At 40.3% G+C, this 285,000-nt stretch overlaps 14 protein-coding genes and 4 non-coding genes across 82 annotated transcripts; 9 read left to right on the forward strand and 9 right to left on the reverse strand.

Annotated features, from left to right (window-relative positions):
• Window positions 1-8,560: 8,560 nt before the first annotated feature.
• On the forward strand, window positions 8,561-15,334 carry tmem88b (transmembrane protein 88 b). Its single transcript, XM_018684960.2, has 3 exons — window positions 8,561-9,098; window positions 11,249-11,653; window positions 14,349-15,334. The coding sequence occupies exons 2-3, from the start codon at window positions 11,255-11,257 to the stop codon at window positions 14,625-14,627; spliced, it is 678 nt and encodes a 225-aa protein (XP_018540476.1). The 5' UTR covers window positions 8,561-9,098; window positions 11,249-11,254; the 3' UTR covers window positions 14,628-15,334.
• Window positions 15,335-18,692: 3,358 nt separating this feature from the next.
• Window positions 18,693-21,882, forward strand: si:cabz01076231.1 (calcium-binding protein 2). Its single transcript, XM_051075419.1, has 7 exons — window positions 18,693-18,754; window positions 19,040-19,190; window positions 20,147-20,177; window positions 20,508-20,651; window positions 20,882-20,991; window positions 21,165-21,312; window positions 21,500-21,882. The coding sequence occupies exons 1-7, from the start codon at window positions 18,693-18,695 to the stop codon at window positions 21,526-21,528; spliced, it is 675 nt and encodes a 224-aa protein (XP_050931376.1). The 3' UTR covers window positions 21,529-21,882.
• Window positions 21,883-21,911: 29 nt separating this feature from the next.
• Window positions 21,912-42,331, reverse strand: tdrd7b (tudor domain containing 7 b). Of its 7 annotated transcripts, none has more exons than XM_018684880.2 (21): window positions 42,116-42,331; window positions 39,970-40,176; window positions 39,389-39,533; window positions 34,873-35,080; window positions 31,503-31,585; window positions 30,722-30,784; window positions 30,302-30,510; window positions 29,764-30,132; window positions 29,361-29,668; window positions 29,095-29,287; window positions 28,643-28,754; window positions 28,344-28,546; window positions 28,128-28,262; window positions 26,318-26,401; window positions 25,802-25,936; window positions 25,535-25,645; window positions 25,087-25,235; window positions 24,756-24,991; window positions 24,488-24,671; window positions 24,091-24,251; window positions 21,912-23,989 (listed from the first exon to the last, which is right to left on the reverse strand). In XM_018684880.2, exons 2-21 carry the CDS (start codon window positions 40,174-40,176, stop codon window positions 23,769-23,771), a joined length of 3,516 nt encoding a protein of 1,171 aa, XP_018540396.1. In that variant the 5' UTR covers window positions 42,116-42,331; the 3' UTR covers window positions 21,912-23,768. The 7 variants fall into 7 exon arrangements, with proteins under 7 accessions (XP_018540396.1, XP_050931374.1, XP_018540393.1 ...); XM_051075417.1 differs by lacking the exon at window positions 42,116-42,331 and adding an exon at window positions 41,984-42,065; XM_018684877.2 differs by lacking the exon at window positions 42,116-42,331 and adding an exon at window positions 41,741-41,849.
• Window positions 42,332-43,200: 869 nt separating this feature from the next.
• Window positions 43,201-55,597, forward strand: dctn1a (dynactin 1a). 6 transcript variants are annotated; one of them, XM_051075416.1, is made up of 32 exons: window positions 43,201-43,359; window positions 45,258-45,323; window positions 45,452-45,646; window positions 45,964-46,045; window positions 46,159-46,190; window positions 46,520-46,540; window positions 47,147-47,170; window positions 47,678-47,761; window positions 48,249-48,401; window positions 48,563-48,586; window positions 49,029-49,226; window positions 49,421-49,625; window positions 49,758-49,836; window positions 50,008-50,167; window positions 50,273-50,377; window positions 50,609-50,800; window positions 50,911-51,027; window positions 51,138-51,290; window positions 51,392-51,552; window positions 51,689-51,857; window positions 52,163-52,231; window positions 52,326-52,538; window positions 52,627-52,788; window positions 52,882-53,013; window positions 53,141-53,266; window positions 53,378-53,520; window positions 53,659-53,825; window positions 54,082-54,200; window positions 54,294-54,489; window positions 54,635-54,708; window positions 54,800-54,889; window positions 55,011-55,597. In XM_051075416.1, exons 2-32 carry the CDS (start codon window positions 45,282-45,284, stop codon window positions 55,146-55,148), a joined length of 3,825 nt encoding a protein of 1,274 aa, XP_050931373.1. In that variant the 5' UTR covers window positions 43,201-43,359; window positions 45,258-45,281; the 3' UTR covers window positions 55,149-55,597. The 6 variants fall into 6 exon arrangements, with proteins under 6 accessions (XP_050931373.1, XP_018540388.1, XP_018540390.1 ...); XM_018684872.2 differs by lacking the exon at window positions 47,678-47,761; XM_018684874.2 differs by lacking the exons at window positions 47,678-47,761; window positions 48,563-48,586.
• A 508-nt stretch (window positions 55,598-56,105) lies between these two features.
• On the reverse strand, window positions 56,106-61,668 carry fam113 (family with sequence similarity 113). Of its 2 annotated transcripts, XM_018684885.2 has the most exons (11): window positions 61,339-61,668; window positions 61,054-61,135; window positions 60,700-60,779; window positions 60,259-60,339; window positions 60,107-60,183; window positions 59,160-59,310; window positions 58,424-58,670; window positions 58,117-58,173; window positions 57,533-57,592; window positions 56,806-57,015; window positions 56,106-56,615 (listed from the first exon to the last, which is right to left on the reverse strand). In XM_018684885.2, the coding sequence occupies exons 1-11, from the start codon at window positions 61,339-61,341 to the stop codon at window positions 56,467-56,469; spliced, it is 1,197 nt and encodes a 398-aa protein (XP_018540401.1). In that variant the 5' UTR covers window positions 61,342-61,668; the 3' UTR covers window positions 56,106-56,466. The 2 variants fall into 2 exon arrangements, with proteins under 2 accessions (XP_018540401.1, XP_018540399.1); XM_018684883.2 differs by having other exon boundaries at window positions 60,107-60,339.
• A 567-nt stretch (window positions 61,669-62,235) lies between these two features.
• On the reverse strand, window positions 62,236-71,127 carry rpgrip1 (RPGR interacting protein 1). Its single transcript, XM_018684951.2, has 30 exons — window positions 71,013-71,127; window positions 70,700-70,753; window positions 70,435-70,552; window positions 70,062-70,267; window positions 69,849-69,951; window positions 69,410-69,547; window positions 69,129-69,234; window positions 68,968-68,991; window positions 68,711-68,857; window positions 68,504-68,577; window positions 68,105-68,325; window positions 67,848-67,954; window positions 67,666-67,716; window positions 67,401-67,580; window positions 67,098-67,215; window positions 66,705-66,868; window positions 66,256-66,601; window positions 65,893-66,053; window positions 65,399-65,631; window positions 65,119-65,234; window positions 64,726-64,931; window positions 64,584-64,640; window positions 64,297-64,493; window positions 64,131-64,200; window positions 63,881-63,947; window positions 63,570-63,664; window positions 63,245-63,434; window positions 63,067-63,151; window positions 62,842-62,969; window positions 62,236-62,635 (listed from the first exon to the last, which is right to left on the reverse strand). The coding sequence occupies exons 1-30, from the start codon at window positions 71,098-71,100 to the stop codon at window positions 62,376-62,378; spliced, it is 4,110 nt and encodes a 1,369-aa protein (XP_018540467.1). The 5' UTR covers window positions 71,101-71,127; the 3' UTR covers window positions 62,236-62,375.
• A 1,251-nt stretch (window positions 71,128-72,378) lies between these two features.
• btr33 (bloodthirsty-related gene family, member 33) lies at window positions 72,379-76,597 on the reverse strand. Of its 2 annotated transcripts, none has more exons than XM_018684952.2 (8): window positions 76,512-76,597; window positions 75,352-75,924; window positions 75,155-75,250; window positions 74,788-75,021; window positions 74,380-74,527; window positions 74,253-74,279; window positions 73,739-73,884; window positions 72,379-73,622 (listed from the first exon to the last, which is right to left on the reverse strand). In XM_018684952.2, exons 2-8 carry the CDS (start codon window positions 75,919-75,921, stop codon window positions 73,191-73,193), a joined length of 1,653 nt encoding a protein of 550 aa, XP_018540468.1. In that variant the 5' UTR covers window positions 75,922-75,924; window positions 76,512-76,597; the 3' UTR covers window positions 72,379-73,190. The 2 variants fall into 2 exon arrangements, with proteins under 2 accessions (XP_018540468.1, XP_018540470.1); XM_018684954.2 differs by lacking the exon at window positions 76,512-76,597 and adding an exon at window positions 76,275-76,501.
• A 1,727-nt stretch (window positions 76,598-78,324) lies between these two features.
• LOC108888791 (uncharacterized) lies at window positions 78,325-97,858 on the reverse strand. Of its 50 annotated transcripts, XM_051075649.1 has the most exons (25): window positions 97,808-97,858; window positions 96,208-96,288; window positions 94,679-94,733; window positions 93,557-93,727; window positions 93,082-93,312; window positions 92,814-92,913; window positions 92,487-92,725; window positions 91,982-92,239; window positions 91,306-91,563; window positions 90,474-90,731; window positions 89,642-89,899; window positions 88,881-89,138; window positions 88,220-88,477; window positions 87,388-87,645; window positions 86,727-86,984; window positions 85,895-86,152; window positions 85,063-85,320; window positions 84,302-84,559; window positions 83,641-83,898; window positions 82,809-83,066; window positions 82,148-82,405; window positions 81,046-81,303; window positions 80,583-80,840; window positions 79,822-80,079; window positions 78,331-78,928 (listed from the first exon to the last, which is right to left on the reverse strand). In XM_051075649.1, exons 3-25 carry the CDS (start codon window positions 94,710-94,712, stop codon window positions 78,633-78,635), a joined length of 5,457 nt encoding a protein of 1,818 aa, XP_050931606.1. In that variant the 5' UTR covers window positions 94,713-94,733; window positions 96,208-96,288; window positions 97,808-97,858; the 3' UTR covers window positions 78,331-78,632. The 50 variants fall into 50 exon arrangements, with proteins under 50 accessions (XP_050931650.1, XP_050931649.1, XP_050931645.1 ...); XM_051075648.1 differs by lacking the exons at window positions 96,208-96,288; window positions 97,808-97,858 and adding an exon at window positions 94,912-95,043; XM_051075662.1 differs by lacking the exons at window positions 80,583-80,840; window positions 96,208-96,288; window positions 97,808-97,858 and adding an exon at window positions 94,912-95,044 and having other exon boundaries at window positions 78,328-78,928.
• Window positions 97,859-98,703: 845 nt separating this feature from the next.
• Window positions 98,704-116,042, forward strand: si:dkey-183c6.8 (protein O-GlcNAcase). Its single transcript, XM_018684887.2, has 17 exons — window positions 98,704-98,924; window positions 101,146-101,197; window positions 104,381-104,478; window positions 105,144-105,274; window positions 105,380-105,551; window positions 105,651-105,749; window positions 106,713-106,982; window positions 108,104-108,190; window positions 108,280-108,755; window positions 108,868-109,042; window positions 109,661-109,717; window positions 110,129-110,214; window positions 110,380-110,484; window positions 111,076-111,167; window positions 111,254-111,443; window positions 112,584-112,743; window positions 113,170-116,042. Exons 1-17 carry the CDS (start codon window positions 98,885-98,887, stop codon window positions 113,304-113,306), a joined length of 2,427 nt encoding a protein of 808 aa, XP_018540403.1. The 5' UTR covers window positions 98,704-98,884; the 3' UTR covers window positions 113,307-116,042.
• si:dkey-183c6.7 (urea transporter 2) lies at window positions 115,930-135,509 on the reverse strand. Its single transcript, XM_018684888.2, has 8 exons — window positions 134,169-135,509; window positions 133,478-133,667; window positions 132,669-132,797; window positions 131,868-132,057; window positions 127,945-128,092; window positions 119,105-119,239; window positions 117,783-117,832; window positions 115,930-116,597 (listed from the first exon to the last, which is right to left on the reverse strand). Exons 1-8 carry the CDS (start codon window positions 134,293-134,295, stop codon window positions 116,415-116,417), a joined length of 1,152 nt encoding a protein of 383 aa, XP_018540404.2. The 5' UTR covers window positions 134,296-135,509; the 3' UTR covers window positions 115,930-116,414.
• Window positions 135,510-137,651: 2,142 nt separating this feature from the next.
• On the reverse strand, window positions 137,652-137,723 carry trnaa-ugc (transfer RNA alanine (anticodon UGC)). Its single transcript has one exon. It is a non-coding gene; the product is annotated as a tRNA-Ala (tRNA).
• Window positions 137,724-153,953: 16,230 nt separating this feature from the next.
• syt4 (synaptotagmin IV) lies at window positions 153,954-162,803 on the reverse strand. Of its 2 annotated transcripts, none has more exons than XM_018684956.2 (5): window positions 162,471-162,803; window positions 159,644-160,263; window positions 159,195-159,518; window positions 155,689-155,809; window positions 153,954-155,236 (listed from the first exon to the last, which is right to left on the reverse strand). In XM_018684956.2, exons 1-5 carry the CDS (start codon window positions 162,502-162,504, stop codon window positions 154,917-154,919), a joined length of 1,419 nt encoding a protein of 472 aa, XP_018540472.1. In that variant the 5' UTR covers window positions 162,505-162,803; the 3' UTR covers window positions 153,954-154,916. The 2 variants fall into 2 exon arrangements, with proteins under 2 accessions (XP_018540472.1, XP_018540473.1); XM_018684957.2 differs by lacking the exon at window positions 162,471-162,803 and adding an exon at window positions 162,088-162,398.
• Window positions 162,804-181,757: 18,954 nt separating this feature from the next.
• Window positions 181,758-186,288, forward strand: LOC108888748 (E3 ubiquitin-protein ligase TRIM39). The gene is made up of 9 exons (XM_018684868.2): window positions 181,758-181,882; window positions 182,684-183,129; window positions 183,363-183,498; window positions 183,595-183,690; window positions 183,789-184,022; window positions 184,185-184,344; window positions 184,483-184,509; window positions 184,593-184,768; window positions 185,143-186,288. Exons 2-9 carry the CDS (start codon window positions 182,696-182,698, stop codon window positions 185,503-185,505), a joined length of 1,626 nt encoding a protein of 541 aa, XP_018540384.1. The 5' UTR covers window positions 181,758-181,882; window positions 182,684-182,695; the 3' UTR covers window positions 185,506-186,288.
• An 80-nt stretch (window positions 186,289-186,368) lies between these two features.
• On the forward strand, window positions 186,369-190,174 carry LOC108888749 (carbohydrate sulfotransferase 12). The gene is made up of 5 exons (XM_018684869.2): window positions 186,369-186,471; window positions 186,799-186,974; window positions 187,421-187,564; window positions 189,156-189,463; window positions 189,559-190,174. The coding sequence occupies exons 1-5, from the start codon at window positions 186,369-186,371 to the stop codon at window positions 189,797-189,799; spliced, it is 972 nt and encodes a 323-aa protein (XP_018540385.1). The 3' UTR covers window positions 189,800-190,174.
• A 736-nt stretch (window positions 190,175-190,910) lies between these two features.
• On the reverse strand, window positions 190,911-241,614 carry sema4f (sema domain, immunoglobulin domain (Ig), transmembrane domain (TM) and short cytoplasmic domain, (semaphorin) 4F). Of its 2 annotated transcripts, none has more exons than XM_018684948.2 (15): window positions 240,766-241,614; window positions 200,384-200,529; window positions 199,928-199,987; window positions 196,822-196,920; window positions 195,887-195,998; window positions 195,634-195,753; window positions 195,334-195,488; window positions 195,059-195,240; window positions 194,349-194,490; window positions 194,016-194,226; window positions 193,614-193,723; window positions 193,357-193,508; window positions 193,045-193,100; window positions 192,709-192,899; window positions 190,911-192,611 (listed from the first exon to the last, which is right to left on the reverse strand). In XM_018684948.2, exons 1-15 carry the CDS (start codon window positions 240,872-240,874, stop codon window positions 191,889-191,891), a joined length of 2,568 nt encoding a protein of 855 aa, XP_018540464.1. In that variant the 5' UTR covers window positions 240,875-241,614; the 3' UTR covers window positions 190,911-191,888. The 2 variants fall into 2 exon arrangements, with proteins under 2 accessions (XP_018540464.1, XP_018540466.1); XM_018684950.2 differs by lacking the exon at window positions 240,766-241,614 and adding an exon at window positions 201,498-201,580.
• A 3,893-nt stretch (window positions 241,615-245,507) lies between these two features.
• trnaa-cgc (transfer RNA alanine (anticodon CGC)) lies at window positions 245,508-245,579 on the forward strand. Its single transcript has one exon. It is a non-coding gene; the product is annotated as a tRNA-Ala (tRNA).
• A 7,042-nt stretch (window positions 245,580-252,621) lies between these two features.
• trnaa-cgc (transfer RNA alanine (anticodon CGC)) lies at window positions 252,622-252,693 on the forward strand. Its single transcript has one exon. It is a non-coding gene; the product is annotated as a tRNA-Ala (tRNA).
• A 515-nt stretch (window positions 252,694-253,208) lies between these two features.
• trnaa-cgc (transfer RNA alanine (anticodon CGC)) lies at window positions 253,209-253,280 on the forward strand. Its single transcript has one exon. It is a non-coding gene; the product is annotated as a tRNA-Ala (tRNA).
• The last annotated feature ends 31,720 nt before the right edge of the window (window positions 253,281-285,000 follow it).

The following is a 285,000-nucleotide window of genomic DNA, read 5'->3' on the forward strand; positions in this document are numbered from 1 at the left end:
AAAAAAGTCATAATATAGTAAGGCTTCAAAAAAAGTCATAATATAGTAAGGCTTCAAAAAACGTCATGGTATAGTAAGGCTTCAAAAAAAAAATCATACCAAAGTAAGGCTTCAAAAAAAGTCATAGTATAGTAAGGCTTCAAAAAAAGCCATAGTATAGTAAGACTTCAAAAAAAGTCATAGTATAGTAAGGCTTCAAAAAAAGTCATATTATAGTAAGGCTTCAAAAAAAAGTCATATCATAGTAAGGCGTCAAAAAAAGTCATAATATAGTAAGGCTTCAAAAAAGGTCATAGTATAGTAAGGCTTCAAAACTGGTCAAAAAAGTCAATATAGTAAGGCTTCAAAAAAAGTCATAATATAGTAAGGCTTCAAAAAAAGTCATAATATAGTAAGGCTTCAAAAAAGGTCATAATATAGTAAGGCTTCAAAAAAGGTCATAGTATAGTAAGGCTTCAAAACTGGTCAAAAAAGTCATATTATAGTAAGACTTCAAAAAAGTCACAGTATAGTAAGGCTTCAAAACTGGTCAAAAAAGTCAATATAGTAAGGCTTCAAAAAAAGTCATAATATAGTAAGGCTTCAAAAAAAGTCATAATATAGTAAGGCTTCAAAAAAGGTCATAATATAGTAAGGCTTCAAAAAAGGTCATAGTATAGTAAGGCTTCAAAACTGGTCAAAAAAGTCAATATAGTAAGGCTTCAAAAAAAAGTCATAGTATAGTAAGGCTTCAAAACTGGTCAAAAAAGTCAATATAGTAAGGCTTCAAAAAAAGTCATAATATAGTAAGACTTCAAAAAAGTCATAATATAGTAAGGCTTCAAAAAAGGTCATAGTATAGTAAGGCTTCAAAACTGGTCAAAAAAGTCAATATAGTAAGGCTTCAAAAAAAGTCATAATATAGTAAGGCTTCAAAAAACGTCATAGTATAGTAAGGCTTCAAAACTGGTCAAAAAAGTCATAGTAAGATTTCAAAAAAAGTCATAATATAGTAAGGCTTCAAAAAACGTCATAGTATAGTAAGGCTTCAAAACTGGTCAAAAAAGTCAATATAGTAAGGCTTCAAAAAAGTCATAATATAGTAAGACTTCAAAAAAGTCATAATATATTAAGGCTTCAAAAAAGGTCATAGTATAGTAAGGCTTCAAAACTGGTCAAAAAAGTCAATATAGTAAGGCTTCAAAAAAAGTCATAATATAGTAAGGCTTCAAAAAACGTCATAGTATAGTAAGGCTTCAAAACTGGTCAAAAAAGTCATAGTAAGATTTCAAAAAAAGTCATAATATAGTAAGGCTTCAAAAAACGTCATAGTATAGTAAGGCTTCAAAACTGGTCAAAAAAGTCATATTATAGTAAGACTTCAAAAAAGTCACAGTATAGTAAGGCTTCAAAACTGGTCAAAAAAGTCAATATAGTAAGGCTTCAAAAAAAGTCATAATATAGTAAGGCATCAAAAAAAGTCATAATATAGCAAGGCTTCAAAAAAGGTCATAGTATAGTAAGGCTTCAAAACTGGTCAAAAAAGTCAATATAGTAAGGCTTCAAAAAAAGTCATAATATAGTAAGGCTTCAAAAAAAGTCATAATATAGTAAGGCTTCAAAAAAAGTCATAATATAGTAAGGCTTCAAAAAACGTCATGGTATAGTAAGGCTTCAAAAAAAAATCATACCAAAGTAAGGCTTCAAAAAAAGTCATAGTATAGTAAGGCTTCAAAAAAAGCCATAGTATAGTAAGACTTCAAAAAAAGTCATAGTATAGTAAGGCTTCAAAAAAAGTCATATTATAGTAAGGCTTCAAAAAAAAGTCATATCATAGTAAGGCGTCAAAAAAAGTCATAATATAGTAAGGCTTCAAAAAAGGTCATAGTATAGTAAGGCTTCAAAACTGGTCAAAAAAGTCAATATAGTAAGGCTTCAAAAAAAGTCATAATATAGTAAGGCTTCAAAAAAAGTCATAATATAGTAAGGCTTCAAAAAAGGTCATAATATAGTAAGGCTTCAAAAAAGGTCATAGTATAGTAAGGCTTCAAAACTGGTCAAAAAAGTCATATTATAGTAAGACTTCAAAAAAGTCACAGTATAGTAAGGCTTCAAAACTGGTCAAAAAAGTCAATATAGTAAGGCTTCAAAAAAAGTCATAATATAGTAAGGCTTCAAAAAAAGTCATAATATAGTAAGGCTTCAAAAAAGGTCATAATATAGTAAGGCTTCAAAAAAGGTCATAGTATAGTAAGGCTTCAAAACTGGTCAAAAAAGTCAATATAGTAAGGCTTCAAAAAAAAGTCATAGTATAGTAAGGCTTCAAAACTGGTCAAAAAAGTCAATATAGTAAGGCTTCAAAAAAAGTCATAATATAGTAAGACTTCAAAAAAGTCATAATATAGTAAGGCTTCAAAAAAGGTCATAGTATAGTAAGGCTTCAAAACTGGTCAAAAAAGTCAATATAGTAAGGCTTCAAAAAAAGTCATAATATAGTAAGGCTTCAAAAAACGTCATAGTATAGTAAGGCTTCAAAACTGGTCAAAAAAGTCATAGTAAGATTTCAAAAAAAGTCATAATATAGTAAGGCTTCAAAAAACGTCATAGTATAGTAAGGCTTCAAAACTGGTCAAAAAAGTCAATATAGTAAGGCTTCAAAAAAAGTCATAATATAGTAAGGCTTCAAAAAAAGTCATAATATAGTAAGGCTTCAAAAAACGTCATGGTATAGTAAGGCTTCAAAAAAAAATCATACCAAAGTAAGGCTTCAAAAAAAGTCATAGTATAGTAAGACTTCAAAAAAAGTCATAGTATAGTAAGGCTTCAAAAAAATTCATAGTATAGTAAGGCTTCAAAAAAAAATCATACCAAAGTAAAGCTTCAAAAAAAGTCATACCATAGTAAGGCTTCAAAACTGGTCAAAAAAGTCACAGTATAGCATAGTATATACTTACTTACTGGAAAATCAACCATGGACGTGTATATGGATTAACACAACACAACTGAACTGAAATAAGCTACATATAAGGTTTTAAACTTGAACTGTCAACTTCTCTGTTTGTTCCATCATTTCCCATAGGAGTAATTCTTTCTCAAAACACAGCCCCTCCCACCTCTGGTAGGGTAAGATCAGGGTCAGTTATACAACAGCTGCCCAGCTGCTAAACTTGCATTAACAATGTATTGAACCTGGTTGAAGATCTTCCTCTACTGTACATCACCCAGCTGCCATTCAGCTGTCATTCATCCTAGAGCATGACAGCCATGAGTCAACTCACAGCTCACCTTGCATCCACTTAAACTCCACTGCTACAATAACAAGTCATATCCCTCAGCTGTGACAAATGTTTGGCACAGCTTTGTCGTTCATATCCTCAACTCTGTGCTTGCTATTGTTAGATATGCGTGTGAGAAAATAAGGGTCGAGTCAATAGAAACGTTTCCATTTAGACATCAGCATCCAGGGTAAACTAAGGAAGGAGATTGTACAAGCGACAAAACTTCACAGATAGCAGACCAGGAAATAGCAGGGAGCAGTAACAAGACTGCCCCGACTTCAGTTTCCTAAGTGATAATTCAACAAGGAGTGAAAAAACACATCTAAACCTTTAACTTTAAAACAAGAAGCAGATCACTAATGCTCGTTTTTCAGTAACGACAAACTTCACTTTTATAGTCATTTTATGACTAACCACTGTCTCACAGTGCAAACTGTTACCTAATACAACCTCTTTTTTATTCCCATATACTCAGGACTGGGACTGGAAAATAACTAAGTACATTTACTCAAGTACTTTGACTTCAGTATTTCCATTTTATGTTACTTTATACTTCCACTGCTCTACATTTTAGAGGGAAATATAACACACTCTACTACACTACAGCTTAAGTTAGTAGTTACTTTAGAGATGAAGATTTTACACAGTGGATAATATATTGCTTTTAAAATACAACACACGCATACAACACAAAAAGTAAACCAGTGGTTTCCAACCTCATATTTATCTGTATATATGACTGGATATGAAAGTAGTTCAGTAGTTAGCTCCAGCAGCTGAAACAGTAAGTCACCACTGTCACACTGATGCGTCAGCATTGATGATCTAATGATCTTATATGTAATAATCTATTGTTCACAAGGACCAAACCTGTACATTTGGTTTAATACTTAAACTATATTTTACTATTACTGCTTATGCACTTTTACTAAAGCATGATTGTCCACACAGGACTTTATTTTTTTTTCTAATAGAGTATTTTTACATTACATACATACATACACTTTAACTTACATACACGATCTGCATACTTCCACCACTGCATATACAGTACCTGTACCTGAACTGTATAGGGAATGTGTTGGGAATGGGGAATTAATTTTTTTTTTTTTTTTTAAAGGCTAGATAATGCTCTTTTTAAAAAGCACAAAGCCAGTTTTACCTCTTCCTGTTTTCACACAGCATCCATCAGTCTCATTTTATCTGGACCTGCCTCAGGTACATGGCCACAGATTAGTGAGTGAGAGGCTACTTGGTCAATTCATTCATTACTTATTTTAAACAAATCATTATGTGGCTCAGGTATAAACTTTTAGTTTGTCAACATATTCAATGCACATTTTATGTCTCAAGCCACTCAAGTGGTCTGAAGACAACAGATGTCAAACAATGTCTCTGCTTTTTTGTAGTCAACATAAATATGTTTTCAATACTTGTTTCTGAAGATCATTTAAAGCATCAATGCCCTCTAACAATCAATAAAAGAAAGCAGATTTTCCTTACTTAAGAACTTAAAACCCTCCTTCTAAGCTTCTAGGTATATTTTCTAAGGTCTGTCTTAAACTAAGATTGCATAGAAAAAAAAATCTTCAATGTTCCCAGGCAGAGTGACAGAGCATTAGCAAGTCACCATGTCCTCGGGTCAAGTTAGGGGCCATGAGGCCAGCAGAGGGACAGAGCATTACTGGACCGACTGAAGGAAATCCTGCTTCAAACCACACAGGAAAACCACCTCCATCCGTCTGTCTGTCCACCCTGCTGCAGTCAGGTGATGATGAGAGGATGAACGCTCTTCCCTCCGCAAAGACAAAATACTTCAGCAGTCCAATCACCACCACATGGTGTAATCATGATGGACAAAACTTTGAAGTTTGTTTATGCTGCTCTTGTAGAGCATGAGATGAAAGATGATGTAGTTACTATTTCATCTGTCAAGAGAAGTTTCCCAGAGGAGTCTGTGAACTCTTCTGCCAGCAGTGACGTGACAGCAACATAAAGTCAAAGACTGTAATGCTGTAGTGCCAACAATGAATAACAAAATAAAGTCCATATGCTCACACTTTACTGTAAACCATCCTGCTGCACATACATACACAAATATTGTTATTTTAGACCTGTATCTTGTTGTGAAATGACAGAACAATGTTAGCTGGTGCTGTAAAAAGAAAAAAAGGGGAGTGCATGGGGACCAAAGAGGAGCTGCAAGTAAATAAACAGTTCAAGCTCAAAGCAGAGGGAAAAGGGTAGAAAATCAGGATCAGGCAACACTAATTATTGAGTTCATGCTCTGATCTTTTATCATTTTACTGATTATCGTCTTTCCTGATCTCTTTGTTCCTCTTACTTCATCCTCCTTTTCTAATCCTATTCCTATTCCACAGGATCTGAGCTTTTATCTTAATCGCATCTGGTGATAATGCACGCATATTTCATCATGCATCGTAAACAGTGCAGACTGACGTCGCTTGCTCAGCTTCACAGCATTTTCTATCTTTACAGATATCAGAGTCATCTAAAGCTCTTAGCTGAAAACACACAGACACTGCTTCCAATCCACACATTATAAAGCTGATGAAGGGTACAAACTACTACACAACAAATGTCTGACAAACTTCAATTCAGCAGGATGTCAACCTGAGTTTGTTATTTAATCTTAATCAACTAATTAATCTTCATCCAACAGCACTGTTTTTTTTTTTTGTTTTTTTTTTTTTTACTAGAGCTACATGGATGTCTGTCATCAAAGCCCAAGGCTTAGCTTTGTCAAGTCCTAACAACAGGATGTTTTTACGCAGCAAGGTAACATAGCTCTTAGAGACAATGTTCTTCAAGAGGAGGAAATTGGCAGAAAAACCTGTTTCCTCTACTTAAAATGTCATTAACCAAACCCCTGTCAGCTCAACAGGTGCTAGTTTACAACCCATTTCCCAACAGGAATGAATAATTGTACTATTTTAAGAGGGAACAGTACATGTAAGTAAGCACTGGTTAATTCAATATATATAGCTTAACTGCTTTACACTGCAGAATGAGAGGATGCTGTTAAATATTTTCTTCTTTTTTATCCTTGGTCAACCTAGATGTACAACAGACATCCACTCACTGATGCATACTATTCTGAGGTATCATTGGTTTGTCTCAGATTACTTTTCAGCATACAACAGGACGAGGGCGCTGTTCTTCCAAAGCAAATAGATAGTATCAAAGTTCTGCAAGATGGTGCCGTTAAAGGTCATTGATAGAAGAAAAAAAAAAATCACTCTCTTCAAAACATGCTCTGAATGAAATGATGCAGTGACACTGCCTAACACCAATGGCATTAAATATAAGTTATGGGTTACCATGAAACTACAGTAAAATGCAGCCAAGAGAAAGACAAATTCTACAGTAGTGTTAAAAAAAACATTCCTTAACTGAGGACAAAAATTACCTATTCACAGAAGAGTTATAAAAAAGAGGATATAAGGCCATCAGCATGTGGACAGGTTTGTCTTAATTCATTAGGTGAAGCCTTTTGACTTTGGCATAATCAGAAATCCAAAATCTAAAAATCTATAACTTGAGGTTAGATTATTTCTGATCAGTTATGGAGCCAAATGGGGTAAAGATAAATAGGAGGAGTCTGAATATCCTTCTGTTTCGGGACCCAGAATTCAGTAGCTTAGTAGAAGGAGAGCTGGAGAATTTCATTCAATTAAATAATAGGTTAACAGATACAGTTGGGACAGTCTGGGAAGCCCCTAAGGTTTAAGGAATTAGAGAAAAAATATCAGACCTGCTATTAAATCAAATAAGTGACATATTCAATAAGAAAACTGAGTACGCCTATTTAGATTGAAAAAGTAATTTTTATGAAAGTGGAGAAAAAGTAGGAAAACTGAAGTTTAAGGTGTCTTAGAAGGGGAGGAAGAACACAAAATGTTTCTCTATGCAGATGATATTTCTCATCAAAACCTATGTCTCCCCAATCCCTAATGTTCTATCTACAATTCAACATTTTCTGAAATATCAGGCTGCAAAATAAATTGGCAAAAATCTGAAGCTATGCAAAATCAAAACAGTGCTTTCAATCAACATTTACCCAATTCCAGTTAAAGTAGAATATTTAGGGAATAGGCTGTGTTCAGACAGAATATAAAATATAATTTCAATTAATATGGTACCACTAATTTTAAAAAGGCAAATCTGGATAAATGGAAATTGATTAAATAAATACTGTTAATTCATCAGAACAATTTCATCTAGCTGATTAAGGGGATTTCTGAAGGTAGGAGGTGTGGGTTCTCTTTTTGGGATAAAGAGGAAAGAGGAGAAGAGAATATGGTTTGAGACTTTATACATTTTAGCATATTACACTCTGCATCTCATATTTTATTTATTTTTTAAAAAAATCACTAATTCTCAGACTAGAATTGGTAAAAACCTGTGATCACTATGGCAACGAGATCTTGACAGTGAGATTAGGGAAGATTTATGACAGGATTTGATCTCATATGTAGGCTGGACTACAGGGTGTGCAAGAAGAAAGTTCATCCGTGATAAAATTGTACATAGATGTTAAGATTGCTGGTTGGTTTTCTGCGGGCAATTTTTGTCATTTCATTTAATTTAGCTATTACACACACACACATATCCATAGATAGATATATAGCCAACCTGGCAGAGGCTGCCTCATTAGAAAATTTAATTGCCAGGGGAAATGATGTCCAAAGTAAAACTGGCCAATCTGGCATAATTTTCAGACATATACTACAGGTACAACATCTTAGAGGGTACATGGTACTGGTTACACAATATGAAGGAATGCTTGAGTGCTCTAATGTAAGACTGCCTTTTTGGTTGATACAGCTGTCAATTACATCCTTCTCTTTATTTAGCTGTCAGATTTGTACCACTTGCATTTCTGTGTAATGCCAAAATGTTAAATGTCAATGAAAGCGTAAATGAAGCTGATGCCAAGAAACTTTAAGACTCTTATACAACTAAACATAACTAAATAGACAACCTGAGTAATGTGTTCAACACCACAGTATCTGCTCTCTTTACACATGCCAAGTCTGTCTCTGCTGCCCTTCCCCCTCATTTTCTGCTTTCCTGAACCTCAACTTATCAGGCTAGTCGCCTCATTCTGACCCCCAACACACAAAACCCAGCCCCCACTGCAACAGGGAAAGGGTAAGGGTGGGGTATACATGTCTTGGATCTGAGTGTTGAGAGGAGTTGTTGGAGAAAGGTAGGGGGGGGTGATAAGCCTGGTGGGTGGAGAGAAAGTGGGATGGATGAGGGGAGTGTGGGAGGAGGGAGGGAGAGAGAGACAGCACTGTGGACTCAATCAGAGGGGGGTAAAAAGAGGAGGGTAGACAGACAGAAGTTTGACATACTTAAGACAAAGACCACATCTATTGTGAGTTTCATTGTTTTCAGCAGCTGAGGAAGGAGCATCTCTGAGCTACAACTTCATTACAACGCAATAGGAGTTTGATGTTACATGTGGAAAAGAAAACAGAAGACCCTATCAGCTCCACTGACAACTCTGGATTGTGGAGAGAAGAAGCAGCAGGAGAGCAGGTCTGCAGGAAGCCAACATACCAGCATAGCACCAGTAAACAGATAAGACTCCAAAAACATTCTTTTCAACTTCACGCAAGGAAAGGAGGAGAGAAGTTACCCTGTTTCTAGTCAGAGGAGTCGAGAGCTGAGAAGAGAGGGCTTCATTAGTGTGTGAGGGGAGAACGTGTACGTGGATTGACTGGACAGAAGTGGTCTTTGAGAAGAACTGAGAAAAGCAGCAACAATCTGGAGGAGGAACAGCAAGAGGTCCACCGGGCCCCACAGCACAATGTGAGTACAAGAGCAGCTGCATCACTCAGAAAAATTTTAATCATATTATTATGACCGACCCACTCAGACATATGATTACAGTGAAAATGAGCCGTAAGAGCTTATGTACTGATGTTCAACATAAAAGAACTTTAAGAGGTCTCAGAAACATAGATTTAATTAATGCAGATGCTTTGTTCCAGACAATAGAGTAACAATAGAATGACAATAAGCCAACTAGAAATCTCCCTGCACCATCCAAGCATCACAACTGTAAGAACTAGCTGAGTTTGTACAATGGCATGCACGCTACCATACAGTTAAGAGTTTTAAATCAATCAAAAAGATGTACTGGGTGACTATGTACCCCAGTGTCGCAGCTGTATTAACTGTATTAACAGGAATTTTGATTTAAAATTCCTGGATCTGGGTCAAACAATGACATGACTAGTGAGTAAAATGGGTGGATCACCTAAATGTATTTTGAGTAAGGGGCACAATGAGTCATCTCACACACATGCGCATACACTTTCCTGTCAGTCCTTCCTGCGTGACCTTCCACCTTAAATCAACACTTGGGACAACAATAGGAGTCAGAAATGGAAAATAAGCAACATTAAAGCACCGAAGACAGCATCATAAATAATCTCTTCCACTGTTACTGCCAATATACAGTTAGTGTGAAATAGAAGCGCAACCTTAGCTTCAAGTAAACATTTACACAATAAGTACCTATAACATAACACAGATTTTTAAACCAACATCAGAACTGTTTCTGCTCAGAGAGGTTACGAGTCCATCCTAACTGGACAGTCTGACTGAGTGAGAGTGAACAACTAGTTGTTGCACCACCTGAATAAAAAATAAGGAAGCTATTTAACTGTACCTTTCCTAAACTTTAACAGATACCAATACTAACTGAAAAAAATGCTTCAACCCTTTCAGACCAGCAACTTTTGTTGTTCACACAAGATACACTTTAATAGAATATATTAAAAATAAGACCCATCATGCACCATCACTAACATATAGTCCTCTGTTGGTCCTCACACTACAGCAACAGATTATTACATGTTAGAGCATCCTGGTGCTGTACACGTACTACATATCTGTTCACACAGTAAGCCATGAGGTACTTTAGCAGTAATGATATCAGAGACTGATTAAAATTGAAAATCTTCAAGCTAACAGTAACGACTGCAAATGTGAAAGCACCCATACTGTCTGTGTTGGTTAAAAGGAAACACTCACAGGTTGACTATGTCATCAGTACTGGGATTTTCCATTGCTGTAGTTTTTTTTGGCAGCTGACCTGGCCTTGTTACTCAGAGATGTCCCCTTTCTGCCTGGGGCATTTCAGTCTCCTGACCTTTTGCGAGGTGAGGATATCCTGTACCAGACACAGCTGTATACCACAAAAAAATCTGTCCTTACACAGAATGGATACAAATTAAAGAAGCTGGTTCAAAGCAGACCTCACATAGACGATGTGGTTTGATATTATGAATTCTGACAGACTGTTTAATGACACAAACACATAAACTTAGGAGACAAAGGGAAATTTAAGCAACCAGTGCTGTGCCGTAATTATTCAATAATTAGGTATCAACACATATATTAACTCTAAGTACTAAGGTAGAGCAATTTCTGTTCATTATGTGCGCTACTTAAATTCTGATGAGATAGAACTTTAAAATCATTTGTACTTAATATGCTGGAATGACAACACATATGAGCACATGTGCAGACAACACCCACTTGTACACAAACAGACTGATGCCAGCTAGTCTTCATCTCTCTACATATAGTAATTATTGGCCCCTTTCCTTTTGGCCAATCAGTTCTGATAATCATCACCTCACAGACTACATCACACAGGGCTAGCTTCCTGGCAGATAAAACTTCGTGGTCAACTCAAGGTCTCTAAGCCTTTGAGGAGTGAAATTTGGTTGGGTACAAAACTGTTGTGTAACTGCCACATTCAGACTACTGTACTAATAAATTATCTTCAGATGTATTTTTCACAATTATAGTCAACAAACTCAACAATCAGGGCTGATCCATCAGTTTTGAAACATCTGCAACAGCAATTCTGTTGACCCTGTCACTCATTCTGATCAAATCTATATTTCCATCTCATGCCACTGATGTATTTATTTCTCTGCCCACAGTTCACTATGAGTATGGCTGGTACTCTAGAGAGGGGGGCCCACCATCAGGCCTTGGACCTGTCTGAGGAACTGCCGCCTCATCACCACCATCAACACACCAACCACCACCATCATCTCCACCACTCCAACTCTCTGGCCTCCACCACCGCTGTGGGTGGAGGCAGAGAAACACCTTCACGTGTGGTCGTACCTCCTCCTTATTCTGCAGCTGAAAGTGGTGGTGGGGGCAGTGAGGCTCCTCTGGAGCTGAGGGGGTCTCTGGACTGCTGGGCCTGCTCCGTGCTGGTGACTGCTCAGAACCTGGTGATTGCCGCGATCAATGCCTGCCTTGCTGGACTGGTGTTTGGTACCATCCTGACGCCAGCCATCGTCATGGTGGTGTTTGGCTTCCTCTGCCATTCAACAGTAAGAAAGGAGGAGGGTGGATAAGAGAGTGTGAGCATTGTATGCATGTTTAAGTATTCTGACTTATATTTCAGTGTGGATGTTTTCTACAAGGTTCTGACTCATACTCTACTAAACTGGAGCTGGGTAATTGTTTGCTCAACAGCATTTTGCAGGAGTTGTCTCTATCCCTATCAATATCCAACAGACATTTAAAACTGGCACAGTGCTCTTTGGTGTGACAGAGAATATGTGCTCGCACATTAGTAAGAATAAATATTTACACACCCATTTGCTACATCTAAACACATGATGAGTGGAGCAAGACAACTACATCCATCTTTTTAATAAAAGACCTGAAAGTTCAAATCTCCTAACTTTGATCCAAAAGTTTGAAATAGTTCTGCCTGGGGCTGAGGGTGGGGTTTGGCTCCACCAGCAATGAGGGCTTTCATAATTAGATAAGTCTGAGGTTCTGTCAGATGTTGAGAAGATGGAGTGAACTGGAGGGGGGTGGGGGGTCAAAAGTCTAGGGAGCCAGACATCAAAAGTGCAAAACTTTTAAGACTGCTTAGTAGCTAGTTGGGGATTAATCAATGCTTGAGAGCAAACTAAATATTAAATTGCACAGATGTGTGTGATAAAAACAAGGAGAAATGTCACTCAAACAAAACAGCTTATTTGTCCTATGGGCCAGTGAGCATTATCCTGGACTATCCCAAAAAGTCATCATGGTTCAAAGAATTTTAATGCATACCAATGGTGTTTCTGTAGGCTGAGGACCTCTTTAATGACTGGAGATTGGAGATGACTGGGGATTCTCTCAGTTCTCCTGCTCTCTCATGTGACAGCAGCTTAGAGAGGGATTAACCAGGACCTGGGAGGACGGAGACAGGGGGAGAAATCAAAAAAAAGAAAAAGGGTGAGAAGAAAGGTTGAGTAAGAACGGTGGGTTAAATATTTAGGGATTCTCATATTGAGCAGGCTACATTGAGAATATTTTCAAGATATCCGAGCAAGTTCTGACTGTAACAGTCATCCAGAAGCAAACCCAACACAATATCTGATGAGCAAAAACACTCTTAAACGGCTTTCTTTGTAAAACCTGGCTGAGATCTGGAGCCATACATGAGGCCTCACCAAGTACAAACAAACATGGGCATACCTCTGTGAGTCTTATCTGTTAGACCTCCTACCCCCAAAGTGCCCCTGCAGTTTTTTTAGACCATGGACCACAGTTTAAACCATCTTTCTCGCTTGCTTTCTCCCTCCCTCCTTAATGTTTTGCTTTTTCTCTCATGCTGGTATTTCTTTCTGGCCCTGGTAACTCTACATCTATCAGAATAACATCACAATATTTCTGTACTTATGTGTAGTAAGTATACAACTACCAAGATCTGGAAATGACCACTCTCAAACTTCTCACAACTGTGTGTGATTCTTGTTAACTATTCAATACTAAACCAATGCACCTCCTAAAAAGTTGCATCTCAATGTATCTCAGGCATTGGTGATTTTCAAACACTGTCCCCATACACTCTGCCATAATAAATACTCTTCTCCCCCCAGAGCTCCCTCAGTCCTGCAAACCTTTTTACTCCCTGCACTTTCCTCATGCACTCAAATGTTCACTTCATTCTTCATGGAGCGATAAGGATGATTCAGGCCTCCTGTCTCTCCATTTCTCCCCCACACTCAAATCCTGACCCTTTGACCTCCTCTTCTCCCACTCCCCCAGTCTTACTGCTCAGTAACAAGTACAAGTTCTCACATTCATGTGTTATACACCAATCAACAAATTTGAATCTACCTGACACAGTGATGGAACTGATGGTTCACTTCTGTTTTTAATAAGATCTGACAACTTTTTTCAGTTTTTATCAAAATAAGCTTTAGTGGGCTACTGATTCAGTGCATTCATGTGTGAGAGACACACACACAAACTACCAACTGGTGTCTGTCCTCACTTCATACACACATACCATACAGAGCATGTCATCTCCTGTCCTTATCTTCTATTCCCAGCACCTCACACAAGTATTTAATGGTTGTATTTTAATGGCTAATGTTCTATATGAAAACACAATCAGAAATACTGTAAATGCTAAATCTACAATTAATAATGAAATATTAAAACTCCTGCCTGGCATGACAAATTTGATTACATAATGTAAACAAAATAGATTTATAGCAGTACAAACACAGTCTCTATCCTGTTACTGATGTATAATTTAGAGGAATACATCTCACAACATGGTTGTGGTTTCTCTCTCCGTTACATTATCATATACTGTATATTCCTCCCATCTCCCACTGAAAGTAAAAAAGGTGTTGTCCAGCCATTGATAAACACAAGATCATAAGACATTTATAAATCACAGGAAAAAGGCTTTTCACTGGAGGGGTTTGCACCTAGATCAGTAAAATATATTTGGGTGGGGAAAGTGAATCAGGTGTTGCATCGCCCTCATTTCTATAGCAGAGATGATGTTGAGCAAGGTCTTTATTGCCAGACTGGAGGTTTACTGAGGAAATTCCAGGTGTGAATATGTGAAAATGTGTGAGTGTGAAGCATGTCTGAAAATGTGTTACTCATAGTGAAGCTACTGTGGTCAAAGAAAGATTAAAAACAGACATGGGTAGTGCATTATCAAACTGACCTCTACAAACACTTTATTATATCATTCCAAATGCTGTCTTTCTCCTCTCCTCTCAGGTCCGCCCTCATGGGACAACCCCCTACTGCTCAGATCTGCTGACTGACGGAGGTTGCGTGGCTCTACTGGTGGTGGGCTTCCTCTTGGTGACCCCTCTGCTGGTCCTGGCATTGGCTGCATACTGTCGCCTGGCCAGACACCTCCAGCTGGGCCTGTGCTTCATCCCGTACAGCCGGGCTGTGTACAAGAACCTGCCAGCATCCCAGCACCGTGGACTGGGCACTGGTTGCTGCTGTGGCCGAGATGGAGCTGACGGGAAAGGAAAGGTCTGGGTGTGAGAAATAAAAGAGAGGGGTGAAGAAGACCATTAGATGAAGCACATGAGGGAACTGAAGAAAAGAGAGTTGGGGTAGGAGATTGTAGGGGAGTAGTAAGAAAAGGCAGGAGATGTAAAAACAATAAAATGTGTACCAGAGAATGGAGGAAGTTGTACACGGCAGTTACTATAACAACCAACTGAACACCCTGGAGGACCAGTTACATTGTTATGAATGATTACTAATAACTTACTCCTATGCCTTAACGTCAGAGCAAGATTACAGATTGTTCAGAAAGAATGAACACAGTGTACTGAGGATTTCTGTTTGTTGGTATTTTTCCACTGGACACTTTGGCTATTTAGAAACTTTCAGGTCAATAATTTACAGCAAGAATGACTCTGTAAATCAGAAATTAATCAAAACATCAAACAATCAAAATCTGACAATCACACAAAATGTGACTGATGGCTTAAAAAAAAATAATGCTTGATACTTTATCTGGTCTGTATACGTCTTTAACTTTCCTGAATAGAACAAAGGAAATAGGAAAACTGAAAACAGCACTCCTCACAAAGGTTGTATTGACACTAAACATAATTGTATCTCTTTACATGTATGTTATTATGAAAAACATATTTGTCTAGTGTAGTTGTAGTTCTGCAAAGCAAACTGTGACTGCAAATTCTGACATTCTTTCCTTTTTATAAATAAAGTTTTTGGATTCAGCTGGAGTCATTTCTGTCCTGTAGTAGCATGAGTTGGGATGGGATGGGTCTACTACTAGGAAAAGAAAAGGATTATGTTAAAGAGTGACAAACTGACTGCCAACACCAACATGAACATTTCCGAGTGCCACAAAAACTACACAGCTTTTCCGTGGAAACATTCACTATTGTCAGAAAATGTCCCTGGAGAACTCATGCCTGACTGGAGCAGAATTTAGAAAATGCATGTAGGTAAAGGCTGCCTTGTGACTGAGCAGATAAAACCTCAGTTGGGGTAAATGTCACCCCCAGGTGGTGAAAGTGTGAAATGACAGATGAGACTACAAACTAGGACAAACAACTATTCTCACAAAATTAACATGTATAACTGTAAATGATACATAACATGTACAATAAATTAAGAGTATATTGGCTGACACCAAGTTGCAATAGTTTAAGCAGAACACAACTGACACACAAGTATAGACCTGTGGTTCCAAACCTTTTTAGCTTGTGACCAAATTCAAATAAAGCAAAGTCTATTTCCTGTCAATCAGAGGTTGATGCATTCATGAAGTAAGTCAAAGAGAAATGTTTCTATCTCCCCCTCATTGATCTGAGTGTCTTTTTAAAGGCCTGAGGATGTAAATGTGTCCAGTAACTGAAACTCTCAAGACAAAAAGATTAGAGCATTTGCTATGCTTTCCTATCCCACAGAAGATTAATTCTGGGAAGCACAGCTAATAACCATTATCCCTTCAAAAATCAACTTAATAAAGGGAGATGCAGACAACAGAAGAGACTGTAACCTAATATCAATGACTTAGACTGATTTCGTGAACCTTCAACACAGGAACCCTACACGCTTTAAATATGCCTGTATATGACAATAACTCTTTATGTATCTCTGTGTATTTCTTTCATTTGAAAATGTATTAACAGCAGCATAGACACTGATTTATACATAAAGTAACGTGAGTATCATTAGCAGATAGAGAGAGAGAAGCCATTCAGCCACATACGAGTCTGTCTGACAGTGTCACAGAAATAACATAAACTTACATTATACACTTTCACATAGATCACAATCATCAAATGATTTTTAATTCGTGCACCAGTCGTGCAACATTGTTCTAAAAACAGAAACACTTAATTTAAGTGAACTCTTACAGTTTCCCATCGTACTTTTCCGCGTTGTTTGTGTGTCACGTGGTAGGCTACTTCGGGGAACATTTGTTTTACATAAACATTTGCGTCCTGTAATGTTTTAATCTTTAAGTCTCAGTTGTTGCTGCATAACAATTGATGAGTTTCGTTGTTAGATGTAGTTTCAGTTGTCGACTGCAGCGGCATCACTGTACAGTACACTACCTTACCTTTCTGGTAACAGTATAAATGTTTTATTTCAGCAGCTTCCCTAAGAGAGGACTATAGAGTTCAGAATTAAGTTCCAATATTTCAATGAGCATCAATAAGGACGATATATGTCTCATTTTCACTGACGATGCTCCGTTGCCAACAAACGTTCGCCACTGTTTTTTTTGTTTGTTTTTTTTTAATTTATCTTTATTTGAAATTTCGAGCGAGCTGGTTGTACAGTCAGTAAGAGCTGTCACCAGGGGGATTAACATCTACACTGAACCATACTAAAACAACAAAATGCAGCGAATAGCTTACTATACTACTTCTCCGCACGTTACACCTGAGCTTTGGCCATCTGGTGGATAATCACACTAATCACACACGGGAGGGGCTGTAATGGGCCCTCTGGAGGTCAAACAAACACTAATTGTGCAAAAACTGCAGTTCTAATATCACACAGTTGAACCAGAAGTTGCTTTCGGAAAGATAAACAGTACAGTGGAAGACAGAGTACAGCGATATTCTGATGTGTAAAAACCGAAAAGTTTCCAATGCCCACGTCTACGTTAAGACTTCATTCAATTATGCCCAATTACTTTGTCTATTTTTTGCATTTTTAGCATGAGAGCCACAAGATGTTTTTATGCCAATAAACGATAAAGTTGTGTGTACTTTCAACCGCAACAACGTCAATACATGAACGATAACAGAGATAAGTTAAGCTAGTTTCTATAAATTTCTACAAGATTTTCTTAACAGCAGAGCAGACTTACCGGCGTCATTGAGGACATTACAGCCGGACAAGTCCACTAAAATCAAAAAATGTCTCCTGCTCGCGACACGGGCACTCCTCCAGAAGTAATATAACCACAAAGAATTTACTGAATATACTGTAGAACTAATAATATGATTAGTTTACCAATGTTGTGTACAAATAACGCAGCACGCGTTCAACAGGTAAAAAGTTTTTGATTAGCTGATGACGTACACGTGCGCCGAACCGACAGTAGGTTACGCAGATTACCCGGATGGAGGTTGAACAACAAACGTTAAGATGATGATAATAATAATGATAATGATAGTAATTTTACAACACTGGAATAAAACAAAAAATTAAAATTAAATGGCAAAAAAAAATACATTCAGCCAATATGCAAAGCTTTGAGTTTACATAGATATCATGTTAATTAGTCCAGAAAAATCAATTTTGTTAGTCCAAATATCATATATATGCAGAGAGAAGTGAACAGTAGGCCACTGACTATTATTACTACCTAACAGTAAAATACTTGACCCCAGTACATATCTTTGTCACAACCAAACTGAGGCAATCAGCACTAAATCTTACCAGTCCAGAAACAGTGGGAAAACATTTTTCTGCAAGGCCAAAGACTTCATGTGAAAACTCTTCAACTGAATGCTTGTTAAAATTGCAAGAGCCTCTAAATAAAGATGGTTAAAGCTGGGTTTGAACCAAGTGAATGTGACCTCTTAAAGGTCAAGTCAGTCACACTGCCACTCCACGTTTTGCTTTCTAATCGATGGTTGCACGTTTAGCCAAGTAATTACCTGTTAAGCCTCTCTGATGGAAGGAGGTCAAGAGGCAAAGGAAAAGCAGAACGGACAGGATACTGTGCAGCGATTCCCAGCACAAGAAAAGCACTACTCAAGGAGGACAAGGAGGACAAGAAGAGCCGTGCTGCTCAATATCTTGTTTTCTTTTCTCACCATTTAGGAGAGGGAATTCAGGTAAGCTAATTGCAATGAAGAAACTGGATTCACACTCAAGATGTTGGAGACAGCTGGGAAATGAGAGATTTGCAATGATAGGGAACTTTTTTTTTCATAAATATGCTTTTAATCCTCTTGTGATCTTGGCTTTTATATCCAAAGATGCATTTTAAAAAATATTTCTTCACCATAGTCAGAACAACATTTTGGTGCGGCACCTGCAGATTTTTCTTCAGAGTATAAGTTCCCTTTGGAAAGACAGTGTGTGCCTCTATTCATCCACAGGATGTCTAAGACAGAAGACAGGACCCCTTCTACAACATCTGTTGACTCAGCAGGATCAGAGAAGTACATCTCACACAAAACTGTATTTTTTAGGTTTTTTGTGATTGTGACACAGAAATATAAATTTAGGACATGTGTCCTTTTGGTGACCCTGTTAATGTATGACCTTCAATGTGTAGAGGTACAGCATATCTTCGTCTTACACTTCTTCAATGGCTAAAAAAAATACAATATTATTCTTATTTTAAGGGTATTATTCCATTTTCTGCTCCATAGTCTCCAAGAAGATGTCTTAAAATTTCAAGATAAAATAAAATATGCATTATTGTTTGATACTTCATGTTTTAGCAAAGATGGTGCCTCTACATCTTCCACACCTAAAGACTCGCCATCAGGTTCAGTCTCTGAAACACCCAAGAAATCATCAAAGAAGTCCAAGAAAAACACAGAGAGTATGAACAAAGTCTATAACTCTGTGCTCAACAGTGTTTTTGGGGCGGTAAGTAGCTGACATCCCCATTTTGTGATTTACCTGTACTGTATAGCTGAACTGGATCCCCTTCTTGGCTATTATGGTACCTAACCTCACTGTGACCTTCCACCTGAAACTGCAACATGCTGTTAAGTTAAACAGTTAACGCTGATTTGTAATAGCTTGTTTTACCCTCAACACCAATTCCCACATTCCTGCCAAATTTAAACACACTTTTATTCAATAAAATTTGTGTTTGCCCTAATTCGGTTTAACAACTATTCCTTGCTGACAATTTAAAGCACCTTGATCTTTTAATAGCAGCCATACACAAAGAGAGAGAGGCTTGCAGATTTCTTAAAATCTATAATTCATATGAGTGAGATCTAAAGACAGAGATCTTCACAGTGCAGTGGATGCTCATTATCAGTTAAAGGCATCGTGTGTTAGACATTAAAACGTCAGTCAGAAGTGAGGTGGAAGTCAGGCAGTGTACTCACAGCCTTGTTCCTGATCTTTCTGGAGCTGCTATCACTAAGCCTGGTGTGCCTCAGTATTAGCAGCTCATTAGTTGAGGCTTAATGTCACTCTTCATTAAGGTTATCCAGTGCAGGAGCACTGCCAAACCACTTGGTTGATTCAACTTGAAAATATTTACCTTTTCTATTGTGCACACTGTATGAATTGCTGTCTTGCATGCAACAGTGGAAAGTGATTCATAACCATGTGAATACTGTACCTCAAGTTTCTCCCCTGTATACCAGAGAATTGTTCTCTGTCTCTCTGTTTGTTGTGTCATTGTATTATGTCCACTTTATTAACTAGCATTTATAATCTTGATATTTAACACTGTACAATAGTTGAAAATCTTTGACATTATAGGCATTACACGTACCACAAAAATTTGATGTCAAGATATTTTGGTATTATGTAATATCCTTCTGTATGAAAATGCAACATGTGTTTGGTCACTGTTTCTGCAGGACAGAGAGCTGGCACAGGCTGAGTTAGACGGTAAGTGTCACTGCCACAACTCAGTGTTTATATCAAATATATTACAGTTAGAAACATTATCAGCTGCATCTCAAGTAATATCTGAAGCTATCCATCATTTTTACAATACTGAAATATTGCAATAAACAAGGACATCTCCATGCATATTATCAGTTACTGCTAATATAACCAAACCAAAATTCATAATTCAGTTGAAATTCATTTTATTTAAAATGTTCAGTAATATTGATGAATGTCCCCATGGATTATATAAGTAGACAAATGTGGCTGTTATATTTTACTGGTGTACTCTCTGGTGTAATCTCTGTGGTCCCCTGGCCTTTCTCACAGAGCTGCAAGAGGCCTTCAAGGAGTTTGACTATGACCAAGATGGCTACCTGAACTACAAGGATGTGGCTGAATGTATGAGGACTATGGGATACATGCCTACAGAAATGGAGCTGCTGGAGATAGTACAACAGATTAAGATGAGAAGTGAGTGAATAACAACATAGAATTAAAGCAAACAGTAGCTCTAAAATATTCAGTTAAATTAAAAAACGTAGTTGAATGAGCAGGCATGAAAAGAAAAAAACAACATTTTATTAGACTTAATTCATTTTTCAAAAATGTTCTAATTTGAAAGATTTTTATTTGTTCACATAAAAAAACACTAATTTGTTTGGCTGTTTTTGTTATTGAGTGACATCATTTCCTCTCTACAGTGGGTGGATTAATGGACTTTGAAGACTTTACTGAACTGATGGGACCCAGGATGATGGGAGAGACTGCGGACATGCTGGGACTCAAAGAGCTTCAATCTGCTTTTGTACAGGTCAGTCAGCTAGTAATGAAAGAGTTACTGTAATCATTGAACTGACATTTAATATCTACCTATGTATCTCAGCCCATGAATAAAAAATCTGCTTATCTTTTTTAATTAGACAAATTATGGCAACTACTTTTTCTGTCTGTTGTCACATTTTCATCACTTTCTGTTTCTGAAAGTTTGACCTCGATGGAGATGGAAAGATCAACCAGGATGAGATGAAGGAAGCAATCAAGACAATGCTGGGAGAGAAGCTGAAGAAAGGAGAACTGGAGGAGATCCTGAAGGAGCTGGACATTAATGCAGATGGAAATATTGACTTTGAAGGTGGGAACCAGCAGGCACATTCAGACAGTGAACACAATGCGTTTCGTGATGCTAATCATAGTCATGGATTACATTTTACATGTGTACCATTACAAGATGCATTAAACATCACTGGCTCTTTGCAGTTTAGTGAGATAAACTCAGTGTTGACTTAACTTGCTCTGCTTCGTCTTCTCCTCTCCTACAGAGTTTGTGATGATGCTCTCCATTCGTTAACTCCTGAAAAGACTGACCACGGACAGAATAAGGAAGAACAGAACAAACACTTCTGAATCATTCCACAGATAGTTAATTCAGCTATTTCCCAAATATTCACATTTTGATAACCAGTGTTTGAGATGTAGGTATAGACATCTACCACATAATGTGTGCCTAACTCTGCAATAATTGTATGAATAATGAATTGTTAACAGAGTGAGAATGATGCTGTCATCAGAGTGTTCTTTTGGTAGATACATAAACTTTTTGCTGTGATAAATAATGTAAATAAGACTGATATGTTTTGCTATTTTAATAAAGAAATCTAAATCAGTGTTGCCTTTCACTGAAACAACACAACGCTATTTTAAGATAGTGAGCGAGAAATAATTGAAAGAACATTTAAACCTCTCATACAGACTTTATTCCAAAAACATTTCTTTTATTACCTCTTGGTTACTGTTTGACAAAATGGAAATGATAAAGAAATGATTATCATCTAGAGAATATAAGTTAAATATAAATTAAATTAATGTCACTTGTCAATTGTTAACAACAATGCAGCTTTGAGCTTTGTCAGGTTTCCTGTCTTTAGAGTTGGAGAAGCACATCCAAAAACATGGTGTGGGTGTGTCAGAAAAAAGTCACATTTCAGAATAAAATCCCACATCAGGCCAACATTGGATGGTGGTACTAGAACCAACCATAAGCTGAATATCAAATTATCTTCTATTTGAAAATCTACTAGCTTAACACTACTGGTAACTTAATCAGTTTATTATTATAACATCAAACTATATGTGCACACAACTCAGAAAGATCTGCAACATGCAGCAACATGAAATCTGCTGAAAGATCCACAACCCCCTAAAAAGCATAAAGTCTCACTGGGGTCAGTGTTTCACAGGTGGAGAGGAGATAGATGAGACACTGCCATCACAGGAGTCAGGACCTGGGTTTTAACACATGCATTTTACTGTTGTTAGTGGGCCTTTTTTCCTCAAAAAATAAAATTGTAAAAGTCACATTTATCTTGTTTACAAGCAGTCACAATGTAACTTTGATGGTTTGCCAGCCTTTAGTCTACTTTCAATTCCCAAACCACTGCTCATCTACAGTATATGTAGGGCAAGGATGTACCACTGAAGATAACTGATGTCAGAATTAAAAAAAAAAAAAAAAAAACAACAACACAAAAAATATATCTGATATTAAGTATATCACCCCTCAGCAAAGCCTACTAACTTCTGTCTTGTTTGTCTAGGGGGTACAGCAGTTTGGGTCTTAGCATGCATGTGCTAAAAAGGGGGCAACTGCAAACAAAACCTGTTTATCACGACATTTAAAACACTTCCTGTTGATTGCCAAGACGGTAATTTTTTCACGCTGTCTTTGAGTTTAAATAAATTCATCACAAAATATAACTTTTGTCCAAAGACTCTGACTTAACTACCTCCTGGTCTCTCTATGTCCGTCTCCTAAAACTCTCTGACGTGTTCATTTCTGCTCCTCTTAGGGGAATGTTTGCTCTTACTTTTGTAAACTTTATGACAATCACAAATACCATTCAAAAAGCAGATTTGGTAAACAAATGCATATAAGATTTCCTAGCATGTGAAAACTTGCTGAGTTAATTTGAACATTTTGCGCCCTTTGCACGGTGCTCACATTGGCAGGGTTGAGGGTATTCAGGCGTCCCCAGTATGACACACACTACAACTGGATGAGCTCATGGAAAGGCTACTTTAGTACGCTGCTTTGGATTAAAGCCCATACCAAATGGTATAATAATGCATGTTGTATCATTTCAGCAGCTTTGCGAGACTATTATGGATACATTTAACAGGTTTTGTACTGTAAATGTGTTTGTAGCAAGTTTGGATTTAACCATGACATCATGCATGGGTGTATTATCCAATGGTCACACTGCAGTCACTCAAATCACATCACAACATCCTTCATTGTACAGCCCCTAACACAACAAACAAGTGGCTATTATGCCTACTCATCTTTCTGTCAATGCCAGCCTCCACATACCATTGAACCTCTCAGTTTCCCTTCTTTTCAAAACTTCTCTAACTTCTCTGTCATTTTTTCCTTTCTTCTTTCCTTCCTTCCTCTCTCAGTCCCCCTAAATGGTAGATACCGTCGATAAAGATGAATAAGCTTCTCCTATTTCATCTATCCACAACTCATGGTGTCTTCATTGAGAAGGAGGACAACTGCTTTACTAGAAAGACTTGTTGACAATCTTTTGTCTACAGCTCATTGGTAAGCTCATCAGCAAACTCAGCCATGATGTCATGCACCCAGATGTCCCTCTCTTCCTGTGAAGTGTCGACCAGGAAGACCGTCAGCTTTCTGTCCCACGGGTTAGTGGCTTCCTGTATGGCCTCCAGCTGGGCCACGAGTGGTTTCTTCTCCACGTGATTCCTGAAAACAATGGAGGCTTCCTCTGACCACTGCCTGGGCTTCACTCCTGTGGAGGGTGGCAGGGAGGAAATTATGAGCCATTTATGAGGTCAAATTCACATTCATGTTAATGAGAGACAGTTTCATATGTAGCTCGACTCCACTCACCAGCCAGCTGAGCAGTGATTCCCTGGAACGGCAGCTGTCTGAACTCCTTGATCAAAGGTCTGAGCTGGGTGCAGCTGACCAGCTCATGTTTACCATAGTCCAACTCATAGACAGACACCAACCCATTGGTCAATACTCCCTTCACTAACACACGATGCCAGCTGAGAGAAGAGAAGGATGAAAGGTAGTAATATTTAGGCAGAGCACAACTGTTTCCATTTGGCCTGTTACTGAACATCCACTACAGACGGAAACAGGACAGAGATCAGCACAAATACTCAGCAGAAATCAGAGTAATAGAGCAGATATTTATTTAGATCTTAACAACTGTGATCAAATTTTCATTTGTGCACTGTTTTCATAAAATGAAATGAAATGACATCATTGCTTAACTCACTTGTTTTCCACTTTAGCAGCATATATCTGATTCTTCTCTATGTTTAGTGGTTTCTCCTCAGTTTTATTGTAGTACAGAATCATTTCTCCCATCAACACCACCAGTTTGTACATATCTCTCCAGGGCTGCAGCACAAAGTGGCCTGGATGGCACGCCACTGATACATACACATCCATGTTGTTTCCTGAGGGAAAAAAGGTTAGAATGAAACATCCCACAATGTCATTTCACCACTGTCTTTCACAAATCTTTTTAATAGCATCGTTACCTGCTGGGGGCAGCTCTAATAGTGATGGCAGCTGGAGAGAGTGTGTGGGGGATGACGGTGTCTCTGGTGGGGTGGTGATGGAGGTTGTGTTTCCTCCTCCACCTCCTTTGGGTCCTGACAGCGCCCTTCTGAGATGAGGCTTGGCTGGGACAGAAGTTGATGTTGAATTGCCATTAGTGGAGTCACTGGTAGTGGAGGTCTTGGAGGATGAAGTAGGTGTGGAGATCTTAGCAGGGCTGTGAAATGAAATGAACAAGTAATTTAGTGCATAAGGTAATACATAAGGTAGACAGTGAGGCAAAAACATAGATGAGTGTGAAGCAGCAGAAACCTGTGGCTCGTCAGGAAAACATCTGGTTGCTGTTTGAACAGGTCAGACTGGGCCATCTGATGGTTGAGGCTGCGAGCCGGGTCGTGGAAGTTCTTATCGGTGAACAGGTGAACGTAGATGCAGCGCTTGGTTTCATCCACCTTGGCAACCTAGAGAGTAATAAAAATAAAAATGCAATGAAAAATGCATGAGAAAAGAAAGACAAGAGGAAAGGGAGGAGACAGGTACAGCAAGTGCAGAAGAACACAGATAAAGAGGAGCAGGATCAAGTCTTAAATTAGACGCACATTTGAGACTTAACTAGTAGGATTCTGTCATGTAAGAGTAGCTTGGTGCTGTTGAGTCTGAAATTGAATTGGGTGATCATCATGCTTTTGACTGTAGGAGTGATAAAGGACAAAGAAACTAGAAACTACATGTTTACATTTTTTAAGAGGGGCTGACAGACCTTCATGCTGCAGTCAGTGATGTTGAGCACTTTCTCTCGAAGCCACTGGACAGCATCTGGAGTCCAGGATCCAACACTGACAGCCAGGTCTGCTAGACAGCACTTGACAGCCTGAAGACAGGTTGTTGGATGTCATTTTGTTACAGGATGTGCAGTATATGAAAACAATGAAGTAAACACAACTAGTGTATAAGAAAAATCTTTGAAAAGTTTCTGTTTTTCTGTTCTGTTTTTCATTGTCTGCCTATCAAAGACATAGATGCTGACCTGTGGTGGGATAGCTATAAGGTCACGGAGGAACAGTGGTGGAATCTCTCGCAGCTCAATCACCTCTACAGATGCCTGGACACCCACGTCGATAAACAGGATGTCCAAAACTCTGCTGCCATGCAGGTTGGTGATCTAAAGACAGAAGGAAACTTTTTTTTTTTTTTTTTTTTTTTTACAGATGTCTCTCTGCTGTAATCTGTAGTGGTTGACACAAAATTTAAATCATGATAGGCTTGGGATTACATAATCAGATAGTGAGGTTTCTGGCTTCAGAATTTATTTTACAGTAATAATCTGTTGTTCGACAGAGGGGTGTCCTATGTGCAGGTTATAATGCAGTATTTTTTATGGTGATACACTTTAAATCTTCCTTTTTGATGTCAGCTCGACAAGGCAGCTGCATCTGCCACTATTGTGCAATTGACATTATTCCTTTTGTCAAGCAAAGATCAATCATATGTGGAGATGTTTAATAATTCACAGCCTGTACAGCAGGGAACAGTGCCATCTTACCTCTACACGGGACCATTTGCCTTTGTAGCGAGCCAGACATCCTTTCCCACAAAAGGGTCTGGATACCAGGAACTCTGATGTTACCTGAAATAAAATATATTTCATCAACATGCTTCATGGAGGAACCAGAGTTGTCATCATTGTTAAAACATGACCTACAGATTTCCTCTGTTTTGGTGAGGTTACTGAGTATGTGTAACTGCTGCTTTATGACTACAATAAAATGACATTGTAAAAGCATTATAAAAACACAAACATTTCACGGGTCCACCCAGTCTGCTGCAGGTGTACACAGCAATAACATCAAAGTTTAGGACTTTGTTGTTACTTGAAATGGAAAAAGGTTGTTGGTGTTGGGGAGAAATTAGAGAATATGTTAGAATTATGAATGGTTTAATTTAACCTAAGAAGAGTTCTGTTACCATCTTGCTTCTAAAAAAGAACATCAGACCCTGTTTACCTAAACACTGACGTAAAGTGTTACTGAGCTCCTAACTACAAGCTTTAAAGGACAGCAGAGGTACACCTAGAAAAAGCATCAGGTCCACTGTGCTGCTAACAGATTAAGTGGCTTGGCGATGTCTTAACTCCAGATTATCAACCTAATCTCAATCTGTCCACAACTCCGTCTGAGAGAGGCAACACAGCACAAATACATTCACAAAAGGCTTTTCAGATGAATGTATGAGCTTACGCTGTTCACTCCCTGACAAGACAGAGTCTAAATATGCTGAGATGAACACACACACATAGATAAGCTTCTGGTCAGACACATTAGCCACACAGACACATAGTGAGGAGGGTATATACGTTTCTCTTCTCATGTCCAATCAGTAGTATGCAACACATTTGTGTGCACCCCATGTGTATTTCATCTAGAAGTAGTAATTCTATATAAATGAATACTGTACATATATATAGACATATGCTAATACAACTGCTGCACCTACTGAATTAAGGGTGACATGTAAAGCTACACAAAGAAAAGGCTGAGAGGCAAGAAAAAACTGAGATGGACAGAAGACAGGGAAGCAAATGAAATGGGCTGTCAAATGCTTTGAAGACTGGAATAAATATAGAGGCATTGCTCCAGAGCCAAGAGTGGACCCACTGTATAGGTCTGTAATAAAATCAATTACATAAATAGAACTACAGTGTTTACAGATGTCTGTTCTTCTACATGTGAGGTACTACTTGTATTCTACAAATCAGTGCAGTGTATGAATTAAACATGACAAGAATGTCAGTTGTTTTTGTTAACATAATTATACTAATAGAAACTTAAATGAATAAAATGAATTGTTGATGTGAAAGGATAGAGGTCTTAAGTAGGCTGGTGTTATTCCTTGTTTCTCATTGTCAACATATTGCATGAGTAGACCAGAGCAACAATGCAATATTCCATCTCTCAGTACTTTAAATCTTATCTACCCTCTCACTGACACACAGAGCTAAGCTAACTGAACACTACTGAGGAGATGAACCTCTACAGACAGCTCATGGATGTGTTGTTTTAATCTTTAAAAAGGCTCAGTAATTCAGATGCTGTAATTTATGTTTAACATTACTTAAACAAGAGTAAATAGTGCATTTGTTGGTGAGTAGTTTCTGCTGTGGATTAATGGAATTGGTGGGATGTGCTTAAACTTTACTACAGTGGCTATATTCATTATAATGAAGGAACATGTCAACCAGTGGCACAGAGAAGCTGGATATTGGGTTTTAAACAGTAAAAGCCAATGGCACATTTTTGCCAAAAGCTTTTACAGGTCCAAAAAGGCACTGACATCAAATACAGCATGGTGTTAACCTGTGAGTGGAAGTACGTCTCTATATTCTCCAGTATCTCATTCAGCTTGGCGAGGCCTCTGGAGGGCAGCTGACAGTAGATGGTCCCATCTGAGCAGACACTGCTGACAGTCACGTTCATATAAGCGCTGTTCACCTGAGGAAAATGACTGATAGAAGTTTAGTGCGCTGTATACTCTCACTCACACACAGATACACACAAATTTGTCTTCTGTACCTGTAAGGGGCTTGCTAATGTCTTGTCCTGCAAAGCTTTCATGCAGGCAGCGTTGATGTTGACATCATCATCCTGTGATGTGTCGTACAGGACGACAAGAGGGGTCTGTCCTCTCTCTAGGATCTCAGCCAAAAGGATCCTACCACTTGCCATTGTCTCAAACTTCTTCAGCACTGCAGGCTCCTGACAGAATGGCTCCAGACCTGGACACACACACAATTGTTTTACAATCCCTGTTCCTTTCTAATCAAAATAACTGGACTATCTGGATGTTCTGAAATGCACTGATTCAAACTCACCTGCTAGTTTACACTTGGTTGCCTGGAAAGGCAGTTTGAAAAACTTCTCATGCAGCTCAAAAACTTTAGTTTTGCTGATCACCTCTGAGAAGCCATGATCCACATAGTACACCTACAGAGCCAAAGGCAAAGACCACAGGGATCACTAATATTTCTTCTCATCCAACTGTTATTGATTTTAACACACTGAAACCCTAAAGTTTGACAGGAAGGAGTGGGATGATGACAACTCACATTATCTTAATAAATGCATATAGCTATCTACTAATGTTTTAATTCATTTAGAATTTCTAAACAACAATGTTTTAAAGTAAAATTGTAAGAGAAGACCATAGTTCATCTGCTAACCTTCCCCATTTCTGCACTTTAACATTTTAATTTTCTGTCTTAGAATATTTACTTGGCCTTTCATCACCAGTATCCTTGATTATTTTCTGTTTTTGACCTCTCACCTTGACCTTTTCGGCCATGACCTCACAGACTTGTGCTCTCAGAATCTCTTCTTCCTCCTCGGCTCTGACAGCAACAAGTTGCCCCGAGGATGGTGATGACAAAGGAGTTGGACTGCTTTGGTCCAGGCCGTAAAACTCCCTCATTTCATCCTCCATGGACTCCTGGGCCTGGGAATAACCCTCACCAATGTACCTGACGAGAGACAGCGAGAGATTCAGGTACTGTTGAGTCTTCCAGCACATTGATGCTCACAGTTCTCTCCTACCTGAGTATGACACCATTGGTGTTGGTGGCCTCCACCACCAGCACAGAGGGGTACTCCTCTTTGGGGATCTGCAGAGAAGGCACCGCATGGTTACTGAGCCTCCTCCCCAGCTCCTGCCTCACCCTCAGCTCCTCCTCACTGGTTGAAGAGTTTCTCCTATTGCAGTTCTCATCCTCTCCTCCTCCACCTCCAGTGCTGCTCCTCTTGTACAAAATGGCCCTCTTGGGATTGTCAGGCATCGGGTAGTCGATTGTGCAGATGTCAGAGAGGAGATGAAGGTTCTCCAGGACATGTCCGGGCAGTTTGGTCTTAAATAATATTAAATATAAAAAAATATTAAGTGTAGCTTGCTCCTGAATTACATCATGACATGTGTATAACAGTGTTTCAAAGAGTTACTGACTTTGTAAGTGTCCTGGAAGAGCTTGGGCAGTGCGTGTGCCCACAGGCCATTGGAGTACTTCACCAGCAGCTCTTCTAGTTTCAGCTTCAGGTCAGGGGTGAGGGTGGCAGGGGACGAAGGAGGGCTGGGGGACGAGGAGGACGACGGCGGGGACCGTGGAGAGCGAGAGCCAGAGCGAGTCAGATGGGCAGCGGGAGGTCTCTGTTGGGCAGGGGAATGCAAGGGTTTATCTGTGGAGGTATTTGAAGTTGGGGCAGGGACAGTGGTAGAGTTTGGGGTAAGAATGGGTGAAGGGGAGGATGGGGTGGTCTGTTCCTTGGCAGGGTAGAGAAGCAGCTCTGATGGGTTGCTGCTGCACGTTTTCTCTACCTAGAGGAGGAAATGGACAGAACTATAAACCATTATATTATAAACCATTTTGTATGCAATGCATACTGAACATGGCAACAAATTCATGAATTAAGCATTGTTGTTATTTGTCAACAGAAATGCTTATTTAAAGTATAAAAATAACTATAGTGACATAAGAAGTACATACAGTGCATATGTGTGTCCAGGTTTCTAGGTCTTTTATGGCCTCAGTTGGCAGGTCCTGTTTGTACAGCTCTCTGTAGATCTGAGGGAGCTTTGATACCCAGAACCCATTGCTGTACTTTCCCAGGATCTCCCTGATGCGACCCTGGACCTGCTGAGGGTTGTAGGGCTTTCCTTTCCCCGAGCCATGGCTCTCATTCAGATTCAAGGGTGCTGGGAGATCAGGGAAAAAACACAGAAGAAAAGAGAGATTACACATACACTATACTGCTTCTACAACTTCTGATCTGATCTTCTTGCCTCTGAAACTACTGGATTGCATAGTATGCTTTCCCAAAACAAAAGCACTGGAATCTTGAAAGAGGAGTGTAATTTGAATCAAAAGAGAGAGAAAGACTGAAGAATGATAATGAGGCATATTCACAACACAAGATAGTCTTCCTCTTGCCTTTGCATGGACTGGAACTTCTCTTTAGGTCCAAATGAGCTATATAAGAAGAGGAGGAGATAACAAAATTTTTAAGAAAACAAAAAAACGGGTCTCACATTAATATAATGTCCTCTTCACTCAGGGGTTTCTCTTTATATAAAGGAAGCACAGGCTTTTAAACTACTCAGCATCAACAGTTTTCCCTGTTTGTAGGGGCCTGAAATTGCTGGACCCTTTAAAATATTTGCCTCAGAAGTATGTAGCTTATTACAGGCCAGTGCTTTTCCCCAGGCTATACAAAAAGTGGACCTTCTTCAAACAGGCAACATGATAACAAACACATCCTTAGTTTAAGTACAGGCTTGTGGTAGAGGAGGAGGAGGAAGGCTCACACAGACAACACAGACAGTTGGGAGCTGATATAACTTCAAACCTTTTAAAACAGACCTCATGTCTACAGGAACCTCAGCCAGTCAACTGAGATAGGGTTGCTGTTTGTTTCTTTTACACATAACAAAGCCATGATGGTCTGTAAAGACAGACGGACAGAATTTGATACTTTAGTACATAATGTCACAGCATGACAATGGAGAGTTGTGGCTAACTCGGTTGAGTCTTAAATGTAAATGTCCACTGGTGGTGCTTAGAGCAGCTGGTCATCATTTGAATTGTCTGAAGTAACACAGGACTTTGCAATATTTCTGTTCGTTCATAGGACAAAAAGCTCCTAAAAAATGTATTTAGAGTGTAATAAAGAGCAGCCTGTCCTACTTACGTCCAGTCTGTTGGGAGTTTCTGGAAAGGTGAGCGTGTACCTCCTTATGAAACCGTGATGGAAGGGTCATCCTCTTGTCTGACCTGGACACAAGAGAACACAACAAGGAGGAGGATTACTTTCTCAGGGCTTGGGAAGAGAAGACAATTGTGAAGAAGACAGACTGGGAACCAATTTTTTCCTCCCTTTTTAGAAGCTCCAAATCCCGTGACATTTTTGTGTGCAGTTCAAAAAAAATCACTAAATTTAGTTTTGAGGCTTGGCTAGGTCTGGCTCTGTGATGCATGTCAAATCATTACTTACTCTCCTATTATGCAAATAGGACTTTGGTAACATCTAAACATCTAACCAGATAACTTGCCAAAGTTCAGTGTAAGAGGCTTTTTTTGGTTTGTCCTCAGTACAATAACACATCACATTAATCACTGTCTCCATCCTCCATTGGTCTAGAACAATGGGTTGTTGGACACTGTCCACTGGGTACTATATACATTGCACAGTAAGTAGCATATTAGGTGTTCCTCCTCAGAACTAGTGGGTGACAAACTGAGAAGCATTGAAAAATCTCTGTTATGTAAAATATCCATCTCTTTTTGTACACATAGCAATGAACTACTTAGTTCTGATATTTCTCTCTTCTCTCTTGATTAAGCCTATCTCCTTCTATTCAGCCACAACTTCTAGCTGGGCCTCTCTAGGATAGTCGGAGCCTTCCTGAGAGACATGTTGTCGTAGCTGTATACTTAGGGTCATTGTCATGCCGAAAGGTGAACCCTCGCATCTATCTCAGATCGCGTGCACTCTGGAGCAGGTTTTTTTCAAGGACCTCTCTGTGTTTGAATGCATTCATCCCTCCCCCGATTCTGACAAGTCTCCCTGTCCCTGTTGTTGAGAGCAACAACAAGGACAGCATAATGCTGTCACAACCATGCTTCACTGTAGGGATGACATTAGCCAGGTGATGAGCAGTGCCTGCTGTTTGCTAGACAGGGTTTGGAGTTCTGCCCAAGGAGTTCAATTTTTGTTCAGAGTCCTCTAAATGTTGCTTGGCAAACTCTAATTAGGAGTACCACAGCAAAAGCTCTGAATGGTTGAATGAAATGAGTGTCTGTTTAATGTTTTAATAATGTTGCAAACATTTCTAAAAACACATTTTCACTTGGTCATTATGGGTTATTGACTGTATAGTGATGGACAAAATGACAATGTTATTAATAAAAAAAATTGCATCTACAACACAACACAGTTTGCAGATAGTGAAGGGGTCTAAATACTTTCTGCAGATCACTGAACACAACGTCAGCAATCTGTGCACTCCACTGACCTAAATTTGTTTTGAAATTGTTTAGAAACTGCAGCAGGATCAAACACCACTGATGATTCCCTGCACTGAACACAAATGCATTGCTGCTTTAGAAGACAAATTCTTATGGTTTGTATCATTTAGGCTTCAACTTATCAATGACCAAAACAGGCTTTATGATGTAACATTTGTTAGAAGAATAAATGTGGAGGTGTTAGGGTTAGGGTGAGCAATGGAAAAAAATTGCCCTGCCCTATTTGTACCATTGCATTAAAAAGTAAATGTGATGCAGTCTAATGGAATAAGACAAAAGTTGGCATAAAGAGCACCTGTTAGTTAAAGTGGTGGTTTTCTGGAGCCTGTAAGACAAAAGATTGTACTTTTATTTTGATTTTTCCCCCATTATTCTAAAACTTCTGTCAAAGAATCTGTGACTTGAGCTTGAATAACTTTGTTGGATTATTGCTTGAACAGTCCCAAGTGGAGCAATCATTTGTCTGAATGCAACAAAACTCTTTTATCCAGACACAGCCTGCTCTACTTGTGTCCCTTGTGCTATTATTTAAATAAAAGTTAGGTTTGTGTAGCTGTAAATCACTGTTGGCTGTCTCATTTCATTTGCTGAATGTACCGCTTATACTGCCAGGCAACCCATAGTGCACCTGTAGGCACAGACACAGACACACAGACACACACACACACACACACACACACAAATGATGATAGTGCTGGCCTGCCAGTATAATGTCCAATGGAAGTTCTAGAGGGACACAGAGAGATGTGCTGATTCACTCTGTGTCGGTTTAGAAGCGTTAATCTATCAGAGAATAGAGCGGGGATTAGAAAGGGCTCACATCCCCCCTGCTCTGGGCTCGTGTCCTCTGCCAACACACCAGGCTTCCCACCCTGTTGCCCCATTGTGCTAGTGGCCCACTGGACACCCATGGTGACACAGACAGAGGACTGATGTCAGTTGTTTTCACAGTGGACAGACGCGCAGAGCGTGGATGGATGGAAGTGGGAGAACAAGTCAATGAGCTGAATTAATCTTGATTCATTGTTTAAGCATATAAATAGATGATATCTAGCAATGTTGGACAGCATCTTTAACAATAAATCATGTGTTTAACTCAGTCAAAGTCATGGTGAATAACAGTAGCATTATGAAGACAGAGACCATTGGAAAAAATATTGATTTTAACATTTATATTTGCGCACATATTCTTGCCATTAACAGCAAAAAGAAATAGGTGGATAGAAGAAGAGAGAGTGAAGGGAATAAATATGCATATACAGAGAGGACCAGAATAATCTATAGAGAACATCATCAGCCCAGTGCTGAATAAGCAGCAGCAGGGTGGCTGTTTGCACTCATAAACCAACCAGAGTTCAACCAGGCTCCTATTCACCAGCAGCCTATTCTGATTCAGCTCAGACCACACAGGTGGGAGGGGGGACAGAAAGAGACAGCATTGAGAGACAAGGAGAGAGGGAGAGAGAGAAAGAAAGAAATAATTGGGAACATGTGAGATTAACAGTGTTTTTCACTGACTTTTGGCTGTAGTTTGAACTGGTTGGTCTGACAGGAAAACATAACAAAGTTAGAGATATATAATTTGCCACTAAAGTATCTTAAAATGACCCCATAGATAGATTTTAAAAAATCCAACTCACTGTCTTAGACTGTTGTAGAAGTGATTTTGAAAGCAGGTTGCAGTGCTCAGTGAGTCTACAATAAATTTTCTGGCACTAGAACTGACTTTCTGAGCACCTTGGTTATTTGCACATTCCTCTACTTGGATTTCCAAAACAGTGTGGAAGCCTGGTCAGTGACTTACACATATAACTGCACTATAAAATTCCACAAATATGAGGCTATGAGGTGGATTTTCATTTTTGGGATGTGAGCTGAAGTTGGACTTTTCAAACTAAAAGCCTGAGAGCCTAAAATTGATCAAAGCTGTCCAAACTCATTGGCTGACTTTAAATGAAAAGTCACATAGATGTATTACCATATTAAATTTGTCCTCTATATCCATCTACTTCTAAACCTTCTTCCTCACTCACTTCTCTGCAGGTGGGTTCCCTTTCCTGTTGGGTGTATTCTGATTGGACATCTTGTTTGGATGCACCCCAGTCTTGCTCTCTGACTGGCCATCCCTCATGTCCCTGGCCTGTCTGAAGTCACCATGTCCTGTCCCTCGGCCGCCGCCTCCTCCTCTACCCCCACCTCGCCCACGGTGGTTTGGTTGCCTCAGAGAGGTTTGAGGTTTTGCTTCACAAGAGAGAGAGAGAGAGAGCAAACAAGAGAAGTAAATCTATGGACTTTATGTAGACACACCCACACACACTCACACACCCTGATTCAGCTAAACCTGATCCTGAGACAGGGCAGTGTATCTGTCTAGAGGGCACTGTGTCATAGAGTTAAATATCTGTAGATACAGTGAATCTGATGAATAACATCATAGCTTACATTTGCAAGTGGCAACAACATAATATTGCAAAACAAAGATGGCATCATCTTGAGAACTTGCAACAACTATAATATCTGCTCTTCTCCTGTTTGTATGCTATTTGATTTGTCAGTTAATTGCCATATTGGATTGTGTAAATATACAGTATATGGGTGGGGAAGGTCAAGGAAATACGCCTATTTGCTTTCTTGCAAATCTGAATTAAAGGTACAGTATGTGACTTTTACAAAGTGGAGAGATGCTGTCAAAGGTTTCTGTGGCCCAGACTCATTGAACAGCTTGGCAGCACTACAAAACTAAAAGTTTTTTAGCAAGCCTCACTTTTCTAACCAACTATTCCTCTTGCACCGAAGCTTCAAGCTAGTGTTAGCTGCTGGAGGATGTGGCTGACTCACAGGCTAGCAAACTCATGATTCATGCATCAGCTGAGACAGTGCACACAAGGATGTAGGTGAGGGGCTGGATAGAGCATAACAGAGCATGCTAGCACTGGCTTCATTTCCAGAACTTGCATATTGTAGCTTTAAACAAGAAGATTGATATCACTCTCATGTCTGTGGAGCTAGAGCAGGGAGTAAATTAGCTTAGCTTAGCATTAAGACTGGAAGCAGAGGGAAACAGCAAGCCTTGTAGTCTTTTAAGTACAAGAATACATCAAACTGCACCTCTGAAGTTCAGTGATTAACTTGCTAGGGAGGGGGGTCCAGGAAGTCAGTGCAACCAAAGAATAACTACCTACAGGATTTAACTCCCTGTAAAAGTACAACTTATCATTTTTACGTTACAGTTTGTGGACAGATTAAGAAAACAAGATTCAACATGTACATTTCCAATTGTTTAAATTAGAAATTTAATCAACTCTTAAATTATGGAGACAGACAGAATGGCTGTTTCCAGTTGTATCACGTATTTATGCTAAATTAAGCTAATCGACTCCTGGCTCCAGCCTGTGAGTCAAAGCACTGACATGAGACTGGTATCTATCTTCACATCTAATGCTTGGTAAGAACATGAAGAAGTAGATTTTCCAAAATATTGAGCAAATTTGTTTCAGTGCTTACAAGATTGCTATCAATAACAGAGGGGAAATAGCTTGTTTCTAACAGCACAATTCAGCAGAATGTGGTTACATGAGGAACATTTAAAATGGTAAATGAAAGGACATAAATATAAAAAGAGCATACTATCTAATTTGACATAATATACACAAAAAACAAATACTGTAAACTTACCCTGAATAATAAAAATAAAGTTTTCTTTCACTGAAAACTTTTGGATATATTCTGGTAACATCTCTACAAGCTCCAGTGGAAAGAATAAAAGGATTACTTTTAATATGATTACAATATCCAGTAACTGTAGTGAGTTATCAGTAAAAAGTAAGTATAACACAGCACCAACCAGTCTAGCCCCTTATCACTTTGGTGTTACATCATTCAAGCACAGCATGACGTCACATTTCTGCTGAGTGACATCACCACAATACCTTACCATGCATAACCCTTAGTCATTTCCACTCCCACACTCAGTCTTATTTTCCAGTTCTTCCACCTACTGTTTGTTCTTTAATCTTCACTCTTTTCTTCATCTCCCTTTTCCTCAGCAAGGTCTAGAACTTTCTCCTGCTTTCTCATCCTCTATTCTCTTATTGAATACCATTAAATCTTTCCAGTGACAAAACAACAACAAGCCAATTCATTAGCTTCTATCTTCTAAAGTCATTACTAGGCAATATGGATTTCTAAATGTTAATCCTTTCTCCCTGAGTGAACACAGTACTTAAACCCTATGAGCTACTGGCAGCCAATCAATTAATAAATCAGCCAATTAATTGAGAGACAAATCAACAAATCTTTCAGACACACACGCACGTTACAGACACTCAGCAGTCACACACACAGGCAGACACAAGCTTAAATTCACATGCTAAGATAGGCAAGGACAGGCACTCACACACATACACACACACACACCTCAGAGCAGACGCCGCGTCACCTCACCGGCACCACACAATCCCTGGTCTGTCTCTGCCTGAATATCAATATCCTCAGGCAGTGAAGGAGACAACGAGAGGGAGAGAGAGAGAGATGGAGAGGTTGACTTGTGAATCAGCTGCTCTTCGCTTGCAGCGGAGTCTGAGCTGCTGTAGGCTCTATTAGCCTCAAATCTCAACACCCCACCCCGCTCTCCCTTTCTCTGACTGCCTCCTTCCCTGTCATCTGTCCACCCCCTCCCTCCTTACCATTTCACCATCCCTCTGCCTCTCCTTTCCTCCAGCCCTCTTGCTGCCACTCCTCCTCTCTTCTCCTCTCCTCCTCTCTCCTCCCTGCACTACCACCTCCTGCATCCTGCAGCATCACAGTCAAGCGGAGGTGTATGTGCTACAAAAAAAAAATTGTGTGCATGCATCTGTGTGTGTGTACATGTGTGGAGGTGGTTGTGTGATTGCATGTTTGCATATGTGCATGTATGGTAGTTTTTATGAGTGTATTAATAGAGCAAATAAAATCAGAAATTTATGAATAAAGGTTCAGATTTGTGTGTGTGTGTGTGAGCTGACATTTTTGAACATATATTAGCCTAACACCTTAGCAGCCTGGAACATTGTGTATCTGTCTGCTTGAGTGTGTGTGTGTGTGTGATATTCTTAGCGCCAAAGTAACTGCAGGTCTCCACAGAGCAACAGTTAAAACAGGCCAGTCATTCATCCACGTCCCGTCGGGCTGCACCACAGACACACAGCCTTTTGCTACTGTTGCATTGTCACAGCACTGATACACCCACTGGACACTTTCTAGTTCTCTCTTGCTGCAGTCCTGCTGCACTGTAACATCAGCCCAAAGAGAAGTCTGGAAAAGGTTGGGAAGTATTCAAGAAACTGAGTGGTTGTTATGGATGCCAGAGAAACCACAGGAGAACTAAATATATACTTCCAGGCCAAAGCTTACTGGGGCTGCACTAGTTTTATCAGTCTAATATTTTGTTGTGAAAAAAACACAGCAAGTAATCCAGGCATTATTTACTTAAAGGAAGTAAGACACAAGGGAAACAAAAAAAACTGCTCTGTCATCATCACTACGCAGACATGCAGTCAGTGGCCTATTTGCCAATTCCAGGCCTTTGAGAATTCTAAAAAGGCCTTTTGGTTGATTCTGAGGAAATACTGAACAGTACCAGCTGTTACTATTTGCCCCATCTTGTCAGCAGGGCCACAGCTACCACTGAGGGCACTGGTGTCATGTCTTGGTGTCTTTCAAGCAGTTTAGACACCCACAAGGGGTTTTCATTCTTGCTCGATGGATGTTTTTGGCCTGATTCCAGGATCGCTCTATATGCTCCTCTACATACAGGGACTAACCATATGATACATTTTATACCCCTACTTTAATATTGTTGCGTTTTCTTAGATGCATTATTTGATCATTTTTTATAATGGTAAGTCATGAGGCATTTATGCTGACTGGTCCAAGTAGTCCCTCACTAACATTTGAATGAAATTCAAGTCCTTTATAAACATGTATTGTTCTGTTCCAGTGTTTGGATATACACAATGGCCCAACACACACAAGACACCTGAGCCACAGAGCAGTGCAAATGCAAACTTTCAAAGATTGAACACAATAGATACACAATATAAAGTAGATGTTGCAAGTATACTCCTTACATTTTAACAGTAACTGCAATACAATTTAATCTAATACCTAAGTGATTTAAAAGCAGCTTGTGACTCAGTAAATGTGAGTCAAGAAACATCTGTGTAACTGGGATAGAGCTAAATTTGTGCTCTCCACAATAGGCTGATAAAGGGGAGAGTCAATAAAATTACAGGTCGTATGAGCAGCATGTGAAACTGGATTAGTTTCCTTTTGGTAATTGAAATGGTAAACACATTAGGTCCATTGCCTTGCCAATTCTGTTTCTCTCTAAATTATATTAACATGCTATCTCATAGAGAAATTGTAAAATCCCACATGTGCAAAGCAACTTGCTTGTTTTCAAATCCATAAATTAACATTGGACATTCTATATTAAAATCAGCTAAAGAAATGGTTGTGTAGTTGTGTTACTGCTTGCAAGTGGTACAAGATGGTTGTCCAAAATCTTACCATTGAGGACAAGTGGTGCTGCTGGTTTGACCCTCATTTGGGTATTGACCAGGTGAGGTCGACCAGTCTTCTTGGAGCTGCGCTGGCGAGCCACCACCTTGGCTATATTAGCTGTCTCATTGGCTCCTGAGGCAAAATAGACCATCTGAAGAGAAAGAGGGGTATACAAGATAATTGATTAGATTAAATGCCACTCCATTGGTCTTTGCTGTCATCAGTGTTTGACCAGAGCGTGTACAGGGGGAGAAAATCTTTTTACCCATCTAGACTGACTTTATGAAGGCCCAGCACAATTAGTTAACTTTAACTGTGAGCAGTTATAACAATGCAAGCAATGTGGATTCATTGTTGTATGTTCCACATAAACACACTTAAACTTTATCAATGTAGCACCAACATCCCACAGAGAAAATGCTATCAGCAATTGGAAATCGTAGCAGAGAAAATCTGATTATGGTAGCTCTTACACTGACAATCTAAGAAACCTTCTGTCATTCACTTTTCAGTTACATGAGATGTGTTTTTTCTGAAATACAAGACAATGGTGTTTGTGGCACTAATCAAACAGAAAACACACACACCTCTCCAGAGCGGTTGCGCTCCATGCGGATTACAGAGGGCATGCTGGCTAGTAGTGCGTCCAGGTGGTTGTGTCCCATTTGTTTATGTGGTATCTGTTCCCCAGACAGCTCCTTGTACTCTGACTGCAGACGTGACAGTGATACTCCGCCCTTGTTGGCCTGGAGGATGGCCCGCAGCATCTTCTTCACCAGCTCCCCGTCAGCCATCTGAAAAAGGTGTGCCTCCATAAATGAGCAAGCAAATAAACAAACTAAATCTACTACAGTGACAGAAAAGTCGAAAGATTCCACATCTGCCTTCCAAAAATATCTTTTAAAGTCCAGCAATGCACAAGAGAATGAAGAACTGAACAAATCAAAACAAGACTCAGTTAATGTACTGACAGATGTAGAAAGTTTATAGAATATTTATTAACTACACACAAAAAATGCAAACAAAAGAGAAACAAGAAAACAAACAGGCAAATAAGCCAAGGAACCAGCAAAATTAACTGAACTTAACTGAAATTTGTGAAACCATTTTGTCAGTGTTATTTTCTCTAAAACATTTAAGGTAGGAAATATGTCTGAGAGTGACTGCCACTGATGATGATGCAAACCCATTCAAATTTGCATCCCATTCAAGTTCACTCTGGAAGCCAATGGCTTACTGGTTAGACAAGTTCTTATTAACTGTTGATCAGATTTCCAAAGTATTTAAGTCAGGGTAAAGCCTTGTGACAGACTGCATGGGAATTAGAAATGCTGGGGTCTAACATCTGAAGGGGGATAGTTTGTTTTATATAAGCATATATCTACCCTATCTGTTTTTCTCAAGGGAAAGGAAGACTAATTTTCATTTATCATTCCACTCATCTGTCTAGTAAGTAGCTATTCACTGGTGAATTAACTCTCCAAAATTCAATCTTGTTTTTAAAAGCCACTAAGTAGAATAGTAGCCCTCTGAGACATTTTTGTTAATGTGCTTAAAGTTCCTGATTTCCTCCTGCTGTAGTCTACAGCCAGTTACGTTCCATCTGCCTTCAAAAAAAAAAAAAAACACTTTCACTTTGTATTCTGGCTGGAGTCAAAACGCCCGGCAGAGGTATTTGTAAAATTAGTGCAAAGTACACATCTGATCCATTGTGATTTGAGAGGAGAGTGTGATATAGGCTATACAATACACATATTCGGTATAAGAGAAATATCTGGACACTGGCAGACTGAAGACACGCCCTCACCAAGTAGCCCCAACTTTACGCAAATAGTTCTGCTCATTGCAACACTGTTGTTTCTAAAAACAGGTGACAAGTGTCTAACCGACCTCTAAAAGTGTAACACTGTTTCAGTTTCAGGTATAATCATCAGTATTTGTCGTCCGCGCTGACCACACGCAAGAAGGGTCCAACTCATCATTTCTATATTATTATTTTTGGAAAGATACCCTTAGTTACTCTTAGTGTCTCCTTTCGAGACTGTTCTCTAATGAGCCTCTACCTTGAACTGAAGAATTTGCAACCACACAGGCTACTTTGTCAGATTTGCTCTAATATCAATAAGCAAAACATTTCAGCATGAGATGAGTTCAGGCCACTTGTTGATATGGCCACTTTTCGCAGAGCAGACACCACAGCGAAACTATGAATGACGTAACGCGTCACACTTCGACTCCACACCCTCCATCGGGACCAAACTATTTAGATGAAGTTCCTTTGGCTATTTTCCTTTTTTGAATAAAACTGTCCTTATATCGTCCGGACAGATAAAATGACATCTGCAGAATGTACCAGACCTGATGTGCTGTCCGCTCAGGATATAATTCCGCGCGCAACATCGAGTTAAATCCTCCTGCCACCTCCGTGGCATCGGCTCGCCAAGCTAGCACAGGAACACTATCAAAAGACCGGAAGCACATAAACCTTGCCTTCATAATAAAACTACAGAGACTCGTCGAATAGCTGTTAGTAGGAATATCAGTCACACAAGTTTTTATTTTGAAAGTTACTACCGGAAGTACATTTTGTGTCCTGGCTACCTTGAAAGGTTTCGAGCCATCCAAGCCGGGACTCTAGAAGAGGGAAAAATAATCAGCCGGCAAAACTTTGCCAGGAATGAGTGTTTTAAAAGTCCATGTGAGTTAGAATAAAAACCTACAAAAACATTCTACCTTGCTCTAAACAGACGGGATGGTGAAGTCAGGACCTGGTCCAGTCGCTGTCAGTGTTGACACCGCCGAAGGGTTGGGCTGCGACCGGAGCTCTGTCCCCGGTGTTGTCTGCCAGCCGGTCCCGACACAGCCTCTCCTCCGCCACGTGATTGGTCGGCTGTACACGGGCCTGGCTAATTACACGTCAATACGCATCCGCAGCAGCAGAGGACACATCTCCTGTCCAACCCTGACTAAACATGACTTTTTCTGTCGGAATGTACAGTGTACTGGACTTTTACTTCTGTTCATTTCAGCTTTGTATAAACACCTGCTCACTTTTGCCTTCAGTGGGATAGATTAGAATTTTGATTAAATAATTCATCATTTAGTCAATTGGATGAAGCTGGACCCAGAGAATATTCTGCACTTTTACTCAGAAAAAACAAGACAAAACAAAACAAACAAACAAAAAAAACTTAAATCATAAACCAATTAAAGTAGTATTGTTGCGACAATATAAATATGTCTATATTTTCGTTTATAGCTTTGTTTATAGTTTAGCTACATTTATATTATTCATTTATATTTTTCATATTTGTTATAATACATATTACATGTGTTATGAATTTATTATGCACATCTATTTATTTCCCATTCATAATAATATCCCATATGATACGTTTGCTGCTATTAACTTATTCCACGCCATAATTTTAACCTACTTTTTCCATGTTATTATCTGATATATCAGTTAGTGTTAAGATAAATGCTGGTTTAAAAACCTTAGATAATATTAAATATTTTATTTTGTTACTTTGACCTTCTCGTCTCACCAGCTGTGTTGTTTTAAACACTGTTTTTTCATAATCATCCTTATCTATGATTGAATTAAAGTCTCTGTAAACTAACTACTGAATTTCTTAAGGACACCATGCTCTTTTTTAATCTTATCTTTTATCTTATTGAACATGAAGACCTGGTATAGAAAAAGTTACTGGACAAAACATGAGGGAGAAAGGCAACCCCATCCCTAGAGAGGGTTGTTGGGTGAATTAATTGTGGAGTGGAAGCAGCCACCAGGGGCGCTAACTTTCACTTTTCCTCTTTGGTCTGTCAGACCACCGGAAGTGACCTGTCAAAAACGGAATAGACTACCCGTTCCCAGCTAGGTGGCCAAAAAAATAACAACAGGGGATAATTGTTTGTCTGCATGAACACTACAAGGAGCTACATTTAAAGACAGGAATTTCTGTGAATGACAGGTAAGCTAAATCACAAAGTGTAGCTGTTTAGCTTCTTAACTAAACGTTTATTTCCGACTTTAGCTTGCTAACGTTGCAAGCCCAGTTGGCCGGTTTGTTAACGTTAGCGTTAGCTACAGGGCTAACCCAGCTGATGTCTAACTACACCTACCTGGCAAATAAAACGTAAGTTGAGCTGTTTAAAGTTATTTTGTGGTTGGCTGTCAGTGTTAGTTTGAATGTAGCTCAAGCTAACAATGCAGCAACGTTAAAGCAGAAATAGCTTTATTATGTTTCATGATGTTCCTCCCTGTGCGCTCCACCTTCTTTTGTCATAGAGCTGTTGGATCCTGTGGTGGTATACTTAACTTGCATTTTGTTTTATGACAGAATATAAACAGGTACTTGAATAAATGTAGCTTCTGACCTTTTATAGATAAGCACCTAGCTAGATATTGGCTAACATTAGCGACTGTCAGTTGCTAACTTAATGAATGGTTAAACAGGCTCATTGTTAACATTTGTTAATTCGTTAAAGATTATGTTATATAATTTATCAGAAATAAAATACATAACATATCAAAGAAAGGGGAAAAACGTTACAATTTCCCTACACGTTACAACGTCTTAACGGAGTTATGTAAATATAAGGATGTACGTTAGCTAGCAAATTCATTATGTCATCACTATTGAAGTTGCTCCATGAAAATAATTAAGCTAAGAAGCATGTGCGATTCTTGTAGGAGACACAGCAGCTAGATTTCCCCCCTTTTCTTAGTTCAAATGAGCTGTGACGCTTTGTGATGGACCACTAGGATCCCTCCCTGAGATCACACTCATTATGCATTGTCCTCTCTCTGAGAAAGAGGAGGGGATGTGAAAGTAGAAGAAAAATAGCATTTGAGTCGTATTTTTGCACTGGGAGGAGAAACCATATTAACTTTTAATTATGGCTTTGAACAGGCGACATTCGTATACCCCCAGGGTGAGTAATATGGACACTGAACATTAAATGATGTTATTTAACACAGCACTGCTAATTTATTACATACTAATGACTAAACTTTTAAATAGTAAGGGTTTCTTACACTCACCAACATCAAGTGGATGTAGGAGACCTCGTTGAATATTGTGTCTTCATCAGATAAAATGTATAATATTAGAATTTGGGATTATCCAATAGAGAAGATGAAGTTACTGTCCTTATGTGTAAGCCATAGGAACACATTTGTTCCCATAAATCCTAGTAGTATTTATTCAAGAGGATTCTACAAAACTTTCTTGCTGCTTCTCTGAAACTAACAAAATCCTATGTTATATCTTCTATCATAAAGCTGTGATAAACGTTTTCTATCCAGTTTCTGCCCTGTGGTTTAAAACTGCAAGGCAGCATGAATTCACATGTCCCTACAGCTTACACTCTACCACAGTCCTAGTTTGTCCTGAATGAGAATCTTTGTCTGAGCAAGGCAGAGATATGGCTTGTTTATTAGGAAGTCTATTGTGGTCCAGGACATATGACTGGGTGCATGAGTGTGTTTCTGTGCTTTGCAGCCTCAGGACTCTCTTATCATTGAATATGTTTGACTCCTAAAAGTATTCTTAATAAGCGGAGCAGGGAGAATTATGGAGTTATATTGTTATACAGAAAACAGTGCTGTTTGTATGGGTTTTTTGCAGGTCTGGTAGACAATATAAAAAAAATCTTTGTCATATATACTCCTACTCAGCTATGTCTATTTAACCATGATGACTAAAATATAACATGTTATGCTTGAGGAATTCTGAAATTTAAACAATAAATTCTCTGGTATGTAAAGACCTCACCCTCTTTCTTGATTGTCTCTCTCTTTCTTCTTCCCACGTTTCCTCATCTTTCCATCTACTTCTCCCCATCTGTATTCTCCCAAATCCTTCAGCTGACCAGCCCACTGATCAGCAAAATGAGCAGCACAGGAACAGTGGAGAGTGGTAAACCTCCAAAGGTAGGTCACTATTCAACACAGACACAGGAGAGGAAGAAAATAATAATAAAGAAGTAGAAATAAATGAATTACTATCAACTAGTGTGTAATGACTTACAGTCTCTTTGTCTCTACCTTTCTTCTCCTAGATTGGCTCTATAGTAGAGGTGACAGGGAAGGGTCAGCGTGGCACCGTTGCCTACATCGGCGCCACCCTCTTTGCCTCTGGGAAATGGGTGGGTGTCATACTGGATGAACCTAAAGGCAAGAATGATGGCACCGTGCAGGGGAAACGCTACTTCACCTGTGAAGAAAATCATGGGATATTTGTCAGACAGTCCCAGGTTTGTCACATAAATCTGTTTTGATTTAATGATCAGGGTATGTTGTACTCATGAGGGTTGTGCCTCCTATCACTCATGTAATCACATGGAGTGCTTGAAATGCTTGGGTCAGTGGTTTGGGGGGAATGGTTATCACATATTACGAATGAAACGTTACAGTAGTTTTATAGAATGGTATGTTTGAGATGGTTGAAATGTTGAGAGAGAGAGGGATTTTTTCTATTTTAGCATTTACTTCTTATTACAAAGGAACATTTGCTTTTTCTTGCTTCCCTGTATGCATGTTGTCCTGATCACACACCCGTGTGTCTGTGCAGATCCAGGTAGTGGAAGAGGGCTCCAGTGCCACCTCACCAGATACTCCTGAGAGTGGCACTGCCAAGACACTCCGACAGAAAGGTGAGCCTGGACCGCAGCTGCATCTGAAATTGATACTTTAGAAATGTACACACTTAAAAGTAAATAATAGTAACAATAAATAATAATTCAAATTCTTAATGTGTTTCCTCCAGACATTCCAGAGACTCCCAAAACATCCAAACAGGTAGGCAACCACCACAAGCACCTCACTGTGTTCATTTCAGTTTCAATGATGGTTAGATTCCTGTGGGACATTTTAGGTTAATACCTTCCCTTTCCAGAGCACTTATGCTGGTTTTAATGTGTTAAACAAAATTAATCAGCTTTAAAGCAACTATATTCATTTCACTGAGTGGTGATTAGACTATCAACCCTCGCTCTGACGTGTCCTTTGCAGTGTGTTCCTGACCAGAGTGGTTTTGTGTCAAAAATGTCCTCAATTTTCTCTTTCTTCATTACAATACAGCTTGTGGAGTGATGTCTCATTTGTGTTTTTCTGAATATGTTTTGCAGACACCAGGGAATGTTAAGAAGGTAGAAATATTTAAATTCAGCACATTTGCTTTGCTTTGGTTGTTGTTAATCACACTAATGTGGCGACTCACTTTTTCCATTGAAGTTACCCTTTCAAATGTTGCACGGGACGTAAAGACATCACTCATCATTGATGGATATCATATTCACTGTACTTTATCTTTTTCGTTTTGTGCACTTGACTTTGTTGTTTGTTTTCTTACTTTATTTTATTTACTTTTTTACCTTGGTGAAGGCATCCAACATAAAGAGACCAAAATCGTGACTGTTTAAGGTCGTCATGATGGTGTCTTTGTCATTCCTCTCAATTCAGTGACATTTTGCCACCATTTTGACTTTGTTGCATGAAGTCACATTTTATTCTGCTCCTGTGCATTGACTCATCAAGAATAATAATTCTTTCAAACGGTGTTGAATGGTGCATGCAGCCTTTAAAGCTATGATCAGTGGATATAAACTAACAGAGAGTATGCTTCTTATGTGCTGCTTATCTCTTATCTTGCTTCATCACTGGACGCGTGTGTGTGTGTGTATATCCGTGTGTGTGTGTGTGTGTGTGTGTGTGTACATCCCTCTTTCTGCAACTCCCCTCCTCCTCTCCTCCAGTCTTCTACCCGCCGCTCTGCTAAGGTGAGCTTGTTTACAGCAGACAGGGGAGGTCAAATGGCATCAAAACAGAATGATTTAAAACAGCAGTTAATTCTGAAAAGCTTTGTTATTTTAATGTTGGGTGTAAGGGTGAGTTGAGTCAAGGACACAGCTTCAGATGTCTTGAATGCCTAAAAAAGCCATGCATTTTTGTCTAGTATGATAAGAAGTACATACTTCAGAGAAGACAATCAGGATTATATTAGTGTGCAGTGTAATATTGAGATTACAATGTATTAATTATGGTGTATATATAAACCATTCGATAAGAATTTCTCAACATTTCAGCACAACTGGTGATTGCTGTGCATTTGTATACATTACATGTATAGACACACTAATTAAAACGCTGACTCAGTATTTGATATGCATGAATAGCTAAATGGCACTGCAAGGTTCCAGTTCGTAACAGCTGGCTCACTTTGCAGCTGAGTTTTACAAATAACTGTTGAGAGTCCTAACACAGTCTCTATGATCACACTGTGGCAGTGGAGCACGCCACGTCTCGCACCTGCCACCTCCCTCCCCTCCCTCTTGGTACGTTCCTCCGGCCGCCCCAGCCTGCCGCTCATGGTACGCTCTGTCATACCCGAGGTGCCTCACCTGTTGCCTCACTGGGAGTGGTGAAATGGTCACTGAATGAGGGTGAATTTGTAGTCTTTCATGGCACAGATACCAGTTAAACAAACTCTCAACTAGATGTCTTTTTGGCCTTGTAGGAAAAGATGGTGGCAAGGTGAAATGTTTTGTCCAAGAAGATACATTATTGTATTTTGTAATATAAGCTATGACAAGATAAATACAGCAGCATAGCCTAGCCTGGGATATTCACTCTTCTACAAGGTTTATTGAAGTTGTGTGATCACTGTGGGAAAAGCTATTGTTTCGTCAATTGGATTGTATATTCACATTCACATACTTAACACCACACACAACACCTGTATAACATGTATGCAGTGGTTTAACTCACTTTTTTACTCACTTTTTTTTCCCTCCTTTCCTTTATCTCTCACATCCTCCCTCCTGCCACTATCTGACACTTACCGTCCTTTGTCAACAGGCATCACGTGAGAGTCTGTCGTCCTCTCTGTCTGGTGATGTCAGTGAGGTGAGTCTGTCCTCCCATCAGGGTGCACTGGGAGCTCCCGTCGTGCCTCAGCCCAGCGGGTCACCTGCGGCAGCTGCAGCCCCAGTCCCAGCTACTCCAAGCAAGGTGGGTCACTGATAATTAGAAGAGACAATTGATGAGTGTGGTTCATTTCCAGTGCTCCCAGCTTTGTCAGAATGTCACATCTCCATTTTGTTTCCATGTTTTTATCATATTTGTCATTTTAATGAGCTTGTTCCATTTCATCCATGTTATTGTTTGACCAGGTGGAACCTGCCATTTCCAAGCAGGTAGAGTTTTCTGTTGGCTACATGCATGCTGGTGATACCTGGCATGAGTTTACTAACAAACCCATAACATCAGTGGGCAAAATGACCTTGGCACACCTTCTCAGTACTTCATGATGGTTTTGTATCTCTTCACAGTGAATTTTATGGTGGTGATGCATGAGTTAACTTCTGGAGACACTGAATGAAACACTCAATTCAACCACAGTGTAGGGAATAAATAAATGATAAATATTTCCTAACTGTGTTGTAATTTTTGTGTCAGAGTTTCAGGCAGTGAATTCTCAGTTTTTGGTGGTGGGACTTGATCAGTGTTTTTGTTATGTGTCTACACTGACTCAAAATATTGTGAAATAAGTCCTTTAAGTTGTTAAAGGCAGCATAAACTGCAAGATCTTTTATCTTACTGACTTGTGTCCTCCTGCTCTCCTGTCTTCCTTCTCAGGAGGAGGAATCCCTGCGGGCTCAGGTCAAGGACCTGGAGGAGAAGCTGGAGACACTGAAAATGAAGCGGACAGAGGACAAGGCCAAACTGAAGGAGCTTGAAAAACACAAGATCCAGCTGGAACAGCTTCAAGAATGGAAGACCAAAATGCAGGAGCAGCAGGCCGAACTGCAGAAACAACTCAAAGAGGCCAAGAGGGTACAATGAAAAATGAAAGACTACTAATGAATCTGTCTATAGTTGGAACTACAGTGTTGTTTTTTTGTGTGTGTTACACAGATTTGTAGAATATGAGATGGCTGCTTTCTTCAAGTCTGTGAGAATGAAAGAAGCAGCTCTACTGTCATCATACTTATCTTTCTAATGCTTTATTTTGTACCTTTGAACTCCAGGAAGCCCGTGAGGCACAGGAGGCCAAGGACCGCTACATGGAAGAGATGTCAGACACGGCAGATGCCATTGAGATGGCAACACTGGACAAAGAGATGGCTGAGGAGCGGGCAGAGTCATTGCAAGTGGAAGTGGACACGCTGAAAGAGAAAGTGGAGGAGCTCTCCATGGACCTGGAGATCCTTAGACATGAGATTTCAGAGAAAGGTTTGTAATCTTCTCACTAAATCAAAAAGACCTCCTAGTCTCTGACATGTCAGTCCCCCTCTTTCTTTCTTTTTTTGTCATATTTATCTACTGCTTTTCCTCTGTTTTTTGACTTTTCTTTTTCTTCTACAGGCTCAGATGGAGCTGCCTCAAGCTACCATGTCAAACAGCTGGAGGAGCAGAACAGCAGACTGAAGGAGGCACTGGTCAGGTCGGTCACATATGTTCATGCCAAAATAACCCTGATGGTATATTTTTAATGGAAACAAGTAGAGAGAGAACTGCCTCTCCACAGCTGTTCACCTTGAAAGGTTCTGTGAATATGAGGTTAAATCTGCATCCAATAAAAAAATCTTGTTTTGATTTTCTTGTTTCTCCTCAGGATGCGTGACCTGTCTGCTTCAGAGAAACAGGAACATGTGAAGCTGCAGAAGCAGATGGAGAAGAAGAATACTGAGCTGGAGACACTGAGGACTCAGAAGGAAAAACTACAGGAAGAAGTCAAGCAGGCAGAGGCCACGATCGATGAACTGAAAGAGCAGGTAAAGCATCTAAGTATAGGAATTTAAAAGGAATTTAGAAGTTTGTTTGTCTGTCCTCACAGAATTTAACTTACATATATCCTGGTTTCTGTGTACGTATACCAGGTGGATGCTGCTCTGGGGTCAGAGGAGATGGTTGAGACCCTGACAGAGAGAAACCTCGACCTGGAGGAGAAAGTCAGAGAGCTGAGAGAAACAGTCACTGATTTGGTCAGTTCAGCTGCATTTATTATTTATTTTCAGTATTAAAACAAGTTTCTATTCTATATCAAATTGTTTTCACAACATTCAAGTATTCACAGTTTGATTCCCATTTTAAGAAAAATTCCTTGATAAAATCTCATTGTCATTTACTAAATCCCAAACCTTGTGTATGTGACCAAAAGTGAGTATGGTCACAACCCAACCTCAGATCCTTTACAAAATTCCTGTGTCCAATAGGAAGCAATCAATGAAATGAATGATGAGCTCCAGGAGAATGCGCGGGAGACAGAAATGGAGCTGAGAGAGCAGCTGGACCTGAGTGGTGCAAAGGTCAGAGAGGCTGAAAAAAGGGTGGAGGCTGCCCAGGAGACTGTCGCTGATTACCAGCAGACCATCAGCAAATACAGAGACCTCACCGCCAGGCTCCAGGTGAAAGCAAAACACTTATGCTCTAGGAAAGGAGCTTCACACTGACATATTGGGTCTACATTTTGTGAAAGTGAATACCCTAAATGTGCTTTTTCCCTCCTGTACATTAGGATGCCAATAGGGAGCTGATCAGTCAGCAGAATGCCAATGCTGAACAAGTTCAGCAACCACCTGCAGAACTATTTGACTTCAAGATCAAGTTTGCAGAGACCAAGGCCTATGCCAAGGTAGGGATTCTACATTAAGACTGATAGGAGTTTACCAGTTTTAGACCTTTAAGACCAGTATGCTTGTTGTCCTTCATTCTATTACTTAAAAACTAATAACTTGTCTCCAGGCCATTGAGATGGAGCTGAGGAAAATGGAAGTGGCTCAGTCAAACAGACAGGTGTCCCTCCTCACCTCCTTCATGCCAGACTCCTTCCTCCGACATGGTGGAGATCACGACTGTATACTGGTCCTTCTACTCATTCCCAGGCTCATCTGCAAGGTATGAAGCTGTGTGAGACCTTATTTGATTTTCTGTTGTTGTTGGGCTCTGTCTGTTTCTGTAACTAATACTGTAGGTGTTTGTATCTACCTACCTGGTAGGCCGAGCTGATCAGCAAACAGGCCCAGGAGAAGTTTGACTTGAATGGGAACCTGGTGCAGGGGACGGGGCTCAGAGGGTCTCCAGGAGAACAGCGCAGTTTTGCCTCAGGACTGGTCTACTCCCTCAGCCTGCTGCAGGCCACTCTGCACAAATATGAACAGTACGCACTGCAGCTTGATCACTTATGTGTCAAGAATAAAAGAACTGTTTCTAGGATGTTGGAAATAAAAGCAGAATTATAGTTTTCAATAAATGATCCTTCTGTTCTTTCCCCCTCTTAACTGTCCTGGTTCTAGGGCTCTGAACAACTGCAACGTGGAGATTTTTAAGCGCATGGGTACACTTTACTCTGAAATGAGCTTCCATGAGCGCTCCCTGGATTATTTCATTGACCTGCTGCATAAAGACCAGCTAGACGAGACTGTTCAGGTGGAACCCCTGACTAAGGCCATCAAGTATTATCAGGTAACAAAAACTTGTGGTTTCACATTAAAGAGCTTCTTAACAAACGTGCAATTGAGGTACATAGAACTGCAATATCCTCTCTAATTTGTTACCACCATAATATTCTTTCCCAAGTAAGGACATCTGTGATTTCACATGAAAACTACATTACCACACATAATTTAAAACAGGTCCAAGGCAGTATTATTACCTCAAAAATCCTATCCATTCAGTGTAAATAACATTTAAATACAGACTTCATGTAAACTTAATCAGATAGCTTTGTTTGTTATAGAAGAGAAATAACTTCTTGTTTTGTTTTCCAGCAACTGTACAGCGTCCATCTGGCAGATCAGACTGAGGACTGCACAGTGCAGCTGGCTGACCACATCAAGGTACATCAAGGAATTTTTCTGTTGAGGACATTGCCAAGCAAAGCATAAGCAGTAGGGTTTCCTAACTTTATCCGTGCCACCCTCTCACCTCCAGTTTACCCAGAGTGCCCTGGACTGTATGGGAGTGGAGGTCGCTCGTCTGCGGGCGTTCCTGACAGCAGGTCAGGAGAGTTCTGGCCTATCTGTGCTTCTTAAGGACCTGGACACTTCTTGCTCTGATATCAGACAGTTCTGTAAGAAGATCCGCCGTCGCATGCCTGGAACAGATGTGGTTGGAGTACCTGCTGCTCTCGATTTTGGACCACAGGTATGGGTCCAAATGAATAATCATATGCAGAGTTAACTGGATGATGTTTGATCATGGCTTTTACTAGAGCAAGTGTCCATTTTCACAGGTGTCAGAGACGCTGACAGAGTGCAGGCGCCAGCTGACCCGTGTGGTGGCCGTGCTGCAGGAGGTGGCTGCAGCTGGAGCTCAGATGGTTGCTCCACTGGCAGAACAGGAGGGTCTCAACGCTCTCAAACTGGAAGACATCGCCTGCAAGGCTGTGGAGCAGGTATTGTAAATAATCATGTATCACTTGACAGTTACTTACAGTTTATTGTGTCATCTTGTTATTATCTAAAGCTGACCTCTTTTCTCCATCAAGGTATATGGTGCCCATGGCCTGAATGGCCCAGAGTGTCTGCGTCAGTCCTGCAGCTCCGTCATTGCTACTATGAACAAGATGGCTACAGCCATGCAGGAAGGAGAGTATGATGCTGACAAACCTCAGGGAAAGGTATTAGCTTTTTCATACCGATGTATCATATCATTCAGACACTGAAATCCAAGCATATTTCTGCCCTTTGTCACTTCTTTCCCATTCAAATTCTTGCCATTTTATCATATTCCCCCTGCGTCCTCAGACCCCCCCTGTGGAGATAAGAGCAGCCACTGTCAGGGCCGAGATGACTGATGCTGAGGGTCTAGGAGTTAAACTAGAAGACAGAGAGACAGTCATCAAGGAGCTTAAGAAATCTCTTAAGATCAAGGTAACACAGTCAAGAAAACACCTGCAAAAATGACTCCTCTTTCCACTTTGAAATGAAAAGAATCTGAAACAGAACAGGTATAACTCATGTCGCCATATCTCTCTCCCCCAGGGTGAGGAGCTGAGTGAGGCCAATGTCCGCCTGAGCCTGCTGGAGAAGAAGCTGGACACCTCCACCAAAGATGCAGATGAACGGGTGGAGAAGATTCAGACCAAACTGGACGAGAATCTTGCCCTGCTGAAGAAGAAAGAAAAGTAAGAACCATAAGAAGCTTACAGAAGTTGTAAGAACAGAACACGTTCCAACAATTTCAGTTTTTCATCTCTCACCTGCCCTTATTCTCTCTGCCTCTTATTTTCCTCCTCACTCGCCCTCCTTTCTCATAACTTCAGGGAGTTTGAGGAGACAATGGATGCTCTGCAGGCTGATATCGACCAACTGGAGGCAGAGAAGGCAGAGCTGAAACAACGCATCAATAACCAATCAAAGATGACCATTGAAGGCCTGAGAGGCTCACCTGCCTCTGGCATTGCCTCCATTGTCCAGGGATCTGCAGGAGGTAAATTACTGTGCAGTTATGGTCACTTTTTGTAAGCACATCAAAATGTTGTAATTTGATGTTTGATTTAAGATGTAATGGCTCCTGAAATGCAGTTTCAACCACCCTGTAGATGGTATAATTGTACTACTACAATAATAATCACAAAAATAGCCTCCAAATTCTGGGAAAAAAAAGACCCACTACTGGTAGAAGAGAAGCACAGGGTGGATTAGTGATTTAATGCCTCTCACCATTCTCTCTTTCTTCCCAACAGGTCTGCCTCCATCCATGGCAGGGCCGGTGCAGGTGGTGGACTCCCCTCTCCTCAGGCAGCAGGTTGAGGCTCAGAGACTAGGCATTAAACATCTCAAGAATCAAAACAACAGACTCAAGGTACACTTATTTGGTGCTGGTATTACCATACTGTTGTATTTTGCAGGCTGTCTAAACCCTGGTAATATTAACCCAGAGTGTATTTACCTACAGGCAGAGAAGATGAGAGCCCAGCTGGCCTCCCTGCCTCCACTCTGCCCTCCCAAACTGCCACAAGTGTCCAAAGAAAGCTCCATGCCTCCAGAGGGACTAAACACAGGCATCTATCGCAGGACTGACCAACTGCTGGCAACACTGCTCAAGCTGAGTGCAGAGTTTAAAGTGGTGGACATCACAGGGAAGACAGCAGGTGTGTTTATGTACCCTTTTTAAAAAGCTGCTGTTTAAAATGTGATTTTTGCTCAGTGGAATTTCATTCTCCAGAGACTCTTGTCTCATGGGTTTGCATGAGTGTTTGGCTTCATTCGCTGCCTTTACTCGTGTGTTTCTTCCAGTCAGTGCCAGTGCCCAGTTACTTGAGCAGACGGCTCGACTGCAGAACCTCAGTGATGCTCTGGACAAACTCAAGGTGACAACTTCAGAATCAAATCTCTTCTACTTACCAAATTGATAAGCTGACAGCAACACAAAAACTAAAAATTTGGAAACTTCTGTTTCAGGGAGAAGTAGCCGAACATGTAGTCTCATATCAGCCTGGAGCAAAGGCATCCTCTGACTTTGCCACCTTCCCAGCATCCTCCTTTGTTAAGGTAAAAGCATACATGCTTAAATACACCATTAATTCTAAGACTTAACAAAGTCTTACATTTTCTAGGGTTTCAGTGCTCATGTAAAATCGTATCATGGTTTCATACCCATCTTGTTTCTTAGGCCAAGGAAGAGAAGCAGGGAGGAACAGTGTTTGTAGGTCGTGTTTCCATTCCATGCACCCGCGGACAGGAACAAGTCCACCGCCTCGTCCTATCACAGCAGCAGCTGCAGAAAGTGCACCGCCTCCTTATGTCATAAGAAGGCGTGTCATTGACCCCCAGCCAAGATTGATGGCACATCAAGAAAAGCTTTTGCTCTTTATTCTTATTCTAGCTTCCACTTCAACATTCTCCTCTATTTATCCTTTTGGCTTTTCACTATTCTCAGGAAACTGTATCCAATATTTGAGAAGACTATAGCACTAATAGAACTGAGGCACAGCAGTGTCTTTACATTGACATAAAACTAATTGATGTTTGATTATTTTGAATGAAGTTCAATGGATCTGACTCCTGAATGTCACATTACAAAGGTGTCATGTTTTCATCACTGAAACAGTTGGTATGCACCAATTTTGCCAACTGTTTGTGGAAATGGGGAAAACTAACTAGCAACAAGTCATTTTTACTGTACTTGCACCGCTTTAGTTTCTTCTCTTTGTATCTTTTGTATGTGTAGTAATTCAGACAATAAAAGTAAGCAATTCACTTCAGAGTAAGAGGCATGATTTATGTGTTATGTGTCAGTTTTTATTTATGAAATTTAGTCTGTATGTATTGTCTATAACATGTTGAAGACAGAAATTAGCTGTTCCAAGTTTACAGTCTAATGTGAAGGTCCACTGCCTGTTTGGTTGTGGACAATGGCAGGTGTAGGCCAATCGTGTACAGTTTAAGGTGACAGCCTCTTAAATTTCTAATCTCTAACTTTAGTTTGTTAAATATGGATAAGACTACTTACTGCCTTAGAGTGACAGGCTTGCTTATTACATCATTAATACATTACACCTAGGTCTGTCTTATGCTGAAGTAATTGCTCTAAGCTGCTACTGACCCCAGTTTATGGCCCTTAAAGTTCTACAGCAAAAGCTATTTTTATACTAGAGTTGAATGGGTATCACATTATCACATGTGAGATGTAAAACATTACAAGGATCATTAATTTCTAAATCTAATAAGTGATTAATTTTAAAATAAGCCAAAAATGGTCTTGAAATTTTAGCATCAGCTTTAATAGAACACAGCACCTGATACATTTTAGCTGCAGAATTTTAAAAAATGCCTTCAAATGAACAATATATTTAAAATCTATTTGGTGCTAAAGAACAAACAACTGAAATTTGTAACAACTAAGAGTGCTAATTTACATAAGAAAAGGAGGACTTTAACTGAATTCAATAAAATCTGGGAATGAACTAAGTGTGAAATTTAACGTTCCTCCTGTTACAAGCCTTTGTATGGTTCTGATGTAGAAGACAGAAGACTTGTGAAATACAACGTACTGCAGATTCTGCAGGAGATCAGAGTAGATAACACAATAAGAGAAATCTGACCAAGTCTGAATGGTGTAAAACATCTCAGTAGTAACTGCCATTGTGGGAATATTGATTGGGTCTGTGATGGGTGTAAGGAGCATAGTGGCGTCTGCTCTGTCGGCTCCTCACCACGTTCTGATGATGGTACTCATTATAACGCTCAAAGTGATGGGGAGGTCTGTAGTCAAAACCTGCAAAACATGCAGAACTTTACACAGGCTCTGGAGTGGATATGGCAGCTCAGAGACACCGGCCATTAAATGATGAAAGAGACCTTCAATAACTAGACCAGAACACCCAGAGATATGTTTTAACAAATACTCTAAGCCTGCATGCATATTAAAATAATGAAGTATGACATGCTACTGTCTGTACACTTACCATTTCCAGCCTGTCCATGTTTGTGCCTCTGTCTGTTGGCTGATGGGAGAGGCTGTGGTGGGAGGGCAGGTCTTAAAGCTCCAGCTGCTTCATGGCGATATGTCTGTAGCAGCGGGTTGTTGACCTCGAAGTTCAAATAGCTAGAAGGAAGGGAGTCACTGAAGAACTCCTCCCTGTAGCCACTGTAGTTTCTCTGTGCTGGATGCCTCTCTGAGAGAGAGACATGATTGGAGGGGGAGAGAAGTAGGAATGACAAAAAGCAGAGAAAATGTGAAAGTAGTGACCAGGGAGGCAAAAAAGAAAACTTTTAGACTGGGTTATCAGTCTTTGAAGGACAGATCCCTTCCAGGGGGCATTTCTGGATTTAATGTACTAATTATTAAGTATGATTTTCTGCATTTGCCAAAATGACAATAAAAAACAATCATAACCTGTGGATACAGATTGTGAGACAGTGATGACTTTTTCCAGTGTTTGACTGCAACATGTTCCTGTCTTTTGAGATTATGTCTACTCCACAAGAAACTGACATTTATTGTTGATTATTTAGATTGTTAAAAATATGTTATATTATTTTTATTCTATTAAATCACACAATTATAGTTATTATTATGAGTTAGAGTATTTTAATGTTAGTAGTTTGCCAGATAAAGGAAACAACAAATTTCACATGAAGCAAAAACCTTAAAAACCATGAAAACCTCTGTGTATATGTTGTAAACCTCACCCATGTTGGAAAAATAGTTGATAGGAAGAGGGTAGTGGTAGTTAGACGTACTCCCTACTCCTGAAAAAGCAGAAAGATACGCATCAGAAAACTGCAGGTTTGAGAGGGTTAATATATCACTCTGATACCACCTGCAATTTAATTTCACTCTAAAGCCTAAAGAAACAAAAGATGAAAAAAACAAAGTGAAACAACGTGAATCACAAACATCCACCCAAAGCTGGGAATTTTATTGATGTAAAACAATTATTGTTTTAGAATTACTGCCCATGTTAATGTATTTTTAAAAAATATTTTGAGCAGATGAACAACTGCTTGATTATCCACTAAAAAAAAAATTAAAAATCTGTTATTTCTGATGTACTTTGTACCATCTGAAAGTTCCTGTTTGATTTCCAATAATCATGCAGTCCAATGTACTGGCCATAACATACACAATTCAACACGTCCTAGTATCTATCGATTTTGGCAGATCTGCTGTTTATGGTGATGAGATACCGTACCCATATTGCCTTGTTGTAAACTGATTAAAATCAACAGAAATAATCATTTCATCAACACATCATCACCACCTGATGTCCTACCTGTAGGGTTGGCAGCATGTCTGTAGATCGGCTGCTGAACAGTAACCTCAGTATGTTCTAAAAAGAACAAAATCATGTTAACCTAAGTTAATAAATCACAGTCATAAAAACAACTCATTAATAAAAGCCATTAATGCATCTGTAATAGTTACCAGAATAATGTCTACATCTGAAGTGTTTTAAAGTATAGTATACAGAATACGGAGAGAAACAAACAAATAATAAACATATTGTAGTATGGCTAAAACACAAGCCTTGTCTTACAGTGTGAGTGTATATTTCTCTGTGTGTGTGTCTCCGTCCTCACCCACAGCTGTCAGTGGACAGGACATAATGACACCCCAGGCCTGTGCAGTGTGCTGTAACAGCAGAGAGGTTATCCTGCGGTGGGCAAGGGCGTTCCAGTGGACTCCGTCCTTTGTACGATGGTGCAGGGAAAAGCGAAACTGAAAGTGGAGGTCCAACACATCCATCCCGTAGGCGTCAGCCACAGTCCCACTGTAGTAATTCGCTTCGATCACATCATAACGCAGCTGGGGGGCCTTGTGCTCAATCTGAGGTGAAAGGAGGAGAGAGGACAAAGTACTAATAGTGCAATCACATCAAAAACCTGCAAAATACATGGTATGGCAAAAAGCAGGAGGAGACAGGAAAACAGGAGCTAGCACAGTTGGGGTTATGAACAGCAGTCCACAAAGATGTAAATAAAACAGCATTTTGTCAAACATTTTACTGTTATTATTATTATTAACCTCTGTCAATCACTGCAACCAGACAGCATCAAGTCTACTTGAAAGTTATTTTTGAATTTCTGATGTTACTCAGCCTGGTGAATTTTGTCCACCTGTTGTCCTTTCAGCTCCTTAGGAGCTGTGCTGCTGACAGGGCAGCTTCTTCTGAGGACAGTGACACTGCTGCAGAGGTCAGAGCCAGTGTGGACTGAATGAATGTAGCAGTTTCCTGCCACTGCTGTCTTACATGAATGTGAATTCCCAAATGACCAGATTTCCATGTCTACCTCTGATTCATGAGCGGTGACATACCTCAGGCACCAGGAAACCACCCTTGATCCTCTCTGCTAAGGGCATGGTGAGGGTCCATATAACCAGGGTCTCCTCAGGTAGAATCCCACTCAGCTCATCAAAGAATCTGTGCAGGTTCTCCTTGTAGTCGTCAATCCATTTGTTATTGTATCTACAAATCACAACATCAATACAGACATACCCATGAAAAACAAGTTTATCCTGCTCAAACTAATTACTGGACTGGGGCTTAATAAAACATATTCAGTGAAACTTTACACTAGGGAACAGGTTAGACCATCAGCCTCAGGTGCTTAATGTGGTGCAGGATGACTTGATACATTGTCACTAAACAGTGTTTTATCCTCTGCCACTGCTCTCTCTTAAATGTGGGTTTGACTCATCAAACAAGAGCCTGTGGAAGCTGTTCAAGTCAAGATACCACCAGCTACACTGTTTTAGAGAACTGCTCACTTCCACCCACAGCTCCCTAAACCTCACTGTTACATCAAGAGGTGGGGATGAGGAAGAAATGAATAAATTAGACCTCAACTACACCGTTTTGTGAACCAAGTTTTTGCCAATTCAAACACATCTTAATCGCATGAACCTTGTCAGCTAACTTACCACCCACAAGCTAACAAAGTGTAGTTTTTATGATAGGGGGTGTTGGCTGATTGAACCAAATCACATTTGATAAGCAACTAACCCAGGGCATACGATAAGCACTTAACAATGTTTTTATCCCTAATTCCACTGTGTCTTTTAAGTAATGTGATTTGTATCAACCTGTACTGGCAAACAACTGGAAATTGCAATTGGTCTTATGTACAGGTCTCATTCCACAGCCCCTATCATCATCTTACATTACATTATAGTGGCTCTTTAAAGACCAAGTCATATTTTTACAATATCAAATGAATAGCTAGATAATTAGAACTGATAGAACTGTATAACTGTATAAACACCTTGAAACATCCCAAACGCAGGAGTTGACAATGACTACATCTGGTTTCAAGCCATGGCGGAAGTCCTCTAGGATGCTCTGCATGTAGCGAGAGTAGATGCGGGTTACAAAGTAGAAGCGGACCAGGTGGTGGGTGGACTGGAATTGCCGAACCTCTTGGTACTCTGTTCCATTGTGCATTTCTCTCAGACAACCCCCTTCTACCAGGCAGTCCTGTTCGAAACTCATCTCACCCTGAAAAAGGATAGATGTGGGAGAGAGGATGACAGGAACAAATAGGAAAAGAGACACACAAGCTATGTATTTCAGGAAAGATAAAGAAATGAGAATGTTTGTTCTGAGATGAAGTCTCATAATAAAAAACATTTACTGTAATTTCCAGCAGAGATATTGCTGCACTGAAATGTCTGGCATTACATTTTATAATAATGATAACAGTAAACAAAAAAATCATGTCGTGATTATGGAGTATATATCTATGCAGTTGGCAGATGCCTTTGTCCAAAGCAGCACACAGATTTCTTTGATATGACAGCTTCCTGCTCCTCCTCTTCTTTATATCAGTATGTAAACCTGGTGGATGTTAGTCCTTGCCTTGCTCTTGAGTTGTTTTAAGGTGAGATATTTCTCCTTCTGCAGCAGCAGCACAAGGTCCTTGTATACAGACCGCTGAACTGAGGAGGACATACACAGGGCATCAAAATTATCAGTGTCACCCACTTTCACAACCCAGCAATTTAGTACCAACAGATTCACTGTGAATTCACGAGACTGTTAACAGTAAATGTAAATGCACAAGTTAATCTGCCTGCCAGTTTATTCAAGACCAAGAGGAATCGTTTCCAAAATTACATGGGAATGGTCACAATCTTTCTGGCTACAAACTTTTCTATGTACTTATGTGCAAACAGTATTTGATTGAGAGGCTGTTTTTTAAATACTACTCACTGGAATCTCCCAGCACCACAACGAACTTGTTGTGGAGCAGCTGGCTGGCCTGCTGGTGGCTCACACACTTCATTATCTCCTTCTGTTAATTACAAAGCCATTTATTCATGAGAAAACCTGTGAAAGAGGTCCATTTACCCATGAAATAAGTCAACCTCTGTTCAACTTCAGAACTTCATTAGAAATGGTGGCTAAGAATTTAAAACTTCCATTATTTAATTAGCATTAGCGTACTAATGAACGTCCATAAGACAAATTCGCTCTAGTGTTAACTCAAATACTTACCATCGTTAAAATTAGGGGCAGATTTATATTACAGACGAAGCTAACCGCTAACGCTAGCCGTTTCAAATTTATGTCGCGGTTAGCAGTTTCTTAAAAAAAAAAAAAAAATCTAGCTAACGTTAGCGAGGTTATCTGTACTTTTATGGTCCCAAGACACAAACCCGCAATATCTTCACAAACTGGCCCCTGGTTCTACCTCTAAATGTCATTGACAACACGAATGTTAAAAGCTATTAATTATTTTTCCAACTTTGTGACTAAAACAAAGAAGTTGCCACCGTCGCCGTTACTCCGGTAGACGCAGGTGTATCCAATTTGGTGACGCTTTTACTGACGGTAGGAAACATCGCAATTTTCGTGCGTGCTTTGAACCTAATTTGTCCTTCGTATAAAATAAATTAAGATAAATTTAAATAATGACTTAATCCTTGTTTACTAGTAGTCAAATGAATTGATACATTTTAAAAGCAACTGTTCATTTAAAACATTTCCCCCCACAGAGTAGGACATTAAAATGTAACTAATAGAATAATCTTTCTTTCAATTTTATGTTGTATGCATGTTGTCAACCTCTTCAATTACCGTATTCCTGAAGTGACAAGCAGATCTTACACAAAAATTAAAGAACAAATATTGTTGCCATTAATTTTAGGATAGGATTAAGATTTGGATTATAAGAATGCAGATCAATACACGCAGCCATTTAACACTTGTTTTGAGAGTTCTTTGCTCTGTTTGGTGGAGAAACAAATATCATCCATGCAGGAAAAATGTTCTCTAAGCATACTAAGAAAGAGATTTTCAGCAAGATCTACAATAAGGGTGAACAGGATGAACTGGGAAAGAACTGGACAACAAATTTCTAAAATGCATGAATAAACAGCCTCATAGGCCAATCAAAAATTATCCTTTATTTCATTACTTTTTCAAAATGCAGGAGACAAGGCTACAAACAGGAAATGAACTGCTCCTCCCAGCGCTCAAAACTGTTTCATACACAACACAACAACTCTTCATCTCATACTTTTTTACTTTCACTACAAGTCACCACCACCTTCATCATCTTCATCCTCATCACCATCATCTGTCCCTTGTGCCGTGTGATCTTTTTTCTTCTCTTCCTCTTCTTCCTTCTCCTCCTCCTCCTCCTTTTCTTCTTCTTCTTCACCTGTCTCATCTTCTTTCTTGGTGTCATCTTTCTGGTGAAACTCCTGGTATATCCCAGTCAGAGCTTTTGCTGCTTCTAAAGACACTTTTAGACTCCCTATCACTGTTTTGTCTTCATCCATACTCATGACTGGAGGAAACAGAAAACCACAGGCAGAAATGGTATAAGAAAACTGAAAAAGAAACTGTTCACACACAATTCAAGTAGGAATATGAAAGAGCATCCGCCATAGCCTGAATATGTGTATTTGTACAAATTCTTTCATTTTCATTAATAATCAAATACAGAATAATCAAAGTGACAGAATGTAAAACATACACACTACCAATACCTACTGTCAATCTCCTGTTCAGTAACATCATTTCCTGTGAGAAGCAATTCTTGTAGATCCAGAAAAGCATGTCCGACATCCACACACTCCTCATCATCATCCATCGGCTCACTGACCACTGTGAACTTTAACCTGGCATGAGACACACAGACATATATATGTTTTTTTTGTGGTTTAAGTCTACAGACATCCATAAAGAGAAGGGACTTAATTTGTAAAATTATATTACCTGCCCTGGTTGGGGTCAGTGCCCTCCAGCATGGTGTAAAGATACTGTCTGAGTGGAGCTGACTGTGAACCATCCACATAGATCACTGAGAGACAACAGAGAGATTTGGGGTATGTACTGTAAGTGAGCTGTAAAAATGAAAACTTTATAGAACCACAAAAAGCTCATCAACTCTCACCTCGGGTGAAGTTGTAGTGAACCTCCTCCCCCTTTGTGGGTTTACGGAGGGACATGGGCGTCTCTGTTGTCTCCATGGGAATGCCCAGCAGCCGATACTCCACGTAAACACGCTGCACTGACTTGTCCAGCGCCACGCGAGAGGAAGGTTCAAAGGTCAGGGACAGAATCTCAACTCTCATCTTGTCTCCCTGAAATGCAGTGACATTCAGTTCATGAACAGTCACTGATGCAGAAACACACTGACATCTGACTGACATATAACACGACAACGTGATGTTCAGGTTGTCCTTTGCTAATACATATTCTCTCACTGTTGCTTGTACCTTTCTCATTTTTCGTTTAGGTGGAATGATGATTATGTCACTTTGTGAGGAACTTGAATCTGAAGACTCATGAGCTCCACTGTCTCCTGCAGCAGCTGTATAGTTAAAAAAAAACATGAGAAGAACTGGATTTATTTCATTTTAAACTCGACCGGTTGAGCTGAAAATTAAAGCCCGTCAGTATGTGACAGCTTCAGAGGTGTTCCATGCATATTTTGCTTATTCCAACAATAGCAGAATGAGGTTTCCAATTACTGAGAGAAACTCAGAGTGGGTATTTACAGGCCTATTATGTGTTTGTGAATACTTACCACTCTCACTCTTCCCCTCTTCTTCCTCCTCTTCATCCCCTGACACCTGATCCACAGAGAGAAGGTCCTGAGAAGAAGAAATGACAAACGAGCCCATGCACCAGTCAGCTTTCAACTAGTGTCTTCTAATATGTAGTTACTCTCACCTCTCCTTCCACAACAATGTTTTAACTGATGTTTATTCCCTGTGAAAATGACTCTACCAGAGGTTGTTTTAAGGCCTGTGAGGAGAAACTGAATGAGTTCCTACCTGAGTCCTGGCAGAGCTTCTCCTCGACAGTGTGGTTGGTGATTGTCTGGGAGACGTTCCAGCTGAAGATCTTAAATAAGATTATGTCATTTTTAAAATATATTTTCATTATTTTATGTTACAATAGAGAGACAATGGAGTGTTTATGAAAGAAAAAAAATCTTACTTGCTAGGTGACAAACGAGAGGGTGTGGCCAGTCTTGGCTCAGGTGTCAGACGGTGTTTGCCCTGGTAATGTTCAGGTGACCTCTTGGTGGATCTCTTCCTGTCTGTGGACTGACGACTATCCAGAGGTTTCACAGAGACAGTTTGCTCTGATCGTATGCTCTGTGAACTTTTCTGTCTGACAGGTGGAGGCCGAGGCTGTAAAGAGAAGAATGTACTAGTAAACAAAGTTCATGAAAACACACAGTTCAGCTGTGAATATATAATTTGTAGGTGCTTAAACATTACCTGGGCTTTTGTCTCTTTCTGTACCACTTTGGTTTCTCGTGGCTCAAGTAGCTGAGTCTGTGGAAAAGGCAAAGAAAAACAGGAATAAAGCTAGTGAACTGATAAATCCCAAACTTTTTGACACAGCAGAATTTAAAATTACCTTTGCTCTGGGCTTGGCTATGGGCCTCTGTGACATCTCAGCCTCTTCTCTCCTCCTCTCCTCCCTCTCAGTGCTTTCCATTGTCCTGTCCTGTCTTCCTTGTCTACCCATCAAGTTGTCCGTTGGCTGGAAGGGGTACTTCCATTTTATTATGACCCTGACCATACCTCGAGGTCCACCTGCTGGATCCCTCAGGACATAGTCACCTGACAGGACAGAGAGGAACATTTCCAGACTGCTGAGTAGGTTGTTTAAGACCAGCTCCTGTGGATCTTTAAAGTGCTAATTGTGAAATGCAGATACTTTTTTACTGAAAGGCATTTTTTTTCTAACTATGAAAACAATGTGTTGGCTTCCACCTTCATCTAACTTGATGCTAGCTTGACACCTCACCTCTGATTTCCCTGCCTGTAGCCAGGGCTCGCAGTGGGATGGGGGTCTTGGCCAGATAGGCTGGTGGTATCTGGTCATCGTTGTCATCAAACACATATACCCAAAGACTGCTAGACCTGGGCAGAGGTGCAGTTGAATCTTTTTAATATTTTGCAAAAATAGAGATTCTATTACAGTAAAATGAATTGTCTTAAGAACTTGTAAGACTGGTCTAATATTTTTTTTATCATATTCCTGAATTTGGGCCAAGACTAAAACAACTCAAAAATATACACCATACCTCAAGTAGTGCAACACATCAGCTGTTACTGCCAGTGGAAAGTTGGTGGTATCATTGAACATGGGGTCAGCAGTGCTGTGGACTGTTTGAGAGACGTGAGGTGGCAGGTCGTATAACCTGTACGTCACGTATGCATCAGGAAGTAGTCCTGGCCAGCGAGCGCTGAGGCCCACACAGCGCTGCAGCGTAACCACCAACTCATTGGGGATCCCTCCACCATAGTCATGTAACTCCTGCCATGATTAACAAATAATGTCATAAACACAGCACAGGATTAGAGACAGAACATCCTAGTTTACAAGATGATTTCATCAAAAATATTTTGAAAAAAATATTTTATAGCTTTGTATTGTGCGAATCATTTGTCCCCAGAAAGGCAACAGCAGCAAAACTAGACAAGAACTGGAAATCAGAACCAAAACTAAATATATTGCAATACCATTAGAGAAAAGAGAAATATGTTTTTTGTTTAGAACTTCTTGTCCCTGTCTTACCTCATGGCTGCTTTCTTGCCAACCATAAGATATCTGCACGGGACTCTTCTTTGCTGCTGTTCTTCTTTCAGCTGGTCTCTCTATCACAGCCTCCATGGGTTCAGCAGGAGGGTACAGGCGCACCCAGAAATCCACAACACCAATGATTTCACCTTCAGGGCCTTGTGGAAAGACACAGAAAGACACACAGTTCTGTGAATGAGCTGATGTCTGTATTTTTCAAACCATTGGAGATTAGCAAACACAGGTAATTAGCGGGGTATTATGGTGCACAATATCTTATATAAAAGGTGTCAACAGACTGTATGCAGGGGAAGAGGCATCAAATATTTTATTACTGTTTGAGCGTCCACAATGACTTACCTGTGATACCGACACGTCCACTGATACGCTCCCCTCTCCTCTCCATGGCACCCATGAGAGACATCTGCCCACTTCCATGTGTCATAAACCTGACCCCTCCTAATGCCTGGTGGAGCTCCACTCTAACCCTTGACCCCTGTCCTCCCAGTTTGCCCAGATCGCGGGGTGTTAGAGCATAGCGGGACGTGAAGCTGTAGCTGGGCTGGCTGCCTGACACCAGAGGAGTGGAGTGCACCTCGAAGTCCAGGAGGCTGTAGGTGCAAAAGGTCACAATGTCCTCGCCACTGAGCACTCCTGCGCGCATCCTGCCCATGGTCCGAAGCCCTCCTGGGGTAAAGGTGGCAGCCTGAGGGGCAAAAAACAACAGATATCAGCTTCCTGGGAAACTTGGGTGAAATTATTCAGGATAAAAAATAACTAGTTCAGGTTTTTTAGGTTAGGGTTTTCACCTTGAGGTGGATCTCCAACAGTGACTCCCCGGCTCTCAGCTGAGAAAAAGACATGTCGTCTTCAATGGGCTGTACCACCTCCTGATCTCCAGCTGACCAGATGTACTGTATTGGTATGGCCTGTTTTTGGTTCCTGGGGCCGTATGCTAACTCTTTCAACTGGTCTTTTGAGCACAAAGACAAAAATGATGGTTTTGAGATTCTTGAGGGAGGATTTTTTTTTTTTTTTTCATTAATGCTAACTGCCCAGTAGTGTCTTCTAATGACACTGTAAATGAAAACACATTACTTCCTGTTTGTCAGTCAATGAGAGAACAACTGCAGAGAGAATAACCTTCAGAATACTGCATTTGATGTAGAGTGATCTTGTCTTTGCTGCTCTGTTGTTCTTACCTTGCAGAGCGTTGATCTGAAGAGCTCTTTTTGATAAAAGTTTGTCTTTGTCTGCCATCCTCCTTCTGCTCTCCTCCCTCTCTCTCTCCATCCTCTGACTGACCATGTTCAACTCCTCCTTGGGGTTAAAATGGAAAATGTAAAAGCACAGAGAAAGTTGAGGTTAGTAATCGGAACAGTATCAGTATCTCTCTCTCTCTGCTGCTCTGGGCCATCATTTCAGTGTCAGATTCACCACCACATTCCCTTTTGTGCACACCACTTCAAATGAATGTGACTTGATTCCCATGTGTGTGCATGTACCTGCAGATCTTTACTGATTTGGTGCTCCAGCAGTAGAAGGTTTCTGGTTTTCTGTAACTCCAGCACAGTCTCAGCATGAGATGCCTGGATATTTACCAGCTCATGGGGCAAATCCTCAGCTTTCCCTTCAGTCCAGAGGAACTGCAGACCCTCTCTGCTCTCCTGCTGCATCCTAAATGCCTGTAATTGGAGAAAGAACATAACACAAGGCTTAGAGGCAATTAATTCAGTTTTTTACAGCAGGAAGGTACAAGAGAGTACAAACCTTTATCTGCAAAAGAGTTTCACTGAGCTCCTCAACACTCATGTCAAACTCCTAGAAGAGAGGAAAAAGAGAGGGTGGAAACTGTGTCACATACCAAAAGGAGGATAACACGGAGAAAACAGATGAGACTGATGTGTGAAACAACTGTTTGGGTGCATATTATTCAGATCTTCATGTCTGACCTTAGTGACTGAGTCCAGTCTATCCTGCAGAGCAGAGATCTGCTCTTTGTACCGGACAATCTCCTGTTCTAGAGGCTCTCGTTTGTCTCTTGTCATCACAGAAATCTCTAAAGGAAACAACACAGAGATTGTACATTCATTTACTCCCTCAGGAATCTACGTGCTGTATCAGAAAGACAGGGATTTCAGTTGTTGTCAAAGTTTCTCCAAATCGACTTGCTTCATCAAGCTGCAGCAGATGCTGTTCCAACTCCTACCTCCTGCTCTTTCTCTCTGCTCCTCTAATATCTGCTTCTCGTGTCTCAGTTCCTCTTTCTCCAGCTCCAGTCTGCGTCTCTCCTCCCTCTCTGCTTGCAGTGTTTCCTCCAGTCTCCGGATATCCATCCTGTAGATGTTTTCCCCCACGTCCTCACTCCTGTGGTCTACTTTGCTACTTTTTTCCACATGGCCATCATATCTGCCTTGGCCGGACAAAGTTCTAGGAAAGAGAAATAAACATGGAAATTCATAAGAATTCATAACCATCAGACCTTATATAGACCTTGTACCTTCATCTTAATTTAGCAGAAAAGCAAAGGTCTCATCTTTACAGCCTCATGATTAATGTGCTCCATTACATCGTAGAGATTGCTGTGCTGGAGAACTTTAATTCTTACCGCTCTAGCAGAGTGTCATAGTTTTCTTTTATCAGATCCCTCTCTCCCTCCAGGTCTTTTATCCTCTCCTGCAGCTGAAAAAATGATTAAATCTTCTAAAGAAGTGACATAATCTCTTGTCTTTTACAAAGAAACCTCTGCTCCTTTCTGTCGCCAGTGGTCTTATTTTTTTGTGAGACTTTATACACACAGATACAGATGTGGTACCTTGTCCAGGGTCTGTAGAGACAGGGTAGCGGTGGTAAGTTGTCCCTCCAGTGCCAGTGCTCTCTGCCTCTCCTGCTTCAGCTGCTCAGTCATCTCCTCTACTTTCTCCAGCAGAGCTCCTTGGCTTTCCTTCAGTGACCTCTGACTCTAGGATAAAAATATTATGCACTCAAAATGTAATATGACCAGTAACTAATCTATGAGTGAGGTCTTGAAATGAAATATTCATTGATGTTTGCTTGTGAAGACGTTTTTACCTCTTCTAGCTGTTTCTCAAACACCTGGAAAGAAAGAAAAGAAAGAACACTATTATTATATATCAATCAAGTACTGAAATTAAAATATAGACCAAATTATCAACAGAAGAAAAAAAATGACTAATGTACACTGTAAATATCTGACACAAAGACCAACTTACTTCTTGCAGGTGGTTGAACTTCTCCTGAGTAACTCTCAGGGCAGTGCTTTTTTCTGAAAGCTGCTTCTGCAGACGAATCAGGTCCACATTCTCTCTGATAGTTATTCTGACAGGAAAATAAGATGTTATGATTAAATGTAATACTTAATTTATATTGCTGTGGTATAAGCAGCTGTAGCTGCAGAAAGAGTGAGGACTGGTGGAAAGAGCATGACAATGCCCTCCAACAGCAGTAACAATACTAGTAATAGCAGTTGCAGTAACATCTCTGCTGCAGTCACCTGTGTCTGTCAGCCTGCTGCTTCCTCATCTCTCTCATTGTTCCCTCTATCTCTTTCTCTTTCTCCCTCAGCGTGTCTCTGAGGGACTGGGCGGTCAGCTCCAGCTCTGCCACCCTCACCTGCTCTGTCATGCTGGACCTGCTGGATGGGAGAGGTGGTGAGTAATTTGTACGTAGGGGTTGATGAGTGTGTTATCAGAAGTAAAACAGTCTGAGGCTTTGGCCACTTGTGATATGAGAGGATGCACAGGAAATTTTATGGAGCTACTGTAATGATCCATAGGCAGATATTTCCTCATGGCCCTGAGCAGAGAGTGTCTCGTTAAGAAATACAGGTAGAAGAGATCAGGGGTGGCTGCATGTCACATTGAGAAATGTAAATCAAGAAATGTATTTTCTCTGCATTTCTACATCCAATACATCACACACTAGACACTTACAGCCTTTCCATCTCTACCCTGTTGTCCTCCATTGTGGGGCCGTAGCGTGGTGGGGCTGTCTGTGCTGCCCTCCTGACTGCACCTTCCACTTCCATACTTTTACCTGTCAAGACGAAGAAGGAGAGGAAAGGGAGGAAGGTCAGAGATGGAAGAGGAAGAAAAAGTTACCCCGGCCTCTATTCATGTGCTGGATTTTTTTCACTACACACACACCTTTGCTTAACTTGTATGGTGTGCGACCACCCAGGTCCATAATGTGCTGCTTGGCCAGGCTGAGTTTGTTCTGTAGCACCCCTTTCTGGCTCTCCAGCATGGCAACACGAGCTTCCAGCTCCTGTATGGTGTCCTCCATGTCCCTGTCCTTCACACCACTGGACCCAGGACGGGCCTGACGAAGACGCATCAGTCTGGTGGACATCCTGGGTCGAGAAAGTCAGTTAAGTTAAATCAGTCTTATTAAGGCACTTGTCTTTATCATATATCTAACAAATGAGATTCTATGGATGTGCCCTCGTTGGCCCACATGTCTGGTGTTCGGTACAGTCATTACAGTATATATCAGTGTTTCTGTGTTGATGTGCGTTACCTTCGTAGCCTCTGCTCCTGTGTACGTGTGTGTTGCTTCAGCACACTGTTCTCCTCCTGCAGTCGGAGACACAGGTCCTCAAGGTGCTCTCTGGGAAACCGAAACAGGCGCTGAGGATCTGTTGGAGAGAGAGAGAGAAGCAGCTAAAAATGCAGAAACAATTGCTTATATATCAGAAAGAATGGTGTCTTTGTATGCTTTCCTCTCAAGGTCTGAAAATCTGAGTGGAAATCTGACAGGATGAGTTTTGTAAAGTGGTTTTTACCTTTTGTCTTCATGACATGATGCTTCTTCCATGGCTTCACATCCCGTAGAGTATCTGGGGAAAACAGCAGGAAGGTGACATTTTAAAAAGTTGTATTTACAGACACACAAATGCACTTTTACTGCAGAATTCATAAAGACCAACAGTATAAACCCTGAATCCTTACATCCACTCTCACCATGTCTATTCTTAATCTTAACACAAAGCTAAAACTAATAATAAGTCAAACCTTCATGGTATACACTAGACTTTTGATGAGGATGTAGAGCTAATTTATGTGTTTATGCATATACACATATTTCCAAACACAAACCTGGGACAGTTGGCATAAGGCCCCCCCTCATCAGTCCCACATCTCTGACTGGGAGGTCCCCAGCTGTCTCATCCATAACTGGCGACATCACACCTCTCCACTCCGGACCAGCCAATCAGAAAAATCCAGTCCTCAGATTTTCACAACAGCAAAACTGTCAGATTGATATCAGCTGCTGATTTGCTGGCTTCCATCCAGGTGAAGTTACAAACTGGAATGTGGATGAAAAATAGTTATATTAAAGATTCCTGTGACAGAGGCACAACAGAGAAACCAAGAGAACATAAATCAATCTTGTCACCATGACTTGATGAATTTACACATAATCTTTATGTAATTATAGAACCTTTAAATATCATTCCTTTCCCATTATGGTGCATTATGGTGGTGAATTCTATATTTCATTGCTTACATCATTGTGGAGCTTAATGTTGATCTAAGCTGCTAGAAAAAAATGCTTTGCATTACACACATAAAGAAATGAACTTTTAAACCCAGTTGTTTAAATGGCATAAAGCACTACCTCAGTACTCCATACACACTTTGTACTTTGCCTGGAAAACCTGTCATGCCCAACAGTTTTAGCTTTACTATTTTAATGACTATTCAGTTTTTACATTTAGCTGTTTAAAGGTCTATGCTGATGTACAGTAAGTGATAAACAGTTGTGATCATACTGGTAGGATGACGGGACATTTTGATATTCCCTCCTACAGTCTCATACATCAACACTGAAAACTATATTGACCAAATATTTGACTTACCTTTGTTTGCTGTCCATCTACAGCAGTTTACCTCTAGCAAGGAAATGTGTAGTGTTCCTGTTTTACCCTGATGTCCATTGTAATCTGTTGGCTCTCTACATGTGTGTCTCCGCCCTGTGCTTGGATGATATCAGTTTTAATCCCTCTTCATCCCTTCCTCCCTTCCTCTTTCACAGCCCTTTTTAGCTCAGTTTTTACAGATATGCTTCCTGATTGAAAATCTGAAATACTGCAATTAATAACAGTGTTAAATGATTACTGACTGTGTGTATGTGTACATTCATTTAATTCAATGACATAGTTCCGAGTGTACAGTATGTGTGTATAATTCCTCCTCCCAAGACTCAATCTTGAAGTCTGTCTCTGTGCTCCATCTGCCTTGAGGCTAATCTTGTCTCTGTGCTAATCTGATTAACAACCATCGGGTTGTACGATCTAAAATGGTCTGAGGTCAGTTTTGTTTTGAGTCTGTGATGACTGCGAACAGTTATTGTTTGAAATGGGCAGGTCTAAGATCTGTACTTTATAAGGTGTTACTTTTCAAGAGAGCAAAGGGAAGATGAATGAGGAGGAGGAGGAGGAGAGGAAAGCATAGACAGATACAAAGGTTTAAGGTTTATTGAGGAGTGATGGCAGGTTAGAAATAGGATATGTACAATCCATGTGTGCGAGTAGTTATTGTTGTAACTGAAACATCAAATGGTGATGAATTGTGTCTGTGTACAAAATATTTCAGAAAACAGTGTTTTACAGTCGTGAAGCAAAAACCTCAAGTGTTTAAGATGAGACAGACAACAGAAGTAAGGTAGGTTGAGGAGTGAAGGCAAGAGGAGGAGCCTTTAAACTGTTCCACAGTCCATGCTCTTTATTTCCTCCTTTTTTACCTTACAGTAGTGGAATAGTGCAGTGTATTTACAGTGCAAATTGAAAATGAAAAAATAAGTGGTTACTTCCATATTGAAGAAAAATTAAAGGGAGCAAATGAGAAATCAACTTTGCTAAATGATATGCCCTATCCCAGTTTGGACCCTGGCAACAGACAGTCACTGTAGACAGTCACTGTGGTCTGACTGATCAAAACTCAACTGCAAAAAGTACTTCCTGGGTTGACCAGAACCAGAGAATGACCAAGTGCAGTCTAGGGAAGTGGTGAGAGACACAAAAATTAATCAAATAAAATACAAAAACAAACAAACTAACCAAAGAAAAACTACATTTTCTCATGCTTTCTTCAAGATCTCTGTGGCACCATTCCACAACAACATAACACGACTACAATTAACAGGTTTAAATCCTTAATCTGTACTAATAAACAAACAATCCAGTCACCTGCTGGTTAGGTGGTATGTAAAAGTGACTGAGGTGGACAAGTACTGTGTCTTACTCAAGTTAGAGGTAAGTTAGAGGTTATTCATCATATTGTAATATCATCTAAATCCCCGCCTCCATTGACTCCACTGACAGGGCGGATGATAAGTGGTGATTTGTTGTTGCCGCTGTCGCTCATCTCTGGGTTAAAAAAGGGAAACATGGCCTCAGTGAATTGGACATGTGTAAAGGAATAGATATGTGACTGAGCCTCTGCATCATAAAAGGACACAGTTCCATCCTCATAATCCAGAAACACCCCAACAACCTGCGGCTTCTGAGAGAGACACAGCAGCTCTGCCTGTCCTGCACATGCTCGGTACTCACTGCCCTTCCTCAGACAAACAGTCCAGTAGCCTTCCTCTGGGCACAGTGTCACCACACCTTTCCTGTTGACAGACTGCTGAGCTACACCCAAATCCCACGCTGTCTTGTCTCCCACGTCCACCTCCCAGTAGTGCCTCCCTGTGGTGAAACCCTGCACAGCAACAGCAGCTCAGGTCACTTTGACTGCTCATTTCACAGAGGAGTGTGAAACAGAAAGACGTAACATTCCTACAGGGACAAACACACACAAAACAAATCTTTATTTACCTTAGTGGCGAGGACACATGGTGCTGTGTCAAAACGCTCTGAAATGTCCACGAGGTTCTGTTCAACATCTCCATCCCAGACCTGTCTCCCATCCTCTGATAGGACCAGCCAAGGGTTGCATGTCCTGAGGTCCAGATGAACATCAGCTGGGAGGCAGATGCAGTTTATATGGAACTTTAACTTCATGATCCCTTTCTTTTAAGATTAAATTATTCTTGTATATATGTGTCTCTATTTTGTCGACTAAAAAATACATTTAAAAAAATCTATAGATTAATTGAAAATGAAGACAAACATTGCAGTCCTAAACCTTTTCAGGTGTAACTGTAACTAATATGTCTACTGCTAGTTGGAATTTTATATCAATTTTTTTGTCTACCCACTGACACTGGATTTACACACCACATTTAGACACCACAGGACACAAGATGTGACAATGACAGAACAGTGACAGATGCAGAATGATGTGAGAGACTCTTTCTGACTTTGTTTTACTACCTGAGTCAAACTGTACCTGCATACTGCTGAATCTTCTCATGCTCTATAGGTTAAAAAGAACATATGAACCAAAATCAGACAAATTGCATTCATGTATTCAAGCAGTCATTAATGTCATTCAATTAATATAGCTGTTTTGTCACCTTGAATTGAAAGCTTTTTCAAAGCCAACTGGAGCTGCTCTTCAGCCTTGGCCATCGCTCTCCTTACAGTCCCCAAACATGTGTCTGAGTATATGATGATGTCAGAGCAGGGTTTGGCAGATGGAGGGGAAGTCAGAGCTGGAAACCTCTGACACAATAAGTAGGAGAGAAATTGCTTTAAAGCAGAGATGGGACTGAACAGCATGTTTAAAAAGAGAAGGTAGAAAACAAGAACTTCCTGCTAACTAGCAAGATTCACTTAAGTTTGAGAACTCTTGAACTGACAGCAAAACCATGAAAACGATCCCTTTCCCATTCCACTTCAAGTGTCTCCTCATATTTTCTTCAGGGTAATGATAATTACTCTGACTGCTCATCTTTCCATCTTGCTGTGAGTCAGCTCCTGACCTGTAGAAGATGGAGGTGGTCCTCGGAGTGAGAAAGCTGCTCCATCTCACTTCTCCTCCTCTCCAGTTCAGTAATTTCCAGCTCCAGCTGTGTGATGAGCCTCTCTGCCCTCTGTTCTGCTGCTGCCTGCTTCTTCTGGATCACGTCCACCAGCTCAGCCTGACTTCTCTTCATGGACTGTAACAGAATGGAGAAGACCTCCATGCTTTCCTTAATGTCCCTCTTTGAGTTTTCCTGGAGATATTGAATAAGGAAAAGGATAATTAAACATTCTTATACATTGGTTGTTTCAACTGCTGCTACAATTACCCAGTTTTCTTGCAGAAAACATCCAATCAAACTGTTCTGTGATCTCGAATCAACTCACTTTGCTGAGCTCCACAGAGTGTTTGATTTCCTCAACTTTCTGCAGCCTGTCCTGGATCATCTGCTGAACATCGACCTCCATCCTTTTCACCTGAGCCTGAACATCATAACAGGAATCAAAAACAAAACTCGAATCATGGCTGCTCAAGTATTTGATGTGATGATTGCAAAATGATAATGAGTAGTTCAGAATCTCACCTTCCTTTCCTGACTCTCTCGCTCCACTGGGACGGTGTTGTGACACCGGTGGTCCGTCTCGGTGCACAGCACACACACACACCTCTGGTCGCTCCTGCAGTACAGCTCCAGGAGCCTTTGGTGCCTTTTACACATTCTGTCTTCCAGCATCGCGATAGGTTCAATCAGCTTGTGAATCTTCAGGGTGCTGACTCTCAGGTGAGGCTCCAGGTGACTCTCACAGTACGAGGTCAGACACACAAGGCAGGACTTCAAGGCCTCCATTTGCTTCCCGATGCACACATCACAATATATGGTTTTTCCTGCCGTCGACATTGTGCCATTCTGCCTCCTTCCTCGGATCTGCTCTGACATTTCCTTGGCGAAATAATTTTCACAAAGCTCTGGGTGGCCCTCAAACACCGTGTGACATTTGGGACAGCTGATGGCGACGCTATTGTCCCAGTGCGATGTGATGCAGGTGAAGCAGAAGCTGTGACCACAGGGGATGGAGACTGGTTCACAAAAAACATCCTGACAGATGCAACACCGAAACTGCACGTCTGACAGGAGAATGCTGGGGGAAGCCATGACCTGAGAAATTAAGGAAGATCAGTAACTGATTACGAATTAGAAATTAATCATTTATACTCTGAGTCAGAGAAGAGAGGTGTTTTGGTGACATTCAGGACATTTACAAACTTATGGTATAGGCCACAGAAAGCTTTTGTCCCTGTTGTCATTATTACAGGCACTATAGTACTTTTATTACAGCCAGAAATATCTGAACTTCCTTATCAGTAACTTTAAACTGTTCACAGCTGCCCACTGGCCAAAGTCCAGCTGCATGGTCAAATAACTCAGCTTTCACTCTCAAAACTCACATTAAGTTCAGCTTCAATCACAGACTGAATACACCCATTAACATCCAACTGCAAACATACATGCTCCTCTCCACCCTGTGTAAATCACGATCCTCCAAGTGTTTTAATGTACCGCAGTCCCATAATACACTGCACACCCCAGCAGGAGATGAAGACAAATAGCTTCAAATATTAGTCCCTCCTATATTCCATTTTATCTTCCTGGCACAAGACAAAGCAGAAACATCACTGAAATCATTGTATTTGTTTAATCAAAATGCTTAAACATATCCATCTGTTAGTGTGTCTTGATCTTACCTTGTTGCTCAATGTGAAACTTGACCTCTGAGGTAGCAAAGGCAAACACCCGGACTGCAAATCCAAAGTCCTCCTTGTTTTGCTGTTACCACTCCCTCTAGGACTTTTTTTTCCCTCCTGAGCTTTATAACCACCATGTTGTTCCAAGGTGGGAGGAGTAATGCCTTGTGTAGTACTACATAATGGTATTGTACTACATAATAGTATTGTATTTGTACTGCTTTGAAATGCGTTGAACGACAACGAGGAAGTACCTGCATAATGCTCAGTCACAGTTATCACTTCACCACTCCAATGCTCTTTATTTTAAATTCACAGAAACACACTATGTACATTCACTCACTTTACCACAATTCTGTATCAATGAAATCTGATTAACAAAAATTCACACAGATATAAAGAATGGTTTAACTATTACATAAAAGATGAGTTGAGTACAGTGGTGTTGAGTTGTTTTGGGAATCATCCCTGCAACTGTTAACTGCTACATCAAGTAAATAAAGTGACTGAATAAAGTTCTTTCAAAACCTCATATCAAAATAAAATAAATTAAAACAAAATAAAAATCATTAAAAAAATAATAAAATAAAATAAATTAATAAATTTAATTCTCTTTGCATAAGTTTGATTAGTGTACTGCAAAGTTGCAGTTTCATTGCTGCATGTAACTTATTATTTACTAAGAGTATACAGTGTTAATAGTATGTTGAATTATTTTGCGTAGTAACTGCTAAAACAGTACAATATGTATGTAGTGCAAACTGTCTAGGACGGTTATTGAATCTGGGAAAATTCTCCAAATAGGTCAAACTACATTTCATCTGGTAAAACTGATTTTTCATCATTATTTTTTTCCTCATTCGCTTTAAGAAAAGCAATTTGAAATGTGAAAAGTTTAAATAACATGTTTAAAAAACAATGTTTTTGCATTTCAGAATGATTCTCCTCCATTTCATCTTGTCTCCCCCCCACTGGTCTCATGGCTCAACAGATTTAACCTTCAGGGACAACAGCTGTGGTGACAATCCGTATTGTCTGAAGAGCTAGACACATGCAAGCACACACACAACACTGAATAATGTTAATACTAAACTAAATAATTTGTAGATTATTTGAAGAGTGAATACAAAAAATTTAAAAGTGAATATGAACTAGGTATGACACTGACAAAGAAGCAACAGAAACAGCAGTTAGTCTCACCTCCATCAGCGCACTCTCCATGTCCGACTTTGACAACTGCATAAATGACTTTAATCTGATGTCCAATGCAACAACATGATCTGTTGATATCAATGCACAATATGTTACAGAAAATAAAACACATAATATAAATGATTGATGCATTCCATTAATATAGCCAACATCATTAAACATTATTTAAAATTCTGTATCTAAATCAGATTATATTGTTAGCTATTATGAGTAATATATCAATTATTAATTAAAAAAAGGCTTTACCATATTTATAGATAACACTTACACTTGTATCAAACAGACCAAAGAACTTTCTGTACACAATACTACTTTAATCTCTATGTATCATTATTATATATCTTATAACTCATGTTTGAAGTTTAACTATTTATAAAATAGTACAAGGGTATTTATTATTTGGTTTTGTATAAACACAAGGAATATTTTTGGTTTTAACAACAGTTAAAGTAGAAACACGTAACAGATAATGAAAAATAAATACAAGAAACACAAGATAAAAACAGTATAGCTGTAACATATCAATTATTATTAAGCTGATGTGAATAAATACAGTCAAAGCAAAGGCTCAGGAGTATTCATTATAATTGTAAGAAATACATATACTTACAAGGCCCTTTTTGTTGTAGTATGTAGAGTCAAAGTTATTTTTGGCAAGATGGAAAGACAAATATGTTCAGATGAATTAGTATTTTGTCAAAACTCTTGAAAATCTTATAAGTATTTTAAACCTTAGTTGCATAAAGCTGAAAATAAAATTCAATATGCTTCACGTTTTTACTTTACAGAACACAAAAAAGAAGGAAACTAATGACATCACATCACAACCCATCACCACTAGTTCTGTAATACACTGATCTTTCAAATGTGTCTTTCATCTAATACAGTAACAGAACTGAAGTGTTGTAGTCACATTAATAACACACTGAAAAAGTTCAATATCTCACCAGTGACTGCAGTAAAGCTTACTCCACTGCTTCTGACGTCCTCAAACACAGAGAAGAGAGTGAATGTGTATTTGGTTCCAGCAGTGAGAGATGAGACTGTGTGAGTTACTGGTCCATCTCCATCTGGTGCAGTGATGTTTATCTCTGTTCCATCAAACTGGAGAATATAGCTGACATTGTTGTTGACTTTATTCCACTGCAGAGTGATACTGGTCTCATCTTGTCCTGTTGACCTGAAGTTTCCTGCATTTGAAGGAGCTGAGACAGAAAAAGTTCAGTTGATTATTTTATCACTCACTTGCTCCTACGATTGTCAAAATGATCCATTTTCAATCCCTACATGAAACCTAATGCTTACAAAAAAATAAAAAGCTGTATGTAAATATGAGTGTAAAACTTCATACTGTACATTAATAGATCACAAAATATGGTACAGTGTGGTGCCACTGAGTACACAACACAACAGTGGACAAAATATAACAGCAAAACAAAAAACAAAGTGACAATAAAAATATCATAACATTTCAGAAAACATACAATATTATAGAAAACACATTAACAAAGGAGCTAACACAACAGTATTCAACAAAATACAAAAAACAGAAAATACACCACTACAAGTGATCCAGCTGAATAATGTCACATTGTCAATGGGAAAAACTAACAAGACGTTTTCTTCTGGAACCATGGGTGCCCACAATAGTTTCTCCCACTTCACCTCTCTATCAAGTTGAAAAGGACAGGCCCAGTAGCATCCCATGATACATCCATGGCCACTTACCCATGGCAGTGTCACAAGGACTGCACTGATCCTGATTATTTTGACCATTTTCTATCTGTCTCTGCTTTCTGCCATATTCACACTGTCTCAGCATCCTGCATCTCTGTGGATCTTTCTGGTCCCTGCTGTTCATGAGCTGACTGCCAGATACAGTCAGACTTTCCCTCAGACATCCACACCCACTCGCTCACCTACTGTCCATTCTCCAATCACCCCTGTGGTACTTAAAACAGCCATTTCCATCCAATCCCTGCCACATTGTCATTGTTACTTTATACCATGGCTATCTAGTCTCTTGAAACTGATACTTATGATGGGTTTCTGAGGTAATATAGTACGAAGGGCATAATATTGAAATGAAACATCTCACCAGTGACTGCAGTAAAGCTTACTCCACTGCTTCTGATGTCCTCAAACACAGAGAAGAGAGTGAATGTGTATTTGGTTCCAGCAGTGAGAGATGAGACTGTGTGAGTTACTGGTCCATCTCCATCTGGTGCAGTGATGTTTATCTCTGTTCCATCAAACTGGAGAGTAAAGCTGACATTGTTGTTGACTTTATTCCACTGCAGAGTGATACTGGTCTCATCTTGTCCTGTTGACCTGAAGCCTCCTGTGTTTGAAGGAGCTGAGACAGAAAAAGAGACATAAACAATATTTTTAAGAGAGGATGGTCTCCAGAACAGTCTTGATTACTGTCAACAGAGCAGTAGATTTAAAAATCCAGTAGCATTCATCTTTTGCTCTCTCCTTATGATTACTTTTAACAGTATTAAGTACAATTCATTGTCCAGTAAATGCTCCCAGGGGATTATCCTAAAAAGTAACCCCATCTTTCAGCCACATGTAGTTCAATTTAAGCTAATGCTGCTGCTAATTGCATGTTTCTGCTACATGCATTTACAGCAGCTAACAGCAACAGTAACTTCTAACTGGTATTGACTGGCTAGCTGCTACACATTGTTGCAAATGAATGCACAAACCATTAGATAGCTGCAGAATTATCTCTATGACACACACATTTTAACACGTTTTATCATTTCATGCGTTGTCTTATGTATACTGCTAATACAAAACAAGAGTCTTATGTTTGGTTCACAACACATTGATAAATAAAAAAAACTATCTCACCAGTGACTGCAGTAACGCTTACTCCACTGCTTCTGACGTCCTCAAACACAGAGAAGAGAGTGAATGTGTATTTGGTTCCAGCAGTGAGAGATGAGACTGTGTGAGTTACTGGTCCATCTCCATCTGGTGCAGTGATGTTTATCTCTGTACCATCAAACTGGAGAGTAAAGCTGACATTGTTGTTGACTTTATTCCACTGCAGAGTGATACTGGTCTCATCTTGTCCTGTTGACCTGAAGCCTCCTGTGTTTGAAGGAGCTGAGACAGAAAAAGAGACATAAACAATATTTTCAAGAGAGGATGGTCTCAGCAGGTACTTAAAACAGCCATTTCCATCCAATCCCTGCCACATTGTCATTGTTACTTTATACCATGGCTATCTAGTCTCTTGAAACTGATACTTATGATGGGTTTCTGAGGTGATATAGTACGAAGGGCATAATATTGAAATGAAACATCTCACCAGTGACTGCAGTAAAGCTTACTCCACTGCTTCTGATGTCCTCAAGCACAGAGAAGAGAGTGAATGTGTATTTGGTTCCAGCAGTGAGAGATGAGACTGTGTGAGTTACTGGTCCATCTCCATCTGGTGCAGTGATGTTTATCTCTGTACCATCGAACTGGAGAATATAGCTGACATTGTTGTTGACTTTATTCCACTGCAGAGTGATACTGGTCTCATCTTGTCCTGTTGACCTGAAGTTTCCTGCATTTGAAGGAGCTGAGACAGAAAAAGTTCAGTTGATTATTTTATCACTCACTTGCTCCCACGATTGTCAAAATGATCCATTTTCAATCCCTACATGAAACCTAATGCTTACAAAAAAATAAAAAGCTGTATGTAAATATGAGTGTAAAACTTCATACTGTACATTAATAGATCACAAAATATGGTACAGTGTGGTGCCACTGAGTACACAACACAACAGTGGACAAAATATAACAGCAAAACAAAAAACAAAGTGACAATAAAAAAATGTGTTTGAAGGAGCTGAGACAGAAAAAGAGGAGTAAAGTAAGTTCATCAGTGCTTTACAAAGTATATTTTGGTTGTTCATGTTGGTCTGTTTTGCATTTTGAATTATAACATCAAGTTTCAGGTAAAACCATGATGCCATTTGGACTACACAGATCAGGTGCTAATTGACAGATCTTGCTGAGTACCACTAACACATATACTCACAACAGAGCTAACTTTTTAAATGCCCTCACCACACGTCTATTGCTCCTGTTCGTGTAATATCATTGCTGGTAAGGAATATTCGTTGTAAAGTAACTGTCTATATTGCAATCTGAAAATGGTTTACCCTTGCTCTCATCCACATTTAGTTTATTTTCAGTCACAGTTGGTGTTATCTTCTTTTCCTGCTGCTATCTGGTCAGTGGCTGCCACCACACTAGAAGCCAATTTTAAAATCATTGCAGGCAGGAATCTATTTCTGGGATACACCAGGAATTCATCATGTGTTTCCCTATCAAATAAGTTCACATATGTATCTAGCGGACACAAAACAAACAGTGTTGGAGTTATATTAACGAACCACAGAAAAAGTTCAATATCTCACCAGTGACTGCAGTAACGCTTACTCCACTGCTTCTGACGTCCTCAAACACAGAGAAGAGAGTGAATGTGTATTTGGTTCCAGCAGTGAGAGATGAGACTGTGTGAGTTACTGGTCCATCTCCATCTGGTGCAGTGATGTTTATCTCTGTTCCATCAAACTGGAGAGTAAAGCTGACATTGTTGTTGACTTTATTCCACTGCAGAGTGATACTGGTCTCATCTTGTCCTGTTGATCTGAAGCCTCCTGTGTTTGAAGGAGCTGAGACAGAAAAAGAGGAGTCAAGTTCATCAACACAGTAAAAGCTGTTTAAATGCCTGCTCCATATACTTAATGCTCCTGTTGATTTCATATTTATGTTATTAACTACTATTACTTGCTAAGTACTTGTCACCAATGCAATCTGAAAATGATAGACTCTTCCATTTCTCCACATTGTGCTCAGTTTAAGTCACTGCTGCTGCAAATTGCTGCTGACGTGTTTGTGGCTTTGACCACACTGGATATTACTTTCTAAATAAACATGTCATCATGATGTGCAGGTATATCTGTGAAGTGCAAGGCATTCAAGTATATTCTCATTTGCTTGGACATTTTGAAACTAAAACCAGAAGAAAAATATTGTTCCTGGTTCAATACACATTAATGACGTTAATTAACTTACCAGTGACTGCAGTAACACTTACTCCACTGCTTCTGACGTCCTCAAACACAGAGAAGAGAGTGAATGTGTATTTGGTTCCAGCAGTGAGAGATGAGATTGTGTGAGTTACTGGTCCATCTCCATCTGGTGCAGTGATGTTTATCTCTGTTCCATCAAACTGGAGAGTAAAGCTGACATTGTTGTTGACTTTATTCCACTGCAGAGTGATACTGGTCTCATCTTGTCCTGTTGACCTGAAGCCTCCTGTGTTTGAAGGAGCTGAGACAGAAAAAGAGGAGTAAAGTAAGTTCATCAGTGCTTTACAAAGTATATTTTGGTTGTTCATGTTGGTCTGTTTTGCATTTTGAAGTATAATATCAAGTTTCAAGTAAAACCATGATGCCATTTGGACTACACAGATCAGGTGCTAATTGACAGATCTTGCTGAGTACCACTAACACATATACTCACAACAGAGCTAACTTTTTAAATGCCCTCACCACACGTCTATTGCTCCTGTTCGTGTAATATCATTGCTGGTAAGGAATATTCGTTATAAAGTAACTGTCTATATTGCAATCTGAAAATGATTTACCCTTGCTCTCATCCACATTTAGTTTATTTTCAGTCACAGTTGGTGTTATCTTCTTTTCCTGCTGCTATCTGGTCAGTGGCTGCCACCACACTAGAAGCCAATTTTAAAATCATTGCAGGCAGGAATCTATTTCTGGGATACACCAGGAATTCATCATGTGTTTCCCTATCAAATAAGTTCACATATGTATCTAGCAGACACAAAACAAACAGTGCTGGAGTTATATTAACGAACCACAGAAAAAGTTCAATATCTCACCAGTGACTGCAGTAACGCTTACTCCACTGCTTCTGACGTCCTCAAACACAGAGAAGAGAGTGAATGTGTATTTGGTTCCAGCAGTGAGAGATGAGACTGTGTGAGTTACTGGTCCATCTCCATCTGGTGCAGTGATGTTTATCTCTGTTCCATCAAACTGGAGAGTAAAGCTGACATTGTTGTTGACTTTATTCCACTGCAGAGTGATACTGGTCTCATCTTGTCCTGTTGATCTGAAGCCTCCTGTGTTTGAAGGAGCTGAGACAGAAAAAGAGGAGTCAAATTCATCAACACAGTAAAAGCTGTTTAAATGCCTGCTCCATATACTTAATGCTCCTGTTGATTTCATATTGATGTTATTAACTACTATTACTTGCTAAGTACTTGTCACCAATGCAATCTGAAAATGATAGACTCTTCCATTTCTCCACATTGTGCTCAGTTTAAGTCACTGCTGCTGCAAATTGCTGCTGACATGTTTGTGGCTTTGACCACACTGGATATTACTTTCTAAATAAACATGTCATCATGATGTGCAGGTATATCTGTGAAGTGCAAGGCATTCAAGTATATTCTCATTTGCTTGGACATTTTGAAACTAAAACCAGAAGAAAAATATTGTTCCTGGTTCAATACACATTAATGACGTTAATTAACTTACCAGTGACTGCAGTAACACTTACTCCACTGCTTCTGACGTCCTCAAACACAGAGAAGAGAGTGAATGTGTATTTGGTTCCAGCAGTGAGAGATGAGACTGTGTGAGTTACTGGTCCATCTCCATCTGGTGCAGTGATGTTTATCTCTGTTCCATCAAACTGGAGAGTAAAGCTGACATTGTTGTTGACTTTATTCCACTGCAGAGTGATACTGGTCTCATCTTGTCCTGTTGACCTGAAGCCTCCTGTGTTTGAAGGAGCTGAGACAGAAAAAGAGACGTAAACAATATTTTTAAGAGAGGATGGTCTCCAGAACAGTCTTGATTCCTGTCAACAGAGCAGTAGATTTAAAAATCCAGTAGCATTCATCTTTTGCTCTCTCCTTATGATTACTTTTACCAGTATTAAGTACAATTCATTGTCCAGTAAATGCTCCCAGGGGATTATCCTAAAAAGTAACCCCATCTTTCAGCCACATGTAGTTCAATTTAAGCTAATGCTGCTGCTAACTGCATGTTTCTGCTACATGCATTTACAGCAGCTAACAGCAACAGTTACTTCTAACTGGTATTGACTGGCTAGCTGCTACACATTGTTGCAAATGAATGCACAAACCATTAGATAGCTGCAGAATTATCTCTATGACACACACATTTTAACACGTTTTATTATTTCATGCGTTGTCTTATGTATACTGCTAATACAAAACAAGAGTCTTATGTTTGGTTCACAACACATTGATAAATAAAAAAAACTATCTCACCAGTGACTGCAGTAACGCTTACTCCACTGCTTCTGACGTCCTCAAACACAGAGAAGAGAGTGAATGTGTATTTGGTTCCAGCAGTGAGAGATGAGACTGTGTGAGTTACTGGTCCATCTCCATCTGGTGCAGTGATGTTTATCTCTGTTCCATCAAACTGGAGAGTAAAGCTGACATTGTTGTTGACTTTATTCCACTGCAGAGTGATACTGGTCTCATCTTGTCCTGTTGACCTGAAGCCTCCTGTGTTTGAAGGAGCTGAGACAGAAAAAGAGGAGTAAAGTAAGTTCATCAGTGCTTTACAAAGTATATTTTGGTTGTTCATGTTGGTCTGTTTTGCATTTTGAAGTATAATATCAAGTTTCAGGTAAAACCATGATGCCATTTGGACTACACAGATCAGGTGCTAATTGACAGATCTTGCTGAGTACCACTAACACATATACTCACAACAGAGCTAACTTTTTAAATGCCCTCACCACACGTCTATTGCTCCTGTTCGTGTAATATCATTGCTGGTAAGGAATATTCGTTGTAAAGTAACTGTCTATATTGCAATCTGAAAATGATTTACCCTTGCTCTCATCCACATTTAGTTTATTTTCAGTCACAGTTGGTGTTATCTTCTTTTCCTGCTGCTATCTGGTCAGTGGCTGCCACCACACTAGAAGCCAATTTTAAAATCATTGCAGGCAGGAATCTATTTCTGGGATACACCAGGAATTCATCATGTGTTTCCCTATCAAATAAGTTCACATATGTATCTAGCGGACACAAAACAAACAGCGTTGGAGTTATATTAACGAACCACAGAAAATGTTCAATATCTCACCAGTGACTGCAGTAACGCTTACTCCACTGCTTCTGACGTCCTCAAACACAGAGAAGAGAGTGAATGTGTATTTGGTTCCAGCAGTGAGAGATGAGACTGTGTGAGTTACTGGTCCATCTCCATCTGGTGCAGTGATGTTTATCTCTGTTCCATCAAACTGGAGAGTAAAGCTGACATTGTTGTTGACTTTATTCCACTGCAGAGTGATACTGGTCTCATCTTGTCCTGTTGACCTGAAGCCTCCTGTGTTTGAAGGAGCTGAGACAGAAAAAGAGGAGTAAAGTAAGTTCATCAGTGCTTTACAAAGTATATTTTGGTTGTTCATGTTGGTCTGTTTTGCATTTTGAATTATAACATCAAGTTTCAGGTAAAACCATGATGCCATTTGGACTACACAGATCAGGTGCTAATTGACAGATCTTGCTGAGTACCACTAACACATATACTCACAACAGAGCTAACTTTTTAAATGCCCTCACCACACGTCTATTGCTCCTGTTCGTGTAATATCATTGCTGGTAAGGAATATTCGTTGTAAAGTAACTGTCTATATTGCAATCTGAAAATGGTTTACCCTTGCTCTCATCCACATTTAGTTTATTTTCAGTCACAGTTGGTGTTATCTTCTTTTCCTGCTGCTATCTGGTCAGTGGCTGCCACCACACTAGAAGCCAATTTTAAAATCATTGCAGGCAGGAATCTATTTCTGGGATACACCAGGAATTCATCATGTGTTTCCCTATCAAATAAGTTCACATATGTATCTAGCGGACACAAAACAAACAGTGTTGGAGTTATATTAACGAACCACAGAAAAAGTTCAATATCTCACCAGTGACTGCAGTAACGCTTACTCCACTGCTTCTGACGTCCTCAAACACAGAGAAGAGAGTGAATGTGTATTTGGTTCCAGCAGTGAGAGATGAGACTGTGTGAGTTACTGGTCCATCTCCATCTGGTGCAGTGATGTTTATCTCTGTTCCATCAAACTGGAGAGTAAAGCTGACATTGTTGTTGACTTTATTCCACTGCAGAGTGATACTGGTCTCATCTTGTCCTGTTGATCTGAAGCCTCCTGTGTTTGAAGGAGCTGAGACAGAAAAAGAGGAGTCAAGTTCATCAACACAGTAAAAGCTGTTTAAATGCCTGCTCCATATACTTAATGCTCCTGTTGATTTCATATTTATGTTATTAACTACTATTACTTGCTAAGTACTTGTCACCAATGCAATCTGAAAATGATAGACTCTTCCATTTCTCCACATTGTGCTCAGTTTAAGTCACTGCTGCTGCAAATTGCTGCTGACGTGTTTGTGGCTTTGACCACACTGGATATTACTTTCTAAATAAACATGTCATCATGATGTGCAGGTATATCTGTGAAGTGCAAGGCATTCAAGTATATTCTCATTTGCTTGGACATTTTGAAACTAAAACCAGAAGAAAAATATTGTTCCTGGTTCAATACACATTAATGACGTTAATTAACTTACCAGTGACTGCAGTAACACTTACTCCACTGCTTCTGACGTCCTCAAACACAGAGAAGAGAGTGAATGTGTATTTGGTTCCAGCAGTGAGAGATGAGATTGTGTGAGTTACTGGTCCATCTCCATCTGGTGCAGTGATGTTTATCTCTGTTCCATCAAACTGGAGAGTAAAGCTGACATTGTTGTTGACTTTATTCCACTGCAGAGTGATACTGGTCTCATCTTGTCCTGTTGACCTGAAGCCTCCTGTGTTTGAAGGAGCTGAGACAGAAAAAGAGGAGTAAAGTAAGTTCATCAGTGCTTTACAAAGTATATTTTGGTTGTTCATGTTGGTCTGTTTTGCATTTTGAAGTATAATATCAAGTTTCAAGTAAAACCATGATGCCATTTGGACTACACAGATCAGGTGCTAATTGACAGATCTTGCTGAGTACCACTAACACATATACTCACAACAGAGCTAACTTTTTAAATGCCCTCACCACACGTCTATTGCTCCTGTTCGTGTAATATCATTGCTGGTAAGGAATATTCGTTATAAAGTAACTGTCTATATTGCAATCTGAAAATGATTTACCCTTGCTCTCATCCACATTTAGTTTATTTTCAGTCACAGTTGGTGTTATCTTCTTTTCCTGCTGCTATCTGGTCAGTGGCTGCCACCACACTAGAAGCCAATTTTAAAATCATTGCAGGCAGGAATCTATTTCTGGGATACACCAGGAATTCATCATGTGTTTCCCTATCAAATAAGTTCACATATGTATCTAGCAGACACAAAACAAACAGTGCTGGAGTTATATTAACGAACCACAGAAAAAGTTCAATATCTCACCAGTGACTGCAGTAACGCTTACTCCACTGCTTCTGACGTCCTCAAACACAGAGAAGAGAGTGAATGTGTATTTGGTTCCAGCAGTGAGAGATGAGACTGTGTGAGTTACTGGTCCATCTCCATCTGGTGCAGTGATGTTTATCTCTGTTCCATCAAACTGGAGAGTAAAGCTGACATTGTTGTTGACTTTATTCCACTGCAGAGTGATACTGGTCTCATCTTGTCCTGTTGATCTGAAGCCTCCTGTGTTTGAAGGAGCTGAGACAGAAAAAGAGGAGTCAAATTCATCAACACAGTAAAAGCTGTTTAAATGCCTGCTCCATATACTTAATGCTCCTGTTGATTTCATATTGATGTTATTAACTACTATTACTTGCTAAGTACTTGTCACCAATGCAATCTGAAAATGATAGACTCTTCCATTTCTCCACATTGTGCTCAGTTTAAGTCACTGCTGCTGCAAATTGCTGCTGACATGTTTGTGGCTTTGACCACACTGGATATTACTTTCTAAATAAACATGTCATCATGATGTGCAGGTATATCTGTGAAGTGCAAGGCATTCAAGTATATTCTCATTTGCTTGGACATTTTGAAACTAAAACCAGAAGAAAAATATTGTTCCTGGTTCAATACACATTAATGACGTTAATTAACTTACCAGTGACTGCAGTAACACTTACTCCACTGCTTCTGACGTCCTCAAACACAGAGAAGAGAGTGAATGTGTATTTGGTTCCAGCAGTGAGAGATGAGACTGTGTGAGTTACTGGTCCATCTCCATCTGGTGCAGTGATGTTTATCTCTGTTCCATCAAACTGGAGAGTAAAGCTGACATTGTTGTTGACTTTATTCCACTGCAGAGTGATACTGGTCTCATCTTGTCCTGTTGACCTGAAGCCTCCTGTGTTTGAAGGAGCTGAGACAGAAAAAGAGACGTAAACAATATTTTTAAGAGAGGATGGTCTCCAGAACAGTCTTGATTCCTGTCAACAGAGCAGTAGATTTAAAAATCCAGTAGCATTCATCTTTTGCTCTCTCCTTATGATTACTTTTACCAGTATTAAGTACAATTCATTGTCCAGTAAATGCTCCCAGGGGATTATCCTAAAAAGTAACCCCATCTTTCAGCCACATGTAGTTCAATTTAAGCTAATGCTGCTGCTAACTGCATGTTTCTGCTACATGCATTTACAGCAGCTAACAGCAACAGTTACTTCTAACTGGTATTGACTGGCTAGCTGCTACACATTGTTGCAAATGAATGCACAAACCATTAGATAGCTGCAGAATTATCTCTATGACACACACATTTTAACACGTTTTATTATTTCATGCGTTGTCTTATGTATACTGCTAATACAAAACAAGAGTCTTATGTTTGGTTCACAACACATTGATAAATAAAAAAAACTATCTCACCAGTGACTGCAGTAACGCTTACTCCACTGCTTCTGACGTCCTCAAACACAGAGAAGAGAGTGAATGTGTATTTGGTTCCAGCAGTGAGAGATGAGACTGTGTGAGTTACTGGTCCATCTCCATCTGGTGCAGTGATGTTTATCTCTGTTCCATCAAACTGGAGAGTAAAGCTGACATTGTTGTTGACTTTATTCCACTGCAGAGTGATACTGGTCTCATCTTGTCCTGTTGACCTGAAGCCTCCTGTGTTTGAAGGAGCTGAGACAGAAAAAGAGGAGTAAAGTAAGTTCATCAGTGCTTTACAAAGTATATTTTGGTTGTTCATGTTGGTCTGTTTTGCATTTTGAAGTATAATATCAAGTTTCAGGTAAAACCATGATGCCATTTGGACTACACAGATCAGGTGCTAATTGACAGATCTTGCTGAGTACCACTAACACATATACTCACAACAGAGCTAACTTTTTAAATGCCCTCACCACACGTCTATTGCTCCTGTTCGTGTAATATCATTGCTGGTAAGGAATATTCGTTGTAAAGTAACTGTCTATATTGCAATCTGAAAATGATTTACCCTTGCTCTCATCCACATTTAGTTTATTTTCAGTCACAGTTGGTGTTATCTTCTTTTCCTGCTGCTATCTGGTCAGTGGCTGCCACCACACTAGAAGCCAATTTTAAAATCATTGCAGGCAGGAATCTATTTCTGGGATACACCAGGAATTCATCATGTGTTTCCCTATCAAATAAGTTCACATATGTATCTAGCGGACACAAAACAAACAGTGTTGGAGTTATATTAACGAACCACAGAAAATGTTCAATATCTCACCAGTGACTGCAGTAACGCTTACTCCACTGCTTCTGACGTCCTCAAACACAGAGAAGAGAGTGAATGTGTATTTGGTTCCAGCAGTGAGAGATGAGACTGTGTGAGTTACTGGTCCATCTCCATCTGGTGCAGTGATGTTTATCTCTGTTCCATCAAACTGGAGAGTAAAGCTGACATTGTTGTTGACTTTATTCCACTGCAGAGTGATACTGGTCTCATCTTGTCCTGTTGACCTGAAGCCTCCTGTGTTTGAAGGAGCTGAGACAGAAAAAGAGGAGTAAAGTAAGTTCATCAGTGCTTTACAAAGTATATTTTGGTTGTTCATGTTGGTCTGTTTTGCATTTTGAATTATAACATCAAGTTTCAGGTAAAACCATGATGCCATTTGGACTACACAGATCAGGTGCTAATTGACAGATCTTGCTGAGTACCACTAACACATATACTCACAACAGAGCTAACTTTTTAAATGCCCTCACCACACGTCTATTGCTCCTGTTCGTGTAATATCATTGCTGGTAAGGAATATTCGTTGTAAAGTAACTGTCTATATTGCAATCTGAAAATGATTTACCCTTGCTCTCATCCACATTTAGTTTATTTTCAGTCACAGTTGGTGTTATCTTCTTTTCCTGCTGCTATCTGGTCAGTGGCTGCCACCACACTAGAAGCCAATTTTAAAATCATTGCAGGCAGGAATCTATTTCTGGGATACACCAGGAATTCATCATGTGTTTCCCTATCAAATAAGTTCACATATGTATCTAGCGGACACAAAACAAACAGTGTTGGAGTTATATTAACGAACCACAGAAAAAGTTCAATATCTCACCAGTGACTGCAGTAACGCTTACTCCACTGCTTCTGACGTCCTCAAACACAGAGAAGAGAGTGAATGTGTATTTGGTTGCAGCAGTGAGAGATGAGACTGTGTGAGTTACTGGTCCATCTCCATCTGGTGCAGTGATGTTTATCTCTGTACCATCAAACTGGAGAGTAAAGCTGACATTGTTGTTGACTTTATTCCACTGCAGAGTGATACTGGTCTCATCTTGTCCTGTTGACCTGAAGCCTCCTGCATTTGAAGGAACTTGTAAAGAAAAAGAATGTGTGATTTAATCAAGAAAGTACTGTGTGGAAAAATATCAGCATTTCTTTGGCTTTTTAAGTTGCTCCATCCAAACTATATGTGAACATTATCTTATGTGCTTACCAAGAACCTGAACATATATTCACACAACAGTATATTGTCTATTTAAACATTCTGCATACATGTGCTCCTTATTCTAGTCATTGCCTTGTAGCTGCCTCATGAGATGAAAACACATCAATTCATAGCATTCACATTCATTTAGTTCAAATTATTGTTAATGCTGTGTATAACTAATGTCTGTCATCCCTTATTACTTCCAGCAGCTCCTTTTTACTGACCAGTGGCTGCCACCACATTGCAAGACAATGTATAATGACCTGTGAAGTTGTGTAACTGAAGAAATGAAACATCTCACCAGTGACTGCAGTAAAGCTTACTCCACTGCTTCTGACGTCCTCAAACACAGAGAAGAGAGTGAATGTGTATTTGGTTCCAGCAGTGAGAGATGAGACTGTGTGAGTTACTGGTCCATCTCCATCTGGTGCAGTGATGTTTATCTCTGTCCCATCAAACTGGAGAATATAGCTGACATTGTTGTTGACTTTATTCCACTGCAGAGTGATACTGGTCTCATCTTGTCCTGTTGATCTGAAGCCTTCTGCGTTGGGTGGAACTGAAACACAAGAATACTTACAACTTACTCTATGAGACAGAAATTATATAAAATTACAAAAAGTATTAGCTTAACATTTGGTAATTCATCAGGTGTTTGATGCGAAGCATATAATGGACTTTTGCAGGTTAGTTTAAGAATGAGTAATAATAACAATAACAATAATAATATACTTTACATCATAAACTGCCTTAATCCAACAATGTAGTTCTATGCAGTCTGTGAGAGTAGAAATCGGATGCATTACTTGTTCTGAAACAGATGAATGGCAAGCTGAGGGAGCAATCATCATCTGACCACTGTCCTGAGCCACTGAATGATGTGGTGAAACAGTTATCTGTCCCAGAGTCTGGCTGTCCAGCGGCCCAGTTTCGAAACAGAGAGGTGCTCCCATCAGACCACAGGTTATTCCGGTACAGACCAATCCACACAAATCTCCCATTTGATATGCTTGTGATGATGTCATTTTCTGTCTGATTTCTTATACTGAGAGACAAACATCAGTATATACACATCAAAATTGAGCATAAGCTGATCAAAATCATCTTAGAGTCTTCCTTAGTGCATACTGTACCTGGCTAGGTCAACATAATTCTCCCTGCAGAATCTCTGAGCTTGAGTCCAATTCACCTGATTGTCAATTATAACATAGACCAGTGTGCCATTTTCTATGCCTGGAAATATAAGGATGAAGAGGAATTACAATGTATACAGGAGAGTAAGTGAGAGGAAAATGCAGGAGGATCTAATGATTTGGATTCAGAGAACAAACTGTGGAATTGTAAAATATTTCTGCAAATTGTATGTGGGTAATCTATGTGGCCCTTTTTAAAAAACCTTACCAGCATAGCACACAAACTGAAGTTCCATGCTGCATTCAGTGTCTCCCCATGTGCCCAAACGGCCACCATATAATACCACACAGTACTGTTGTCCTAGTTGATTGTTGGGCTGAACAGGATTCAAATCCCAATTTCTAAACTCTGTTTCTCCTTCTCCATAGAAGCTGCTGTTATCCAGGGACCATCTCCAGCTGTTTACCAAATCATCATAGAGACCTATCCAAGCCTGGCCTGTTTAAAAAGATGTTCATTATGTAAAACAGCTTCAATGACGTATATAGTTAAAGCTAAATTTACTAAAAATGTAATAATTTTACTGAACAATACAGAAATTATTTTATAACTTTATCTATTCACAGTAAGCTATTTAAAAAAGTTGTGCAGTATATGTGCAGTATGTGGTTATACAAATACAGTATATGGTGTATGTACACGCAGTATATGTATGTATAGGATTCCAATACTGAGAACTTGCCTGTGTAGTTTGATGTAGTAGCATTAACGGCACTGACATCAGCTGTGTTTTCTATGGTGGCCAGGTCAGTATAGACCTGTCGGCAGAAGCTCTGAGCTTCAGTCCAGTTCAGTGGCGTGCTCACAAAGTGATACTGACGAGTTTGGGCAGAGGCAACACTGACCAATGCTCCTAAAACAAAACATATTCAGTTTTTTACTACCTGCTATTTTAAAAAGTATGTGAAATTTATGTTCTTTTACATAACACAATGATGAGGAACTAGCATCAGGTTGATTCAGCAACATTATCATGAGGTTTTAATGAGATTTTTCTATGCTGACACTGATCTGAAATGAGTAAACAGCAATTTACAAGGAATAGAAAAGTTTTTGTATACTGTTATACTCAGAGACATGTAATTAATTCATACCCAAGTTTCTCATTTATTCATTGTCAAATATGCAAATTCTGTTAAAAAATTCCTCTTCCACCATCTCTGCTATGTCACTGACTGGGTTGACTGGTATCATGTCTACTGTGCATGGAAACAATAAATACACCACTGAACCTGAACAGCCCTGCTGGATTTGATGTCTAATGTCTGAAAAATGTCTCTACCGCAGCTGCAGCTGGATCAAGTTTCAGTCTGTCTCAGTAAGTCAATGTTCACTGTTCATCACTGATGACACAAAAAAGAACGAGTTAAACTACAGGAGGAATTTGAGCAGAGAACATGAACTGTTAAGGCACTAAACTACAACTTAAAAATGGTTTTACCATCACAAACCTTTTTCACTAAAACAGGACATGCACACCCTCATCTCTTCCAATTGTACTGTTGCATCAATTCATTGACTTTCTTTGTTACTGTGCCAAAATCTTTATTTATGACTAAAATCTAGATGTGTCACAGTTTTCTGTACTTGGAATTCCTGCCCTAAAAACCTGGACAAGAATAAACAGTGTTTTATTAAATGATTGATGAAATAACATTAAAATAGCAATTTGTGTCACTTTATGCTAAATCGGTTTCATAAAATGTCCTCTTTGTCTCAGGTCCACCCAGTACAGAGATATTTATATTCAGCACTGAGTAGAAACTGCTTCAGTTGTTACTAAAGACAAACAAGAGGCACCAACCTGTGAGCAAAAAGATGATCAGCCCATAATCCATGTTATAAACCTCTGAAGAAAACTGCATTTTAAAAAATACAAAAAGTTAATCAATTTCTTCTTTTGGGTAAACTTCAATTTAATTTACTGTTTTAACTCATATTTCACACCATGTATGTATGAATATGTACTAGTATAAAAAATAAATACTCAATATGCTTACAGACCTACAAAAAACGGCAGTTACTAATTCTACTTACCATCATCTATTTAACCTCTCCCTGCTCAAAAATACAGGACGCCAAGTGTCCCTGTCTGTCACTGTGCTGCTTGTACTGCGGCTAAGTACTTGTTTGATGTTTATCAGTGCTCAGCTGCTGTGGGTGTTGAAAGTTCTTTGACATGGGTGTAGTTTAGTTCAGGGAAGAACAGACTCTTTCATGGCCATTACCTTGATGCAGGAATCAGGAAAAAAAGCCTAAACGAAATGAAAATCTATCGTCAAATGTACTGATGGAAAGGAATGCAGATTTTGTCATACCAAACCTGTTTTACTCTGTGTGTTTATTCTCCTTTGTCTCACGCTCCATATCATAGAGCAGCGTCTTTTGTCATTCACAATAAATGTTTTCTAATGAGTAAAAGTTACAATTTACATTAATCCTTATTAATGTCATTGGTTCACTTTTATGTACACTTGTACTGCATTTTTGAGTATTTCATGTGCTAGTGTTACTATGTTTTAGTGAAGAATATTGCTTCACTACATTTTAAATCACATGCATCACAAATTTGATACACAAATCACAATCATGTTGTTACATACGTGAATTATTTTAAATAAAGTCTGTCTAAGTCTCTTTTAACTTGTTACGCAATCAGTTTCACTAAAATTTCATTAAGGTAGCATTTACTTTAGTGCAATATCTTCACCTTTAAAGCCTCAGTTTAGAGCCATTTTCTGCTTAGCTAAACTCAAGTTGGTCTTCTCATATTGTAGAAATGATGATGATTTAGGTGAAGTAAAACCAAAATCATTCCAACAAAACATACATGTATTAGACTTAGTCTGTGGTTGGTAATGATAAAGTTACTGTTCTCCTTCTTAATGTTATGAGTGCTATGCTTTGAGGAAGCAGTTGCCCTCACATGCCATGGGATTTCCCCTGCTACAAAGGGACTCCCTCACAACAGAGTGTCAAACTGTACATAATTAGCTAAATTAATCCTCTATTTACTTAAAACTGTTTTGCATTTGGAAAGTGTCCTCTTTCTTACTTGAACGGATTTATTTTTATTTATTTTGGTATATTAACTGACCTTTTCAGTGACAGTCAGTCAGTACGTAAAATAAACTGTTATATAATGTCCTTATTTCCTTGTTATTTGTTGTCTGTCTGTCATAAGTTTGATCATTCTTTTTATATTTTGTGACAGGACTTCCCTGTTCTATTTAAGGACGCTGAGGGATCTGATCACCTGACTGAACAAAGTTCTATGAAAAAAACAGGCCACCCTAAATTTGAATTTGGTCTTGGTGTCTTTTCTGCACTCACCCTGTTGGTTTTGCTGACCTGGTTGCTGTGCCACTTCTCCTCAGAGAGCAACCTGTCCTGAGCCAGGACAGCCTACTCATGCTTCATGTAGGCCACATGTAGGACAAAATACATGGGTTAATGCTAATGATATGATGTATGTTAAAATGATCCTGCTATATAAGTTGTAGGCAAAGTCCAGTATAATACCACTGTCATCCAATGCACATATTCAAATACACTTTCAAACTCATTTCACGTTTTCCTGAAAACTTTGAAAACCTATTTTTGTCTGTTTAACCAGGTATCCATTATGAGAAGTGAACCTACCTACCTATTGGTTCACCTTCTGATGTGGCACTGATGTAATTAAGTTTAATTCCACCAAGGGGTGCTCACATTCAGGTTTACACAGTAGCCTATTTATAGTATTCACAATGATACCATGGGAAATGTACAAAGACATTATACAAATATCCCACAATTAATATATTTGTTAAGCTACAGACACAAATATTGTAAATCATTGCTATTGTGAGTATACAATGGAGTGCAAAAAAGTGTTGTATTATAATACAAAGGACAAAAAGTGGGACAGCATATAACAGCATGTTTTTTCAAGTATCCAGAGAAAAGATTAAGATCAAGTTAGCCACCCCACCTTCAAGCTCAAACTTTACTGAATGATTCAAATATGACAAACTAGGCTGCTATAACGAAATGGCCACTGAGTATGATTATTAAGGCTCTCTCTCTCTCTCTCTCTCTCTCACTCACTCACTCACTCACTCACACACACACACACACACACACACCTTCCTCATCTTGCTAGCAGAAATCCACTGCGCCTGTGCAGCAGGAGAGTGAAAGCGGAGGCAGATGCTGCCTTCAGGGCTACCGAAAAAAATCTGAAATATGAGTGAAAAAAAACACAGAAGCTGCAAATAGAAAAGATAAGTGAGGGAGTCTTCTTTTTTTTAACGTATCTGTCTGGAAAATGGTCAAAAGACGAGATTGCAAAGTAACCTTTTCTTTATGATACACGTTTGACACAGAATCAATTATGCATTTATTATATTAACGTGGCTACAATTTAAACACATTTATGCTTAGATTAACAACAGCCGTAATTTCACTTGAAACCTCATCTCAAATACTATTAGTTTTAAATACGTGATTGCTCTTAAAGCAAACCAGTGAAAACCAGCTGTGTCGACAGTTAACTTTACTCTGTGATGCAGTTGTCGTGTAGTGTCCCCCTCTGCTTTTGCTTTAGTCTCCACGGTTTTGCGTAACTTTCTAATGACTGATTTAGATATACTACTGTTTACCGTCTATGTGTAACCATTACAGGAAAATAGGAAAATTAGTTGTACAGATACACCAACAATACACTGACATTACCCTCACAGCACTAAAATAATGTTAAGCTGGCTGATGTTACAACGTCAAACTAGCTAATGGTTAGCTAATGAATAGGTGAGGACGATACAGAGCTAATATGCAAGTGAATACTGAACTGAACTGAAGTTTCATTCGTCAAGAGGCAAAAAATATATCCTAATAACTTCGAAAGCATGATAAAGTTGGTCTGTAGTCTATTTCAGAAGTGACTGTGTACCTTCACAAGTTGAGGCTGCATGTTTATCGACGTTCTTCTACCCCCTGCTGGTCAAACCAGGACTCTACATTAGACAAGACCCTTTCACTGCAGGAAGAGCGCAGGAGGCTCTGTTCCAATACGTGGCCTAGTACGCCAGGCTTAGAAGGTAGCAGGCACAATACAGGGCTGTGGAGGTGACTCACCTAGATGGAACGCAGCCGTAATTATCAACAATATGAGATGCACCTGTGCTTTTTCTGCCATATCAATATGTCAGCAGTGAAAATGGTCAATGCATTTTTTCCTACAGAATTTTTAGAGGCCCCTAGTACAAAGGAATATTAAGTATAACTGAAAGAAGACTTCTTTCAGTTATACTTAAAGAAGAGTTCTTAGCTAATTTCTTCAAACAAGTTTCTGTTCTTTTAATAACATTTTAATGTTTTATGCTGTTTTTGAAATGCCTATGTAAAGCTTTGAATTTAAAGTATTGTGTATGAAATGTGCCCTGTCAACATAATCATTATTATAGTAGTTTGCTTTGTGATTCAGTCGTGATTTCTGCTGTAGTCATACGGCTTGCTCATCTCGATTATTAAAAAAAACATTTTCATTGCATTTTTTGCAATGCAGCTTAACTGTGTTTAGATAGCATACTATTATTAATTAAACTATAACCTATTTAAGGATGAACCTAGAATTTTTTATTCGGTGTCACCACAACATAAAGTAGAAAAGGCTCTGTTATAATTTTGCCCAGCTACCGGAAACGGCCTCTTTTGCAGCACAGCTTTGATATTCTTATCATTTTTATTTGTTTGTTCATTATTCATGAGCCTTTAATTAATCACGTGATTGTGCCTGCAATCACAACTTTGGTGCTCACAAGTAGCAGCTTCCGCTGAGCACCTGAACGCAGCACGAGAGCTCCAGCGATGTAGAGAGGAGAGGGAGAGGAGGAGGTGGAGGCAGATCGAGGAGAAGCATGAAGAACATCCCCGGCTACTAGGCTGTCAGACGGGGAGAGCATCTCGTCTTCCCTCGCTCATTTGGGGCCGACTGGAAGCAGAGGGGGGCAGCGGGGCCGAGGACAGGATGGAGGAGAAGAAACAGTTTCTTTGTGGGGTGGTGGAGGGTAAGAGCGGCCGACTTCATAACTGACCTCCTGTCAGATCGTGTAATTTTTTTTTTCTTACCTCGAGGAGATGATTTTGAACAGACCACCGTTTGACCTATATTTGGAACCCAACGTTTTGTCACATACTGTAAAGGGGGCGTGGGAGTGGTAAGATGTGTATGAACACTGACGTAGGTAGGATGTAAAGGTCTTTATGAGATGATGTGCTGGTGATCAGTCAGGCTTGAAGTGGGGATCAAAGAGCAGGCGGTGAAAAGCATTCAGTAATGTCTGGTTCAGAGGCTGCAGCCTAAGGCAAGGAAATACTCTGGATAATAGCTGGTGGTAATGAAGATGCTGATGATTATGATTCTAATGGTGATGATGGTAACTGTGATAATGTCAGAAACAAAGATGCTGTGGTGATGTTGACAATGATAATGGTAAAGGTGAGGATGATGATTTAGATGGTAATGATGATGATGGTAATGACGACTGGAGACTGTGATGATGTGTTTGTTAGGCTGACATGACAGTAATGATGATGATGATGATGATGATGATGATGGGGATACTGTGAGGAGGAAGGCTGAAATGAGGATGATGATGAAATGATGAAAGCAAGCAATGAAGAAGATGACGACAATGTGAGGATCCCAGTGAAAATAACTCAAGTGAAGAGTATTGGTTTTGGAGATGATGATGTTGAAAGTGTTGGGGATGATGATGATAAAGAAGAGGTGAAGATAGATCTGTGTCTAGATGCCACCTTTCTGTAAATCTCATCAAAATACTGCACAATTATACAAAAACATATAAATGTTGTGTTGAGTTGTTATCATGAAGATGTTGATTGAGATGTTGTATGAGAGTTTATGTGATCATAAAATGACAGAAAGCCTTATTAACAGAGAGAACAGTTCTATGTGATGCAAAAATGAAGTGGAAATATGTCATCTTTGTAGATAAGCTATATTGCTGCAAGTAAAAATATTTCCATCAATTATATTTAATTAATGGATTAATTTAGTCTATGAAATGTCACATGGGAAGAGCCATCTTTAAATGCTTTTTGTGTCTGACCACCAGTCCAGTGGCGGACAGACACCACTGTCATAAAATAGTGAAAAGCAGCAAATCCTCACATTTTAGAAGGTGGAACCAAAGTTTGTCATTGTTGGTTGTTAAAAGACATAAATGACGATAATTTTTGTCAGTTGACTAAAATCATGCAACTCTAGCTCCAACTCTCTTTCTTTCTCTTTCTTATTAAAAATTCTTGGTGGACCCCCTCAAACCTGTGCGTCTCTGAGTCCCATGTGGTGGCATCCAACAGAGTTAGTAATTGGGTTTGGCTTAGTGGGGAGCACTCCTCATACACACTGTATGCACACTGGTAGACATGGCATATGTATGCACACAAAAATACACACTCCCCACAGGCATGCAGGAGGAAGCAGTCTGGATTGTTAGTGGATCTGATTTGACTGTCACTATGACCCACTTACTGTACACACATACACAAGCACACACGCACACACACACACACACACACACACACACACACACACACATTGCAGACTTATGCAAAAAAAATAAAGGAGGGAGAGGGACACCAGAGATGCTCCTGTTTCTAAAAGAGTGTCGCTAGAGATGAATTATGCCACTGCCAAACACAGATGGGATGTGACCAAGTAAGCTCTGGAGAAGCTTTCATTGCTTTATATGCCCATACATACAGTGCTGCAGCTGTAATGTCAGCTAATAGTGTCCAGTTTGTGAATAAATGTTGCAGAGCTACAGATGAACTGGAAAACAGCACAGGGCAGTATATATGACATATGCTGACATAGACCCATCAATGTTATACAGAAAATTTTAAAATGCCATAGAAATTCAAAGTACTGAGTTACAAACATATGGTGCGTTTTCTCCATTCCCATGGTGCATTTTCAGTGAATATACATGTATCTCTGAAAAAAAAAATGTGGGAAATTACATTAACATTTGCAGCAAAGCTAACATTCATAGGAAAAGTCTCTGATTCAGGGCTTACACATACCTGCTTTCTGGTCAGTATATAAAAGGTTATGATAGTAAACGTTTGCATGACTTTGTGGAACTAATCATTACTTTAAGAGCGGTTAGTTGGGTGTTAGTTGTTATGTGAAGGATTTATGGCTTCACTGACTGCATGTGACATGTATGCACTCATTTCATTTTTCTTTTGCCACTCCAGGATTCTATGGGAGGCCATGGTCTATGGATCAGAGGAAAGTGCTCTTCCAATGGTAAGTCTGTCACCACTCTTTAAAGAAGCTTAGAAACTGTAATTAGCCTGATATTTGTCTACAACACTGCATGTACTGTTCTGTATGTACACTCTATGACCGCAGGTGTGCAAATGTCTTGTTAACTTGTCAGCGAGGATGTTTTCATGTTCACATGAATAGCTTGAACTCTGGAGCCACTGACCTGATGCCTCTGTGCTAAACCCAGTTACATGCGTTTATTTCAGTGCCAGGCAGACCAGAGAGAAATCACTGACGCAGAATGACTCTATAGCAAAGGGCAGGCTCATCCACAGTCCTGAGGCTTAGCCATGGATGACAGGAGGGGGCGAGAGAGGGGGCAGATATTGTGTTTTGTTACGGTGGAAGGATAGTGAGAGAGAATCAATCATCAAACATGTAATGCGGGCCATTTGTTTTTTTTTTTTTTTTTTTTGCCATGCTAGCGGCACAGCTGTAGGGATGGCACTGCCAGTCTGTCGACCTACCACTCAGGTCCAGACTGAGGTGTCTAAACAACTGTCTTGTGGAAATCTTGTACAGATATTCATGGTGCCCAGAGGATGAACTCTCATGACTTTGGTGATTCCCTGACCTTTCCTCTGGTGTCACTAAGTTTGTATGCAATTTTTTGTAAAATGTTTCAACAACAATTGGATGGATTAGCATTAAATTGGAAACATACATCCGGTGTGCCCAGATGATGAGTCCTACTGACTATAGTGATCCAGTTACATTAACTCTAGAGGCAACATTAAGTTGGCATTTGTGGTCTTTGGTGATCCCTTAACCTTTCATTCAGCCTCATCATCAGAAATTTCAGTTTGTCCAACACTTTAGTTTATGAATTACCTACAAAACTAACAACATTCCCGCCTGCGTCAGTTGCACTACTTTGTACCTAGTGTTGATTAGCCAATGTTAGCATGCAAACACACTACACTAAGACCTGCTTAAGCACATTAGCACTACCTCAGCACACTGCTGTACAGTCTAACAGAGCCACTAGCATGGCTGTAGACTTGTTCAATGTTTGCATGTCTGCACTATCAATAAATGGTGTTTCAGAAATGTCCAGACTTTTTAATGTGTTTAATGGCAACACAGGCATTCAGGTGTTCATTTCCTACAGTGTGCTGGTTCATGGGTCACTAAAACACTGCAGTAACATTTATGAAATTCTGGTCAGTGGTTACTCATTAGAACAACTCTGATACACACTGCTGCCTTGTAATGAAGAAATAATAAAATGCAGTAAAAATTATTTTTTGCTATGTTTTCTAAATCTAAAATCAGTATCTCATGCTAATAGGGTTTATGTGTCCTCTTAACCTTTACTGAGGTAAGTTTTGCTGAGCCTCAAGCTCTTTATTTAGCAACAACATTGTTTTTTTCCATGCAGAGACCTTCACTCCAGGGAGCTGCTCAGTCACTGCTGGCCACAGAGTACGCAATGAAACCAATTTAATGCTGGACTCTCTCTTTAGCAGATGAGGTCTTAGCATCATGACAACATAAAAAATATGGACCAAAGTTTAAACCAGATAAAATCAACATTCGAGATAATCAGATGTTCTATACAGTATGAGCGCTCCAAGAGACACTAATCCAATATAAAGGAAACAGGGTCATGAGCCAAGTCTCTTTTGACTACACAAAACAAAGGTAGTCTACCACAGCAGTTTTCATTAATTCGCAAAGTGAGACACACTCTTATAGCATGAATCAGCTCACAGGGATTGAACTAAAGATAATTTCAAAGCACCATTTAAAGCATCTGTAGTCCATTCACGGAAATCGAAACATGAACACAGTGATGATGGAACAACAGTGTCAAATATGAGTGTGTAGCATTCCCTTTTCATGTGCATTTATATTGAGCCATGTGCATACCTTGTAGTTAGCAGGGAACCAATTAACTCTTGATGATACACTGATCTTACATATGAGTGGAACAACATGAATCCCCGTTGGGAGCTGTGACACAGTTTTGTAGTTCAAGGCCAATAGAAACAGCCGTCTGCATCCCCAGAGATAAGTTGTTCCCTCTGCTCTCTGCTTTCCACTGCTCATGAATATACAGACCAAATCACTATACTCTAATATTAGTGTTCCTATCATCATGAATTTATAATATTTGTAATAAAAAGATACAATCTGTAAGCATGATCAAATCATTATGTCCCTGAATATCTTTTTATTTTCATGTGTTATATGCTTTATGATATATGTTGTCTGTAGAGACGCTGCTACACTGTGTTGGGCAGGCTGTCACTGCTCTGTGAAGATACTACAAGGATGAATTTAACTTCCAAAACTTTGTCAGTGTAGCAGCAGCTGAGAGTGTGGGCTCCAAGTTTATTTATAGATTTACTTTTTTAGACTCAAGTGTGGGGTGCAGGCAAAATTCATACACTGAGTGTTGCATAAGTTTGGCAGAGTGGGGCGGTGGATGTGTGCGTACAGTATGTCAGCGTGTGTGCGTGTCATTGTGTGTTTGAGGGAGGTAGGTTGCAGCTTTGTGGAGGCGACTTACGTACCATCTGTCCAGGAAATGAAGCAGAGAGAGAGAGAGAGAGTGAGAACACAGTACACCCACAAAAGACAAGAAAGACAAGAGCTGGTCCGTGTCCAGAGAGAGAGAGAGACACAGAGAGAGAGAGAGAGCAAGATTCATGTTTTTATATGTGTGTGTGTTTGTGTGTGAACACATGCTGATGTAGATATTGTTTCACTCCTAGTACTATGCTCTATTTATAATTCAGGAGGTCATTTCCTGTAACTGAAGCGGCCATGAAGCCCCACGATCGATACAGTGAATCTATTTTCTTGCTGCTTCTTGTTTTTGTTTTTTTTTTTTCTTTTCATTCTGTCTTTGCCTCATTCATTCACACTCAACTGTCTATCCAGGACCCAAACCTGACAACTGATATAGTAAATACAAAGAGATAAATATATTTATAAAGCATTTATAGAGAGAGTTATAGCATTATAAGAATTTAAAGCAGAGCTTAAATCAAATCATATATATAGTGATAGATACAGTGGATTCAAATGACAAATGTAAGAATGAAATTACAAAGATGCAGGGATTATGTGGAAGTGAAAGTTTTCAGATTTAGTGGAGAAATTACCGAAAACTGCAGCTTGTCTTCTCCTAACGTCCTCGTCTTTGTCCACCAGGATGCAGCACTGGGGGTTGAACACCTACTTGTATGGTCCAAAAGATGATCTAAAACACAGACTGTTGTGGAGAGAGGTCTATTCTCCTGAAGAGGAGGGTAAGAACAGCCCATTCATCCATTTTTCCATCTCTCAGTCTACGTATTTGAGCACACTCATATATGCAGCCATTTTTTCCTGCTGAACTATAACTTTCATAGATTTCCATCTACTTTTTTAACTATCCATTGTGAGTGTTATGGGAGTGCAGCTCTAAATCAGTGGGGTACTACAGTACTTCTGTTTTTTATGATGAAGGCTCATTTGACCCCAGAGAGCTGCCCTAGGACATTCTGTCTTCCATCAGGATGAATATTCACTGTCCCAAATATGAAACTGCCTTTTTCATATTACTTGTAAATTCATTTTTCATTACCATCATAAAGATGTCAACAGTTTTTACGTTGTCCATTACACTATTTTTATCGTACCCTGGAAGACTGCATGGTGTTAGTCAGGAGGCTTCAGAGCCAAGCTGAATCCCCTTAGAGATGAGATTAGAGAGAACAATTCAATTTACCACTCTCAGACATTTCATTTTTTTGTTCATACGTACATGTACTGTGTTAAATGACTTTAGCCAGAAGTTCTGTATTTCTCAGTCTGCTAACCTTCTTTCCATGCATCACACTCCTTCATGTGTCTTTCCTTCCTATAGCACATTGGCAGGTGTGTGTCATTTAGTCTCACTTTAAATTTTTCTCTCCTCTCCTCTTCCTCTCAGGTCAGTTGCGTACTCTCATCGTGGAGGCCCAGTCGAGAGGCCTGAGGTTTGTTTACGCCCTCTCACCTGGTCAGGACATCGTCTTCTCTTCTTCCTGTGACCTGACACTGCTCAAACGCAAGCTGAGACAGGTAAATAACATGCAACGAGATGATAAATACCACTGATGTGTAACTGTCTCACCCTCTGTTTAATCTCTCAAATACTCCCTCATCTCTCTCTCTCTCTCTCTCCAGGTATCAGACCTGGGATGCCAGGCATTTGCCATTCTGTTTGATGACATCGATCACTCCATGTGTCAGGCCGACAGCGAGGCCTTCTCTTCATTCGCCCACGCTCAGGTCAATGTAACCAATGAGATCTATCGGTTCTTGGGGGAACCACCCGTCTTCCTCTTTTGCCCAACAGGTAGGATTGGAGGTGGAGAACTAAAATCCTGTCTACAGGATTTTATAAAAGTGTTCATCAAACGTGATGAATAAACAATAACTCTCTCTCTCCCTGTAGAATACTGTGGTTCTCTGTGCTCTCCCAGTATATCTAAATCCCCTTACCTGCAGACTGTTGGAGAGGACCTACTACCCAACATTACAGTGATATGGACAGGTGAGACATGAATACAAACCAGAGTCTTTGATTACAGTTTCTTGTTTTCTGTTTTTTAGCCTCATTAGTTGACTTGCAATTTCTTGGCTAATAACAGAGTACAAACACACACACACACACACACAGACTCTGGCAAAACACAGACTCTGGCAAAACACAGCTCGGCATGCACACATGCAAATAAGTGCAGGCACAAATCCACACACACACTCCTCCACAGACTGAAAAATGATTTAGGTGCACATCCGCCCACATGCATATGGAAGTACAGTAGAAACACACACGCACACACACACACACATACACACATTATTGCCTCCTCTCCTTTACTTCATTTCTTGCTATTTTTCTGCATCAGATAATATTCTTTGGTAGCCACTTTGCTGAACCGTGACTGTTAAAATATTCATTGGAATATCATCATTGCAGGAAAGGCAAAGTAAACCTTCCTCTGCACATACATGTATATTATGCTTTATATTACACTGTATCTATGTTCAGCCCTGACTTGCTTCACTCACTCAAATTGCAGATAAAATTGCAGCTCATGTAACGTTCTAAAAAGCTAGAAAACAGAAGCACGTCTAGGAACAGAGACAGGTTGCTGACAGCTCTGTATGTGAAATATTCAACAAAGCTAATCAAGATATGCACAGTCACTGTGTCATGAACACATGAACAACCTGTTCCAACTGATTGTCCATTCTGACAAAACATTTTTCTCAGTCTCAGTTTAGTTAGGTTAGGCTCTCAAGGCATGAGGATGGATGGACACCTGATAATCATCTGATGGTTATCAGTAGGTTATTAGGTGAATGTTCACATTTGATTTTATTCTCTCTTGTAAGAGAATCAAAATTAAAGAAGTAAGTTCTACAATGTTCTAATACACTGATTGACCTGTAGAAGAATGGGGAGAGAACAACTCTTTCATATCAGAGCTCTTCCCTCTCTGTCCCACAGGCAGTAAGGTCATATCTAGGAAACTATCTGTAGACTGTCTGGCTGAGGTGGAGTCTGTCCTCCAGCGCCCGCCACTCATCTGGGACAACCTGCACGCTAATGACTACGACTCCAGACGTCTCTTCCTGGGGCCTTTCAAGGGTCGAGAGCCTCAGCTGAGGAGCCACCTTAGGGGACTGTTGCTCAACCCAAACTGCGAGTTTGAAGCCAACTACATCCCTCTGCATACGCTGGGGAGCTGGTACAGAGCTGGAGAAGAGGAGAGGAAAGGTGAGGGGATCTGCTCAGGAAAGGTAGATGGAAGGAGGAAGTAGCATTGATGAGACAGGAGATGTCCCGAGTTAATAAACGAATATTGGCTCTGCCAGACCACAGCCACGTACAGTTAGTCTCATTGCTTCCGGAGATGTTTAATAAGCCAGCGTTGCTTGGCAACAAACACAATTTTAACCACCAGACAAAAATTTGGTCTGATATTACTTAACAACTAAATTAACTTCTAGGAATTAAGAGCTCCATCTGTTGTTCTGGTCAAAGCCGCTCAATAAGCTTTCAGCCAGAGTGTCACAGAAAATAAATATTTCTCTAAGACTGAGTTGAACCAGTTTCATTAATCTTCTCTCACAGCAAAGTGGATCTAGTTACAGAAAATGTTAAAAGCATTCCTGTTGTTTTGTGTTTGAAGTATATTGAAGACTGTGTTAATTTGACGTTTGGTTCATGTTTCTCGCATTTGATTTACCTTGACAGTAAAATACATGAGAATACAGCCAGAGAAAGAAAGAGGAAACAGGGGAGTTGGGTGGAAAAATGTCTGCGAGAAACCACTGTTGCGTGTGATGTTTTTCTCAAGACTAAGTGGGGGGAGAGATGGTGATGGAGGAGTAATTGTGTGGTGTGATGAAGGGAGAAATGAGAAGAGAGGAAGGTCCCTCTGAGGACGAGAAACAAGGCGCAGGGCTGGAGGAGAAATGGGCTTTAAGGGAGGGGATGAGAAAAGAAATGAAGGGCAGGCTGAGGCTTGTGATGTGGATGGAAATGGAAGAGGAATTTTAATGATTACATGAGAGGGAGGGGGATGGGGCGTTGGTAGTATGTGAAGTAATTACTGGATGTGGAAGGCATCTAACTTTCTGATTTCTAGTGTGGTCAAATTTGACAAAAAGAATATAAAAAACATGAATAATGTCTACTTCCTGTAGGAAGAATTATACTGTAGGTTGGAGTTAGGATCAGAGGTTAGATTATATATAACATATAACAGTGTGTGTGTAGGTCTGTTCATGTGACTGATTATGTGAAGGAGTCTGAGAGTGGTTTTCTGTGTGTACTGTATGAATATATGTAACAGTATCCTCACATATAATAACACAGTGTTGTATATGCTGTAGATGAGGAGTGTGAGTACTGTCCTGATAGAGCTCTGTCTGCTGCACTACATGATTGGATGGAGGAACTCAACCAACCACTGCAAGCAGGTAAAACATTTAGTGTGTGTGATTTAGTGCTGTGCCTGTATCTGTGTGTGTTGATAGTGAAGTCAAACACATTTTTCCATTCGTTATAGGTCGGCAGAGCACCCGAGCAGACCAGCGCTCCTCTGCTCCAACGTCTCGCTGCAAAACTCCTGATAGATCTGACTGCACCTCCACATTCAGAGGGACCTCTGCTGTGGCCAAGCTTCCTGTCTTCCCCTTGAACTCCAGCTCACCCCCATCATCACCCACTAAGGCTAAGGGGGAGAAGGAGGTGCGGGATGGGGAGAAAAAGCAGTCAAACCAGTCTAGTCAACCTAATCACCAACCACCAGGATCCAGACCTGGAGCACCTTCAGGTGGCAACCGGGGACAGAAGGCCCAGGGTCGGGGGCTCTGTGGTGGGAAGGGCATGCTGAGTGAGTCCCAGGTGCGGCTGCTGGTTGGTCTTCACTATCTTCCCCATGAACACGGCCCGTCTGCCCAGAAACTGCTACAGGATCTGACCTGGCTTAAATCAAACTGCCACCTGGTCAGCTCTAACAGCAAGAAGGCACCGCCTCAGAAGGTTGGTGTTTGTTCTGTATGCATTTCTTGTTGATGAAATTTGAATTTGTATATGTTGAAGTATTGCACAGTGTCCTTATGACCGTGGTGCGTACCTGTATGTATGTCCTCAGGTTGATGAGTGGCGTGGTCGGGCCTCCAGGTTCCTGTCTCTGTGTGAAGACATAGCACAGCTCCACTGCAGTGTGGTGGGCGGCGCCAACAGGGCTGTACTCTATGACCTTTACCCTTATGTGTGGGACCTGCGGAACACGGCTCTGGTGGCAAAGGCCTTTATATGCTGGCTGGGTAAGGACACAGAGAGATGGAGGCAGGAGAAATACTGGAAAACACAGTACATAATGTGTTTTACTGTGTCATACTATATCTTTGTTGTGCAATACTGAACAGTATGCTTTGGTTCATGTACTATGCCATGCTGTGCTACATAGTATAGCATAGTACAGGCTTAGTATAGTATTATAATATTATAGTATACTATGATCTAGTATAACATAGCATAACATAGCATAGCTTAGTATAGTATAGTACAGCTAACCTGTAGTCTACTATATTACCCTATAATACTCAACCTATGGCTCTATAGTATAGTAACTACCTACTATAGAATTACCCTATAATACTTTTACTATACTATACTATACTATACTATACTATACTATACTGTGGTAGCATAGCATATCAGTAGTCTGTCTAGCTATACAACTCATTAATATTTAGCCTTTGTTATACTATACCATACGATATACTATCTTTCTAAACACACACCACTACACATAGTAGTCGTGTTAAAAGAGAAGATGTTATGATTGAAGAGGTTTTGTAGATTATCGTGGTGTTTCTGTCTCATTTTAATTACTCTGTCTCTCTTACACTCCACCCCACCCACTGCCTTACTTCACTCAGATGGACGAGTGTTGAGTGACAGCTCCACCCTGGGCTCCTGGAGGAACTGCTTCCACTGTGAGTAGACAGGACCTTTAAACTCATCATCTGCATATCGGTGCCTGAGATAACTAACTACAAGTGCCTCTGCTGCACAAACCATTCTTACCTAAAGTAAATTCGGCCTGACAAATTGCCACCCGACGTTCAGTCATTATTTCTCAGCCTTGGCTCGGTGGAACTCAGCAGTTAATGGTGCAGTGAGGACTAAACTAGTTATGCTTCAAATATTTATGGAAGCAGTTAATTTCAGCCAACATCTCTTGAGGAGCTGTAATGCTGTAAAACACAGAACTTTTATGCAGACATGAATATTTAAAGCAGGTGTAACTGTGCAATCATTTTCCAGCTCTGCTGATAACTTTCATGACATTTCATTGGTCCTTACCACGTGATGTTACCACCCTGACATTTGGCTCCTGTCTGCAGGGTGTGGGAAGAGCACAGGGGCAGACGTACTGGGAGTGGAGTCAGAGCCATGGGTGTTCAAAGGGGGTGTGTCTGGGGAGGTGCAGGTAGGGTGTGTGTTAGTATAACGTCAGTTTCCATGGATGTAATAAATTATTCCTTTTTATTCTGTAAGTGTGCATGCTTGTATTCATATTTTTTCTAATTACTTGACTTGGTAGTTCAGTCCTTTTATGTCCTGTTATGTTCATGCGTGTGTGTGTGGTGTGTAGATGCTTCTCCCAATAGGCAGCAGCAGTGAACTCTTCACTCATCCTCCTCCTCTCTTCCCTACCTCTCGTCTCTATAACATCAGGCCCTACCACAGCAAGGACAAGGTGCGTAGGAGAAGTCACACCCACACGCATTACTGTTTCACACATAACGCTAAGATAATGCATGGAATATCATGGAAGTCAAAGAGGTGCTTTCAGGAAAAAAGGGAAATGCAGGGAATATTTGTGAAGGTAAAAAATTTCAGCATAGCTACTTTGGAAAGTGCACTATTTACCTCTTTAGCAAAACAACCTGGAAGCAAACCAAGAAGGAAGAACATTTTTAGGTCATGCAGATGCTCTGACTTAGTAGTGGAAAGTCATGTAAAATTTATGGAATTTTCAATCAGTGCCAGAGCAGGATCCTTATATGGAGAAATGCTGCAAAATTAAACAGAGTTTTTAAGAACCCCGATTGTTCAGTCACCTGTAGATTTTTAGTTCACACAGCCAGAAATCACAGTCATCTCAGGGCGCCCCCATAGCTGAATGGTTGGGGTGTGTACCACATGGGCCTAAGTGCCCTGAGCAGCTGGTCCCTGCATCATTCCCCTGCGCTCTCTGCTTGTTTCCTGTCTCCTCTCCACTGTCCTATCTGAAAAAAAAAAGAAAGATACACAGCTCACATCTCTCACATCAACTGTGTGTGTGCAGGTGGAGTTGTATCGGATGGTCCGCCAACTTCACCTGAGGACTCAGGGTGGCCAAGAGTCCAGTATTGCTCACCCAGATGTCATAGGAGATAGGTATGTGTTTGAGAGTAATCTTCTGCATTTCTAACCATCTACACAGTAAATATTTATCACTTAGTCATGTCTTTTCATTTCCATAGATGTCTGGGCCCGTGCCTGGCACTGTGCCCCGAGTACAGCTTCATCCTGGAGGACGAGCTGGGTGTGTGTGGCTGTGTGTTGGGCATCTTGGATGTTCGCTCCTTCGCCAAGCGGTGCCAGGCCAGCTGGATGCCTGCCATGAGGGACAAATACCCACCCAAAGGAGGCAACACACACCCCAACACACAGGTGGATATGAGGAGTAGAAGACACATAGAAGTCATCAAACATCCCTTTTTTTAGCAGCTATTATGTTATTGCCAAGAGCAAATGAGTCTAAACACTGCACAGACAGACACTCATACCCAACACACAGGTAGAACTATACACACACCTACAGTCGCACCATCTGGATCCCTCTGTGATGGATTAATAACCTACTGGGAGGTAGGTGGCACACATAGGTAAACAAAGCAAATGACACATGCAGAAACACACACAAACACAGATGAGACACAACCTATAAGATTCTCTCTCCACCTCTCCATGTTACTATGGTGTTGTGGTTTCTGGATCAGCAGTGCACCACACTGGCAAACAGAAAAAGAAGTAGATCAGTAGTTATGTTAGAAAAAAGCCAGGTAGGGCCACTAAGGTTTTCCTCTCTGAAATGACAGCCTTTTGGTGAGTACACACTTGTGAATATTGCTGCTGACCAACAAACAGTTCAGTGATCTCAGGCGAGGAGCCAAACAGAAACCGGAGATGAGCAACAGACACAGTCACTCCCTGACATCTGTGGCCGACTTCATCTGCCCACTCTGTGCGTCATGGCACACACTGACAGTCCCACTTTGGATGACTATCATTCACACTGCAGCCACAGGTGTCCAAGTTTTACAGCTGAAGGACTTATTGTTTATCAAAGTCAAACTGGCCAGACAGAGTCAGTGAAAGTATGAATGGCATCTGTTCCTGCTTTACTGCACATACGAACATAGCACCACTGTACTGGATTCATGTCTTTATGTACTTTATCACTTAATACTATAGGTATTTTGTTCCTAACCCAAAAAGCTGAAGCAGAATTGACTGTATGCTGATTAGGTGAAGGTTTGTGTGTTATTGTTGTTGCAGGGTTGCTGAGTAACGTGAAAGTATCCTGGATGAATGTTTGTAAGGCGCAGTCAGTCAAATATGGCTCATTAGTAACATCTAGTGGCAGCTGTAGGAAACTACAGAACACAAATCTCCACCAAACTATCACAGATCAAATGTCCACCAACCGTCATTTAAGCTGAATAGGACAAAGTTAACTTGCAGGATCTTTATCTAACATCAGCAACACCTTGTGACATTGTCCTTGCGTCTCTGCTTTCCTCTGTGTAGGACTTGATCCAGCTGATGGAGGAGGACCAGGGTGAGTACCCAGACTCGCTCCTCTATCACTTCCCCTCTCAGCTGCGACTGGACGCCCTGCCTGAGCTGGTGGACATCAGCGTCAGCCGTACCCTGCTCACCGCCCTCCTCACTGCGCTCAAGGCAAACGGTAAAGACAGAGCATTGAGTCATCGTGTTTAAGTATGTATGTATGTTCCTTATTTGCTTTAAACGTAGTTACTCAAAGTACCATTAATCCTCAAGTCTGACAAAATGAAGTTGGTGCTTGTACAATCTGAAATGTTAAAAAATATTCACATGCCTCTGCACACTATGTGAAGGACTCTCATGTTTATATTAGCATTAGTTTTTCTGTGCTCAGCGGCTCAAGGCTAAACAGAAGAGCAGAAATATATAGAGGGGTGAAGCAGTGTCACAATAACACTTAACTTACTTAATATATTGAACTTCATGCTTTAAACACAAGTGTAGTTGTGTATTTTTATGTGCAGTTTAAGAGCAAGATCTTTATTTAACTGTCCTGAAACAGACATTTTTATCACAGTTTCTTCTGTGTGTTTTTGTGTTTGCGTAGGTTCTCAGGGTGTGTTCTGTGAAGTGCAGCCGACAGACCGTCAGAGGCTGGAGTTCTTGACAAAACTGGGCTTCCTGGAGATCCTCAGAGGAGAAGCCAGGAGCCGGGAGGGAGTGGTGCTGGGGAGGCTGCTCTGAACATAAAACACACACACACACAAACACATGCACCCAAATGGTCACACACACACGCACACACACACACACACACACACCACCAGAAACATGCAAAGACACTTGCAACCATACAGTAGATACACAAAGGCAGTTACATACTCAGAAAGAAGTTAGAAAATGTATTCTCTGTCAACAGAGACAGACCTGGATTCCTTTGAGTCTGTGTGGCAGTGATGGGGATGAATCCAGAGATTTCTGAGGGATTTACAAAATCTAAAATAAGCTTTGAACTTAAACCTGCAGCAGAGCTGTGCTAATCTTTCTCTGATTCTACCCGTGGTTGAGGATTACAAGATTCAGTCAAGTCTCAAGGAAAGTCAGTAACAGAATAGGTTGATAGGGGAGCAGAGTGCTAGATCACAGCAGCAACAAAGTTCTCCTCTGTGGGACACATGTCAGTCAGTCATATGAATAATAAGCATCTTTCAGTTCACTGTTGTGTTTTTCTGGCCCACCACTTCACAGTTTCTTTCACTGTGATTGCTCCTGTCAGTGTTGTTTCCAGTCACAGCAGGTGTCTGTTTTCAATGAAAAAGCTCAAACAGCTGTACAAAGCTTCAAGGATCTCCCCTGCTGAAGTGTCCTTAAGCAAGGCACTAAATCCTCACAAGCCTCAGAACTACTGTTCTTAGTCAGACATGATCTCTGACCTATGAAATCTTAAAATCTTAAACCTAAAAAAATCATGTTGTTTTATGTGGGGCTATGTGCCAAACTCTTAAACAAATGAGAAGCAACTTACTTTGATTTCACTTCCTTTAGGCAGAGCCAGGATAGCTGTTATCCCAAAGTCCCAGTCTTTGTGCTAAACTAAGCTACATATTTAGAATACAGACATGAGAATGGTAAAAGCCTTCACCTTTAACTCTCTGCAAGAAAGCAAATAAGGGTATTTCCTAAAATACAAAACGATTCCTTCTAACTTAAACAGTTTTGTTCCTGTCCTGAACATGGCCACAGTTAAGCTGCTATGATAGATCTCGTGCTCTGCTCCCTCCGCTTCGTATAAACGATATGTTTCTTTTCTTCAAAGTTAGGATGTTGTTTTCTAGCCCCTGTCCTGTTGGTTAAATAGTCTGCCAGCGACAGACCAGACCCAGGCACGGCATCATTGTTTACACTCGCTTAGTTTAGATGAATGTTTACATGCATGAAGAACAAAACATTGTGTGGTTGTTCACAAAGTAGGATTACATGTATTGACATTGACACAAACATACACATATAATTTTGATGGAATGCTCTAACATAGCAACAAGATTTTTTTTTATTGGCATTCTCTCAGCCATCATAGCTATAAGGTTGTAGGAAAAAACAAAACAATTAAGTGCATGCACGCTAAAATTCATCAGAAAAAACAAAAATCATGATCAAATCAAGTTTTCAAATTTGCATGAAAACAATCATTCGGACATACAAGATACATAACACACACACACACACACACACACACACAGACACACACACACACGCACTTAATCTGAAGTTTACACTTGGTTCAGTTGGATATAAATGATACCTCTCCCTCATTTAACATCATTTACACTGTTGTCAGATACTCTAAACACCAGTGTGTATGTATGAGGTGTGTATGAGGTGCATGTGTGTGCGAGTGTGTGCCAAATACACCAACTAAGACAGCTATGTCATTCTGCCTTTATTCTGAACCATGATGAACACAAGCATACAAGCAGACGCAGACACACACACACACACACACACACACACACACACAGTCATACTAAAAGAAGCACAAGAGCACTCACAATCAGATCTTCAACTGAAAGTATGTAGAACTACGAATGTTCATTTTTTTGTAATGCAGCTTAAAAAAGACACAACTACTGTTTGTGCAAGTATTTATATTTCTACTTTTGATTTTTCTTTTTAGTATTATTATTATTATAATGCTTGATCAATCACAGACTGAAAGGCACTTTTGTATGTTGTTACCAACCTCATCATCATTGTCTGTGAGGTAGTTCATGGTTAAAGAATAAAGTCCCAGAACTGAAAATTACGTAGACAAAAATACAAAAAAACAAAACAAAAAACAAACCAAAAAAAAAAACTTAAAGCACTGAGATAGAAATGCATGATATAAAGAATCATTTTAGGAAAAAAATGTCATTGTTTGCTCCAGAAGTTTGTCATTTCACCTCTATGGGAAATGATGATGTATGGTCTGATTCAAAAATGTGTGTGAATGTGGGCATGTGTGTGTTTGGGAAAAGGTATGGTGATGGGGAATATATGTTAACTGTACACAGGCAACATGAAGCACTGTGAAAAGACTAAATCCAACTAAAACCATAGCAAAAAAGAATTTTGAATAAGAGTGACAATAATAACAACAATGATAATGATGGTGATGATAAAAGTTGCCTTCAGTCTCCAGGCCTAAGTAGCCAACCACTCCGTCCATTTCAGAAATACATTACCTGTCGTCTGTGTGTGCTCATTGTCTCACTGTCTGCCTGCAATGAGGTACATGTACAGTTTGTTTTTACAGTGAGTTCCAGTAGAGTGCTATGTAGTATGTCTATGCAGGGTAATGAAGGGGTTAAAAATAATTACTGTAGAATTCATTACGTGTTTTTATTGATAACAGTACAACTGTCATTTTAACAATGAATGATTTTATCGAACTGACTTGTTGATTTCATGCCTATTAAAAGATGTTTTCTTTCCCTTTAATTTTTTTTTTGTGTGTGTTTGTGTGCATCATGGTAGGAAATACAATATGCAATGAAAAGCTGGGGAAGCACAGAAACATGTACTGTGATAACACCACTGGCAATAACGTGGATAAAACTTGGCTGAATTTAACACATTTAATAGAAATGGCTGGATCTGAATACAGAGGCATTGAGATACTTTATACTCACATACACTGCCACCTCCTGGACAAAATGTAGAGTCACTTCTAAGGCTGTGGTGAAATGATATATCTAAGAATATATTTATAAAATGTTTAAAATCAGTACACATCTATGTTTGGTCCAGCCCGTCCAACAAGTACTGATACAGTAGTGTGTGTGTGTGTGTGTGTGTGTGTGTCCCCTCCTGCTACACATCAGTGCTTTCTCTTTCTGCTGTGTTGCCAGCTGCCCATTGGCTGCGAGAACGCAGGTTGTGTTCAGGGGCCCTGACTTGACCAATAGGGATGCGGTATGCTGCTAAACTGCCGGTCAGCAGCAACATCAGAGTGGCTGTCAGAGTAGCTGCCCAACTGCATGCTGGGAGACCCACCTAGGAAGAGAGAGATAGGGGTTCTTAATAATGAATAAAAAAAGTGACTCAAAAGGACATAAATGTATGTGTGTGTATATATGTACTAAAAATATGAAGAGTTTAAGAGTTCTGACAATAATTTACTATTCCTATGATGTTTTTGATGCTGATTTAAATAGGGTATTTGCATTAGTTTTAACCATTTTTGTCAACATTTTTTATTTGCTGTGTCACTCGAGTCAATTATTCATTTATATAGTGCCAAATCACAACTGAAGTTATCTCAAAGCACTTTTCATATAAAGCATTTATTAAGAGATCCAACAATTCCCACTATGACCAAGCACTTAAAGGAAAAACTTCCCTTAAGAGGCAGAAACCAGACTTGGGGTGGGGGTACCCTCTGGAACAGATATCAGCAAGTTTGAAATACACATGGTGTAACCACACCTAATGCTAATGCTAAAAGAATCTGACAAGGTGGAGAGAATTTTATTGCAGAAGACTGGTAATACACGAGTGTGGAGCACTGGAGTACGAAGAATGAATCAGCACCCGCGAGATTATATGAACCGCCTAAATGAATAGGATAGGTTCTGGACGTGAATGATTGGACTGTGAAGACAATATGTGACTATCACCGTGACTTAAAAGCAGCATGTAGTACTTATTTTTGGTGGACAATTTGTTTGAAGTATTTCACATGAATATGTTGTTAGGGGATGCAGAAGTAAATACTGATACTGATTTTTCTTTTGGTTTTATATTATCTGCAGAACTTTAGTTTTTGCACAAGGGCATGACAGTCAAGCAAGAATCAATAAAATAATAATAGACCAGACTGCTTCACTGTGGACAGATCAGTGATACAGCTGTGTTTGATGAATGATCTGAGTTTAACACCACAGTACTGAAACTGTGGTTTCTGGTTTCATTCTGATTTTTTGCTATGCTGAAAAAAGTGTACCAGACTGTCATAACAATTTGTTTCATCACTCATATATAGTTCATAGTTCCATCCACCATATGTAGTTCACCAACTAAAAAGCTTGATATTGCTCTACAATGCTATTCTAGTACACAAAACTAAATAAAATCTGAAGCTAAAACTAAATCACCCTCTGCTTAAGAAACAGAAAAAATGCCCCAGGTTTCCGAGTACTGCAGCTTCATACACACGTGGCTTGAAGTGTGTGTACTCACAGTTCCCAGCAGATTGCTCAGAGCGATGTCAGCATATGCAGAAAGAAAGGCTGCGGGCAGAAGAAGAGGAGATTTAGGCTATATATATCCTCCACATACTCGCTCTATGTTTCCTCAGGTTGCTGACGTACATACAGTGGCATGAACAGACAGAGGTTGGCTGCAGTGGGCCCACACACTGAAAGCTCTAATTAGGACCAATTTACCTAATGTGAGCAGATTAGCTCCCTGCCAAACTGGTCAGTGCTCATGTCCATGGTGCTCCAGCTGCGATCAGATGTGCTGTGTTCAAGCGTGTGCGAATAACACACAGCCCAGTCTAAATAGATCAATTAAATCAAGCTTTGAATTGACAACATGACAAAGTCATTAACCTCAACTCTGCCATTACAGCCATTCAGCACAGAGAACATGTAGAAACGTGAAGATGAGATAACTAGAGGATACAGAGGACTTGGAGTAAAAAGGAGTCAGCTGAATAAGATAACATGTTGTATTTACCTACTGGCTGCTTTTAGCATAGCTGACTTTAACCAGGCAGTAAGAAAATGAGCCCACATGCCTCCCCGTTTACAAAGAAGAGCCCACTCCCTCCTTCAGAGGGCATGATTCAGCATGTGGTTGATTCAGTAGGAGAATGAGAAGCAGTGATGCAGTAAGTGACATCTCGGTGACTCAAAGGGTTCAGGCAAATTAAATACACTCACAACACGATGCATTATAAAGTCTGGTAAGCCTAATATCTAAGATGTATTTTCCCAAAAAGTACAAAGAATGCTAAACTTTAATGCCAAATGATGGACGGTTGAAGGATTTAAAAAAGCCTAAGCATTCTTCTTAACCCTTTCCTATTATTGTCTATTTGGTATGCACTGTATTGCATTAGGTATGTTTTTGTGTTTGTTCAGATGAATCAAATATCAACAGAAAGAGAATTTGACTTTTTTCAGATATAAAGAGGAAGATTTGACTGTTTCAGCACCATGGAGAGAGCATATTGAAGGAGCTTGATTATCTCTGTATCCATCCAGAGGCTGAGTACAGTAATGACACGAATATTAAAAGATTTGTATTTATTTTCAATTATGTCTGTTTTAGTACTCCTGTAAAATTCAGAGAAGGTTGACTCATCTAAACCCTGAAAATTAGGATCATATGGTTCTTGTTTCTCTGTCAAAACCATTAAAAACCAGGAAATATATAGTTAAGAAAGTATAGTTAAGTTTACCACGCAGTTATGTTGCGCCATTAAGACTGTCATTAGGCACTTGGAACAACAGATGACAATTGTGTCTGTGTGTGTTCGTGTGTTTTTGTGTCACCGCTGGCGATGGCAAGGAGGTGGGTCTTCCAGCTGATGGCGAAGAAGAGTCCTCCAATAGCCATGCAGCCCAGAGCTCCATTAAACCCTGACAACCCTAAGTACAGAGAATCATGACGCACCGCCATGGATAAACCTGCCAACACACAGACACAAACAAACACACACACATACACACAGTGAGAACTAAATCTTTACAAGACTGATTACAAAAACCATTGAGTCACAGCTGTTGGCAGGGAATAACGCACACACATACACACACACAGATTGTAATTATGTCCTTCTGAATCTGCAGTACTAGAATTATCCATGTGGTGGTGGTAGACACATTCTGTTGTATGGTTGCTTTCAGTGCTGTGTCTAATTTGAATGTAACCTAATAAGGAAATTTCTTGATTTCCTTTCCTACTCCCCCATTTTCACACATAGGATACAAATATCTGGTCCAACATGGAGGACATTGTTAATACTTACTCAAAACATCATTCTGTTATCTCCAGGTCTTTGGAGTCTTGTGTAACACATGTTTATAGGATATAATGTACCAGGGAAACCTTTGCTAAGTTGTGAATTTTGTCTGGGCCGTCTGTGTTCAGCCCTTTGTCAAGTATTGACAGTAAGTGGGGCTGAGCCAAGGGGAAGTGCTGAGGACCCTGCCTGTCTCCAGTAAACTGGAGTTACACAAATGGTGTTACATTCCCAAAGTCTTTTCTTATTCAGCCTTTTCTTTTGCATTACAATAACACTCATACCTAAAATGCAGTAAATAACATCTGAACATGTTCACATAATAACACAATTTCAATCAGTAAATGTTTCAGAACATTTTTCGGTCCTGATTCCATGATCCATTCTCTCTGTGGCACTGCTGCAGAGAGCTGATGCGGTAGGTGAATGAACACGAGGTCGATGTCTCACCTCTGACTCGCATCAGTACTAAACAAACACCACACTGTGATACTCAAGTTCTAAGCAGACTGCGCTGAGGGCATGCTGACCCAGATAAAGCTCAGTGAGTCCAGAAGCACTGACCTTTTCTCTGCTCGTCTTCAGCAGCAGCTGCAATGTGTCTTTCAAGCCACATGTGACGGAGAATAACAATAAAGTCACAATTACATCAGAATGACTCGGGCAACTGAGTTCATCTGCAAAGGCCACCTACCTTCATTCAGAATCAACAAGCACAATGCTTAACATTTCTTTGAAATATTTAACATTTAAATATTGTTGAGTCAGTTCTTGTGTTTGGTATTCTCATGTTGTTCTGAACTCTTGCTGCATTTTCTCCCAATTTACATTTACTTACTTTCATTGGTTGCATGTTAAATGAATAAACAAAACATTCTGATATACACAACATATTAATCCCCCCCTTATGTAAACCAGGATAAAGAAAGTATAGAAACACCCTTAAGTATAACTGTATTCATTACCTCACCACAAGAGCTGATGGCAGCTCTGTGGGACTACTAAATGATAAATATCAGCATATAATGTTTAACATATAAAGTTTATGTTTAGGCATTTTAGTTTAGCATGTTAGCATGCTGACACTTCACAAAGATGGGGTGCATTGTATTCAGTTATATATGAGTACTGAATAGAGTTGCAGTCAACAATGTCAGTTCATGACAATTTCTAGCACACTAAGCCACAAGACACCAACCTACATCTGTGTTTGTGTGTGTGTGTGTAAGCAGAGGCCATCAGTCTATGTTGCCCCACCCAGGCTAATGATCTGCTGCCACAGTTCAGCTGTGGAAAGGAATGAGCTTCAAACCTACTCACTATTTCATTGATATATACCTTATTTATGTTTGCAAGAGCATGACAGCATGGCAGTGACAGAAAGTGTGTATTTTTACCTTCTTGAGTAAGAGTAACATCATAAAAAATTACTGAGCACTGTCTGACTGCAGAGAAGAGTGACCCTCTAACCCTCCATTTGTTCTAGCTATATATTATTGACACACACACGCAGACAGCTGAATGTGCTCCTGGGTGAGTTTGAAGGAATTGTTCTTTGCTCTCCAGTCTGTTTGAATTGTCATATGAACACATTTCAACTTTGGTGACTGTTATATCATTTGTGCTAAAATTTTACAGTAGAGGTCCACTGCTGCAGCTGTTTCACAGTGCATCCTCCCCTGTATTAATACTGCAGGATTTTCCAGACAGTTCATCTGCAGTAACTGTAAATTTTGGAAGAGCTTCTGTAGATAAATGATGCTCAGGCTGTGCTGTGATTGATTTCCTTATTACAAGGCTTTGTGGGTTGCAGTTTAGCAGTCTGGTCCTGAAGCAGACTGACCACACCCCAGTACTGCCTCCTCAGTCTGTGTGTCTGCTGGGCTACTCGGCCATCCACTCCCTCTTTCTACTGTTTATTTTTCCTCTTTCACAGCTCCCCTCTCCTGCTGTCGGTCTTTTTAAACGCTCCAGCTCCCTCTGCAGTCATCTTGCCTCCTGCTAATTCCACACTTCATTATTCTCCTATCTTCCTGTTGTTCATTCTCACCATTGCCTTTTGTTTCTCCCTCACAGTGCTGCCCTGGTTCCCTTCCTTGCTTGCTCGCTCGCTTCCTTCATCACACCCCTCTGGTCTCTTTATTCCCTCCCCACATAAGGGCGTCGTTAAAAACTAATGGCAATGTGAGAGGGAGGCCCCAGAGGATAGTAAAATTTTTACTGTTTTTCTACTGTGTGTGTGTGTGTGTGTGTGTGTCTGTGTGTGTGTGAGTCACTCCCAGTATGATGTTGTCTATGCTAATAGAATGAGTCAGAGAGCTCTTATCATATCAAACCCAATATGTCCTCTCCTCTCCTCTCCTCTGTGCATCACACCACAGTGACTGGCTGCAGACTAAATGGAGGACACTGTAATAGGTTGGAATGAGCCACTGAAATGAACTGTACATAATATCTTGTTTTTCATTGGTGTTGGTGGGTAATGGCTAACTTTGCATTTGGGCCTTTGCTCTTCATTCAGCTGGTGAATCCATCATTGTGTCCTTTGATGCCTTTGAGGGGAAAACTGTCTGTGGATGCAGTTAAATGGATTGCTCAAGATGTGAGCTCATTTGTTACCTGTCCAGATATCAGCCTCATGAGCCACAGAGAGAACTATTGTTGCTGTTCATGCAGCATTTAAGTGTCGTAGCCTATTGCTTTGTGTGTGTGCAATACTGACATTCACACAAATGCAAATACTAACGCTAACAGCCTCATTCTATATATTAACTGATCTATTTCTACAAACCTCTTTCTCTGTGAATGCTTCTGATGCTAGAATTCTTGTCAATGACATTCTTTGCTCTTGCAAATGTGCTAAAGTCAGTGTGGTAACATGTTTGCAAAGACCAGACTATCGTGCTGATGTTTAGCGGGGAACATTTGTGCTCCTAGTTTACTGTGTTAGCATGCTAACATTTGTTAATTACAACTAAAAGTACAGCTGAGATTTATGGGAATGTTCTTAGTTTTTCAGGTACTTTGTCAAATGCCTAATTATTAAACAAATTAAAATTTGACCTGATGTTGGCACCAAAGAGAAAGAGAATCTCTGAGGTTAATATAATTCATCCCAAGGATCTGTATCAAATTCTTTGTTAATTTATCCAATAATTATAAAGACATTTTACTCAAAATCACCAAGGTCAACATCATGGTGGTGTTAGAGAAAAAGTCAAGGGATCGTCAAAGTCAGCGAAATTCATAGCTGTCCATAGAGCCACGCCGCTAGCAGGGCTAATTTTCTAAAACGACAGTTCAAATTGTTCAGTTATTTCAAATGAATTCTCAGTCATGCTCCAGACTTTAGACAGTAGCTCTTCATAAGGCCTGTTATGTAACACCCAGAGGACTGGGTGTTACTCAAGACTACCGATGTACAGTTTTGAAAATAACTGCCAAGAGCAAAAAGAAAATTGTATCACTATGCATTACTATACTGCTGTGTTGTATAGGTCATAAATAAGCACCCCCTAAAAGAGTTCTGTGTTTTAGCTGGCAGGGGCCAAATGAGAGTCCTCTGTTTCTGCCTCCTCTCTCCTGCCTGATGCCGAAAACAGTTTGTCAAACCAGAAAGATTTTTACTTGAAAAAGCCTTTCATGTGGGGTTTCACATCATAAATAGAAAGCTACTTAAAGGACTCAGACTTAAGCAATGACCCCCAGCTGACTTCGCCAACTGCCCCACTTTCTCTTACCTCCCGACTCTGATGCCACTTTGAAGTATTTGTACAATTATTCTCCTACAATGTGAATGCAGCAGAAGGTGGAGGCTCTGGCCTACATACAGCCCGTGATCCCCTCCTCCGGAAACCCCTTATGGGAATAGTTTACACCACAAAGCTTTGAGTGACAGCTCTAAATATGGCCTCACGCTCTGCCTGTCCCGGGCGAACTTCACATCTCTTTCCTCTATTAGTCTGACCCATGCTGCTGTATCTCTCCATCATTCTCTCACTCTCACAGACAAGCGAAGTAGGCATAACGGAGATGAAGCTGATTACTCATGGAGAGCTACATGATGTCCCCAACCTCTAGTCAGGATCCACACATCTCTAAACATTTGCTGTCTGCCTGCTTTTGGTCTCCCACCCCAGCTTAATCCTTGTAAAGAAAAAAGATTAACAACAGCACTAAAGGTGGGGAGGAATTAGATGCTGAGGATAGAAATAATAATTATAATGCTGAGATTAGTCATGGTAATAATGATGAAAATAATAAACCAATGAAGCTGATGACAGTGAAAGTAAACAAGAGCTACGGATGAAGTGGGTGATGAGGAGGATGAAAACAATACATTTGCTGGTGATAGGATGACATGTCAGTACATGCTAATGCTAATAATCTGTGAGTGGGGTGAAAACAGTCTTAAGCTGACATTGACATTTTTATGTTTCCAGCTGATCTGTTCTAGAACAAGAAGCTTATAAAAAGTTCTTAAATATGTAATGTATTAAAATGTATTTAGAGGACATGGAAATAAAGACACAGCATTGCTCTTATATTGCAGGGGAGAGCTGGTTAGCCCTGGTATTACTATAAATAAAAAGAATTAACATCTGATTTATTCTAATGCTCGAAAGCGAGTACTTAAGACACTCTCCAAACTCTTGAGATGCTGAGTATCTCTTTTTAATTAAAGCCCCTTACACACCATTGCAACATGTGAAGAAATCCAAAGCTTGACAGGCCTGCTGTGCCTGGTTACAGTTGCTAAGCTATGACTGGACAATCACTGACTGAGGGAGGGGTTTAGTAAACTGATATCAGTTCTTGTCAATCAGTCATCAGTGAGGATGGTGATGATGATGACATCACACTCACACACACACACACACACACACACACACACACAGACACACACACACACACACACACTCCCAGCATCTCTATACTCAGCATTTTAGTGGCACTGAAGGATAATGAATGCAGGGAAGCAGTGGAGAGAATGATGCAAGTGAAAAGGATGATGAGAGGAGTTTTGAGGGATGATAAGGTGAAAGGATTAAAGGAGCTAAAGAGAGAATTGCAAAGAAAAAAAAGGGTTGTTCATCAGGGGGAGGCAGGAGAGAAGACCAAAGCCAGAGCCAGAGGCAGGACTGGTGTCTGTAGTGTTAAAGAAGATGGTGTCAATTCAGTACACACAGCCACACACACATTTTCAGATCTCTTGATCATTGAGGGAGCCCTCTTTTCTCCTCTGTTGCATTTATTAGCATCTTTCTCTTTGTTACTTTTCTCTCTGGTGTAACTTTTTGTCTTTGATTCAATTTGAGCCCCTCCTCAGTTTTTTTCCCTCCTCAGCCCTTTATCCTTCTCCATCACCATCTGACACTTTTTTCTTTGTCTCCTGACACTGATCCTTCTTTTCCCCTCTGCTTCTCTGTCAGACAGGATTAAGTTTTGAATCTGACCTTGTAGCACTTATTCACACACTGAACTTTCTCACTGTGCGCTGTGGCTCCATTTGTCTCTGTGCGTGGGCGTGTTAGCGTATTTACATTTATATTCAGGGAAGCCAGTTCACCAAACACCGCGGCAAAGGATGCATCATACATCAAATATCCATATTCTCCTTATGACCACCACAAAAATTAACAGTAACAGAATAAGAAGCAACTACAAGATAAAAACAAAGAATAAAGGAAGTCAAAGTATTATCAAAGTGAGGGGAGAGACAGTGTAAGGAGAAGAAAAAATTAAATAATCTTTATATTTTTAAGGGGAGATTTAAAAGATATGCACTTAGTTAAGCTGAGATACCAAGGCAAAGAGCCTGACAGCTGAAGAGACACTAACTGAGGACACCTGCCTATATCTAAAGCACTAAATATATCTGGTGAAACTAACCACACTAACTATATCTAGTTAGTCCTCTAAATATAGTACTAATACAGTTGTCCTGTGCAACTTTGTAGAACAACTGGGGCTGCAGTTTGCAGACTGCAATTATTAATCAGGAGCAAACAGACCATTTGTTGCAGACTATTTCCAACTGTGGATTAATACACATTTGGTGCTTTACTGAGTATGAACAGCAAAACTATGTGAATGTCGCAGAGTGCACCAGTGGAGCTTACTGATGTGTTTGTAATAGTTTCTGGACAGTGATGGAGGTCGACTGCACCAAGAATTAGCTTTATCAAACTTTAACGTCGGTTTAATTCATCATTGGTTTGAGATTTGATGCCAGTAAGAACAATATAGAATATTACCAGCCTTATTCCTCAGACATTCAAAATGACAGTAATATCTTAAAATCAATTATTAAACTCCCAGGCAACTAGAAAAGAGGAGTAAGACTTGCTCTTGTCCCTTGGAATTAGTTAAAAGGATAACTAGCTGCATTTTAAATAGAAACTTGCTTCTGGTGGGACCCTGAATTATAAGCATCCAAATGAAAGAAATAAAAGGATGGTTAACTTTTTCAGAGTTGGAGAAAAAAAAAACCTCACTTGGGAAAACATGGAGAAACAGAATTGTACAATGAGGGGGGGAAAGAAGGAAGAAAGGATGAAAGAAATAAGAGAATGCACAAATGGCCACAATAGAGACTATTTGTGATTTTGCTCTTATGCATTTAGTTGTCGTGCTCCAGCAGGCTGTTTCCTTTCAGCACTGCTGCCTACACAATCTCATTACAGCAACATATCTTTGATCACTTTCTTGTCACACTGTTTTTATTGCATCAGTGTGTGTGTGCGTTCCTGCCACTGTTAACACTGGGCCATGGGTTTGTGCAAAGTGTGTGTACATACGAGCTTACTCCCACCCCTCAGTTTTTTGTTTTTTTTTGGCTTTGTTTTTGTTTTTTTTTGTTTTTTACAGCATGACTCATAGCTACAAACACACATGCAGAAACACATACACATTCACACACATATTTTAGGACACTGTAATGTACGTATAGCAGCAGACGGAAGCAGGGGGCTGAAGTCTTTTAAACTCCAGCGTTTCTCATTCTTTCTCCCTGAATAGTCGCAGTGAGGCAGATGTAAAAGGCATACATAGCCACAGGCCTGTGTGTTTGACTATAAGCCAGCGGTTATCAGCACCCTGGCTAATCACTGTGTGTCTTTCGGAGCTGAGCAGCCCCCACAGCCTGCCAGCCTGTCTCAGAGTTTCATATTTATATATGCTGCTGATATTTTCTCTTTTTGCCAGAGGGATTCATAAAGCTTACCTGATTTTAACCTCGTTAAAACATACTGTAATTTAACAGTTGCCATGCAGGCAGCTAAACCTGTAATATATTTGAGGTCAAGACTGATGGTTTAATAAATGAAAGGTCTATTCTGTCACCTAAAATAAAAGTTTATTATACTGCATTATGCTACTGGCTCAAGTATGGAGACTTCTGCTACTATGACTGCAGTATGGAGTACATAGTACATAGTGTCAGTACGAAAATAAAGTATGTATCCTTCCATGCTTTCATTTTTGTCATCTGCACTCAGTTTCCCACTGCCAAGCTGTTCAATGTAACTAGTAAAATGGCTAGTGGAATTAATAAAGTAAACATACATGTAGAAGAATATGAACTGATGTGATCAGCTTGTATATTGCGCTTGTAAGACAGCCAATCATACTTAATGGTGCAAATTATGAAACTAGCAGATGCTTATTTAAGGTACTCCAACCATTTAGTATCGCAGAGATGTGGAACATGTACAGTAAATGTTTCAGCCCTGTGGTAGACAGGCACCTGAGTCTTGTCTAAAGTCAGCTGGTATAGGCAACAGCTCCCTGTGACCATGCACAAGGTAAGTGGTTGTGGATAATGGATGGATTTTCAAGTTGGGGAACTCACAAGAGACTGATTAAAAGACAGAATAAGGGTGCCTCAGTGGTTTAGGGGAGATCGTGCCTGTGAATTGCTGGGTCCCAGCTGGGGAACCTTGTTGTATCTCTCTCCCTTGTTTCTTGTATTCTCTCAGCTGTCTATAATAAGAGCACAAAAATGCCAAAAACACACTCCTTGGCATGGGTCAAGTTACATCTTTTAATGCACCTGGTACCATCTTTTTGTTGACCCTTCCTGTATGGTTAAATAAATGTCCTCCAAACACAATGTACAGCATTTGTATTGTAAGCTTTTTGTGATAAATGTTGTCTCTGAGCCCAAGCGGAGATAATTCTGATGACATCACTGGTTATTCCTTCACAAAGCCCCTCCAGAGCTACAGAAGACACTGTATTACAGTAACTGTTCAACAGGATGAATTTCCCTGCAAGTAATGATGCCCTATGACCTGCAAACAAATCCAATAATATACCCCACTTCACTGGCTCTCCCACTCCTCCTCCCACGCAGACACACAGACTCACCAGCCAGCGTGCCAATTGCCGATCCCAGCAGAGCATGGACGGCCAGCAGGGGGGAGTAGAGCAGAACAGCTCCTAGGATGAGGAGGGAGGGCCCCAGGGCTCCACAGGCGAAGATCTGACCCACACCAAGAGGGATGCCACGTATCACCTGCATGGTCAAGAGGGAGGAGTTAGAAGATGGAAGAGGATTTGGAGACGAGTTTACACTGTGAAGCATATTGCCCATGATTACACACAAGTTTTGTATGCAAGTATAAAATCCCAAGAGCAGAAACACACTCACAAAACCATGACAAAATATGTGACATCACCCAGTTAAACACACACACACATGCTGCATTCCCATTCACTGTCAGTGAGATGAAGAGTTTCCATGGCGATGTGATGGGTGCACCTGCCTATATTTACAAATCATAAATGGTCTTTAATTGTATCATCGTCGCTCCTTGTGTGTGCCGGCATGATTCCATGTGTGTCTACATGTGTATGTCTGTGTGCAGTAAGATTAAATACGCTGCTGTTGTAGTGCAGCCAGAGCACCATCCTCAGCAGAGTGAAAGCTGAAGACATTAAATATAAATAGGACCGACGTCATCGCCATCTCTAGAGAGAATCATAGGAAAGACGAGAGGAGGAAGCAAGAAAGGAGGAAATAAGGACGGGTGGAGGAAAGGGAAGGAGGAGAGCTATAGAGAAGAAAAATGGGGTGAAAAGAGGAAAAACAGAAAGGGAAGAAGAGGAGGGAAGAGAGAGGAGAAGTGAATGAGGGGGTGAGATTGTTTCATAAGGACTATAGTGGAAAAAAATCTATGACTTTATTATGCTGTCCTTGAAAATGTGGTTATATAGATATAAACTGAACAATGAGGAAGGAAAGAGGGATTAAAAAGACGGAGATGATTGAAAAAGTGATAGAGAAAAATGGAGGAAGTGGGAGAGGGAGGAAGGACATTTGCATAGCAGAGCAGAGAAATGGATAGAGACTGGGGAGAAGAGAAGCAAGGAGATAAAAAGAAGGATTTAGAGGTTTCAAATTGCCCAAAGTAACAAACCAAAGGGAATTTATAACATAAAAGAGACATCATTTACAAGGCGAGAGACAGACAGATGGAGGGAAACAGGAAGGAAAATGTGAGGAATATTAAAAAGAAAGAGACTGAAATAGAAGATAGAAAACGAGAGAGAGACTCTGGAATAGAGTAAGAAATACAAGGAGCGAGGAATAAACTCAGATGGAGGGGCTGAAACTTGTGGAAAATAATTATTTAGAGTGAGGGGACATACTGTGCCACGGGGTGTGATGCTTAATAATATAATGGTGTGTAAATCTTGGCTCCATATTCAGGACACCTAACAGCGCTGAGGGTTTAGTCAGTGTGGCTAATCTAGTTTAGACAACTTCTCATCAGTTTGCAGATCATGGTGTTTTTCACCATATATGGGGTGTGTAAAGTGGAGGGTTACATCTACAGCATCAGGCTAAAGTTTGGGGATGAATATATTTAAGCTTTGATGCAGCAAGGTCTCCAAATGGAACTGTAGGTGGAACCTAGACCGCTGGGACACCTCTAAAATGCTGTTTATTTTTTCTTTTTGTTCTCTCATTTACACACACTACATTTGTATCTTGCTGCTGTTTACTGTTTCTGTTTCATCTCTACAAAATGTACTGACGTGACTGATTCTAAGGAGGTGCTCTGGGAAAAATGAAATTACACCTCCTCCCCTTCTTGATCATAACCTTATTCTTTATAATAGGGCTGTAAAAATGACAGGAAGTGGATGTCCTTTTAAGGTCATCATCATTCTGTGGAAAGGGTAATTTTGGGTGTATACTGTGTAGCATAATCTGGCTGTTTTTCTGGCAGTACCGTTTTCGCAAAAGACATAAGGGATAAGCTTTGTGTGGTTAATGTGGTGAATGTGTTAGCAAAACAATTTCCATTTACACAGCCAGCAGACACAGAGCAACCATAACCCTAAGCAGTATAGCTAATGAATGAATGGATAATCAGCATATACTAACAAACGGCAAGTTGTCAATACATAAACACACCTGCTAACAAAAAATCTCTCTGTACACTTGGAAGAAGATAGAGCTTTTCTGATTCGGATCACATAATCTGTCCTGCCTGTCTTCAAACAAAAGCATGAAGATTAAAATTCAGTCGCTCTTTAAGAACTGAAATGCCAGCTGGCTCGCAGAGATCAAAAGCCGACTGCAGCAGGTGGTGGGAGTCTGGATTCTTCTGTCCAAGTCTAGTGAGAAGCAATTCAAGGCAAGCACATTTCATTTGAATTCACTGGTCAAGGAAAACTGCTTTCTTTACAAGGTGCACTGTGCAACAGCTTGCATTATAATCGTCTGGACTTTCAGTAGCATAGGAATTTAGGCCTCCAGGTCTGTTGTTGTTTGCTGTTGTTTTTCCTCTCTGGTTTTACCAAGGTAACAGACGCCTATAAAATCCCCTTCGATTTATCCCTCCTGGAAGTCTGACTGACATTAACTCCACAGGATGTGAACAAAATATAATAAACACAGTATCTTGAATGCAAGAGCTTCACCTTCAATCACCAGAATTGTTAATTAAAACAGTTGGGCTGATTATAATTTCCTACCAGGAGCTCCATCAGTGACTGTTGCTAAGTAACTGGTGAGTCATAGCAGACTGATCTTATGCATATTGTGCTCCTATCAGTTACTTGCTTACTCTGGAGACTGGGTTGCCACATGGCAGCTGCACAGAGGATAACTCTTTTTGTATTCTTGCTTCATTGTATATTTCATCATATCTAATATTTCCCTTTGGGACTACTAATGAAGTGGACCTGTTGTTCTCATCATGTGACCTGATGGGCTGCCTCTGTTTAAATATCACTGCAAATGTTACTCTGACGGAAAATGATGGCAGTATAAGTAGTACAAGGGAACCAATGCAAAGACTTATTGAAAATAACCATTACATTATTTGCTCAGACTTAATTTTAAAAATAGTTTTTAAGCTGTTGAAGCCATCAGCTGACAAATTCCCAAACTGGGGATAGGATGTAAAATGTTAGCATGTAAAGTGAATAGAAATGTAGCAGTTACATAAGCAGCTTTTATAAACAGCTTAATCCAAACACTATTAAACTCTAACTCGTGTGTGAGTTTCTCTCCAGCCTAAACTTGTGTTGCAGTGATTTGTTACATATATGATGCGAGGAAGAGGCAATCAGCAGAACAGTAGACCAAAATTAGTTTTTATTAAATGCATCATATATGTTATTTTTAGGTGCAAACAGGGTCATACTGTGAGGGTGTTTGCAAAACTAGCAAATCACAAATTCATTAACACAGACATTACATGCCTTTGGCAGCATATTTCAGCTGCTTAATATTTACACTTGCAGCACATCCTGGATAAGAATATTAGTTTCCTCTCAGAGGAAGATGGCCCAGACTCATGGCACCAATAAACTGTCGGTACGTGTGGAAAGTATACTGCATTTTAAGAAGGTGAGAAGAGACGATTTGGCTGGCTGATCTGTACCAGACCCTAACAACCTCACCAATGTCCACAAGAAGCGTTATTATAAAATTCTCCCAGTGCTCTGTTCCCTTAATGCTAACACATCCTGTATGTGTAATACAGTAAATTTCAAATGTACCACAAATGACAACCTCCAAAATTATCATACAAATAAATCACCAACCCCCTAAAACTATTTCACCAAAAACTGAACATTATATGTACCTATAAAAAATAAACAGCCAAATAAATGTCATGACGTGTAAGAACCTGATGAAACCTGTCCCTTTTTTTGTCCCATTTCCGGCTTTGTTTCTCATAATAATTTAGGAAAAAAGTGGGAAATACTTCCTCTCTGTGTAGTAACCTACACCATCTGAGATTTAAGAGTCTGCTTCATCGTGTCCTTACCTCTGTTGCAATGAGTTTGGTGCCATTAAGCTCCAGTGCCCCTGGTGGCGTAGCTGCGTGGTGTGGAAAATAGGGATTGTCTTGGCCAGTGCAAAGGAGATAGAGAATTATGATGATGTTGAAGGGAAACACAGCAACAGGCAAGTCCCAGCGATCCAACACTGAGGACAGACCACTGAACAGGAAGACACTGAAGAAGGGGAAAGGGGACAAAAGAGTGGATGGACTGATTATTTTTTACGAACTGGACGTTGCTTACATGCTACAATGACATGTATACACTTTATTTGTACATACTGAATACTGAGCCCTTCCAAAATGGCTTCACTTTGGCATCCATTTTATAAGTGTAAGTGAGGTTGAGGCAAAATGATGACAATCTGTGGTGAGAAGAGGACCACTGGTATATTTCCTTTCACTTTCAGTCTTTAATTGTGTGTAAAAGGTCTTTATATATGAAGGTTGATTGACTCTAACAATAGTATTTTGGTTCCCTTGGAGACAGGAGTGGTTCCTACTGTTTCAATGACTCACAACTGCTGCGGCACAAAAATAACATTAACCATTTGATTAAATATGCTCAGTTTTACAGCAAAGAGAGAAAAACTACACTTGTGCTTCTTATACATTTCAAGAAATAAAAAAATAGAAACAAATAGCTCATAAGTCATTACCTTAGCTAAACCACACAGTTTTTGTGCTTTAACCTAATCATATCTCAGCACTAGTGCTGAAAATATATAGACACAAGTATATGTGTACGCGAGTGTGTGTGTGTGTGTGTGAGAGAGAGTGTCTCACCATGTAGCTGACCCCAAGCAGACAGGCAGCAGCAGCCACCAGTACCAGTCTCCAGTCGAGCTGAACACTCCGATCAGCAGAGACACCAACATGCCGTTAAAACCATGGAGACCTCCTGACACCTCAGCACTACACACAAACAAACACAAACACACACACACACAACAGGAAAATACACATATCACAACTGCATCTTGCATTTTCTCTTTAGAAGACGAAAGAAGGCAACATTACTGTACAGTGATAGTGATTGTATACATTAAAATCAAAAAAAGTTTGGATTTTTTGTCATGATCAGAACACACATTAGCATAGCTTGTTATGGGCCCTCATGAAACCAACTGTTCAGTTTAAATGAGAAAAAGCCCCAGGGTCACACTAAATATATTCAACATGTCAGACATAAAACATTAGGTGCCCCAGTTCAGCTGGAATTATTTTTAAAACATTAAAACAAGGTTGCATATTAGCATATCATACAGTGTGTGGAATAAATACTGGGACAGGAACTAAAATAAGAATTGCTAGAAGGGGGTGTGGGTGAACACAAGGCCATCCGTCATGAAGCTGTTACTCTCATGAATTTTGAGTAGAAGCTTCAATCAACCTTAGTCATATGGGCCGGGTAAATTATAGGCTTGTGTTACAGGGTCGGCTTCCAGGCAACAGGCAGGTTTTTAATGAGGGTTCAAGTGTTTAAAAGGGACATTTTTCTGTTGTGTGCTTTTAAAATACCTAGGTCATTACATATGTACATAGAATTGAGTGCATTTTGTATTAATTGTGTGTAGTTGCTCATGTCCTTCCACCTGTCTTGTCCCATGATAACAGCTGTTAGCGTAGAGACCAGTATACCCAGAGTTCCCAGCAGGCCCTGCCAGGGGGAAGCCCAGTACAGTGCAACGAGGATGAGAGCGCCGCTCAGCGGGTTGTTGGCCAGTATCACCCTGGTCACCCCCCTCAGGCCCCACACCCCCAGCTGCAGCACAAATGACTTGTCTAGGGACAGGAAGAAAACATGGTCTGTGAAATACAACACTTTACAGCAATTTATACAAAACCTTCTGAGACTATTAGTGTTTCCAGTTGTGTTTTTCGCAGATGTTGAAAAGTGGAACTTATGGCACAAAACTTGTCTCTCTGCTGTATTTCTTGATGCCAATTCAGGGTTTTATAAAAGAATCAAGACGGAAGTTTAATGATAATTATCTTTATGTGCAAAAGCATTTACTGTGGGAGTTGTGTGATGATTACATCTGCATATTTTAATAGAAATATAAACATTTCAGAGTCAATTATTAATGATTATGGCTCTAACACATTTCAAGTGTTTGAGAACTTCCTCTTTTCAAAAAGTTCTATCATTAATCACGCTATGGAAAGACTTGATGAATTATACATTTTTTGACACACATTTTTCTAAAAGTCACACCATTCTATATTTCAGGATTAGAAGTAAGAAAAAGTGTCAGGTTGTAGCAGTGTGGAGGGTTTCCCTACCCTGCATGTACTCATCCAAGCACTCCATGTCCCCAGTGCACAACAGCAGAGTGTTCAACACACGCCGACTGAGGCTGGCTCGACTCCTGCTGGCCTCCTCCACGTCTGTTTTGGTTTCCATCCACATCGTAGCAGCTGTTGGACCACGCCGCTATAAATGTGATAAATAGGTTGTAGTATTGCTAGTAGTAGTAGTGGCCTATTGTTGGTTCCTTTTTGTCCTTTTCACTCCTCTGTTTGTTCTCCTGTTGCTTCTTTCTCTCTTTCCTTCTCCTTCATCTCCTCTCCCTCTCTCCTCCTCCGGTAAAGTTTAAGTGGATGACTTATAAACTGCTGGACCGGGTAACGTATTCACTTTGCTTTTGACCGGCTGTGCCAGAGAAGAACAAAGTCCACCCCCATCAGGACTGGTCAAAGAGAGGGGAGATTGGTCCATCCCTACGTTTCACAATCCCCTCGTTCCTCTGTCCTCAATTTCCCCTGTTCTCTGCCAGCTCCACTGTGACATCTCCTCACTCACTGTTTGTTCATTTAAGCTATTCATCCACTTTTTATTGCAGTGTGAGCACAAATGTTTGTCTTTCCTTCATTTGTAAAGCCATTAGTGGGCGTTGTGTTATCTCAAGTTTTTCCAAAAGGTGTAATATAAAATCCAGCTATCTTTACAGCTCTGATGCAGGAAAGGGAAATATTCTTGACACCAGATTCTTCTAGAACTTCAGGGAGGCGCTTACTTTACTTTTGACTTTCTTTTCACATCAGTTTTAACGACCTCCTCACATCTCTTCTGCCTTTTAAGTATCTCTTCCTTCTATTTTGTTTCCCCTCTCAGAACAGCTGAGAACACTTGAAGTTCAGAAAAGAGTGCGTGTAGGTGTTTGTGTGCATGCGTACCATTAACTCTACCTCTTGCAGTCACATTTTCCAGTTTTGGAGTGATGTGTAACTCTCTGAATGACCCAAAATTTGCTTTGATTCCGCTTCCGCTTGAGAAACAGAAAAATATGACTTTCGAGAAGTGTGTGTGCATAAGAAGCTACATGCACGTCTGTGTGTGCACATGTATGGACGTTGGTGCACATCCATTAACAGGCTCAGAGTGCAGCAAGTGAAGACAATAACAGCATGTCAGATACCATCACAGAGAGAATATTTTCACTCCGTCTGAGCCAGTGCAGCAGGGATTCAAAAGTCTTGTTTTTGCAGGTGGAAATTGCTGCGCCATTCAAGAAACCCCTGACAGCTCATCTCTCTCCTTCACTTCCTCTGTCTCTCTCGCTCTATCCATCTTTTATTTGCTTCAATAAATACATCCGCCTCCCTCTCTCTGTCTCTGCTCCTTGACTCATTCCATCAATCACAGACTGTGAAGCTTGGGGGAGAAAAAAAGCTTTAGATGGGCACACAAGGCAGACAGGGCTGTAATAAGAGGAAGAGATGCAGACAAACGATGGAAGATTACACTTTAACCTAGTTTTGTTAAGGCAGAACACACAGACGCATGCAGTTGCACATACACACAACATTAAGGCTAACCACCATACTGTAGCCAGAGTCGATTTTTATATGCATGTTCAATATTCATGTTGGATGATCTATTCCAGACTAATTCTAACACAGGCCAAAGGTCGCTGAATGCATAAATCTACACCGTTAGAGGGTGGAGCCATGGAGTGAAGTATACAGTATGTGCTTGTCTGCACTAATGTGTTACCTGTGTGTTACTGAATACTGTGATATGACTTGACATGAAGGCCTTCTGTCTGAGGAAAAATCAATTTTTACAATGCACTCCAATCTCTGTGTAATGCACCCTGTAAACAGTATGAAAAGCAGTAGACACTTAAACTTTGTATTAAAATATGAATGAGGTTGTATTCTGACTTGCAAACTTTATATATAAATGCCTGTACTCTGACAGAGTGCAACAGCATACAAACTGCTAACTTACAACATCTAATTTTTTATATTTATGATACATGGTATTTACAGAGACTGTGACATTGCTTATTAATGAGAGTGAAAGAGAAACAGTTTCTGTTTGCCTTAAGTAGCTCTAAAGTTATTAACATTTACCTGTGGCGGGCCGTGCATTTCACAGGCCTTCACTGGTGTCCTACCTGAATTAACCCACCTCTCAATACCGTCATTATGATGTGACGGCAGTAGAAACCACCAACATTATACAGAAACGCTGTAACAGAATTCTGCATCACAGACAGGCATGGCATGTAGCCAGGATAAACGCCATTACTGAAGCAAGGCTGTAAAGACCCAATTAACACAATTCAATAGGTTTCCAAACACTTCAGCCGCAGCTGGGCCACACACATCATCTTCACCAGAAGCATCAATGTTAACTAATAAAATAACAAAAACATAAACAATAAAATATAGGTAAAATGCGTTTACTCACCGAAACTGCTGATAAATTAAAAAACTGCTTCTGGTGAGCGGACATTCTCAGCCCTAAAGCAAATTAAAACTTTGCGAGAGATATGACTGGGTAGACTCGACTTTCAGCGTTAGCCTCCATAGCGATAGAAAAGGACTTATTGTTGGAACTGAGACGCACAGATAACCTCTGCAATAGAGCCATTGAACTCTTCCTCGTCGTCCAGCCATTGTGGGTTGAAAAAAACAGATATTAAATCTATACTAACGTGTTTTAGCTTGCGCTAGTAGCTACAGGTGCGATTTGCTAGCTCTGAGCAGTACGACCTCTGACCATCCAATCAAATGACATGAAAATGTTGACGTTAGCGAAGACCTGCTAGAAGGCCCACAACTCGAAATCTGATTGGTTAAAGGATCCGCGAGGCAACAGTTTCATTGCCATTCGTTTTAAATTACGGGGGCCTGCACTGTTGATTCTGAAGGCCTCAAGGTAGATTTCCGTTAACTTGGCAACACAAACAGACTGCATTGGAAGCAGCATAACCAAGAGGAAATGAGAAGAGATGAAGAGAATAGACTTGGAAACAATTGAATACATATATTATTAATGGGAAAAAAAAAAACATTAAAAAAATATAATTCAGTGATTGTGACAGTGTTTGGGCCAGCAGAGAAAGCTGGCTCACGGCCCACCACTGAAATTTACACACAGTGTCATATATATTCTGTTCCAGTTCCACTGAAATTAAAAGTGATTATATTTACTATGAGTGAAATATTAAAAACCATAAATTAAAAATATTCTACATTTATCTATTAATTCACATATACAAAACAACTTTCATAGTTCAAGCTAGTTTGCCATGCATGTCCCACACAACAACTAATTCTTAGTATTTTAGGAGACTCTGTGAGCTTTGTTTATTCTGCATTTGAACAATAATAGCCTGCATCAGCCTGCTGGCAGCTGCCTGTTAAAGAATTAAGTAGGTGCCATCAGCCTCAATGTGATGTTTAGTGGGAGTGAACTGCATGACAAACCACTAAACCCTCACCATTTAAACTTAATAACACTCATTGCTACTCTGGAGATGCTGGGGATTGAACCCAGGACCTTGTACATGCAAAGCACACGCTCTACCACTGAGCTACATCCCCACAGTGAAGAACCTGCTCACAATACCATTCACACTGTATGAGCTGAATCACTGCATTTTCACTGTCTGTTGTGTCTTTAGTGGTACACTGAATGAATGTAATGCATGTTACCTGGTTTTAAATATAGCAATCTACCAAATAGCATTAGTGTCACATCAAAATCCACCAAGAACAGAGCAACACAGAGGTACCAGCAATTCCTCTAAATTTGAAAGAGATGCAGTTTTATTTGCAAGTATTATGTTATTAACCTCAGGCAGATTTCAAATAAAAAATCATGATAACAATCAAAACTAATGTGAGTGTTTGAAACAGTTCACAGAAACTCCCCAAAGCTACTAAAATATCTAATTAGTCAGCTGGCTGAAAAAAAATCCAATCTCCAAAGCAAATGAAGCATGAGGGCCTGATAACATCACAAATGAGGTGCTGAAATTACAGCCCATCTGGACTGTTCATCATGGTGCTTAGCTTCTGAGTTTTCCCAGAAGTCAAGACTAGAGGCTCGGTCGTCTTATAATGTTCTAACATTTCTTAGCTGCGTAAACAGTGAATTACTAAAACTCCACAGACAACAGTCCTGGTGAGAGAGAGAGGAGCACACGTGAAATACACTGATAAAAGACAGGACGTAGGATTACTGTGTGAGGAGAGGAGAGGAAAATGAGCAATAATTCCCCCTTGTTTCCATGGTGATGGACATTTCTCTCATTGTTCTTTTTCTGCATCTCTCTCTCTCTCTCCCCTCTTGTAGTGAAATGCATGCTGGAAGTAGAAAACTGTGACACACTCATTTCGCCACTTTAGCTTAACATGATACTTGATAATTTAATCACTTCCCCACAGTACTTCAGAGCCAAGGTGAGCAGCTGAAAAACATCCTGCCTTGACTGTAAAACACTGAAATAAGAGAGTTTGGACTCTGCTTTAAGAGATACTCCCCGTCTAGAACACTGGTGCATTACTGGAAGTCTGCATGTGTCTCATACAAATTTGGGTTTTCAACAAAAAAACTAAGAAACCTAAAAGAGAACTTCTGACATGAGACAACTCCTCACATTTATCTTCAGAAGGGGGAAAGTTTCCCCACATTCACATTAAATTTAAAGTCTTGAAATGAAACCATGACTATGAGGATTAAGTGCTGACTCTCAGCTGAAGGGATATTTGGGCATGTTCGTATCAGTTTTCATTCGTAACGTAAATCTAATGTTGATGAGAAGACTGTTAAATTAAAGCTGGGAGTCAGAATTTCAACCTCATCATTGTTTTATTTCATATATCTGCAGCACAGAGCCAACTGCTTATTATGCTAATACTCCCTGACAGCACCGTAGATTAGTCGTACTCTACAAACTTGACGATTCAATTTCTTGAAGGAAATGCTGACTCTGAAATGTGTAAATATACACACAGGAGGGATCAAAACTTAGTTAAACTGATGAGTAGAGCCAGATTCTCGCTCAGGGTTTTATTTCTTTGTTTGTCTTTGCCTAGTAGGATCTGACCATGACCTGACACTTGCTCAGGGGGGTTTTATTTGATTTTACTTTGTTTGTCCTGACCACAAAGACATGTAGTTTATTTTAAGTGTAAAAAACAAAAAAAGTACTTATTTTTTCAGTTTTCAGTTTCTTATTTGTTCAGCTTTAACCCTAACCTTTACCTTTGCTCTACTCTGATCCTAATCCTGACCTCAGAGATCTTATTCTTATCTAAAGCCAAGCTGTCACCAAAGATTAGATCCTGGAGAAGTGGCATTGTGCAGATGTTTTTCCTTCTATTTTTTTTTAAATTCATTATCCGGTCCAATAATGATTTTTGTGAGGACATTTTGCCCATAGAACATTCTCAGAGGACAGACACACACATACAGCAACATCATAATTAACACTGACCTCTCAAGCATGAGTATCTCTGCAATAGGCTCGTCGACTTCACAGTCTATTAGGAAAAGCATCGGAGAGTAAAAAGACAGAGGAGGGGGAGGAGGTGAATGACTGATGGAAGGATCATCCATGCTGCTCCAGTGGAGAGCCCTCTGGGTGACAAGTGGTGCTCCATTCTTGTTTGTGTCCTTCTCACCATTCCTTCAAGTCACTTGTTGCCTCCTGGTGTCCTTCTTCTCATGGGTGTCATTTACCCTGGGGATGCAGGGACATGTCCCCACCACTTTCTGGAATGACCAATGTTAACCTTCTCACATATTTCACTCTTTCTTACAGATGTATATGTAGTTAAGCCATACAATATTTTTCTTCTGTGGTTTCCTCAACTTGTCACTAGATCTAAGTGGTAGCTGCAGTCAAGAGTATATATATATATATATATATATATATATATATGAAATATATATACAGTGCTTTATATCTGACAGGATAATGTTAAACCTTTGCATCAATCACTATGTGTGCAAACGCAGTGTGGTTCTTCCTTGTGATGCAGCACACAAGGACAGGGAATATTTAGCTTTGCCATCATTTGAGGTTCACTGTTCAGGAAAAATGTAATAATATTAATCAGCAGACACAATGGCTAGAGAGTTACTGGCATCAAATATTAACAACATAAAAGCTGCAAACCTTGCAACTAACAGCTTTGACTACTGTGTAGCTACCTTCATATTCCCCCCCCAAGGTGACAGCTCTTTCTTTCTGTTTCTCCCTCTTTCATACACACAGAAAGCTTGTCATTCAGTTTTAGAACCGACTGCTTTGTTACAAATTTTCAGTTGACAGTGTGTGTGTGCATGAGTGAATGTGTGTTAATATATGGTTTAGTCAGTGTGTGTACCTTGCAGAAACTCTACTCGCTGGTAGACGAGTCCACAGCCGCAGTAAATATAATCTGGTTTGGACACAGTGAGAAGGATTTTAAATATAGCTCTCCGTCTCTCCATAGTTCTCCATCCACGGGTGTTTCCTTGTTTGGCTCGTGCAGAAACGAGGACAACCGAACCTAATCCAATCAAATTAATATACGACATAAGAGGAGAGGAGAACAGACAACATGGGGGTGGTGAGTGACTGCTCTGTGTCTGTGACTCACCACCTGAGACGACTGAGCTGCTCAGCAGGATGTGATACACCAGCTGTGTGTTGTGCACATAACTGCATGGATTACCCAGGTGTTTTATATAGACATGAACCTGTTTAACCACAGTGACATCAGAGCTGAGGAAATAAGGACAAAAAATGAGATTGAGATATCAAGTAAAAACTCTTTAGGGCTTAATAATGTCATTATAAAAGATATTCCACTTAAATTACTTTCATCTGGAAAATTTGTTTCACTTTGTTGTGTGTCTGCATGCAGATAATTTTAAGGGGATCTGAGACCTAATATTTTTTACTATGTATTTTGGCCATACTTTTCGCAGCTCCAGCAGCTCCAGTTATTTAGCCTACAGACATGAGAGTGGTATCAATCATCAAGAATATCTCTCAAAATGTAAAACTATTCTTTTAAGTTACTAGCTATTCCTTGAAAGGAACTTTTCACCCAAACAAAACTCAAAACTTTTAATTGGACTTTCTTTTCTGTTTGCTCTAGTTCTGAGTAAAGAAAAAATCTATTCCATGTTACTTTTTTTGTCAACTTGTTGCCACTCTAGATTGTTTATATAGTGAAGGAATGGTCAATAAAGGTTAGGAAAGGAAATAATCAGAGATGTGGCTGTATACAAAAACAAAGTTGACCCTCAAAGAAATAATCATCTACTGTGTTTGACTTCATGTAGAGCTGAAATAGTTTCTGCTGCAAAGTTAACATCAGCTTAAGGCTCCAATTCACCTCCCCAGATTAAAATACACAGCAGGCAAACTGCAGCAGATTTACTTTTCCCAGAAAGTTTCACAAACTAATTTCCACTCAAGTGGCCTTGAGCTAACACTTAACCCCAGCTGTGGAGAGCTGTTTGTTCTCTGCATCTTTGAGGTTTCAGTGCTAAAGCATAAGTGGGAATGAGAGTATAATAACTATACAGTTACTAACTAACAGTTTCGACATTTAAAGAAGAGTCAGCGAGGTATCCTGGTGGCTCTCCGTGCATTCCCTCACAAGGGAAGCCCAGAGGGGATTCACTTTCCATCTCTTTTAACATGTCCTTGAACATGACACCAATCAAAGCTACTCTGACCTCCTCTGTGAAACCCATGAATGTTTGATGTAGAACTGACCACAGAGTTTCATTTGCTGATGCAGCAGTTCTTCTTTAAAACATTTACTTAGTGTACTGCTTCAGTTCTTCAGTTTTCCCTAGCTGTATTTCACTTCAAGCTGTGTTTTTAGTAAGATTGGTATTTGGTAGCAGTGTCTCCAGTTACTGTCTCCAGTAAAAGAAGTGGTTGACAGGAAAATTAAAACAATTCACATAAACAACCATATAGATTGCTTGGGAGCAATATGGTGTATGAGCAACATGCTTTGGACCTTCGTTGTCATGGTAACAACAGGAGCATCCCTGCCCTGGTACTGTGAATGTTGCCCAGTCTCTGCCCCCCTGTCCCTGTCAGCCACAGTCTCACCCCCTGAGGCACCTGCATGTACATGGAACCCTCCTCAACTGTTGCCATTCACCAGATGCCCTCGGACATTCCCTCCTGTCACAGTCACCTGACCTTCCCTAACTCACACCCCCCTCCGCTCATGCACCTGCTCCCAGTTCCCCCAGATAAGATCCAGTCAGTATTTAAACCTCCCTGCTCCACCTGCTCCACTTGCTCCCTGCCAGATCGTAGTATGTCGTGCTGGCCTTCGAGCTGTTCGTGCTGTGGACTCCTGTTCTTGCCACCTTAGCTGCTACCTGCCTGTTTGCCTTTAAGCCTTGGTCACTGTTTTATCACAGTCTCTTCACTACATCTGCCTGCCTGTGTGCATTTGTGTCCTCTTGCCTATATTCCATACACCAGCTGTGACAGTACCAGACGTTCAGTATCATGGTAACAATTCTAAACACATGGTTAAGGTTGTGGAACTGTCATGGTTTGGTTAGATTTAGCCACAAAAACTACTCGGTTAGGTTCAGAAAAAGATCATGGTTTGTCATCATGGTTACAGTAATGAACAATAAAACAGACAGTGGTTAAGGTTGTGGAGTGAAACACTGACTATCTGTTTCATAAATCCTGTGTTTTGTTGACTCACCTGTCCCCAGCCTCCTATGGAGGATACATTACCTGACTTCCTCCTTTGCTCCTGTTCTAATTGCTATGGCCACTAGAGGTCTCCTAACAATAAAAAGTAACCATGGGTCGTAATAAGTTCTTGCGACCTGCGGACACTTTACAGGAGGTCAGTCTTGCAATCTGAGGTATGTGTGAGTTTGGAATTTAGACTTTGCTCAGTCTAAACTGTTTATGCCATATTAAAAATATCCAGACATTTCATATGCCCTATCAAAGCTCAGAGCCTTGATATGAAGTCCTTCATCTTAAAATACTTTTCTTATTGAGTTTATGTCAGCTGTTTGATCTCAGGCTGTGAAAACAGCAGTTTTCAGTGAAAGCTTGACAAGGAGTTTGGGATGCTTTTCCCCAGAAGGCCGTGTGTTAGATCAGCATTTTATCTTCTCTCCTCTGAGCTGCAGCTGAATGGAAATAAATAAATATTGTGAAGCCTGGCTGGAGGGAAAACTAACATCTCTAGTTTTGGATTTTACTTGATATTTTCTTGTATTTTCAACTTGTTTATTCCACGAGCAGTTCAAATCCTAGGTGGTGAAATGAGTACAATGTTCTAGCCTCAGAAAACAATTTCTTTCATTGACACTGAAATTTACTGCCAGATGACAAACAACTACTACAATGTTGATCAAACTGCTAAAGTGTAAATATAATTAAACTACAGCCACAGCTCCTGTCAAACTGTGTCTATTTATACCATCTTCAAATTAATGTCGCAATAAAATGAAACACTACATGAGTCTTTGTATTCTAGCATCCATATATATTTATCGCTCCCTTGCATTAAAACTGTATTTAAGTAACTGCTCTCAGATTACATGTTTGATTAATCCCAGCTTGTGTTATCTGCCCACATATCCTCCTTCAGCTGCGAATCTCAAATTACAAAAGCAACGTGCTCTCCAAATGCACGTAATGTTCTAGTAACTTGTTCTCATACTCCACTGTTCATGCTGATCTGAAAATATGATTTGCTCTTGTAACAGGTTTACAAAGGCGTGACCACATCATAACATGGCTTTAATACAAATAACCATGACAATTTCTTCAGAACACCATGAAGAGGTGTTTTAATCTCGCAGCGACCCAGCCCTCTGCTTCCACAGAGAGTCGTGTGATTGAGATGAACGATGCTGTTGTGTCAAGCCGGTCGATAACCTTCCCTCTTCCCTCCAGCGGCTGAGCAATTAACCAGCAGCAGCGGATGAGGAAAAGTGATCATTAAGGGGGCTAAGCTCTAACGATCAAATCAGAGTGTGTGTATGTTTGTGAGTGTTTGTCTGCTCGCTGTCTGTGTTTGTGTATCTCTTCCTGTGTCGGTAGATGTGTAGGTTGTGCTGCAGTCAACAGATAAAAATCATTAGACTGGGATCTGCCTTTCTGACTTCATTCCTTACACATAAACACTCCATCCTCCTTCTCTTGTTAGATGCAATTCTAGATCTGGTGCAAAGTCAAGTGGGAAATTAATTTAAAGCGTAGCATTTAAAGTTTCATATTTAATGGCTGCATCAGGAAAGCCAGCTTGAGAAATTTCTCCCAGTATCCTCAGGGCCCACTCCACAGCATTTTAATACAGAAGGGAAATGCAGATTTCTGTCTTTTCAACACCTCTGGGATGAAGCATCAGCACATTCACACATGCACAATCTGTCAGCCTGTCTGTCTGTCGCTTTCTCTGCCCAGTCGGTCAGATCATGTCTGCACTGTCAATGTCATTTTTTGCGCTCCACACAAACCAAGCTCTGACCCTCCACTAAGCCCACAGCAGATGTCCGCCTCTGTGGTTCTAGGCCGAGACTTACCTCTTCAAATCCAGGTTGCCTCTGCTAAATCTGGAGAACAAGAAGTGGAGGAGGATGGATTACTGGTGTCAGAGCAAGAGAGGTAAATTGGCATCAATTTCTAGCCTCAGTTTCCACACATGCAGATGGGGAATTTTGGGTTTGGGGGGAAATTTGACTGTAAAATATAAATAGGTTGTTTAGCTTCACAGAGAATTTGTTGTGAGAGTAATACATAAGTGCCTTTTTGTGCCTCAGTTTGCTTGAGCTGAAAGTTTGCAATCCTGTTTACTTTGAATTTCATGCAAATGAGGTTGCAGCACAAACAGCACTGTGCAAGCAAATAGCCTCTTTAACACCAGCTGCAATAGCATGCTTCAGCTGCTAATCCACCCAGCCTGGCACCCGTGAACTCCAGAGAGCCTTTTATAACTAAAGTGCTCTCTGATCTGATCTGACCTCCACAATGTCCGTCCTCCGTCAGATCAGTTTGATGAACACGATAATGCCAGGGGCAATTGTCCAGGTGCATGCTGGGAAGCTTTCCCACACACATCTAACCTGGGTATGAAATCATGCAAACTTAAACTCATTCTCAGTTTCATCCAATTAAAACAAATGTATTTAGCAAAACATTTATCACACTTTATGTAGATACCAGACACCATAGTGTAGTGTAAATAAAAGTGACCATTAAGAGCATCAGTGATCACAATCAATGAGGGTTTTCCCGTGATGGGATACCATTGTGGAAGACAAGAAGTAATTCATTATTCAGTATTTTAAACAAACTTTTATGACCATTTGATCTGTATCACAGTCAGTGGGAAATACTGCTCATTCTGTAGCAAGCAAAGATTTATATTTTTCATAAGACTGTGTTAAAAAATACACACATGCTCTGACACTGAGTGATTGGGGTCAGCGAGAGGTTAAGCAGGTGATTACATCGAAACACAGCCTTAAACATGGACAGAATGTTGTGTGGAGCACTGTGCACTCTTTATCCTTTTTAAGGTCATTCTGGACATTAGAGATTCTGTGTGTACCTCCATGTTGTCAATTGTCACGCGTTCTAAGTCATGTTATAGGATCTAATGTCAGTGCTGTCAGTACTTCCCTCATCTAAGTGAAGCAGAGATGGAAAACCATGATGAAAAGACTGATGAAGGAAGTGAGTGGCAATCGATGGAGGATATACGAGTTCTGTGGTTTTACAACATGGCAGGAGACTGATGCTGGAGAGGAAGAGGGGTCAGAGATCAGGGGTATGTGTGAGACTGATGGCTCTCCATGGCAGGCTACTACTGACCACAGGGAATGTGGTGGCAGAGAGAGAAGGGAGGATGGTCTGTAACAAGAGCTGCATCTGAAAGATGATATGGGGAGGAAGGGGAGAGGACGTTCTGAGAATTGCACAGAAAGCGATTGAATGAGAGCAATAAATAAAATCGAAGAAACGCGGAGAGGGAGAGATATGAAGATGGAGGGAAAGCAGAAAATGAGAGAGGGGGTGGTATGGGAGAGATCAAAAGGAAGTTTTTCTCTGCCTTCATCTGTCGCCTTAGGCTGGAAAACGTCTGTTAACAACACATGAAATTCACACCAGTCTCACATGCTTACACAGTCCTACGTGTTCAGATTTGGTTGCTCTTTTGATCTTCCTCTTCCTCTCTGCAGACCATTAGCCATACCTTCCCTCTGTGTCTGCAAGCAGCTGAGGAAATACAAGGCGGTAAAGATGATGAAGGTCTGTCAGACTGGAGATTTAATCTGATTTTGCTTAGAGATATATATCTAAGGCAAATAATTCTGAGGAATTCAATAGCTACTACTGTGCACATTCACATATTTCTCCAGATGTTAAAAATAGATTTAGATAAACAGCCATGGTGTGGATGTTTTACAATCATCCATTCAAACCAGACCAGAGCGATGGGACAGATGTTGCATGTCTGTTTTAGCAAAGATTTCATACTTCTTTAAAACCCATTTTTCAACAGTTAAAGCCATATCACAGGTCTCTTTATTGTGACATAAAATCTAATGATATGACTTTGTCTTTTTTTTATTGGATGTCAAATTTACTGTGTTCTTGTGGTGTTGGACTTCCCACACACTGTTTGCTGGGAGAGTATTATATTCTAGTGTGCAAAACAGGGTACCGTTATAAAGCTACTGCAGGCAGATGATAGTATTGGTATGATAGGTTTCTCAGACAGGTAAACAAATCTGGATGAGCCTTTCAAAAAAGACTCTTCTTTTTCAATTTGTGAAACTGTTTTCCTCTATTTGGTTCCAAAAGGTCTTGTAGGTGAGGTCTAGTGGAATTGCATGTTTCAACTGAAAGTAATCCTGCAAAACATTTTAATGACATTGTATCTACAGATGGATTATTTGGAATTATAGAGAGATCAGATATTTGTGGACAGGATTTTGATATTTGCCAAAAACACTGCCTTTGTGCCAGCCAGTCATTGATCTGTACTAAAATATGTAGTTATTAAGTAATACGTTTTGAGGGTTGTGCAGCCTTAGCTGAGGTATATGCCCACTGAAGGTTTGCTTGCAATGTGCTTGTATTTTCTGAGATTCCCAGCTGGTTTTGAATTTAATCTAGAGAAATATTTTGGTTCACATAATGCTGCATTTAACTGTCCCATGCTGCAGCTGCTGCATGTACTGTCCTCAGTGGTCAATCCACCAAATGTCTTGAGCTTTTGCTTTTTGACTAGATTACGACAAGATAGTGACTTTAAACCTTTTGCTTTCTCTGTCTTATGAGCTCTGGTCCCTGCAGAGAGGCACCAACAGAGAAATGACATGAACCCAGGAGACTGTTCACTGTTATGACTGACTGTTGTGTTGTTTAATCCCACTGCCTTTGTTCCCCCATTCATTTTTCCTTGCACCTTTCCTGTCTATTTTTCCATTATATACGTGTTTTTCAATTTATTTTAGACCTCAACACAATTACTGAATTGTTCTGTAAAAACAAGAGACAGGTCTTCTGCACTGGGAATTGTCACTGAAACCACTTATCAGTGCTTTCATGCCAACCTTTTCTTTTCATGCCTATTATCTCACACTGCCTCCTTTCCATTTCTTCTGCCTCCTCGCCAGGCTGACAGAGCGAGACCGCTCAGCTGGTCGAGTTATCCACCCCCTCAGTCTGTCCTCCCCACCTCTGTTTCCCCGCTCCATCAGTCTACTGCCTCGACACTCCTCCTGCTTCTCTTCCAACTCCTCTTCCTCCATTTGTTATCCTCTCCCTCGGCAGCTCGTGCTCTCCACCACCCTCCTACCTTCAAACCACTACAGCGCTCAGTTACTATGACAGCAAAGGTAATGTGGAGGCAAGAGATCAGCAAACCTGTTTTTAACCTTTTATTTGTGTACGTAAGCTGAAATCACAAATACACACACACACACATACACACACACACACACTGGTCCTCAGGTGGCTGACGCTTTATAGGCTCTGTCTCATAAACCTAACAGGATCTTGTTGTCTATCTCGTTTGCCGTTTTGCTCAAGGATAGACACCTCTGGCCTTCATGTCGTCGCTATGGCAACTCATATGGATCCTTTACTTGATCCTCTGTTGGTTGCAATGCCCCAGATTGTGTCTTGATTGGCTGGAGCGTACAATTTATTAACAAGCTCTGGTCCACAATACTCCATAAAAGTGGATTAACTTTTGTCTGAGTTTTGTCTGGGATTTACCACAGAGGCAGACTAATGAACAAGTTTGTTGACAATGCTGTACAACATTCCTTATTAATTCTGTTTGAAATTCAGGCCTTGGTAGAGAGCCTTAATTAAAAGTAAGTTGTCTGGTTCACTCCATATGCCTAGATAAAATTTAAAGATTTCAAAATTTAAAAAACACATAACACATATATTTTATTCAATATTTCTTTCTCTGAGTCAAACCTCAGTGAAGTCTGAACAAACAGACATGATTCACATATTTTTAGATTCAGTGTAACTTGAGTGGTGAGTGAATTGATGGTGCCAGTTGGCTGCTTGGTCCAATTCTCCACCCATGTACACAGAGCAATTACCAGTACAGAAGTTAGATCAGTCTGTCCACTTGTACCCAACAAATACCAAAATATAACATAATAAATATAACATAATATACCATATTGCCCTGAAATCAACTAAACACATTTATGCTCCATTTAAGATGAACAACTAAGTTTTCTTACTCTCCATAAGATTTTTATGTTTTATGTTGGAGTTTTTAAGTGTAACTATTTTCAGCTATAGAGCCATACTTTTTTGATCCCAACCAAACACAAAAGCAGCTGATTAGTCCCTCCTGTTAATCAGTGAGACTGTCTGCTGTTTGGAATGAAAGCCTGCAGACTTTCAGCCTTGCACAATGGCTGCCTCTTCCAGATTAATGGTATATTCAAATGAAGCAGTTCCATTCAGGGTCATCACCCTGACTAATTAAATGTTGCAAGACAAAAAAAATAAAAGTTAACGAAAGAGTCTAGAACTAACCCTGTAATGTGCCGTGACTTTGTGTTTGCCACATGTCCTGGTCTCATCTCTTGAGTAGCTGCTGTAGCCCCCCAACAGCTTCAGTTTGCTCTCATTAACCCATGTCAGCCTTTTTGTCTAATGATTTCAAGCCCAGCTAATGTATCTCTCTGCACTCGCACAACCTGACAAATAGGCAGCCTTCAGTCCCAATTAAAATAAGGTAATTATTGTGTGTGTGTGTGTGTGTGTATGTGTGTTGTGGTGTAAACAGAGAGACTGAGACAGATGGTTAATGTTATTGTCTGTTTAGAGTTGGGCTGTTTAGAACATCCACTGAAACTATTTGTGTGTATGAGTAGAGGTATGCATGCCATATATGAGGGATGTTCCCCTGTGAGTGTGTGTGTGTGTGTGTGTCAAACATAAAGGTCTCAGTGAAACTTGTTTAATTGTCTGTCTGAGTGAAGGTCATTTCCACAGTGACTCATCCCCTCATCCCACAGTGCACTGAGGACAGATATCTCCAGTCAGACAGTCATACAGATGGTTTTAAACAGGAGTGCAATGACAGATTAGAATGGCTCTGGAGGACGAACAATAATGACTGTGACTCAGGCTGGGATGAATCTTACAGTGGAGGTAGCTGAGCACAGGGTGAAACATCTTGCAGAAATCATTATTAATAATGTGAACAGAAATGCACTTTTCTACATTATTGCCACCACTCTACGTAGCACCTGTACTGATTTCAGTGAGGAGAGATCAATTTGAAGTCACTAAGGCTGACAACAGAAAAAGGCAGTCATAGCGTCAGCCCATATGAAGATAGGAGATATACAGGGAACACAGTGACTGTGGTTGCATTTTCAGTTCACGGTTGGGACTAAGGGTCAGGGTTAGGGTTACACTAATTCATGGATGCTAAAGGGTTTGTTGTTTATGTTTATTTCAGACAATACTCTACTTCATATCTCTTGGGTGTTGTTATTTTGAGGTTCTTTTCATCACTTGGTTACATGAGGACATTTGACTGAACAGTGCTTTTTCTGTCCTTCACCTCTGGCAACTTCTTTCAAGTCATTCAATAGCTGTTTTCTACTGCAGCCTGCAGGTTTAGTTTTCAGTCATTCAGTGTTTCAGCCTCTTTATCCCAGTTCTTTGTCGTTGTTTCGTTATCTGTAAATGACCCTCAGACACCCACCTGGATGACCGTCTGCAAACCCACACACATCAGCTATTCGCAGACTCATCTCACTGTGTCCCAAACTAACTTTCTCTGCTCATCTTTCTCATTCCAGTCACTCATCTGCTTCATATCTCAGCACGGTGCTATGTCATCCCCTCTCAGCTCTCTCCATTCCTATCAGGCTGTCTGACTCTTGCCTCACCTCCTCTTCCCTCTGGCCATCTATCTACTCACTCCTCTTCTTCTGCAGTTTCACTTTGGAAACTTTCCTCATTCCATCACTTCCCTCTGCATATTGATCTTTTCTAGATGTGCTTTAGAGGAGCATTATGCATACTTAGCACTTCAAGCTTCAGGGCTGAAGCACAATCTAATTTATGCTACGTTTCAGAGACCAAGGAGCTGTAAGTTAAAGTAAGGTCAAACTTAGGCCTAGTTATATGTAAGTGTTCATGCATAATTAAAAAAGAAAGATCCAGTTGTTTCCAGGTATAATTGTGTTGCTAACTAAGCTAGGTGAGAGTAATTTAGTTTGCTAAGAAAGGACCAGTTTAGATTAAAAAGTTAGAGATACTATGAATTATTGTCAACACATGAAAATACTATTTAGTAATGATGCAAACGAACTTAAAAGTACAAAACATTATGCTAATAGTGTCAGGCTGAATGACTAAATAATGTCAGTTATCCCAACTGGATATTTCCCTCTCACTTTAAACTACATGAATATTACTGACTAAACACATATTTATCCATATAGTGTCCACATTCTCAAAGAATTGCCAATTTAATTTGATATATATTGCAAGATTCCTAAGACTGTTATTTTTGACAGGAACTTTACAGCTCATGATGCTGTCTATATCCTTTACTAGATTTTACATGCAAATACATTTATAATGTAGTAAATGCTTAGTTTGAAAGACACACAAAGTAATGAATTTACAAAGTAGGCAATATAATATTTCCTCTCTCTCTGAGTTCCCCAGCACTGAGTCTCTATTTCACCAAAAGTCTAGCCTATTGCAGCTTTTTTGATAATTAACAGGAAATCCTCTATTTTCTTTTAGTACTAAAAACTGACTGTAGCAGTATAAAAAGAGCAGGATGATTTTGAGTATAAGGAATGTTGCTCAACCATGGTGATGGGAGGCAATAATAAGAATAGAGATTTGGCTTATGTGCTCTCCCAGAAGTTCCCTAATTAGGACAAATCTTTTTCTTGTTTGCAATCATATGCACACACATACACACACACACACACAGAGAGAGAGAGAGAGAGAGAGAGAGAGAGAGAGAGAGAGAGACATAGGGCCTCCTCTGTATTCTTGGCGAATAACATCCACTCTGCTTTTAGAGATTTGATCTCTGTACCTGTCTCTGCATCAGATTGAGTTGACCTTACTGGAACAAATGTTAAGATCTAGATGGGTTACATATTGATGTACATGAGGGCATGTGTGTAAGAGCACGCCTGTGTGTGTGCATACATGCATGCGCATGTGTGTATCTACAGAATCACTGAGGATCGTATAGGGGTGCAAAGGTTTGGTTCTGCATCACAGAAGACACTCTTTGATTAGATCCTCAGGGACTAACTGCTAACTGCTCTACTGGGCCAGCCATCACCACACACACACACGCACACACACACACACACACACACACACACACACACACACACACACAACTAAGCACACCGAGTCATGCTAAGCATGCTACTACATGCTGTTGATCCACATACAGTGGCTGCTGCAGCTAAATCGGTCTCAAGTCTGAGATGGAACAGCTTATACTTATAATTATACTATACACTTATAAACTTATGAAATCTAAAAGATATGTATTTGCAGGTCGGCCTTGTGTGTGTGTGTGTCTGTGTGTGTGTGTAGATGTCATTAAAGCAGCTGAGTGGCTCAGAAAGGCTGAGGAGACAGTTGCCCTTGCACTGGCTGACTCTTGAATCAATGTAAAAAAAAATGCAGAAAAATTGAAAGCTGTTCACTGAATGGACAAAACAGTCTTTGTTTGGGAATAATAGAACTGACACTTCCACTCAAAAGAAAACCTAGAGAAAAAAACCTTTTGAAAAATGTCACAGCTTCATCATTGTCTATTATTATTATTTTCTTTTCAGGGAGATTATATTTTGCTTCTTATCTGATCAGTAATTATCTGTTTTTCATCTTTTCAAACCATCAGGCTTGGTGCTGAGCAGGTAGTATGCTGTATACTGTTTGAGGGGTTTTTTGTGTGTTTGTTTTTGCTTAAATAGCTGCATGATGTCGCTATCAACTATGGGAATGAGAACAGTGAGAGTGAATCAAAACAGGAAAGTTGCAGCTGTAGGCTAAAAGATGCTACAATACCCTGTAGAGCTGAGGGGGACTGCTGACTTGGGTGGCATTTCTCTGTGGGTTCATCATCAAGAGAGACACCTTTTACACAATCATTTGACTCATTACTCATATACAATTATGGATTACTGAAGCTTTAAATAGATACACAGTATGGCAATTGTGAAGCTTTTTTCATCCATTACCATGGCTGTCATAATCTTGCAGTATGCCTGGGCTGTTATCACTGGAGCAGCAGTTGTGTGATTCTGCACAGGTTGAGGTTAAACTCACTGGTTACAGCATTATTTCTGCCTCCAGGGATGTTTACCTTTCCAATCTGCAATCACTGACAAGTGTCAAAATGTCCTTGGAAAAAAAAACATTGTATCTGTTCAGGACAATAAGTCTTCACATTAGAGCACCAGCTAAATGGCTTAAGTGCAATAGGTTAAGTAGAGGATGTGAGGAGTAGGGGGATGTGAGGGTTGCTGCACGTTGCTCAGGTCTATTTTATTGCTTCAAAGGATGACAGCTGAGGTTTAAAATAGAAGCTAGTATTAGATGGCGACCTTGCAGGTCAAAACCACTGAGGAAGTACGGAGTGACAGAACATCCTGCTTCTCCAGAGGCTCCACAGCCAAACACATGATGTAACTTGGTGTAAGACTATGGGCTGGAAAGAAGGAGGGAAAGAGGGGCGGCAGAGGCAGAATGCAGAGAGAGGAAATAAAAAGTTTTTTTTCAGTTGTATCTGTAGAAAGAGAGAAAGAATAAACAGGGAGTAAGCATGCTGAGCCAGCTGTCCTCCCTCACTGAACCACTTAGCTGATATTAAATTCAGACATGATGACTTCATCCTCAAGCACTTAGCCACTCAGCAGTTATTACATCATCAGACTTGGAAAGCGGCCCGATGATGTCATCCCCAGGGTGCGCTAAGTGAGCACGCATGCACGAGTCACTGCTCAGACTGTGTACTGTTTTATCTTAAATCAGGCTTTTAAGTGATTTTCTGCAGAATGGAACAGATGTTAAGATACTAAAAAATACTAAAACTGAACTTTCTGGCAGTAGTGCGGAGATATGCCCCTGTAAAGTTTTGAAATTTTGAGCTTTTAATTTCCAGAACTTGCATATTGTTGCAGCCTCAACGTATTAGCGCTAAATATGTTTCAGGGGTAATATAAACACACACACACATTGAATGTCACATGGTCATGTGAAATAAAGACTGCAGATGTCAGATTTTTTCTCAGAACTTGCCATATTTTATAGTAAGGTACATACATTTACATTTCAGCTGTCTTTGTGCTCACAGTAAGGGGGACAAAACACCTACAGTAAACATTATGTGGCTCACATCATACACAGCCACACATTCACACAGTCGCGTCAGCACAAGCACTCTCATATTGAAACATACACACATAAATGCATCCATAGTTACTGTCCCCAATGCACTCAGTCTGTTCCAGTCTTTTCTCAAACCACCTAATTTAGGCTTTCTTGTAATGATATATGAAATACCACTTATACTTACAAAACATGTTCAACAAATCAACCAGAGGAGTACAAAACAAAAACATAAATAAAAACAATCTACATCTTTATGAAGAAAACATTGTCATTATAAAATAAACTTTAATAATCCACATTTTTTACAGCATTGTCAGATGTGGTTCATTCTGGTTTTCATATGATGGACTAGGTTACTATTTATAGAAGGAAGAGCTGAAGAAAGAGAAGAAGAAGGAGGAGGAGAAGGAGGAAAGGAAGAAAAGAAGAAGAGTAATAGCGACATTTAAGACATTCTGCACTGCACACGGTTACCGTGACAATTAGTTGTTGCCATGGAGATGATGTTGCATGTTACCAAGTGATTTTCGGTGACAGTCTTTGGGATCATTTAAAGCTATGGGGTTCTCTTTGTCATGCCCCACCCTCCCCAGTGAACCCCAATAACTTCAAAGATAAGTGATTGAATGATTGATTGAATGATGACATCACTTCAAATGACCCTCCCCACAACATCCAACCCCACCCACCCCCCAACCACCCCACCCCCACCCTTCTTTCCCACCCATCCTCACTGAAAGTCCAATGGGTACTGGCTAGCAGGACATTTTGTCCCGCCTATCCTCATTCCATCCCTCCGGTTGGACCTGAGGGTATGGACGTCAGAATCCACCAACACCCGGGTGTTCTAATCCTCTGACATGGCGTGCCACTTGGCGATCTGGCGACGCGGGTGGTCGCAGATCTCCCTCCAGTGCTCGCCAGGAGTACCCGCTGCCGCCGTTCCCAGCACCAGGCGCCCAAGGACGGTGTTGGGGCTGCGTGAGTTACCTGTGTCTGAGTCCATCAGCAGCAGCTCCACGCTGGTGTCCCTCAGGCCCTCGTCAGAAGGCAGATCAAAGACAAAGAGCTCGTTGAAGACCGGGTTGGGGGAGCACTTCTTCACGTGGGTCTTCTTCTTGCACACGCGCTTCTTTCCATGATACATGTTCACCTTGACGTACGGGTCTAGAGAAAAAGAATGACAAGAGCACATGAAGAATGTCAGCACAGAAGAAAAAGAAGGCATGGTGAATATCCAGCCCTGCAGTGGTTGCAGAGTGACATATTGTTCCTAAGCCAGATCAATACAGCGATCAATAGAGCGGAAATGATGGATGTTAGAAATGAGGACAAAAGAGGCTGGCTGTGTAAACACTTTGTGTGTGCGTGCGTGTGTGTCGCTGTCACTTAAGTGCTCTCTATCACATCCTGATAAGATTACTTTAGTGCGGTGGCTGTGTCATTATAGCAACTATCACGGCATCCAAAGTAGTCTGACAGGAAGAGTAAAATGATTTCAGTTTCCTCTGTTTATTGTAATGTGAAGGAAGTGTGTGCACACATACATTTGGGTTTGCCTGTGTAAGCAGTGATCCCATGGATAGCATTTCGAAAGGTTCAGCTAAAAGTATATGTACCTGTCGGTCCATTGTTTTCAGTCTTGGGCAGGTGGCGAGCCTTGAGGACGACCACAGTCAGAGTGTTGGTGGTGGACTGGTAACACAGGGAGAGCAGTAACTCACCTCGGCCCGAGGACTTCTGTGGAGAGACGAGGGAGGGGTGAATGGGTGAGAGGTGGAGCGAGACAGAGTAGGAGTGAAAAAGATAAAACAAAACCGTGATGCAGAGAGAGATGGCAGGTGTGAAAGGAGACAGAGCAGAAGATACTTTCAGACATGTGTACCAGCTTCAAAACCAGACCAGAACTCACATCCATACAAGATTCAAGACCTTCACATCCTCAGTTGATGTTAACTTACCAACATACACACATGCACAAACATATTATCTAAAATGATTAAAACAGTGTGAAGACCTCTGTCCTAATACATTGTTGGTAATACATTGTTACATCAGGCTATAAACCATAGCCTCCTATTGACATCTTTCCCTCATGACTGAACAAGTTTCAATAAGTAAAGTATATATTAATAAGAGAGTGCATATATATATACTGAATGTATTCAGGAACACATTATGGGGTGTGGCAATCAGCAAATCCATGTAATAATAAATAACTTAGCAAATAATTATCAACAATGCTGACAGTGCTAAAAATGCACTTATACTGTAAATGGTGTCAGTGGTGAGGATTAAATGGCTGTCAACTAAATAATCACCACCTGCTTATGGGGCGTGTTCTCACATCTTAACTAGCACAAACGTGTCATTGAGAAGCTCCCTCATCTGCTCTGCATTAGAGCTCTCACTGTGTCACTGCTTTACAACACACATCCATGTCTCTGTCCGCACCCATGACAGTTGACGCCTCAGATGCTGCGATCACACCTAACAAGATATCACGCCTCCGCTCATGGTTGCCATGGCAATGTAAAGTAGCACACAGACACAGGCAACTTCTAGCCCTGACCTGATGTTCAGGTCTCTGGAAATATATAATGTGAGTATGCTGCCAATGTGTTTCTCTTTCACCCCATTGGGGACAAGATTTATTATAGAGGAGAAGAATAAGTTCCTGCACAAAAAAATATATCTATTGTTTTTGTTTTCTTCCAGGGTGAAAACAGGGCGATGACTATACTGCTTGCAACATGCCGTACCAATTATGTGCTCATGCACCCATGCACACACACACACACACACACACACACACACACACACACACACACACACACACAAAGCAGCAGGACAAAATCTATGCTGCGCAGACAAAGAGGGCCACCACCCTCTTAGCAAAGAGGTTCGTCTAATCAGAGAGAACAATGTAGATGTCTCATATTGAATATATTCAGCTAAAAATCACATTTAAACACGCCTCACTACATTTCATACACCTAACCACATGCAGACATTAAATACCAGATGTAACTTTGAATAAAGTATTCTGTATATTCATACATTTAAGTCTGTAAATATGACCTCTGTTACAGCAGCAGGACTAAATCTTTGCACTCTTATTTGCTAGTGCCGATATATTCTCTTCAAATAAAGAAAACAACTTGTGCAGCTGATAGACAGCAATTATATAAAAGAGGTCAAGCCTTTTTTCTTTGCACCTAAAAATATCACATCCAACAAAAGAATCCAAAAATAACCCACTGCAAACAAGAGATTCTAAAACTAATTTTCTATTGATTGCACAAAAATGGGTTCAGACAGCACAGACTCCTCCCTACAGCTGAAGTTTATGAGATTTGTCTCTCCCGAGATCCAAATGAGAAATGGAATTGAAAAAAATATGGTTAGTCTCAGTGTAGGGAATGGCAGCAGAACACATAGAAATATTCTCCTCTTGATAATAAAATACAGAGGGAGCTCTGAGGAGAGGGAATGAACCTATTTCTTTGAATCTGAGTTGTTTCCCAGCACTTCTCTGGAGTACTGTATCGTATCAGAAATCTTTACAGATATTACAGATAGCTCACATTCCTCCTGGGAAGGTACAAATGTGCACGAACATATCTGCTTCCACTTGGTAGGCACAGAGCTACCATTTTACCAGAGCTCTGCAGAGTACAATATCAGCCCACAAATCTATAATTACAATGATATCATCTCATATTCCACCTGCAAATGGAAAATCATGTATAGCCAAACCATCTAGTACCAATCTGTAGAGTGCTGCTTTATACTAGACCACAAACCTATGATAGAGATGTAGATATCATCTTACACTCCATGTTTTAAATTCACTGATACACAGAATGTAATGCAGCAAAACTTGCTGCCATAATCCAAGTTCAGTCCAGTGCATTTACAGGAAATATAGATATATTGTACATGTGGGACATCATCTCACAGTGGTGTTGATACTACAGTACATGACATTCCCCTAAAACTAAAGATGTCCTACTGGAAACGAGCTATTGTACATTTGTGGTCGTCATGGCTGCCAGGAACAGCCTGTCAGGAGTAGAAGATTATTGACTACCAGCCCACAGATCCATAATGGTGTGGTGTGGATATCACTCCATCTATTCAATACACTATTGTGAGTGTAAATGACCATATGAGCCTATTCCCTTTCAAGTCACCCTGTATTACTGTTTGAATTCTCTGATGCTGTTTGGATTTTTTTTAAATTACAGAAATAAACGAAGAAACGAAACGAATAAAAGAAGATAATAAACTGAAGCACAAACCCATCAAAGGCTTTTATGTATCCAAACTCACACTAGTCCATTTAAGCACAACGCCAGACCTCAGTATCACCTTACAAATCCATAATGGTGCAATAGATATAGTCTCTCTGTCTCCACAGAGGGATACACTTCCTACCTGCTCCTATCTGCTCAATTTAACATTAACACTTTTCTAACCTAACTAAAGACATACATACATACAATTGCAGTGAATTCCCTCAATGCATTTGCAAAATGTACAAATTACATTTTAGAAATCAAAACTTTCATTCAAGATGCAGATTGCACCATTAGTTAAATTACAATTTGAAAGTATTATGAAATATTTCAGTGTGGTTTAAAGAATGATGTTTAATGTTCAATGTGATGTATTTGCATTTAGTATGAGAAAGCTCTACAATTCATTATATCTTACTGAGTAAATGGCTTTCAGAATGATTATGTGCTGATTCATATTTTAACAGTGGTAGCACTTCAGCTTTATACATTTCTCCAAACTGTGCTCTTGCAGTGCTTTTAGGGACTAGTGATGCAGGCACTGATGTTGGAAATGATGAGTCATTATTGAAGCAATTTTAGAATTTTAAGTGATTGTCTGGTCAGTTTGAGTATTTCTGGATTTCTTGTTTTGGAAGATTTCCTGCTGCAAAATCAGTCACAACTTTCTCTGTATATAAATTTAATCCCAGTGATTCAATTTAAATGAAATCATTAAAATTAACATGAGGCTGAGATGCTTCTCAAAAACAAGTATAAAGTAAAGCTGAAGATGATTAAAACAGAAAACAAGAATTCAAAGGATTCAAACTTCCAGATCTTACCTTGACATTCCTTTTGATGATCTCTCGGCTCATCAGGACACGCCCCTCTGACAAGTCGATTCCGGACAAGGGGACGAGGGTCTCGCCGATGACCTCGTCACGAGAGAACCTGTCAAAGCTAAGCACCATGAAGTGAAGGGCCAACTCCGACACTCGGGCCAACGGGATCCCATAGAAGCTGAAGGTCTCATCAAAGGCAGGGTCCAGAGTCTTTCTCAGGACTCTGGTCTTCACCCGGTGCTTTTTCTCTGGCAGCAGGGTCAACTTGATGTAGGGGTCAGAGGTCAGAGACTGTTCATCAGTTGGGCTCAGGCCATGGGCTTCCTGGATCAAACAGTCAAATCAATCAGTCAGTTAAGACTGTGTGAACCCATTTTTATTCAAATTTCTCATCAAAAACTGATAAAGACACACACACACCTAAACACCAGCCTAAACACATATTTTACCTTGATATGGACAATGAATGCCTTCCTCTCTGGCTGGTACTCCAGGGAGAAGTGGAGAGTACCTAACCCACCCTCCCTCTCCTCTCCGTGGGGTTTGTCCACAGCTGGGGTGGGGGCCTGGCTGGAAAGGGTGCTAGATGGTGAGGGGAGGTCACGGCGGTCCATGACCCCAGGTTGGGTGAACCCTGCATGGGGAGAAGGCAGCTCCAGGTCCGGGGAGCTCCGCACCTTCTGGTGGTGGTGGTGAAATGGTTTGGTGGTGAAGTTACCATTCAGGTCCCGTTTCTCCAGGTCCAGATGCAGAGCCGGTCTGGGACCGTTTGGACTTGACGCCAGCTTACCAGTGCCACTCGGACTCATAGGTGACGCAGTGTGGCAGTTTCCATTCACGTCAGTTTTACTGGCGTCGTTGGTTGTTGTGGTGGCAGGTGCAGCGAACTTCTTCTTGCCACTGAGGCTCTCTGGGTAGATGTCAACCCCTTTGAGCATGTGAACAAACTTGTAGGGAGGTGTCTTCTGGGATTTGGTGTTTTTACGCTGGCAACAGATCCACGCAAAGGCTGACACAGTGAAGACAAGGCCAAAGACACTGACCACTGCTACACCTACTGGGACTGCCACTGTGGAGGAGGACAGAGTGAGTGGAGAGAAAAAGGAAAAGAGTGGGGAGGTGAGGGGAAAAAAATACTTGAATTAAACACAACACATCCCAACAAAGACTGTGGAGGAAGCAGCAATAAAACAATCACATGTAAAACAACTGTTCAGGTTGAACAACCTCAACGGGTTTTATTGCTGTACTGAGGCAGCTGAATCCATTTTGTGTTTCTGACTGACGCAGGCTGCAGTCTTGACTCAGAGGGAGATGAAAACAACAATCAATCTGTTCAACCCTGATGAAGAATCATCATCACTGTGTTCAAATTCCAAACATGGTCACAGAATATCAACAGGAAACAGCTGGTGTAAGTAATGAGCTACTGGGAAAACGATATAACGTCATTATGTGACTGGTTGATATCTTGACGGCAGGTTTATAAAAATGGCTGAACACCGAAGCACAAATGGAGAAACAAATGTCAGTTTTTCCTCTCATCTTGTGTCATAACATTCACTTTGATTATGATGAGGATTATAGGATCACCACCATAATCAGATGATGATCTGTAGAACTACAATGTAAACAGGTTAGTGAAGACTTTTTTGACTGATGAGCAGACTTTTAAAAGGAAACATCAGGAGCAATCAATACAGAGAACCAACATCATTTTATGCAACATTGCAAAACAGATAGACTATTGTCACACTACTTATAGATTATACTGTGTTTTGTGAAAAGTATTGTATTCCAGTACAGGCAGGGTGGTTCCTCCTGAGATCCCATCTGAAAGTATGGCATAATAGCCCAGTAATTTGTGATAAGTCCTGTGTTATATTCATTTATGTTCCTCCTACAGGAGAGGAAAATTTGCTCAAACTCAGTGAGGGAAATGACCCAAACTTTTTAATCACATTTGTTTTCAAGAGTAGTGGCACTTATAGGGACCTATTCCATCCACTGGCACTTTTGTCTCCTATAGGATCACTAGATTCTTATTATGGAGACATATCACATGGATATTTGCCACTAATTGCTTCAGTTCTTTGTTTTGTGGTGTTGAACTGTGACTCAACAATAATCATGCTGCTTTTTCATGCAGTCAGAGTTAATAGGGCTGCTTCAATGAAGGGAACGCAGATCATTTCCTGCAGTTAAGAGGGCAGCCAAGCACTTAGGTTAACACCCATTCAAAGAGAGACAGAGGGATGGGGTTAGGGTGGGGTGAGGCTATAAGCAACATGTATTTTTACCACTTATTTCCTTGACAAACAGGACTTTACTAGTAAACAGTTATGTTACATTACAGTTTCACTAATTTTATGCCATTTGTGATTATACTGTATAGACATGTTTGTAATTCATATTTCCTATGGTATTATTCTATAGGTTATTATGCATATGTATTTATATTATCTGTATATTCTGTAACTTTGCTTTTGCTGTTATATTTGTAGGTGTAGCATGCATCTAAACTGTATTACTAATCTGAAGCCCCTGCCTCAATTTCAGACTCGTCCATGGACGAACAACAAGGAGGGACAGTCAGCTCATGTCAGTTTTAAATCACGGCACTCGCACAGACTGTTTTCTCCTTCTTCTTTTCATGAATATTTCAGTCTAACGTCCTGGGTGGGATGATTTTCAAGGCAACAACAACAAACAGGTGGATGTGGCACCGGGAGGGCGGTGAGGGAGCCGCTGAACCGAGAGGAAATGAAGAAAACAAAACAGGTGCTTTCCAGGCTTCACCTGTGCTATAGTAACACCTACTAATTTCCAAATAATGATAATAAAAATTATCAACTAACTTGTCGATATTAATAACCTTAAAATATATCCTTACCCGTTACTCTGCTGGTTAGTTTTCCAGATAATTAGCTGTCGCCCTTAAGCTAGTCGCAAAATGGAGGCTGGAGGTCCAAACACGTTATGTTATCCAGTAACAGCTTTAGGCAACACATTGGGAAATGCCTTTCACTCTCTCGAGTATTTTTTCTTTGAATAGGCAACTCTAAAATAAGTACAGCCTCGTTATTTTTAAAAACACGAAGACAAAATTAAGAAAAAAATAACAAATCAGCCACTAGCGACTAATAACACCAAGACTTTTGAGGTGAGTCACGTGCAATGAATAACGCGGTACTTTCTCTACTACCACCAGCAGCCTCGAGCCCTCACACCTGCGTCTAATTTGGGTTAATTAAAGGTGTCAGAGTTTGGACTCACCGAGCTGAGCGCCGTCCTCCACCATTGGAGCCATGATCTCTGTCCAAGGTGCTGAAACGGTCCGTCTGCTTTCACACCGAGCTCTCTTTTCTCCTGCGAACTCGCTGTCCTGATGTCGCGGTGCAGTATATCTCCGCAATGTCTTGGCTTTGATTATGTTTAATAATGGAAAGGGGTTTGAGCGGCTTCAATAATTCAAAAAACAGCCCTGTTTTCCTAGAGAGAAGGACGGAGGGATGCTGTGTTCTCACCCTGCTGCTCTTACTCTGTGATGCGTGAGTGTGTCTCAGAGGCGGCAACACCCTGGTCTCTCTCTCCCTCCCTCTCTCTTTCTCCCTCTCTCTCTCTCTCTTTCTCTCTCTCTCGCCTTGCTTTCTCTGTCTCTCTCTCACCCTCTGCTCACCAGCTCCTCCCCCCTCCCATACCGGTAACGCTGAGCTCATCAGTGCTGACGCAGTAGTGACGGAGGCTGGCTGTGAAATCAGGACCCCCGGTGAAGCAGCACAACAGGGCTGCCAATTCCCCTGATTGATTGTTAGGGAATGAACGGTCCCGGTCTGTATCGTTCTGTGTGCATGTGTGCATGTGTGTGTGTGTGTGTGTGTGTGTGTGTGTGTACATCCTTTTTCGATAAGACATCCATTCATTAAAGTAAGTGGTAATTTGGCTAATAGAGTTATATGCAGTGATGCTTTCATCTGAGATACATTGGTAGTGAAAAGAATAACAGGTCAGTTTACTTGGACCAATTCATTTAATAGTCTACAGTGTATACATTATACTTTACACGTCATTGTAGTTTTATTTTATTTATTGTAGTTCATAATAAACCCTCCAAAATCCTGCAGCACAGTATTTTGGACTCACAGATCAATGAGGAACAATCCTCTGTCCAGGTATATAAGGTAGGCCCACTGACATCATGTGGATCACTGTATCCTGATTTGAACTGCTGAGTGCTGATTATCATACTTTTTTCATACACTTTGAATACAGTGTAATGTATGATGGTGTATGTGTAGAGTGTTTGTGATTCATTGCACAGTCCTTGAATATAATTAAAAGAGAAGGAGTGGAGAGAAAAGAAAAGGAGACAAAACCATTTGTAATAATTTGGACAACTGATGGGAACAAATAGCTGGAGTCTTTAGGTTGTGTGAGGGCAAACTGGACTTTGTCATTGGTAAATAGTTTGTTCACTGTTCATCTTGCCCAATGAATCTGGAATGTCTTTTTAAAATTGTATGTCCTCTTTTGTGAAATGTAATATAAATGTAATGAGTCCAGCTGTAATTAATATGTCAAAGTCTTTATCCATGCAGATAATATTCTGGCCATAGATTACATTTTAATTCATGCTGCATTGTCCCTGACGAGTAATAAACACATACTTTGTTGAAAATGACAGGATACATGAGTCAAAGCGTGTGCTGAATTTCCAACTGGTTCAACATTTAATATGATTCAAAACTGACCCCTGGTGGCCATAGCAAAGAATGTCTTTATCCCTGAAAAAAAAAAAAAAAAATTAAAAAAAAAATCAGTGGTGATATAATTAAAGCAACTGGAAAATAATAGTATGTTCACATAGAAAGTATACACTGAAGTCCATTTTCAACATGGAAGTAAAGGAGAGGTACTGTTTGTGTACTGAAGGGTAGACTTAGTTAATCCTGGCATTGTAGAACAGTATTATATATGAAGTTGTATTTAAAATATTAGTCATTCTAACATATCTGATGCAGGAACTAGATTTTATGTAAGAAAGCAAGATTAAAATGAGTAATGTGTGCATATTAACAATTTATATTTCTACCATTTTTGACCATACTGAATGAAACCATGTAACCTTTAATTGAAAGAACTTAAGCCTGCTGTTGACTGTTTTGAGAGGCTAAGTTTTTTTGCCAGATGGTGCCAAGTTTGCAAGAGTAGAGATAAATTAGAGGTGAAGCTGTTCTGCAGGTTCTCAGCAGATAAGATGCAGAGGTAGGATTCCTCCAAGAAAACACTGATAAAGGAATGAACAAAGGGGCAACTGCTGAACCAATTAACTGCTAAAAGTAAAGAATGCTGTGTAACTTTCTGGTTTAAATGGTGGGTGTAGCTGACATTATAATCATGACTGTTTGGGCCTCTCTGATCACAAAATAAACTGAAAGACAGACAGTCTCACAGAATGCATCCATGCTAACTGATGTTGTTATATTCCTGTAAAGTAAAACTACCAAATGCCATTTCTGTGAAAGTAAAAGTAACGGGGCAGCATCAGGGCAATACAAAGGAATATCCCGTCCTGCATGTACACACGTTTTGATACAATCACAAAACACACACTGACAGACAGGTTGCAGGCTGCAGAGATCAAAACCCTCCCTGACAACCATTTCTGTGAAAGTGAAAATAAAAGTAACAAGGTGTCATGTGACACAGAGGAGTGACCTGCATGGACACACTGAGAAACAATCACATGACACACACTGACAGACAGACACACTCACACACACAGGTGAGTTGTGCAGAGGGGGAGGTGACACTTGGAGTATATCAAACTTTTTTTGGTGTGTCATTTTATCAGAAGTACAGAAGCTCACCTTCCAATAACAGGTAAGATGAACAACACAGTACTACAATCAGGTTTTATTGTAGTTATTTTGTAGTATATGTTTTACAAATTTAAGTTCATTTGCAGTTTGAGAATTGCTAATTCATCTGTTTATTCCAGTACAGTTTTAATTACAGTAGCAATGGCAGCAGCAACATTTTCCAGAAGCAGAGGAGTGACTGGTGTCAGAACCACCAAAGGTCTGCTCTGCATCTTCACTCTGCTGTGTCTGGTTTGCCTCTCAAGTTCACTGATGGACAATGACAAACTGGTAAACTGTTTTCTTACTCAATTTTGTATTAAGTAAACAATTACACATTTAATAAATACGACTGAAATTGAATAGGATCAAATTCAAATGTTTGTTCATGTTCCCTCTGAATTTTAAGGAGAGGCTCCAAGAACGTCTTCAAAAACTACAACGAGAAACAGGGAGAAAGAAGGTGAGTCAGCAAAGTCATGTGCAAAGGAAAAACAGTCTAGTCAGAGTATCTGTATTAATAGAATACACTATGCTCATTCAGAACCTATACAGTATATGCAACATAATGTGACTCAGAAGAGTAAATTTAATTTGTGTTTAAGACAGTAACAGACAAGTGCTTTTATTTTCCCCTACAGACTGACAGAAAGGCAGACCACATGTTCAATAGTGACTTCTCTTCAGAGCTCCTGGATGACGCTGCACGCTTAATAGATCCCTTGATGTCAATGCTCAAGAAAATAATACCTGAGTTTCCACCACTGCTGGAACTGATGGAGGACACTAAGACCTTTCTGGAGGACAGCAAGATCTACCTACGTAAGAAGGCTAAGGAGAGAGCTGCAGCAACAGATGACTAAATACAGAAGTTGAAATTCCTGGAGAGGCTGCTATCAGGTCTTGAGGAGAATCACGCTGAATTGTAGCAGTTTCAATGTCAGTTAGAGTGTTTGTGTCTGGTATTGTATACACTGTCTTTCTTATTGTTCAGCTTTAGTTTAAAGTTTCTATAAAATGGTTATAAAACCTTAAGTTTAGAATAAACACCTTTAACCTATTTAGGTACTGTTATTACTAGTTTGCTTTAAGATTGACAAATGTTTTTTTCACGTTAATTTTTCATCTTCATCTTTGCCATTACAGAAATCTTATTGCCAATTTACATCACTGGGACGTTGTTATACTATGCACAGTATACAGATTGTCTAAAATGACCAGAGCTGATAGTAATGTATATCTAATAAATAAAGAAATCAACTTATCAAATGGTTTCCAGATTATTTTTGTAAATTAGATTTTTTTTCTTTCATTAGGAAAGACAGGAACTGTGGGTGGTTGTTATCAAACATTCAGTATTTATCAATGAGCTGGTGCAGACCCCAGTGGTTCATCCAGTGACAGCAATGAATTCCAAAACTTACTGACTGTTTAACTATTCAGCTGATGTGGGCCATGAACATAAATTCTACATGTGGGATACTCGTATGCATGCTTCCTTCTTTCCCTGCCACACTGAAATATAAGGCCCACACCTCTGCTAGAAGTACCTTCTCTACAGAGACATTACTGATGAGGCTAATATGTTAGATACTAAGGGTATGTCTGTTTAAGGTATAACCTGCATTATGATGGAAAAAATGAGTCACTGCTCAAATACACACACAAATACAAGTGCTGCCTGAAAACTAAAGCTTTAGTCTGTCTGGGATGTTTGTCCCATTGAAGTGATTACTGAGGTCCTAAAGGCTGAAAGGTACTTTAGGTGAAATGAAAGGTCAAGACTTGTGCAATTCAACTATTTACAAAAGTGCTGGAAAAATCAGTTTTATGTTTGGATGGTACAATTTTTCATGAAAGTACGATCAATATGTAACCAACTTTATTTGAAAACAAACAAGACAATGTGTAAGTCATTCAGACTGTGTGTAATGGTCTGAAAGAATCTTACTTGTGAACTCTGCACTTTATACTGTTTTTATAGTGAAGATATTAGTATTAGTGAAAGATGCTCAGGGTGTTAATAAATATTGAAATTCAACTATTGCACATGAAATTGTGCATACGAGGACAAACAAAATAAACTGAATATATGGGAACTGTTTTTGCCAGATACCTTCTTCCATTGTAATCCTAAAATATCAAGTCCAGTATTCTATCCAAATATTTTCTCTGTGAAGAGAGGCTGGTAGCTTTTCTGATAGTGGATGGTGCACAATTTAATTTTGTGTACCCTATTTAATGGCCAAGAAAGGAGAATGTGAATTCAGTTTCTTGTAAAGCTGCTTTCACTGTGTATTACAGTCTGTTACACCTTTGCTTCTGTTGTGAAAGACCCATACCTGGATCATGACGGGAAAGACAGAAAGAGGTTGAGTAGCTGAATTGTATTCATTGCTCATAACGAGTTACACAAGATTTTGTGCCAGAGTATAGTGGTTTATGTCACATCACTAAGTGATACTGAGATAGCTATTCTTGTAAACTGGGGCTGTCAAATACTGTTTCTGGGAAAATGAAAGTGAAGACTCAGCGAAAAGTTAATAGTATGATTTTATAACCAGAAGTGGAGAATAGTTAATTCAATAAGCAAAAGTACATGATGACCAAAGGTCATGTTAGCGCTATAGGATGTTTATCATATGATATGTCTTATGACTACAGTTCAAACATGGGATATGACTTAGATGTGTAAAACAATGTATCTTATGTTATTTGGGTGACTTCTTGGGCTATACATACTCTAAGTTCTCTGTGTGTCGTTGTCAATCTTTCTGGTTGCATGAGCAGACTGTATTTGACCTGGTACCGATAATAAATTGCCTTCATGAAGAGTTGATCAACTATAGAGTATCTGTGCCTATTCTTCTCTATGCATCTTCTTACAGAAATCTGCCTTACACAAGTAAAAGAGAAACAAAGTGGCAAAACAAACACTTACACACGGGACACACACACACACACACACACACAGGTGTGTAACATGGAAGAGGTAACACTGTATATATAAAATTAATTGTAGTGTGTAATCTCATATTTTTTTCATCCATCATCTGTACAGCAGCTCTCCATCTTTTAAAGCACACTGCTTTATACTGTCTACATTTAAATATTCTATGTCTACATTAATGTCTACATTAATTACTATTTATGTGAAAGTGGAAGTAACAAGACAACAAGGCAGTGTCAGGTGAATACAACAGGATGACCTGCATGTACACACATTCTGAGAAACAATCACAAAACACATACTGACTGACAGACAGACAGACAGACAGACAGACAGACAGACCCAGGTGAGTTGTGCGGGGGGGGGCTCCAGGAGCATATAAAACCTTGTGGTGTGACATCTCATCATTCATCACCTGTACAGAAGCTCACCTTCGAATAACAGGTAAGATGAACAACAATGCTCTGTGAGAAATATTATATTAATCTTTTTACAGATTTAAATAAGTTCAGTTGCAGTTTCAGAATTTCCTATTTACTTCTTCATTTATATTTGATGTTCTATACTTTTCTCTCCGGCTCAAAGACTGTTTTTACAGCAGTGATGGCAGTGGCAGCATTTTCCACAAGCAGAGGAGTGACTGGTGTCAGAACCACCAAAGGTCTGCTCTGCATCTTCACTCTGCTGTGTCTGGTTTATCTCACAAGTTCACTGACGTACGAGTACAAACTGGTAAGTAAGTTGATTCTGAACTTCTCTTTGCTATAGAAAATAATTTCATGTTTAAAGCCATTGTGAGTCATGACAAGTAAATTTACTGAAAAACATTTTCAGAGTTGTAATATACAGAAAAATTAAGCTGCTGTCATGATTTTGTGTCTATGAGTTTAGAAAAGTGACATATTAAAAATTTTCACTGAAACCTGAACTGAAGAAACATTGGCATTGAAATACAAGTATTGGCACTGAAAAAGAGAAATATTTGTTTTCTTCATGTCTGTCTAAGAGAGAGAACAGGGCATACAGGGTGTAATCCAACTGCTACACATTTCCATACTACAACCAAATAAAGCCAAATTATATTCTGAATGTATAGGTGTGAACTCAAATGTCACCATTGTCACATGTTCTTACTTAATCTATCACATGTATCTTGTCCTCGGATGGTGTTATGTCTCTGTCTGCATCCTTATCAGACCTTGGTTACCACAGCAATGGAGAGGAGGTGTCTCCAGATCCACTATCAGTCATAGTCTGAGCTAAACAGAAGTGGAGTGGCCAAGAAAATATTAAGCACACTAGAAGTTGGAAAAATCCTTCACAATGATGCTCAACATATCTTTTCCCTGTCTATTTTTGCTGGGAACTTCACACATCAGTACTAGAAAAATAGGAGAAACCCAAAACTGTACATTACACGACACAAAGGCAAGGTTTGAGCCCATCTTGACACGCGCATCTCATGTGGGCTGCAACACTGCTCTAGTCTGTTATATGGGTGTCAACATTCCACGACCACGCAGAGCAGGCAATGTTAGTTGCAAATTACATGCCTATCCTCTCTATGCCAAAACAGTGACAGAAAGTTGAAACTGAAAATGAGTGACATTGAAAAAATACTGACATCGTAAAAAAGGCACTGAAAAAACACAGACATGAAGAAAAAAATGCGCAGATTGACCATGAAAAACACATCATAATGCAAAAAATATCTAAATAAAATAAGATAATAAGATTGTCTTTTTTTTCAATGTCAAAATTGTAGTCACTTTTTAAGACCGATATGTGCCCATGTGTTACTGTACTCTGACTCTCACTCTGGATTTGTAGGAAGAACTCAAGGAAATGTATCAGAAATTAAAAAAAGAGGCAGACCAACGGAAGGTGAGTCCATCAGTTTGAATGTTACTGACTGAATGTTACTTTTAATGATGGAATACTGTGACAGGATGAGACAACTGTGTCATGAAGCTGTTTTATTTTTCCTCATTAGGCAAAGTACAAGTTAGAAATGACCATCATTTCAGAGCGCATGAGTTTAATGGACCACCAGGTAGCATTTATGACAACATTCACCAAAGCATCACTTCCTGACTTTCCCCCACTGGACATCTATCTGAACAAAATCAAGAAATTTGCGGAGAAAATGAAGGAATACATAAAGGCAGCAGAGGAGGAGGTAGCTGCGGACATAGAGGACACTGAAGAAAACTTGCAAGAAATTAGTAGATTAATTCAATTCCTTGAGCAGATTCAAGCTGAACTGTAACTTTCATATGGATCAGATAATATCTGTATTGTTCTCCTTCATTTTACTGTTCTGAGCTGGCCCTGAAATCAGGAATTCCTTGTAACTGATTGACATAAAACAGGAAGTTAGAGAAGGACTTAGTGCTGGTAGACATGTGAGATGTTTTGATATATTTCTGCAACATGAATACATGTGCAACACTTGATGTGCAACCAATACACTTTTAGAAAAAATGTAAACAACACAAAATAAACACATCTAACTACTGCTATGTATATACAGTATATTAAATTATGTTTTTGTTTTCTCCAGCTGGTTTTCACTCTTGCATTAACAGATTTTTCAGTTACAGCAGTTAATAAATGATGAAATTCAGTTATAAAATAAATTGAAATAAATGCAAATAAATTCAGTCATTCAATAACATGTTTTTTTTTCACATGTTCATTTTTGCTGTTTCTTTGCCATTACAGAAATCTTATTGCCAATTTACATCACTGGGACGTTGTTATACTATGCACAGTATACAGATTGTCTAAAATGACCAGAGCTGATAGTAATGTATATCTAATAAATAAAGAAATCAACTTATCAAATGGTTTCCAGATTATTTTTGTAAATTAGATTTTTTTTCTTTCATTAGGAAAGACAGGAACTGTGGGTGGTTGTTATCAAACATTCAGTATTTATCAATGAGCTGGTGCAGACCCCAGTGGTTCATCCAGTGACAGCAATGAATTCCAAAACTTACTGACTGTTTAACTATTCAGCTGATGTGGGCCATGAACATAAATTCTACATGTGGGATACTCGTATGCATGCTTCCTTCTTTCCCTGCCACACTGAAATATAAGGCCCACACCTCTGCTAGAAGTACCTTCTCTACAGAGACATTACTGATGAGGCTAATATGTTAGATACTAAGGGTATGTCTGTTTAAGGTATAACCTGCATTATGATGGAAAAAACGAGTCACTGCTCAAATACACACACAAATACAAGTGCTGCCTGAAAACTAAAGCTTTAGTCTGTCTGGGATGTTTGTCCCATTGAACTGATTACTGAGGTCCTAAAGGCTGAAAGGTACTTTAGGTGAAATGAAAGGTCAAGACTTGTGCAATTCAACTATTTACAAAAGTGCTGGAAAAATCAGTTTTATGTTTGGATGGTACAATTTTTCATGAAAGTACGATCAATATGTAACCAACTTTATTTGAAAACAAACAAGACAATGTGTAAGTCATTCAGACTGTGTGTAATGGTCTGAAAGAATCTTACTTGTGAACTCTGCACTTTATACTGTTTTTATAGTGAAGATATTAGTATTAGTGAAAGATGCTCAGGGTGTTAATAAATATTGAAATTCAACTATTGCACATGAATGCATACGAGGACAAACAAAATAAACTGAATATATGGGAACTGTTTTTGCCAGATACCTTCTTCCATTGTAATCCTAAAATATCAAGTCCAGTATTCTATCCAAATATTTTCTCTGTGAAGAGAGGCTGGTAGCTTTTCTGATAGTGGATGGTGCACAATTTAATTTTGTGTACCCTATTTAATGGCCAAGAAAGGAGAATGTGAATTCAGTTTCTTGTAAAGCTGCTTTCACTGTGTATTACAGTCTGTTACACCTTTGCTTCTGTTGTGAAAGACCCATACCTGGATCATGACGGGAAAGACAGAAAGAGGTTGAGTAGCTGAATTGTATTCATTGCTCATAACGAGTTACACAAGATTTTGTGCCAGAGTATAGTGGTTTATGTCACATCACTAAGTGATACTGAGATAGCTATTCTTGTAAACTGGGGCTGTCAAATACTGTTTCTGGGAAAATGAAAGTGAAGACTCAGCGAAAAGTTAATAGTATGATTTTATAACCAGAAGTGGAGAATAGTTAATTCAATAAGCAAAAGTACATGATGACCAAAGGTCATGTTAGCGCTATAGGATGTTTATCATATGATATGTCTTATGACTACAGTTCAAACATGGGATATGACTTAGATGTGTAAAACAATGTATCTTATGTTATTTGGGTGACTTCTTGGGCTATACATACTCTAAGTTCTCTGTGTGTCGTTGTCAATCTTTCTGGTTGCATGAGCAGACTGTATTTGACCTGGTACCGATAATAAATTGCCTTCATGAAGAGTTGATCAACTATAGAGTATCTGTGCCTATTCTTCTCTATGCATCTTCTTACAGAAATCTGCCTTACACAAGTAAAAGAGAAACAAAGTGGCAAAACAAACACTTACACACGGGACACACACACACACACACACACACACACACAGGTGTGTAACATGGAAGAGGTAACACTGTATATATAAAATTAATTGTAGTGTGTAATCTCATATTTTTTTCATCCATCATCTGTACAGCAGCTCTCCATCTTTTAAAGCACACTGCTTTATACTGTCTACATTTAAATATTCTATGTCTACATTAATGTCTACATTAATTACTATTTATGTGAAAGTGGAAGTAACAAGACAACAAGGCAGTGTCAGGTGAATACAACAGGATGACCTGCATGTACACACATTCTGAGAAACAATCACAAAACACATACTGACTGACACACAGACAGACAGACAGACAGACAGACAGACAGACCCAGGTGAGTTGTGCGGGGGGGGCTCCAGGAGCATATAAAACCTTGTGGTGTGACATCTCATCATTCATCACCTGTACAGAAGCTCACCTTCGAATAACAGGTAAGATGAACAACAATGCTCTGTGAGAAATATTATATTAATCTTTTTACAGATTTAAATAAGTTCAGTTGCAGTTTCAGAATTTCCTATTTACTTCTTCATTTATATTTGATGTTCTATACTTTTCTCTCCGGCTCAAAGACTGTTTTTACAGCAGTGATGGCAGTGGCAGCATTTTCCACAAGCAGAGGAGTGACTGGTGTCAGAACCACCAAAGGTCTGCTCTGCATCTTCACTCTGCTGTGTCTGGTTTGTCTCAGAAGTTCACTGACGTACGAGTACAAACTGGTAAGTAAGTTGATTCTGAACTTCTCTTTGCTATAGAAAATAATTTCATGTTTAAAGCCATTGTGAGTCATGACAAATAAATTTACTGAAATTTGAAGAAAACAATGTACTTCGGACATTTTCAGAATTGTAATATGCACTGTATTACAGTGTTGTTGTCATGGTTACATATCCCTAAATGACTGCATGTTGACTCTGGATTTGTAGGAAGAACTCAAGGAAATCTTTCAGAAATTACAAAAAGAGACAGATATAATGAAGGTGAGTCCATCAGTCAGTTTGAATGTTACTGACTTGTGTAATGTCATGTAACAAGTTGTTTTGGAGTAATTTTAATGATTGAATATTGTGACAGGATGAGAGAACTGTGATCTGTTCATAAGACTTTATGTGTTGCAGTGGAAATAACACAATGTAACAACTGAGATTGTGCCATGCCATGAGGCTGTTTTTTGTTTTCCCATTAGGCAAAGCACATGTTAAACATGGTCACCAACTCACAGAACATGAGTGCAATGGACCAAAAAATAGCACTTATGACGAGAGTCATGAAAGCACTACTTCCTGACTTTACCCCAGTGGACATTTGCCTGCAGAACGTCAACAGCATCATGGAGAAAGTCAAGACCAGAATAAATAAGGAGGAAGAAAAGATCGATGCAGTGATAGAGGACAATGAAGAGAAACTGGAAGAGATGAGTAGATTAATCAGTTTCCTTGAGGAGAATCAAGCTGACTTGTAACTTTTATGTCAGTTGAATTGTTCTGCTTCATTTTACTGCTTCTATGAGCTGGCCCTGAAATCATGAATTTCTTTTAACTGTGTATAAAACAGGAAGTTAGAGAAGAACTTAGTATTGGTAGACATGTGAAATGTGTTGATATATACCACAACACTTGATGTGCAACCATTACATTTTGAGAAGTGGAAACAATGTTTATGCAAAATAACACAAATAAACACATCTAACTACTGCTATGTATATACAGTATATTAAATTATGTTTTTGTTTTCTCCAGCTGGTTTTCACTCTTGCATTAACAGATTTTTCAGTTACAGCAGTTAATAAATGATGAAATTCAGTTATAAAATAAATCGAAATAAATGCAAATAAATTTAGTTTTTCTGGTGTCCCCCACAACTACTGGAGCTGCTGGAAAGGAAAAGATAAGAAAAGATTATTTCTATGGTTAAAGGATATGTACATACATTACAGTGCAGTGCTTGTAAGCTGAGTTAAAGGGCTAGTACACTCATTTATTTGCAATATATTGGTGTAACAATATTTAGTTTCCTCTATAAAAGTTAATTGGAACAAAGAACTCAGGGCCTCATCTATATATATAGAGAGGGTAGAGGAGCTAAACCTCTATGACTATAACTGTCAAAGTGGAGTCCAGATGAAGCCTGGATTCCCAGTGTGAACATGGGAGTTGTGCTCTGTCACCCTATTCCTCAGTCTTCTTTTAGCTTGGTGCATAAATCTATAATAGCAATGATTTGGTTCTGATACACAGTCATAAATAAAGATGTCCATGTCTGAAGATCTATTATTCTCATATTTGATGTACACCACTTTAAACAATACAACAGCACCATCAAAAACTATCAGAAACTAAAGAAAGAGGTAAACAAATTGAAGGTGAGTCAGTCAGTTCAAATGTAACTGACATGTTCACAACATTAATTTATGACTGATTTGTTCATAAGTGACTGTGCGTTGCAGTGGAAAATAAAACAATGTAACAGTATAGAAAACTGTTTTACTTTTCTTCATTAGAATGAGTACAAGTCACATATGGCCAGCACTTCCGAGCTCATGAATGCATATATGACCTCAATGGACAGCTCAGGTGAAGAAATATATGCAACTTTGAATGAATGAATAAATGTACACTTGATGCGCTACCATTACACTATGAGAAGTGAAACTATATTTATGCAAAATGACACAAAATAATCACATCTAATTACTGTTATTTCTAGTTAGCTCAAATATTAGGATGGACAAGTACGTTAAATTATGGTTTTGGTTTCTCCTGCTGGTTTATATTCACACATTCACATTAGCGGGTGTTAATAATATGATGAAATTCAACTATTGCAAATAAATTAAGCATATGTGGGAAACCAAAATAAACTGAATCAATGGGAGCAGTTGTTGTCTGACTTCTTTGTTTTTCTGTAATCTTAAAGTCTGATACAAACATTTTCTCTGTAGAGACAATGCCAGGTTGTTCAGTGTAACACTACAACGTAATGCTTGTATTCTCTGTTAAAGGGCTAGTACACTCATATATTGCTATATTTTGGTATAACAATATTTAGTTGTAGAAATACACAACACAACACAACTCTGACAGGAAAAACAGCATGAAAACATTTGCCAGAGGAAGCCCTTCTGCACCTCAGGGACCTGTACCTGCACCCAGGAAGCAGCACAGTGAAGTCATGGCTTTGTGGGTGTGTGATGAATTGTATTTGAAATGTGTGTGATGGCCTTATGATTTAGGTCTCAGAGGACGTAGGAAGTAGTGTTGGTAAGGCGTGTGCAACACAGAGTCCTTTGAGTTTACAGATGGCAGATGATGATTTGATTGTTCCTATTTTGAATATCCTTTGCATGCTGGTCAAAAACTGAGTTTGTTTTCCAGTTTGAGTCACGACAAGAAAATGTAAATTTTTTTTCAACTTTTAATTCACATAGGTTTACAAGTACATGTACTGTTAACGTTTTCATATTTGTTTTATCTGCAGCTGTTACAAAACTCCCTGAGAACAGTGTATGATCATCATTATCTGTGACTGACCACAGAGCAGCTATAGTAACAGGATTTTATTCATCAAACAGTTAAGAATGGAAATCTGATCCTCAAACATGTTTCCAACTTCTCTCTGACCTTGAGATTAATGCAAACTGTTTAAGTCTGAAAGAGCCAACACAGGGTTTTTTTGTTTTTTCAGTTTTTCTGACTCCAGTATGTATTGTGTAACAACCTTCACTTCTAGCTAAATTCATTGATTATGTTTTCTGTCACCTGAGCTTAGTCTAATCTGTCAGCCATCACAGTGGAAAAGCCAAAACATATCATGTTGATACCAGTTCCATCGTCTGCTGTCTGTCACAGTATCACAGATTACATCAGAATAAATCAGTTTCTATAAAGCCCCCTTTAATTTCAGAATCATATTTGCACTCTACTGTATTCTACAGTGTTGTACAGTTTGTTGGACATGGTTATGTTCCTGTAAAATGAAACTGTCAAAAAGTATTTCTGTGAAAATGAAACTTAATAAATGATCTGAACTAGCAGAGACACAAAGTAGTGGGGGCAAAGGACATCCTGCTGCACGTTTGCACATTTGCACATGCCCACGCCACAAAACACACAGTGACAGGTTCACACATGTTCACTCACACACCCAGAGACACACACGCAGGTAAGCTGTGCAATAGGGGAGGTGGCACCTGAAGTATATAAAGCTTATTGTGGTCTGTCATCTCATCATCTTTTCATTCATCACTTCGACAGCAGCTCACCCTCTAATTAGAGGTAAGATGATAAACCTTTACACACAGTAGACCTTTATACAGTATTTCTTTTTCATTCATTAATCCTTTAAATTCTTTAACTTCTATTCAAAGCAGTGATGGCAGCAGCAACATTTTCCACAAGCAGAGGAGTGGCTGGTGTCAGAACCACCAAAGGCCTGTTCCTCATCTTCACTCTGCTGTGTCTGGTTTGTCTCTCAAGTTCACTGATGGACAAAGACCAACTGGTAAATGAACTGTTTCTTCCTTTGCTATAGACAATTTATTTCATGTTTAAGTCTACAGCTATTCAGACAGTAATAGTAGTAATAACAGGAAAATTTGCTATTGAACTTTTCTTAATTGTTTTATTCACATAGGTTTACAAGCATTCTGACTCATTACAAGTACATACTGTTCACATTTTTAGATTTGTAATATACAGTATATCATATTACTGTCATGCTTACATGTCCCCAAATGCAACTGCATGTTGACTCTCACTCTGGATTTGCAGGAAAACCTCAAGGAAAAGCTCCAGAAAGTACAAAAAGAAGCAGACAAAGTGAAGGTGAGTCAGTCAGTCAGCTTAGATGTTACTGACATGCAAATTATATTGGAGTTGTTTTAATGGAAAACTCTGACAGGATAGGAGAACTGTGATTTGTTGCAGTGGAAATAACACAATGAGTCTGTGCCATGTCATGATGCTGTTTTATTTTTCCCCCATCAGGCAGGAATGGCCAGTGCTAAAGTGCTCATGGATGTATCTATGAGCTTAATCGACCAAGCAATAGCACTTTCAAAGGGCCAAGACGAGGATCCCCTAACTGACAGCTTCCTGGGGAATGTCAAGGGCTTTGTAGAGAGAAGCAAGGCCTATGTAGACCAGACAGATGAGGAGCTTCATGCAAAATTAGGGGACAGTGAAGAGCAACTGAGACAAATGAATAAACTGATTGAACTCCTTGAGGAGAATAAAGCTGAATTGTAACTTTCATGTCAGTTAGTAACTATATTGTGCAGCTTCTATGACCTGACCTTGAAATCATGAATTCCTTTTAAGTGTTTGACAAAAAAGAAACAGGATGTTAGAGACGGACTTAGTGTTGACAGGCATGTAAAATGTGTTCACCAGCGATTTTTAATGAATATATTTGTTACCATCACAATTTGGGAAGAGGAAATAATTTATGTTTGTGAAAAAAAATGACATCAAATAAATACTTTTAAATACAATTATATGTAGTTAGCTCAAACATAAACATTGATGAATCAAATAAAGTAAGGTTTTTTGCTCTGGCTGGTTTAGTCTTACACTTGCATTAAAAGAAACTGTAATACTAACTATAATGTTTAGCTTACATTAGTGAAAATATGCTTACTGTTACATATATACACACCACGGTATTTCTTTGTGTCTGTAAACCAACCGGAAAGGAAGCTGAATCCATTAAAGTGTGATACAGGTATGTAGAGGACTTGACTAACGGATTGTTTGTAGTTCAGTGTCGTTTATCTTCAGACTTTATCTGACCAACGGTTCGTGGTTGATGCTAATGCTGCTGGTTAGTTTCAGTTGAGTGAATTAATTAGCTAGCTAGCTAATATTAATTGCATTCGTCCAATGTCAGACTGATGAACTTCGTAGCCAAGTGAAATATGTAGAAACATCAGTTAACTCTGTTTTTTCTTTCCTCGGTGAAAGTATAGACTCTAAAGAAAGAGGACAGACAGTGAAAACAGAAGGAGAGAGAGAACAAAGAATAGAGAAATGAACAGAAAGAATCAAATGTTGAAGATAGAGAGTAAAGTAAATATTGACCATATGTAGAAAATACGGAGACTAATACAGAGGTTCAAAAACTTATAAAGTCATACTATCACTAAGGTTTAAAAGTGCATGAGTCATTTCTTGCATGCAGGGTGTTTGGGAATGCTGCGTTAAGTTGTTCATTGTCAATATTTGCCTGTATTTGCTGCTGGAAATGTAATTTCCCCGAGGGAGTCATCCCAAAGGGATCAATAAAGTCCGTCTAAGTCTAAGTCTATTTCATTATGGTTGGGAATCATGTACTGTGTACTGTGGATGTGTTCTACATTAATCTGCTCTGTAGATTAGACTTCACATCACAGTATTGAGTATGAGATGGTTGCGCTGAAAAGTCCAGGATGACTGACACTAAAAAAAAAAAGAGCACTAAAGTAGACTATTTGCAGATCAGAGTGCCAATCATGTGCTACACAAAGGGCTGTATACTATGTTTGGAGTTCCCTTTTAACGGTCGGACAGTCAGGAGAAAGTCTGTGTTTTGCTTCAACTAAAGTAGTCAGCCGTTCTTTAGCAGTTCCTAATTTATGTGCTTGTGTGTTCCTTGACAACTACAAGGATTAATGTGTCCAGCTGTAAAATGCTACTAAGTTTTGTGTTAGTTGCCCTTCCACACCTGGAGCTCACAATTTAACCACATTCATCTCCTTTCTCTCACCTCATTGGTATTTTTTGGTGGCTTATAGCACTCCAAATACAAAAAATATCCCCAAGCTAATTACTGTTTTGAGACTGTTGTTGATATATTTAGGGTGAAATGACACAGCCCCATGAAGGAAGGAAGTGAAACTGAAGACGTACCAAGAAGGAGGGGAGAAAGGAGTCTAAGCTCATCCTATTTTGTTATCTTGTGTCAGTACTGATTCAAGGTCGGTCAGAGAACAGAGTGCGTTAGCTACACTGTATCCATTTTTTTTTTTATCTGACTCTGTACTTGCAGAAAAGAAAACACACTCAAGGACACAACTGAAAAAAAACTACTCATCTCTCCAGCAGCAACACAGGAAAAGAGCTGAGGCCAGAAACAAAGTGCTGTAAGATTGTATGTGTAGACATACTTTAAATTGTCATCAGCTGTACTACTGATTGAAAACCTGTTTGATAAAGTTAATACAGACCACCTTCATTTTGCTGATCTGTAACTCCGAGTTCAGTGCTGGTCCAGATTGGCTTCTAGTCCTTGTCTTTTTTAAAAACTGTGATTTATTTAGGTCTTTCATTAATTACATAAACAAGTGTAGGTGGAATATAATCTAGTACATCGACTCAAGACTTGATGAAATACAGTTTTGATGAACTTGTCTTTTACTTGAGTAGTTCCTCTTTCTGTTATTTCACACCTCTGCTCTTCAGAGGGAAGTATCACACTTTTTGCTTTTTTTTCTTGCTTTTTTTTTGCTCATGAAACGACATGAATGCGTCATTCTCCACTGCAAACAACCAGGCAAAAAAGACTGCAACAAAAAGCAACAGTAATAAGTAAACAAGCCAATAGGTTCAACTCAGAAATCATACATACAGTATCGGCAGGTCTATGCTCTCTGCTGGACAACACTGGAACCTAATGCATCTCTTGTGTCCCTACAGTTGTATTAAACCTCCATCCAAAGCAACAATGGCAGCAGCGACTACCAGAGGCCCGTGCTTCATACTCAGCATGATGTGTTTGGTTTGCCTTGCAAACTCAGTGGGAGAGAGGGAAATGTTGGTAAATATACAGTTGGTTACCTTTATGAGTCTTGATGAGTATTACTTTTTGAACAGTGGCACTTTCCATAAATTTTCACTCACTTATTGAGCGACTGGCTACAAAAAACATTTTATTTTGACATTTAGTTACAGTTATTTAATGCAACCACTTAGAGCCAAATGGAATGATGGGATACTTTGTAATGTCATGTAAGATGGCAGGGTGACCAGGATAGACAGAATCAGTTAGTTTTCTGTACATGAGGAGACACCACCAGCCTAATGACTGCATGTTAAAATGTAACAGTGTCTCAATTGTGCCTAAACCTAAACCTAAATTACAGGAGAAGATGAAGGAACAAATCTGGAAAATTGAGCAAGCCATAAAATCTGGAAAGGTGAGTCATTTAATGCCTATTATTGCATTACCAGTGAATGATTGACAAGAGAACCTGCAGCTACACAATTTGATCACCATTTTTAATTTCCTACCCCACAGGCAAACTTTCTGTCAGAACGCGAAAGCATTTCTGAGATTATGAGTGGGAACACAGCCAGAGTGAACTGTTTGAAACAGCTTCCATCTCTGTCTCCATCTGAGATTGACGACATGGACAGATACACTGCCGACACCAACGCTCGTATAAGAGACTCTTTTGCCAACATGGCCAAAACAATAAATTACCATGAGTCCAAACTGGAGGAAATGAAAGTGATACTCAGAAATTTTGAGAATGTTCATGATGAGCTTTAAGAGCTCTCAGACTGACTCTGTCTGATATCTGCGAAACGTCTTGCTTGCTCTGTTGCTTTATTCTTCATAACAAAAAACTAAATATAAAATACAAATGATTTGCTGCATGTTAGGTAGACACTTAAAACCAAGGACTGTTCTTATTTTTTATGCCTGACTTTTATCCTGCGTATGACAGCCTTGCAAATAAAGACTTTGATTTTAAACTTTTACCTGGTGTCCTGTGTGATCCCTGCGTTCCAGTCAGTTCCCTGGTTTGACTGTTACAGTTTGATATGGTCTTTAAATGCTAGTGCTCAGCTGTAAATCTTATTTTAAACCAAGATGCATCTGCAACTGTCCTTTACCATATAAATCTCTTTGGTCACCTCACAATCATTTCCAGAGAGTAAACACACATAAACACTCTTCATTAACTTTAAAAGATCCACAGAGCAAGAGCAAACTGCTGTCACTGTCATCCATGAACAATGTTTCTGAACTTGAGAACCACCCTTTCAAATGTGTTAAATCACCATACAGTGACACATTTCCAACAACAATGTAGCTGGCATGGAGGACTGGCAATTATGTTTTATGTCTCCCCACCCCCTCTCAATTTATTGTTTCCCTGTCCCTGACGAGTAATATGACTGGCAGCAGACATTATCAGCAGCTCTTTCAATTTCAAAATACTCTTAAAGGGAATTCCAAGGCCACGCCCACTTCTGTGACAAAACAGAGAAATGAAGAGGGCAGTCTGGTGACATTCCCACTCCTGAACAGACTCTAAGGACAAACAGAGGAATACAGAGAGAATAACAAGGTGAGCTGTGACAATAATGAATAGATGATGACATGATGAACAATGAATGACATTGCACATTAAGATTTGCTGTTATTGTTAACATACAGTTACATGAACTAGAAATCTGTCATGGTAGCTCTGGTATCCTTATTAACACTATTGCCTGTATAAACAGTATTATTATTGGTAGCAGTAGCATTAGTACAGTACTGGCAGTAACAGCATTGTAATTTGTACTTTAGTATTAGTATTAGCATTTATGCTAATAGTTAGTGTTACTATTCACAATGGTATATTCTAACTGGGATTAGTTTTTATGACTATAGTGAATATTCATATCAGTGAAATAATGATAATGACAGATGGATCAGAGCCTGTATTTATTTAACACCTCAGGATTGTACTAAAGAGACAACTTACAAGCAGGAAGTTCTTTTCTGAGTGTGAACAGCGAGATACATTTATCAAGTCACCTACTTCAACTCACAGTGAAGTGAAAGTGAAACATGTAAGAGCCGCTGTCCAGTGATCACGATTAATCACGTGTATGATCAGATAGACAGTGCCAGACAGAGACAGTGATTTTCCATGCATTAAAAAAACTGACATTTTATGCTCTTCTGCACAACATACATTTTTTTTACCTTCCTATCACCGGTAGCAATTAACATGTGAAATCAACAACAATCTAATATAGACAAGCTGCTTCTGCTATTCTTGGTATAGACATGTCTGACTGTTTGTATGTAGTGCATTGCCAGAAATGCGCCTTTGTTAAGATCTCTTTCTCAATAATTTTATCCTGTCCTGTTTGAACAGGTGATATACACAATGGCCTCCTCCACTTCTCAGTCGTCCAATTTCAAATGTTCTATTTGTCTTGATGGGTTCACTGACCCTGTCTCCACTCCATGCGGACACAACTTTTGCCAAGTCTGCATAAACACTTACTGGGATTCAACACACCACACCCAGTGTCCACTTTGTCAACATAACTTCAAGAAAAGGCCAGAATTAAAGGTTAACGTCCTGCTCAGAGATCTCATAGTGCAAAAACAGACAAACATCCAGAGCACCCCAGAGGAAAGGACCCAAACACAAGACATTTTGTGTGATGTGTGTGCCGGAGAGAAGAAATTGAAGGCAGTTAAGTCCTGTCTATACTGTGAAGAATCTCTCTGCTCTGAACACCTGAAACCTCACCAGGATGCTGCTGAGCTAAAGTCTCACAACCTGCTGGATCCTGTCAGCAGACTGAAGGACAGGTGAGGACAAGTGTGTGTGAGTGGTGAGAGGTGCACTCTGATATAAAATATGACCTCTAAACAGCTTATCAAACATCTGCAATAAAAAGCCAGTGTACCTGTATTTACCTTATATAGGCTTTAGTCAAGAGAAGATAAGTTATGATTAAATGTGAATTAAGCTCAAAACCTTTGTAAAAGGTGAAAATCACCACAAAATTCTAAGTGCATGTGCAAATTAATTTCACTAACAGGGTGTGCAAGAAGCACAACACTCCTTTGGAGCTGGTTTGCCATCATGATCTGACGTGTGTGTGTGTGATCTGCATCAAATCAAACCACCAAAACCATCAGTGTGTCCCTTTGAAGAACCGCCTGAGAAAAAAGAAGGTACGACTAACATAGTGTCTAGTTGTTCACACTATGAGTAATGCAGTGACATAATTTCATTTGAATTAGGAAATAAAAACAGTGTTATACTTTTAGGCCAAGGCAGATCAAGAACTGGCAGAGGTGCAGCAGGAGATCAAGGACAGGAAAAAGATGGTTGAAAAGGTCGGGGGATTGGTGGAAATGAGTGAGGTAAGTCAAGCTAATGATGGATGGATGGATGGATGGATGGACAGAGCTAAAAGGAAAGTGAATATTGGATTTTCACATTCGCATTCTCACTTACACAGGAAAACACCAGGACAGACATTGGAGACGTCCTGAGGATATTCACTCACCTCCAACGAGTGGTGAAGATGAACGAGTCAGGACTTGTGTCTGCTCTCATCTTGCTACAGAGAAAAGCTGAAAATCGCAGTGAGTCTGTTAAAGAAAAGCTTCAAGAGGAAATCAGCGAACTGGAGGAAAGAAAAGATGAGCTGGAGCAGCTCTCTCAAATTGGTGACGATCTCCGTCTTCTACAGGTTCTTTGTTGCATTTCTCTCTCTTTTTCAAAAAACAATGGAACAATTACAAATTGAAGGTTCAGATTTGTCTATAAAAGAAAATTTAAAGTCCACTAATCACTTCTTGTTGCATGCACACATAGTAGCAGCTGAAAGTTTTGTCCTGCATTCTCACTACAGAGTTTGCATTCTCTGAACGATCCACCTAAAACTGAAGACTGGTCTGAGATCAGTGTCTACAGTGATTCAGCAGTGGGGACTGTGCGAAGCGCTGTCACCAAGCTGCTACTTGAACTTCACCGTGAGACGAGTGATGAAATGAAAGAACTGGTTACAAAAGGTAAGACCAAGCTATTTTCTGAAGATGTATTTTTCATTATGATGTGAACATGTGCTATTCACAGTCAAGTGTTGATTTATTCATGGTTTATTTACTGCTGTTCATTTTTCATCCATCTATTTGTTAATATCCTTATAGAGATAAGGAGAATTCAGCAATATGCAGGTAAATCTTTTATTACTTATGAGTACATGAATCCTTTTCTAGTCTTCTTTTTCACAACTTTTTCACCTTGTGCTTTCTGTCAGTGGATGTAACTTTGGACTCTGACACTGCAAACCATCTCCTCGTTGTGTCCAATGATGGGAAACAAGTGAGAAATGGAAGCTTTCCTCAGAAACTGCCAGACAACCCAGAGAGGTTTGACCCTCTCCTCGGTGTTCTGGGAAAAGACGGCTATTCCTCTGGTGCCTTCTACTTTGAGGTTGGTGGCGGTTCATTTTAATATTTTCTTATGGCTTTTCCTCGTATGTATTCAACTTCTTTGCCTTAAGCATGACCACTGAGCAATAAGACAATCTGAGGATACTGTATTTTCCATTTTCTTAAAGTAAAATATCCTGACATCTTAATGAAGTTGGACTCAAACTCAAATTCTACAAGAAGAAGAAGAAAAAAGTCAATCAGTAAACAGATTATTAGTCTCAGTGATACAGACCCAGCAATAAAAAGACAGGACATTTTCCAGTTCTGCTCACTTTTGGTTTGAGCCTTGCCAACTTATGGTTTGCACCCAAATACAGGGAACACATTTTGTAAAGGAGTACATCATTACAAAACCATTTTCTGTGCTCAAAGGTGCAAGTGGAAGACAAGACTGCATGGGACATTGGGGTTGCCTTGGAAACAGTTAACAGGAAACGCCAAAGTGAAGTATGTCTGAGCAATGGCTACGCTGTCCTGATGCTGAGGGATGGGAAGATCCTGAAAGCTTGTGACCAACCCGCGGTGGGGATTAATCTCCCCAATATGCCTAAGAAGATTGGAGTATTTGTGGACCATGAGGAGGGAGAGGTCTGTTTTTATGATGTTGGGAATAAAGCACATATCTACTCCTTTCACTGCAGGTTTCCCAAGAAGAAGTTACACCCTTACTTTAACCCCTGCACACAACATGAGGGCACTAACTCAGCCCCAATGGTAATCACTCCTCTCAGTTAAATTAAGTCAAGTCAGTAAGATTCAACATGTGGAAAGCTATGTCTGCAATGACTGTAGTAAATTATATGGCAATTCATCCCATAGTTATCCAGATGTCTCACTGTGCCAAGGTAGTCATCAAGGTCATTAGGATTTATCCTCTAGGACCCTTGAATATCTGTAGTAAATCCCAGTCCTTATATACACAGCCCAGTACAATATGTCTCTGGTCTCGCTGTGTCAGTCACTAATAAGAAGGTGTGGCTGAATAGCATAGCCTGGAGGACGATGTTGCAGAGTCAATATTGGCTACTTTACAGTCACTCTGCACACTCAAAAATAATCCTAGTGCACTTGTAAAGCAGAGATCTCAGTAGCATGCAGGGACTGAGACATGTTTCAGTTGAGGTTGAGGCACTGATCAGATCACCTATCTGAGAACTTTGGAGCAAGGTGAGTGATGGCATGATTATCATGATGATGATATTGGAGTTGCAGCAAAACTACTGGACAGGACCATTCAAATAATGCTGGTAGTTTTGCTAGTAATAGATTTTGTTTGATTTTAGTTAATTATATGTGAAGAGCACTGAAACACATGCATGTAACTTCAGCTTCTATTTATTTATGTGGATTTTGGTATCATACTCAATCACAGTGTTAATGAAAACTAACAAAAAACATTTTTGCACAAGTCAGTATGTTTTACTGTACAGTTCTGGTACAGTTTTTATCTGTATGTTTTGTCACTGGTTCAGTATATACAGTATTTAATGAGCAAAATAAATAAAAATGTCTTTTACACTCAAGTGTCCTTCTAATTTTGTATAGTCATTGCACTTCTATTGTTTCTGGTGTTCATACATTGTACAACTCCAGCTGTCATGGCAGCATGCAGAGGACTCCTGCTGCCCCTCGGATTTCTTGGATCCATGTTTCTCATCATGTTGTACTTTTATCAATGGGACATGTCACAAGAAAAGAGAGGTATGATGTGTGTGTGTGTGTGTGTGTGTGTGTCAATCCCTCACTGTTCCTGCTGTGTATCCTGCTCCTGGTTAAGAATGGATTTGTGTCACTGTTGTGTCATTTGATTCACTGTGTGCTTGTGAAATGAACCTCACCTCTGATTACTTTTGGATTATCATGAAGATTCAACCCAACAGAGGTCATTTCTTTACCTGAGCAGGCAGTGAAAAAATGTTTGGCCTTTGGCTTTTGCCCCAGTCTGTCATCTCTTTAAAAGAAAATCCACTAGCACTAATAATTTTTGATCGTTACAATGTATGTATATTCTTATTCTCCTTATCACAGCAGAGAGGATGCGTCAGCTGCAGGAACTGAGAAAGCAGCTCCTAAAAGAAATCTGCGCTAGTAACAAAGAGGCCTTTTCTGGAGGGAAGCACAGTTTAGAAGACATTAGTGCCAAAAACCTGAAGAATCTCATTGTGGATGACACTCACGGCATCATCTACTGTTACATTCCCAAGGTGATATAGACAAGAACACACACACACACACTTGACGACTGTACAAGAACATGTTTGGTTTAGTCTTTTTCAACCCAGGAACTAAAATCTTTTACTGAGCAACAGAACTTACTTTACCCATCATATACCCATACTGTTGTTTCAGAGCAAGTCATCCAAATCAATAATCTCTAATGCACTAATTAAAGATCACCTATTAACTCACAGCACCACCATCAGGTGAAACATTAGCAAACTAATGACATTCCCATCAGCCGCCCCTCTGTGCTTGTGTTAAGTGCTAAATGTGCTAAAAGCCAGATGCTGAATGATACCTGCTTAACATCATCATGCTAGCATTGTTATTGTGAGCATGTTAGCATACTGATGCTGACATTTAGCTTAACGTACAGCCTCACAGAGCTATGAGCATGACTGTGGACTCTTGGTCTTGTTCTTATCTGCAGGTGGCATGCACCAACTGGAAGAGGGTTATGTTTGTCCTGAACCAGAACGAACCATATCATGACCCCATGTCCATATCTGCTGACATGGTCCACAGTGCTAACAAGCTCACTCTTCTAAACAGCTTCCCAAGGACAGAGATGAAGGTCAGTCCATACAATGACCACAGAACAGTGACGTGCGGTGAGGTTCGTGGCTGGTGAGGCACTGACTCTTTCAGAGTCAGATTTACAAATATATGCACCCAATATATTTGCCAACTACCGATTGTGTTTCATATCAGCATTCTTCCATACACATAGCAGGTAAATATTGGGCAAAGGAAGAATATAAAATGTATAGCGGTTCAGTATGCCTCCCAACAAACACCAAGGTGGATGCTACAGACATCCTATAACAAACCACACAGCACCACGGCGGGTGCTAGAGACAGCTACAACAAGCGACACAGCACCACGGCGGGTGCTACAGACAGCTACAACAAGCGACACGGCGGATGCGTTCTCTCTCTCTCTCTCTCTCTCTCTCTCACTCACACACACACACACACAGGATTCGCACACTGGTCTTACCTTTACTTGTAAATGAAGTCCATGCGCCTCTCCTTCTGGACAAAACTCTCCCTGACTTTGGCGTAAAAGTCCTCCTTATCTTCTTTTAGTTTTAGAAGTCTCTCAGTCTCAATGGAGATGATATCCATCATTAGCATTAGCATTGTGAATGCTAATGTTTAGCCTATGCTGTTCATTCAAAGCCAAATCTATTCCAAAAGTTCCAAAAGTTTTTAAAGCAATTTGGCTTTGAATGTGAGTAGTTGAGCTTCTTGGTAGATTTCTTGTAGCACAGCCACACAGCCAGTCTTTTCTTGTACCACTCACTTTGAAATGACCGAGTTATCTTCTGTCCCGTCCTTTGAAGCAAGCCCTTTAGCTCCGGCATTGGTCGTCCATTATTTATTACTTCACGTTTTGATTGAAAATCCAATTTTGAGACATTTTTGAGCTGAGATATTACATCCTCCATTTTTACAGTCAGTCAGAGCAAAACATAAAATAACAGACTCCTATTGAACTTTACTTGACTACGTAGAAGAAGAGCAACCACCGAACAAGAATAAACGTGAGCTCACGTACGCCCTCTTCATTGCGGCAGAGTTACTGCCTGCCTCACTTTATGTCTTTTCAGTGCGGCTTTATGTCAGATCCTAACACTAAATAAGTGATAGACATACGTGAAATACATTATCTATTATATGGAAAGTGAGGACATATAATAAAAAATGTCTACAATGTATAAAAACATTATAATAAAGCATTACATTGGTAGCATACACTGAGTAAGCAAAAGGCACGCGCTCAACCCAGTTTGCAAGGGATTGCGCAATCTGACGTGAGGCACAGCTCGGTGCTGCCTCACCTCGCTGCCTACGCTGTAATTGAACAGGAAATACGCAAAATACAGCGATTTTGATTATAAAAATGATTGAAATGATTTGAATCATACAGAAATTGCATTTATAGCACAGATCAGTGGACAAATATTTATTTTATCATTAGTATACATCTCATGATGGCAGGTGAGGATGATGACAGGTGAGGCACTGCCTCCCCTGACCGCACGTCCCTGCCACAGAAGGTCCATAACATTACAAATCACACCCACCTTTGTAGTACTTCATTCAGTTAGAATAGGGTTAGTGTGACAGAGGGTTCATGTATACTTATTTGTTGACCACAGGCAAGGCTGAGGCACTACACCAAGTTCCTGTTTGTCCGGGACCCATTTGTCCGTCTCATCTCCGCCTACAGAGACAAATTCCAGCGGTACAACAAGTACTTCTACGTTAAGTTTGCGCGGGACATTCTGCGTCTCTATGGCAACCAGTCTGAGCCACCGCAAACTGTGGACGAGGCGTTTGCATCAGGCGTGCACCTCTCTTTTTACAACTTTATTCAGTACCTACTGGACCCACGGACAGAGAAGAAAGAGCCCTTTGAACCCCACTGGAGGCAGATGCACCGCTTGTGCCACCCCTGCCTCATACAGTAAGGCCAGTTTTGCCAGTAGGACTGAGGCTATAAAGGTCAATGCCAACAATTAACTATTTTATCTGTAGGTTGACTTTGTTTTTTCTTCTCAGGTATGATTTCGTTGGCCATCAGGAGACTCTTCAGGAGGATGCTGAACAGCTGCTGGCGATCTTAAAGTTGCAGGATGACATCAAGTTCCCCCCTTCCTATGCAAACATGACGTCCCCTGCTTCTGTGTTGGATTGGTTCAGAACAGTGCCCCTAGAGGACAGGAGAAAACTGTACCAGATCTATGAGGGGGACTTCAGACTTTTTGGCTACAGAAAGCCAGGTGAATTGCTTGATGGTTGATGAGGTCATGATTTGGATAACTTCACCCCTCCCTATGCAACCAATAGGCATAGAAACCACAGCATTTACCTGTGAGTCAAGAGTAATCACTGGGATTTTATGCAGACTAATCATGGTGAGGGAATGACAAATATTTACCTGACTGGCTTTCTCACAAACAGGAATTATAAGCACTATTGTTACATAATGGCTCTGCCCATGTATTTGTCTACTAATTTTGTATACCTCTAGCTTTTCTACACTACACCACTGACATCTAAATGTCCATCTTATAAATATGTAGTGAGATATGTCATTTTCAGCTCACTTTACCCCCACTGTTAGTTATTCACTTCTTTGTGAATATAGTTGGCTAAAAATTTTGCGTGGAAGGAAACTGTGATGTTCATGTCATCAATAAAGCATATCACTTATAGTTAGATACAGTACAGTTAATCCTAAGTGTGCACAGAGTGATGGAGAACAGAAAGAGATCACCTGACCTGCAGGTTCCTGAGGAGGCAAACTTGTTGTCTTCCAAGGTTAGCCAGGAAGAGAGTGGAAGCAGATACACTAGTGTACCAGTGTGCAAGTGGGATGAGCAGCTCAGATAATTATGTGTTTTCCTAACCACCACTATGACTCTGTAATATTTTAGAATTCCTGTGTGTTTGATTTGGTTCCTACAAACCCAGAAGTGAATGTTTGATCAAACTGGTTTAAGAATTGAGCTTGTGCTGTTTGCCTGCTCGAATAGGATGGTATAACTAAATCACAGAGAGCCAGCAGCTAGTTAGCTTAGCATAAATACTGGAAATGGGGAAACAGTTACATTTACATTTAGTTACCGGCCTAGTTTCACTAAGGTTGTTGGCTGCAGAGTCATAGTTACATACAGGCATCAGAGTGACTCTACATGTTTCCCAAAATGACTACCTGCAAGTGTCTATGAATGGAAACTTGAAGTATAATCCATGTATTTCTAGGTTTTAAAGGATGCACACACTCAACCATCAACACAGATAACATCACACACACTCACGTAGGTTCAGAGTTCACTACTACATCCACAGAAGCTGTTTCACATCTTTGGGCTGCATTTTCAGCAGACAGTGATAACAGTGATACCAGATTAACAGCAACATTTTAAGGCTTTATTACAAAACGACATGACAAAAACAATAATTTTTTATGTTGAAATCCACACTCACAAAACAAGCTGATGGTGGTTCTGTGTCAGGTAAGGTCCATTCTGCAGATGAATTTCACAGTAACGATGAATGTGAACAGTGACACATCTGGGCAGCTGTCAGTCTCTTGCTGTGCATCGTCACTTTTTCCACACTGGCACTAATCTGATAGGTGGACCTATCATCCTCTTCACCTCTGCGGCAGTGTAGGCAGGAACAGCCCTGCCACGGTCACTGTAGGCTCTGTGACGGCCGTCTGAAGGCTCTGCAGTGCTTCTTTAGTCTCTGACAGTGACATCAGTCTGTTTGAAGCCCAGGCGGACTGGGCAGACTATGGCTCAGCAGTCCTTTGGTGCCTTATGAAGGTCTGGGATTTGGGTGGTACGTCAGAGAGAGAAATAGAAATACAGAGAAAGGTGCTGAAAGAGTCAAAGTGCACTCTTCTTTTGCAGTGCCGTTATGAGAAGAGAAGGAGAGAGCAAACAACGACAGAAGTTAAGGAGAAAGACAATATGGCTTTTGTCCACACACGTGGACATTTCATCTTTGATTCTTTGTAACATTTGAATTGCGCATTATCATGCTTACTTTCATGTCTACAGTCAACTTCTGCTTATATTTACAGTTTATTTACATCAGGTACATTTATTTAGCTGTGGCTCTCATCCTGAGTGACTCACAATAAGTTGTCTATCCCAACACTGTAATATGTTTCCTGTCTTGCAGTTCTCTCCGTATGTAACACGACTCTCTCACAGACTTAGACATTTATATATTTTCTCTTACATCTCTGTAGTCTTCATGCCACGGCTCCAACTCAAAGGCATTTGGCAGTAGCCATTTTGCATTTCTCCCAGCAGTATTCAGTTTATTTGGAGGATGCATAATGGTGCAATCAATAGAATATTTATATCACCTCGTCATATTGAACTTTCTTCGCACTGAGCCAGTGGTGCTGGTGATTTAAACATGGGAAAGCTGGCAAGCTCGTCCTCGAGTCCTTTTATTCCCTCCCCTAACCCGTCCCCCAGCCCTGCATCCACCTCATCCCCCTCCCCTGACTCCCTCTCTCCCCCCTCGGGCCTCACCCTCTCCCCTGTCCTTCCATCCAGCATGTCCGCAGCTAAAATTTCTGAGGCAAACTTCAGCCCACTGCTACTTGTGTTGCAGTTGGCATACAAGGCATTCCCGTGGCCGTTGCTTGGGTTGCTGTGAATAAGGGTGCCGCTGTAACTGTTACCATGGTGACCACCGTTACCCTGGTTGCTGAGGAGGGTGGTCGTTGTGGTTGTGGTCGCTGTTCCGTTTCGTTTTTCCGTCAGCCGGAATCCCTCGGACAGCAAGCTGGCACTGCTAGGGGACTGGGGGGTGGCTGAGGAGCCCAGTAAGTCCCGCCCCTTCTCTGACGACAGCGAATTATCAGGCAGGTGGTGGCCCTGGCAGCTTATGCTGCGCCGCCGAGTCACAAAGTACAGGAGAAATGCACCGAATGCTATACCCCCACAGAAGAAGAGGATGTAAACAGCCAGGACGTGGCGACCTCCAGCTGTAGCCACGGTTCCTCTAGCACTGGGGCCTTCTAATGTCAGGTGATAGGCTGCTCTTTGGCAGGTGGTGGGGTCTCTGATACCTGGTCCCACCTCCTGGAATAGAGAGACATGAGAGAGAAGAAGAGAGGGTTATTTGAACTGTTTGATTTCACCTTGTCTTACTGCTAAGTGACCTGTCTGTAGTTTGTACCTGGCAGGTGCAGATGTATTTTCCCAGGCTTTCCTCGCTGACAGTCACCTCCAGGTCAGAGTGGTGCTGCCTGGTGTGTCTGTGGGGAGGATATTCCCAGCTACACGGCCTGGGAGACAGCTGGACACATGGCAACAGGAGGCGCAGACCCATGGAAACCTGCAGCTCCCTGATGGATGGGGAGCAACGCCCTGGAGGAGAAAGCGAGCAGGGAGACAGCAGAGTTGAGTAACAGGAGGCAGAGAAACAGACTTGGAAGCTATATCTGGCGTTGAATGAAGAACCTGACATTTACATAAACAGCATGTGATCTCTAAATTTAAGTGTAACCCTTACCCTCCTTTATATCACACTTCCTTAAAGCATCATCTGCTGTATCACCTGGACCAGGCCTGGAAGCACACACAAAATGTAGTCAGTCTTGTGCATCAAAGCTTTACAGATATCTGTTGATGTTCCCACTATAGGATGATGTGTATAGGTGCAAGGAGAATCCTGTTCTTTTTAATGGTTTGAAATAAAACACACAAAAGGATTAGGTCAGTTCAACACATAAAAACCTTTTCTAATCTAATACAGCTGCTGTCTGCCTTTGATTTCCATTGCTGGAAGTCTTCCAGTTCTCTGTGATACTCCTGTGGCACTCACTTCATTGTTGTGCTCCTGCAGGCTTCTTCGTCTTTGTTCCACACACAGCCCAGTCCTCTGGCTCTGGCACAGACCTCACAGTTGGGATAGAGAGCGCAGCCTTCAGCCTGGACAAGAGCCAGAGACAGAGGGCTGCCCACCAGAGCCTGGCCCTGGAAACAACAAGGAACCATTAGAGAATCACTGAGCAATGTACTGCAGATGAATACACACACGACTGTGTGTGTGAAGTATGTGTGCAGATGCATGTGCTCTACCTTGTGTAGTAGTATGTTATTAATGGGCTCTAGAGAGGTGAACAGAGGAATCTCCTGCAGTAAGGTGGAATTCTGGCCCACTACTTCCACCTGGTGGAGCTCCCCACGGTCTGCAACACACAACAACACAACATAAATCTTTTTTTTTTTTCTTTTTTTTTTAAATCAAAAACTTTTATTTTTCTATATTTGGTTTAGAATTTAGTTTATCTCATATTGAAATCAGAACTTGAGAAAGGTCAGACAATTTTGATTGATTTCCAAAGTATCAAATTATTTCCAGACAAACATTAAAAGAGACATCATCTACATGAGCTTTAGTTTTAAATGTCAGTTTCAGTTCATCTCTTGACATGTTCTGTCCCCCACACCCCTCTACCCTCTCCTCTCTTCTCTCCTCACCTGTTCCAAGGTGCAGTACTGCCCTCAGCTCCTCTCCGCTGCCTGTCTGGGTTACAGCTAGCTTGGTGTATTTGATTCCCTTGCGGACCAGCAGGGGAGCTGCAGCAACAGTGTTCTCCATCAGAGGGTGGTCCCTCACAAACGTCAGCACTTTGTCCGGGAGTTTGAGGGACGACTCAAACCCTTCACCCTTTAATGCATTGTTCAAACACTAAAAAATGTGGAGGGGAGGAAAAAAAAGTCATGTTATGGTAGTTAAGTAGAATGTGACGAAAGGCATTGTGTAAAGTACAGACAGTGACAGAAGAGATATGTGGTACTCCAGTTCAGTACCTGGCCAGGCCTTGGTGTGGGGACAGGCTCAGGGTTGATCCAGTTCTCACAGGTCTTCCTCAGCTCTTTAAAGGGACCGTCCATCACTTTGCTGATGTCAGACAAACTGAAAACACACACTGCTGACAACTCATCGTGTTCCCTATGAAAAAGAAAAAGAATGGTTTACATTTAGAGGGAGAAAAGGGAAAAGTCATTTCTGAAGATGTTCAGTATTAAATATTACTAGTTCAACATTTGTAAAATAGGCTTATTCCCTTTCTTACTGAGAGTTGAATGAGAATATTAATACCACTGTTACAGGCTACAGCAAACAGACAGTTAGCTTAACTTAGCACAAAGACTGGTAACAGGGGGAAACAGCTAGCCTGTCTTGTTATTACTGGGAGGTTGCCAGAGAACCAAGACCCTAAAAATGTTACTGTTCTACAATATTTTTCATTACAGTCACAACCCTGGCCTCATTTTACACGTAACTCTTTTACAGCCACAAACTTCACAGCCAATTCAAGTCTCCCCATCCCTTTATCGTCTTTCTCTCCATCTCTACCACATCCTTTCATTATGTGGTGAGAAGTTAGTGTGATTAACCACAAAATTCCTCATATCAATCCCTCTTCTTCCCATTTAATAGCTACAACAGTTTGAGAAACGACTGAAACAACTAAATTGTCAAAAAAGGTAGACTCTCTGCTTGTTCCTCAGCTTACCACTGGGAGGTGAAGAGTCCATAGAAGTATGTGCTGCTGGGGTCGCCTTGCGTGTGTTGCATGGTGAAGACGTCAGTCAGGATGTTGTAGCGCTGACCGCTGGGTTTGTCCTCACACACCAGCTGGGCCTTGAGGAAGGTGGTCCAACGTCTCTGCAGAGTCTTCATCCCTCCCACGTCAGACTGAGCAGACAGAGGGAGAAAGATGAGCCCAACGGGAATTCAGTCAAGGAAAATAATGAATCGATCAATCACTCAGTCAAGATGACGAGTTACCTTGCAGACTCGTGCTACCCTGGGGACCTTGACTTTGGTGTAGAGGTCGTACTCTTTGGCCACCTCAGTGAAGAAGAAGTAGATTTTGTCGTCATCTCCCGTCGGGTTGCTGTCAGGAGACTGCTCTATGAAGGCTGAGCTCACAAACTCTGGGTCTAAAACAACACACACAACATTAGTTATTCGTGTGGGAAAGTATGATGAAGGAAATGCCAAGTGAGAGTGTGTTTGCATTGGAGTGGCAGCATGTGTGGATATGGGGGTTTAAATCACGTGTGAATGTGTGCGTGTGTGTCTCACCACTGAGCCAGTTGATGGATCGCTCGGTTCGGATGCGGTCCTGCTCGGGGCCTGTTGCCCGGGAGATGTCGAACAGCGTTCCCAGGAAGTTACTGGTGGCTGCTGTGTAGAGGGTACCACCTAGACAAACACACACACACACAACACAAGAAGAAGAAGAAGGAGAAGCAGAGAAAAAAAGAGGAAGTAAGAAGTTTTATCTTAATAATGCATATTAAAATAATGCCAACAAACAGCCAATCATGGTACTTACCTGCCATAACAGCTGTGTAATGCTGGCTTGGCTCAAAGGGACACTTGCCCTTCCCTGTCTCCATCTTCACTCCTCCATCTTCGGCTTTCTCCAGGGTGAAGGAGGAGAGATCCTTCAGAAGGACAGGAAGAGAGAAGAAATACGAGGACAGTGGTGAATTTCCAAATGAATAATGGCAGTTGTGTAGATTATTCATTTTCTAAATTAATTACAGTGAAAAACAAAATTATTGGCTTCAATTTGACGTCTACATGTTGTCTTTCGGTTAGCTGTGCTGCTCAAAATGACATTATAATTGACTCCAATTATGTTCTCTTATGTGAAAAGCTTTAGTGACTTTAGTGCTTGAAGTACCTGCTGCAAAATGTCACTTACAACAAAACAAGCTTTTATTAGTTGACTGGCACCCAACATTTTTCTTATAATTACTGGGCAAAGTGTGTGACTGAAGTCTGCAAAAGACTTAAAAGTTTAAATGTGAATGAATACACTGCAGTGGGAGGATAACAACATGTGTGTGAGTGTGTGTGTGTGTGTGTGTGTGTGTGTGTGTGTGTGTGTGTGTGTGTGTGTGTGTGCCCTTCTGCCTGTCCCTTTGGTGTAGGCCTTGGGTGTGAATGGCTGTGGGAACCTGTCAGAGAGATTTATTTGCAGCTGCTAATGCACATAGTGTAGGTGCAAACACACGCAGGGACACACATGCAAGCAAACACACGCCAGCAGAAATTATAAGCTGCTGCAGCTGTGTGTGGTGTGTGTGTTCATGCTGTGGTGCGACAGATCTTAAGATCCTCAGGCACAGATCTGCCTCATAATGTTTCACCCAAAAATGAATTTGCACAAGCAGACACAGACTTACACACACACAGACAGACAGACAGACAGACACACACACACACACACACACACACACACACACACACACACACACTAACCAGGAAGGCACACTGGGGGTCGAAGGCGTAGGTGCCACACACGTAGATGCGTCCCTCTTCCAGAAACTCCAGCAGACGGATGTAGTTGTGGCAGTCGACCTGCAGGGGGACACAAACATCCAGAAATGAGGACAAGTTCACATCCATGTTCAACTTGAGAAACTGGAATAAAAAATATTTTGTTTTGGTTTTTATAGTTCCCCATGTATTGCATTTTGCATTAGATTATCAATGGTCTTGTTAAGTTGTATATGTGAAAGAATAAAGTTAACAAAATGTATTATTGATACATAGTCAGAGATGTATGATATTTAACTACATGAATATTAAAGAATTCAGAAGATAATAGTGCAGTGATGCCTCTTTGTTAAAACTAAAAATCCTCCAGTGTTAATCTGTGATGAGTTCTTGGTGCTGAGTATGCATCACTATATTCTAAACTGGATATCTATAGTTTTAGAACTAGAATCATATGTTTCTCAAATCAACAACACTGAGACCCAGGAGAAAAGTTGGAGAGGCTTCTGAGAACAGCTGGAGTATCAATGATTCTGATTGGAAATTGGAGACCCCCACTGCTGGTAGAGACACCTGAGACCCCCACTGGTATCATCAGCAGAGACCACCCTCACTAACTCACACACAGGCATGTCATCTGAAACCTAAGACCACTCATTTTTCCCTTGTATGTCTCGTAAATACACACCATAAGAAAGCACCCCCCCCCATTTCCCGCTCTGCAGACACCATTGAAGAATGACACAGGCAATTTTTTGGTAAGTTGGCGTGTGCGAGCCTTTGCGTGCCATCCTGGATGAGCTCCAGGCCTGACTCACCTCCTCGCCGGGGGACCTGATGCCCTGTCTTGATGCCCAGATCATGTCACCCAAAGCAGCCCCCACCACCGCTACACACACGCCCCCACCCCTCACACTGAGCCAGAGAGAAAGAACGAGAGCTCAGGCTGGTAACAATGGGATCATCTTGGGATTAGCTATTTCATTGGCCCATATTAACCTCATTCATACTAATTAGTTTCATTCACAATCTGGCATGGGGTGGATCGAATGGCTCTTTTCTATTCTATCTGATTCTATTCAATTCTATTTTATTCTCTATTATAATTGGGCCAAATTATTCTTTTTTATGTTAAAAGCTTCCGTGGCTTCAGTGCTCACAGTGGAAATGAAATGTCTTGCCGCCAAAACATCTAAAAGCTTTCATGCATTCAACTGACACTTACTTACTGAGAGCAATTCAGCAATAATTACCGAGAATTTCAAGTGTGTGTATGTGTGTGCAGACAGGGCAGAACTTTTGTCCCTGCATCTCATGCTCTGCTCTGAACCTTCACTCTCTCCTTCTCAGAGAGACTGTGCATTTTTATATGTTGTTCTGTACTCTCTTCAAACATCAGATATTTAATATCAGATTTTTTGATGGGTAGGATGTGGTAATTCACCTTTGCATGGTAGAACAGTGTGTACCCACCACTAATAGACAGGGTTTGTTGAGTAAAAACAGTCTGCACCATGATGGTGTTTTGCTCTGCCTTATGAGGACCTGAAACTCCAGTGAAATATCATTTTATTCATTACAACATCCCTGATTCCCTGTGTGTTTAGTAACAGCCTGGAGATAGCGCTGAAGAACTGTACAACCCTGCTAACTTGCCCTGCTTTGCCCCTCTTGAGTGTGTAGTTTTTGCATGATATACACACACACACACACCATGTCTCTCTCTGTCAACTTCAAGGTAGTTTCCTGTCGAGTCCCACCCCCCCACCCCCCCGTAACAATGCTCCTCGTCCTTCCTCGCTCGCTGTCTATCGTTCCTACCCTTCCTGTTCCCTTCCCTCTTTCCCTCTCTCTTCCTCTTAATCCCTCTGACTCACATGCAATCTTCTAATCAGTATCTCTTTCCTGCTTTTTCAGTCCCCCCCCCCCCCCTCCTTTACACTGGAAAGCAGAAAACTTTGCTGATGCTGATGGTATAAAATAGGTCAAAACTAATTGAGCCCCCCTTCCGTTAAAATAGTGACCCTCCATTGGTTTTGTTTATCTTCTGACTTGATCACATTTTTCAGGCATTTTTGACATTATCAGTTCATTAGAGTGATTCCAGATCCTGTGTTTTTCATGCTGACACGATTTCACCCTGGTACTGCTTAGTAAACTGTTAAAACCAATAATAAGACATTACTCAACAAATGTAACTCCAGTGTACTGTTAGTTTACTGTAAGCAGTTTGGGTAATGCCCTGTTGTGGTCACAGGATAATGAGATGTACAGTTTGAGTGTACAGTATGCTCTATTTAATCAGTTTCCACAGACAGTTACTGGACATCTGTGACTTCACGTACACACTCTCTTTCTGTCTCTACACACACAAAGGTAGATGTGCGCACACACGCACACACACACACACACACCCCTGATGGGATCGTGGCATAAGTCCCAGAACTTCCCGTCCGATGCCTAACAGCATGGGGCCATAACACACACACACAAACACATACAAATGCATGTGAATGCAAATGACACACAAAATATAGGCTCATGATATCGCACATTTCAAATGTCTGAGGCCACTTAAATCCAATAAATCATACTTAAAATAAGATGGGAATATTAATGTACAACTGGACATTCATCCATCCATCCATTAGCTATACTGCTTATCCTTAAGGATAAAATTAAGTTAGTTAATAAGACACTTGTTAGACTCTGCACTTTGTGAATACAGGGACTTAACAGGTTGTAACTGGATCCAAAATGGACCCAGCTACTGGAACCCAATCATAAATAGGCTCAGTATAGTTTAAGGACATTCATTATGTACACATCACTGAGCCAAACAACCCTTGTGCTTTCCAGGATATTCCGTCATTACAACAGGATTACTGGAAGAGATGGCTACTGTAAATATAATGAGTCTCTGTAAATCTCTCCACTCTGCATACGGGTATTAAGTGGTATTGGCAGGCACCTTACAGTTTTAGGAATTAATATCAGCGTTTGCATCATTTGCAACAATTTATATTATGACAAATAGATGCTGACCTGAATTAGACTACACGCACGCACACTCACACAGAGCTCTCACCTCCGTCTTTCCCTTTGCCACACAAGACTTTCTCTTTTCCTCTGGCACATCCCAGGTGATCTGGATCAAGAGAAAAGAGACAATTGGATAAGTTATTGTCACTTGCCCACTCTACATTTTAGTCAGTCTGCCTTTCTCACAGCAGACATCTTGACTTATCATAGTAGGAAAAGCACAGGTGTTACTGTTAACACTAACGAGGAAGCCATGACAGGGTGATAATGAGCTGAATCAGATTAATGGAATTAACCATCATTCGTTTGATTATTTACACCTGTGTTTTTCCAACTGTTCCATGTTAAAACCTCTTCTGTGAAAAAGGCTGTGCAGACTCAGATTTAACATGCATGAAGCCACAGAGAGAGATACCGAGGAGAAAATCTCATAAGTGGAGGTCACAAAGACAAAGACACACACACACAGACACACACACACACACACAGAGAGTCTTCCTACATTTCGTGGTGGTTTGTCCAGTTGATTGGTGTCCACAGACAATATGGCGTCCCTGGCACCCAGGAACAGCATTCCTGATGAACGGTCCAGTAGGAAGGTGCTGAAGTTGGTCACGCCCCCAAATGTCTTTGGATCCAGAATGGTGCCTGTGGACCGACAAAAGGAGAGAGGTGAGATTAATGCTTCTGTCAATCACAGGATGCGACATGGATTCTAAAAGATGCACTCAGAGAGCTGGAGGGAACTGAAGTCAACAGGAAACGACGAGATCCAAGAAGAAATCTGTTTACAGCCTCCTTAAATGTGAGAACAAGTGGTTGACAGCATAAGATAAATCAAACACCAAATTCCCAGCAAGAGGTTTAAAGAGATAAAGTGATAAAGGATGGAGGGAAGAGAATAGGAGGGAGAGGGATGAGAGTAACCCTTGTTTCACCCTGCCCTCTCACACAATCAGAGCTACAGATTAACTCTTTTAATCCCTCAGAGTCTATCTCTTTATCATTATTTTACACTCTGTTTTTGTGACTTTTTTCTCTCCTCCTCTCTTTACAACCATATACACAACAACACCGACTCTGGTTCTCCAGTTTTATATCTGTTACTCTCCCTCCATATTTCTGTCTATTTGCCTCTGTTTTGAATATTGCTGCCTACACATTAATTCAGAGCCAAATACACTTCTAAGGAGAAATACAATAAAATAAATTATGCACAATCATGATACAGTATATAATGAATAATGCATCATGCTTTCAAATAATATATGATGTGTAATCTCAGCTATATTCGTCTCTTTAATCTCAAAACCACCACATGAACCAAATCCCAAAAGCCTGTGAATTGTGTTCCTGCTCTTGTTTGTTTTATCAGTCACTCTCACTCCTACTCTATCCAAATGCATGTGTGTGTATCTGTGTGTCCATGTCCCAGCTGCTGGGAGGAAAGAGCACAGCTGTGTCCTGAAGACCTTTGGAGTGATGGTGAGAGAGTGTGTGTCTAGGTGTACACAGGCTACCTCTCTCTCTCTCTCTCTCTCTCTCTCTCTCTCTCTCTCTCTCTCTGTGTGTGTGTGTGTGTGAAGGATATGGCTGCAATGCTAACCTTTACTAACCTTCACGAATAAGGCCATGCATGTTCAGACAGAGAACAGAAAATTCTCAGAGACAGTCTCATTTCCAATGAAAGTGGAACAGGTGATTGGTTTCTGAGCTGCACTGCATCCCAATCAAACACACGCTCACGCACAGACAACAAAGAGAGGAACACACTGTGCCACAGACGAGTTCATCGGGTGACTGATTAAATAGTAACGTTAACGAGTAAAGCCCGCCATGTTATTTCAATTTGCAACAAACCAACAAGAGAAAAACATTACACATTACTCTCTGTTCTTGCACAACAATTAATGAAACATGGCTAACAAAGCTTACACTCATATTTGTGCAAACAGATTTAGACTCACAACTTCATGCAAAATACTGTGTCAGTTATCACTGTGAAGACCCTGTCTGAGCAATTCCCTCTGGAAGACTCAAATGGGCGGAGTTTGGTCGTCAGGCAGATTCAGCTCACCTGGTCTGGCTGCGCAGTATAAACTGGTAGCAGCCAGTCTTTCTCTCTCTCTCCTCACTGTTTGGGTTTGGTTGTATTTTTGTTAGTTTCCTTTTCAGTTTTGTTAAATTAACATGTTTTTTAGTTATAACTTATGTGTGGTCTTCCCTCCTTTGTCCAGCCTTTAGCTGGGTTGTGACATAACCTAAACACTAGCAAGAATTTGACGATTATCTAGTAAACTTAAATGAATCGTTATCTCTGATTTTACTATTGAATCAAATGACACGTGGTTGCTAAAGAAAGCAGCAAGTGCTGCATCCAAAAATCAGTCAGGTCGATATTAGGTCACTGTGCAGATACAGCAACGAGCACCTGATAAGTTGATGGTCTATCAGGGCTGCTTTTCTTCAACTTGGTTCGATTTCATTTAAGTGTGTGAAATGCAAAATTCTAACAATAAAATCAAAGTTTCATCCATTGCATGCACACTGCTAATAATCTGAAGTGCAATGTGCAGCATTTTGATAGAAAATTACAGTCATGCACTACATCTGTTAGTGAAGACACAGAATGATGATGATGAAATCTCAATTTACTGTTTCCTAGAGACTGATCTGGGACAGGCAACACTTATGTAAAGTCATATCAGACCAAGTAAGGCTATAACAGAAAAAACCCTTGAGTGTGTTAAATGGAGCAAGGGGGTATTTTGCTACTTATAAATTCAACTTTTCATTCTCAGAGGAAAACATATCTTCTTTCCACAGTTATGTAACCCCCATTTAAGATACTTTAATCTTTATCTTTTAAGTAGCCTTATCGCCCTCTATAAACACACCCATTCACACACACTGTCCTCTCAAACATAGTAACAACCACATAAATACTAGACATGAGAACAAACAGCATTCTTTTCCATAATGGGCTTTTCTCACATACTGATAATATGGGAATTAGAGAGTGGGATGTAAGAGGAGAGGACAAAAGCACACACATGCACACACCTTGTGTTATTCTGCAGGTGGAGGTGAGAAGGTGACGGTGTGGCACATTGGGGGGGGGGGGGAGTGTTAAACAGCAGAACAGACAGGAGCAGAGGTTTCATGTGCATGAAACAAGACAAGATGAAATTATAGAAGATACTTAAGTTATAATTACTATTAGGTTTTGATACATTCCACAAATTACATGAAAGAGAAAATCTTTGAAGGGAAATCCTTAGAGAATCCCAAATGGAATTTGGAGGCATTTGGCCCCCACTTTGGCAGCTGTCGACTAAAAGATTCAAACTAGCACAATCATCCTCTGTTCCCGTTATGGAGGATGGGGCTCAGAGTACCACATCAGGATGTTCTGATAAATGGCACTGACATGGCATGGACATGGTTTTCCACTTAGAGCTTGTCTGTGTCGTTCTGTGAAATGAAAAAAAAAAAAAAAGACCCCAACACACTGACATCTGCCTGTAACTGAATCATAGACAGTTTCTCTCCCCCTGCCTCCATCCAGACTCCCTCACCCCGTCAGTCTGTGTCTGTTTCCCGTTACATTTCACATGAATGTCATTTCTCATTCACTAAGGAGCCATCTGCTCAGCTAAAAGCCTCCAGGCAGTCAAATAGCCAGCGAGCTCTGATTCGCTTGTGGAGGGCTTCCACTTCCTGAAAATCAGCCAATGTGAGGGGGGGGAAATCACAGTGTGCTGAAGCAGAGGCAGACACACACACACACACACACACACACACAGACATATTTGTTTTGTTTCTCAAAGACAATATAGCTACTGATATAATGCATGAATCTGTGAAGTGTCTTCATGTTGCCCTTGATTAAAAGTTATTGTAGTTTAGTGTTGTTCTTCCACTTAAACACCCCAAGCTAATGAAATAAACACTTTCCTCCTCAATCTGTCAATCAAAGATGACTTCAAATGAGAGTTGAAGGAGATGAGAAGGGAGGCAATAAAAACATTAGAGACATCTCACCCTCATTCTCTCTTCCTCTTTTCATACTTTTGTCCCTTTTGTCACTTCTCTTCATCTGCTCTGTCATCCATCCATCCTTTCATCACCCTGCAGCCTCACATCACCAAAAGACATCACTTCTTCAAACTGACTTAACAGCCTGTTTCCTCTTGCTGGACTGATACACACACACACACACACACACACACACACACACACACACACACACACACACACACATAGAGCAAAGCAGACGTGAGTGTTTGTGACATAGGCCAAAGGCAAGGTCTGGAAAGATGTCCTTGTAAACTGGTCCTTGCCGGCTGTGTAGGACATTACAACACACACATATACACACACACATATATATGTACACACACATGCACACGGTGACACCACCTGCTGTGCACCCTAATGTGGAGAGATGATTCCTAGAGCTACACCATCTGCCCTCCTCACACACAGTCGCACACACACCACTAACCCTATGCATCCAGGCACACGCTAATAAAAGGTCTGACGCACGGCTCAGGAAAAAAAAAAATAGAACATGCGATTTCTTATTTTCCATCTCCTTTTTGTCTTTTATCTCCATGATGACATACGTAGCTGTTTGTTAGAAGCACTTTAGGAATAAATCCGAGTTGGCATGTGTCACGGGGGGAGAGACGACGCTCTGCAGGTTGGGTAAATGTCTCCTCTTTGACAGCGGGAGCCTGCAGCTCACCATGTATCAAATATCACCTCCCGCCTGTGTGTCTTTGCGTGCCCAATCATCTGTGCACATATGATGTGTGTACGTGCAGATGTGCATGTGTGGTGGTAACATTACTAAAAGGACACATGTTGCAACAAACAACAGAACGCCAGTTCTTTGTGCAGGCCTACATAATGTTTAAATATATGCACTGTGCTATAGAATTAAATGATGCTACCATTGCACACTATGTAGTAGAAAAACACTAGGTTGATTTTTTTTCAAGTAAACTTTCTGCTATCTAAACCTGCACTGCTGATTTTTTTGGCCACAAGGGTTCAGCACAACACGCTATAAACACAAAAATTACATCATCAGCTAATTAAGTTGCAAATATGTTAGCTTACATCCAGTAGATATGGGAAAAACATTAGCATTCATTCATTTTTTCTGTCTAATATTCACCCTCTATTAGCTCTGCTTTGCTTTTTACCAACTCCTGAGGAAAATATTTGGCTTTTCATCTGCTAAATGCTCCACTGGCTCCACCAGCTAGTCGCTAACTTTGTCCATCTGCTCTTTGGTGCTGAGCAGGTAATATACGGTTGGTTTATCAGATATTTTTCACTGAAAACAACACCAATTAGAGTTGTGAGAGGGAAACAAAACAGTAAATTTGTGGACCAGAAAATCAAAGCAATGCATTGGAGAAAGGCTCCATATAGCTGAGGGGAACAGCAGGAATTGCAGCTTTAAATTTGAATATTAAAGAGGGTGCTCACTTGTGAAAGTGCATCAGACATTCCTCGTCCTCTCTGGATAAGTAAATACTAAAAATATAGGAGTGGTAACTAACGAAAGCACTTTCTAAATGCTGTGACATAACATGGATGTAACTGGGATAAAAGAGAACATGCAGGATTTACCAGGAAATGAGGAGTACCACATTAAAAATGACTCTGATAATGTGTCTAGAAGACCTGGTGAGCTTATACAAGTTAAAATAAAAATCACACCTAAGGTATAATTTTAAAAAGGGACTGGTGTGACTATAAATGAATAAGTAGTCCTAAAATACAAAATCCTCTCCCCTGCCATGAATCATTCATTCATTATACATTAAACATGACTGAGAGGCAGCCAGGGAGAGAGACCAACGGAGTCTGTGTGTGTGTGTGTGTGTGTGTGTGTGTGTGTGTGTGTGTCATGTCCATTAAGGGTTTAATAAACTGGCTTTTGCTCTTGGGGACCAACCCTGGTCTCTGGCTGCAGGGCATTGTGGGATTGGACCAACCAGGAAGTGATAAATTATACACCTCCCTCCTTCATCTGTCAATCAAAACTGACGGGATGGGGAGAAAAGATGCAGAGAGACACACACATGCTCCTTCCCCCACAATTTCTCAACACACATACACACACACTGAGACCCTACAGCGAGACAGGACACAGCTGCATGATCCACACAGTCGCGCACTTTGCAGAAACACACATTTATAGCCCTATCATCCACTCAATGCCATTTTCCAGCTGCTGTTTCCTCTGAATTGTTCAGCAGCAGTCGGAGGCAGACATACTCCACAGGTTAAAGGAATAAAGGAGCTTTCGGTAGATTGTCCCATTACACAGTGTGGCCATTAGCAGGCTCCCATTCTCTATGCTATCACTTCAGCATGCATTATGGCAAGCAACAGCAGACACAGCATCATCCAAAGTGAGACAACCGTCCTGTCATTTAGACACAGCTGCAAAGCTGAAGTGTCTAAGTGTGAAGTGTTTTTAAAATAGAACAGAAATGATACAAATAATCATGGTCAAAGCTGAGGCTGACAACATTTTTTTTTTAGTATTTAAGGTGAACAAGCAAACACTCTTCCTCAGCTTCCTCATCTTTTGACACTTTATGTATCATATTTCATAAATATTATACCTTGACTCCTACATAAAACATGACCATCAGCTTAAAGTTGGACAACACCTGTATAATTTTCTTGAGAACTTCCAGCTTTACACGGTACAAACAGAGGAAAACATGGTGAGACTGAAGGCAGTTACAATTCTGTAAATTTTGAGGTCATGGCGGACAAAGTGGCAGCGGCATTAAAAATTAGTTTCAGAACTTGCTGCTGTTGTTGTTGTCTTTTGTTCAGACTTACTTTACATCCAGATATACTGTCCCTGTGGTTCATGGGATTAATTGCATTTTGGGGACATGTAGCAATAACTTTGGAGGACACACACAATCAGTGCTCTGTCAGGCAGCCACCACGGGCATGTTAATGCACAGTTACAGTAAAAACAAATATCTGTTTATCACTGAACATAGAGGCATTGTTTAGAAAATAAAACTGACTTCCAATGACTATACTCTGTTTCTCTTGCACAGACATGATGAGATTTGCTATAAACAGTAGCTTAATTTGAATAATTTACGACAGCAAAAACACAGTGTCTGCTCCAGCGTCCAGACAATGAAAATTACTAACATTGAGCTTGTGTGTGTGCAACTTTAATGTTAGGTTAACCCCTTCTTATTGTTCCTAAGTGGTTCATTGTCTTTGCTTGGATGACAACAGTCAGCTATTCAGGCATATCCTGCCCCAACTGCTGTTTCTAGACTGTGTTATAATAGAGGAAAGGGAGGCAGGATTTCAGAATTTGAATTGAAAATACAAAAAGAAAGATAAATAGGCTGGCCTGCAGAACATAGACTGTATATAGATCTCTCCAGTTTTTATTTATTGTATGTGTGTGACAGAGATCAAGAAAGAGTGAGTGAAAGAGAGAGACAAGCCTGCTCTTGTAGTGGTCATGGTCAATTTCAGCCTTTTTCCTCAGTCAATAAACGAGACTCACAAAGGCATCAAAGCAGTCTGCTTGTTAGATCTGCAGAGAGGCTGGTCGTCATTTAGCTCCTGTTTGCATCAGGCACAGTATAACACTGCAGCTGAATGCTACAAAGGCTAAGGCGTAACATCTGTGAGACAGTTTTATGTATGGACACACTTGCAGTGGAAAATGGCTAATTCCACTGAAGTGTTTGCAGCTGCTGTTTGGTTCATTCACTTGTAATCATGCAACTGTGAACAACATCCTAAGAGACGTACAGTAGACAGGACATACAAGACAGCATATACTGTAAGATCAGAGCTTGTAGTCAAAGTCCTGAAATCAAAGTTTCATTGTCACTAAGAGCAATCAGAGCAGCATTGGACCATAGGATGAAATTACTGAGACATTATAAATGGAAGCACCAATGCTACAGCTATGGTGTAATGTAACCAATATATGACGGGATATGAGGCAAACATACCATAAAGAACCACAAGGTCATTCTTAACTCACAGACGAGTACACAATCACATTAGAGAGTCTTGTACCAAGGTCCCTCTAACAGCCTATTTTTCCTTTGAGTTAGATGTATTATAGCCACAGCAAAGCTCTGCCTGTGTGCCAGTGTGTCTGCAAATTTCATCTAGTCGAATGTAATAGTTTGTAAGACCTTTCATGGCAGCTTTAATAAAATATAAAACCAATTTCACCCCTGAAATGAACATTTAAATGAATAACCAGTTTGTCCTGTCAGAACAAAGTGTCAGTGTGTGCGTGACTGAGCAGTTTTCTCAGGAGAAAAACACTATACTGAGAAACCACATGATTTTCAGGACTTTTAAAAGTGAATTAAGGACTTAAAGGTTGTGTTTTACAATAGAAGACGACTTTTAATTGACGTCATTAAAATGCAAATATTTTAGGACCTGATTGAGGGTATAGAGGTGATGGAAAGGCTTTATTCTCCGTAAAAACGAATGGCAATGCAATAATTTATCCAATCTGCACTTTTAAATGCTAATAAATTGTAAGGAGTTTGGTCCTTTGGAGACATCCTCTCAGTGAATTAGAGGGCTAAGAAGTCAAAGAAGTGTAGAAGAGGATAAACACCTACCAAAACAATTTTCACAATTTGGAAACAGAAAAGCTGTTCTTATTAAAGGCTTATAAAGGATCTATAAACTATTAAAAAGTGATTTACTAAAAATGTCCTCCAGATATGTTTTAAGACACAAAAATACTGCTTTGAATAATAACTTTTTTCCCCCAGATAAAAGTTCAATTTCTTCATTGGAAGTTCTCAGGATTATATCTTGGTCTTCTCCCTCATCACTAATCTATCAATGTGCAACAAAAAGTTCAAATATTTAACTGTTAAACACCAGTTGTCTCCTACATCTCTGCAGAGTTTATTCTCAGTGTGTGTGTGTGTGTGTGTGTGTGTGTGTACACTGGAAACTCTGCATCAGACTTGTGTAAGTCGAATATTGGATGTTCTTCGTTGTGATGTCACAAAATCCTGCTCATACATAAGCTCAAACATCAGGTAACAATGAGAAAAAAACACTTTTGTGTGCACGGGGGCTTTAAGCATAAATAAAGTGATTAGTTACAACTCCTAAACCCTTTATGAGGAGTGACTTGTCAGAGAGTGGTGCCCACTTGTAGTGCATATCTGGTCGTCCTCCACTCCACTCAGAGGTAAAGACATCAAAAACACGACATGACCCTGACACACAGTGTCCGCCTCTCCTTTGAGGTTCTGCTTCACTGGGAGCATCAACACACACACACACACACACACACACACACACACACAAAGTTTAAGTCCTGAGGGAAGTGGGGGATTACGAGGCTTCAAGAAAAAAGGTTGAAAGAGGAGAGGAGAGTAAGACTGAAGGAGATGTAGGAGGAAGGAAAGAAAGAGGAAGAGAGGAAATGAATGATACAAGGACAGAGAGTGAGGATGGGGGAGAGACAGTTTGTAGGAAGGGGGAGGGGGAGGTGCAAGGTTGCAGCGGCTGAGTGCCCACTTCCTCACTTAATGCTCTGCTAGTCTTCATCTTCTTCTGTGTCTTTTTATTATTCCTGGTCCCCTCTTGGGGTGTGTTGCTGTGTGCAGTTATGTGTGTTTATATTGGGGTGATTTTAGATGAATAAAACAGCAATAATGATAATACTGAAGAAAAAATTCCTTTGTGTGAATCCATATTCCTGTACCGTCAATTCTCTCGCCCCCTTCTCCCAGTTTCAAGCCTCCCACTAACTCTTTGCTCTCCCCCAATTTCTCTCCCACCCCCAACCTCTCTCTCTCTCTCTCTCTCTCTCTCTCTCTCTCTCTCTCTCTCCCTCTCTCTCTGGCTCTGGGTGATAAGCAGTAGCACTACTAATCAGGCTTGGCCTAAATTCGCCCGTGCCCTGCAGGATTAGCATGTGTGTGTGTGTGTGTGTGTCAGTGTGTTGGTTTAGAAGCCAGGTGCCTGCAGCATTCACCAGCCCTCACACAGGAAGTGTGTGTACATAACGCCCAATGAGTATATGTGTGTGAGAGAGAGAGTTTCTGTATGAATGAGTCATTGAGTCAACACAATCCTGTTATTTTTATCTTACAGTAAGACTGTATAATTCCTGTTGCATAATATCAATATCTCAGCATAATATCCTACACAGTCATGATTTTTTTAATATAAAGGAATATCAGGTCTTTGTTGTATATGGGAAGAGTCGGGATGGATGAAAATATATCTACATATATCTTCATTATATATCCACAGTATTGACCTGTAAAGGCTAGAGAGAAATTTATGTAATGTTATGTAATGAAATTATTATTCATATTACAACTAAGGGACATAGTTTTTAACTGAACAAAACTACCAGTCAATCTGTTTGGAAACCTTTGTGACATGCATGTACAGTATAGCACAGTCACATCTTTCACGCAAAGACACACACGCTCACCTGCCTCACCGTGTTTAGGTTCTGGCCGGTGGATTGAGACTAAACAGTGAGGGAATCCATGTCTCTAAAGCCAAACAGAGCAGGAGTAGCCATAACATCTGCTTCACTAGAACAGTTGTTCTGAACCTTTCTGGCTTGTTATGTCTAAAAACGAGGCAGTATCTACTTATGAGCTACCACACCAGACCATGGCATAGGGTCTTACAAAAGGTATTTCTCTCACTGTGGTAGCCCAAACTTGGCACCTAATATTTTGAGCAATAGGGAAGTACAGTAGTTTCTCTTCCACCTACAACTATTTGCATTAGTTTCAACAGATTTATTTCTGTATGTTTCCTGTACATGGTAATAAAGTAATTCAGCTGGGTGAGCAGATGTTAAACACCCCATGATCAGCACTGTCTACTGTGTAAGTGCAAGCTATTGCTATCAGCTCCAGGGCTGCTGAGCCTGACATTTGACCTCCCTGTTGAGGGTTAAATACAAAAGAGAATTCCTCTACAGGGATCAATCACATGTGTTTAAAGCGCTGAAAGCTTAAAAAGATGTGTTCGGCTATGAGCGTCACCGCCTGTAATAAGCTACATCAAACTCAAATTTTACAGTAGGAGAGGGATTTTATCCTTTCTGACTGAATGAACAACCAGTCTGTGTTATGTGTTCACTTGTGTAATATTGTTGCTACAGATGTTTTCCCTCGGGTACAGAGAGTAAACAACAGGAGACTGAGTGAAACAGAGTTAAATGGACAGAAACAGCATGAGAGAGAGGTAGCTGGGCAAAAACCAAATGGTGTGAGATTAACCCACTTGTTCCAGCACCACAGGAACAGACACAGACATGCATCCACACACAGATGCTTTTGACCCAATGAGTTTGCTCTGTGGCTGCTCTAGGCCAGTACACACTGCAGCACATGATACAGGCTGGTTTACCACACTGACATTTGAGCTTATGTGCTCCTATATATGTCTCTGTATGCTACCACATAGAATACAGATCACTGTGGTCCCTGTGCAACTGCAAAATCTTTATCCGCTGCACAGACTTCATAGAGACCCCACACATTTCTCATTAAACCAGCAGAAACCACACTGTTCTAGCTAACATCTGCATGTGGCAGCACACTCAGGACTGTTTCCACATGCAAGTGCTGAAGCAACAGATGGTCAGTGTCACATGTGTGTCACTGATGACCTCTGCGGTCACAAGCCAAATGTCAGAGTTTACATGCTGTTCTGAGCTGGAAGATCAATAGGACCCAAAACCCATATGCACACGCATTAGCATGCACACAGTCATGCTGTAGCTTAGCTTTCAATCAGTACTTTCCACATCACAAACCTTTTCTTCTGTCTAAAATTGAAAAAGTTTAATCTGTTCTCATTGTGGAAGTTTTCGAGTAAATGTTTTTAGCTGAAACTCATCACCACAGATAGCATCATAAATTCCAGTACGACGCAATAAGTGACAAGGCACAGCAGAGATACCACGACTGAGGGGACAAGTCATATGATGACTAAGAAAGGTACTGAGTGTGAGTGTGTGTATGCATCACTAGAAAAAGATCCCATGACCTACACATTGTGGACACAATGGTTTGATAATTAACAAAGCCAGTTTGTTGTCCATTGCTGATAATGTCAGTGTTGAGGCACCTACACACAGATGATTCAACCATTTTCTCTTCCTGTTGTCTGATTGTTCTTTTATAAATGTTACCCACACATAGTTTGTAATAAGAAATATGAGACAAAATACTAAAGAAAAAGAAAAAGATGCACAATAGAGTAAAAGAGTAGCAGGAGGGGGTTTTGGTCTGAGAGCATGTTTTAGCAGGAAGCTAGCAGCTTGTCCATTAGTGGACCAGATTGTAATAGAGGCTAATAGGGATGGGAGACTGAGCAAATCAATAATAGATACATCAATTAGCTGCCTTCTGGCCTAGATGGCTGAGAAGAGAGAAGAGGAGAGGAGAGGAGAGGAGAAGAGAGGAGAGGAGAGGAGAGGAGAGGAGAGGAGAGGAGAGGAGAGGAGGCGATCTTTCTCAACACAGTGACGATTCATCATTATCTCCCCTTCTCCTTTTCTACCCTTTCTTCCCACGTTCAGCTCTGAAGCTCATCCCACCCTCCCCTCTCTCTTTCTGTCCGTCTCACGATGTCATCACTTGTGCCCTGAGGCAAGAAGCAAAGGTTAAAGGTCATGTCATTAATAGTAATTCGATTGTGTCTCAGACAGAGGCAAAGAAGTGGAGACGAGAGGACAGGAGTGGGTGCGGAGGTGTCAAGAGCAAGAGGAAAGAGTTGTGTCAACATCAGCACTAATGATTAACGGCAAAAGCTAATGATAAATGAGTGTGCAGCTGAGTCTAACGCAGGAAGAGGAGTGGTATAAGAAAAACACGAGGGGCACACCAGTCCTGCACATGTGTCATTAACATTAGAAGAAACCAAATGGGTCTACCTCCCATCTGGTTAAAAAATATCTTCCATCCACACAGCCGGCTGGGGGAGGCCACAGAAACACACACACACTCACTAATACCAGGTGACTCCACATCCTAGATACCACAACCTAACCCTGTAATCACACAAGCACACTGCTAAATGTTCTCATGAACGCCTGCTTCCATTAACATTTGTTTCCATCCTTGCCGTCTCGTGTCATGTTAGAAACTCAGCCCCAATACCATGCATGAATGTCAATAAACCCCAGAAGTTCTTTCACATCCAGCGCTAAGGTCTGTTAGGGTTTCGCTTCCCACAGTACCTGTTAGCTCAACTATGCAAAAGCAACTCAAACAAATGTGAGAAGAAGCGATTGTCACAGTCAAACGGCTTCATTCAGTCTGATAAGTAAGAAAATGTCCCATCAGAGCTGAGTGTGTAAATTACATTAACAGTTTGGTACTGACAGCATGGTCTGCAAATCATGAGGTGCAGAGCTGTCCAACATGGACTTGAAACCAAAAAATACTGGGCTGTAAAAATCCCAACCACCCTTTCTTTTTATGTTGATGGATGCGTTGACACAAATGACACATCTTGACTCCGTGTTGCCTCCATAACACCCATTGTGTTCATGATGTCTGAGGCTGTGTCTGTTCTCGACAGCAGAACAAAATAGCCAGTGTGTTGCGCTGAGTTTGGCCACTGACTGAGACCACAGATCAAAGCACCCAACATTTAACCACTGGCAACTGACTAACCCCGAGGGGAGATGTGGGTGTGTGTGTGTGTGTTTGTGAGGGGGGGAGATGTGGGTATGCCAAAATGCCTACAGCCTCCATTACTGCCATCTGAACGAGTGCCCGAGTCAGTGTTTTAATTTGAATGAAATGCAGATTGAACAACCCTCAAAAGTCTATTAGCGCTGTAATATTCCTTCTTATTATCCAGCAGAGCATGTAAATCTTTCTCTCATTTTCTCTCTCTTTGCTGCCTGGCTGTGCTCCAGGTACCATAGTTGGTGCTCTTCAAAGATCCATGAGCCTCTCCTGGCACTTTGTGTCCCAGAAAAGCTCACCCTGAGTGGGGATAGAAACTCTCAGCGCCTCCCTCCTCACCCCGATCCTCAGCTCCTCTCCTTTCAGTTTCATTCAGTGTAAAGAACAATGAATTCATTGTTAACGAGACACAAGTGACTCTCACATTACCAAAATAACTGCCTCTTCCTGCACTATAGAGTCTGAGCTACAACCTCACTACTGCCCGTCGAAGCCAAAATCGTACAAACACACACCTCACTATGAGGCTGTCAGTGTATTTATATTTGAGGTTCCACTCCAGTAGTTCTCACCAGACACTGACACAAACATGACACCCTCTTTGACCTGTGACCCCTCTTTTCCATGTAGTCTGATCCTTTCACACACTTTTAGCACCACGGGAACCAATAACACTTTGGAAGCAGTGCCATTGTGTGTGTGTGTGTGTGTGTGTGTGTGTGTGTGTGTGTGTGTGTGTAGTGGTAGAGGGCAGACGATGGCCTTGCAGCTGCAGAAACCAGTCTCACCAAACAACATGATGAAAACATGGAGAGATTCCAAAACAGAGAAGCAGAAAGAAAGAGAATGAGAAAGACACACAAGGAGAAATAGATGCTTCCTGGTAGAAAAAGAAAATTTCAGCGCTTCCTCTTCTCTTTGGACTTCTTCCTCTTCTATCTTTTCCCCTGCTATCCCCCTCTCCCTCCATACTTGGCTGCTCTATCAAGGTCAGCTGGATCACAGTGTGTTTTGATGCTCCTTCAAATTGCATTTGTTAGCAGTTCACTACCTCCCTCACTCTGTCTGTGTGTGTTTGTGTGTGTGTGTGTGCAGATTACTTTTAGAAGCTGTTTAGCATACCACCAAATCACACAAGAGGAACTCCACGGGGGGGGGGAGCGAAAGGAAACGAGAGGAAGAGGCACTGGGGAATCAGAATAAATAAAGGCACGGGGAGAGTGAGAGGAGAGGAAGGAGAGCGAGTGAGCTGTGTGTGTGTGGGGGGGCAGAAAACGGTGGAAATGGAGAGAATGGAGAGTCCAGGTAGTGCCGAGCAAACACAACAAAGCCATGAAAAAATCTTTTGATTGTGCCAGAATTTCTTTTTTTGGTACTGTTATGAACTACTGAAAACAAACTGCAACCCAGAGAAACTGCCCTGCAATAAAGACTATTGTGGGACTACTGAGATTATATAAAGTTTGGTTGTGTAGCCCTGTGTTTGCTGCATTATTGATTGACCAATTATTTCTTTTACTAGTCATCTAGTCTGTCCTACAGTGTGGAGACAAAAACATCCTGACCAAAATGCACTTGGACTTAGGTATGAACTTAGGGATGAACTTGATTAATATGATTTTTTGTTTTTGTATGAGTAAAATGTCTGCTTTATGAAAATCAGCTCATTACATAATGTTATCATAACATGATAGCTGACTACATTAGCAGCAGTTTTGAACCACTACAGTCCCTTCAACTTGACTCCAGGTGTCTCCCGGCAGGTGGCCAGCTGGCTCTGGCTGAAATGGAGATGCTGATCTGAGCTCTGTTTGCTTCTTAATGAGGAACAGTGTGCAGATCCTGCTTTATTCATTGTGTCCCCACCATGTGGCCAGGTATCTGTCAGGCTGATGTCAAGAAGCACAAACAGGAAGATCAGATGAATTAGTGCAGAGACTCCTCTACTGAAAGGACTGTGCTCTGTGGTGACACTGATTATTAAACTGGACATCTGTGTTCTATTTTTATGAAGCATCTTGTACTGACTGTCCAGGGCTCTGTGGGATAACCTGTACTTTAAAAAAATGCATAAAAATGACAGCCATGCAGGTGGTGCTACTAAAATATGACGTTCTAGTCTTGTTTTAGTCTTCCTGCATTTTGCAGAAAAAAATATAAAAAATTCTGCCCAAGCTTGGACTCACTTATTCTCCTACTGAAGGCAGGTGTACAAAGATGTAATCAATATATATTACGACTCATTCTATTCATATCAAAATCTAATAATTGAAATGCCAAATAGAAAATGTAGTTTTGTATACACAGCATAAATAAATTGAACTGTAAGAGGGCTATTCGAAAATTCGGAATGTTTTTTTTTATTGATGGAGATGAAAACCTGTTTGAACCAGATAAAGACTCGAATCGATTTTCTCCTGTATTGCTTTGATAGCAATCCTCTCTCCCTCTTTGTACAGAGCAATAAGGCATGAACTGGCTGACCTGAGAGAGAGAAAGACAGAGCGAGAGATGGAAAGTGCAAGGTGGACAGATACAACGCTGTACTGAAACTAGGGCCATTTTCAGAGCTCCCTTTTATAGGCAGGGCTGCAGCGGTTAAGTGTGTGTGCGTGTGTATGTGTGTCCTAGGTGATATATAGCAGGAAAGGTCGACGGGTTAAGTGCTCTGTTCATGTGAAATGGGTGCTAAGGGTCCCTGTATGTCTGCAGAGCTGATAGCTTTATCTGTCCTGCAGGCAACTCTCAGGTTCACGTGCCCAAAGTGAGAGAGCAGATGGAGCATTGTACATCATACATCACTGGTGCAGCCATCAGTCTGTTAAAGACTTATTTATCTGGGCAGGTTGACTAAAAACACACTAAATTCCAGGGTCAGGAGTCATATGGGAAAATAATTACCAATTACCAATAACCAGCACCTGGATGTTGGATGCTACAGGTGACAAATATGCCAGGTTGTTAAGTGTAAACACTCAGCTGTAAATGTCTAGCATAGCTTGGATGAAAAATGCGTTGGTAGCATTTCCAAAATGTCAGCTTTCCAGGAAATTAATGAAATGCAGCCTTTAATTTGGCTGGACATCCGTGCTTTTTACAAATGTAATTTTTGTTGGATTTTTATGAGTCCAAATGTTAGAAAACTTTGACCTTTGTCGTGTAATCCCTTGGCTAAAGCGAAAACATAAATTAAAAACTCATCAGCCAGGAGGCATTTGGAGATTTAAGATTTCCAAGGGAGAGAGAGAGAGAGGGAAAGAAAAGCAAAACAAGTATGCTTTCATGTCTAAGAGGAGAACAAATATTGCATGAGTCTGCGAGAATCTCTGACCCCACATCTTTGTCTACCCTTGGGTTTGTTGTTGAGTTCAGTGACTTAAGAGCCACACCTCTTACACACACAGTCATGCATGAATAAAACATTTGTTAAAAGACATGAGGGTGTGTGTATGTGTGTGTGTGATTATGTGTCACAAACAATAGATCAGCACAGAGTCACAAGGGATGAACGCCCTCAAATGTGTCTATCACATACAGCGTGCTTTGTTTATTCATTGTCTGTCATCATGGTCAAAGGCTGCTGCACCAGACCAGGAGCCTCAACATGCATCGGACAAAGTGTCACGGCATCTGAACCCAGATCAGTTCCCTCCCTGACCTCATCACCTTTGAGACGAACCCTTACAACGGCTAACCAATCAGAGCAGGGAGGTTTTTTCCAGCCCTCCAATGGGAGAAAGACAGTCATTTTTATTTCATAAGTTCAACAAACCACTAAGAACACTGATAAAACAGCATCACTTGAAATAGCTGCAAACTGTAGATGTTTCCCACAGACATATTTTTAAGAGCATGAGTGTGTGTGTATGTCAGCATGATCCTTATCATCAGATGTCAGGGTGTTCAAAGTCACACATCAGAGTATGTGCGTGTGTGTGTGTGTCAGAAAATACTGATAAGTAGGCCTTTGTGTTTGTGTGCGCACACATCAGAAGTATGCCTCTCATTAGATAATGTGCTGTCACAAATCGCACACAATCGTCTGTGTGTGTATAGCTTGAAATGTAGGTCTGCATGTGTGTGTGTGTCTGTGTGCGCTTTTTCCGGTGTAAGAAGATGGTATGTGACAGTAATTATTAGCATCTTTGTTGAGCTATTATCTTCTAAAGACGGTAATCTTAGACAGGTGAGAAAGCAACACATTCGTATATAACACACACATACATATACACGTCACAAACACACACCTTACACACACTTTAAATAGAGAGCTTGTGATTCTTGTGGTACGCACACAGACACACACTTGGGACAGTACACGTTAAATAAATGATTTGTGTTATTTCCACATGGCTGAAGCTCCTGTGCTGATTCATTGCACTGTCAGTGAGCTGGAGTACACACACACACACTCTCACATACTCACACACAGCAGAAATCTCGAACATATGGGTAAACACAGATAAGTTCCACTGAAGCATGGTGTTTTCCTGAGCTTAAATCTCTGATGTTAAAGGCAGTTAGAACATCTTAACACAAAGGTGGAAGGAGGGAGTTAAAGGGGGAGGCAGAAGTCAAGGCAGATTGTTTATATGAAACATTTAAAGTGAGGCAGGACCGAGGGTGAGACGAAGTTCAGCCAACCAGCAGCCGCTGCACAGCAGCTCTCGGGCCTGCTGCCGCTTCAGCATGTGATGAGCAGCCATGTGCTGGTCAGTGTTTTCTTTTTAATTAATTCGAAAGCAGGAGTGATTCACTGGAAATGTTGTCACACCCGCTTCGTACACTCACAGATGACAAGAAACAACAGGATACAAGCAGTGGATTGAGTTACATACACTGTTTTTGTGCTGTAAATTTAGTTCAGAAAAACATGTCCCCTTACATCGAGGCACAGTTTGAATCTCAATGTACATTTTTCTGTGTTTGCAAAAAGACACTATACATTGCAGGTTGCACCTTCCCCAGTCTGTCACTTTCCTGCTCCAAACACTTGTCACTCATCTTGATTAGATGTCAACCTGAAATTGCCTCCAGGCTGACAGGGGAAACCAGCATTCCTAGGCCCATGTGAGGTGGCAGAGTGGAAGAGGACAACAAATCCACAAAAAAATCAATGCTGACGATCTAACTGTTCTTGGTTTTGTGTGCCACTATTGATGTGACCAAAGGCTGCAGCAAACATGGATCCACTGTATACTGGAAAACACTGAGCTAAACACTGAACACATACATATTCAAAATGCAGGGGTACTACTCAAACTATAACGCCCAGTAATCCCATGAATCAATAGATTAACATTATCTCACACTCCCTCTCTCTCTCTCCCTCTCCCTCATATGATTAATGTGTGACCAGAAATCAATGTGTGGGTGGATGAAGAGCACGAGGGCTTCTTTTTATTGTCTGTGTGCACCAGTGTGCACTCTTTGGATAGATGTTTGTACGAGACAAGAATCTGACAGTGAGACCTGGAAAATACCACAGACACGGAGCTGTTTGTCTCTAACACCCTTTTAGGACATGTCTGCGTTAGCCTCTTGAGACACACACACACACACACACACACACACACACACATTAAGCTAAATAAATCCTATATGTGCCTGCAAGGTCATGATAACGTGGGTTTGACATTTAGAAAATATCACTTGTGAAGGAAATGCAAACAGCCACATATACTAAACTAACACACACACACACAAAGTGATGTGTGAGAGAGATGGCGAGTTTCACCTTTAACATGGACTGTCCCATGAGTGGGTTTCACCTCATGCTATATCTATAAAGACCACAATACCCATGAGCTACTTCCCTCCCCCACACTCAGATGGTGTATACAATCTGATGGCTGCATGCTCATATCTTCATCGTACTTGCACACTCTAAGGCTCGATAGCTGTAGACAATGCATGCGTCATTCAGAGATGTTCACTGTTTTATACTTGCATGATGTGTATGTATCTTTTTTATTTTCCACTTCTAACCCGCCTGACAGTTGTATCAGCTGCCTAAGCTTGCTCAGAGTGCCAGGTTGTTCAGATTTGAGAGGTGTCCTCATCAGCACCAGCCAGGAGACAGCTAGCTTAACTTAGTATAAAGACTGAAAGCAGAGGGAGACAGCTAGCCTGGCTCTGTCCAAAGGTACCATCACCTCTAAAGCTGTACAAAAAACCAAAGCTTAAAACATTATTAATGGAGGTTATGTGCTGGACTATTTCTTGAAGGGATGTTCAGTGACTTCCTGGAGTTACATCATCACCATGAGGCTGGAGAGGAGAATCTACGAGGTTACTATACCCAACCAAAAAATAATCAGGCATATAACCCCCTTTAAAACCACAACTTGAGGTGCTGGTAGGTGGATTTTGTTACCTTTTGTATCAAGTCTTTAAGCTAAGTTAACCATCCTCTGGCTGTAGCAATGTATTTAGCAGACAGACATGGGAGGAGTGGTATTGTTCTCATGAGGTATACACTGTGTGTGCTGCACACTGTGCTGCAGGATTTGTAATATGTTAATACTGTACCATTGTACTTACACAGTGACAACTATGATCAATAGAGGTTGCAAATGTTGGAGACAATGTGAGCTATTGTTCATGCATATGTGTGTATATATTTATCATGCAGATGTGACTATACACTGAGCAGCTCAGTTACAGTAGATACACATTAGATGCTGCTTACTGGAGAGTTTACTTTCATGGGCTTCGATTACTGTTAATAGAATCCTGACACATACAGATTGAGGAGAGCACCAACACACACACACACACACACACACACACACACATAAAACAAGAATAAACAATTGAACACAGTACATTTAGTCATTTATCATGTCAGAAGGGTTGCCTCTATCCATTTATCTATCCCCTCACCCCCCCTCTCTTAAACACACATGCACCACCCTCTCACACACACACACATGCAATGACAAATTGCTGACATTGGTAGAATATTCTCTGTGTCTGAAGATGAGATTCCCACTTCATGAGTCCAGCTCCCTAACCTGATTTCATATGTCTCCTCCTCTTTTTCTACCTCTCCCTTGGGTCGAACTCTTGCATGCACATACACACACACACACACATGAACGTGTTTGTGTATGTGCCTGTGTGCATCTTCGTGTGCTGAGGTCTAACGGCCATTTCCCACGATACCCTGCAGCTCCAGGCTCCTCTGTGATGTCATCGTCACTCTGGGCGACAAGGGGAAATAAAGAGGCGGAGCTTTCCTTCCTGACCCCATCTCCAATACAATGGACACACACACACTCTGTTTTTGTACAGGAAAAACTCTCGCATGGATTTATGCAAAGAACTGGGTGTATGTAAACATGTGTGTGTCTTCCATGCTTTATGAACTGCACTCTGCTGTTCATGTTGTGCCGAGGAGTCATAAGCAGAACTAAATCTGATGCACTGATGGTTTGTAGGTACAGAAATAAGTCAATAAGCAGAAGTTTGGGGTTTTGGTTCAGTCCATTAACAATGATGTGTACAGTTAAAAAATGTGAACCAAAAGCAAAGCAAAGGCCACACTGCACTGACTGCTCTGTCTGACTAACTTCTCATGTGAGGGGGAGTAAAATTAGAATAAAGAGCGCTTTAGTATCAAAGGTGGGGACATAAAAACTGTCACAGATTAGAATTTTTTAAAAGATACCAATGACAATAGATTTAGTGGAAAGAGCTTGCAGACTTCCAGTAAACTGGTCTCCTCAGGTTAAGAGGGAGAAACAAGTTTGGCTGCTCATTTGTGCTTCTCTTGAAATGCATTTGATCCAGTTCTCCTTACAAACTTTGCAATAGCACCAGAGTGCCAGGGCACACAATGTCACACACTCAAACACACAAAAGCTGGTCATGAAGACTTAATGGTTTTGATTTCATGGATCTTCACAGGGGAATACCCTGACTTTTTTTTAAAGAGTGACATTAGTTAAAACAGATTTACACTTAAACTTTAAGTGTCCCAGTGCACCCAAAGGTTGTTGTTGTTTCCTGCTGTAAGATGATGCTGACAACTACGCTTTCCAAGGCTAAATGAGGTCCTCTTGTGATGAGAACAGCTCTTGAACTTTTCTCGGCTGATTAGGCACCAGAGTCCCTTTACGTAAGTAAAAAAGGAGAAGAAAATGGCTGAACTACAACTACTTACAATGCAAATGTTGTATCACAGAAGTTTTTCGCCCGTTTTTAATGTTCAAATAAACAATTTAAGAAAATATATTAAATTGAAAACTAAAATAACAAGCCTGTAATATAATCTACACACACAAATACATAGATAAGGAGAATATTTAACTTCAACATACTGTATTTGCTAGGATAGAGAGGAAGCCGCTCTCATACATACATACTGTACACTTGCCTTTGGGCTGTTATGGAGAACACATGTCCCCAGGTATTATCCGCCCCCTCACTCATTGCTGCCAGTCATACACACACACACACACACACACACACCTGCAGGACCTGCTCTACAACTGTACTGATTAATGTGTGTGTGTGTGTGTGAGCCCGTGTGTTGAGTAAGACCAAAATTGGGTCAGCCCAGGGGGGTCAAACAACAGTCACAACCTGCCAGCTTTTCACTGTGCCAAGAAACAAGATAAGGAAGAGAAATAAAAAAGCAGACAGACAGTTTAAGGGTGTGGAGCTACAGCCGCTCTGCAGTGTAAGGTAGCCAACTGCATTAGCCTGAGCCTTTTCCTGGAATACAACTTATACAATGGCAAAACAACCCTCCATGACTTTCTTCCTCTAACTGCTGGGTGACTAACTGACATTCTGCAGCAGGACTTGACCTTGTTTTTGTTTAAATACATCATTCTCTCTGCTAAACCTTCAAGCCAAGCCAGAGGTCAGTAAATTACTTCACATAAATTAGATTGATGTATTTCTTTGTTGCTGTGTTTGTTTCTGCATTAAGGGTTGAAGAAAGACCAGTTACATAACACTGCACATTCGTTCAGTAATACTTAATAATGCATTTGTATACAATATACATTATCAACCTAATAACACATTATGATGGATTTGCTTTCCTCACATTTACTTTAACTGAGAGAGACCTCATATTTAGCAGATATTATACAAGAAATCAACAAACTTTATTGTTACATTAACAGGCAATTATGGAATGGATTTAAAAAAAAATCTGTATTCGTTGTTTTCTCAGGTGCTTCTGGAGCTGTTTTACCACCATCCACAGTTAACTTTCAAAAGTCACTTTTCCAGTGTAAGCACACTACATACTCTATGTAGTTGGCCTTGTACAGCCTTAGAGGAGGGACACATCTCATGACAAGAAAAATTACGTTATCCTTATCTGTGAGTTTTTGAGAGGTCAGAAGTCATTTAAATTATATTTTGTAATTTACAGGCAAAAAAGTTCACAAAAAGCCCTTTCTAATGCTTGTAAAGCTAACTGCTGTCAGTGGATTATAATAACAGAAGGCAGCCATGTAAGAATATTAGCATTATTATCAACTCAAAGTGTCTCCCATTTGGATTGTGGACAGTGGGAGGACACTCTTAATGCAGATTTTGGTGAGTAAATAGGATTGTGCAATATGACACGTCCCACTGTCTCTCCTATTTCCAATGGAAATTACACCCTTGGCTGTTGTGACCATTAAAAGCCAAGTGTCCTGTTGGAGTGTCCTTGAGATAAGAAACAGTTAAAGTTGAAATAATACTAACTGTATTGAAAACTTTTAGAAAACACAAGCATGTTGCAGAGCAGGATTGTGTTTCTTTTGCTGCATTGACCTGCACGTTCCTCTGTCTCATTAACCTGTTTTCCCTGCTGTCACTATGGTCCCACAAACTCTCCTGTTCCCTCCCTGATTGGTCTGAAGTGTGCTGTGCTTTGTTAGCACAAAGAAGCGTGAGTCAGCTCAGTGCAGCATCACAAGGCGAGTGATTTACGTTCCCTTCAGCTGCCTTCTGTGGCAGAACTACAACCCATAACTCCAGATGACTAAAAGGAACTTGCTAAACTGCAGCTGGGTAGAAAAATAGAAGCAGGAGCCAGGACTTTATAAAGTATTGAAAGGATGAGTCTCATTACATCCTCCCTTAGCCTGAGGAGACACTGTGTTGGAACAAAAACTCTGGAGAGCTGCTGTGTTGTTACATAATCAGCACTAAAGATCAGTCATTCATGTGTGAGGACAGTGTGTGTCAGGCTGGGGAGCAGAAACACACACAAGATGAGTACACAGTTTACAATGCATACACAGAATGTCTCGTCCTCTCTCTCTCTCTCTCTCTCTCTCACACACTCACACGCACACACACAGCAGTATAATGATACTGACGTGGACAGCACCAGCTTTCACTGCACATCTAATTGATGTTGACCTTCCAAATAAAGACAGCAGATCTCTTCTGTGCTTTTAATTTCCCTTCATGTCTGAGCAAATAAAAATAAATCCCTCCCTTCTTTCCCTCTGTCACTTTCATCTCCCTCTGAGGGAAAAGGTAGTTTCTTAAAGTTAAATCTCCATCTCTCTCTCTCTCTCTCTCTCTCTCCTCTGCCCCCTCCCTTCACTGTGACTTTCCCCTCAGCCACCTCTCTCTCTCTCTAACAGGGCCCGGCTCCATCCACTGTGCGAGCCAGCAGGGGTGGTCGCTCTCATCTAATAAGCCCCTGTCACACAGATTAATGCCTGCTGACGATAAATCCCCCCCACCGGATCAGGTCGAACCAACTGTCTGCTTGATTAAACCCAAAGGGAGAGACAGAGCGGGTCACACACTGAGGGGGAGAGAGAGAGAGAGAGAGAGGGAGGAAGAGAGAGAAGGAAAAAACTCCCCATCGGTCTACAGGACATGACAGCTCGTCTTGACTTCCTGCCCTTGTTTCTCATCTTTCTCCTCTCGTCTCATCCACTTTTCATTTTCTCCTGGTGATGAGAAAATGTCCTCAACACCTCTCTTTCTTTCACTCTCTTCCTACTTTGTCTAAACTCCAATCCTTCCATCTATGGACACAATTTCTACAACAATTCCATTTCTCATATTCCTTCTCTTCATGTCAGTCCACCTTCATTCTTCTCTATATACACTTACATTTTGTTATTGTGACCATAATATGTACTGAGTAGTGGAGAGTAACTAAGACATACTCATATACTATATATATACTTACTTAAGTGAACTTTTGAATGGAGGACTTACAACAACAATAAGAGGGAAACAACTGTTTTAATCCTCTGTGCCCCCTGCCTTCATAATCACTAAACTGCCTCAAATCCTCTCGTTCATTGCAGTGGCTTCACACATTCAAAATCCCTTTCCACCACCCAAACAACCACCCGGCAGGTCTGATTGGTTTTTATTTGTTTGTGCAGATCACACTCTTACATAACACACAACCACGTACAGATGAACAAATAGTCACACATGCAAAAGACGACCGACCAAAAACAAGATCTGTGGAATTCCAGCGAAACAGCACCACCCTGTCTAGGTCTATTTATTTACACATTACAGCGTACACATCCACCCGTACATATGGCTACACCTGTCCTGTTTGTGGGCGCACACCTGGGGGGAGGAGCTTAACAACTCCTCCCTTCAGAGAGACAGTAAACAGAAACAAGTGAAAAACAAGATGGAGGGATTTTAAAGCAGAGAGAAAGGTTTACAGTTTATTTCTTGTGCCTGCCAGCTTGTGAGAGTTTGTGTGTGTGTGTGTGTAGATGCAAGTGTGTATGTGCATGAACATTTTGTGTGTGCATGCGTGTATGTGTGTGTGGGTGCGTGTGTGTGTGAGGGTGAATTTGGTCAGCTTTCTCCAAGCAAAGCAAGATTAATGACCCTTAGCTCATTCCTGGCAAATACCAAGATCCCTCTATGTGTGCGTGTGTGTGTGTGTGTGTGTGTGTGTGTGTGTTTGACCTAACAAGGAAAGCTTTGTCCATATAATGGCTTTCAGCTGAACCTCAAGCAGCTGATCAGCTTCTGTGTGTGTGTAGTTAACTGGGGAAGAACTTTTACATATTATATTTCAGCATTACAATTGTGACTTGCATTTTTAAAGGACTAAGCTCTTATAATGATGTGTCATTTTTAGTTTCAGTGTGTCAAAAATAAATTGTCTGCTGCCGACAGTTTCCTCTCCAGTCTCCAGTTATTTTCATAACATTAGCCATGCATGTTATTTGACATCTTTATCAGTGGTTGATGGCTGCGAGGCCAATATAACAGCACTGACTGCTTCACAATGGTTGGGTTGGCCTGGTGACAAGCCATCAGCTAACACACACACACCCACAGACACATGCAGATAAGCAAAGAGAAAAACACATGAACATGCAGTATAATGTGTGTATAATCTGTGTACAGCATTGCATGAGCACAAACACACTGCAGAGAGGTCAGCGTTAAATCCATAGTGTGGGCTTCTGGCTTATTCATAACAGCTCTTCACATCAGAATCAAACAGCATGCAAATACTCACCATACAGTATGTATAGCTCTTGTGAAGGCACACACACACACACACACACAAAAACACACACTTGAGCGCACAATTCAAGCTTGTCTAAAGCGATCCACTAAAATAACAGACGGTAAAAAGGTTAGGAGTGAATAATTGACTAGTTCATTAACTCTCTCTCTTTCTGTCCCTCATTCCCTATCTTGCTTAACCAAACATGTTTCACTCTACAGTTCATTCTACCTTTAGCTCACTACCTGCTGCAGCTAAAATCCTTGTGTTTGTTCAAATAATCTGGCACTGGAAGTTCACACCTTTTCTGCTGTTTTTAGTACTTCAATGCGGTGACATCAACAGTAAAATGAGACATGGGTATGTTTTTCAGCTTTTCAAATATTTTGCTGTGTGGCATTATGTTACAGTTGATGCTCAGGAATTATTGTCATCATTTTAACACCCTTCAACTGTCTCAGATTTACAGATTATAGCTGTAATAAAAGCAACCTAAACTGGGAAATTAAAATTTAACACTATAAACTGTGCTTGACATCACATTTTATATAGATCTGAGAGCACTTCTGTCTCACTCCTGTCCCGAGTCTTTCTGTGTATCTCTGAGGGCGTCTCTGTTTGAATTACAACAATGACATGCAAACTCACTGCCCATTCATAATGCAAACCAGTCAGGCTGACTAAACCAAACAAACCCACAGTATGATGTTCAATGTGACTTGGAGTATACATATATGTATATATATATATACAACAACAACAATTTTCAAGACCAGTAACTTTAACTGAAAACAATTAGATCTGTCTCAGTGGCGTGTTAGCCCCATCTCTCTAACTCTTTCCACTTTAAATAGTGTGTTTGCTGACATTTATAGAGGCTATTAATGGAACTATGCCTTTAAAGCTAAATGAATTCAGCACTTTGTATGCCCCACTTTTCACCTTCAACTGCCATCACCACTTCTGCAAATGTGTGTGTATTTTGTGTGTGTGTCTGATGACTCAGGGGCAGAGTTGGATACAGTGTATTGTATATGATACTACAAACATACACCAGTATGCTAGAATGCACATGCAGCAAAATGCAATATTAATGCACCTAAATGATGGGAAAACACAGTGCTTTTATGCACCCACATGTGGGCATATTTTTGCCAAGGTGCTGTGTGTTATTTGGTACTGGCAGACAGAGTGAGAAAAAGGATGATATTGGTATTCCAGCAGTCTCTCACATTACCCCATAAAGATTTTCACAAGTTTAAGTGCAGAAAATATCTGTCTCTAATTTCTTGTTTTGAGTTCAAGTGCAGCTCTTTTACTCTTATGAGCACATAAAACAACTTAATAGACTTGTAAAATATATAGCTTTTCCACAATATCCCTCAGTAAAGCTGCTTTTTTATATCTATATCATTTTGTTCACATGCAAGGATTGATCTGCACTGGCTGAAATCACTCACTGTCTCCTACAAATTCACAATTACCCTCTACCTGTTGAAACAAAGCATGTGCGAGACTGCTGCGGCGTTGGAAAATCCTGTTAACACAGCTCAGTACAGTACATGGTGCAGCTCATTATTTGGTGTTGAGAAGATTGTTTACACAGGTAGGTACATAACAGCTCCCTGGGCTCCCTGAATAAGCCATTAATACTGTTCATTCATCAACACTGAAAACTTGAGGCAAATAACACAACCAGCCTAATCACGTCTGATAGACTCACCATCCTAATAGCTCTGCCTATTGTTGTGTGTTTTCTGACATGTGTGTAATTAGGTCACCTGACTAAGACCGACTTCCTATTCTCACACACAAACACACACATGGATTTCCTCTGCACATAAACCTCCACACACACAAGATCCTGCCAGTGAAAAGCTGGATGTGTGTGCTTGTGTGAGAATAGGATACACATGGACACACTCAGACAATCATAAGCAGTACATTAACACCCTGCCAGTGTTTCTTAAAGTAGCCACCTATTAACTGCATTATACCACCAATGTACACACAAACACACAAACACACACAAGAAAAACTCATTATCAAAGTAATTCACATTAGGTACCAAACTACAAGCTTATTAGCAGATGTCACACTCTTAAACTCCATCTTAAGCACACACACACACACACACACACACACACACACACACACATGCACAGTTTGACCTAACCCATATGTTTGGGTGGGATAAGTCCACATCACCTCTTAGTGGATTTAATGCTTTAAGTTCTTTCAATTTAGTTCCCTGTTTGTGCAGGCTCTACATAATAACACACAAACAGTCCCATTAACAGACTGCTGTCTATTCCACTCCCTATTAGTTTGACTTTCGTTTACTAAATTTAAATTGATGCATGTACTTGTTTAAGCCTAGTTCATGGAAACAGGTGAGGTCAGTAAACAGGAAAATCTAGATGTAATGTTTTCTTTCATCAAAGACAATTTAGATGATACGCAGATACTCTTTGTCGTAAAGCAGGTTATACTTTACGTATATACTGAACTAGGATTACAATTAACAATTATTCCATTATATATTAAGCTGTCATTATTTGTGAATTGACTTATCATTTAGTCTTTGGCATATTAGAAAATAAGGAAGAAATGACCCACACAGTTTTCCACAGCTCAAGGTGATGTCTTAAACATGTATTTTTTCAATTTATAACAATGTTAAACTGAGAATGCAGCACATTTTCACATATGAGAACCTGATAACAGACATTTGGCATTTTAGCCTCATAAATAGCTTAAAGTATTAATCAATTATCAAAATTGTTGGCTAATTTATAGACTAATCATTTAATTAGCATTAACTGGACTAATTGTTTCACTCTTGATTTAATCCTCAGTTTTCTGCTCACAAAGTTTGCAGTTTTGCCACTGATGTGACTGTTCCACCAGAGGTTTCTAATGCCATGAATGCTTTATTTAGCTTGAAAAGTATGAGAATTTTCTCCAGTCATATACTTCATTCTTCATTTTATTTCAAGAAATCGAATCACCAAATTCAGAGATATGTTTTTATTTGGACAGTGAGGGACTGTGAGATAGTACTGATGTAGGTTTACTTTACCTCTCTAACATTACTCAGGATGCAATGTCTTATCTAATTCAGTAAACTTTCTGGTATATCTGCTTGCAATCTCCATATGTATGCAGTAACATGCACACTGTGCTGATGTACATTTATATGTTTCCTCTGTGCCTTTGTACCATATCAGGCAGCCTGATATTAATCTCATCTGGACTGCTGGGATCTCATTTCCATTCCACCCCATGTGGACAAGGGCGCCGTTATATAAAAGCACTTAAGCTGATGAGATCGCCCAAGATGCAGGCTGCTGTGATGTCATGATGCCATCTGACTGTGCACTCTGTGGTATGATGTCACATAGTTAATTCTAACTTTTAATCATGATTGGATCTGTGTCCCACAGTTTAATCAAGGAATTGTTTCACATTGTGTCTGACTTCACACGTCACAAAAAAATCTATTGTATCTCTGGATAGGTTGAATATCTTTTTCTATAGCTATAGTACCAGTGCATTCTACCATATATTTCATTCATTTTGCATCTAAGAACATAACACACACACTGTTTTCTGTACTTTTTCAAACACAAAATGTCTGTGAGCATTGATCTCCTCTCTCTTCCCTCTAAAAACAAAGGCTCAGTTAATGTGCTCTTACAGTGATGCCACCGTCTCCACCTATGAAGCTCCTGTGTAGTGCTGTGTAATGTTGACATGCTTTCTAGATCAGAGTGATAATGCTTTTAGGGAGGTTTTTCCTGCCTTAGTGATGTTGTGCGCACACACACACACACACAGAGTCACACATTTTAGGGAGCCTGTCTTCCATTGTAATGTTAAGCTAAAAGATGAAAGTATGGTGTCAGTCTGGCTCTAAAGACCCTCTCTCTCTTTCTGTATTCCCCCTGGACACACACGCTCTCACACACACGCACAAAGTACACATACAGGCTCAGCAGACACCTCAATTATGATAATGTGGATCAGCATTAATGTATCCTTACAGCACGGCTGGCTTTCAACAATGTTGTGTATGTGTGTGTGTGTGTGTGTGTGTCCCAGACAGCAGGAGAGGAGGGGCAGCTACTGTATCTCATTTAACACAGGTTACTCCCTCCAGGAGAGCAAAATGCTGAGGCCTTCAGCATTTTTACCTTAACACACACACACACACCCAGGGATAAACACACAAACAAACATGCTCAAAGTTTCATATAAACGCAACAAAGGGAAAAAAATGAACAAACCAGCCGGTGTCTGTTGAGGAAAGGATCAACTTAGACAAAGGAAGGGACAAGACGAGGAGAGACTAAAATAAACAAAGAAAAAAATGCGGGGAGTCTAGCGCTTCATTTCAAAAGCACACAAGCCTCAGGGAGATGAACCTACTGTGTGTGTTTTTGTGTCTGTGTGCACTGTATTCGTGTGTCACAGTTTCAACAGTCCAGATGGCATCGAATTTGTGCAGAGGAGACTCAGATTATACAATCTAAACAACGTAAAACATTCAAAATACATCAGAATTCCCAGAGACAAAATATGCAGCAGTGCAAGGGGAGAGGCAGCTTTTCAGTAACCAAACTATTCAGAAAATATGTACAAAATGTACAAAAAGTGTCCTTTGTAAACTCAAATCATTTGTCTACACCGGTCACACTAACACTTGTGTTATTGTCCCTCACTTGTGCACTGTCTGAAGCAGGATTAGTGCAGCAGAAGTCCACAAGGATTATTTGGGAAAACATCCTTGGGTCACTTCTCAACAACTGCCCCTCACGAAAAGGTGTTTCCCCTCTCTCATCTCTGCTGTAGCTCTTTCATCACAACCCTGCTGTTTCTTTCTCCTCCTTCTACTCGTCGTCTTCCTTCCTCCTCAGCCCCCCCACCTCCCACCCCCTTCCTGCCTCCCTTCTTCTTCCTCCCTCCTCCTCTTCCAGACTCCCTCCCTCCCTGTAATTACCACCTCAGACTCCAATTAAAAGAAACCACAATAAAGAGAGCAGAGGAGGGAGACCGAGGGGCAGGAGGGGAAGGGAAGGAGAGGGAGGATGGCAGAGAGAGAGAGAGAGAGAGAGAGAAAAGGGGGGAAACAGAGGGGGGAATTTAATGAGTGGTTTGTCCACACACAGACAGACACACTCATATACATAAAGTCATATACTCCAAATCTGATATAAGTGAAACGCTTCAAAAACTCAAGCTTTTCAAAAATAGCAAAAGATAAGAGAAATGTTTTTAAAAGAACAGGAAGCATGTGTGTATGTATGTGTATGTGTATGTGTGTGTGTACACATCTGCATGTATGGGTATGGATGTGTAAATGTCTACATAGTGTGTGTGTGTGTGTGTGTGTGTGTGTGTGTGTGTGTGTGTGTGTGAGGCAGCCTGCTGACAGTTTTTCCTTTGTGTTACCCCCGGTCTGTTTCCTGCCATTAAGGTTCCCAGTGTTGCCCTGCTTTCCTCAACAGCGCACACACACACACACACACATACATAAACACACATACACCATTATACACACACAGCGAACTGAGACAGAAGGTCAATATACCAAAAGAGAATGATGAAAACAAGAGAGAACTGAAGATCAACAAGTCATGGAGAGAGAGACAACAACACAGTCAATATGTACTTTTAAAACTGACCAGTGCATACACACACATACACACACAGTATATTACCAAAGAAACTCTCTACAGCGGAAGACACTAACAATCAATAAACACAAAGTAGGAACAGCAGGCTAGCCCTTACTGTCAAGCTGTCTTTGTGTTTGTGTGTAAGGGTGTGTGTGTGTGTAGGGAAGAAATGGGCCTCATGGTTATGTGCCAAACAAGGCTGCCAAAAGACACACACACACACAAACACACAGATACACAAAAAGAGCGAGAGAGAAAGAGTGCAGAGAGGTGGTTTGATTTACTAGGCTGCCAAAGCGAGAATGGGCACAATACACAGAGAGGAAATAGATATCTGCGTGCAATACACACACAGTAGCCTCAGACAGTCTTATCAGTTTATTTTTATTTAGGAGATCCATTACTCAGCTTCACTTTGCAGACAGTGAGTGTGTCTGCATGCATGTGTGAGTGTGAGTGTGTGTGTGTGTGTGTGTGTAAGTGTGTGCGTGTGTGTGTTCCATATAGGAGTTGCTGTCCTGATGTTATGACCAGGTGTGTTACCTTGATCATAGCAGGAGTGGCAAGTTGCTCTGTATAACACTGTTTGTGTGAGTACGCGTGTATGAACACACACACACACACACACACACACACACAGAGTTTTCCCCAGCTTAATTGAACTGTAAATTAACCTAACACCATGTATGGAAACCTGGAAACCGGTTGAACACTGGTTGACAGTGTGAGCCAGTTCCACCTGATGATCCAGTTCTGATGGAAGGTGAAAATTCAGAGCAACTAAGTGTGTGTTATTATCCTTTTCCCATATATTTGCCCTGTTATCACCTGGCTAATAAAGATAAAGAGGTTTAGGTCAATTGGTTTTACAGTTACATATAGTTACGTATAGTAATAGAGAGTATAAACAAAGCAAATTGTACCATCTCTCCTCACACTTGGCACTCAGAGTAAATTAAACTGACACTGTAATGAAATCAGACATGGCCTGCCACAGGGACATGGGGTGAATATTATCTGCTGGGCTCCTGTTACCTTCCTGTTCCCTCCAGTCTCTATGTATTTACAGTTTTACTACGCTGAATTACTTCAATTTACTGTAACAAAAGGATCCTGTTAAATCAGGACCCACCGTAAGGCCATTATCTTATCAGCTGATATTGTGGTGCAGCAGTGCATATTTCTAAGAACACAGAGAGCCTGGGTATTTTTGCCCTGAAAATCCACAGTAACTGTGCTCACATTTTTGTATTTACTTTGTGTTATAAGGAGCTGGTGGCCCGCGCACACTGAGTTAGGATCAGGTAAGTTCTGTTGTGAGACTACAGCTGTGCAGTTGCTGTGTTTGCTGAGGAGATGAAAAGCAGCAGATTACTGATCCTTTCGTCAACTTCCTTAATGTTGTATTCACTATCAACAATCTCTCCTGGCATTTGAAACTTATGGGACATATCAGCCCACACAAGCAGCACATGCTGACCAATCACAGTCCTCACAGTCTATACATACTGTAGCCCAGTAACTGTAACTCCTCCTTTCAGCTTCATATCTAAGTATTTACAAGAGTTCTAAAGCAATATGTGAGCTTCTAAAACTGTGAAGAGTTTTTTTCGGAAAGTATAACAATATCTCAGTTTGAGTGCAAATATATTAATATTTCAATGTACGGTATTCATCACTGACATGTTAATAAATGCAGAAATTAATTCTGCAATGTTTCTCTACTTAAAGTACAAGTTAAACAGCCAAACAATTTTCCTTATCTTTATCATAGAATAATTAGTATAATAATAATAAGTATCATAAGCGCTGACCCAGTCACTGTATACCTTCACTAGTAAAATGTCTTGGGGGAGTTTGCACGGAAGCAGGAATACACGTGCTGTAAGAAAGCAGTAAAGCTGGAATTTACAAGACATTTCCTCTGCACTCAAACTCAGCAGTCTGCACACAGTGGCTTCGTCCAGCTTCCAACTGTCACTGGGAGTAAAAAATGCCAACAGGCACAAATCTGGAATAAGCTGACTGCTCGCTACTGCCCAGTGCAGCGCTGATGTGAGGAGTTTCATCACAAAATGTGCTGTCCACCTTTTCAACAAGCTCTTGTGACACCAACACTGAGAGAACAACATACTGTTCTTGTTACTTTATATGCGATTGTGGCCGCTGCAGGCAGCTGAAATGTGGAAATCAATTACCAAAAAGAAAGCATGGTGAGCCGAAGAGTGTTTTTGTTTGCTTGTGTTTGTGTCTAACTGGAAATGGCTCAAGGAAGTGTAGTATTCTACTCACGAGAGGAGAAAGAGAGAGAGAAAGCTGTGTGTGTTCATGTGTTTCCTTCCCCTCCCACACTGCTCCTGACAATCTCAACTGCCTCTATTATGAATCAGTTATTGATTAAATCCATAATTATTTTATGCATTTGGAATGTAGTAATGTGAGGTTTCATGACAAAAACAAACATGAAGAGAGGCAAATAGATGGAACATGCCTTCACACTCCAGTCTTTCCGTTAATGGACACACTCACTGACCTGAAAACACAGGAAGGCCAGATCTGCAGTCTGACTGACAGGCCAATCGATTGATGACTTCTGTTGATTCCAGACTTCCAATCAGTCTGAGTAAACAGCCACCAACTCTCTGAGGAGCGTCTCATTGTGACTGCAGTTGGGTGTGCATGCATGTCTTTGTATGTGTGAGACCTCCATGATGCTAACAGGTTAAGTGGATGCTGTCTGTGCCTCAACACAAGCAAGGTGACCCTGCGTGACCTCTGACCTTGTCTTAAACCTGTGACGTCCATCACCTCCTGCCTGTCTGGTTGGTATTATCCCAAATGAGACAGATCAATGACACTCTCTTTCACTGTTTAATTTCATCAATAACTATTAGGTTCTGTCTCTTTTCCCAAAGCTTATCAGATCTGTCTCTTATTTCCTTGCTCCCGTTCCTTTTAACTTCACCCTCCCTTCTCCTGCTTTTCATCCTTTTCACGGCTCTTTTCTTGGGTCGTAACATCACAACCATCTCTCTATCCCCTCTCATTCTCCTTCATGTCACCTTGAGTTGGCGAACAATAAAATCAATACTGATTAATATGACTGATGACAGTCCCAGACAAAGTCAGCAATACTGAACAGTGAGGTAGGAAACAGTCCTAAAACTCATTCTAACAAATGAAGTAAAACTTTAAATTTATAATGCCTCTGGGATTGTCCAGGTTTGATTAAAATACTAAAACAGCTTCACTTTAACTCAAAATTAAATAGAACAAGTGGTAGAAAAAATACAAACTCTACAGCTTTGACGTACCCCATGTGTCTAAATGCTGAAAATTGTTCTCTATGCATTATAATTGGTTTCAACTTGCTCTCTATCAGATGGGATTTTCACGCAACAGAGGGCTAGAAAGGAAGGAGATGAGGGCGGAAAGCAGGCGTGAATGCCAATGAGTTGATGATACATTCTTGAGCTGTACACTGACTCTAAAGCCCTGCAAAGGTAATACATTCTCAGTGCTTGACACACTAATGCCCTATCTGCGGAAGCCCTGAAGACTTCAACTCATGACACAGCACATTTCACAAGATTTTTATGAACGAGGGAGTGAGAACAAGGCTGGAAGGAGGAATGAATGAATGGGGATGAAAGAGAATTCCAGCAGCCCACCTACAATATCAGCCCACCATGTCGTTGACCCTCAAGTGTCTTGCGTTTAAACTGTCATTCTAGGTGGGAATAGACGCACTAGAAGAAGAGATGCAGAATTAGGGCCAGAGTGAAAAAAAAAAGCCACCAAGAATCCCAATCATGAAATCCTCCTGGGAATGCAACAAAAGGGGAATCTGCTTGCGTCGACTGTGTGTGTGAGTGTGCGTGGCCTTTGACATCTGACTCGGTTTGACCTTTACTCTGACAAGCTTCAGTCACACAAGTGCCTGTGTGGGCTGACCATTGACAAACAACGTGGGAGAGAGCGCGAACAACTATGTACGTGTGCACCGCTAATGTAATTCTCAGAATCACTGACAACGCCTGGACCTCATAGAGACAGCATTATGAGTACAGGCATATGAGAAGCTAATGAACTTTGCTGACGAATTTATGAAGGAGTGAGAGAACATTTTCTGTAGGTGGCTGATGACAGCCGGGAATTTACTCCTCTTATTCTTCATTTATTCACTTCCTTTCCCTCATGTTTAACTACTTTTGGTTTCAGTTTGATTAAATTCCTTCTTTTTATGAAATATTTCATTCATATTTAGCTCAATTTAAAACACCTTTTTTAACATATGCAGTGTCTGTAACCGTACAGGTGAGTCTGTTGTACCAATTAGTGATGGTTTATCTGACCTTAGCAACAAAGATAAACACAAAATGGAGGATTTGGAGGACAACAGAAAGAAGGGAAACTTGGAAATGAGACAGATTCAGACAGAGAAAAGAGAGATGTAGCTAAAGAGAAGAAAGATAAAGAGGTGCGAAGTTTTAAGTTAGAGACAAACCATGACATAAACCTTCTAATCAAGTGTGATATTTCTGTTGATGAGAGAGCTGAAGAAAAGAAGACAGGTTTTAAAATGCGGCTTTCTGTTATGCACTCAAACTATAGCCAGCAAAGAGCTGGGGCTTATCAGACAACACTAAAAGAAGCACTGAAAGCATTTCTGATGCCTTTCTTCATTCCCATGGTACCAGTCAACTCCACCAGGCCCTAGAAGAAGGAGAGAGATGAGGGGCTGAGAAAGAATAACAAAGAAAGAGAGAGAATAGGATGCAGGGATGAGAAAGAAGAAGGACTATTCTCTTTCCTTTGCATAACCACTGCATATTCCCTGGTGGGGGACAACAATGCAACCTCAACCCAAACACATAATCTACTGTAGTCCACATGTATTCTCACAGGCAAAACTCAGATCAGACAGTTTAGTGGTTACAGTCTTCCCGGTCTAATCCCCAGGCATTTCTCTGATATGGAAACACTGCAGTGGTGAGAATTCTGCTAATTTTCCATCAACATTATAAATTATTTCAACCGGGCAACTGATCAGCAAGGGGTGGGGGAGTGGGTTAAGCAATGATCTTTTCAACAAGTTCTCCAACCTAAATGACCACGTAGGTCATTTATCCCTACCCTCAGATATGAGTCGTGAGAGCACACCAGTGGCAGCGTATACGGCATATGACCTGACTTCCTCCTTTACTCACGTCATAATTACTCGGGCCACTAGAGATTGCCTATCGATAAAATGTAACCATGGGTCATTTTTTTAGGGGTGGACCATGTCAACCATACTGGTTGTGAGTTCAATTTTACATAATCATGAAAAAACATGCTGCCTTGGCTACGCTCATCCTACACAACGGAAGAAAAAGCTTTGTTTCTGAATGGAAACACAGCACAGTAAATGTCTTCTCACAGTTCACACAGTAATTTAATAAATGTGACTTTTGTTTGCGCCATCATCTGCTAACTCAATTTATCACGAGACTCCAAGCCTCATTAGACACAGACATCATCAATGATACTCCACTGTCTGTCACACCTCAAGACAAACTGTGGAACCAGAAGAAGAGCAGCGAAGAAAATTCCAATGAGTTGTGGATTTCATTTGAGCTTGATGGTTGAGGTTTGACGGTTTTCACACTTATCAATGATCATCATGACACATCAGACACTTCCTTATTTTCTTACCAGTATGAAGCAATAGTTTTACCTAGAACTTAAAATTCATGGGAAGCCCAGACCAGACCAAACCACAGATATAAAGAGATCTCTGGCCCCACCCACCACTCAGTAGTATGTAGTAAAATCGAGGCAGAACTGTAGCCTATTTTTCAGGTTTGCTTTGATGATCTTTGTTATACAGGACTCCCATCCGCCCACACACTCACATAGTTCACCGCTAGCCAAGTGTAAATGTTGGCACTAAAACAGAAAACTACAATAGAGAAATAAATCTTGTATCACTGAGAGCTACTGGAGTGAGAAATGTTTGAATAGAGATTCCGTTAAGCCACTGTTGACTACAAACAAAGAAAAAGTACAGTTTTGGTGAGCACGCAGGCGGTACAGTAGATGGACACTGGGTGGCCTTATAATGCTTATGTACCTGCATAGTTTCCGACTAATCATGCTAATCAAATTAGACGAAGCTCCTCTCTCCCTCACCATAAATGGACCCTGATCCATACAGTCTGTGCACCGCTGGGAGGCAGGGCCTACCCTTGTGTGCCGACACCCTAATGAGTTTCATGTGAGGAGCATTAAAACAGGGCTGCTAGACCAGTGAGACTGACTGGAGCAGGCAGAGGGGGCCACCCTCTGATCCTGTCACAACACACACATTAAAAACACAATATAAACTTCAGTGGAGTTGTGTTTCATGAATGCACAGGAGTATCATCAGGAGGAGGAATATCATCATAGAAATAATATCAGTACTCTGTACGTTAGGAATATGTTTCGATATTTATGAACCAAATGTTAAATATATAAAAAGCATGATTATGACCAACTACACAGCCTGGTTCGTGATTTCTTTAAATTAGAATCCTACACTCGGATGGTAACATCATTATGCAGCATGTAATTTCAGCCAAGCAGTTTTATGACTTCTCCCCAAACACTTAACCAGAGAGCTGGAACAATTCCACATCAGTCTAATTAACCGCACCACCAGTTAATATGAACACAGCTTACACATACAACAGGTACAGATGTATAACAGCAATGAAGCAATGAAAAATGAGGTATTCCTGTCAAAAATGAAACTGCTGAACAAGAGTTGGCCTATCTGTGCTGCTAGCTGCGACAACAGGGCATCACCAAACTCATCAGGAGTCATCCTCTAGTGGCAAGAGACCCCAAGCAGGACAACTGCAGTTTCCATTAGCTTCAACGCCCTATCCAGAGTGCCAGGCACTTGGATGTTATTGTACATGCAAACCAAGCTTAATACAAACACACACATATCACCTGACCAGTTGCTCATAACAACTACACAGTCTTACGTAAGAATCTCCCTTTAGATATCATAACACACATACAAACAGAGAAGCACACACACACTCTGCTGAGGAGGCAACCAGCCTTAGATGCATCTGATTTGACAGAATATCAGTGATGCTACATGAAATGCAAAATATTGATAGATTTCTTCAAGTACAGTTGTCCAGCACTGCTCTGTGGGGCATCATATCTGAATGTTTCCCTCTCTGTCTTTCTCAATGCTATTTGTTGGCACTGGCTCCGACTGTATTTGTTGTGGGGTCAGCATGCCACAGGCCTGGGTTGCGTAATGACACACAGAGACAGGGACCTAACTTACAGACACTGCATTCATTCAGCCGCTCAGCGTGAATCAACAGCAAGATGGAACTGTCTTAAGCAAGTATTTAGATGTAGGTCAATCACAGAAATACAAAGGGTTAAAGTACAATAAGCTCTGCTGCAGAGTGCAGCGCTGGAGCAAAGCCCATTAATACAGTCAGGTGACGGGAGTACAAGCTAATGGTCAATGGACACACAGTGACGCAACCTCTAAATCTTTCCTCCTCACTGCATCTGGGTGTAAACACGGTCACATGGTGGAGAGGGAGAGACAGCACCGAGAGCAAATAATCAGCCACAAAATATTGAGAGAATAAAAGAACAAAAAGACACAGGAGGAGCTAACAAAAGGTCAAATGGAGAGACTGCTCAGATAGTTATTACCCAGCAAACAAAGAGAATACACTCACAACATAGACAAATGGAGAAAGACAGATGCACTCACACAGACTGCAGTCCAATCTCCAAAGAGTCACAAAATAGCTAGCATATTGCCTCATAAGCTTCTTATTATTTTTGTTGTGATGGATGTCTCCTCTCATTTTCTGTTTTCCATTTTAACTGTCAGTCAGTTTGCAGAAAACAGGAAGGCTGGGAAGTCTACGCTGCTGACCCTGATGGTCACAGCACAAAGAGGGGGCTTGTTAGAAAGCCGAGCTCGTCTTCACTTCACTCTGACTTATAGCCATCCAAAATCTGTGTCTGCTTCTCTCTCACCCTGCATCATTTTCCCACTTAACATTTTTGAATATGGTTGTGAGTGTGACGCACAAAGCCACTTTTCAAGAAACCTAAGAGGGAAGAGAACCTATTTAAGCCCCTGCGTCCAGTCCGCTGAAGCGTCCCAGAGCAAGATGCTGATTCACTACCAGCTTACAGAGCCGCTGATCCTGACCTCTGCCTTCTCCAGACGAGGGCAACTGAAAAAAAAGACAACCCCCCCCCCCCCTACCCCCGCACGCATCAATCTCTCCAACGGGAAGCGCGTTTGACTGAACTGTCCCTTTAAATCTGAAAGCTGCTACGTGTCTGGATCGACCAGCAGCCCGGTGTTTTCTGCCCAGTCTGTGCACTTGTTGTTGGCGTTGAGGAGAACAAGTCTGGCACCTGCTTGCTTCGCCAGCATCACCATTTATCAAGCCACAATAAAGGCAGAAGGCAGCGCTTTGGCACCGCGCTCTGAGTGCGTAAAACAGCTGCGCAAAGCAGAGGTAGACTACACTAAAGCAGGTTTAACTTTGGGTTAAATGGTGTTTTGCGCCAAACACTGGCAAAGCTGATCATGCATCATTTCGGGCGTAATGTTTCAGCTGTGCATATGTTTTAATAATATCAGAAAACATGCAAACTCCACTGAAGTTGCAGGTGTTGCTCCAGCCTCGTGTGATTGTTGTGATTCGTGTTATCATCATCGTCCACATCATGAGTGAGGATGAGGAGGGAGATGAAACCATCTGAAACATCGTTTTAACTGCAGAGATTATACACTATGGCAAATTCAAAACACCCAAATCAAAGTGAAGAAGTTCCTCTCCAAAACGAAATAATTCGCTCTTTTAAAAATATCACTATCAGCCTCGATCATCTCAACTCTCTCTCTCTCACACACACACACACAAACAGATCGCTATCACGAGTGTTTGTTTTCCTTCACCTTGCCGGTTGTTTTCTCCTTCCAGTCCACCCAGGGTCGCTGCCCAGGAGGCTCCGGAGAGCAGACACAGCACCGGGAGCAGGATCAACATCACGCCGTCAGGAGTCATCCTGATTCGGCTCCTGCCCAGGTCCAGGAGCGTGGGGGGTAGGGGGTGGAGGTCAGTCCGATCTGATTTCAAAACCAAAGTCCCGGGCTCGTGGCTTCAGCTGCGATGCATCCTGTTCCTGATCTTGGCTGCACGGGTTTATCTGAGTTTAACAGGGCGCAGGGATCTGTCCAAGACAATGATAAATAAGTTGGGGTGACAGTTTCTAAATGCAGTTGATGCTTCTTAAATATTTTTATTCTGATATTCAGTGGCAGGTTACTCTTTTCCTGCAGCTACAGTCTGCACAAAGCGCAGAAGTGCGTGCATTCGCTCAGCGCAAGTGAGGGTTGAATTATCTACTACAGAAAAGCGACATGCTGAAAACCAGGAGATACACTCTTTTAGAGATATCTGTGGTGTATTCCAGTCACAAACTGTGTGTCAAAGTAATCCAAAGTAGCGTGCTCTCGTGCCGGAATAATGTCCAGTGTCCTGTGTTATAATAAAATGAAGCCTCGCTCTTATCCCCGCTCTGTGCCCCGGTGTCGCCGAGCCTGTCCCAACCGGCAGAAACAAACCGTTTTCAGTTTGAAATAATCTGAGAAAAATGAAAGCAAGAAAAGCACGTTTAAATCCGGGAAGAAGAAGGAAAAAAAAAACAAATCCCGAGCGCGCGCTGTGTCGGTGAGGCTCGAGCGCTGGTACGAGTGCACAGCGATATGAAGGCTTGTGACCGGCTCGAGATGTGCTGCTGTAAAGCCAACCGTCTCGCGCCCCGCCCTCCGGAAAAGGCTGCGCGAGGAGGACAACAGGTAAGATGATGTCACGGGGACAGGTGCAGACCTATTTTCCTTAGAAAGACGATTAATATCAAACTTCTCAGTTAAATGTTTGTTTTCTTTTTTGTGAGGTTCTTTAGAATATTTATTTCAGGAGTGGTAATGACTCGCAGCGGGGTCACACAGACTGTGTGTGTGTGTGTGTGTGTGTGTGTGTGTAATAGTAATTAAAAATAGCCATGATAAACAGCCTTTTAAAGATTGTACATTCCCTTCTAACCCTAACTCTGTGGTGTTGTTTCCTTAATCCACCTGTCAGTCATCTGACATCATACCCAGGGGGTGTGGGGGTGGACTTCCAAAGTAAAGATGATTAAACAGTAGATATGAGGTCAATGGTTTCCAGGCCTTAACCACACTAATATCCACAGAGCTGTTGTTTTCTACCATGTGCTGGTAATTTGTCTTGACATTTTCTTCTTCAGCCTCTCAAAAACATAAAGTCCTGTGATTTAAGGAGGTGATGACACACAGTTATTTGAAAAGCAATAAACTGCAGCTTCTTTAGTTTAGATATTGCTCAAGCCTGTTTTTTTTTTTGTTTGTTTGTTTGTTTGTTTTTTTTGATTAATTGTATAGCAGCCATCATTGCAACACTGAAAACATGTACATTCTCTTTCCCGCTTCCTCCCTTTTTTCTCCCAGGAGTAGGGCGGCACGGCTGGCAGTGCTGCCTGGCCAATTTCATGGGGCGGGGGTGCAGACATGTACCCCAACTCCGGGACAAAAGGGAGGGGTCACAGAGGAGCCCGGATTAAAGGATTTGGTAGATGGAGAGGGGGGGGAGGAGGAGGAGGAGGACAGGGGTCAGAGGTGAGGCAGCGATGATAAAGAAGAAGCCAAACGGAGCTAAGAAGTGAGCGGCGCCGTCTCTAATCGAGCCCGATTAGGCTCACACTGTGCGTGTCTCATCTTTACGCGGCCAATGACTTTTGAATGACGAAACATCACTCACTATCACAATAGATGTCTTCATTTGTGATGGCTGCAGAGGCCGTTGGAGCTGCGGGCACTTTAGCAACACCCCACCCTGCCTTCACCCATGACTTTTGGGTGGCAAGCTTATTTATCAGTGTCAGTGTGGAGGTCCTGATCCACGTCTGGGTCAGTTATTGTTTAGACAAACTGCAGTCCATCTGGGATAAAACAAATGAAAAGGATATTAATGCTTAAATTCAGAAAATATGAATGTCTTTAGTAGAAGTCTGTTTAACTTCTTTTAAGTGCTGCCCCCTTCTGGACAGGTGAGGCAACAACTAGAACTGATGATTCCTAATCCTGACCCTTGTACAAATATTGCATGGGAAAATAGTGGCAGTCAATAGGGACGTCAACCAAAAGAAGGTTTCTTCCAGATATGAGTAAAGGCAGTGAGATAAGCAGACACAAAGACACAGTCAGATTGAGTGAGGCCTTCATACCACTCCGCAAACACTGATTCAAATTGAAGCACAACATTTGCATAAATTGGATGTTCAGATTGGCATAAATTAACCAGAGGCACCAACCAGTGAGGAGTATGGCCTTAAAGGGATTGCCACGGCTGCTTATCTGTCCCCGCACATTAATATTCAGACCCTGATGTAAGGAAGCTGCAATCCGTGACCCTGCACTCCTTCGGTTAATGTGTGTGTATCGGTGTGCGTGCCTGTTTATGCGTCGTCACAAATCTGTAAATGTGCGTTTGCCAGTGTACAGTATGTGTGAGCGCGTGCTCGCACATAAGTGTCCGACAAATTTTGCTCTCAGACAAGACCAGACACCAGGGTTAGGCTAAAGGTTTTGCATGTGTGTGCATGTGTGTCTGCGCTGAGTGTGTGTGTGTGTGTGTGTGTGTGTGTGTGACTAATGGTTAGGGACCACTGGTTGAAGAAGCTTGGGGGATTTTTATGGGTGAAGAGGATGACAGAAAAGAGAATCAGACAGAAAGGAGAGCTGGAGAGGGACTGACAAGCCACCTCCTCCAGCAAATGTAATTATATGGCTCCGAATCACTGAGGGGGCTGCTTCTTAATCAGCTTTAGGCCAGGCAAGCAAACACACACATGCATCTGACATTGACCTTGGTCTTGGACATCAGGGGCAGATACAGGAGCAGTGACTTTTTTCAGATGTATGAAAATATTGTTTGTCTCTGCTTTAAATCTAGCAAATATGTCACTGACCTATTTGCAGGGTAAGTAACTTGCGTAGTCGCGCTTTTTAATTCTGTTCCAGTACTTATTGTGTATGTGTGTGTGTGTAAGAGGGGTGTGGGGTCACAAATTGGCGGGGGACTTCTGCCCTAAGGAGCAGAGGGGCCACATGCACTCTCTCACATTCAGAAACACTCATCTAGTTAACAGCTTTCATTTCCCTAATTAAACCCAAGATATACCCTGATACTCTGTCTCTCTCTCTGCAACCTCTCTTGCCCCCACATCCCTTTTTCCCATCATACTTTCCACCTCCCATGCTGCATCTGCGCACATTTTCCTCTCCCTCCCACTGTCTGTCTAAATATATTAATCAAGCTGTCAATCTGAAGGAACACATAAGAACACAGAGCAGAAATCCTGTGCAGAATGTGTGAATTTTCACCTGCAAAGTCTGACTAAAACAGATTACAAGGCGAGCTCGGAGTCAATCCCCACCCCTGTGTGATATCCACCACTTGTGTTTGTGTGGCAGCAGGCTCGTTGCCAACTGATTTACCCCCCATCCCTCACCTCTGCTGAGGAGGAAATGGAACAAACAGCCCAAAACCTTTTTCCTCTAATCCCAAACAATGGATTCTGCTGTTTTATTGAGGGCGGAGATGAAGGGGATTCATGCAGTGGGTCTGAACTGTTGTACTGAGCCCAGGTAAAACTGGAGATTTGGATCAAAACGCTGTTAAAGCATTTGATTAGCTTCATTCCACCTGAATGATCCATGAATGTGTGTATTTTTGTCCAGGTTATTAAAGATACACAGACTTTAATCTGCCAAGTTTATAAAGTGATTGACATAAGATTTCACAAAGCAGCTAAAATATAAAATCCATTATATTCTATATATGTGTAAATAACAACAAACACATGGTAGAACACACTTCCCTACCCCCCTTCTCTGGCTTTGAACAAAGGATGAATTACAGTATAATACAATGGATTAGCTGTTAGCATAGGGGATGTAGCTTAGTGGTAGAGGACATGCTTTGTGTGTTTGAGTTCCTGGGTTCAGTCCCCAGCAGCACCACTTCTCTTCCTTCCTAACATGATTATGCTTTTCTTTGGGTCTCATACCACAAAATAGTAAATGTTCAAGGCTGCTTTACGTTAAGGCTTTCAACAAAGAATCATTTGTGACCTTGCACTATCTCTAAAATAAGTGGAATGAATCCAAAAGAAGGAGCTTCTCTTGTAAAGAAAATGACAACTTCAAACTCACAAAGCTTTTAGCTGTAATAGCCTTCAACATGCTTAGCTGTCTCCCATACAGCAGGCAGAAACACAACAGTTTTATGTAGTTTTAATCTTAAACCACAGAATAGTAACTTCAGTCACTCCACCTCTTTGGTCTGGAGTGAAATATCTCAGTCTACGAGATGGATTTTTTGAGTTGATGCAAGTGGTATGGATTACACATCTGTCATATCATGTTGTGTTTAACATAATGTTTCAGCTTCCTCAAAAAATCCTTAAGAAAATTTCACAAAGGGCAAAATTAGCATGTCACTAGCTGTCATATTCCAAAACATATTTACTGGTGTTTTCAATCATCAGGGACAGGTTCATTAATCTTACCACCCGTTTTTCATTGATTAAAGGCTAATGATGAGCCAGCATTAAGGGGATGTAGCTCAGTGGTAGAGCGTGTGCTTCGCATGTACGAGGTCCTGGGTTCAATCCCCAGCATCTCCACTTCTTATTGAATATGGAGCTAAAGTAAAAGCATTCAGCATGGTGGCACCCTTGCACCACATCCAACGCAAATTAATTCAAACGAACCTAAAGAGTCAGTGTCAGCTGTTCTTACAACTGACACGTCCCCGTTTTGTGTGGGATGCAATGGATTTTGTCTCCCAACTGTCCTCCAAGTGTTATTTAATAAAAGATACAGTGGCCTAATAAAAAAAAGTAATATGAAAAACAAAAGTTTTGTTTAATGTAATTTACGTATTTTATCTTTACTTTGCTCATTATCTCTTTCCATCTCCTTCAGTCCCTCCTCTCATTTGTCTCTGTAAGCCCTAACGCAAGCAGAGCAATAATTTCAGCATTTTTCTACACCTCTAAAGAAAGACATCACAGAGACACAGTGAATTTCACTTTGCCTCTAAGGCCCATGAATGCCTTCAGCCTGAATCACAGGTATGTCATGTGCATGTCATATTGGATGTAACATAATTAGGAGCAACCAAGAAATCCCTCCTATCAGCCTTCTTTAAATTCATGGGTTTAAAATTCTCCCTACATTCACAAGTTGTAGCATTAATCTGTCAGCCTTTAAGTTTTTCCAGCATGACATGAACACAACATGACTGATGCTTCCAAGAAACATAAATACATGTTGGGGCGGCCTCTCCTGTGGCTGCAGCTGCACCTGCTGAGGTGTTGCAACACAATGCTTGGCAGAAGAAACAAAGGCATCTCGCAGCATCACATACAGTCTGTTGTTCATGTTTTCAGTGTTAAGGTGTCAGCCATGGGAGGAAACTGTGTGCACCATCCAACCCTGTGCTGTGAATTAAATATGTTCAAACGATGCTAAACAATCAATTATTTACATGTCACACATAAACACAAACATATAATCTAGATACAAGCAAACACATACATGAAAGCACACAGACTCACATACAGACACACACTATATCCTATTAAAAAGACTTGTCTAATTAAAGGGATCATTTCAGCTATAATTAGCCTGCACGTCTGTGGTGCATCCATTCTTTAGTATGAGCTGAAATATAATCATTAGCCTCATCCTTCAAAGGATCACAAAGTGCTTTGTAAGACACACATGCTGCTGTTAGGCAATGGTTGATCACTTAAGTTGAATACTGTTAAATATAATCATCTAATGCAGTGGTTCCTAACCAGGGGTACTTGTACCTCAGGGATAGGTTACTTCTGCTGTTGCAGAAAGACTGCGGAGTAGCTCAAGTAATTCTATAAATACAATTTGATTTTTTTAAAAAGAAGGAAAAAAAACATGTCTGTGTTTGTTATGTTGCAGCTAGTGTGTAAGAATGAGTAAGCAAGTGAGCTCAGAAGCAAAGAAAAATGGCTAAAAGTAATGAATGAGTAGCTAAACAGGCAAACAATGACTAATGAATAAATGGCTAAAATAGTTAGCTAAAAGTAATGGAAGAACAAAGTCAAATTGTTAAAGTGTAACTTGCAGGTTAATTTTTTTTTTTTAGATTTATACTTAACATTGTCTGAAAATGAAAACTTGAAATGTTAATTCAAGAGTTTGTATGTTTTACAGGACATATAGGCTTAAAAAAAAAAGGTGTCTGTTTTCAGCTAAGCTAAGCTAAAAACGCTTTTTTCAACATTGCATCATATTACGTTACATAGGGGAGTCAGTGTCGTTGACTCTGACTCTACACAATGTGCAGTAGTAGGTGATGGTGAGTTTGAGCAGTCGTGTGGTGTTTTTACAGTGTAATATCCATGTCTGACCATTCCGAATTATTGTGTGGTACAGGCTGCACAAATTCAAAGTCCACTATTTTCCTGTCAGGAAATTAAACTGTGCTAGCTTTCTTGCGCAGGTGAGGAGACTTCACCACTGCATCTGTGACACAGACGTCGTTTCTAACACAGTCATTTCTAACACATTCATTTCAAACACGGCCATTTCAGACAGGATTATGTTTCAGCCGATGTGATAAAGATGGAGTGTAGAGCCCAAAATCGTGTGAGACCGTGCTGGAGCGGTTCCTGTGACCCACTCAGATGCCGCACCAGGCCACTGTTAGCAGTAGCAGCAATCGTCACGGACCCTCTGCTCAAGGAAAACATGAGCAGAGTCCTGTTTTCTAATGTTTGCTAACTTCAAAATGAGTCAGCACCGCAATTTCATCAACAGGAAGCAAGTGTGAGGTGTCAGTCTGCCTCCCTCTCTCTGCTAATTAGTACTAGTTTTGTTATATCCTGATATGTGATGGTAAACTTTATAATGTTGTGATGTGGATGCAGCGTTAGCCATCGTTAGCTGTCGTTAGCTGCCGTTAGCTAACGCCGTTCACTCACCGAGATGTCTGCCTAGTCCGCTCATTCTCTTTCCTGTGGCCGTTATTTCTCCTAGTTCCGGTCAGTTCCTGGTCTCCTGGACACTTAGCAGGCTCACAATTATACTGCTGTGGTCTGTTGTATGTATATAAATATACATAAATACATTTTCTCTAACTTGGCTTGACTCCCCTATGTTTCGTCACTTCCGGTTTGTCGTTTTTAGATGTGGAAGGAAAATTCTCTCACAAAAACTGCTCCAGAAGTCACTGTAGTATATGTTTAAGTATATATTTTTTTGAAAATCAAGTTTCTACATCCTTTCCCTATACATTGATTCACTGTGGTTTCTAACCTGCAGGTTGCTCTTTAACTAAAAGTAATAGTTAAAATTGTACATAAAAGTAATGAATGAACAATTGAAATGATTGGTTAAAAGTAACAGATAAATGGTATCTATTTGGTAATATTAACAGTAAAGGATAAATGGTTGGAACATCCAACTTCTGCTGTAGTACGAATACAAACTTAAAGATGCAGTATATAACTTTTATTAAACATTTTTAGATTAAATATACTCCAAAACACTTCTTAATGTGGAGAGGTGTTGTCAAAGGCTTCTGTGACCCAGGCTCATTGAACAGTGTGGCAGCAGTGCAGAAGTATTTACTTCTAAAAGCCTCACCCCTCTTAACAATCAGAGAAGGCCAAAGTCAGGGGCGGGGGTAAACCAAACTGACTTAATGATTAAAGTTCAACTCTATTAGAAAAATATTGTGACATACTCTGTTATATCCAGTTGGTTATAGTTCTGGTCTTTCACTTTCATATGTTCACACATTACATTTGATTGAGAGAATATTTCCAGATGAATCATTCATTTTCTGGAGGGCAGATTAGCCCCAGATACACTCACAAAACTGATAAACTAAGACACACATCCACCTTGGTGTGACTGTGATGAAAGAATAGTGTGAAATATAATTATCCAGTATCTGCCTCCTTATGGCAAAGAAAGGTAAAATGTTATTAACCAGTGTAACTCTAACCTAATTCCTTATGTGTGACATTCTGGGAGACTGATTGCACAGCAGATGGTGCTATCAATTATTGAGCCTGTGAAGACAACTCTGCCCTCAATCAGATTAAGTAGATTATGCCAACATCAACTCCCTTATGATCCAGTCTCAGTTTCTTAGATCAACATATAACATCAGGTTGCACACCCCCAACACCACCTCTTTAGACCCCTTTTAAATCATGCTAAATAGTCTTTTTCTCTCTTATAACTAGGATTGTGTCTATCTATCTAGCTATCTATCTATCTATCTATCTAAAGACGCTCTTCTTACCCATCTTAAAGCGTCACATCCCCTGGGTGTATTTGGTGTGTGTGTTAATGTATGCATTTTCCAAATCTGACCTAAATACGCTGCACGTTGAGCTCTCTGAGCGTTATCCGACTACATACCATGATGGAGCCAATGCCAACGTACTCGTCGTTCCACCCAACCTAATGTAAATGTCCCCTTAATCCTGTTAACCCACTCCAACAGTGCGGAGAAGCTGAGAGAGTAGGAGAGAGCCCGGGGCGAGTACGACATTGTACCCCTCCACCCCGCTGAGATCTAATTCAAGAAACAAGTGCTCAATACAAAGTGAAGCTCCTTGGCTCACTGTTACATTAATACACAACTAGCGTAAAGGAGGAAAAAAAAAAAATCTGTGATCCACAGCGTACAAATCTGAAAAACAGGATTCTGAATGTGGGGGTGCAGAGGAAGAGGAAGCAAATTTAAACACCAGCTTACATTGTGTTTAAGTTAAGGTTTACAGCTGCTTACACGGTGAATCATCGAATCTACAGGTGCAGTCCAACAACCAGAAAAATCAGTCAGTCACCATGACTTCACTGCTGTTTAGGCTACAAAGCAATGGTCTCTGTACTCTTTTGTTACAGTAGTATGATTACAACATCTGTCTCTGTATAATTCAGATAAATCACCTGTGTATCCAACACCCATGTATGTCTTATTTTTACATTCATCCATAACTTGCATCCATTGCAGCATTTTTTTTATATCACAGCACCAAATTTTCCAGAACATCTCCAACTTCTTCTCCTTCACGCTATACAGGATTTTCTCTGATGTACACAAGAATTCATTCCACCATTGATGTTGTGTATCGGGTATGTCAGACCTCCATTGTAGAGGAATACATTTCTTAGCTGCTGCCATAGCAAATAAGACCATTTCACTGGGAGACATTTAAACCACTGAGGGACAATAAATCATAAAGGAGCTATGCTTCAGTCCTGTGTAGTGCTAAACCTCTTGTGTTCAACATTATTTAAGCTAATTGCAGGCTTTTTAAAATAATTACTACATCTACATATGTGTATATACAGTACATTGGTCATGTTTTCCTCTCAGCTTCAGTTGAGTTTGTGTGTACACAAGGTTTCACATGCTCTTCATTGTAACTAAAGCTTTTTGAAAAACAATAATTAACCTCCCCATCATCCATTCATAATGGATTTCAACACATAATCACTGTGTTGTGTGTCTTTGTGTGTATGTGTGTAAGAGGCACTAGTATTGGTCAATGGATGATAACATGTGACAAGATGTTTACTTATAGATTTGTAGCATGTGAGGCGATTGGGGTCATTGTTTCTTAATGATAAGATCTGACCTCGGGAAGGATAAGACAGGCCTATTGTGTGCTAAGCTGTTGTTTTGATTCTCATCCAGCTAGAAAAAGAGTCTTAATTTAGAATTGAGGGACTGAATAAACTGGACATCATTAGCAGGAGCAGTTATATGGTTCAGATATTTTACAGTACAAATAAAATGTACATTTCAGGGAGGAATGACACTCGAGTTACATCACAATTGGAGATTTTGCTGTAGATTTTTTCTTGCAGAAACATGCTGGTTCCCAGTGCTGGGAGATAAACTGCTGTGGGTGGCTGATAGCACAGAGATTTAAACCCTTTACAGTAAACGCTACCACAGCTTTTGACTCAGGCTGGGGTTGCCGCTGTTGGCTTTATCACTCTGCTGCAATGTGAGCCTGAGCACATGTGGAATATTCCCATTTCAGAGGCAAGAGCTGCTTTGCCGAAAATGTTCAAGGTCTTTTAGTGTCAAAGCATTTATTGTTTGAGGGAGAAGAAAGCTTTGGCTGTACTGGAGTCGGAGCTGTGAAACTATGCTGAGTCCAGCTTCAGCTCTGATACCAAGACCAGTTTTCTCCCACTGACTTGTGTTTATATTCTCCCCCAAACCAAAAACATTTTATTTAGACTCATATAGAACTCTGTTCATCCTAAAGATGCACCTGTTAGTGGCATGGCTAAAAAAATTACTTTCCAGTCAGTCAGTCAGTGTTGGTGTACTGTGTGCTTAGTGCTAATTAAAAATGCTAGCAAAGGTCAACATGGTAAACATTAAAGCTCCTTAGCCTCAGCATGTTAGCATTGTCATTATGAGTGTGTTGATGTTAGCACTTAGCTCAAAGTACCACCATGGATAAAGCCTTACAGAGCTGCTAGCATGTTAGACTCTTTGTCATGTTATCATTGGGAACAGCATGTACACTGCCTATTTTGGTCTTAGTATTACAATAAATATGACAACATAAATTCCTAAACTGAGCTTGACTGGATGTGTTCTTGGAACTGACTTGACTTTTTTGGTGTTAAATGTATCTCCCTAAAAACAGAATCTGTTTAGCAAAGCACAAACCTTTTATTCATTGAAATACACTGTCAGTTTTAACGCAGCTGTATAGAGAGAAGACAGACAACTGCATTTGAAGCCATGCACACTCATTTACAGGAAAAATTACATCGTAGTCAGACTGTGTAAGATCACATTGGAATAATTACACAGCAGCCAGTGTTGAAAGGATAAGAGATTATGGGGGGGGGGGGGGGGGGGGGGGGGGGGGGGTTTGGAGGCAACAGATCATTTCAGTCAGCTGATTCAGTGGTTGATTACACAGATTATACTGCACTATACATCACTGATGAAATAATTCACTGTGCTAATGTGTGGATGTCTGCAGCTATGATAATCCTCAGTCTGACATGTTGGATGTTAGAATGGCGTCCAGTGCTGTAAATATTACTAATACCAACAGTCATTTTGTGGCATAAACAGACTGTTTCTTGCCCTGTTTACTATAACATACTAGCTCATTAAAATGTCTTTTTATGTTGGGACCCAGCTGAAGTAGATCTGAAACATACAGTATTCTGTTAGGACCTGTGGTCACACACACTAGAGATTTAAGAATTTGCATGATGTTGCTGTAAAATAGGTTTTAATTATGTTTTGTACACACTTTTGCACTCATTAAAAAATAAAAAAGACTTTGATTTGTGGAAAGATAAAACCTAGTTTATACAATGGATTGAAGACCGTAATGTAGGCTAGCATTTATATTTTGATTTAAAAAAGTCTCCTACCAGTGAGACTGGAAAAACTCTACTGGAAGGTGCCCAGGAGGCATCTCCACAATAAAACCATATGATATTTCAAAAAGTGGATAACAACTAAATGAAATGTTGAATCTGTCACATTTCACCACATACTATATCTGTCAGTGATTACTACAGAAACCACTACATAGAAAAAAGTGATGCTGCTGCTTCCACCCCTCCTGCTTCTTCAAATAAACACAAAATTGTAAACTCTAGAGAAAACAGACAGGGGATGTAGCTCAGTGGTAGAGCGTGTGCTTCGCATGTATAAGGTCCTGGGTTCAATCCCCAGCATCTCCATTGTTATATCTGGGTGTCATGCAAAGACCTAATCATGATTGAAGGTGAGTTTGGTCCATGGATTCAAGCTGTTAATATGAGGTTCTGATCCCTCCATCTAGGTGCCATAAGTATGAATCCAAAATCGCCAGACCAGGCATCATCTTTCCAGTGTTCAAATGTCCAGCTTTGGTGAACCTGTGTCCAGCCTCAGACATCTGTTCTTGTTAATTTTCAGAAAAACTCGATCATACAATGGTCAAATCACTGAGAGATGTTTGATGTGAAGATTAAATGAAGCTACGAGTCATGCCTTGCACTGCTTTCCACGATTGGCTGACTCGATAACTGCATGAGTAAGCAGGCAAACAGGTATTAACAAAGTGCTCACTGGGCGCAAACACACACTGCTCAAGGACTCTATGTAAACACAGTTGTACCCTTCATGCACATTTACTAAATCTGAAAGAACTAAAAGAATAGATTTCAGCTGCTCAGAGAGACAATGACATTGATAGGTCTACTCATTCACCTGAGGGGATGTAGCTCAGTGGTAGAGCGCATGCTTCGCATGTATGAGGTCCTGGGTTCAATCCCCAGCATCTCCATTTCTTATCTACAGCGAACAAAGCACTAATCTTTTCCACTTTGTTCATGCTCACCTCTGGGTTACGTATTATTACAATATACATAACATTCAAGGGTGTTTTACTAAAAAAAAAAAAAATTCTGTAAAGATCCTTGCACTTTCTGCTAAAGGAATAAATGAAAAAGAAGAAAATTACAATATTAAATCCACATGAATTTGTATTATTTGCAATAGCCTTCACCAGGGCTAGCTGTCAGGACCTTTCTTGATCTTTTCATTCACCAGATGCACAATGCTTTGATAAATGCGTATAGAGTGATATGAAACCCAGGTTGTATGTGATGTAATTCCATCATATTCTTTGGTTATATCACCTGTTTGTGTCTCAATCATTCCCCTTCTTATTTTTTGTCCCCACAAGCCCTTTCCTTAAGCAAACAGAAAACAGGAGGTGGGGATGGAATGAAGGAGGTGCAGAGAAGGGGGTTGAGACTGAAGAGAGGCAGAAGCAGAGAGCATGGAGTGGGGGTGGAATAAAGAGTAGAAATGAAGAGAAGGGGGTAAATTGGTTCTTATAAGGCACACAGAAAGGGAAAATGCTTGGATGGATGACGAATGCAACTCTGGGCTGAGAACACACTTACATCATGTCCATTAATAAAGGACACGGTTCAATAATCAGCACATGAATGTGGATTAATAATTTCATCAGGAGGGAGAACAGGTTTGTGTAGGTAGGGAGGGAGAGATGAATCCAGCTGGGCGTCTGCTCACATGACAACAGCTCATTCGTTTTAAGATTTCGCTACTGGGGATGGAGAGGAGGAATTCAGAGGGAATTAAATAGGGAGAGAAGGAGTGACAGGAGGACAGGAGGGAGGAGGAAGAGAGAGGCGCCTTTCCCTCCCAAACATCTGCTGACTGATTAGCAGGACAGGAGATGAGAGGAGCAGAGGGGAGAGGAGAGGACCTAAAGTTTGTTCGAGAACTAAAAATACACACGGCAACGTGGATGGAGCAAATAAATCACATGTTCTTTAAATACTGTATGAGATTATGGGATAAATTATGGAGCTGTAAGTCTCTTTTAAGAAAAAACGATTCATCCCTTGCAAGGAGAGAGATTCAGAGCACATGTCTCACTCTGGTTAACATCTCTCCTGTATACATTAGAGGGAGAACGTCCCCATGTGCTGTGTGGTCCAAATATTCAACTTCTCCCCGAAACTGTCATCAGCTGAAATAAAATGAATTTCAGTTGGCTGGATTTCAATTTTGTATTTCTAACAAAAGGCATTCTGGGCCAAATCTGGTGACACAGTAGTCATTGTTCTTTAATAACTCGCTGCCTTCACAAAGAGCTACGCTACAAGCCATTACCTGCTCTTACACTGATCACGAAAACAGTTTATTTCCTTGGTTTCAAACCCCACTGCACTTTATTGAGTTTCTCGTAATGCTGTCAACACAATAAAGTGCAGTCGAGCGCATGATGTTGTCACTGTACTGAGGAAATACCCAGAGATGAATGCTAGACTACAATTTCCAATAGCCACCGATGTTTGCGATATATTCACGTCTCGTGTATTGTGATGACAGTTGATCTCCTGTGAGAGCGAGCCTGAAAAGATTTTTTTAGACAATGCCTCAAAAAATTCTGTTGTTTTTCCAGCGACTGCACAGACAGGTAGTTTCTCAGGGGTAAATTTAATCTGACAGACTTGGTTGTTGGTGTTGCCCCTCGGGGCAGAACCTAGTGAATACAGATCTGTTCAGGAGAAACAACAGGGGGGGGAATGTGCACAAAAATCACCAGTAAATGTCAGAAAATATTACATGTTACCCATTCTTTTGAACACCTCCATCATGTTAACTTTTCTTCAGGTAGAAAATGAGAAGGAATCATCCAGGCGCTTTCACACATGATTCAACAGTAAATCATTTTTTCATCACTTATATCCTCTTAATGTTGTTTCTCTGCTTTCAGTCAGTCTATCTCCACTTTCCTGCCTCTGTTCTTTCTCTTCCATCTTACTTTTGTTCTGAATTCTACAGAAGAGGAGAGACTTGAAAAGACAATAACCAAGATGAGTAATGGCGATAGATCGATAGAATATTTACAATCAATTTAATATCTGCCACCAGTCTTTTACATGAGCTATTGATTGCATGAAATATTTTCTCGTCCTTTCTGGCTCTTCTCACAAAACTCCACTCTGCACCTGCAGCACATCCTAGTGTAGATTTGATGAGTGAAATCACAAAAGGTCAAGGAGATGGCTCTTTACTGGATTCATCTCATCAGTGCACTTTGTATAAGAGGAGAGAAAGAAAGTTGCCCTGTTTTTTTTTTATACACACTACATTTTATTCATGATTTATTCCTCCACTAATGTGTAAAGTGGCAGCTAATTTGCTCCTGGGCACCACTCATTCAGTCTCTTGTTCATCTATACACTCTCCTGTATCCCTTCTTTCATTTCTCTTCGTGTCTTCATCCCTTCCTCCATCTCTCCACCAAACACTCTCAAGCTTCTCCTTTGAGCTCCCTCAACTCCCTGAAGACAGACAGACAGGGAAGCAGGCTTTGGGGGATGGGGTGATGGTAGCGCTGATGGGGTATGGAGGAGAGGGTGCGAAGAACAGTGTTCCCAGAATGTCAGCACCCACACATGTGCATGCCAACTTACACACGCACACACACACACACACACACACAAACTGGAGAACCAGCTCTGTAACCACCATACCCACTGGCACACACACCAACACTCACACAACTGCTGCCAGTCTTTCCACCCAAACCTCCCCCCTTCTGAGGCCCCTCTGTGGTTTAATTGGTGTAATTATATTTGCATAAGGCTGTCCTGTTTGAGCGAACACACACACACACACACACACACCTGACAAGTTTTAATAGGCAGGATAATTGAATATGGCTCTCCCACTAGTGCCCTGAAGGGTCTATCTGTATATTTTGAGAAGGATCGGGGCGCCATACGTTTACTTAGACAAATAGGAATACACTTGCCTCTAACTCAACTGATAATTAGATTTCAAAGGTTAATGGACTTTATGGGAGCATTTGGGGTCATCATTGTACAGATGATCGAGAGATGGAAAAGACTGCAAGAAAATAACCTCGTTGATAGTATCAGCTCTGCAACAAAGTTGCACCTTTTTTCCACACTTGGGGGAAAAAACATATTATTGAAAAAGAACAGAAATAATGAGGAGAAGGCTTGAAGCAGAAAACATCTTGACATTTTCCCGAGTGTAATTTTTCTCCCCTCATTATTACCAGGTTACAGCTTAATATGTGAAAATGACTGAATGTCTTGTCCAGAATGAGCAGCAACAAGAGCAACATAATTACCAGCTAAGCCATGCAGCTGAAGATGCTGATGAAAGTAGTTACAAGAGAAAAAGTAGTTGTTTTCTTTATAGCTGCAGTAATTGGAAGAAGCCCTCAGGTGGTCCATTAAAGACAGGATTAATTCAAAGGATAATTATACATCATATAATGCTATATATTTATATATTAAATTAAAATGATGACATTAAATATATAAATCAGTTTTGCTCATATGTAATTCAATTCCTAACAAATCTACTGTATATAATTTAGGGCCACATGGCAACATCAGTGATAGGTAATAAGAGTGAGCATTTAATGTAGTTAAAGGGTTCATGTCAGTGTAATCTAATTGACTTTTAAGACTGAGGTAAGAGGAAGTGCTTACAGATAATGCTTAAAAGCATGTTTGCTTATCAGATTTAACGTCTCAACGTTTTCATTGTTTAAGTGGATTTGGAAGGATTTGACAGAAACTTGATTCCTCCAATGAATTTTACAAGGTGAAAAATCCCCTGCCTCATGGTCCACAAAGCATGAACTCCAAAACATGCTGGCAACCAGAAATGTATCTAAGGAATCAAGTTGCCCTTCCACTGAATTGTTATTACTCATCAGTAAAAAGTTATTTCAAATGACTGACCTCAGTATTCTGGTGAAGAGAGCTGCATACGATTGAAGTGCAAGCATCTGTTTCAGGTGTCATGATGTCAGGGAATTTTATAAAGCACAGAGGAAACCAACACCCACCTGTCTACAAGTTTTTATCAGTGTTGGAAAAACCCTTCACAGGACGTGAGCTGTAGCAGTCTCCATCACCAATGACTCTAGTGTCATAGTCTCCATGACTTTTGCTGAACCCACTTTCAGTGCTATGATCAGTTTTGATCATTTTAATTGATCAAATTAAAATGATGGTCCTGCAGTTAAACTTTTTAAATGAAAATACGTATACTGAGACGCTCAATGAGGGAGAGCAAGTAGATGTAATTTTTAGATTTTTTACTATTACTATTTATGAAAAAAAACAACATATCAGACAAAAAATATTATTTCAAGTATTTTTGTATGTCTTAAAAACATGTCTGGAAGAGATCATTGATAAAGCAACAAACCACCAATCCATTTTCAGCGCCAAAGAAAGCCAGGGAAAGCTGACAGCTTCTTGGCAGTAACACAGAGATTTCCAAACCAAACCCAGCAATGCCTACTTACTGCCCTTTGACAGCAATTCTGTATGTCCATATATGATATGAGCTATAAACACTCATTCTCATATATGCTCTATATTCTGTAATGCTTTTGTTCTTTCTCTTTCCTTATTTGTTTGTCATTTCACGACCTCTCAGATTTACCTTATGACCGCTTAGGGGGTTCAGACCTACAGGTTGGGAACCACTGCTGTAGCAGAACCTCATAATGCAGTGCACTCTTCCAGTGTTAAACATCCTGCTGGCTCAGAGGCAGTATTGTTGGGTTCAAATCATTCTCTGTCTCACATACAGTACCACTACTGTCCTACATTACACACTACTGCCATGTTCTTAGCTTTACAACTGGCTAACATGGAGCCAGTAATATAGAAGCAAGAAAGGGTTCATCACTTTAAATTACATGCAGTGAAATACCTTAAAGATATACATAAAAACTGATTATTTTTTCATACAAATTGCCTGCAAAATTACCTCCTATTCTTTCCAACAATACAAGATGATCCTAACAATAAGAACGTGACCATCTTCTGCACCTCACAGCTATTTTAAATGACCTCATAATGTTTTATATAATGCATTTTTTAGGCTTTTCATTTTTATTCCCCCTTTTTTTTTCTTTGTTAACCACATCTCCCTTCCCCCTCTGTCTCTCTTTCTCTGTCTCTCTTTCATTTATGAACTCACCTCACCTACGCTATCCATCCCTCCACCCCCCCCCCCCCTCCTCTTCCTCCTCCTCCTCCTCCTCCACCTCCTCATTTTCCACACACACCAAACCCCTCGCCTAAAAATGAAATCTGATTTTCCTTCTCTCTCTCTCTCTCTCGCCACCTCTCTCTCTCTTTCTCTCTCTCTCTCTGTGGATGAGGGTCTCTGGGTCTTTTGTTCATCCACCCGCTCATGTGGCCTCCTCGCGTTGCCACAGCAACCGGGTGTATACATACTGTTGCTCCAGGAGAGAGATCGAGATGGAAAAAAGAGAATGGGATGTGGAGAGATGAGAGAGAGGGAGAGAGAGAGAGAGAGAGGTTGAGAGGGATGATACTGACTCAGAAGCAGGGGAGAAAGGAAAAAGGACAAAGAGTGGTAAAAATATGGAGTGATTAAGGAAAAAAAGGGAAAGAGAGGACAAAGGGATACAGGAATGAATGTAGGAATGAGGAAGATGCAGATAGAATTTTCCTTACTGCTGCAAGAGCAGGATTTTCCCCCTGGTTCAGATTATTCTCCTCTGAATGAAATAACTGTCTGATACTGACCCTAAAGCAGATTTATAGATGTAATTTCTATTTCAGTGCTCAGCATTTCTTCATCTTCTATCTATTTGTTTGGCAGAAGATAATTGAATTTTTTCGGATGCGCACCAAAGTTTTAATCTAATCCTCTGTTCTGGAAGTCATCCTGTGTCTTTCATATCAGCGACTGATCATAATACAAGAATTCAAAGCTCCAGATCAGAGCATCAGCAAAATAGTGCTCTGTGTTCAGAAATGCAATTCAAAAAATGTAGACACAAATAAGCCAGTGACTGATGTCCCTTCTTCCTCATAAAAGTTGCTAATTATCATAATCACATAATTACCGAAATCAATTGGGCTTAAATTCACAGCTGTACTAAAATATAATCTAAAACAAGAGAAGGAGAAGGGAAAAGACATTAAAGACACTTTTTTAAAAAGGAAAAAAAAAATGGAGTGGGTGGGAAACCTTAAATGACGCTGAATCAGGGAGGAGAGAATCAAAGGTAAGAAAAAACTAAGAAGTGGACTGAGAGAGAGAGACACACACAGAGAGACAATAAATATCAGCATCCTCGTCCAGGCAGCATCTTCCTCCACCCAGTTGTCTGTGTTTGCTGTATTAGAGGCCCTGTAGGAATCCAAACCCTGCAGACAAGCAACCATCTGCCATCCTGGCTCCAGTCCACAGCGGCTCTGTAGAGCCAAGATGGCGCCCAATCATACACATTCAGATGAATTAGATCTGAATCTCAGAGTCAAACAAGACATGTTTTATTACATACCAACAAATACAGACTGGTGAAAGCCTCATAGGTAAATCATTTTATACTGGTTTACACTGTGAGGAAAATACACTAGTTACTGCACTTCAAGACAAGCTTGTTAAAAGTTAGGTTTGTGACAATTTTAAGATCACCAACTGTAAATGAATGTAGAGATGGTGGTCAATAATAGCAACCAGCCAGAGTCAACACAGAATCATATGAAACTAAATTTAGAGTAGAAATTAAAAATAAAATTCAAGCATATTACTACATATGTAAACATAATGTACACTAGTACATTACTTACTAGCGCCGTAGTCACATCATGCAAATAACCGAAAGCGATCATTGATCGTTTTACATATTTGTAGTGGTCAATAGTAAAACTAAATACAAATGAATAGTTAATAGCTCATTTTAAATGTTATTAACTGACTGTAATAAGTAACATAGTATTTCCTTTTGATGTGACTGTCAGTGCAGGTGGCTTTGGGACCATTTTACCTTCAATTTGTTCTCCACTACTCAGAGTTTCAACTAGGGTGGCCAACAGGAGCCACTGGCCTCTCAAATGCTACTCATAAAGTCTGCATAAGTCTCAACAATGTAATGTGATGCTACATTAGGCTACCCTGTTAGAACACTAGGAAAATAAAATCAAAAGTATACCGGGCTAAAAAAAAAAGAAGAAAAAGTACAAGTACAAGTACTATAAATGAATTACTGCTGTTATTTCAGACATGTAGTCATGCCAGATAAATATTTTGGCTAGTTTCATCATGTTACATATTTGTAGCGCTTTGTTCTTGGGTGAAAGCAGATGAAAAACGAATAGTGTACAGCTCCTTTTTAATTAGATGAATTAATTGCATCAGTGCTGATGGATTTTATACAGATATAAGCGTGCCAGTGATGGTGGCTGGCAGCCATTTTGCCACCAATTTGATGACACTGTAGTTGTTTTCAGCAAGTGGTAGGTTTCATAGCTCTCAGAAATGTCCAGTTCCTCATCCGAGATATGACTATGAGGCATTAACATTTTTCCCATTTAACTAATAGTAAATATTGTCTGAACAATATAACATGAATGCTGTATTAGGCTATCCTGTCCGATACAAGGGAACTGGCATGATATGTGGATCTAACACAACTATGAGATAGTTTCAGCTGCAGACAACTTTTTCTTGATGACAAACGAGAACACAGGGTGAGTGTTAACACCAACTGACATTTCTTTGCAGCTACAAGATGAATGGGCGCCCACTGACTGGTTTGTGGAGTTGGTGGCAGCCTGTATGCATGACTGGTGACCTGCTTATATGGAGACGGATTGGCTGAGCCGAGAGCTGATAAAGCAATGATGAACAGCGGCAGGAAGGAGGGGTAGAAAGAGAGAGATGGAGGAGCTATCACTATCACAGTGATTAATCATGGCAAGTGCACATACATGCACATATACACAAGAACTGTAGAGGGATTGTGACATGACGCTCGGATCTCGAGCTAATGCTGAACCATCCAGACTCACTGGCATCAGTCCATCTCACAACACACACACACACACACACACACACACACACACACTGGCATTTCTCCATTATAATAATCTCTATTCCCTCTCATGCATATACATACCCACATGCCCAGAAGACACCAGAATATAATGCCACTCAGAATGAAACTGTATAAAGCTTCATCCCATTATTCAGAAATATAGAATCATGAGTTAGAAGAACCTTCAAGTAAGAAAAGGATGGAAAAAAGAATGAAACCAAATGAGTCTGGCCTAAAATGAATTTAAGTGTGAGCACAGAAATGAGCAGAAGACTGAAAGGAGCTGGAATTTGAATTTAAATGCACAGTAAGCACTAACTGTAATTGAATTAAAGTCTAATGATTGAAAGGATTTAACAGTCAGTTGAAGTGTAAGCAATCAAACCAAAAGGTTTCAAAAGGCAGGTGCTTGAATGTTTTGGTGGTTGCTAAGTGGTTGCTAGGGTGTTACCTGCAGTTCGATTGGTACCAAGGGGTTGCTGTTTAATAATTCCTCTCTGTGTTAGAATCAGTACCATTTATAATTAATAGATGTGTGTTTCTGTCTCTCTCCATCAGTCAATACTGAGCACCATTTGATATGTTTCTACATTTTGCTCTGTACAAATGGACAAAAAAGACTATATAGTGCGTTTATCAGTGAATTCCCATTATTCCACTGTTACATTTTCTTACTCAGCAGAACATATATAGAGACAGAAATCTCTCAAAAAACCTTTATCCCATCTCCCCTCTAAGATACACACACACACAAGTTTAATAAGATGTTATTAATCCTGGAGTTCTCACGGATGACATCATATATATCATAATATCTTTGGTGTATCTCTGTCTTTACCAAGTCAGAGGGATTATATGAGTCCCATGTTGAGTGTCTATATAATCACAGATTACATGTGATTACACAACACACAGACATGTGTAGCTGTATAATCCCAACATCATTCTTTTGACATGTGGGGAAAGTCAGCATATTTCAGTTGTTTGTCTTATCACAGACACTGAGACAGATTAATACAGAGTACTTAATCACCTTAATAATATGTGTGTATGTTGTATATATGTGTATGTATGAGTGTGTGTGTAGGTGTGTGTGTGTGTGTGTGTGTAGCTGCACTAAAGCTGCAATCCATGCAAAATCAACAATATGTTAAGCGAGGTCAGTCTTGGGTCAAACGCTGCATGTTGACTGTACATCTGTGTGTGTAAGTGCTCATACATATGATTGACATGAGGATATACAACACTGCAGATTCCACATGAGACTGTGAGCACATACATGTGTTAATATGTGTCCATGTCTCAGCTGGTGTCATGTGGGCAAAAGCTGAGGGAGCAGTATCCCTCAGAGGGGATTGTCACATACAATAAAGATGCTGTTAATAATGTGTGTGCGTCTGTGTGTGTGTGTGTGTGTGTGTGTGTGTGTGTGTGTGTGTGTGTGTGTGTGTGTGTGTGTGTGCTGGAGTGAGGAGTCTATAATCTGTAGGATTAGTGCCTGTGGATTGAGACTGAGATTAAATTTAACACCAAGCAGGGGCCCATCCTGCAGAATGACAAATTTATATACTGTGTGTGTGTGTGTGTGTGTGTGTGTGTGTGTGTGTGTGTGTGTGTGTGTGTGAGAGAGAGAGGTCCTGTGCTTTTATCAATGGCATAGTCCAACAGAGACAGACCTGGTTTAGGTTTAAGGAAAGAGACTGAGCCCTAATACGGGCATTAAATGACTATATTGTTGAATTTAAAGCAGCAGAAGGGAGGGCTTTTATTTTATTTAACAGCCTCAGTATTCAAGCAGAGAAAATCTTCTCTAAGATGAAGGAGATTGATCTTAACTCTCCAAATTTATTTATGATAGAAGGTATTTTTACCAGCTTGAAAGTAGAAAAAAACAAAATCATCAGCACAAGCCAAACACAGCAGACACCATCAGTTCCCTAGACTCTCAGCAAATACAAAGACAACATTATTTTACTTATATGATGCAACCTTACAAGCTTTTCTACACAGGTCCAACTGCAGGCTGAAGCCTCAAAGACACTCCAACTCAAAGAAATACCCATGAGTAACACCACTCAAAGCACATCCACTAGTGTCTTGTGTGTGTGAGAGAGAAATTCCTTTTCCATATTTCTTCCCGCTAAGTCTCGCTGTACCTCAAAGCACACACACACGCACACGCAAGAACATTTTCATATCCTTGTCCTAAAATTCTCCTTTTTTTCTGGAGGTTTGTTCATGCGAGTGTTTGAAGTCAGATTCACCAAACTAGTCGTAAATTGCTCCTTTCGGACTGAAGAATACCAACTGTTCATGAGGAGGTGTTTTCCCTCCTGTGAAGAAGGCTAGTCCATCTGTTCACGACTCGTACAACAGGTCTGGACCACTTGTTAATTTTGTTTGTACCTAAGAGAAAAGTCTATTTTCAACTGGTTCTTCAATGAGGCCCATTGTTATCGTAATCAAATGCCATCGAAATCCTGCAGGAAAAATAACTGAAAACAAACTTCACTTTTTTTTTTTTCCACTTTCACTGAAAACCATTAATCTACTGCATGTTAGCACAAAGAAGAAAAAGCACATTGGTTTTTAGAATGAAAAATGTATTGACAGTTGTAAACAAAGTAACAAACTATTCTCTTACTTTCCAAATTACTCCATCCACCTCTCTCTCTCTCACACACACACACACACTCCCTCCATAATTCTGTTTTGACCTTTAAATACACTGTCAGTTTTTTTTATATCATTGTCGAGACACAAACAAAATCTGAAATTGCCTGCAGGCTCCTGTTCACACTGTCACAATCAATGCTTTCTGACATTTGGTGGTGGGGGTTGGGGTTGGGTGTGGTGGACGTGCAATTTATTGTGTTCGCAAACCACCTACCAGTAAATAGACAGGTGGAGTCATTTTTGTCAAACTGCAGCTCCAACCAGCACCTGCTTACATTTATTAAAATACACATTTCAAAGCAGCATGCGTTGGGAGACTGAGAGGGAAACACAGCCTCACTGTGACCATTCTGTTTTGTACTGCCAGTCTGTTTGAGCATTGTGATTTCTGGGGTGGTCAGGAATGATTTTCAGTGTAATTAAAAAAAAGAAAAAGAAAAAACAAGGTAGTGGAATTGGCAGTTGAGAATATTTTCTTATCCTTTAAAAATGTGAATTATCCAAGTATAGATAGTGTATAAGACCAGGTCATCAAGCTGAAAAGCCATCTGATTGCACAGAAATAAACACTCTCTGTACACTGCCAGAAATCAATACACATCTGATCTAGCTATCCCGGCTAATGGAGGGCAGTAGCTGAAAGTATTGACACTATATGTACAGTAGCATTAAATCAATATCAGCAAATGAGACCATAGAAATACCTCAAAATGATCATTTATATAAAAAAGAAAACACTAAAGCAATAGCTGCTACAGCTGTGGTGTCAAACTGACACAAAAGAAGATCATTCTTGGCACAGAAATATTTTCACATGCATGACCTATTGGAAAATTGAACAGGCCTTTTGAATAGTCAATACAGTGTAAAGCACAGCAGAGGCAACACTGTCAGTATCAACAATGGGTTGCTCTGCATACACTCACACTCATGCACAGCACACAAACTGACTAAGGCAGTCCTGTGGTGTCCTGTGGATAAAGTGAATCTGACCAAGCGTGGTGAGGTAAAGCATGCACTGTTTTGTCAAAGCACACACACACATGGACACACACTTTTTCTTTCTCTTCCTTCTTTCTGTGCTCTGCACACACTGGAAACCTGTTGCTTCCCTCGACCAACATGTGGGACACACTTGCCCCTAATTATATACCAGCGTGATTGAATATCTGTCCAACTGCAGCACTATAGATGCCACTTCAGTCAGCAATCAGCAAGGTCATCATCCCTGTTACGGTGGGTTCGGGGCAGCAGCTTGTCAACAGTGACGGTGATTGTTGCTCTAAGTGTCAGACCAATAAAGGAGGTGGTGAGGACGAGGACAGCCTCCAGATGTGACTGTGTTTGTCTCATACATCTGTTGATTCTGATACAAACGTCCCAGAGGAGGTACATGAGCAGAAAGTCAAGGATATTAATTGTCCTTCCTCACAATAGTGATTGTATTCATTTGTCTCATACATCTGGTGGTGATTTAATATAAAGCAGGTGCAGTCAAGATGATAATATAAGCAAATTTTTGTGCTCAGGAGTTTTGATGTGTTTGGAACTGCTGATAATAATGGATACACTATAAAAGAAGCAGCTAATGTTAGAGACTGAGCTTTCATTAACCAGATAATGAAAATGGACTAAAACACCAAAGGGAAATATTGGTTTATAACCTCAGATATTCCAAGACAAACACAAAAGGACAGAGAAGAATTCACCTTGAATAAAAAATAACAAATGATCCTGTTTATACAGCATAAACCTGCCTGCTCTTTGTTTGAAACAGTCCTCTACCTGCCTCAGGCTGTCCTCAGAGTCCTGGTAGGGTGACCAGCTAAAGGTTAGGACTTGCTTTGGGGTTGAATGCACCAATTAGAAGTGGGTCAAAGTGTAGGGTCCACTGGAGCCAGTTACTTCATGTAGATTCTTATTGCTCACACTGCATTAGTTCTAGTGTAACTGTCTTGTGTCTTGCAGCCAGTACTGGCTCCTATCACTTTCCCCTAGTGATGATGTTAAAATGTAATGGCCAACATGAAAAGGTTCCCCATGCATATGAAGCCGAATCAGGTGCTTCTCAGTTCCAGGACAGCACACTCTTAACAAAGGTGACCCTTTAGGCCTGAATGAAGAATTGAAATTGTCATGTTTGTGGTTGTTTGTTGTACTTTATCTTTGTAACTGCAAAATATATCTGCATTCTTTTGTTTTTGATGTGATTATATGTAGTTTGGCACTTGGACACTCAACCTTGGGTCTATCATCCAATAGACCTGAAACCTGTTAAACCTGATATTTTTGCAAATGTTCAATATTTCATATTTTTTCACAATTGTATCAAAGATCAGGTAAGAACGTCTGTAACATTCTGTAACTGGAAAGCCAAATTAATTTAAATGAATAAGGAATATATAAAGGAAACTGAAATATGTTGCGTTTCTTTGCAGACTGTAAATAAATTGTATTGTATGTATCTGTGCTCATGGAGGAACCTCTATAATACAAGAGTTAGGTCACCAGACAGGTCAATGTCTGACATTTAATGAAATACCAGTATAACTGTCTGTCTTCAGTAATGGCAGCTGAAGGTGAATCTGTCCACATTATATGATCACTGATAGAAAAAAGGATATGTTTTGTAACTAGATTGAAATCTTAAAAAGATATAGTGAAAACAGACTGAGCCCATCAGCTGAAAACTGGATCAAACACTGAACTTTAAAGAGTGCTGGCACACAGTAACTGCCACTTGCATGAGTCATATTCTGCCTCAAATTTATTTGGTTTTGGTGGAAAGTTCAGGAGATATTTGACATTTCAAGAAAAGCCGCCATTTTTTCCAGTCTTAAAATCTGAAGTAAGTGATTTCTCAGCAAATGGTGGGTTTAGAACCACAACTGATTGATGGAGAAAAGTAATAAGAGTGGAGCAAATATTCTTAACTGGCTTTGTGATAGTAATACTGTGCTGCAAGAGATAAAAACTAAAATAAGATAAAAACACAACTGACAATATCTGTGGGTAAACTGTCCTTGTACAGTATATAGAGAGTCTGTTAAGAGCCTGCATTATTCCTAGACTTAATCTGTTTACAACATTAAACACTGCCTAATACTGTTAAGAATGCACAAAGCTACTGTATGTGAAAAGCAAAGTCACAACCACACACAACTAGAAAGACTGACATTGCACAGCAGAGGATCACTTTTCGACTTTGTTTCATTCCTGGATGAAGAATTGTGATGAATAAAGGATTAAATATTATCATCCTATTAAGTTTTAGCCAAATATCAAGATTGTTGTAAAAGGAGCAGTTTGATTTAGACTTTATGGGCACACAGAGAGGATGAAGAAGGTCATGCTGAATAAATCTTCACTCATGGTGCATTTAACTAGTAATATAACAAAAGTCTCTACTCTTCTCTTGTCTTTCCTGTTGAGTAGCCTACCTTACCTACATTGTTTTTGTTTAAGGCTATAGCCTGTAAAAAGGACAACAACCCCAGCAGGTTTAAATTTGTTTTTTTCCCAGTTTAGTTTAACCTTACCTCTCATTCTCACTGACCTCTCATTCAGGAAATGTTCTGCACATACAGTACCTGTACTGCAAATTCCAAACACCATATACAGACTGCACTTACAGACTCTGAGACAAGGTGTTTTTTTTTTGAGGAGTTGTTTGTCTATTTATGGAGCTTTATTATTCTTGGGTCTATGCTGACAGTTCTCTAATTCCTGGATATTTGAGGCTGATTTAAATGCTGGTATGTGATATAACTTGTGCCATAGATTTGACTTTCCTCGTCCATTAAAACATTTAATCTGACTAAGACTGGAATGTTAAACATTGTGGGCATCCACTATGAACTGGGAAGTGTTAATGTAGAAATTAAATGAATCAAGGCTCAAACTATATCCAAACAACATCAAACACACAACAGCTGGATCGTAGGTATCAGTGCATTTGACACAAATAAGTACAGTGACAAATGTCATCTGTCTAGACTGTGACAGAATCACCCCAAAACACAGTCACACACCAAAACACAGTCAGCTGACACACACTGATGCCTTCAAGCCACAGCGTCTCATAACAATGGGATTAAAACAGTATTAATACCCATGTTCAAAAACAACTCGTATATCCCTTTCTATAATCCTCTTCCTCAGTTCACCCCAAAAACACTTCCCAAATAATCAGCTTAAGTGATAAGACTGAGGCTTTTTATTTAAGTTCACTATTAAAGACCTTAAAAAATATGCCAGTAATTAGGCGTCAATACACAGTTGTAAGAGTTAGAAATTAAATGTAGGTGTAAGATTTTTAATATCAGAGCCAGTCAATCTTCCAGACTGTACTTGATTTTCCACAAGAAAGGCTTCATTGTTTTTGCATGAATCAGCCAGAACTAAACTTTTTTCCTCTTTTTTAATTCAAACATTGGCATTATAATCCATCTGAGCCTATTACCTTTTGTCTGAACGTTGAAAAGTATCTCATTAATCTCTCTCGCAGCCCCAATTGTATCTGTCGTGGGCTCAGATTGGATCAGTGGAGCTGATTTAATTCACAGCCAGGACAGTCAATATCTGTAACTAATGCTAATTTAGATGTAAATGATCCCATCCAAATAACACATGCAAGGTCAAGGTCATGTGAGGATAAAGGGCTGTTGATATGGAAACGGGTCGAAGGTGGACTAACAGGGAAACAACATCACAAGTAATGCAAGATGATGAATAATTTAGTGTGAACTTTACCAAACTGTGACCTTGAAAACACATATGAGCAGACAAAATAATGTGCCTTCTAACCTGTTTTTTGTTTATGTGTGGTAACACTTTAAACTAACCTGAGGAAATACTGTACTTGGTCAGACACAACACACATTTATGTAAAAAGCAGCAGTTACAGCTAACATTTGTGCTCCTGCCTCCATTGACAATGAACCATTAAGTGAGACATCATCAACAACTTCATCAGCATCTTCAGGTAATTAATTAGCTACCTGGTATTAGTCGATGTCGGAGATGACTAGGTGTATTCACTGTGTTGGTTAACGTTAGCTCACTGGCTGCATCCAAAATCTCTTACCAACATGCTATTTAGTACATGATACCACTACAGAGAGGGCAAAGCACCCAAAAAAGGTGGGTACCATCAGTACCAACCTCTGCTTGTCATACTGGCCTATATTTTGGTATTACCATGTTTCCATCTATCGGATTACAAAAACATTTAGAATTTTTTTACATTTTCACACACAAATTTCACACTGAGCCAATTAAAAAATATATAACGTAGAAGAACAGGCAGCTCTTTCAGAGGAAAAACTGCATTATAAATAAAATGGACATTGCTCTGGACAGAATTTTAATTACAGGGAGACTAGTGAGTTCGCTGGAAAACAGTAGGTTATTGCAGCTGTAATCATTACTGAGGAGGGGGTGAAAAATGATCCACATACATGCTCTGCACTATTAAAATCACCCTATCTCCCTAAGACAAATAAATCTACTTCAAATGAGGCTTTAGAGGAAAGCTTGTGCATAATAAGCAGCTAATTTGCTCTTTCTTGTGAATAAATGTAACAATGATCAGTGTCTCATTGCAGCAGGAAACATAACTTTTAGGTGCATGAGACATATAATATGGGAAAGGTTAAACTAATGTCAGATTAGACCAGATATTTTTCACTCAATGTCAATAAAAAATAAATAAAAAACACGTATAAAACATTGGTCCTGTGCATCTCAAAAACAACATGTTGCTCATGATGCAATTTACATACTGAATGATTCTTGCTGCTATAAGAGCCACTTACCCACACAATAATTCCCCAGCCGAGGCTCTAGGAGGATGGATGTTGGTACTACTGGGACCTATGTGGTCACTTTAATGGATTAGCCGGCACAATAGCTAACACACACCATATTGCATTTGGAATCAGCTAATTCATTCTGTTTGACAACAGTGACGCCGGCTAATTCTGTCCCGAGGTAACCGATTGTGAGTGTGTGTGTTGGGGGGAGGAGATGGGTGGGGGGTGGGGTGTAAATCCTCCGGCCACCAGCAGGGCAACCCTCCCTGACCTTAAAACACGAGTTTAATCCCTAAGGAGGATCCCCCAGTGTCCCGACGATACACCCCACACACATGCAGGCACACAGCTGGCCAGTCATGAGGCACACTCCCTATGGCGTGGGAACAAACCCACTTGACAGGCAAGGGAACACCAAGGAGGGAGGGTGTGTGTGTGTGTGTGTGTGTGTGTGTGTGTGTGTGTGTGTGTGTGTAAATGTGTGCATTTTGTGTTTTGTGTCCCTTCATTGCTTGCTCAGTCACCTGCATGCGTTTGATCACTCATCATTTCTCCTTGTGTGTGTGTGTGTGTGTGTATTTCAAAGGGGGGCTCAGAGGACAACCACTAACAATGATATCATTTCAGCCTCTATAAATCTCTTTCTACCTCCCACAGGGCGAAGAGTGGTGGGAGCAAAGAGAAGAAAACAGGAGTGTCAGGAATGAAAGAGAAGTGTGTTGTGTGCCTGGTGGGTGATGAGTGTGCGCGGGAGAAAAGGGGAGGGATGAAAGGAACAAGAAAGACTGTGCTGTTGCTGGCATGGAGCAAGCATTTAAATCAAGGTTGGAATGGACAGAAGAAAGACTTTATCAGACGACAGATATCACAGGAGACAGAGATTTCCTCTAATCTGTGCTCACCAGGGATCTCTGTGTTTTTCTTTGTTTCATTCTTCCTCTCTCTGTCTTTATTTTTTATTTATTTGTCAGCATTAGAAAAATGTCGGCACTTCAGCTCTAGCTAACCACTGTTTGTTTCCAGTTTCCTACCAATAGTCATTCTTCTCTTTTGAGGAAAAAGAATGGTAATTAAAGCAGTTATGGTGTCTCCTAAACCCACTAGTGCTCTTGAGGCAGAAAAAAATATTTCAAGTATATACTGTATCTGTGGGTAGGGTATGGAATATAAATCCATTTCTAGGCACACAAGTGGATGTTTAAATAAATAAAAAGCCCTTAATAAATGTAGGCTAATATATTAAATTATACTAAAATATATTGCCATACTTGACACACTTCATGGTTTCTTTTATTTTCTTTTAACTATGACCACAATAGTTGGCTAATCTTAAGACTGCACTTACGATTTTATGTTACAAATTGATCACAGCATTGTTTCCACCACCAGCAGAAAGCTCTGTCAGCAAAAAGCTCTACTAAACCAATTCCTACTTTCCCTGCGCCAAATGGCTGATGCACAACCAACAATGGTAGCAACTAGCTGGTGAACATAGCAGAGCATTTAACAGCTAAAGAGGCAGAGATTTCTCACAGGAGAAGGTGGAGACCAAAAACAGAGCTAAAAGGAGAGGATATGCTGGTCACATGTCTCCATTAAAGCTGACATTGATCCATATCTGCTGGGTGTGATAACAGATAAGGTGTTGTGTTTACAGCTTGTTTCTGCTTCACAAATCGCAAACTAATCTACAACATTAAATGTTGGGTTCTTTGAACCGTGGCGACAATCTTTCCCTTATACCAACCAAGCAGTTTTTGTGCTTAAATTTAACCAAAGCTCATCCAGAGAGGCAGCGGAGAATAGAACATATTAACCATTTTTAACATACATTTTTGGAAGTACTGATTAAATGATGTCTTCTTTTATTTTTCTTACACTTGTCCCTTCTTTCTTCTTGTCTTCTGGAATCAGTACCAATGTGCCCTTGAGCAACCCGCTCAGCCCAGACAGTGCAGGTGCAAAAGTTTGAGAGCTGTGTGAATGTAGTCCACTGTCACCCTGTCCCTTCTTCCCCCCCCTCGTCTCATCTTTGTCATTAGTAAAACAGCACACGAAGCTCCCCAGGAAGTGGAAATATTACATTTTCTGTCAACGGACCACACTCTCTCATTCTTACATTTTTGTCCTTTTCTCCTCTCCACCTTTTCTCTCCCTCCCTTTCTTGCTCTTGGTCTTTCATGTACAGATCAGAGAAGCCTGCCACTTATCACAGGAGTCTGGAGAGGCTTTCCTATAAAAGCAGGTCTTAGATGCCTGATTTAACAGGGCACTCACACAAAGACCCCTCTATCTCTCTGTCTTTCCCGTCTATAGGATATCCCTCCCTCTTTCTTTTTCAAACAGACTTTCTCCACACAAAAATAATGTCACCCACTCGTGGACTCTCACTCTCTTTTGCACACACACACACACACATTGGCCTGCTTCAGCTCTTGTTCTCTCACAATGGGATTAGTGGTGTGATTCCTCCACTCCTTTTAAGTGGGCACACCACCAATCCACTTATGATAGACTCGGCTGAATACTGAAAAGAGTGAAGAGGAGGGGAGGGAAAAGGAAGAGATAAGGAAAAAAGCGGAGGGAAAAGGAAGGAAGGAGAGGAAGAAAGCACATTAAACAGGAGAAGGATGAAATTTGACAAGCAAGAGGGAGGGAGGAACGAAAGAGGGTGGAGATGGATGTGAGTTTGGGGAGGTTTAAAATTAGTTTACGTGTTTTAAAATTAGTAATCACTGATGGCACAGTGTGAAGAATGAAGGGAGGACATCTAGAAAAAGCAAAGAAAGAGAGGAAAGAGAATATAAAAGGGAACTGGCAGACTTCTAGTCAGAGGTGAGGCAATCACTGCATAACACACACACACACACACACATGCACACACACATACACACAAGTGGACTTGTTGCCAGGGTGACAAGAGGCAGCAGAGGCCCCGCCCTCCCCCGCCGTGTTTCACAAAGTGATGTCATCGGTTGCCGCCAGCACCGGGCAGGCCCTTGGCCAATAGGACAAAGGCACCGGAGGGTGCAGCCTGTCCTTGTCTGATTTTTTTTTTTTTCTCTTTTTACTCTCTCTTTTCCTTTCATCAGGTGCTCTCTCACCCGCCCTCTCATTTTCTGCCCCTCTCTCTTTTTGACTTATTCAACTCAACAGCGGGCGGCCGCAGAAGTTGAGGCTTCAGGTCTTTCACCGCTGATGAAGAGTGAAGCTGATTATAGCAGCTGGGAGAATATTTCACGGCAGGAGAGGCTGCAGTGATTGTTCCAGTCCAGTAAATGTAAGGCTGTGGATGGAAGTAAGTTTGTTTCGGTGGTCTGCCTCCTGTCAGAGTGTTTCTCATTTTTCAAAGCAGGTTTCATTTAAATTAAGACTCTAAGAGTCTGGCAGCTGCTGGCAGCTCTGTGAGGCTGTGATGTTCACTGTAAAGAAAACAAAACTGACGCATAGATAAACCAGACTACTGGACAAAATATTGGATGGCAGCATGAAATAAAAAGTTACGAGTTCACCAAAGTTGTGCAAAATGATCAAATCAGATTGCGTGGAAATCAATGCAGCAGTTGCCTTCTGGTGGAGCTAGGATTCATCCTCTGGTTACTATGAATATGGAAATCCATCCAGCAGTTATCAGGATATTATACTCAAAAAACAAAAATGTTAACTTCATGGTGGCCCTATTGAGAAAAACTCAGCGGATCACCAAAGTAATTGAGTTTCATCCTTTCAGTCAGTGAGATATTTCAAGTCTGGACAAAAGTGGTGGATCAAGCTACATCACCAAACTTACAATATTACCCTATCACTGACTTGTGATGGTTCTGGTGCCAAGGAAAAGACACTAAAAATAATTAGACTGTGAATTACAACTAAATATTTTGCAATATTTATTATATTTTTATTTCCTCTCTGCCTTTTGGATGTATTGTGCCTACAGCCTACAGCTATCTGTTCTATTAGCACTGCATCCTGGAGGCTTTTAGAGTTTCATCAAGTCTGCAATCATTTATGTCAAAATTACTATTTACTACTTCTTTTAATCGTTGTGAGGTATTTTTTTTAATTAGTGTGTCTGCATTACTAAACAATTATAATGTAACATTTGCTGTACAAGAAATGTAGACCGGATGTTCACTGAGAATAATCACTCAGCAAAAACCTATCAAGAGTGTTGTTTCATGTCGTTTCATCTCATACTGTACAGAAATGAGAGACTGAAAGAAGACTGTCCTCACCAGTAACAAAAGTTCAAATACTCATAATAACCTATGCATTGTGCAACCACTCGTGGTTGTGCGTTTGAATGTAACTAAACTTAATTAAACACAACCAAACCTGTGCTGTTGAATGCTGTTGTTTGGGTATTCTAAACGAGTGGAAACCAATGGCTGGAACTTTAAGAAAAAGAATTTTTTAAAAAGTGTTAACACCATTTGTAATACAGCTTACTTTACCAGGCTAATATGTTGCAAAAGTTTGCATCTTACTTTCATCTGACTTGAGAGAAAAGTGCTGCATCACATTCACAACAGGGGTTTCTTTGACTACTAAACTCAGAGAAGTGTTTCTTTCTGCCCTACCGTGCTCTGCAGGGATGGATGCCCTTTTCCCACTACATTCAGGACTGCAGACTTACTCGCTATCTGCTGTCAGAGTCTGAAAAGCTCTCTTGTCAGGAGACATTTCCCTTTTACATGCTGATCTTGCTAAAAGAAATGAATAACATGCCAATGTACTATTTCTGCATCTACTGCACCAAAAGAGATTTTTATTGTTTGTAGCAGTTTAGAGGCTTTTCTGCTCTTATTTTTTGATGCACAAATGGGGGGGGGGGGGGGAACTGATTTCAATGGAAATGAACATGTATGGGAACCTCATTACTTAGAGTGCCTCTTCCATTTTCTGTTATCTTTGTTGGTTTGTTCCAGTGTGTGCGCTGTCCCGCTTTTCTATAATCCTGATTTATTTTAATATGCTTTTGGCTTAACCTTGTTTTATTCTCAGTCTTATGACTGTTTGTCGCCACTGTACGCCATGCGACCATATTTCAGTATGTTCCTGCTTTAAGTGATCTCATTTCAGTGTGATGAGTCTCTCCTCTCTGCCATTATCTCATGCTTCTATGCTGCTTTTCAGAAGAGAGAACCACAGCATGCTGTTGTGCTTTATTGTCCCAAAGCTGAAGCCCACAAGGACTCCTCACAGTAGATAAGAACGTTCTCCAGACACACACACACAGACGCAAGTAGATAAGAAACCATCATTTAGGGTGACTGTTCATTGTGCTGCCTGGTGTGTGCGTGTATGTGTGACACACTGTGTGTACCAGGTCACTGAATGGAGCCACCGGGGCGAGACTGATTGTTAATTATTGCATTGGATGTTTGCTTCATGTGGAGACAGGATTAGATAATAGGGGGAGCAGACAGCAGAGAGGGCTGTCAAAGGCCTGTACCTGACACACACACACATACACATACACTCTCAAAACACACTCACTAAAACATAATATATATATGTGACCTCTAACAAAGTGATGTGGAGAAGTGAAGTGTGAAGTGTCCTTGAGTGGCCTGAAGTTAAAAGACAGAGACTTGAACTCACTCCTCAACAAGGTGACTCTGCAGACACGCCTCTCTACAGTTACAAGACAGAGAGTTGCTTGTTGCTTGTTGCTAGTAATACTTTCCTCGTTGCCAAGCAGAGACAGGAAGCAGGTACGCCCAGAGGAGACCCCTTCTTCCTGTTTGAAAGTTCACGAATGGTGTGTCGAAGCTGAGTAATTTCTCTTTGCTTGCTTCTTTGACACCTCCTGTAGCCATAACAATTAGCGTGGGGAAATCTCAAAACTGACAGCAGACCAAGGTCAACCTGAAGATACAAAGTGCGTCCTGTCAGAAACTGTTATGGTACAGTTACAAAATAACCTATTTTGACTTGCTGGGGTTGTTTATTGCCTTGAAGTGCTGCTGAAAAGGTTAAAAGGACATAATTCCATGCCTTAATGTCAGCACAGGATGTTCTCATTTCATATAAGCTGCAATGATTTGGGGAGGTTGCATAATTACTGAGTTAATGGCCTGAAGAAAAAAGTATAAACACAGGATTTTTAGGGGACAGAAGCAGCAAAATGGCAGGTACAAATACAATGTCTCAAAATGTCAATTTGCAAATGTAACTTTCAAACAGGCATGAAAGATACAAGAAGCTAGCAGTACATGACAGGTAGTCCATTCTAAGCCTGTTTATCTTGAGCTGGTTCGTCGAGATAAGCAGCTGGTGCTGCTATTTTTCCAGTTGGGTGCTATTAAACCATTACAGATGAAGAGGAAGCATTAAGATGATGTTACCAAAGGAGCTTCAGTCAAACCATAAGCAGTGAAAAAACTATAGGAAACATAATGGAAATATCACATTTGTTTTATGTATTAATTTGAGGAACATTACAGTCATCACTCCACTCATATCTGATGTTTTCAACTGCTGCTATTTCAGTGGATGTTTAAGTCACTAGATTCATGTACGTCATGATGTATTTGTTAAATCTGTTTCCATTGCACTTTGTAGCAGTTTGTGTTTATGAATACGACAAAAGCCAAGTGTAAAAACTTCTTTGTGGCATTTTGAGTTTTTTTTTTTTTTTTTTAATTTATCAAAAAAAAAAAAAATGAAAATGCACATAAAGACAGGTGGATGGAGACCCAAAGTTGAAAAAAAGAAAGTAACACACTCCTCCTCTTTCAAATAAAAAGTCTAATTCATAAGCTGTAAAAGAGACTGTGTTAAATTCAAGGGTTTTGCTGCTATAGCCCAACTTGGCCTGGTATAACTGTTATACTGCACATACTGGCCAATATTAGCTAATGTTAGTAAACTTGGGATACCATATATATTGCTGTATAGCAGACATTACTGCATCATTTAACTGGCTTTAAGAGTCAGCTCAACTTGCCTGCTTTTGCTCTATGTTATAGCAAAGTTTTTGGGCTAAAACATTTATAAAGTACTTCTTTTTTACCCACTAATTTATTTATGAAATTAAAATGTTAAATATGGAAAGGATAAAGAAGACAGTGTTTTACTTGGTGAATTATGGACATGTTTGTTGCATAACAAGTAATTTTGTGCAACAAATGAATTAAACAATGTAAATGGTGAAGGGGGAAAAAAAAAAAAGCATTTTTCAGAGCTTGAAATCAGTTAGCTGAACTGTAATCACAGACTGTGCATTCATTGGATGAAATCATCCACTTAACCTCATGTTCTCTGTATTCTGAAGGCAAGTGAAACCAATGTGATTATGTTATTTATTTCACAATCACCTCTTTTGAAGATGAATCTGTGAGCATACCGCAATCAAGACATGAATATGTAATATAAAACATGAGCTGGAAAATGTAAGTGGTTCTTTCATGTCTTTGGCAGTCCCACAAATCATCGCAGACTGACGAAGCTTGGTTGATAAAGCGTATCTGACTGAAATAATCCAGTGAATCACATTACTGATTAGAACTTCTTACAGGAAATCTGCAGCAAATGACATTTTAAAGTAGCTCTCTCTTCACTGACTTTATTAGGTTATGGTTGGTGAGACGCTCGACTGTGTAACTGAGATTAGAAAGTACTTACAATAATCCAAAATGGATAGACAAAAAAAGTGAGTAAGTTCCCAGGTCAAATAAACACGTCAACACTTACAACTGGTACAGGAAATGACAGACAGGATGCAGCCTCTCATAATGAGGAGAGGGTTGATCAATGTGTGGATAGGAAACAGGACAGACGACATAGGTGCATGGACAAATCACGATCTGCCTCACACACATCATATGATCACTCATCTTTTTTCCACTCACAAACACAGTCACACTAAAAAAAAAAAAAAGACTTCTGGCAAGAACTGATGTTTCATGAAGTTAAGAAGAACACAGGGTTCATTGAAAGGTGCTTAGAACTAGCTGTCTCCACTTGATAGAAATCAAGGGCTGCAGACATGAAAACAACATCATATGACAGAGGTGGTGTTACACAGCTGCAGCAATATTATGAGGAGAGAGGGAGAGCAGAGTTCACTGGAGATAGCATGACTTATCGGGAAAGTGAGGTGACATGAAGCATAGAAAGAAAATTGTTTTGCGAAGATGGTAAGTATATTCTTGGAGAAAAAGTTTCAACAAGTGATGTGCAATGGGATCATCACAACAGATACATTTACAAATTATGATGTTAAAGCATATGTGAGCACCACTGGATATCTGTGTCTGTTTGTTTGAAGTGAAAAAGACCTGCTACTGAAGTGAGATTTCAGTTGAAAGGAAGAAACATTTCCACATGATATTCACGAGTTCTGAGAGCTATTTGAGTTCAGCCTTGGGGTTCAATTTAACAACTGAGCATTCACTCTGACAAAACAACACCTGGTTACATGGTCCCTTCAGCTGCCGGTGATGGCTGGTTACTGAATACAAGTTTAATTTGAGCCAGACACACATTACAGAAGTGTGTGATTAAGGATGCAGTCCTTGAATGCACCAATTCTCGTCTGTCATACAGTAGTGGCGGTTACTGTAGGTCATAGTGCAAATAAGGGAAATAATATGTTAGACTGAAAAGACAATGCTCCAACGTTGCCTGATGCTGATTAAGCCAAATGAAAAATTACATGATAGCGCACTCACCCACCCACACATAGAAACACACACACACACTGATTCCTTGTTCTTGTAATTAAGACAAAGTGCCCCATTAGTTCTCCATTAATGACTGGAACAACTTCATGTCCAATCAAGTGATTTGGTCTACTCTTCATTTTTGGTTTCTATGGCAACAGACCTCTTGAACCTCTCAACACTTGATTAACAGTGAAGAGTCTGCAACATAATGCACTCCATTATGATTACTCCACTGTTAATCAAGAGCAAAACGAACACTCTAACATATTAATCAACACAAAGAAAGATGCAGTGTATTCAGAGTTCTGCACTCAGGTCCTCTCTCTGTCTCAGTTTCATTCAGTTCAGGTTAGTGCTATTTAGTTTGCTTTACAGAGTAAATAGAGCACAGCATCATCCTAAGTATGATCAGGTTTTTGCAGTGGCTGACACCGTATCTGTAATGTCAGTGCTGATAGCTCTTGAACTCGAGTAACAACAAGCCAGTGAGTAAACAAGCAATATGATGATAAACAGTAGAAGTCAATAAGGAATTTCCCCTTTGTAGGCTCCTGTTCTATGGCTGAAAATGAACACAAGAGTGTGTCGAGCAGTCGAGTCTCCCCAACCCAGGGCCTTGTCTATCTCTTCTTCTTGTTAAAGTTGTAGCAGGCTGGACACAGCAAAGGTGCCCCTGTCAAGGTCCATACTAATTAGAGAAGAGCAGGAGTCTATTCATTGTAATGTAGCCTTTTTACATTTCATTGGGAGAACCCAAGCTCCGTGTGACCATCATGTTCTAAATATGATAAAAGATAAGACAAGGCCTTTAATTGGGATAGAACACTGTGTGTTAGTAAATGTCCTTAATGTCAATCAAAATCATTACAGAATATTGAAAAAATAAAATTACTGACAAAACAATTAATGGAAATAGATTAAGAAATGTCTAGAAATGAAGAAAAGTAAATCTAGTGCACAATATGGAGAATTCAGAGGGAATAAATCAGTAGAATCTGCCCTTATCTCTCCATACTCGCTCTCCATATTTTCAGTCTTAGCAGGGTTATTAAAACTGGCCAATTCACATCAGTACCAGAGAGACTAAGGCATTCAGCTCTATCTATTTTGAGATGGCTAAGAGCCTAGCCTAGTTTTTCTTTGTGGATTGAGCAGTTTTTAGCCCAAAGCAATTAGGCAAACTCACAAGCCCTGTCAGCGAATGCATTGAATGCAATCCTGCATTGAGACGTGAACCACTGGGCAGATTTTCTACCTTCCTGTCTCCATTCAACACATCTTTTTCTTCTTCCTTTTACTTCACTCGCTTTTTCCCTCTTGTGATGAAATGACAGAAAGAGTGATTAACTGTTGAAATCTGCCTGTTGGCCCCCTCACACACACACACACACACACACACACACACACACAGGGATCCACACAAAAACTGAAATTCATCATTCATGTTTCATGTGAGGGGCACTGAATAGTGCCGTTTGGAGAGCCCAATTTCCATGACAACGGGTCTGAGGATTAGGGTGAAAAACTGTCATTCCAGAGCAATTGTCAGAGCACCTTGATTCAGAGGAGCACTTAAGAGTGGAAGGAAGGAGCAGAGGACGGGGTGGAAATAGAGGAATTTGGGTCGGTTGGAAGGATCAAGGGAGAAACAAAGGACTGGGTAATGATCCCGCTGAAGATCACTTTACCCCCACATCCTCACTCATTGTAAGTCCCTATGGATGAAAGGTAAAAACCTAAAATGTAAATGCATAGTGGTATGGTATGAAGACACTGAGAGAAGGATGAAAAGAAAAAGTGAAGAGAGAGGAGAAAGAAGGGGATAAAGGAGGAGAGAAAGGGGATAATTAGAAAGCGTGAAGCATCAAAATAGTTCCTCTATCAGCTGCAGCTGTCAGAGAGACTGTTTGTAAGGAGGAAAAAAAAAGAAAGAAGAAAGAAAGAAAAGAAACTCACTTTGCACTATTATGATTTTACATCTGTTAAGCTGATTAAATTAATTTGCCCCATGGTTGTCCTCGAGTCTCCTGTATGGTTTTATATGCATTTTACATATTAAGGTATCTATTATTTTCTGTTTGTCTCATGTTGGATTTCAACAGGTGCCGCAAAATGTGTTGCCTTTGTGGTGTCAATCAGGCAACAATAAAGACAATGACATGCAGTTAAGCAAAGAGCAAAGAGGAACCCTATTTCCAAAAATAAAAAGAAAATAAAATATAAAATAGAAAGTGCATGAGTATACACAATCCATGTCTTACACCCTTATCCCTGAACCTAATTCTGCTGGTGACCAGATGGGTGCTAAGAGATTAGTATTGTAAGTATTATAGTAAAATGTATTGAAGAGTCCAGAAACTATGAATATGCAAATATTTTTCATTTAAGAAGTTTAACTGATGGGGAAAAAGGTGTCCTCTACTCCACTGAAAGGTAAAGTATCAGTGTATGTGACCTGGAAGTTTTTAAGTGTCTACATTACGCTTGTGTAAGTTGCATATTAGAACACGTTTGACTTCCAAAAGAGCTGTGATGTTGCAAAATCATGCTTGTACGCACACATTTTAAAGGCGAACCTTTAAACCTTAAACCAAAACAAACTCTGAATCAAACATTGAAGCAAAGTAACAAAAAACACACGTTTCAGTGTTATGGGACTTTAAAGGTTAGTTTGATAAGGTCACCAATCCTCCATTATTTAATGATGAATCAATTTATGTGTCTGTAAAATGAAAACTAATATGGTTGGTTTAAGTATGAGTTAAATATATGGCAGTTACATCACAGATGGAAAGAAATCATGGCGCTCTGCCTCCAAACATAACATGACCATGAAGGATTCTCAGCTGCAGAGGTAATTTTGAGGATGCCTCATACACCTGGAGGGGACTGGAGGCAGGTTAAAGAAACACCTTGACATTTTAAATTCTAGGTTTATTTTGCTTCACCTAATCTTTACATGACAGAAGGACTGCCTCCCACAAATTTCATATTCACTTTTCAAAGCACAGCCAGACAAGAAATATCATCCTGTGTGAGCATGTTACATGTGGTTTCTGCTATGGCAGTCAGTCTATGTCAGTCTTTCTCTTCTCTAAAGTTTAAAACTAGCTTTACATATTTCGGCACCTCTGTGCAAAAGCCTTTATGTATTAATTTAATTTTTTCATAGTCATGAAAATTTGACAGGGTCTCTTAACCTGATCCATATGCTTTACTGCTGCTAGGAACTGATTTCTTTCCTTACACACAAATCTTCAACCCGCCTGCAAATTTAATAGACAAGGCGCTTGTCATTCAGCACAGTCTCTTCTCTGTTGATCGGCTTGGAACAATGTTTGCACGGGTGGATGCAGCCTCCCTCCAATTAGCTGTTCCTGAGCCGTCTGAAGTTAGCAGCCGTTCATGTTCACCTCAAAACATCTGCTGTTTTTAAGTGGATCTAATGAATAGACAGTTTTTATTCTGCAGCAAGGCTGTGCTAACTGTGACAGCGTACTGTAACTTTAACATCAGGTTAAAATATTAGGAACTGTAGGCATCTGAACACCCACATCTATTAGCAGAACAGGGGACTAAGGAAAACTTTTTGCTCCCAAGAGAAGTGCATTTACATTTTACAATACATGTACAGTACAGTACAGTCCTTGGCAGTGGTACAATTTAGGCAATACACAAACACACATGTACATGACATGAATCTTTAAGTTATGATCAACAGGAGAACCAAGCTTCATGAATATGTTAACAGTGACCTCATCATTATACAGCCCAGAGGAGGACTGTGAGCTGACAGAAACACACAGGGAGAGTGGTGACATCGTTACCATGATGTGCTCTGCTCCACTGTCAATACTTCACCTCATACATATATGAGTGAGAGAGAGAGAGAGAGAGAGCGCAATGGCTGTCTGGTCATACAGGACTTAACACATGAACATGCAATGTACATCCTCAAAACTGCCCTTGGATACAAAATGTAATGACATCAATAAGATCTACAGTGCTAAACCACAAATGACAACACTTTAATCACCAAGTGAGCGGTATTGATAACCGTAACAACCATCCATTTTGATTCTGTAAAAGGAAATGGAGAAAACAAATTGCGCTGTGTTAAGGTCAATACTGTCAGACCGCCACAGCTGGCACCATCTATAGTCTGTGCTGCCGCTTGTTCGTTGTCTGAATGTGCAGCAGAGAGTCATGGGAACAAAGAGCAACAACAGCATGGATTGTTTCATGGAAGTCACATGAGACATCGACAGATCCGATGAGACCATGTAGCGCTGTAACTGTTACAGTACAGAGCTATACTATCTATACCATCCCTCAACACAGATGAGCAGGAAGTGCTTTCTAGCATCTCAACAACACACACATGGCATGAGAACACAAAGAAGTCCACTGTCAACTTTTGCCTACATCAGCAACAAACTATGTTTGAGCCACATGCTGAAAGTTGGTATTTTTAGCTAAAGTCATGCTTTTGTACTTAGTTATTTTGTACCAGATCAGGCAATGTGGTAACAGTTGCTGGCATGGGGCATGGCTGGATTCAGTCATACAGCATGTGGTCTGAGAGGGGGGTAAACCAGACAGACAGCTGACTAAACATTAACATCTTGCGTCCCAGTGTAACGATACCTTTCAATATAGAAAATGTTTAAGATCAAGGTCTTTTTTTCACACAGATGCTTCTGACTCATATTTTAGTGATGGGAAAAATGACTATAAATTATTATAAAATCACCCTTTATTTGTTCTTGTGGGCCTGTATTTCCATAGCTATGTAAATGATGACTGCACCTGCATTTCTTGTGGATATACCATATGATAGCAACATTTGGGGGGAATTTTGTCATTCACCATAAATACTGTACAGTAAATGGCATGAAAGACACCACATCAACATTGAACAGTGGTGGTATAACAAGTCCTAAGGATATAATAAAACCATTAATGAGAGCACAAGACAACAAAGAGACGACCAGGAGACGACCTGACCAGAATAACGTCATCTAACTCACAGCGTTACCCCTAGAGACGTTGGTGTTGCGTGAAAGATGAGTCATCCATGTTTATGAGGACTCTCTAGAGTTTTACTCCAGAGAACATCACTCCTGTTCATGTGGTACATTAGGAACACTGACTTATTGATGAAGCTGCAGTCATAAGATCATCAGGAGCTTCTGTTGTTTGGTAGACAATCTGTTTCCTCTGCCATTTTCTCACACTGGTTGACGCAAAGGCCCTCGAGTTCACAGCTGAGCTAAAACACTGGCTAAGCTAAGATGACACTGGAGACGAAGAATCAGCTTGTTGTCGAGCACCAATATGAAGGAGCGGCATCAACCTTTACGTCTCCCTCTTTCTCAAAAAAAAAAAAAAAAAAAGCTCCCAGGCAGAGGACCAGCTAAAATTCCCCATCCATCATCTCATTAGAGAAGGAAGTGTCCCCAGGCTTTCAATAACAAATTAGATTACCAATAGATATGTAATGGATAATTACATTTAGCAGTGCTTGAATGGTATTAGTTACACACTGAATATACCAGGTGGAGAACTGCAGAATGAATTGCTCTTGCAGAAGTCTGTCACCAGCCAAAAATCATTAGACAAAAGAATAAAATAAAGAACACACAGTTGAGAAGCAAAGGCTAAAACACTGGCTGAAATGACCCTGATAAAAAAGTTCAACCTAAAATTAAATGGGGTTTAAAATTAGCATTCTCTGCCCGATCTGTACTTTGCAGAGTCTGGCTGACCACCATCTTTATTTTCAGCCAGTGGTTCATCACTACAAGCGACCCTTTTAACATTATACAAAGTCATTTGATTCATTGCTAATATAAAATTATTGATTATAGCAGATGTAAAGAATTCTGGTCTGGTTTTCTGACTAACAAGTCTGAGCTTTGTGTTTCTGACCTCACTATGTCACCTTATCATAATGTCCATACTCTAAAACCATTTAGGAATGTAAATCTCCAGGAAATGTGCTGCATATACAAGAAAGCACCACTTAGTAGCATTCAGAAAGACATCAATGACTTCTGATGAACAACCAAGGCCTATATGTAACATGAACTCTGGCTCAAGATGGAAATGGCTCTTTCTGTTGTCTGGAAAACATCTGAGCTGATTTATATCAGCACTGACCAAAACACTACTTCTCTAGAAAGCAGAACTCCCATTAGACCATTAAGCCGTAAAGGCTCTGCACCCATCCTTTTACTGTAAAGCACTCCCATCAAGGTAAGAGCAGCAACTGTGTGTTCTCCTCTGTTATACCCTATCATAGCAATAAGCACAAAAAGCACAGTAAATTGGTTTGGCTCTGTGCTTTGACAAAGCATTTACCTCACATTAATCATTACAACAGAATGCCTTATCTTTACACTAACCCTAACCTAAACCTACATTTAACCCTAACCCTTGAACCCTCTA

This window comes from Lates calcarifer, linkage group LG14 (assembly GCF_001640805.2).
Source record: "Lates calcarifer isolate ASB-BC8 linkage group LG14, TLL_Latcal_v3, whole genome shotgun sequence".
NCBI classification, from domain to species: Eukaryota; Metazoa; Chordata; class Actinopteri; family Centropomidae; genus Lates; species Lates calcarifer.

What these genes read in the sequence shown, in the direction of transcription:
- tmem88b (XM_018684960.2), top strand. Translation starts at nt 11,255, where the DNA reads ATGAGTATGGCTGGTACTCTAGAGAGGGGGGCCCACCATCAGGCCTTG. An exon ending in GCTTCCTCTGCCATTCAACA is followed by an intron (nt 11,654 to 14,348) that starts GTAAGAAAGGAG and finishes CTCTCCTCTCAG; the next exon opens with GTCCGCCCTCATGGGACAAC.
- si:cabz01076231.1 (XM_051075419.1), top strand. Translation starts at nt 18,693, where the DNA reads ATGTCTAAGACAGAAGACAGGACCCCTTCTACAACATCTGTTGACTCA. An exon ending in GACTCAGCAGGATCAGAGAA is followed by an intron (nt 18,755 to 19,039) that starts GTACATCTCACA and finishes TTCATGTTTTAG; the next exon opens with CAAAGATGGTGCCTCTACAT. An exon ending in TCAACAGTGTTTTTGGGGCG is followed by an intron (nt 19,191 to 20,146) that starts GTAAGTAGCTGA and finishes CTGTTTCTGCAG; the next exon opens with GACAGAGAGCTGGCACAGGC.
- tdrd7b (XM_018684877.2), bottom strand. Translation starts at nt 41,782, where the DNA reads ATGTTGCGCGCGGAATTATATCCTGAGCGGACAGCACATCAG. An exon ending in ATTAGAGCTGCCCCCAGCAG is followed by an intron (nt 24,672 to 24,755) that starts GTAACGATGCTA and finishes TTTTTCCCTCAG; the next exon opens with GAAACAACATGGATGTGTAT. An exon ending in AATCACTGCTCAGCTGGCTG is followed by an intron (nt 23,990 to 24,090) that starts GTGAGTGGAGTC and finishes CACCCTCCACAG; the next exon opens with GAGTGAAGCCCAGGCAGTGG.
- dctn1a (XM_051075416.1), top strand. Translation starts at nt 45,282, where the DNA reads ATGAGCAGCACAGGAACAGTGGAGAGTGGTAAACCTCCAAAG. An exon ending in CTCTCGATTTTGGACCACAG is followed by an intron (nt 52,539 to 52,626) that starts GTATGGGTCCAA and finishes CCATTTTCACAG; the next exon opens with GTGTCAGAGACGCTGACAGA. An exon ending in ATGCTCTGGACAAACTCAAG is followed by an intron (nt 54,709 to 54,799) that starts GTGACAACTTCA and finishes CTTCTGTTTCAG; the next exon opens with GGAGAAGTAGCCGAACATGT.
- fam113 (XM_018684883.2), bottom strand. An exon ending in TGCGTTTGGGATGTTTCAAG is followed by an intron (nt 59,311 to 60,106) that starts GTGTTTATACAG and finishes TGTGATTTGTAG; the next exon opens with ATACAATAACAAATGGATTG. An exon ending in GTGGTTTCCTGGTGCCTGAG is followed by an intron (nt 58,671 to 59,159) that starts GTATGTCACCGC and finishes CTTTCACCTCAG; the next exon opens with ATTGAGCACAAGGCCCCCCA.
- rpgrip1 (XM_018684951.2), bottom strand. Translation starts at nt 71,100, where the DNA reads ATGTCGCCAGTTATGGATGAGACAGCTGGGGACCTCCCAGTCAGAGAT. An exon ending in CCTTATGCCAACTGTCCCAG is followed by an intron (nt 70,754 to 71,012) that starts GTTTGTGTTTGG and finishes TGTTTTCCCCAG; the next exon opens with ATACTCTACGGGATGTGAAG. An exon ending in TCAGATCAACGCTCTGCAAG is followed by an intron (nt 66,869 to 67,097) that starts GTAAGAACAACA and finishes TGTGCTCAAAAG; the next exon opens with ACCAGTTGAAAGAGTTAGCA.
- btr33 (XM_018684952.2), bottom strand. Translation starts at nt 75,921, where the DNA reads ATGGCTTCCCCCAGCATTCTCCTGTCAGACGTGCAGTTTCGGTGTTGC. An exon ending in ACTCTGTGGAGCTCAGCAAA is followed by an intron (nt 75,022 to 75,154) that starts GTGAGTTGATTC and finishes CAATATCTCCAG; the next exon opens with GAAAACTCAAAGAGGGACAT. An exon ending in GAAAAAGCTTTCAATTCAAG is followed by an intron (nt 74,280 to 74,379) that starts GTGACAAAACAG and finishes TTTAACCTATAG; the next exon opens with AGCATGAGAAGATTCAGCAG.
- LOC108888791 (XM_051075648.1), bottom strand. An exon ending in ATTCATCTGTTTCAGAACAA is followed by an intron (nt 92,240 to 92,486) that starts GTAATGCATCCG and finishes CTTGTGTTTCAG; the next exon opens with TTCCACCCAACGCAGAAGGC. An exon ending in AAGCGTTACTGCAGTCACTG is followed by an intron (nt 90,732 to 91,305) that starts GTGAGATATTGA and finishes TTTCTGTCTCAG; the next exon opens with CTCCTTCAAACACAGGAGGC.
- si:dkey-183c6.8 (XM_018684887.2), top strand. Translation starts at nt 98,885, where the DNA reads ATGGAGGAGAAGAAACAGTTTCTTTGTGGGGTGGTGGAGG. An exon ending in CTTCCTCTTTTGCCCAACAG is followed by an intron (nt 105,552 to 105,650) that starts GTAGGATTGGAG and finishes CTCTCCCTGTAG; the next exon opens with AATACTGTGGTTCTCTGTGC. An exon ending in CCTACCACAGCAAGGACAAG is followed by an intron (nt 110,485 to 111,075) that starts GTGCGTAGGAGA and finishes GTGTGTGTGCAG; the next exon opens with GTGGAGTTGTATCGGATGGT.
- si:dkey-183c6.7 (XM_018684888.2), bottom strand. Translation starts at nt 134,295, where the DNA reads ATGTGGATGGAAACCAAAACAGACGTGGAGGAGGCCAGCAGGAGTCGA. An exon ending in CCAAACTCATTGCAACAGAG is followed by an intron (nt 128,093 to 131,867) that starts GTAAGGACACGA and finishes TTGACCATGCAG; the next exon opens with GTGATACGTGGCATCCCTCT. An exon ending in CCTCCTTGCCATCGCCAGCG is followed by an intron (nt 117,833 to 119,104) that starts GTGACACAAAAA and finishes TTCTGCCCGCAG; the next exon opens with CCTTTCTTTCTGCATATGCT.
- syt4 (XM_018684956.2), bottom strand. Translation starts at nt 162,504, where the DNA reads ATGGCTCCAATGGTGGAGGACGGCGCTCAGCTCG. An exon ending in CATTCATTGTCCATATCAAG is followed by an intron (nt 159,519 to 159,643) that starts GTAAAATATGTG and finishes TGTTTGATCCAG; the next exon opens with GAAGCCCATGGCCTGAGCCC. An exon ending in TGAAAACAATGGACCGACAG is followed by an intron (nt 155,237 to 155,688) that starts GTACATATACTT and finishes CTTTTTCTCTAG; the next exon opens with ACCCGTACGTCAAGGTGAAC.
- LOC108888748 (XM_018684868.2), top strand. Translation starts at nt 182,696, where the DNA reads ATGGCCTCCTCCACTTCTCAGTCGTCCAATTTCAAATGTTCTATTTGT. An exon ending in GATTGGTGGAAATGAGTGAG is followed by an intron (nt 183,691 to 183,788) that starts GTAAGTCAAGCT and finishes TCACTTACACAG; the next exon opens with GAAAACACCAGGACAGACAT. An exon ending in ACGATCTCCGTCTTCTACAG is followed by an intron (nt 184,023 to 184,184) that starts GTTCTTTGTTGC and finishes TTCTCACTACAG; the next exon opens with AGTTTGCATTCTCTGAACGA.
- LOC108888749 (XM_018684869.2), top strand. Translation starts at nt 186,369, where the DNA reads ATGGCAGCATGCAGAGGACTCCTGCTGCCCCTCGGATTTCTTGGATCC. An exon ending in CATGTCACAAGAAAAGAGAG is followed by an intron (nt 186,472 to 186,798) that starts GTATGATGTGTG and finishes TCCTTATCACAG; the next exon opens with CAGAGAGGATGCGTCAGCTG. An exon ending in TCCCAAGGACAGAGATGAAG is followed by an intron (nt 187,565 to 189,155) that starts GTCAGTCCATAC and finishes TGTTGACCACAG; the next exon opens with GCAAGGCTGAGGCACTACAC.
- sema4f (XM_018684948.2), bottom strand. Translation starts at nt 240,874, where the DNA reads ATGACTCCTGACGGCGTGATGTTGATCCTGCTCCCGGTGCTGTGTCTG. An exon ending in TGCAGGAGCACAACAATGAA is followed by an intron (nt 193,101 to 193,356) that starts GTGAGTGCCACA and finishes GTGTGCTTCCAG; the next exon opens with GCCTGGTCCAGGTGATACAG. An exon ending in AATACATCTGCACCTGCCAG is followed by an intron (nt 192,612 to 192,708) that starts GTACAAACTACA and finishes TCTCTATTCCAG; the next exon opens with GAGGTGGGACCAGGTATCAG.